This window comes from Ambystoma mexicanum, chromosome 7p, assembly GCF_040938575.1.
Source record: "Ambystoma mexicanum isolate Mex_15411 chromosome 7p, UKY_AmexF1_1, whole genome shotgun sequence".
Classification (NCBI taxonomy): domain Eukaryota; kingdom Metazoa; phylum Chordata; class Amphibia; order Caudata; family Ambystomatidae; genus Ambystoma; species Ambystoma mexicanum.
Window position 1 is genome coordinate 279,587,689 of NC_090939.1, and position 288,358 is coordinate 279,876,046.

Sequence of the window (288,358 nt, forward strand, 5' to 3'; positions counted from 1 at the left end):
TCATCTGCCATCTCCTTTCTCTTTCCTTTTGAGTTAAGGGTCCCTTAATCCCCCCGATCTGCATAGGTTCTGCTGCATCTGTTCCTTTGGGGGTGACGTTGGGTTTAACCAATACCCGATTCTCAAACTTAGCTCGGTCAGCCTTTCTATTCTGAAGCCGATGGTCTAACTGGACCAATAAGTCTATATATTCTGCGAAGTCCTGAGGTGGGTTCACAACTTGGGCCAAAACATCTTTAAGTTCTCCCCGAAGTCCACAATGAAATAGTCTCATTCGTTTTGCCTCTGGTCATCCGGTTTCTACCACCAACCTATTAAAGGTTGCGATATAGGTTAACAGATCCTGATTACCTTGTCGTAGGGATAAAAGTTTGTTATCCAGGGCCAGTCCCTGGGAATGTCTAGCGAATAGTCTTTCCAAGCTCATTTGAAAACCCTGAAAGTCCCGAAGAAGAGGGTCATCCTGATTGACTAATGGAATCGACCAATCAGCTGCACTGCCACTCAAGTATGATAATACAAGAGCTACTTTGGCTTGGTCATTCGGAAAAGCTCCAGGTCTGCATAGAAAGTGCAAGCGACATTGGTTCATAAACACGGCAAACCTTTTTGGGTCCCCAGCAAAGCATTCAGTTGGAGCTAAAGGAATAGCCCCTGGTAAAACCACTTGCACCGGATTGCTCGATGAAACAGGAGTTGGATTCCCCCCAAGTCCTGGTAAAGGTGTTTGCCCTGCTTGGTTTTGCAGCAGCTGCCTAGCCAGATCGTCAGTGCGCTCCTTCGAAAGAATCAGTTCTCTCCTGAGGGCATTAGTCTCTTGGTGAGCGGAATGCACTTCCGCCCTAGGTTCCCACAGTAATTGGGCCAGTTGGTCGCTTTCCGAGGTTTCCATAACGCCCGGGTGGGGATTTATAGAGAGGCTTCGCGTTCTGTTATGCTCATCTGGCTCCCACAGGGGCGTCGGTCGGACCCGCACGGCTGCGGTCTCCACCAATGTGATGCGTAGCGCAGAGATGACTGACTGGACTGGCCCCCCGAATCTTGTCTGCTTGACCCATAAAAGTATTCTCCTGCAAGTGGAGAGATGGATTTAGCCACCCGTGGAGTCAAGTGATGGCACCCCCCACAGTCCTCCCCACTTATCACACCGAAGTGCCCTTTCAGCAATCTCACCTTATACTCTTGAAAGATGAGCTCTCCATCCTGCATGGATTGCAGGGGCGCGTTGATGCCAGTTACTTCACTGGTTTGAAGGCGTGGAGAGTTCCGGAGAGTATTGACTCTGAGGTTCCTGCCTAGGACCAGTAAGTATCAAGTTCATAGAGTTCAATATGTCCGATGTTCACTCTTGTTCCCCCCTTCCTTCCTTGTCTTGCAGCTGAGTTTGTGAGAAGATGCTCTCGTGGTAGCTGCTGGCGATCAGGTAAGAGTCTGTATTACCCGACGCTGTCCGGTAAATGTTGCACGTGTTTAACGTGTTGTTTTCTCTCTCTTTGCAGGTGAGGCACATGAAGATGTGGAGAGTTATAGAATAATGCCTCCGGTGGTAAATCAGGTAAGTCTATGGTGATAAGAGTTATATTGGTTGGTTTTCTCGGCTCACCTTGTTGTTTTCTTTTGTCCCCCAGGTGCCGGAGTTCGGCAAAGAAATGATGGAGGCAGCGCCGAATCGGAAGATGCTGCGAGGACTGGTGAGTATGGCGCGGCGCTGCATCTGGAGATGCGACGCGTACTGAAATGATGTTCTTTCCAGGTCCGGAGGCGAGATGGATCCGGAATCAGGTGAGGAATTCGAAAATAGTTCGTTTTCTAACCTTGTCCTTTTCTTTCCTCTTGTTTTTAGGAGCTCCAGATTCGAGGAGGGCGTGACAGAAGACTGGATGCTGGCTGCAGGCACAGTGAGTGTTACGCTGCTGGATGCAGAATAACGCGAAGCGTGTGCTGCTGTTCGGGCATGGTTTAAATAGCCTCCAAAGTAGTTCCAGGTAAGAAGTTCCCCAGAACCACGCCAGAGTAAAAAATAGTCCCTGTAATAAAATAGTCCCATCCAGGCCTCACGTTGGCTTGGACTCACTTGCAGCATGATCTGCATCAGGTAAGTAAAGTCCATGAGCCTGGCGCCTAAGGTGCCAGGACTGATTCCTATGGTGAGCCTGGCGCCTAAGGCGCCAGGACTGAACCCAAAAAGCCCCCAGCCGGGGCTGTTGGGGTTTTAATAAGTGTCTGGATGCCTGCTCGCGGAGCTGATGGGCTTGGTCCTGATGCCCGGTGGTAGGCATCATGACAATTGCAAATGCAAAAGCTGCCAATGACTGTTCGCAAGGGAGGTGTCCTTTCATAACTGGGTCTAAAAGCCCACTGTAATACGCTAAAGGCTTGTACCACAATGTAGTTCTTTGTGTAAGCACTACTGTCATGACTGTCCCACTTGTGTGCGAAAACAATTAAAATTCCTCTGCATAATTGGTAATTCTTAAACAGGGGCTGTACAAATTGCTTTTTTCAGCTCCACAAACCCTTCCTCTATTTCTTCAATCCATTCTATTTTTACATTATCCACTTGTGCTTTATTTAAAACTTTCAGAAATGGTCTTGCATACGAACTGTAATCAAACAGCCAGGCTCTGACATAGTTGTACAACCCCAAGAACCTTTGCATCTGCTTCACTGTATTTGGCTTTGGCGTTTTCATAATCGCCTCAGCCCTTTCAGGTGTCACCTTCATTCCTTCCTGTGAAATCAATTACCCTATGTATAACACCTCTTCTTGGCTGTAATGTAACTTCTCATTGTCTACCTTATGTCTACCTTATGTCTACCTTATGTCCCTTGTTTGCTACAATAGTCATCAACTGAATAGAATCGTGTGTCTGCACTCATCTTCCGTGGTGCTGCAAATTAAAATATCAATGATGTATTGTAACACCGCACTCTTAAGATCAATATTGCCTAAATCCATCTGTAGGACTCTGTTAAAGATTGAATGGGGACTCACAGTATCCCTGGAGCAGGCTAGTATGTTTTCAGTCACGTTTGGCGGACATTATTCAAATCGATCAACTTGAAATATCGAGCTTCCACCGGGCTACTACATAGTATCGTCACCAGATTAGGAACTAAAGGAAACTCTTCATCTTCAATCTGGTTAATCGGTCTCATATCTTGTCTTAATCTCCACGACCCTCCTTTAAATTTTTTTAATGGATACACCATGGTATTACACAATGATTCTGATGGCACCAGAATCCCTTGTGTCATTAGTGCTGGGATAGTCTGAAATACACCTTCATCAGCCTCTAGCCTATAGAGACATGGGGTACTGTTTTCTTGAGGTAAAATCGCTCCTGGCTTCAGCTTTATTTAAACTTCCCCTATTCCCTTCAATAAACCTATGTCATAAGGGCCTGTGGTCCAAAGAACACTTGGCACCTTCTCCAAGTCTTCCTGAAAAAATGCTGGATGCAGCCGAACTATCTCATCATCTGTTTGGTCTTCTCTAAACATGTTGTCATCAGTTATGTCAGTCAATCTGTACCCTTCCTCGAGAGCTATTACTGTTCTCCATGGTCTACCCTCATCATCTACTCCTTCAGGCATTGCCATTTCCGTTCGTACTATGGTTGCTTCCAATTCTATAGGGATAGTCTGTCCCCCCTACTCGTCCTTAGGTATTCGTGGTCTAAACAAAAACTCAGGTGTCCTCACACTTTGTCCTACACTTGAATATCCTGCTCTCCTCCATATGTCATGAGCTCTCTCCCCAAGAATAGCTGCCAGGAGACCTTTCATGTCCCCTATGGATAGCGTGTTCCCTCCTGTCATTTCTTCTAATTCATATATCCATTTCCAAGCACCTGAAGTCAGAATCTGGAGCTTACACCTTAAATTATCCTTGTCCATCTGCTGCCATGGAATATACTGTGGTCTTGCTCCCCCAATAAGGTGTAAGCGGATCCAATTCAACACTACAGCTAAGTCAATGCCTAGTCTGGGATGCTGAGGGAAACCCTTATTGATATATTTTTATGTCCAGTTCGTTTACTCTGGATGACAACCCTTATATAACACCCCTCTCTTAGAATCCCCATGACTCCACTGAGCCAAGAAGTAGGTTTGTTTTGCAAATTAAAAGGTTTATTTGAAAATTAAACAATATATATCTATCACACTTTTATAGTAAATTAATATTTAATAGCACACTTGTGAGGATGATAGTGATCAACAATGGATAACGTTACAGTGGTACACTCTTTTTGGTGGCTTAGAAGTGAGATAGAGAGGATAAAGTAGCTGAGAATGCTTTTATGGCTTCAAGGACAATGCAATGATGAATGAAAATGCAGTACCGAAAATAAACTTGATATGACTTCAACAAAAGACAATGTAATCACTTTTCTTTGACAATTCACCCCCCCCTTTATGCAAGGTAAAGAGATGGAAGGAAAGCACACAGTTCTCAGAATTGCAATCAAATATAATTCGGTTCCCCCCTAGCAAGCTTAGAGGAAAACGGGTAGGAGTTTTAAACACAGGCAAGATACTTTGATGTGGTGGCAATTAAGTGAAAAATATGCTAAAAAGGCTTTTAATTCCCTATAGGAGGTTCAGGGTGAGTGAGAGATACTTAAATTAATTCAGGATCACTTTAGCAATGCTCTATGAATGATTGTCAGGTTGCACACGAATTTCAGCAAGGAAAGCAAGGCCAAATATTTTTACACGTGGCTGAAATTAAGCAAAATGTCAAATCTTGGCAAATTTAGTCAGGTGCGTCGATTACAGAGGCTCGTTGGAAAGCTTAGAATCTTAGCTTTAAGATGACAGTTAAAACTCACTCCTAGCCCAAACGGTTCCGGAGATACGACCGATTTAGTAAAGGTAGTTTTTCGGATTTGGAATTTTAAAGCTCAGAATGACAGATGGCAGTTTTCAGTTTTAAAGATGACAGAATGAAACGATTCTAGGAGGCAGTTCTAATAGGCTACAATAGTTTGGATTAGATTATTTTAAACTAAGAGATTGGTTTTGGCACAGTGATATCTGGATACTGCTACAGGTTCTTGCAAAAGTTCTTGGCAAAGAATTCAAACAGCTTGCCCGGCTGTTGAATAGTTTGGTTGGTTTGGAGGCCTGCTGAAGAGGATTCAGCTTGTGGATTCAGGCCTCTCTGCTACAAATTCTGGAGTTAATTTCTGGTCTCTGGAGATTGATGGATTTGAAGTCTGGATCTCTCGATGTGAAGTCTGAAGTCTCCCAGCAAAGCGTCGCGCAAGAAAGTGGAAAGTGAATGTCTCTACCTGGGTTTCAATGTTCCTTTTATGTGTTTTGAAAATGGGTGTGTGCCTGGGCCTAGCTAAGCCTGCCCCTCTCACGTATCATTGGCAAGCTTTGCTCTCTCCCTTGATTGGGGGAAAGAAATGGAGTGTCAGAGTGATGCTGTAGGTTTTATGGTCAGAGGAACCTCCCCTTGTCAAATTGCACACAAATTTATTTCTGACCCAAATACATATTTATCTATGTACCATTTTTCTAATATTATAGGTCCAGTTAACATATTTTCTGTAGCACCAAACCATCCGATCGCTGTCTTTATACGATGTTGTGTCCACTTATGACAGAATTCTCCCCTTTTCGACCAGATAACGACCTCTAAACCTTTCCAGATTTTACACAAATGTGCACCAGGGATATGGGTTTCAGATGATAAAGTGTCAGATTTTTAACATGCATACATTTGGAGTAACAACCCTTTTTTCCGCTACTATCCCCAAGAACATACCACAGGGTCCTAACACCTCTTAAAATGTGCACAGAAAAATCACAAAAATGATGATGTTATTTATATAATTTTGACAAGTCCGCACTGTGAATTATCCATCTTTTTAAAATCATGCTCTGGCCCCAAAGGGGTGTGGTTTTCCAAAGCACATGGTGGAATTTCTGGTTTATCCACTTCCCCCAAGCTCAGCTTGCTTCTCACAGGCACTGCCCCTCCCAGTTTCTCCCAAGAGGAAGCCACTTTACGGCCCCCCCAATATAACATTTGCCTGAGCCAGTGACAGTGCTTTGTTTAGTTTCCTGTAGTCCCCAGGTGCCACTCCCCTAATTCAATCAGAGAGGTGTCATCTCCTTTTGGCAGGGGCAGCAGAAGGCAGCCAGGCCTGGGAAGAGTGGCTGAGCAGGTTTCCCTCCTGTCGGGGGTAGTTGTCGGGCAGAATTCACTCTCTTCAGCCAGGCTTCAGCTAAATGTCCCTTTAGTTCCCAGTTTTCTACATTCAAATCCAACTTACAATTTTTGCACATGCAGCTAGAATGCTGATTCTAAGTTCAAAACTATGACATTTAAACAATTGCAACCTGTGTGACACTCACAAGTAGGTCACTCATTTATTCTAAATATTTCGATTTTAGTGGCTTTAAACCCAAATTCACTTAAGCTGCTGACATCCCCAGCTATTTTTTATATATACATTAAATAATTACTTTCTTCAAATCATTTCAGAATATAGTTTTACATTGTATCCACCTCTTAGCAAGTCTTTCCTTGGCCTGGTTTGGGTTCATTTGTTCAGTTTTACACAAAAGTCTGGTGGTTTTAAAACGCCGGCTTTCTGATAGTGGTGAGCACCAGTATTGCATCCATTTTTGACATTAAGAAATGAATTCCCCACAGTTCTGGGTTGTTTTTGGCAATCAGCATTGCCATTCCCAATGGTTTCAGGCTACTGTGTGTGTAGCCCAATGGTGGTTTTAGGCAGTGCCCTCCTGTGCTCACAACATAGGCAAAAATGGGTGGCAGCCTATTCTTCATGTTTTCCCTGGGCACTCTCTGGGGAGTTCTGGCCATCAGGATGTTTTCAATGCCAGTACTGCACAGTTTTATGGTAGGGCTTGGCTGCATGGGTAAAAACATCCCACAAGCCCCCCCCTCTTGCGATGGCCATTCTGATCTTTCACTGATGGAACTCGCAAGATCTGGGATGTTCGCCTCATCTTCTTCCAATTCCGTAGATGGCACAGTTCAGCATCTTTTCCTCCCTCCAGTTGATCAATCAGTTCTCCTTGCTGGTCCTGATGGGAGGATTGGGCGGTACCCCGGGCCCCTCGGATCTTCGCTCCCAGTCCCCAGGTCTCCTCCTTGGTCATTCTCCTTGGTTTCATCTCTCCTAGGATGAATAAGCAAAAGCGGCAATACCTATTCGTAGACATTTCTCCACCACTATTAATGGTGTGGCGAACACATACATTTTATACATCTGGTTACATTTTTCAGTCTTGTTTTAAAAACAAGATATAACAGGAAATATTGACATTAGGTTACTATATTTTTGGTATGTGGAATATTTTAGGGTTGGAGCTTTTATTGATCTGGGGCGGCCCCCTCTGGGATTCCAGAGGATTCCTCCAGTTGTTGCAGAGTGTGCCTAGGATGGCAACACTTTTGCTGATTTATATGGACCCACTTGCCTTCCCCTTCCGCCAGACTACTTTTGGGGATGTGGATCTTATACGCTACAGGGGAGATTTTGTCTATAATTTCAAACGGTCCCTTCCATGTAGGCAAACATTTTCGCTGTTTGGCCTGGTTCCTTTGGAAATTGTATAGATAGACGCGGTCTCCCACAGTATATTCCTTCCTGGTGGTCTTCAGGTCGTAATGGGTTTTCATGCTATCAGCTGGTCTTTCTAGATTCCGCTGAGCATAGGCAAAAGCATGCTGAAGGTGTTTCCTTAAATTCTCCACATACTCATAAATTGTGGAGGCACTTATCAGTGTCTGCTCTTGGGTCCTGTAGAGCAAATGCTGGGGAAGCACCATCCTGGTCCGGTCATCAACTCAAATGGTGACATTTTAGTTGCAGATGAAGGGGTAGATCTGATGGCCATTAGGACCAGAGGTAATCGGATATCCCAACTTGGCCCAGAATCTGCCACAAACTTTTTTAAGATGCTCACAATGGTTCGGTTGTAGCGTTCTACTGCCCCAGAAGAAGCTGGCCGGTAAGCAATATGTAACATCCTTTTGACCCCCATTATCTCCCACATCTTTGTCATTACCTCGCTGGTGAAATGGCTACCTCTGTCTGACTCAATCCTTTGAGGTAGACCAAAACGGGAAAAGATGTGGTTAATCATCAGGGGCGCTGATGTTTCTGCCTTGCAGTTTGGGGCCGGGAGACATTCCACCCACTTGGTAAACAAGCATGTGACGGTCAACATGTGCTTGTTTCCTCTAGACGAGCGAATTACAGGGCCTAAAAGGTCGATTTGCAAATCTGGCCATGGCAGTGTCATCCCCCTCTTTTGGAGAGGCGCACGGTGTGTGAGGGATGATGGCTGAAATTGTGCACACACAAGACACCCCTTCAAGTATTGGTCGAGGTCCTGACCCATGTGTGGCCAGTATGCAACCTCTCTTAAGATTTCCAGTGTTGTGTGAAACCCCCTATGACCGGCGGTGGCCGCATCATGGGCCTGACTTAACATCAGGCTTCGGAATGAGGCAGGGACCACCCACTGATCATGGCCGGCTTGTGATTTCCTTACCAACAAACCGTCTTGGATTCGGAACCTTTTTGGACATTTCAGCAACACTCTTAGGTCCCCTTTCCCAATGTAATCGGTATCCGTCAGGGGAAAGTTCTCAGGGTCCTCAATGTGTTGGTAACACTTACCAATTATTGGATCCCCCTTTTGAGCCGTAATTAAATCAGCATCAGGGGTCTCCTTACTCCATTGTGCAGTTGAAAGATCATTGTGAGCATTTGTCTGGGACCTAGTGATAGCAGTGATCTGGATTTCCCCCAACAGGGACTCAATCTCTATTAGATCCCCTTGGATGGCCCCGGTTTTGGCCAGCTGATCAGCTGAGTCATTTCCAGTTTTGTCTGGTCCCTCTACTTTGGAATGACCCTTGATCTTTTTCCAGTAGATCGTCATCCCATTCGATGTGACCAGATCATCAATATTTTGGATTGACTTCCCATGTTTCAGGGGTTTGTTATTAGCACATAACATGCCTCTGGTTTTCCAATTAACCAGGTGCTCCACGAACCCGTTCCGTACATAATCCGAATCTGGGATTGTGACCAGTTCGTGGAGTTGATGTTGGACAGCAGTGAGGATGGCTTGATGCACAGCCATCAATTCTGCCACCTGACTACTTCGGGGACCAATTTTGTACCCAGTGGAGGGTTCTGGAAACTCATTCACCCATGCATTCCCTACGCCGGCCACCAGTTCTTTCTCCCCATTGTTGTCAACATGGTAAGAGCATCCATCCACTGTCACAAGTGCTGGGATATAACGGAGATTCCTCCAAATCAGATAAGTCTATGTCCTCCTCCCCTTTCTCCTCACCTGTTTCTTCCAGAAGATTTCCTCGTCTGTAGGACTTGTCTTTTGGTCTTTTCTTCTTTGTGAAGAGATAAGGTCGTCCGCGGGAAGAAGCCACCCTGATTCCCTGATAAACAGGAAAACAGCCGGCCCCGTCCCGAAGATGCCAGGAAGAGAGGAAAAAAGCTGCCGCTTAAAAAAAACCTCTCGCCGGATGTTGTTGATAACAAATGCGTGCTGGAGGAGTTGACTGGAGAGTCCGGAGTGCAGGTGAAAGGCAGGAAAGTCTTCCGAAGCAGTCAAGCTGTAGTATTTGAAGTTGTAGCAAGAGAAGCCCGGGGAACACGGGATGGAGGAAAACACACCACTGCCAGAAACCGGAACGAGATCCGGAAAACAGGAAGGAATAGAGGAGCCCCGAAAGGCACGGGAATCAATAGAACGGAGTAAACAGGCAAAAAAGGAAGGGAAGAAGCAGTAGAAAGAATCACTGCTTTAGTTACTGAGTAAACCAGGTAATAGGGGAAGTACTGGAAACACAGTAGCACGGCAACAAAGCGAAAGAAACAAGTTGCAACGCACAGAGCCCAGAGAGGGGCGTGGTTAAATACGGAAACAAGAGAAAAGGCTAGACCGATAAACCAGGAAGCGGAAGGAAAAGTAACACAGAAGAAAAAGACTAGACCGCCAAACCAGGAAGTGAAAAGAAAAAACACACGGAACATCTAATGGCGCCGCCAACGCCAAGCCTTCCATAACCGCCAGCGGCCACCAAAGGACGGCGGCATGACAGTATGCCCCCTCCCAAGCGGCACCCCCCCGGTTTACCCGGGAACAGACGGTGAAACCGCTGAATCAATGCCGGAGCGTGAACATGAGACACCGGTTCCCAGGAGTCCTCTGAGTGCGGGTTTCCTTTCCAGTGGATGAGATACTCCAAGCGACCCTGATGATAGCGGGAGTCCCGGATGGAGGCCACCTTATACTCATCAGAAGGAACCACTTTGGGAACCGGATCATGCGGCAAAGTGCGAAGGTAGGGATCACTCTTGTATTCCCTAAGGAGGGAGGAATGAAACACCGGATGGAGACGGTGCATATGTTTCGGCAACTGGAGACGAAAGGCCACAGGATTGATCTGGCGTAGAATAGGGAAAGGACCCAGATAGCGGGGTGAAAGTTTAGAGGGGTGTAGCCAACGAGGTAGAAACCTAGTAGACAACCAGACCTTGGTGCCCTTACGCCATGCCGGAACCGGCTGGCGCTTAAGGTTGCAGTAAGATCGGTACCGGAGACTGCTAGCTCGCAAGCAACTCGTGGCAGACTTCTGAGCATCCGAGATACTGGTAAGTAGGGCATCAACAGATGGAGTTGTAGAAGGAGGAAAAGAGAGAGAAGGAATAAAGCTGGGATGGAAACCATAGGAACAAAAGAAAGGACTGAGACCAGTGGCACTGTGCTCTGCATTGTTATAGGCAAATTCTGCAGTAACCAACAGACTAACCCAATTGTCCTGTTGGGCATTAGCGAAACACCGAAGATATTGCTCCAGAGTGGCGTTCGTTCTTTCTGTCTGTCCATTGGTCTGTGGGTGGAAACCGGATGACAAAGCTCGTTCCATACCCAGTCTTTCACAAAGTTCCTTCCAGAACTTCGAGGTGTACTGAGATCCCCTGTCAGAAATAATCTTGTCCGGGGTACCATGTAAGCGGAATATTTCCCTGGCAAACACTGCCGCCATCTCGGCTGCAGTAGGAAGACCCGCCAAAGGAGTGAAATGTGCCATCTTGGTGAAGCAATCGACCGTTACCATGATGCATGAACAACCTTCTGAAGGTGGCAGGTCCACGATGAAATCTGTAGAAATAACGCACCAGGGTCTCTTCGGAAGGTCCTGTTGTTGGAGAAGCCCTATTGCCTTTTGAGTGCTGTACTTTGATCGACAACATACCGGGCATGACTCGACGTAGGTTGTAACTTCTTTGGCCATCCCAGGCCACCAGAACCTGCGAAGAAGCAACTCCAAGGTGTTCTTTACACCTCTGTGTCCCGCTGTTGGATCATCATGGCACCATTTTAAAACCGACTGACGGGAGATACTGTCTGGTAGAAATAGTCGTTGTTGTTGAAAACATAAACCACCTTGCATGGATAGATCCTTCGGAAGAGGGTTAGTGGACCGTGTGGCCTCACGGACTCTGTCCAGAAACGAATCCACAGAACAGATCACTTTAACGTCTGGTAGCATGAGGCTGGGAAATTCCTTCAGAACCCTGTCTGGTACTGGTCTTCTGGAAAGGGCATCAGCAAGTATGTTCTTGGAACCTGGTAAGTAAGTCAGTACGAAATCATATTGGGAGAAAAAATGTGCCCAGCGAGCTTGACGTGAGTTGACGCATTCCATCTTCTGCAGAATCTTAAGATTTTTATGATCTGTTCTGATCTCAAAAGGATGAGTAGCTCCCTGTAGGAGATGTCGCCATTCTTCGCATGCGGATTTCATGGCCAGAAGTTCCTTTTCAATCACCGAATAATGTGTTTGACTGTCGTTCAGTGTTTTGGACATGTAGGCAACGGGATGTTCTAGCTCCCCGTGTTCCTGTAGGAGAGCTGCTCCAATTGCTGCAGAAGAGGCGTCAGTCTCCACAATGAATCTTAGATTCTGATCTGGTTGATGAAGTACCGGGGCAGAGCAGAATTCCTTCTTGAGAAGTTGGAAAGCCCGGTTTGCCTCAGAAGACCAGGAGAAGGGCATGGATGACTTCTTTAGCAACCTTGTAATGGGAAGAACTCGATCCGAGAATCCTTGGATGAATTTGCGATAAAAATTGGCTAGACCTAAAAACCTTTGGACGTCTTTGATGGTATGGGGTGTTGGCCATTGCATGATGGCGTCGGTCTTAGCGGAATCCATGCGAATACCTTCTGAAGACAGGATAAAGCCAAGATAGTTGACCTCGGAGACTTGAAAGATGCACTTGTCAGCATTGGCCTTGAGTAGATTGTCTTGAAATCTTTGAAGGACTTGGTGGAGATGTTTAGCATGAAGTTGAGCGTCTTTAGAATACACCAAAATGTCGTCGAGGTAGACGACAGCAGAATGAAAAAGTAGATCGGAGAAAATGCGATCCATGAATCTCTGAAATACAGATGGAGCATTGACAAGACCAAACGGCATAACACAATATTCATAGTGACCGAAGGGAGTGCGAAAAGCCGTCTTCCATTCGTCACCGGATCGTATCCTCAAAAGGTGGTAGGCTCTTCTTAAATCAATCTTAGAGAAGATCTTCGCCCCTTGAACAGCTTCTAGGATGTCTCCGATAAGTGGCATGGGATACCTATCTCTGAGAGTAACTTGGTTAAGACCCCTATAGTCAATGCAAGGGCGAAGTTCATCGGAACCTTTCTTTGGAACAAAAAAAAGCGAAGCCCCAGCAGGAGAAAACGAAGGTCGGATCAGGCCATGATGTGTATTAGCATCCAGGTATTCTTTAAGTGCTTTCTTTTCCTTAAGAGAAAGAGAAAACATCCTTCCAAAAGGTACAACAGCATTGGGCTGGAGAACGATCTGACAGTCCTCTGGTCTATGAGGTGGTAACTTCTGAGGACCATCGTCCGTAAATACCTCCTGGTAGCGGAGATATTCTCTGGGAATACTGTTTACCTTAAGTACCTCTGAACTAGAGTCTAATTCCGGACAAACATGAACCGTAGTATGTTGGGTCTGTGAGGAACATGAACTACGACAAAAGGCTGATGTAAAGGACAGTTGATTCTTTGTCCAATCTATGGTCGGATTATGCTTCCGAAGCCACGAGACTCCCAGGATCAATGGAAAATGTGCAGCTCGGATGAGGTCAAATTGAATGGTCTCGTTGTGATGTAGGATCTTCATCTGCATAGGAGGTGTAGTATGAGTGATAAGGCCCGAGCTGAGTGGTCTACCATCTACACCCTCCACCTTTTGATCCTCGTCCTTTTGCAAACGGTGAATGCCAACCTTTTCCGCCCAAACCAAATCCATAAAGCAACCGGCAGCACCACAGTCCAGTAGTGCCAAAACCTCATAGGACTGCTGAGAGAGGCTTAACTCCACTCCAACTACCATCAGACGGTTGTCTTCTACTGTGGACGGCGTGGGTGTGACCGATAAAGAGACGAAGGGACCAGGTAATCCCCCTCGGTAACTTGTCCCAACTAGTTCCGAGGATTGGCGTTTCCCGAACGTCTGGGAGGCACGTTAGGACAGTCTCTAAGTATATGTTGATTGGATCCACAATACATACACAGGTTGTTATCTCTGCGTCTTCTTCTTTCTTCCGGGGTGAGTGGCCCTCGGGTAGTTCCAATCTGCATTGGTTCCTCTTTTGACATACAGGTGGGAGAGGGGGGGGGGTAATCCAGGATCAAGTGTAGCAGGAAATCCACGTTGTTTTCGACGTTCAGACCGTCGTTCTGAGATGCGGAAGTCCAGCTGAATAACAGTAGACCACAGATCGGTTAAAGTAGCTGGTCGGTTAACCCTTGCTAATTCATCTTTGAGTTCCTCCGTTAATCCTCTCCGAAAGATGGTGTACTGAGCGTTCTCTTGCCAGCCTGCGTCAGCAGCCACCCGTTTAAAACGGGAGATGTATGTCAGCAGGTCCGTACTTCCTTGTCGGATATCCAGTAGCTGTTCGCTGGCGACTGCCGCAGACTCTTGCCTTTCAAAAGCCGTTTTGAATTGGGCGGTGAAACCGGCATAATCTTGGAGTAAAGGGCTGGCACTGGTCACCAGAGGGGTAGCCCAAGAAAGGGCGTTACCCGTAAGGTTAGAAATTAGAAAACCTATACGGGCTGAGTCTGAGGCATATGCTTGTGGTCTGAAAGTGAAATAGATTATGCATGCCTCCATGAACTCTTTGAATCTAGCCGGAGAGCCATCGTATTTACCTCAGGCTAAGGGCATGGGAGGCAAATCACTCCGGGACTGTTCGAAGTGATCGACACGCTGCCTCAAAGCAGTGTTTTCGGCTTTCACAGCCTGTAATTCTAACGTCACATTCTGCATTGCAGCGAGCAAATCTTGGACCTGTTCCGGGATAGACATTGTGTTCTCTTCTAGGCGTTGCAAATACGTCACAAGTGCTGGGATATAACGGAGATTCCTCCAAATCAGATAAGTCTATGTCCTCCTCCCCTTTCTCCTCACCTGTTTCTTCCAGAAGATTTCCTCGTCTGTAGGACTTGTCTTTTGGTCTTTTCTTCTTTGTGAAGAGATAAGGTCGTCCGCGGGAAGAAGCCACCCTGATTCCCTGATAAACAGGAAAACAGCCGGCCCCGTCCCGAAGATGCCAGGAAGAGAGGAAAAAAGCAGCCGCTTAAAAAAAACCTCTCGCCGGATGTTGTTGATAACAAATGCGTGCTGGAGGAGTTGACTGGAGAGTCCGGAGTGCAGGTGAAAGGCAGGAAAGTCTTCCGAAGCAGTCAAGCTGTAGTATTTGAAGTTGTAGCAAGAGAAGCCCGGGGAACCCGGGATGGAGGAAAACACACCACTGCCAGATACCGGAACAAGATCCGGAAAACAGGAAGGAATAGAGGAGCCCCGAAAGGCACGGGAATCAATAGAACGGAGTAAACAGGCAAAAAAGGAAGGGAAGAAGCAGTAGAAAGAATCACTGCTTTAGTTACTGAGTAAACCAGGTAATAGGGGAAGTACTGGAAACACAGTAGCACGGCAACAAAGCGAAAGAAACAAGTTGCAACGCACAGAGCCCAGAGAGGGGCGTGGTTAAATACGGAAACAAGAGAAAAGGCTAGACCGATAAACCAGGAAGCGGAAGGAAAAGTAACACAGAAGAAAAAGACTAGACCGCCAAACCAGGAAGTGAAAAGAAAAAACACACGGAACATCTAATGGCGCCGCCAACGCCAAGCCTTCCATAACCGCCAGCGGCCACCAAAGGACGGCGGCATGACATCCACATAGACAGTGGGCATTTCCTCACATTTGTCTTCTTCAAAGACTTTGTGTGGGGAATTAAGGTATGCCTCCATGTTGTCCTTGATTTTTAGACTTTCCTCCTCGAGACAGTTTTCTCTAGCACAATCATGCAAGTCAGCCAGACCTTGCGCGAGGGGACTCTACTTGTTTTGGCCATATCTGACCTCCACAGGAAAGCCTTGCATTGACAGAATCCAGGAAGTAATTCGGAAATTACTCCCATTCCCGGCCCGGATTCTGTCACTTTGGAGATATTGCAGAGGCTGGTGTGGAGTCTCCACTATGATGTGTTCCCCCTGGATGAACGGGCGGTAATTCTTCAATGCCCACACCGTTGCCAGGAGTGCCTTCTCACAATCGTTGAATTTTTCCTCCACAGACGATAAAGTTTTGCTCGCATAGGAGATTACTCTATTGACCTTGTCATGCTTTTGGTATAATACTGCCTTCAAGCACGTATAAGAAAACCCTGTTTCCAGGAAGAACTCCTTGTTTCTGACAGGGTAAGCTAGGCAAGGTGCTTGTGAGAGGCTTCTTTTGAGTTGTCTTACTGCCTCGGATTGTTCTGGACCCCATTCCCACTTGACCCCCCCCTTCAAGAGATGAATCAGGGGCCTAGTGATCTCTGTGTAGCCTTCAATGAACTTTCTGCTGTAATTAGTCAGTCCAAGGAGGCTCCTTAGTTCCCGCAGAGTTGTGGGGTCTTTCAGTTTCTGAAGTGCTTCCACTTTCTTTTCTTGGGGACAGAGACCCTGAGGAGTAATCTCATGCCCCAAGAAATTAACACGGGTTCTACACCACTGTGCTTTCTGAAAGGAAAGTTTTGCTCCGGTGGCCCTCAAATGCGTCGGAATATAACGGATCTCCGCTATGTGTTCTTCTACAGATGAACTTTTGATGAGGACATCATCTACATAAGCCAGGTTACCCCTCGCACCCAGGTCGGGCCTGGCCTTATGTAGGAAAATTTTGAATTCATTGCCGGAGTTGAGGTATCCGAAGGGAGTCCGGGTCCATGTGTACTGCTGGCCCCCAAAGCTAAAAGCCAGTTTGTATTGGTCCTCCCTACTGACAGGCACGGTCCAGTATCCATTGGTCAGGTCTATTGCTGTGAATACCTGTGACCCCTGAATCTGGGCGAGCCTTTGGTCAATGTAGGGCAGAGGCCATCGGGAAGTATGGACCTGTTTGTTGAGCTCCCTAAGGTCGGCGCAGAGTCTCCACTGGCCGTTTGGCTTCAATATTCCCAGCAACGGATTATTGAAAGTGCTGTGGACTGGACGGATTATTCCCCGGGACTCAAGGTTCTTAATTATTTCAGTAAGGGACTCCATGGATGCGAGAGGCAAGCGATATTGCTTCACAAACACTGGAGTCATGCCAGGGTCCGTGGGAATTGTTGTGGTGTGGATGTCGGTGCGACCACAGTCATATGAGTCTACCGCAAAGAGATCTTGGAAATCCAAGAAAACTTGTTTCAACTTTTGCTTCTGTTCCAGAGTCACACAGGCATCAGCTAGGTTGACTCTCTCTTCCACCATCTACCTGAAGCCTGGAAAGACTTCTGGTTTGGCTATCTCAGCGGCCTCGTCCAGCTGGGTGGAGAAGTCCCTGGTCAGAGTGCTGATTTGGACTGGAGGCTTCAGGTGGGAAAGGCAGCCTTCATGGACCTGGAAAATTACCTCATCCCCTCTGAAGTCACAAGTCACATCTTCCTTACCATAAGGGCAAGAAGTGTACACCAGGAAGTTCCCCCCATGCCGGGTGAAAATCCTGTCTGGTGTTGTATTGTCCTCACTGTCACTGTCAAAACAGTCCTTGGGGATCAGTCCTAACAGTTCATTTCCTAAATCAATGGAGAAATGTCAGTCATCAACCGCCATTCCAATAATGGTGCCTGCGGCTAGAGTAATACTCTTTAAGTCGCTGTTATCCACCTCTATTGGAATGGTGTCATGTTCTATGTTGACTAATGGTGTTGGGTTTACCCCTAACCCTTGTTGTTGGAGAGAAGCATTTAGATGAATATACGCATCAGGGTTTTTCAATTTTTGTCCTCTTTTAACTTTCACTTCCAGGGAGAATTGTCGGGTCCTTTCTGGGATGGTGACTTCCTCTTTAATCTGAATTTCAACTGCATAAGGTAGCAATTGAGCTGACCTAAATGCTTTTTCTTGATCATCAAAGCCCATCGGATTATCCGCTAATCGGGACCAAGCTTTGAAGTTTATTAGATGAGAGGAATTCGGTAATTCTCCCCCTCCTGCATTTAGTTCATCAAAGGCCCATTTGGACAGAAGGGTAGCTTGGGATCCAGTGTCCACCAGTGCCCAAATTGTACCCTGCCCCTGTACTTGTACCGGGGCATAGTATCTCCCCTCCTTCTCCTCAAGGGGGCACAGATAATGCACATTTTTTGACAACTGGTGGGCTAATTTTCTGGTTTTGGACATTGCTAGCGAAGAGATTTGGGCAGAATTCTGTGGAGAGCCTGGGGAATCTGAAAGAAAAAGTTGGCAACTGGAAATGGTTTCGGGTTCTGGGCCGCCTCCCCGCTTTTTGGAGGCAGTCATCAGGATGGATTTGACCCATGGGATTTTGGTATTGTTGGTTCTGGGATAGAATGATGGGCGGCGACAGCTCAATCCCCACATCTACCAAGTCTGTTGATTCAGTTTTAGGTTCCCCTGGTTCCGGTTCTGGGTCACCCCTGCCTTTTGGGAGGCAGTCACCAGGATGGGTTTGACCCAGGGGTTTTTGGTTTTGTTGGTTCTGGGATAGAATGATGGGCAGCGACAGCTCAATCCCCACATCTACCCAGTCTGGATTGGAACCTCTTGGGACCCATTTTTCCTTGGGAGGAGTTCCCCCATCTCTGAAGGAGAAGATCCTTTTCCCAGGATCCTCTGAGGATCCCTCTCCCTCAAATTGGAAGACCTGTACCTCCTCCACAAAGTGGGTCTGTTTGGGTCCTTTGTTTCTCCTACCCCCCCTCTGCTCCTTGGGAGGCAGGCTTTCAGGGGCAGGAGTTTTTGTTTCCGGTTCCTGGTTTTCCAGGGGCTGTTTACAAGTTGGGAAGGAAGCTTCCTCCAAGGCTTTCACCCCTCTTCCGCTTGTGCCTCCTCCCTGGGAACCGGTGGGTTATCGGGGTGCTGCCCCCGTCATTGTTCTGGAGCACCAGGTCCAGAGTTTGGGGCATTCTGCGGTGGCATGCTCATCTGAGGGTTCTGTTGAGCCCTCAGTATGTGACCCAGATCCCGTGCCATATTTTGGACCTGGCGCTCAAGTTGGGAAACCCGCTCTGGTTGATACGGGGTTCTGTTTTCTCCCCTGGGCTGATCCCGGGAAGGGTAGCTATCCCTTCTCTGGTAATACCTTGGGTTGGGAAGATTTGGGTACCCCTCCACCCTTGGCCTCCCCTCTCCCGGATTAGGTGCTATGAGCTCAGGGAATTGGGGAAAGAAGGATGGATGAGTTTGGGGCTGGAAACCTTGTGGATACCTGGGGAAAAAGTTTGGCTCAGGGTTTGGTGAATTTCTGCCCTCCTGTGGGAAGTTTGGATGGAAGTTCTCTGGGTTAGGTGCTTGACTGGATGCCCCCACCTTGGGCTGGAGGAGTCCACACATAACCCAGGATGGGTTGGTTTCCCTTGTAGCGAGGACTTACATAATCAGGGGTGCGAGGGACCCCATTTGTGGGACTACCTCCTCAACTCCCTGTCTGTGACTGGCCCGAGGGCCTTCTGGGCTGTGAATTATTTGGTGCAGGCAGGTTTTTAGGCCCCCCATCCCCAAATCTAAACCGGGGGCAACCTTTACCTCCGCCACCTTGGCGGCAGCAGGGGTGCTGTTGGTTTTGGGGTTTTTCTGCACATTACTTTTATTTTCTATGGGCTTCTGCACCTCATAGATCCGGGTGGCTTGCTCAATGACCCAGTCTAAAGATCTTTTCTCGTGAAAATCTCTCACAAGCTGGGTCATTACGTACTTGGGAAGAGCATAGAAAAATGTGTTGATGAATTCTCTGCTGTCCGTGCGCACCCTTCTGGTGGTCTGCGCAAAGGCACACTTCAATTCTTGCACGAATTCTTGTGGGGCCTGATCCTCCCCACATTGCAAATTATAGGCTGCCTTGCGAGCCACTTGGGGATTTCTATGTACAGAAAAATGTTTCAAGATGGCCGCCCTATATGTGGACAATCTTGAATGGTTTTGGTCCTCCAGCCCCGCAAAGAAACTGGAGTATTCAGGTGAGAATGTCCATTTGACGTACTGGATGCAGCTACTGCTGTCCTTCAAATGGAAAGTTTCCATCATTTGCTCATAGAGCTCCAAGTGTTCCCAAACAGAATACTTGGCGTTCTTATGATAAGGCGTGATAACACTCCTAATTGCCTTGATCTGTTTTAACTGGTCCTTAAGCAAGGCCCTTTTCACCTTATTGGCCTTTTTGGTTTGGGTAACCCTGGTCCATTCATCCTCTGATTCAGAAGCACTGCTCTCAGAGGTGCCTGTCTGATCTTCCAGGTTTTCCTGGATTCTGCGAGCCTGGGAATAGCTGGCAGAATGTGTGGACCTGGTCTCCTGTGTCCTGTGACGCTCAGAGGAGTCTTCAGATCCCTCCTTGCTACCAGGATTTAATGGGTACCAGGATGCCCTTAGTGGGCCTACTCTCCTGGGGTTCCCCACTAAATTGCACTGTACTTAGGTGCCCATACCCGGATGCCCGTCCATCCATTCCTGGGTGGTACTGGCCTATGAGCCCCATCCTTTTGGCTGGATAGTAATCTGCCATCCCTATGGCCCTGTGCTCATGTGCGCCAGGGGACATGGGGGTGGCAGAGTCCAGGGACTGGGAGAGATGAAGGCCTCTGGTACTAGGGCTCCTGAGGTTATGCTCAGGCGTTTCCCTTTCCCAGCGAACCTCATCTCTATCAGCCCCTGCTCCCTGTTGCAATGCAAGAGCCTGCGCTTTCAGTTCCTCAGTTAAGGCCTTACTAGACTCTATCAGTCTCTCCTGCATGGCTACCTGTTGCTGGAGCCTATCATTGTGCTGGCAGAGAGCCTCATTCTCTCTCTGTGCCTCCTGATTGGTCTTGGAGCACTGGGCCAGTCTTTGTTGCAGGAGGGTTACCTCCTGAGTCCCATCCCTACTGGCCTGCTCCTTTCTTGCCAGAGCCTCTTCCACTCTCCTGGTGTGCTCTAACAGGTTCTGATGCTCTTTTTGGAGGTCACCCAGCCCCTAGAGGGCCAAGTGATTTTCTTCAGTTTTTCGTTTTAAATGGCAGACTTCCTGGCCTAAGGTGTCCCTTTCCTGACCAAGAGTCTGCATCTGTGCCGCCAGGTCGTCCCTTTGCCTTTGAAGGGCACCAGCTTTCTGGCGCTCCTGATCAAACTCTGCCTGGGTATCCAGGTCTTTCAGGATCAGTTTATTGCTCTCTGCCTTTTCCCTATCTAGGTGGCTTTGCAGGGTGACTAACTGCTCAGCACATGCCCTATTAAAATCTAATTGTTGCTCCAGCTTTTTCTGGCTCTGCAGTAGGGAGTCCAAACCTTCATGGTACTCCTTCTGCAAGGCCAGAAATCTGGTATCATGGTCAGACTTTTCCTGTTGCAGGATACACATGTCCTCTTTGATTTTAATGAGATACTGTCTGCTCTCATTTTCTGACTCCTGGCTTCTGTGCATCCTCTGCTCAGAAGAGACCAGGTCAGATTGGGCCTTCTCTAACGCGATCTGTTGCCTATTTGCCAGATCTTGTCCTTGAGCACATTTGTCCTGCATGGCTCCCATATATAGATACAAATATGCCGCTATCCTAACCATCTTGTCGTGTTCATCTTTAGCTTTAGGAGCTCTGTATAGTTCACTCAGAGCCACATGTAAGGGACCCTGATCTCTCCAGATATCTAACCCAGTTGCAGTGACCTGTCGTGTGATTGCCTGCAACCATGCATCCTGGCCCTGCTCAGTCCATCCACCTCTCACAAATAGCTTATGTAAGAAGTGCTCTCTGGCTATTTTGATGTCCACCAGTGTCGTCATTCTGGAATTTGAGCTCCTTCCTGACTTACAGAAGTTTGTATTTTATTTTGCAAAACAGACCGTTTCCTTAGAGCGTTCCTTTGAGGGGTGCTTTCACAGTGTAAAACAGCGTGGTGATCTAACCGGATATGTGTATCTGGTCAGTTGACACACTGTATTAAGCTGCACAAGTGGTAAGTCTAATCCAGAATATCCCGGCTACGAGCCCCCACTTTGTAAGCGGATTCAATTCAACACTACAGCTAAGTGAATGCCTAGTCTGGGATGCTGAGGGTAACCCTTATTGATATATTTTTATGTCCAGTTTGTTTACTCTGGATGACTACCCTTATATAGCACCCCTCTCTTAGAATCCCCCTGACCCCACTGAGCCAAGAAGTAGGTTTGTTTTGCAAATTAAAAGGTTTATTTGAAAATTAAACAATATATATCTATCACACTTTTATAGTAAATTAATATTTAATAGCACACTTGTGAGGAAGATAGTGATCAACAATGGATAACGTTACAGTGGTACACTCTTTTTGATGGCTTAGAAGTGAGATAGAGAGGATAAAGTAGCTGAGAATGCTTTTATGGCTTCAAGGACAATGCAATGATGAATCAAAATGCAGTACCGGAAATAAACTAGATATGACTTCAACAAAAGACAATGTAATCACTTTTCTTTGACAATTCACCCCTTCCCCCTTTATGCAAGGTAAAGAGATGGAAGGAAAGCACACAGTTCTCAGAAATGCAATCAAATATAATTCAGTTCCCCTCTAGCAAGCTTAGAGGAAAACAGATAGGAGTTTTAAACACAGGCAAGATACTTTGATGTGGTTGCAATTAAGTGAAAAATATGCTAAAAAAAGCTTTTAATTCCCTATAGGAGGTTCAGGGTGAGTGAGAGATACTTAAATTAATTCAGGATCACTTTAGCAATGCTCTATGAATGATTGTCAGGTTGCACACGAATTTCAGCAAGGAAAGCAAGGACAAATATTTTTACACGTGGCTGAAATTAAGCAAAATGTCAAATCGCGGCAAATTTGGTCGCGTGTGTCGAGCGCAATTACGGAGGCACTATAGGGAGTAGGAATTCGGTTCTAGGCTCGTTGGAAAGCTTAGAATCTTAGCTTTAAGATGACAGTTTTCAGTTATAAAGATGACAGAATGACATGATTCTAGGAGGCAGTTCTAATAGGCTAAAATAGTTTGGATTAGATTATTTTAAACTAAGAGATTGGTTTTGGCGCAGTGCTAGCTGGGTACTCACACTATATTTTGGACAGGAATGCGACTTCGTCACCGATCGGGTCAGGATTGGCTGGACTTCTGCTAGCGGTTCTTCACAGCGATCTGGTCTCTGGGTCTCCGGTTCTGTTATCGGTTCTGCTAGCGGCACTGCACAGCGGTCTGGTCTCTGGTTCTCTCTGGTTCCGGATACAGCACGGCTTTCTGGATACTGCTACAGGTTCTTGCAAAAGTTCTTGGCAAAGAATTCAAACAGCTTGCCCGGCTGTTGAATAGTTTGGTTGGTTTTGAGGCCTGCTGAAGAGGATTCAGCTTGTGGATTCAGGCCTCTCTGCTACAAATTCTGGAGTTAATTTCTGGTCTCTGGAGATTGATGGATTTGAAGTCTGGATCTCTGGATGTGAAGTCTGAAGTCTCCCAGCAAAGCGTCCCGCAAGAAAGTGGAAAGTGAATGTCTCTACCTGGGTTTCAATGTTCCTTTTATGTGTTTTGAAAATGGGTGTGTGCCTGGGCCTAGCTAAGCCTGCCCCTTTCACTTATCATTGGCCAAGCTTTCCTCTCTCCCTTGATTGGGGGAAAGAAATTGAGTGTCAGAGTGATGCTGTAGGTTTTATGGTCAGAGGAACCTCCCCTTGTCAAATTGCACACAAATCTATTTCTGACCCAAATACATATTTATCTATGTACCATTTTTCTAATATTATAGGTCCAGTTAACATATTTTCTGTAGCACCAAACCATCCGATCCCTGTATTTGTACGATGTTGTGTCCACTTATGACAGAATTCTCCCCTTTTCATCCAGATAACGACCTCTAAACCTTTCCAGATTTTACACAAATGTGCACCAGGGATATGGGTTTCAGATGATAAAGTGTCAGATTTTTAACATGCATACATTTGGAGTAACAACCCTTTTTTCCGCTACTATCCCCAAGAACATACCACAGGGTCCTAACACCTCTTAAAATGTGCACAGAAAATCACAAAAATGATGATGTTATTTATATAATTTTGACAAGTCCGCACTGTGAATTATCCATCTTTTTAAAATCATGCTCTGGCCCCAAAGGGGTGTGGTTTTCCAAAGCACATGGTGGAATTTCTGGTTTATCCACTTCCCCCAAGCTCAGCTTGCTTCTCACAGGCACTGCCCCTCCCAGTTTCTCCCAAGAGGAAGCCACTTTACGGCCCCCCCAATATAACATTTGCCTGAGCCAGTGACAGTGCTTTGTTTAGTTTCCTGTAGTCCCCAGGTGCTACTCCCCTAATTCAATCAGAGAGGTGTAATCTCCTTTTGGCAGGGGCAGCAGAAGGCAGCCAGGCCTGGGAAGAGTGGCTGATCAGGTTTCCCTCCTATCGGGGGTAGTTGTCGGGCAGAATTCACTCTCTTCAGCCAGGCTTCAGCTAAATCTCCCTTTAGTTCCCAGTTTTCTACATTCAAATCCAACTTACAATTTTTGCACATGCAGCTAGAATGCTGATTCTAAGTTCAAAACTATGACAAACAATTGCAACCTATGTGACACTCACAAGTAGGTCACTCATTTATTCTAAACGTTTCGATTTTAGTGGCTTTAACCCAAATTCACTTAAGCTGCTGCCATCCCCAGCTATTTTTTATATATACATTAAATAATTACTTCCTTCAAGTCATTTCAGAATATAGTTTTACATTGTATCCACCTCTTAGCAAGTCTTTCCTTGGCCTGGTTTGGGTTCATTTGTTCAGTTTTACACAAAAGTCTGGTGGTTTTAAAACGCTGGCTTTCTGATAGTGGTGAGCACCAGTATTGCTTCCATTGTTGACATTAAGAAATGAATTCCCCACAGTTCTGGGTTGCTTTTGGCAATCAGCATTACCATTCCCAATGGGTTCAGGCTACTGTGTGTGTAGCCCAATGGTGGTTTTAGGCAGTGCCCTCCTGTGCTCACAACATAGGCAAAAATGGGTGGCAGCCTATTCTTCATGTTTTCCCTGTGCACTCTCTGGGGAGTTCTGGCCATCATGATGTTTTCAATGCCAGTACTGCACAGTTTTATGGTAGGGCTTGGCTGCATGGGTAAAAACATCCCACAAAGGGAAACTGTATGAACGCCAATCCAGAGTCGGCTCCCAGAATTAGTCTATCCACTGCAGGGACGATCGTCCTTGTCTGTCTTCTTGTCTGTAATGACCTTAACCTGCTCACATATGGCACTGATTCTCCCTTCTCACTTTACGATCGTCCTATGGGATGCTCTGGATATGCTGTGGGATCTGGCGTCCTATCCTTAGGTTGGTCCAGATCCGACCATCTTACTTCTTTATCCATTTGCAGGCTTCCTTCAGGGGCGCACACGCTCCCTCCTCCTACCGTGAGGGTAGACTCTCTTTCCTCATCTGACATGTCTTGTCCCCAACTAGTTTGACTATTATCCCCTTCACCTCTGTCTAAGTTCAGTCTGCTTAAGGACAATGCTCTACATTCGTGACTGAGCGGAATTCCTTCTTCGCTTCATTGATCCCTCTTCCCTCGACTTCCACACTTGCTACCTTCCTTTCATTCTTGATAGACCTTAGCGATCTTTTCTCCGATGCTCACTGCATCAACAGTTTCTTCTTCCAATACTACTCTAGATGCCTTTGGCATTGCTTCCTTCATCTGAGGAATCTCTTCTATTCTGTACCATTATATTTCTGGGCTTGGCCCTACTGGTTCCTTACGAATGAGACTGGTATCAAGACCCAGCTGTCTCCTTCTTCATTCTATTTCTTCATCTTTTTCCCTTCGCTTTCTCGCATCCCTTATAATTCTTTCTTCCTCTTGCCTTTGTCCTTCTCCCCTTACTCCTTCCCTTCTTTCCTCTTCTTCCCTTTGCATCTGCAATCTTTTGTTGCTTAATCTTTGTGCTTCCTCCTCTTCTTTCTTCCTTTCTCTTCTATCCCTATCGTCTATCGCTTTCTGGCTATTGTCATACTTTCTTTGTTCTTCTGCCTGTTCTTTTTTCTCTTGCTCCTCCTGGCATAGCTGTTCTCGTCGCTCCCTGCTCTTCCATTTCTGCTTGTCTACTCTCCATCTCTTCTCTTGTTCCTTGTCCTTTCTTTCTTGTTCATCCTTATCTTCTCTTTGCCTAACTTCCTCAATACTTTTCCCATCTATTTTAAGTAATATACGTCCTCCCATCCGTTCATTCTGCAAGAGCGCTATCTTGTCAGCTCTATCCTTCTCTGCTTTCCATCTCTTAATTTCCCTGCCTATCTCTGTCAACAGATTTGACTGCTCACTCCTTTCTTCTTTGTCTTGTATGATCTTATAGATCTCTTCTTTTTTCTTCCCCTCCTCTGGACTATCATCACTATTGTAAACTGGGGGTTCATATATTGGATTACTATACCCCATCGCCGCTTTCAACTCCTTTAAAGGATACAACCCTATTTCTTCCATACTAGCGCCTATTACTTCAGATGAGGGAAGGGGAGCTGAAGGCCCAACACCTTCCTCCTTACGCTAAGCATCCACTCCTTAGGTGGCAGGTCTTGCCTTTCTTCCTGATACATTTTCCAGAGCTCTAGAATTGATAATCTTTTCTTTAATTTCTTCCCTGTGTACGCAGCGTGCAAGTATGTGGTCTTGTGTTTCAATAACGCTTTTGACAATGATCCCCCTTATGGCCATGGCATGAACATTTTATTTGCTGTGCCTTTCACTCATTGCGCGCTATACTGTTTGAGCTTGGGCAATGTTTTACATGAGTGCATCCGAGAAGTATCTCGCATAATGACAAGTCTCAATTGACTATCAATGCTTGTGGGATGTTTTTACCCATGCATCCAAGCCCTACCATAAAACTGGGCAGTACTGGCATGGAAAACATCATGATGGCCAGAACTCCCCAGAGAGTGCACAGGGAAAACATGAAGAATAGGCTGCCACCCATTTTTGCCTATGTTGTGAGCACAGGAGGGCACTGCCTAAAACCACCATTGGGCTACACACACAGTAGCCTGAAACCATTGAGAATGGCAATGCTGATTGCCAAAATGCAATTCAGAACTGTGGGGAATTAATTTTCTTAATCCCAACAAATGGTTGCATTACCAGTACTCACCACTATCAGAAAGCCGGCGTTTTAAAACCACCAGACTTTTGTGTAAAACTGAACAAATGAAACAAAACCAGACCAAGGTAAGACTTGCTAAGAGGTGGATACAATGTAAAACTATATTCAGAAATGACTTGAAGGAAGTAATTATTTAATGTATATGTAAAAATTGTCAGTTTGATTTGAATGTAGAAAACTGGGAACAAAAAGTGACATTTAGCTGAAACCTGGCTTACTGAAACTGAATTCTGCCTGACAACTACCCCCGACAGGAGTTGAAACTGGATGCTCAGCCCCTGGCCAAAAGGAGTTAACACCTCTCTGATTAGATTAGGGGTGGAGCAGCTGGGGACTACAGGGAGTTGAACAAAGGCCTGTCCTGGACTCAGGCAAATGTTATATTGGGGGCGTCGTAAAATAGCTTCCTTTTAGGGGAAACTGGGAGGGGCAGTGCCTCTGCAAGCCAGCTGAGCTTGGGGGAAGTGGATAAACCAGTTATTCCACCCTGTGATGGGGGAAGCCACACCCCTTTTTGTCCAGGGCATAATTTTAAAAAGATAGATAACTCAGTGTGGACTTGTCAGAATTATATAAGTAATATCATTATTTTTGTGATTTTTCTGTGAACATTTTGAGAGGCGTTAGGACCCTGTGGTGTATTCTGGGGGGTTGCTAGCGGAAAATAGGGTCTCACTCCAAATGTATGCATGTTAAAAATCTGACACTTTATCATCTGTAACCCATATCCCTGGTGCACATTTGTGTAAAATCTGGAAAGGTTTAGAGGTCGTTATCTGGATGAAAAGGGGAGAATTCTATCATCAGTGGACACAACATCGTACAAAGACAGGGATCGGATGGTTTGGTGGTGCAGAAAATATGTTAACTGGACCTATAATGTTAGAAAATGGTACATAGATAAATATGTATTTGGGTCAGAAATAGATTTGTGTGCAATCTGACAAGGGGAGGTTCCTCTGACCATAAAACCTACAGCATCACTCTGACTCACATTTCCTCCCCCCAATCAAGGGAGAGAGGAGGAATTGGCCAATGATAAGTGAGAGGGGCAGGTTTAGTTATGACCAACGCACACACCCACTTTTCCAAAACACATAAAAAGAGACTGCTGGGACAGGTAGAGAGATTCAATTCCATTTGCTGCGGAGCATGCTGACCGACGACTTCACATCCAGAGATCCAGTCTTCAAATCCATCAATTTCCAGAACCTGTAGCAGAAATTAACTCCAGAATTTGTAGCAGAGAGGCCTGAATCCACCAGCTGAATCCTCTTCAGCAGGCCTCAAAACTAACCAAACTATTCAACAGCCGGGCGAGCTGTTTGAAGTTTTGCCAAGATTTTTTGCAAGAACCTGTAGCAGTACCCAGAAAGCAGTGTTACATCCAGAATCCAGAGAGGCTAGACCAGCAGAGCAGAGCTGACCCAGATCGCTGTGAGCAGAACCGGTGCCTGATTGACCCGCCGAGCCGACAGAACCGCAGCCGGACGTGTTGACCAGATCCGTGACGAGGCCTAGTTCAAATTTATATTGTGAGTACCTAGCAGAACTGTGCAGAACCAATCTCTTAGTTAAAATAATCTAATCCAAACTATTTTAACCTAAGTATAACTGCCTCCTAGAAATCGTGTCATCTGTCATTTTTAAAGCTGCACAACTGTCACATGTCACTTTTGCAGCTGCAAGCTGTCACCTGTCATTTCGAGTTTACTTTAAATCCGAAAAACTACCTTTATTTAATCATCCGTATCTCTGAAACCGGTTGGGCTAGGAACGAGCTTTCCAACAAGCCTAGAACCGACTTCCTATTCCTTATACTTTTTCCGCAATCACGATTTATGCACTTGCGAAATTTACCGCGATTTGCGATTTTGGCTCAATTTCTCCACTTGTCAAAATAGCAGCTCCATTCTTTCTTTTGTTAAAATCCGTTGCAACTTGGTAATAACTCATAGAGCATTGCTAAAGTGAGCCTGAACTAATACCAACACGCATCTCCCACTCACCCTGAATCTCTAGAGGGAATTAAAATCAGTTGGCACATTTTCCCATCCATTGCCATCATATTTAAAAAGCATTTTGGGCCTGTGTTTCAAACTCCTACCTGTTTCCTCTAAGCTTGCTGGGGGGAACTGAATTTCGTATTGTATTTGATTGCATTTCTGAGAACTGTGTGCTCCTCTTTCCATCTCCTTCCATTTCTTACATTGCATAGGGGAGGGGGGTGAATTGCCAGAGAAAAAGTGATTATCTTATCTTTTTCTAAAATCATATCAAGTATTTCTGTACTGCATTTTATTCCTCATTGCTTTGCCCTTGAAACCATAAAAGTATTTTTGCTACTTTATCCATCCTATACTAACTCCTCATTGATTGTAAAGAAGTGTGCTAGTGCCAGATTACCCATTGTTGATCAACATCATATGTCTAAGTGTACTATCAGATATTAATTTATTATAAAAGTGTGAGATATATATATTGTTTAATTTTTCTAATAAACCTTTTAATTTTCAAAACAAACCTACTTCTTGGCTCAGTGGGGTCAGGGGGATTCTAAGAGGGGGGTGTTATACAAGGGTTGTCATCCAGAGTTCTGAACTGGATATAAAAATACATCAATAAGGGTTTTCCTCAGCATCCCAGACTAGGCATTGACTTAGCTTTAGTGTTGATTGAATATCGCTTACAATACTTACCAGCCTTATGAAATAACCTTTATATTTGCTTAAATCACCACTGTTTCAATGCCTTTAAAATAACAAATATGAGGGAGTACCATCAATCACCACTCTAGCCTCTAATGTCTTAATTAGCTACTGCTACCTTTTGATTGGTACCAATCCCTTTGCTAGGTTTAATCACTATTGCTCCTCAACTTTTTTCAATTACTTCACAACTCTTCGATATTTTTACTCAACAAACAACAGACTAGTGAATTTACACATTGATAAACATTGTGATCACCTTTGTCTCTCTCACCTTTACTTGGTACCCTGTACATGGTTTGAGACGTCACATTAGGTCCTGTTTACGCGTTATATGCTTCTGCTCTACCCCTGTTGGGATTTTAAATGTCTCCTTCTGAAACTCCCTTGAGCCAGGACTGTAGGTGCTACCTTTTCTTCACACAATATTTCCTATTACTTAAAAATTGTCACAACCCCTTCCCCTTCATTTGCCATTCCCCTTAGTCTACTCACCATTCGTTCCTTAATCGACTCAAGCCCGTCGGTATCGACGACTCCTCCAATCCGACAACTTTGCCTTCTGTCCGCAGAGCGCCCGTGGAAACCCGGCAGGGAGTTTGTCAAAGGGGGACCTGCCCACTGTCTCGGTCCTTCTTGCAAGTTTATTTCTATTGGCCGCTCCCCAGAAGAAACCCTGCGATCTTCCGGCTAATGGCGGAGGACACTCGATCATCTGAAAGACTGGGGGCAAACTGGTTTGGATCTTTTCCAACCATCCGCCACGCTAGCATGTGAACACATGGCCCTTTGGATATCGTGCATGAAATGGATGGGGATGCAGAATAATTCTGACACCAAATAATCAAACCAACTCAGGAAGATGCAAAGGTTGCTGTTTTATTAACAATTATCTAAAACAGGGAGTTGCAACGGACATCAACAGATGTTCGCTGGAGCTCTCAGTGAATTTCTCATAAAAACAACCTTATATACAAAAAATACATCAGACGTGATGTCATACTTTGTGACAAATAAGAAAAATCTACGAGGGATTCTGATATGTTCAATGGGAACATCTATGTATACTTCCTATAAGGGGTGGGATTGTGATTGGTTATCCAGTGTCAGGTGGACAATTTATGCCTACCTCATGTCATTTTCAACACTTTTAAGTGCACTTAAATGGTCTTCAAACTATAAGGCCCTTAGTTATACAGCCCTCTACAATTGGTTGGCATGCTCATGCCATGTTTGGAACTTTTGGTTCACTTAGCAGCACGTAAGATCAGACCTAGGTGCCAATTAGCCCAACATATCTCCTCACCCATTTCTTCTGCCATGAAGATTGTCTTTGATCTTGGCCTTGCAAAGTATTCTTGTCTCTGGGAATATATGGGAATGCGAGCATGCACTATCGTTGTTCTAGGCCTCCATGCTCAACTCTATTTCCATCCTTGAATCACGTGACAGGAGACCACGATTTGGTCAATTTTGCAGCATTTAACTGTCTTAAATGAATAAAACCTGACACGCTTGGTTTCTTTCTTCGCACCTTAACAAGGGATGATTCAGCTTCTCGCATTCGCCGCTTTCAAGAACAGATAACCGCTCTTGGCTGGTTCAGCTTTGACACAAGGCCAGGCAGCCTTGCCATGCTCATCTACGATCTCAGCAAATTTTTGCTGTATCACAGTTCTCAGCCTTTCCTCTCCATGGGTCCGGGCTTACTAAAATTCATGACACTGATGTCCAGTTTCTATACAATGGCGGCTTTGCCTGCAATCTATTCACTACATATAGTCAGCTTCTGTGATTGCTTAGTCTACTTGCGTTACAGCTTCTGCACAGTTATTGAACGGTTTTCATTTTCTGCAGTGCTTTGCACGCATGCAGTCTTCTTTTCGCATATTAAAGTTTACCTGATTCTTAACTTCGTCATCAGTTTCTGTAAGCTCCATGCATTCTCTTCAGCCAGTAGCCTCAGGGTGTCACGCTTGTCTTTTGTGACGTCAATAGCTCCTCTTTCACTCTTTTTCATATTCCTTCAGGGAGTTCCTCCCTCAGATTGTCGTCTCTTTGGGGATACATTTGATAGGGTTTTCTCAGTGGGTATCTTCTTTCGAATATTCGCCGTGGTATGCTCACAACAGCTGGTGTCAAGCATGGCAGATTCTCAGGCTTCCAACATATCGGAAGTAGGGGGGGGCGGGATTTCCTGCAGAGGCATGCAGCTGCTCCTCTACAGCAGTATGCTAATTGAGTATTTTATTTTGTTGATGGAGCGTGGGGGATAAATAGGGTGCCAGGTACGGCTTCAATGCTGTGCAGTGGGGAGGCAGGAAGACAGGTACCCCGGTATAGGTCGTCTTTTGCTGTGCCCGCATGTATTTGGCTCTCAGGGTGAAGCTAGACCCACTGACTCAGCTCTACCAATGACTTATCTAGCTTCTGCACCTCTTTACATTGGTCTAAAACTAATGATGGGATAGGATTGAATGATATGGGAAATCCACATCCGAGAAACAGTCCTCAGGGATTTGGTCAAAACCAAACTAAAAGCCTGCCTCCTCGCCTCTGAGTTACCCTGTTAACCTACCTCTCATCTGCCTGCTAGCTAATATTTTTTCCTCGCCACTAACCTGCATGTGTCGCTCGCTTCCTCTGCCTCCATTCTAGCACTTCACTCATCATGATCACTTCCCGAGCACAGCTGGCCCTACCACCTACCTGCACTTAAAAATGCCCAATGTTGGTTGTCCTTAATCTATATGTATGTCCACTTATGTATTGTCCCTGGTGACTGTTCCATTTACTTCCTCTCACAACCTGGTCAGAATGTCCCTCAAACTCACCCCATTGTAAGAAGCTCACTGCTTCCCGTCAAATCCGATTTCTTATCTATTGTATGTTCTTTTGTGATCAAAAGAGCATCCTTCCTCCTGTATACAAATAAATAAAATAAATGTGTAGCCTGCTGTCAAATTGCAAACTGGGACTGGCCTCAAATCCCAGCTTTCCCATTTCACCAAATTATATTATCCTAGTGAAATAATTGTATTTGCTCGCGTTCTCCTTGAACAACGGGACAGTAGTGTCATTTTGCCCCACACAGATTCTGCAACCAAAAACCAAGCAAATTATATCCGGGTTCTGTGACGTGCTTATCAATGTCACTCAGCATGCAGGGCTTCTGGCTCCTCCCCTGCTCAGGCTTAGTGAAATGTCAGCACGCATCTTGCCAAATTATCAAGTGCTGCTCACTTCAAAGTGGAATGGTCGTCTCATTCTCACCTCAGCCTTGATTGCGGGCAGGCCAAAGCTGTTTGCAGGCGGGCTTGGAGAAGCATGGAATCCTAAAGCAGAATGCTGCTTAGCAGACAGCTCAGCAGGTTAGGCAACTATTGCTGAGATGCTATTTGTTTACGCCTGCCTGTAAATGCTATGGCATTTTCCAATCCCTGCTGTTAAATGTGCTCTGAAATGTGTTGTTATGACCTGTGTATGGATAAGGCTCCCTTGCTTTGCTCGGCGTGGGAATTTCTGACCCCGAACTTTGGGTCTGCCCACTTAGTGCAAATCAAAAGTTGGCATCCATGTTTGCGAATGTGAGGGAGTGGTTGGTATTGAGTTTAGTTGTTATGGGAGTTGGTGCGGCTGCATTGTGGAATAATTGTACTTGTCCCCAGGCCAAATGTTGCCAGTTCACCCCTGGCCACCAGCTAGATTATGATTAGTCAAACCTCGTTAAAAGCACTCATTTTAAAAGCAAAGTTTACAGGTGCACGCCGGTCTGGACAATTTACCTAGAGTGTTTTCATGTTGCCTGTGGCTGCACTTTTGGGGGTAGGGTTTGGGCAGAACCACAGAGGCCATACTCCTGTGCTGAGACTAAAAAGGGGCACAGAGCCTGAGGGTACAGAGGGATGGGCCGGTCTACTACAGAGATGAACTCCAATTTCTGGAGAAGAGGACAGTGGTAGAAGTGTTCTGAAAATAGTGGCACTGTGGTCTTGGCAGGGCAGAGGGTAGGCAGAAGCCTAGTGCAACATGTGACAAAGTGTTGTGGCTGGTGCATTGAAATAGTCTAAGGGCCTGATTCATGGAATTTTTTTCACGGGTCAAAGTGACTTTGCACTGCTGAAAAGTGACTTAGCACTGCCTACACAAACCCTGATTCATTGAACTGTGCAAAGTGTATTTTTGCTGTGCAAAGTCAGTGCATGCTCATTTTTGCAGTACACAATGAAAATACACTTTGCACAGTTCCATGAATCAGGGTTTGTGTCTGCAGTGCAAAGTCACTTTGAACCATGCAAAACTTTCTAAGAATCGGGGCCTTAGTGACTAGTAACTAAGGCACCAATTACATTAAGGACATGAACAGACGAATCCTCTGTATAGAATGGTGAATATGGTCGTAGAAAGTAGAGGAATGGTAAAACAGAAAAAAATTAATGGAGTGGAACACGCTCCCGACCGTTCCCGCTCACTTCGATCACTGGAAGAGGAGAGGAAGACATTGCATTTATGTGAAGAAGTAATAAAGGCTTCGTTCGTTCACATGTGCTAAATGGCAGGGCCTGTTCGCCCAGGCCATCCAGGTGCGCATCTCGACACACAACCTGCCCGAGGCACCACTCCCTGGCGTTATCATTAACTTGAAAGGTTGACCACAATAACAGTGGTTTGAAGGATGGGAGAATTGTGCACCCCGGGCACGGGGAACCGCCTGAACATGGCTTAGGGGGGAGCGTTAACTAGAGGCAGGAGGAGGCGTCCGTGGAGAAAGCCTCCGTGTTTAGCAGTGAGGCTGGCTGGCTGACGCTTGGGGTGCCTGTCCAGCCTGCTTTATTCCCAGGCTCGCGGCCGCGCGGGGGGAGGAGACTGCAGCAGTGAGCTGGGATTTGGAGGGCTTCGGGAGGCTGAGCCTAGACCACATCTGTTCCCTCCGCCGCCGACGGTGAGCGGATTAGGTTACTGCGAATTCAAACCTCGGCCGAGGAGGAGAGGCGCCTGTGTTGGTGCAGCAGGAGGGCGGAACGCTGCCAGGGCCAGGAAACGTGTGGCGCACCGCTATAAGGGGCACCCTCTGGCACTACGCCCCTCACCCCCCTGCATCTCCCCAGGGCTGACACCCAGCCAGGCGCATAGTGCCAGCCAGATCTGCGCACACACACCTCGTGCACTCAGAGCAACAGAGCAAGCCTAAGGCACGCGGCGAGGATATGCGCGCATTCCACGAAGGAGTCTGTGCAAGGGGGTGCTGAAGGTAGAGTCCCTCTCACTCGCGGTACAAAGAGCTTTCCACGCTGGAACCCGCAACTAGAACTTTCCACACCCATAACCTGGACCGCAGACCGAGCATCCACACGGACTGCACTGGAGCCTGCAGACTGACCTAGCCACACTCGGAGCCTGGAGTCCGAGCGCTCGAACTTGGACCCGACAGCTCGTGCTATTGGCCGTGGAGTTCTGAGGATCTCGTTCTACTGACCCTGAAGTTCTGAGGATCTCGCTCTACTGACCCTGAAGTTCTGAGGATCTCGCTCTACTGACCCTGAAGTTCTGAGGATCTCGCACGCTGCCGTGGAGCGCCACTGAAACCGACTCTGCAGCCCCCAGGCAGCCTGTGTGGCGAGGGATGCCTGCGGGCGTCGCTCCCTGCGCGCATCTCCTGGTCTCTGCGAGTGGACGGGCGCGCGGTCGCATGCATTTCTGTGTCCCCTGTGGTGTCTGAACTGTTGCTCTCCACACTCCCCCGCGTGCAGTGATATCGCGCTTCCACGGACACCTTTTGAAGCCCTGTTTTCGAGTGAAAGCTGCATAGTCTGCATAGCAACGTTTGCTGCACGCGTTTTCCATGTCATCTCTGAGGCGTCGCTGTGCACACATCGTCCTGGTGCTTTCGAGTGAGATGTGAACGGGCGCTAATGTTGACATCTGCTGCTCTGCATGCACACGCGTTGTGTGGGCTCCTTTGGGAGAGAATAGTTCCACTGCACTGATTTTGTGGGTGATCTGTGCATAGACGGATTCACTTCTCGGCTTTGTGTGCTACCTGCGTGCATCCCTGCTGTGCAAACACTCCTCGCCTGCACTCCGCGCCGAGGCTCTGACCGCTGGCTCCACACACGCCCCTTCGCCCCGGGATCATGCCGGCCGCAGCCGGGGACGGGCTGGGCGACTCTCCCACTAGCAGCACCCCGGAGTGCTTCTTCGGGAGCGGGGATCGGCCGCCCGCCAGCCCAGAGGAGAGCTCCTTCCTGCCGGCCTTGGTCAGCACCGTGTCCCGGGAGAGCCTGCGCAGCTTCCAGCACACCAAGCGGGTGGGCAGCTACCTGATCGGCCGCAAGCTGGGCGAGGGCTCCTTCGCCAAGGTCCGGGAGGGTCTGCACGTGCTCACCGGGGAGAAGGTAAGAGAGCGCCGCCTGCTGCCCGCTGCGGCTACCGGGCCTGGCCCGCGGGAGATCTCACTGGGCGGGGTACGGTGTCTTACACATGCAGAGTACTGGAGCGTCCATCAAGGGTACAAGCATGTAGTGCATGCTACTGACCATCGCATTTATAGCCGACCACATACAGTGGTATCCACTGGTACTCCAGGTTTGAATCTGCTGTATATTACTGGCTACACTGGGCTGTGCATCCTCAAATGCATTCAACACCTCACATCCGTGTGCGGGGATGGGCAGCGCACTGTGGTGTCGCTGTTCGTTACTGTGATACAACGCTGCTCAATTTGTATACAATGCCCAGGCGTGCTCGGTTTTACGCGAGTACAGCGCATTGTCCCTTGGTGGGTGGTTGGGGGTCCTGTGGAAAGGGGGGGGCAATGACGGGTGGTCTCTACCGTCCCTTTGCAGTGCACATCGCTCAGTACAAGAGCGGCTCTTCACGCAGGCCTGTTTCCGGTGCAGCAAGACACAAACAACTCGGTTACCGCGGGACCTGCAGCTATGCTGGCGTGTGCGTGACTCGGTATTACAGCACTTCAGAATGGCATAGTCCCAGTGCATGCATTGCAGTGCCCCGAGGCAGTGGGCTTCTTTCGTTTATTTTGCTGCTGTTCTGCGGTGTCATTTGCTATTCTGCATGGACTAATGCCGCAGCCCTTCTGCTCAGATTCCTCCCGCTTCTAAGCGCTGTAATTCTAGCTGTCATAACTACCCAATTTGATGGTGTCCATGTACACGGCTGGTGGCATGTATTTATGCATACAGCTTCCGGCAGCTAGTAGCAGTTGTTGCGAGCCAGTTATTCCCCGTCCCCTTGACCTGAGTGTGTGTGTACTGTACAGCGCGGAGTGCATTGCCCAGCCCTAACAATTACACACATGCTAACTTCGTCAGATCGTCGAGCACCGCTTCACTCAGACATTGACAACAGTAGGGCCCCGCCTGGCTTCAACATGTCGGGGGAATGCGGCTCGTACAATTGAGGCTCTGTCCGCCGTGCGGAGGCCGAGCTGCCTCTGGCGTAATCTGACACTTTGCACTCGCCTCGCTGCGTGTAATCTCTGATCTGCAAAAGGGGTCCCTTCTTACTCCAAAGAAGACAGGGTGTTTGAGATTTCTCACCAAGTCCGTTGTTGTGCAGGGCAGAAGGTGTTCTTTTTGGCCACTTTACACATTGACAATCGTGTTGTTTAGCTTACACTCAAGCGCTGCGCATAGAACATATTTACACACATGACCCAGCTCACCCGCAGCTGGTACTCATTTATCGAGCACGGAAGGGTGAAGGGCCTGCGACCTGCAGATCACACACAGATCGCAGCCGTGAGCGCTCAACCCGCTTGTTTACCTTACCTCTGATTGCCCTTGGCTTTCAGCCAGCATCTGTTTACAGAGTGGCAACGCTGGGCAGCGAATGTCCCGGGTGCAGTGTAACAAAGTAAGCAATGCTTTGCATTTCAACTGTTATAGTGCATTATTATTGGCTGGGTGGGCAAGGTGATTTCCTACTCCAAACCCTGAACTTTGCAGCGTGCAGCGGCGGTCTGGCGCCCCCTACTGGAAGCGCCCTTGGTGGTCACCTACTCTAGCTTTGCTGTAGAACCGCCGGCCCTGTTGCACGGGCTTAAGGGGGCCGAGGCATGTCACCGGCCAACAAAAAAAGCAAGTATGGGAGGAACTAGATCCTGCAGCCGGGCTCGGACTGTAATACAATGTGGTTGGGCACCAATTAAACAAGCATTCTGAAAGCCAGCAGTGTTTTCTTTTCTGTAGGCATGGGGTGGGTATTTTCAAGGCACTGCCATATTGGCACTGCTAACTGGCCACAAGATAACAACAGCTGGGAAATGACGTGAGTACCTGGTTTTATGATGTCAGTTCCTGACAAATAGACAAGCCAAAACTGTTGTCTTTGCCAATGCTTGTTTGTTTTTAACCCACCTTCGGTGCAAGGAAGAAATAGGAAGAGGGACACATGTATTTCTTATACATCAAGAGGCTGAAGGCACACTTGGTTAATACATTCTTATTCCACCATGAGTTAGTTTACTGCGGCTGTAAAGCCATCAACTCTCAGAAGACCATTTAGAAATAACACGGCCTGTCCCTACACAGCACATAACTTGATGTTCCTGTGTGATAGAGCAAGGTCAAACAGCTTCCTTGTGGGTGTGTTTTGGGTGGGGACTGGCAGTACGTATGAGGGACTGGCAGGGCTTTAAGTGGGTCAGGGCTAGCTGGTGCAAAGCCCCAGCAGTCTCCAGAAAGGGCTCCGGGACCCACCCCCAACTAGCCCCAGACACCTCAGGCAGCCTGTGTAGCTGAAGCGCTGCATGGTAACACGGGCTGCCTGCAGGTGTCAGCACTTTAGGTTAGAAAAAAAAAAGCATCGTCTTTGACTCAAACTGCAGAAAGTGTATGGCAGTCAAAAGCGCATGTGGCATGTCGGCTGCCTGATGACTCTGTACTCAGAAACAGGAGGAGGGCTGGAGGGCCTGACTCTCCTATTGTTTTATTGTTTCTGAGTAAAGAGTCATCAGGCAGCATGAAAGCCCTTTAACTGCGCAGTTAAAGGGCTTTTATGCTGCCTGATGACTCTTTTCTCGGAAACAGTAGGAACGCCGGGCCCTCCTGTTTCTGGGTACAGAGTCATCACACATTGGATAGACCTTTCATTCGAGGAGCCTTTGGTTTTTAAGCATCATGCTCCTTGAATGAAAGGGCTGCCTGCTGCGTCTGGCAGCTGGGTGCACTGGTGTCACACCTCTGGTGAGCCCAGGCCTCCCTTTTGTTTAAAAGGAGGGGCTGGGCGCACCAAAGGTAATAATGCCAGTGTGTCCCCCCCTTTAGGGGCAGTGGCCTAAGTACACATGTACTTAGGACACCCCCTAACAAGTGCCCCTCCCCCCTCGATTTAGCATCCCACTTAAATTTAAATCTCTGGGGAATGGTGACAGGGATTAGAATAGTTATGAGCGACCGGTGGGTGAGTAAATAACCAAACAATGTCCACTTGGTGTGTGTACCCCCTCAGACCCTATCTACCTACTACGTGTACTCCGACGCAATATATTCGGTCTAATAGGCAAACTAATAAAAAAAGAGTCCACAATTGCAAATCGCTTTTTGTGACCCTTTCTGCAAACTGTTTGAGGAGTACCTTTGGGGGCATTCTCAATTACATATCCAGAAAATTAGTGCCTTTTAATACCTGCACTGTCAATAGCATTAGTAAAAAATACAGCTGGTTGTGTAGCTGGTGGGGAAGTCAGGGGACAGTCAATATTCGGCCCCAAAGAAATACTCGTAAGCCTGCACGTCTGATTGAGCAGATGTAGAGGTGATCTTGCTGGACAGATGGGGAATGAACCTATATGATAAGCAAGGGGGGGGGATGTTGTGGCTTGTAGAATGTGGAATGAAGAGAGAATAGAACTAGAATGGGTATGCCAGGAAAAGGATTGAAGAGCAGGCAGTTAAGAAATGGAATAAAAGGAGTTGAGACATGAAGGTTGTCTCCTGGCATTATTTAATAGAAACATGGTGACTGTAATGATATAATCAGATACATAACAGCTGGCACAGTGTATTAGACCAACAAAGTGGCCCACGTTGTCCTAGGCGATTGGCTCCTGCTTGCCAGAGGGTTGCCCCTTAGGCCACCCCAGCCTGCCTGGGCCTCTTCACGGCGGGTCTGCCGGGCGGGGGTTCAGTTTTCATGCCGATCAGTCATTGTGGCCGCCTGATCAGTCCATGCGTTATTTTGTCCTGAGTCTGGTGGAGAGAGCAGAGGAGTGTTCTGCTATGGTGGGCGTGTCTCCCATGGGCGCATAGGGCAGGTTCCCAGTCCATAACTTGTGAATGTGTACACATCCAGAGGGGCACGGCATCCCCGCATGTCCATCCAATGGCCCTGTCGTTGGTGCACTGATCCATACTGTAAGATTGCTTTAAATTAAAAAACGAAAGAAGAAACAGCAAATTAGGCCGGTTTTACAACCACTCTTAACACCACAACGGAGTCACAGTTTCTTTGCACATTATGCAATATGCAGAAGACGATTTTAAACAAATGTTCATATTCTCGGCTGGTTTTGCATTTTGACCCATCCCAATCCATGACACATGGCATGGGTGTGCAGGCAACCTTCTGCTCCCCGATGGTTAAGATTACAGTTCCCATCAACCCATTCATTATGTTCGATGGTGAGGGATCATGGGAGTCATAGTTCAAAACATTTGGAGAGCCACAGGTTGCAGACCCTTAAGATATGGGGTATTAAGGCCATGCTCAACCAAGCAAAAAAAGAATAAGGTGTGTTTGGCTTGAAATAGAGTGTGATTGTGTCCTTAATAAAGGTCAATGGTGCCCGCCTGAATCTGCCACAAGTTTCCTGTAGCTCCAAAGATACCCACCCCCGTGCCCACCTCACAGATACATGGATGCAAGATGCTGGGGCAGCAGGTTCCTTGCTTTTTAAAGGATGTACATCAGCTGATTTCAATTCAAGGCCGTGCACCTGTGACTGTGGGGCCAGTACTGCAGACATGAACACCTCATAACCCAGCCCTGCACCTACTCAGAAAAGTAAGGGGGTTCGTCCTTCCCACCCTGCACCCTGAGTTTCCCAGTTATGCTCATGAACACCGTGCTCAGGAGAAAGTACTGACACATCCCCCTACTCACTCCCTTTGCCACCAACCACCGACGTTGCCCACAGTCTAAATGGTATCAAGGACCCTGTCCAATAAGGGTGGGCTTGTGTCTGTGAGTCCTCTGTGTGCAACACTCGAAACCTGACTGCCAGGAAGCGCTTGAGTCCTGCTAGAAATCTGCCCCCTGCTCCCCCCCAACAGCCCCTAGCTGGGACTTTGAGGCTCTGTTCGTTGGTTGGCTCACATACCTGTGTAGTGTGTACTTGTGGTGGGGGTGGGGCTCATTTCAAAATGAAAACACTGTACATTGGCCTGGATATGGGTAATAATGTGCTTAAACTGCAGAAAGAGCATGGCAGCAAAAGGAGCCCGTGGCAGGGGTGCACACTCGGTACAAACCTTTATAGGCGCCAATCTCATGTTGGGGTCACAGGGTTGCAATTTCGGGGGGCACCCGGGCACTGGTGCATTTATGAATCCTTGTTGGAGGAAGGGTAGCACGCGTTGAATACCAGGCCATTCTCCAGTTTGCTGACATCCCTGATCCTATACGGGAATTTTCATACACAGAGGCACTGGGCGTGTGAATTTAAAGTGATGCAGACTTTTGATATGCTGAAGATTGGCCTGAGCTGACTCGTTTCACTACCCTCCTCAGCCAGCCAAATCTGGGCATGCGCTTAGAAAATGTACCTATACCAACCGTCCATATTTCTCATGCGGTACATTCAATGCTGCAAAAACTATTGCTTGCCTATTTTCGTAGCTGATCTTCCCCTCGCCTAGTCGCCTGACGCACAGTTCCTCCAAGGATTTGTCTGTGCCCCTCCCATTCTCTCATAATAGACCCAAGCTCCTCCCAGGGCCTATCTTTGCCCCTTAACCGGTATAGTTCATATCCCCACACAGACCTTGCCCTTGCCACACCAATGTAATAACGGTGGACCAGAGGTATGCCCAGTGCCTCCTTAGCAACTCACAAAACCTGGATTTGCCCCTCCCACACACTGACTATGGAGCACAGCCCCTCCCAGGGCCTAGCTTTGCCCCACAACCTCTTCCGTATCACCTCACAGAACCTGTGCATGTCCCGCTCATTCAGTAAATATGGACCACAGTTCCCCTCTGGGCCTGTCTTTGTCCTCACTCTTTATAGCCAATAGCACCGCAGAGAACCTGCCTTTGTCCCGCCCATTCTCCGAGTATGGACTAGAGCTCATCCCAGGGTATGGACCAGAGCTCCCCTCTGGGCCTGTCTTTGTCCTCACTCTTTATAGCCAATAGCACCGCAGAGAACCTGCCTTTGTCCCGCCCATTCTCTGAGTATGAACCAGATCTCATCCCAGTCCCAGGCTATGGACCAGAGCTCCTCTCAGGTCCTGACTGTGCTCCCCCAACCTTTATATAGCCCATAGTGCCTCATCGAAGCTACCTTTTCCCTTCCCGTTCACGGGCTATGGACCACAGCTTTCTAGCCCTGCCTCAGTCCTGCACATTCACAGATTATACAGTGCGGCTTCCCAGGGTCTGCCTCTGTGCCTCTACCCCCCCCCCCCACTGACCGCTGAGCCCATAGACAACAGTCATCCTCTTGCAGCAACGTGGGAAACATTAATTTCTACTCTCTCTGGACAATGAGTGGCACGTGGCCCCTTCACTTGCTCCCCTGTTCCGACCGGCTTGCTAACCCTACTGTGGCCGGGGTTACGCCCACTCCCCCACCCCCACACACACACTACACCCCCCCTCTGGTTCCTGATTTACTGTCGTTTGCATAATACCGACTACTGCTGGAGTGTCGCCATGGAAACACAGAATGCAAAAGCCAACAGGAACTGTCAGGCCCCGCCAGTCTTCTCATTTCCCTTCCTGCCCTCATTCATCCATGCCCTCCGCTTGGCCACCAGCATTCACCTTGACTTTCAACTCTGTGATAGCTGTGGGGTGCACACAAATAAACTTCTCCCACTTACCTGATTGTCTCTGGTTGGTAATGAAGGCACGCACTTGCACGTTCACACCAGAAAAATACAATCCGCTAGGGAAAAAGGCCCAAGACACCGCTTGTAAGGATACCACATATTTATTTCTACAAAATAGAGGTACATCAGCATAGAATACTGCTGCCGCCGAACGTTCTGAGCTCCGTAGGCATATGCAGCACATTATAAGCCCAAACGACGTCACTGATGATGTAATCAAATACAGTACAATTAAATACTAATTGGAGAAGTCCTATACGTGTAGGGCCTGCCCCATATGGGATGCCAGGCCATTGGTCGATCTTCATCTGTTCATATCTTCGTCCAACATGGGCACTGCTGGGCTCATCATCCGCAGTGAAGCTGGCCTAACAATTAATTAGCTACTTACAAAAACAATGCTATTTTATCGTTGTAACAATGCACTTGGCAGATACAGGGATGAGCCTCGGGGGAGAGCCGAGGTCACACTAACTCATATACTTCACCAACTCACAGACAGATCAGCAATTCCCACGGTCCTCCACCTTTGTTTTAGGCTATAATTTGACGCCATCAAGCACCTCGCTGCACAAATCAGGTGACCCATTTGTGAAATCGTGATAGCCTTGCCTTCTGATCTTTGTGATCGATCGAGGGGTGTAAAAGTTTTGTGGTCAGTGGTCTGGGTTTGGATGGTATTGTGGCATGTGGGGGTCCTGGTATGAAAGCGTTGCAAAGTTGTATTTCTCATGTGGAGATAGTTGGCGGCAGGAGGGCCTTGCTATCTGTCCCCTGGGATGGTACTGCCAAGAGGCCCTCTGCTCCCTTCTCGTGACCTTGTAAGGCGCATTCTTCCCAGGGCGCGAGGGCCTGTTACTTCTTGGACAGTGGAGGATTTTGTGGATCTCTGAAACCTGTCCAGTGAGGGGGTGTTGTCCGCGCTCATGCAAGAGATCTAATACTAATACACGTAATGCTGTTCGCCGCGCCTGGGCCTAAATTCTAAGATGGATGCCGTACACCAAGATGCCATTCACACCTACATCTACCATACAGCTTCTAATGCATGCACTAAGGTGACTGTGCACCCTCCTCTATGTGCACCCCCCTGCTCCCTGGATATGCTCTCTTGGTGTTTATTTCTCGTTCGGTGTCGCCCAGGGGGTTGGGGAAGACCCTCTCTCCATCCCAACAGTCACTTCAAAGTACTTCGGTGGAGCAAGTAATGGACAATCCCTCCCCCCAATCAGGAATGGAAGTGGGCAAAGGCTTCTTCGCCACTGTAACATGCATCGCATTTTCTCATGCAACAAGATTCATTTGGATTACCCTTTAAGTCTCCTATGTGAAGCGATTGGTTCAGCCTCTTGTGCTGAGCATGAAATCTGCACAGAAAGTCCCTGCAGAGACTCAAGGCCAATGGCTTTGAGTTAAAATTGGCGTCCTTTTGTCCACGGATCTGCTGTATGAGTCAGACGTAAAAATAGACGTGAAAGGATATTGTGCCTGCAGGCGCTAATGTCGAATGCGTAGGCAATGGCCCCATTCAGGGATAATTGAGCAAGACGTGACTACGTACCTCACCACTCTGAGTGCTCGTAGGTCTGCGATATCGGCAATAGGTTCTGGACCATGCAGTTCCATGGGCAGTGCCTCATGTTCTGCACCAAACCGTTCCTGTGTACGGTGCAGCACAGTGCGGCAGGTGCAAGGGAAGACACACTGTGCATTTACTGTCACACTCGCCTGTCCTTCTGACGTGTGCATCAATTGCACTGCAAAGCCTTTCATATCAATCTCTGTTTCAGGTCTTTCATTAGCAAGCGTTGAAGAGCAGGCACAACTTTCTCTGTGGCACAAACTGCAAGCTGCTCAGTACTGCAGGGAATGCATGCATGTGTGTGTTGCAGGTAATCCATACTGCATTGTGTTTGACATAGTATTCTGATAATTTGCTGCTACAGAGAATGCATTTTATTCTGTGTATTTCAGTGAATGCATAACCAAGTATTGCAAAGAGGTTTTGATTTGAAAGAGCTAAAGGCCGCTCCTGGGTACAACTGAGTAAGCAGCTAGTCTATAATAGGCCACAAGTCTTATCGTCCGCATCAGATGCAAACTGTGCCTTTTCATGCATTATATATGGCCGATACGCTTCAAATGTCTTCTAGATGCATCCTAATGCTCATTTATACACATTCACAAGCACGTAGAAACCACACAACGTGAAACCAAACCATACACAATCGCACCTCAACACCACATGATGGCTACCGACCGAAAATGCACCAATGCTCAGTGACCCGGTTTCTCCGAACTGAAGCTGCCAACAGCACATCAAAGCTCTCTTGCTCTTTCTCACGCTCAACCCAACTAACAAACCCTGCCTCCCTCCTTGCATTGCAAATCCGCCAGAGCGCCAAGACACCACAAAAGTGCCAACAGTGCGCGGTGCAAGAACCTTTAACATAGCATAGAATGAATGTCAAATAGCTATGTTTGTTTGGCACCAGTTGACTTTGGGAGTGAAAAATAGCCACTGGAGGCTGTTGATGCGAATCATGCCAAGCTCTTCTAGGCTGCAAGTAGGAGCTGGATAGCGCTCAGCTCCCAGCATTTTAGATCCTTAAATCCTTCCTTCTGTGCGGTAGAGAAAGTATAACAGCGATGAGCAAGAGACACCACAACCGTTTGTTAGTGAGAAGAGGCTAGGCCGCAGGTTCACTTTTGAAGGAATTATGAAGTGTTCACCGCCAGGATTTAAGAAAAGCATATTATTGCATCGAAAGGTTTCACTTTTTATCACATTTTTTAAAAATCTCTCCTAGCACAAAGGTTTCACTTCCGGGGCCAATGAAAGTTCTCTTAAGGGTTGCTCTACTCTTCATTCAACGTTTGTTTCCATGACCCGGTTACTAGGCTAGGGCCGCAGTTGCCCGGTGCCCTTCAACTTCCCCATCCTCTACTGTTGGAGCACTATCGCATTCTCCCAGAGGCAGTGGCCCAGAGTCAGCATCAGAACTTGAGGTTACAAAGAAATCACAAATAGGCTGGATTGTACCATCAAGCGCCTTAAAGAGAGTGAGTAATACTCACTAGGCCCTGTCATCACCAGATCTCCCGTCGGACATGGAAATTGATTGTTGGCTGTCGGTCACCAATGAGTTGAGATGCCGGCGGCAGCATCCTTTTAGGATGCCAGGGTCATCGACATAATCTACATGCCTTGCTTTGTGTAGTAGAGAACGAAAACCCTTCTGTGGTGCATTCAATGCGTGTCCTTCTGCTGCATAGAATGCTTCTCCTTCTGCATCGCATAGAACGTGGGCACTTCCGGTTTTCGAACCTACTGTAGGTCGTACAATGGAACACAGAAAAGTCATCTTGTTTAGCATGTTGGCATCCGAGCCCCCACGCGATGAAAACCTACACCGTTAATAAATCTAGTGGCTGAAGACACACTTGCCTAAGATATTTGTATTACAGCTGAAGCTCATTTACACTGTAAATAAGCCACTCCCTTTCACAGGGCTCACAATTTGCACATGGTGAGCGATCATTGACTCTTGGGGAGTAAGAAATGGTGCGCTGTGTGCATGTGGAGAATTGAGGGGGGGGGCGAGTGGCTTTTTAGGTCTGGCAGTGGCTTGCAACTTGAAATGTGTACCCCTCTGTTTCAGAAGAATGCTTAGAAGTAACAGTAGCATCCTTGTAAAGGCCCATAGTTTGATGTTACTGCAGGACAGAGCTAGCTCAAAGAGATCACAAGAGGGTATGTTTTTGCGTGGGGAGGGGTGGGTAAGCGTGTGAGAGTGGCTATGGGGATGGGCGTGGCAGTGGTTGGTCAGTGGAGGGGTAACGCCACCCAACACCCTCAAGCTGCGCGCCCCCTCTCACATTCCATCTCCTGCCTGTCTGTATTCTTGTGCCAATAGTTTGGCCTTTATAGATGGCTCTAAAGCACCACATAATAGCCAAAACCAATAAGAGAGAAATTAGGAGGAGAAAAGGAGATAGTAGGATAGTTTTCATTCCAAACATGTTGTGCTGTGTGCACGCCCCTCTACATACAGAGCAGAGTGTTGTAAAAAGGCCGCACATTACGCGGAATGCCATGGGATGCATGTAGTCTGAGGGAGGGGAAGGGGCGGTTTACTCTCACAGAATAAAGATGGAGTGTGCTGCAGCCCTGACTGCATTTGTTTCCACCTAGCACCCCAGCTTCACAACACCTTCCCAATGAGATGAATAATTCGGCCTTTGATGGATCCATGGCAAGGGATGAAGACCTGGGCCCATGATGTCAGTCCATCATTGGTGTGGTCACCCAGACTTTTTGATGGCAAAACCTGGCAGCGGTGTCAGTGCCAGGCAGTAGTTGCCCTATCAGAGCACTATCTCTCATAGCAGAGCTCAAGATGCCAGTACTTGGGCATATGACGTCAAGAGCTGGCAACTGGTCTGGCGAATTGTGGGCAAATGCCTATATGATGCCCATGTAAAAGCCGGAAGCGTTGGGCTTTTGGGGGCTTTCCTTGGGCCATAGAGCAACTTTCAGGAGGTGCCCCCGAAATAAAATAGTAAAGGGCAAGGTAAGTGTTGATCGTGCAGGTGTCCCAGGAATGAGCATCTAAAATTACCCCCTGCCGCTCTGCGCTGCGGTGGCGGCGAGGTGTGCCTAAGAATAGAGCTGGCCTTTTGATGGAGCTATGCTGCTTTTAGAAGCTGCCAGGAGCTGACATGTTCTCGTGCGGATATTTGTGTAAAAGCAAAGAAGCCCTTAATCGCAGAGGCGCAGCAGCAGAAATAGGCGCGCGCGAAGGTACAGAGCGTGATCGTTCCATTCTATTCCTTCCAAAGACGTTAATGAGCTGCCTCCTCAGCTGTCATGAGGGGGGGGGGAGACAGCGAGAGTCGGTTCTCTTCCAGTGAGAAATGGAACGCGTGTCTGCACCCCCTCGCTTTCTTCCCCCGCTCTCGCTTAGCGAGGATGGGCCACGAATGCTCGCTTTGTAGGGACAACAGTTTTGTGATCGCTGCTTAGGGGAGCAGTAGAAAGAGCGAGGTGCCACTCTGACGGAGGGGAGAGCCTTCCCCCTCTGGGTGCCGACACAGTAGCCCCCCTTCTCCCCTGACACCTCTGTGGAACGCGGCAGTGCGGTGCACTGTGGGTATATGTTGGCCAAGGCCAATGCATAGACCATCAAGGGGGTTTGGCAATACCAGGCTGGTGCTGTCTGCCATCACTATTGCCCCACCTCGCCCGTGAAGCATTGCCATGCATTTTCAGCTCAGAATTCACCATATGGCGTGGCTTGAACTGTTTCTTACGTGCATGCTGCCCTGAAGAGGGCTCTTGGCCTTGTACTCACGTACCTAATGCAGGCCTGTCGTTGCACTGGTTCATCCAATGCTGGCCTACCCCTGCACTAAGTCACTCCAAGCCAAGCCTGTTCTCTCCCCAATTCCCACAGGGCTGGCGTGCACTGCCCGGGCATTTATTCACTCAATGTGGCAATGCCCTTGATTTGGTTTATCCGGGCCCTTTCTTGATTGGCCTGCCTTGCACAAATTCACCCAACGTGGTGGGCCTGTCCTCGTCCCGATTCTTCCAGACCTACGCAACTCCTTGAACTAATTCTTCCCGGGTTAGTCCTGTCCTTGTACTGGTTTAAAGAGAGGTGGGGCACTGCTGCCAGGCCTGTTCTACGAATATGTGCTTCTCTGTAGCTTGCATCATCTGGCGGTTAAAAGAACAGAAGTTAAACTGTGTGGGATCAGGATTCCTGCAACCTGCAAACTCAAACACACGGACAAACCATTAGTACCTTTCTTGCTTAGAGACTTGCTCGCCGTCTCTATCTTTCTTTCCAGACACGCATTACATTCAGGCAATTCATCCTAACACTGCCCTTTTGGAAAAGGCGTATGCCTTTCTTTGTGCGCCACCATCAGTGCTGACTTTCTCAGGGGCTTAGTATCTGTGCTGGGCATGGTGTATGCTCACTTTGTGAGTCGCAGAATTCCTTCTGTTATTTATCCAAGCTTCTACCAGAGGTTTGTTGTTTTCATAGAAGGGGCTCAATGTCTTGTCAGGGGTTTGGTCTTGTGATAGAAATTGACTCAGTGGCTTGACAAGAGGTTTGGTGTTCTGATAGAAATGGGCTCAGTGTATTGTCAAGAGGTTTGGTGTTGTGACAGAAATGGGCTCAGTGTCTTGCCAGGGGTTTGGTGTTGTGATAGAAATGGGCTCAGTGTCTTGTCAAGCAGTTTGGTGTTTAGATAGAAATGGGCTCAATGTCTTGTTGGGAGGTTTCGTTTTTAGATAGAAACAGGCTCAATGGCTTGTCGAGAGGTTTGGTGTTTAGCTAGAAATGGGCTCAGTGTCTTGTCGAGAGGTTTGGTGTTTGGATATAAATGGGCAGAGTGTCCTTTCAACAGGTTTGGGGTTTAGCTAGAAATGGGCTGAGTGTCTTGTCAAGAGGTTTGGTGTTTAGCTAGAAATGGGCTCAGTGTCTTGTCGAGCAATTTGTTGTTTAGATAGAAATGGGTTTAATGTCTTGTCAAGAGGTTTGGTGTTTAGTTAGAAATGGGCTCAGTGTCTTATCGAGAGGTTTGGTGTTTAGTTAGAATTGGGCTCAATGCCTTGTCAAGAGGTTTGGTGTTTAGTTAGAAATGGGCTCAGTGTCTTGTCGAGAGGTTTGGTGTTTAGCTAGAAATGGGCTCAGTGTCTTGTCAAGAGGTTTGGTGTTTAGTTAGAAATGGGCTCAGTGTCTTGTCAAGAGGTTTGGTGTTTAGCTAGAAATGGGCTCAGTGTCTTGTCGAGAGGTTTGGTGTTTAGCTAGAAATGGGCTCAGTGTCTTGTCTAGAAGTTTGGTGTTTAGGTAGAAATGGCCTGAGTGTCTTGTCAAGATGTTTGGCTTGTTGATTGAACTCCTGTTGTCGAGTGAGTTGGTTTATTGATAGATACGCTCACAGGGCTTGACTGTGGCTCGGTCTGCGTCCGAAAATGAAGCAATAATCAAGTTTTGGTATCTCCTAAGTGTTTTGTTTATTGATAAATGTGGGCTCCATATTTGTTAGGTGTTTGGTCAGCACTAATGATTTAAGATGCCGGTTGAAGGGTTGAGCCTAGTAGCATCCTCTGTTTCACCGGGGTCTGTTTTCGGCTGGCTGCGGCCAGGGGGGCACAGCGTGCCGTGTTCAGCTTCTTGGGCTCGGGCTTCGTCTGTGACACAGGCTTGGGCAGCCCCTGATGTATGCGGTGCCTTTGTCGGGCTTTGTTTGCTATATTATGAAGCCGCTCCCGGCAGGGCGCGGGAGAATGGAGTGCTTGAGCGCGGTTGCCATGGCAACCCTCGCTGGAAGGCTGAAGAGGAGCAGTGCAGGGTGCTTCCGAAAGGGAGCTAGCTGCCTGCTGCTGTCATGGGCACGGGGCACTGGAGCCGCAGTACGGAGCCTGGCCTCGCGTGTGTGTGTGTGTGCGTGTGGGAAACTGGGAGGCGGGAGGGCGGGCTGTAAATAATGCAGAACAGATAACGGGGTAAAGGGCATCACATGAAAGTATACCGTAACGCATACAGGGGCTGTTTGTGCGAGCGACTAGAATTAGAAATAGATTGCATTCCAATAAGATGCGAAATGCAGTGTACAGATACGGATAGGGCCCGATTCATAAAGATGTGCGCTGGCGCAAATGACGCGAGGCCCGTGAGCACCTCAGTTTCGCATCGTGGACCTGCTTCACGAAGGCTAATAGGAGAATCACGCCTGGAGAGACTTGGGGCGTCGCTCGGGTGCCCTGCCAGGCGCAGCTTTGGGAATCCCATTTGCACGTGAGCATGTCTAAGGTGCACCAGACAACTCCAGATTGGCTCCAGCGTTAGGCGTTGGGTATAATGTGACAGGAGCAAAAGGGCCCTTGCTCACAGGCATCCCTTCTACGGTTACTTGCTGTCGTGTGACTGCTACAGGCAAAAGGATCATGCATTGGGTCGGTTCAGACTGGCAGCGTGAGCAGTGCTGCCCGTCCAGCCGGTGGCAGGATGAGAACCCCCATTGCCATTGGCGGGAAAGCACTTTCCTCAGAGGCCTCTTTCGATGGAAAAAACCCTGATTGATGCCTGCGCGTTTTCCTTAGAAACGGGGTTTCTTTTGCGGCAGGAACAGGCTTTCTATAAATAGTGGTCGCCAGGCCGCTGCGCCCTGTGTCGGCAGGCGGTGTAGGCTGAAGCCTTTATTTTGTGGGCAAAATGCGTTCTAAAATGAGAAAAAAGGTGCTCCTTCCTGGATTCTATATAATGTGCTTTTACTTCCGAATCTTTACTCGGTAATAGCGTAGGCAGGTGAAAAGGAAGGGAGTGCTGCTCATTTGTTTGGCCATTCACATTGTAGGCAGGAGCGAAGCACCCCAGGAGCAGCATTACACACACTACGCAGGGTTCTGAAAAAAAATATTTCTGTGGTATTTTCCTCCCGTGGTGTTAATTTCCAGGGGCAATAGAGTTGGCCTGTACAGTTTGGCATTTCCTCGTGTTTATATATTTGGCTATGCACTCCACAGTCCCAAGTTTTGCAGGAGTAAACGTCCTGACAAAGAAGGCTACGCGATCAAAACTCTGCCTTAAACCAGTGCTGGCCATTGGGCTGGATTTTCCCGGATCCGAGATCCGGCAAAATAAGTCTCACCAAGACCAGGACCAAAGTCGCGTGACTTAACCACTAGACTACAGGAACTTCCGTATGGAAGACTTGTGAATATTCCTGCCAGGATTGTGCTGTGCAGAAAATACTGACGAACATGTAAAAGATGGGTGCCTTTTCTAGTGTGCTTGCAATATTAGCAGAAACGCCTCTTTTCTTTAATAAGGCATTAATTAATCCCCTGAAAGGTAAATTCGAGGCTTTTCGAAAGTGCCAGTAAAAAACGAAAACTAAATAATAAGCTATATTCCTCAAATGAGAGGCACAGCTCCACCTCACTGATGAGGCCCAACAAGGCTGAAACACGTGTATGGGGTTGCTGTTGGTACTCTTGTTCAGAAAGGAATTGCCATAGCATTTCAGTGCTGGAGTACTCATGTGGGCGGGACAAAGACTGATATGCAAACAGATATTTCCCATCTGTGAAAGGTACAGTGAGTAAAAAAGCAGGTGGCTGCGAACTCTCAAAGTGGTTAATAACCACTGAACAGGTTATCATGCCGTGTTCTTTCGAGAGAGGGGCGCTTGCTACCTTATTTGTATATTCCTCAAATGCCCTGCAGATTTGCCGGCACACCTGTCTTTGCTGCTTGGGAAACATGATTAGAGTGACCCAGTGACTTCATTGCAACACAACACCACTTTCTCAGCTTTGGTCTTGCCATATCGAGTGATTAAATCCAGTTTGGATAGTTGAGGTTAACCAAGGCTGCAATTCCCAGAATGCATTTGTTATAAAGGAAAGCCCAAGCCATACTGGGAAAGATGAGTCAAGGATGACAGAGAGTCCTCGGCTCACCCTCACCCTCGGCTCACCCTACAGTTAAGTGCTTTGGATGGAGATGTTGCAACCAGTTCAACCCAAAAGACAATTTGTATCTAGTTTGTAAGTTTAGTGACACATAGTCTCGGGAGGATAGTTCAGGGGCAACGTGCTCGCCTTGGAAACAAGACGACACACCATGTGCAATAAGAATCTTTTCTAAAAATGCATTTAAATTAAAAAAAATTGAAATAGTAATTTGCACTGCGCTAGCCACCACTAACTATTGTGGTCTTTGAGGGCAGGATCTTGCCCAACGAGTTGGTGAAGGGTTATTAGGCGTTGAATCTTAGATAACCTAACAGTTGCTCTGCACCGCAAATCATCAAGATGGCCGGCAGTTGCTCGATGCTCTCAGCTGCTGGAGGAGGCATTCTTCCCAAACCCCCTGTTGACTCAGCCGGCTGCCGCCTGTTCCTCCAGTTGGCCAGCTTGCAGCAAGGCGGGAACATGGGACGCCTCAACCTGCTGCTCCTCCACACACAAGCTGCAGCGAGATCTAGGTTCACAGAAACTGCACTCCCGGAGGCAGACTGAACTAGTTGTGTAGGCAGATGCTAGCCCGGGAACTCTTCCCTGCAGAGCTGTCCATGTGCTCTGCAAGGATTGCACTACCCTTTTCACCGCAGAGCAACACATTGGGTGTAGAATACTAGCGCTCTGTGCCAGGCTCAGACAGGCCTGTAGGGCAAAAGGTCAATGCCCAAAACAAAAATGATAAATAATAGTGGGGCCCAGTTTTTGTTGTCAAAGTGGGCAATTTTTGTTGGCCACTGTGGTCCACTTTCAGGAGTTAGTTCACTATGCAGCAAGTAGTTTTGACCATTGTTGCTGGATAGATATTCTTTAAATTACACAAATTGCATCACATTTTATTTTTTAAAAACTCCCCCTCAGGTACTATTCAGTCAGTCTGTCACAAAAAGAATGAATTGCAATTTGTGACACTTTTTTATTGGTGCCTAAGACAATTGTATGCCCGAGTCCGACCCTGTTCTGTGCAATGGAGGCGTGCAAGCAAGCCGATTGGAGACCCCCATCACTGATATTTATTTCTTACGAGTAGGTGGCATGCACAATAGTAAGGCAACTGGGCTAGTGCTGTGAGAATGGGGCCTTGCGCAACGACTGGCCTAGAAATCCTGCAGCAGGCCCGCTCTCGACCAAATCACGACTGTATCAGATCGATCGCTATGGTGCGCGTCACTGAACACTGTGGCATATTATGAGGCTCAGAGTAACTCCACAACATGCACATGTGAGTGGTGGTTGGCTGGTTGTACCCTCCATTGGAAACATCAACATATCGTCCTTTCATCGGGCCAGCATTCCAGCGGAGCGGGAAGGCTCACAACAGACCTTTTATTTACTTTTATTTAAGTGGTTTTTCATAACGTGCCTAATACTGTACCTGAGTTCGGTTTCTAAGTGTGGATCTGGGAATCGAACCTCTTAGCTCTGAGTGGTCTTGCTTCCAAGACCAGCGTGTTGGCCCTGTGCTATCTTCCGTTCACTAAGTGGCATTGTACTACTCTGCGCCCTACTATTAGATTGAGAAAGCTTCTGGTTGTAAACAATTCTACCCTATTGTCCTTTTTAGTTTGGTCTACTAAGTGGCACTTTAGCACCTCCTATTAGCAGACACTATTGGATTAGAGTACAGCTAGGGAGAAATGGCATATATGGAGGGGCACAAAGCTTGTGGTTTGGTTATTTGCCCATCCATGGGCTGCCCCTGGCCATGCTAATCCCTATGGCCATTCCCACCCAGTTCCTGCCCCTCCCCACCCAATACACCTCTTCATGGGAACTTTCTGAGCTCACTTTAATCAAGCCTGACCATCAAATGTTGCACTTGAAGTGCTTCCAGCGTTTTTTCAAAGCAGTCTGCTGAGAGTTAATGGCGTAATTGGTGTTTTAAACGTGCTACTGGTGTAATAAAAATGCCTTAACCAGCTTTGGCTTCAGCCAGCAGTTCCTGCTTGTGTATAAGTATTAGGCATTTGCCAGGCACTGCTATTAGATGCCCCTGTACTCACACCATTTTGCACCTGCTCCATCCATAGCCTATTATTACCACTACTGCAGTGCCTGGCAATTGCCTTTCCCATGCCTACACAAAAGGCAAAAATGTTGGCATTGCCCATGCTTGGCCTTCCTTGATCCTACCATCAAGGTTAGGCGTCCTCTGCAAGAACGGCAGATTGACCTTGCATTGGGCACCTCCTTATCCATTGTTAATTGGCACTCATTCTTATCCATGATGTAGATATTGATGGGCAGTCTGTGGAGCCGGTGCAAGGATTTCTGATAGGGAAGGCAAAGTGGCATTTACAGAAATAATTCTTCTGGCTGTGATTGCGCCTCCTACTGGCTGGTGCCTGAAGTGGTTGTCGACATTGCCATAAAAGATCTATCGGAGCACCTGTTTATTTATCTGCCTATCCGCTGATGCCCAGGGTCTAGTAACTCGCGAGCAATGAAAAATGCCACTTGGGTTCAGACTTTGGCCTCGAGTTGAGCCCCTGTTAACTTTTTCCCCAGAGGAAGCCCTAAAACTCCAATCCTAATATTGTGACAGTCACTACATGCTTTTAGTAGTAAGCTTATGTCACCGCTTACTATTTTGAGGAGTAATTGAGCAGGCTCATGTCAAAACGAATTTCCTCAGTGGCGATTTCCGGCAGTATCAGAGACAAAATGGAGACCTGGGATAGGACCATTTTCCAGAGGCTTGCGCGAGAATGGACTTGCTCATTAGTGGCCACTAGTGGATGTGATCAGCATCATCCATAGGCTGCATCAGTCTTTAACGCTTGCGCAAGAGTGGACTTGCTCATTAGTGGCCACTAGTGGATGTGATGAGCATCATCCATAGGCTGCGCCAGTCTCTAACGCTTGCGCGAGAATGGACTTGCTCATTAGTGGCCACTAGTGGATATGATGAGCATCATCCATAGGCTGCGCCAGTCTCTAACGCTTGCGCAAGAATGGACTTGCTCATTAGTGGCCACTAGTGGATGTGATCAGCATCATCCATAGGCTGCATCAGTCTTTAACGCTTGCGCAAGAGTGGACTTGCTCATTAGTGGCCACTAGTGGATGTGATGAGCATCATCCATAGGCTGCGCCAGTCTCTAACGCTGCGCAAGAGTGGACTTGCTCATTATTGGCCACTAGTGGATGTGATGAGCATCATCCATAGGCTGCGCCAGTCCCTAACAGCGAATCAGGAGCCTTATGCGAACCCCCGCACCCCCCCTCTCCCCTACCTCCAGAGCTGGCACTGTACGGTGAGCATGTCTTGAAATATGTTTCTGGGCAGTGTGCATTCTGGCGCGTGTAGTGTGGCCTTTTCCACCTTGTTTGTCTTAAATGTGACCATATAAAGTTCAGAAGAGCGCTAAAAGCTCCACCTCTACGGCTCAGCGCACAGTGTCAAGTTATATCAAATGTGCCCTGACTTTCCCGGTTCCGCTCCCTCAGCACCCACTCATTCCTCTTTGTCACCCTCAGTGCTGTGAGGCAATCTTCTGGTGCCATGAAAGGTTTAGAAAAGACCCAAATAAAATGATAAATGAGTGGGATAAAATCCCGTAGCCAGCACTTATATGACTGCCGCCACAAGCTCAGTAGCCCTGACTGATGAGAAAGCCATGGTACCGCAGTTCGGTTCATCATGCATGGCTGCAGTAGCGGGCGCCACACATTACTTATGCATTCCAGGATTCAAAATGTCTGCCTTGATCAGCGTCACGAACGTTCTGGAACAACTTAGGTGGAAAAGTGTGATACTGTTTTATTGTGTTATGCTGGCTCCTTATACAATCTTACAGCACCAGAGTTTGTATAGGGAGAGGGAGAGAAGGTAGGAGGGAGAGGGGAACGCAACATACTGTTAAGGAAAGAAAGGGGGATGGGAACGAGGAAGAGAGAAAAATAAGGGTTATGGAGGTACAAGTGGCTGTATGGAAGGGTGCAATGTGAGGTTCTGTTGAAGGTGTGTGGTGGGCTTTTAAGATGCGTGAGGGCATGTTGTGGTTATGCGGGGGCCTTTTGAGAGAGCATGACGGTCTGTTGAGGGCAAGGGCCTTAGGGATTTGGATTAGTGTGTGTTTTGCCCCATCTTTGACCAAAAATAGTTGCTCGGAAGGGGAATCATCCCCGCCTACCCCTCCTTTAATAAAAGACTTGATTCCAGTATTGGGGGAGATTGGAATTTCATTGCTGACATTTGAAGGAAAATACGATTCGGAGACATGGTTTTGTGTCATTTTAGAGATCTGGTAACTTTTGCTGCTCCCTGAAAATGAGCAAAATTGCACAGTTATTTTTGACAGCATTTTCTGTTTTTCTTAATGGTGAGTTCCACCACCAAACCCCAATTTGCACCTCCCCTGCCCGCCCCATTGCTCCCTTTCCACTTTTCCCCCCTTTTTCCCTCATTACTTACCGGATAGTTATGGGAACTCGTCAGAATAGAGTGAAAATGGGTTTCTATATTTTTTGCTAACTGCACACGTGTTATGGCCAGTGTTCCAGTCCTGGGTTATTCTTCTGCAAGCTATGGTGGTACACAGGGCTACAGATGCTGGCTGCACTGGGAAGTATACATGCCTCATAGGGGAAACGTACATGAATGCAGGGGTTGGTATTAAAAGGGAAGAAGGCTGAGATGGATCTGAAGGTATTACTAAGATGAGCAGAGGGCCACCTCTGAAGCCGGCTTTGCTGAGCTGACCCAATCAGCAACCTTCCATGGATGATGCCCCACCTAAGTGGTTACCTGTACCAAGTGCTCCAGATACGAGTTTCAAGTGGGTGGTATTTTACTCCCTATTTTTTAAAGTTGGGAGAAAATGATTTTTTTTGGGGGGGTGAAAATGTAATTCCATTCCCCAATGTGAGTATTTTATAAGCAAGTAAAATATGTTTTAGCTGGAAAACGGAAATGTTTCTGTAATAATTATTTCTTTGCACCTGGTTATTCACGTACATTAAAAGATACATGTTTACTTCTCCCGAACAGGCAGCAATAATATTATTATTTCTTTTATTTGTAACATTTAGTTTATTCAAACTTTTATTACCAGGACAAAAACAACAGCGAAACCAACACCACACGGACCGACACACCGACCTGTGTCTTCACAACTTCCCTTCGTTGATTAATATCTTATCTAAAGAATCAATCACAGAACAACCATTTCTTCCTCTTGTACTGTGTACACAACTGGTCCAAACACATCCATGGGGCTGTTTGGGTAACAGCGGGGCACAAGGTCCCACATGTCTATACCCTGATTTTTGTTGGGAGTATTTGTACTACCTGTTTTTATTTTTTGGGAGTATTTGCCTATTTTTAGGGAGTTAAAATGGCCGATACACCCCTTATCTGTAGGCCTGCCTGTACCCCTAGAGAGAAACACAGACCAGTAAGGAGGACTCAGGGCCCCTAATGCACACCATTACCCCCTATCAGGGCTCCCTGTTGTCCTGAATATGGGCCCCGAATGGAGTTGGACAGAAATATAGGGCCTGCACGCCTCTCGCTGTCCCGTTGCAGGCGAGTTGAGCAGGACAGGTCGATGGCGGCATGGCTGCTCTGTCAGAGACACACCGTAGACCAGGAGAGGGGGTAGGGTGGCAAAGGCAGGTGTGGAGAGGGGAGGGCTAGGAACAACAGACAGAGAAGGTAGGCAGGGAAAGGTGAGTGGAAAGGAAGGGCTCAAGTTGAGGGTACACGCGGGTGGACGGAGTCACACCACTTTTTTTCAGGAGTCACCCCCACTTTTTTCAGAGGGCACCTTGATATGCTAATTTCTGGGGACGCCAAATCCAATCGGCATGCTAATGTGTTCCCCCAACTTTTTTCAGGAGTCCCCCCTCTTTATTCAGAGCGCACCTTGAGATGCTAATTTCTGCTGACGCCCCATCCAATCGATAGTTAATGAGACCCACCGCTTTTTTTTAAAAAGGGTTTACGGTCTTGGCCCCCTGGAAATAGTTGGAAGCACAGGCAATTACAGTGAAGTTTGGGTGCAGCCGGCCTTGGGGGAGTAAAATTCCGTGCGCTATCAGACATTAGTACCCAGAATTCCGCCTTCCTGGCGCGCCTGCACAAAGCGCTCTGAAAAGGTTGCCAATTCCCCAAGAGCCAGTTCCCCCGGCATGAACTTGTGAGGGTATCTGCACGTGTTCCTCTATGTCATTTGTCTTGCGCGAGGGGCCCTGTGTTGAAGTCTCCCTTTGCTGGAAGGATTATAGCCTGCGTTGGCCCTCCAAAGAAAAACGACCACACATTAACACAACATGTCAGTGGCCAGGCAGGTGCGAATCCCGGAAGCGCAGTACATTAGAGCCATTGCCGTGCAGGAAAAGAGAGCCATGATTGTTTCATGTCGGCCACCCTCACCTTTGACCTCCTTCCTGTAATGAGAGGCCGAATCCCCCTCTGTGACAGAGGACATTCTCAGCCTGTAAAGGGAGGGCAATGGCCCGGCCAGCTTGTGACTGGGCGTACACCACGCTTGCAGTCTGCTTCCCCTGCAACTGGTGCAACAGGCCGCCATCTGAGATGGGAGTAGAGGGACAGTTTGCCTGGGTCTTGAAAAATAAAGGGCTCATATGTGTGAATTCCATCGATTCGCGATTGTTCCGAGCAGTCTTTGGAAAAATGGTGTAAGGGCGGCTCTTTGCTCTTTACTTTGTTCTTTGCTCATTTGTAAACACGCACCTGTAACCCAGCTGTTTTTACTCCCTTTTGTCCTCCAGCTTCTCACTTCCTAAGCAAAGGCGTGGGGTGGGCGACCCAGGAGTGCAGGTGCTTATGGTCTGGAACGCCATTTTACAATAGTAGTAATAGTAGTAGGAGCCGCTCTGTCCCCAGCCGCAATGAGGCTGATGACCCTGAGGCACTAGGCCTAGAGGGCTGTGATTGAAAAGAGCTCTGTGAGGTCAGGCCATTCTCACCAGTAAGAGGATTCAGATCACTCGCACCGGCGTCACAACCTGCCCAAGATCACACAGTGCATGGCATGTTGGGGCAAGACAAAGAAGCTAAGCGTATGCATCATAATCGATGTTCCTACTTTGCTGCCCGTATTGTAGCAATAATGTATGTAAATCAACTTTCGATTTAAACACGCAATCTCTGTGTATAGTGATGTCATTGTATATTACAGCAGCCACAGCAGGGCTCAAGTCCTACCAAAAAGGGGTTGGGGGCATCTGGCGAATATTGGGAAGTGACGTCACAGGAAGTCAACGTGAAATATGCACATTTTATTCAGGCTTGTCTTTCATGATTGTTCCTTTGCTGCTTAACCATAAAATGCACACACCTAATAAATCTGAGAACCTGTAACAAAACATGTCCGTATAGAAAGAGGTCAATATGAGACATTCTGCAGCTTTACTTCTAGTGAATGCCGTGGTCTTGCGAGGCACAAGACCAGGGTTCAATTCCTGCCCAGGGTTCGAGACCTCACTGCAGCCTTTGGTTATTCAATATTTATTTAACTTCTAAAACACACGGGGAAGGCATCCGCACTCTCAAAAAAGTGGGCGGATGTTGTCCACCTGCATAGTCCCTCGACTTGAGCCCTGAGCCACAGTGAGGACACTCATGATACCAATTCTGATGTCATATATTTGTGCACACAGTACATGATGAGGGCGCGAGTTATGGTTGCCTAGCTTACCACAACCGGCACTTTAACCGGGCCAACTAGGACACTTGGCTACTGAAACCATTCTGTCTTTTCTGAGATTTTCCCCCAGGCTTATTGGAATGGCAGCTTCTGAATGACCATTCTTTTTTTTTCTGTGTCTTGCTCATCTGACTTCCTCATAAGTCAAAGTAGGGTTCTGCAACCTGTGACTCTCCAGATGTTTTGAACTATATACTCCCGTAATGCATTGGCTGTATTTGCTTGGGCTAATGAAAGTTGTAGTAGTAGTAGTAGTAGTAGTACGTTATTTGTATAGCGCCTTTCATCCTTAGTATGGTCCCAACATGCTGTTGGTTGAACGCCCTTGGGTGACCGGAGTTGAGGTATGGGAGAATTTCGAGGAGATGCTAGTATGCGTGTGTACGTATTGTCCAGTATTTAGGATATGAGGGTCGGCTAAATCCCTGCTGGTCACCCATGTCAAGTGGGCATGTGGGTGGGTAGAAACAAGTAGTCTACGGGGCAAGAGAGAGCGGGATAGAATTTATCTGTGCAGCTACGTATTGAATTTTTGTCATGAACGGTAGCTGCATTCTTATGGCAGAGGTGTGCAAAGTATGTTTGAGTGTTTTATGATGTTAGGTGCTTGCAGGTTTGCAGCCGTGCCTTCGGCTAGTTTCCCGATACAAGGGATTAAGTGGTTAATGCATGATCTACATTCTAAGCAGAAACCCAGGATGAGTAGGCTGGCTAAGCACTAAAACAGCTAGATTCAGTGAAGCTTTCGAAAGTTGCCATCCGGATTCTTCTGGATTCAATAACTGGCTGTATTTTACATTCTCATGAGTCCAAGCTTTGCTACCCTTCTTTATTTCGCCTAGGTTCCGAAGCCACTCACCACATTACAAATAGCATTGATTTCAAAGCCTGTTCTGCATACATCTAATTCAGAGGAAGGGCTACAGTCCTAGTTCACCTGGAGGAAGTAGAGAGGGTGCATTCTAAAAAGATCATGATTAGGTGAAGGCTGCTATGCAATGGAATCTAGAAATAAGTGCTTGGCTGTATATTTCATATGCCTAGGTTCGAGCCTAAGTTCAAGTGCTGGCTACTCTGCTCGGGTATCTAGAAGCACGTGACGTGTTCTTCACCCGGCTGCAATCTGTACTTGTACAGGGTCAGTTTACTGGTTACAATATGAAAACCAACCTTGTGGAGTGGAGTGTATTTACCTTAGTAGTCACCTTGCTGAATGTAACTACTGACAAAGAGACTAGAGAGCCAAAGGTTGCAGACCCATGACATAAGGGATATGATCCTGTGGTACCCGTGGTCATGAAGCCCCATGTCATTCCTGGGACTTAAACCTGTGCCATGATGGAGGCGCTTGTTGTTTTGTGGGACCTTAACCGTAGCCACACCTGATTGTCAACGTAATACCACATTTCACTTCTGGGTCTTGAATCTGGGCTATGATGGAAGGGCAGCTAGTGAATACCCCATCCTTTTTGTTGGACTTGAAGCCAGATCAGAATGATGGCTCATTACTGCCCCATTTCTTCATTTACGTGGGATTTCAAGTTCAACATGTGGCCCTTCAGATCAGTGTCTGAACGCGTGGTATTAGGCACCTCTCCAGGTCGCGGATTGTGAGTTGGTGAATGTTAGTGTTGTCGATCTCCTGCTAGCGGGTCCAGTGAATAGCTGAAGGTAGAATCGGGTGAGCTGGAATGGAAAGAGGTCTAAAGCTTTGGTCACCCCCCTTACCAGGGGGGATATCTGATGGGGTAGGGAGGGAACATGCTCTCACAAACCAATTCTATGAAGCACTTGCAATTCTTTCATGGGGCCCTCTAGCGAACAAAGGGGGTAGCTATTAAGAGCCTGTGAACCCAGCGCACCCTGGTAACTAATCATCTGTCACACTCCTTCAAAGCTCTTTAGGATAGAACCAAACCTGCAATAACCAAACTGTGCACTTAACATGGACTAGAGATGTTTGATTCTTGTCCCTCACCTCACTTTTCCTGCCACTGTGTGTGTGAGTATGTATGCCCAGCCATCCGAACACGATTAGACATACAAAATATTTACATACAGTATCATCTAACTGAAGCTGGTACTCATTTATCGACCGTGGAAGGATGAACTGCTAAGATGTCCTTACCAGGATTTAAACCTGCGACCTGCAGATCATACACAGATTGCAACAGTGAGCGCTCAAACCACTGAGCTATCATACCATCCAATAGGCTTGGACATTCTTATCACATGTGTCCCTGACAGTTCACAGCTTGCTGCTTGCATATCAATGAGCCTGGTGTATTTTATGTAGGAAAGGGCTTGCAGGTCCCATCCAGCCAACAAATTCAAAATAGAGATTTTAGTGCAATGTGCAGCGTGCACAGTTGCATTACAAAAAATAGCCCCCACAGTGACTACAAAGCTAGCATTGGTGACTAGCTCTTTTGGCCCTGGGCCGAATGACCGATGGGCCAATCCGAGTAAGTGTCAGACCACCTTTTTGTGCAGCCAGATGGGTGCAGCTGTGTATATAATTTGCCTATAAAAAGACCCAAACTGCCAGGCTTCATGGGTGTTCTGCATTAAGTGCAAAAAAAACAAAAGCTAAAATAAAGTGCAACATTGCGCACAAAAGGGCGATTCTAAGAATATTTTTGGTAAAATTAATGGGATGCAGTAGCGCATCCACTTCAGTTGTGTCAAAAAAGTTGTGCCCATTCACAATGGGTACCTGAACATGAGCATCTAGATGCACTTTATCTTCGCCATTTCACAATTGCTCAAAGCAGGGTTTTTCTGCACATTTCATAGCACACCCCGCAGCAACAAATGGGATGATGCAATGCATGAAAGGGATATTTGCTTCCTTTTAAAAACAATGGAAACACTGCTGTCCCATTTGCATTACTATCAACCAGTAATGGGCTTTTCCTTTATTAACCATTTCACAGTGACAGCTCTTTTATGGGCCAGTCACTGTGAAATGCTCTCCGAGCATCCGCATGGGTTCGAGGGGACTGGCACACGTGCTCCAGACACTAATGTACACATGGGGGCTGCTCAGGGCATCTTTCACGTTTGCCCACAGTCCCATGGCCAAGTAAACTTTGTGAACAAGGTGACTTGTGAATTTCAGAAAATTCGTGGCATGCATCTAAAAAAAAGTGTATTGTGTGCTCTATTTTTTATATGCCCGATTTTCTGTGAATCTGGCCCCTATGAGCTTGATCAGATATTCATTTGGATTCGTCAGAACTTTACTCCATTTTAGGGCACTAGAGATCCAAACCTCATATGCCAGCGAGCGGCTAGAGAAGAACCTGTTTGTAGCATTCCAACTGGAATTTCTGCAACAGCTTTGTACAGCACTGCATGCCACTACCTTAAGACTGGGGTGACTGGTTACAGTAACCAGCAACAGGAATAATGAAATATGTAGGCAATGAGGGAAGCGATGCTAGGATATGCCTGGTACAGTATGCCCTAGGCAGTAGTTCTCTGTAATCTTGGGCTCCCTGAAAACAGGTTCCTGGGACCTCTTTACATCCAGCTTTCCCTCCCTAAATACCTCCCAGCCAGAGTCCTTCGGTACTCTGGCTCCAACTCTCTGCAGGTCAAACGTTTCTCCAAGCAGAGTGTGGAGGGTAGAACCCTTTCCTCGGCTGGCCCCTCCCTCTGGAACAGCCTCCCCCCCTGAGACTTCAGTCGGATCTTCTTAAATTCAGGAAACTTCTCAAGACTTTCCTTTTCTCCTCTTCCTTCCCTCTCCCCCTCTCGTGCTAACTCTCCCTCTGCGACTGGGGCCTGGTCCTTTCAGAGTCATACAGGGGCCAGATCACCCCTGGCCAGTCCCCCCAGCATCCTCTGCCAGCACTTGCCATTGGGCTCCCTTTCCCGGACTAGCCCAACTTGGTCCTCCCTGCCCACCGCACTCATCCTCTATTTCCTCCCTTTTCCCCTCTCACTTGCCACCATAGCCAGCCCAGCGCTTGCCCGCCCCCCCCTTCCCTGGGGGCACCCCACTCCTGCACTTATCCCTCTACCTCCTCCCCCCTTGAACTTACCACCATGTCAAGCACTTGCACGGTAGGATTGTCACATGGCCAATATACCCGTTTTTGTTGTTCCACTTTTGTGATTTCTATGTACCCGTCCTCCCCCCCCCTTCTTGTCTTGTGGCGCCTGGAAACACTTGGGTATAGGCGCTACACAAATGTCCAATAAATACAAAATAAATAAATCCCATCTGATGACAATCAGTTGTTGGGGCACCTTAATGCGCTACTACGGTCCCCAGAGTGAGTCGGAGGAATCCCGAGGTTTCCATTCCCATGGCGGACTTCTGCTTCCATCGCTGCAGCAGCTGCCACTGTATCAGCGTCCGCTAGGATGTGCAAAATTCAGGGCCCATCTCTCCTGAACCACGGGCATTGCCAATAACATCCTCCTGAATCATGGGCATTGCCAACAACATCCTGCTGAGGTGCACAATTATTTTCTACTTGCACCCCTGCATTACCCGTCATTTTGGATTGGAACTTCAAGATGGCCCATTTATCACGCAGGATTTTTCATCTAGACTCTGCCTACTTTATGACAGTGTTTCCAGTACCACACATACAACGGATTGACTCCAATTGTACCCAAAAACCCAATTACTATCTCCTGATGAAGACGTAACCCTAACAACGTTTACACGTCGAAACCGGTAGAGGAAAAAAAACCTTGGATAAGGCCAACTTCAAAGATCATTCAATTTTGGCCTATCCCTACTGTTGACCACTTTTCCAAAATCTAATTGGATTGTTGAAGAATTGTAATATGTTTTTACCTTGTATTAATTGTTGGTTTGTATGAGTGGATGTGGTATGGAAGTGGATGAATGCATTTAATAGTATGAATTTTATGAAATTTTGATGTTTTTAAATTTATTCCTGCTATGTTAAATAAATTGCCTGAGTGCAGATTAAATCGTGATTAAACTCACACCAGATTATATGTATTAGGTATAATAAAATCCTTAATATAACATTTCTCAAATTGTATGCTCTGGATTTCCTTTCCGAGATGAACCGTTGGGGCACCTTAAAACATGTTCTTGTTTTTGGTTTGTAGGCTCTGCAAACTAAGAGATTGACAGCAGTGTGTGGTAAGGTGACCTGATGATGCCATGCTACCGGGGTACTACTTTTTGAATCCTGGGATTTCCTTTCACAAATCATTGCTATCTGGAGTTAAAGGGAAATTTGCTCAATTGACAACCCAAACCACAACTCCCACAATGCAATACTTAAATGAAAGGTCACAAATTCAAACCGTGTGGGACTCCTGAAACTGATAAGTAGGATCACCTTCTTTTATCACATAGGATGTTAAATGAATGAAGTGCCGCTCCCCTCCCTTGTGTGATGTTGGGCAACCTGCCTAAGTCAATCTCTGCAGAAGATTTGCATGGATATCAATGTGCCCCATGTCAGGTGTGAGTAGTTAATCCAGTCTTTCTTTCCTCTCTGATTTCCTATCCTTGTTGCTTTTTCCCCACTCATTATGACTCCAAGTACCAGAATGCGAAGGTGAAGCAAGCATTGGCAAAGCCAAACGTTTTGGCTATGATGAAGGCAACTCCTTTGACGGAGCAGGCTGCATTCAGGAGATTGTTAGAGGGACCAGGAAGGCAGCCCACATGGTGAAGGAGCATGGCGGCAGTAGAGCAGTGCAGTGCATCGTCACTGCACTCCCCCCAGCTTCCGCAGTCATGCTGCTTTTGACTTAACATCCACAAAGGCGGTGGAGAGGGCATGGTCATGGATGGACGGTAGAGGGCAGTTTCTCTTCACTGCCTGTGAGCAACCTGATTGTAAAGCTTGCTCCCAAATTGCTTTGGTTTTAGCTGGTCAGGACCTTCCTTTTTTTCGCCCTCACTTTCCCCCAGAAGTCCTCTCTAGGCTGGACTACTATAACAGCCTCTTTCTAAATCTTCCTGCCTCTACTCTTCACCCTCTACAACTTATCCAGAAAAGGACTGCAAGACTTGTCCTTGGCCTCAAGCCCAGGGATCGTATTTCTCCATTCCTGAAATCTCTCCACTGGCTCCCTGTGACTGAAAGGATAATGCTCAAGACCGTCTACATCGTCCACAAGGCATTCTGGGGAGAGGGAATACACTACGTCCAACTTCCTCTTCCTAAGCATCTTCCTTCTCGAGCCCTTCGCTCATCCACCTCCAACTCTCTGAGGGTCAAACGCTTCTCCAGGCAGAGAGTGAGGGGTAGTTCTCTTTCTTTGGCTGGGGCCTCCCTCTGGAAAAAACCTCCCTGCCTCTCTCAAACTTCAGCCAGACCACCTAAGGTTCAGGAAGCAATTCAAGACCTTCCATTTCGCTTCTGCTTTCTCTCTCCCTTGCTGATGACCCTGTCTGCTGCGCGTACTGGTTACATGGCCACCCACTGAACTAACGGGACCATGCCTCTGCATGACCGGTTGCCCTTGTACTGCCTCCGGCCCTCCCATCCACTTAAGGGACTGAATCTGTAACCCTACAGTCCCCTGAATCTCTGCACTTAGAAGCCACCTCCCGGCTGCACTTACTAGTTACTTTACACTCTCCCCCTGCTGCCCCCCCACCCCCAGGCAATTCCCCCTCTCCCAACCCTGCTGCACGCAATCTGAATGAAACCAGGCCTAGTAAGGTAGTTTGTCTTGTCCTCCCTCTGTCTTCCCTACCTTGTCTTGTCACGCCTCGAAACACTTGTGTACAGGCGCGTTATAAATAACTTATCATATCATATCAGAACTTGTGCCTGGGCAGGAGGGTCACTGTTTTTTTGTTCTAAATCTTTCTACAAATTTGCTAGGCTGTGGAGACGATGTATTAACCCTTTTAGTAGAGACCACAACATAAAGGGTTTAAAACCTATTTAAAAATGTTCCTTTGTTCGGTTTTAATTAGAGAAAATAGTACTCATAATAATTCCATTAGTGTCAGAGGCTGGGGAAGAAGATCATTTGCTAAGGTTTATATATAGCGCTCGCTCGCTCATTCTGAGCTTCTCTAATGTTATGCCATGCACACTGAAATCACATTAAATGTAATGACTGTATGCAATTGCTTTCATTCCATTGCCAAGGAAAAGGCCGAAATAGATGTTAAGTGAGGGCGGCAAGGTCTTTCTCGAGTTAGACGCGCGATTCCAACAAGAAGCGCCTTGGCTACCGGTCTTCAAGGTGCCATGAGCTAGATGCCAAGATAGCATGTAGATCCCAGTGCCGGTAACCCGAAGCGCAATGTTGGGGGAGAAACTAGTCCTGTAAGCATGTTCAAAGTTTGATTTTAGTGTGCAGTGTACAACTGCTCTTTGCTTCGACGTTCTTTGGTAGAAAGGGCCCGGAAAATACAGGGCGGGGAAAACTTCAATGCAAAAATGTAGCCTTAGCGATTGATGCCAGATGGGGACCATCAGGTCCATCCCCTAGGCCAATCTTGATTTATTTAGGTACTGTGTATAGTGCTACATGTTTCCTTGTAGCCACTTCACATCACTTGTCCGCCTTGTGGAAGGCATCATGGTGGACGCCTGGCCTCCTGCTGATTTGCAGCCATGCTATATTGACCTACAGTTGTTTCATCTGTAGTTTTAAGGAGATTGATCAGGCGACCGTTGTCTGATTGGCAGAACTGGGCTCTCAGCCAACAGCGGGGTGGCCCTGGTCTGGCTTGCTACGGAGTGAAAGATGTGCCTCGGTTGCCCTGCTTGCAAAAACTAGGTGGATGTAGGCAGAGGACGGATGCCCGTCCAAGCCGAAAGACGAAATGTGGGGCTTCTCCTAAACTCACTATACGCTGCAATGAGACTCTCACCAACTCAGACTTTGGAAAAGCCCCCCCCCCCCAGGACTCTGGTAATGTCCATGGGAGACTAGAGTAAATGCCATCCTACTCACTGCTTTAGCAACAAAGCCTACCCTATTCACTGTCTAGGCAGCCATGTCAGAACCATGCTAAATACCATCCTACTCACTGCCAGGCAACAAAACCATAACCATGCTAAATAAACTCCTACTCACTGCCTAGGCAACAATCACAACCATGCTAAATTCCATCCTACTCACTGCTTAGGCAAAAAAAAAAGTCACAACCATGCTAAATACCCTCCCACTTACCGCTTCAGCAACAGTCCAGACCATGCTAAATACCATCCTACTCGCTGCATAGGGAACAAACATTCACAACCATGCTGAATACCATCCTACTCACTGCCTATGGAACAAACAGTCGCAGCCATATTAAATACCATCTTACTCACTGCTTAGGAAACAAACAGTCACAGCCATGATAAATAACCTACTCAGTGCATAAGGAACAAACAGTCATAACCATGCTAAATACCATCCTACTCACTGCTTAGGCAACAAACAGTCACAACCATGATAAATAACCTCCTACTCACTGCATAGGGAACAAACAGTCAACACCATGCCAAATACCATCCTACTCACTGCATAGGGAACAAGCAGTCACAACCATGCTAAATACCATCCTAGTCACTGCATAAGGAACAAACAGTCACAGCCATGATAAATATCACCCTACTCACTGCATAGGCAACAGTCACAACTGTGCTGAATACCATCCTATTCACTGTCTCTGCAGCAAACAATCACACATGTGCCTGCATTTACCCTCAAGTTCTGTTTGAGAACTTGCATGTTGTTTTTCTACCCGTGTTGGATAATTTACTCGCAGGAGGTGCATGCCACTCTTTTAAGAAATTGCCAATATCAGGGTTCGAAATTGAGAGGAGCTGGGAGCCATTTAGCTCCTGCTTCTAGCATAGTAGAGCCTGGTTAGCTTGAAACCCAACAGCTACCAACTGGTTCCTCGGACCAACTGGTGCCTTCCAAACATGTAAATGTGACATTACCTCTGAGCATTTGAGAATGTTAATAAAGAAGAATTAGAACACATCTAATACACATTTAAATGCAATGGTTCATACCAAATGGACTAAACGCTAAAGGCGCATCTCTGGTAGCTCCTGTCTAATGGGTGATGCCCGACACCCCTGAGCTGGTTTTAGCTCCTGCTCATCGAATCTCCATTTCAAACCCTCCGATATGGTCCTCTTTTCAACTTTCTATCAGTACGGGCCCTTGTGGTGAGGCCCTCTGTGCAGCGCAAGTCAGTAGTGCATATCATTTAAAACACCAAATCGCACAAATACCAGGAATATGCTTCTGGAGGTGACAGCGGAGCACCCCACAAAAGATCATTAACATAGAGTTATGCTGAACCTGAGACCCCCATTGCCACAAACCTCCACGGTGGTGCGCTGCAAGAGGTGCATATGACGGAGAGGATATAGAACATGCCTCTCAACTCACACGGCTCTGGTGGGTGTCACCCGCTATTCAGTCAGTTCCCACACATGGCCATCCCTATACCTGCCCATAGATTTCAGTGGGCTCTTGCCCACAAAAACCAAAAGGGGACTGTGGCAAATGGCCATACATATGCAAATAATACCTACTTTTTTTTACAAAGCATGCCCACATGCTAAACTGACTCCTTAATGACAGCTGATGGTATAATAGTTCGCTTCTTTCAACCCCTTCAATTGAAATGTCCCCTTCACCCCCACATTGGGGGGCCTCTGTGACCCAGAAAAAGAAAACGTCATGCCTTCCCTTAAGCTGGCATTTAGGGATTTCGTTTCCCAGACATCCCCCGTTGGCTGCCTTTCTTTTTTCTGCTTTGCAGAGGCCAATAAACATGTCCCGTATTATTCTGTGGCTGCTCACCCGCTCCCTTCCTTGCTTCATCCAGGATTGCCACAGAATTAAGCCTGGGGTGTGGAGGGTGGCATGCACATATTCTCTAAGGAGGCACGAGTGTTCACAAACTAAAGGCTGGGTCACTTGGTTTTGAGGCAGGGAATATGGCTGGAGAATAATGAAGTCCAAGCTGGAGCTCATGTTGTGCAGCCTTAATGATACAACCTGGCAAATCTCCCATGGGAATGCACATTAGGAAGCATATGTCCCATTACAATGTATGCACCACACAGCTGCCTCTTTACCTGCGTTGCACTGAATTCCTTCTTCCCAGTCCGCATTTCATATATTGAGTGTCTGATATGTGCACCAACTGAAAGTGATTGTGCCCCGAAAAAGCAAATCTACCCCTTTTCCACTGCCCAATTGCGTTTTAAAATCTTGAGTTACACCAGATCAGTGCGTGTGTGCAGTTAGCAGGATGTAGGTATGCCCCCCCCCCAACATCATTTTGAAATGGGCCCCCGCATAACTTCTGCTGGCCTTGTGTATAAAAATCCCAGTGGCATCTAGTGTATCAGCTTTGAGGGATGAAAGGCAGAGTCAGCCTTGCTGCAATACAAACCTGCGAGCAGCCCCAGACCTCTCCATAGCTGGTGGCCCCACCACTGACTATATTCCACGACATACGCATTTCAGTTTACTTCTGCTCTTCGTGCAAATACTGCCCCAGAGAGGCCTGAAGACCGCGCCCCAAACCCAAAATGGGCGACCTCTTGGGATACAGTGGGCTGCCATCCTGCATCTGCCCCCCCTCCCGTCCACCCTTTCCCCTCCAAGGTGCTTCGGCAACTGCTCGCGGGCCTTTTCTGTAGGTGTTTCTGGCTGGAAATGGGGGCATGCGTGTTTCCCCGCGGGATAATTTGCTCTCCTTTGTCTCTTCCGTGCAATCAAAATATTGTATGACTTCCCGCCATTGTGAAGCAGTTGTAACGCGGTGGCGGCGGCCGCTGACTCTGGCGTGTGCATGAATGCATTGTACAAATGTCTCCCTGGGCTGATTATCATTTGGGAAAAAAAGATATATTGAACTTTTTTTTTTCTTCGAATAAGAGTGCAAGTCTGCAATGTACCGTTCAAGGTTTCGGGCTAGGTCTAATAGCGACTTTAGGGGGCTACTTTTAAACCCGGCTACTCGGCTAGGCTTCGACGCTGCCTGTGGTCCTGGGCCAAGGCAATGAGATTCTGGGATGAGGGAAGCATGTCGGCACTGGGGACTCACCTCGAGGTCATGACCTCATGCTGCAGATCAGCCGCCACTGGTGTGCCTCACCACATCCGGTGGCTTGTGCCACAGGCCTAGCTTTTGGCGGGCAGGTGGTGTTAGTTTAGGGTGACCAGATTTTCAAAACAAAAAAACGGGACGACCAACAACATAAAAGAGGGACTACCCCATCGCAGCCGACCAATTACCGCCCCTCCCCCAACCCGCCCCCACAACCACCCCCAACCATATTTCCAGCACTTCTCCTTTCTATAATCTCATTTGTGCAGTTTTTTCTGTGAATCGTGGCATGTTAATTCAAAAAGAGCGTTTGCTCTAATTGATATTACATGGCTTGCTGTGCAATAACTTCCACTCCAGTCTCTGTGGCACAGTCAGTAAGTGTTCTGACTTGTACCTGAGAGGTTAGTGGTTCGAGCCAAACCTCCAACTGAAAGTGCTGTGAAAAATAACTAAGGTTTTAATTACCGTAGCCATGCAAAACTCCCGGGACAGACGGGTGATTTCCCAGGAAAACCTGGACGTCTGTCACCCTATGTTAGTTCCTCCCAAAGCATTCATCGCAAGGGTCACGGACACTGCCCACTTTGCTGTCATCCATAACTGGAGGCCTGGTTAGGGAGAACGTTTAGGGTGACCAGATTTAAAAAGTAAAAAACCTGGACAGGGCAACTAACATAAAAGCAGGACTAACTCTTGAAAGTGGCTGTCGAGGCACTACACTTCAGTAGCGGTATAGGAGAAAGGGGTTTAAGTGTTACTCTTCAACGAAACACATATTATAATTAATTTATCACAAACTAACAATACCTTAAATTGTAAAACGCAAAACCAGCATTCTTCTGTGCGAGATTGTGCATTCCTGCTGCCTGCCAGCTATGAAGACCTACCACCAAAAAACCAGGACCACTCCAGTTTCCAGTGAATACATAATCTTGAGAAAGGGGGAGTGCCAAATTACGGGACAGTCCCTGCAGAACTGGGACTCTAGATGCTGAGCTTGCCCCAGGGACAGGAGAATTGCAGTTTACAGGAGTTGTGCCTGATGTGTTACCACAGGAGGTCAGCCCCTTGTCCCTTCTACCACACTGAAAAATGAATAATACTGACTTTGTTGCTACTGTATACATGCCATTGTCTTTTATTGCTGTGCCTTTTTGTACTGCCATCGGGTGGCCCTCATTTTTAAAGTATGGAAGGCTCAGTGGTCGAAGTGCATGAAAAGAAGTAGTGGAATTATGTTCCCTGCTGGCCTGCTCACAGAGGGGGGGCGAGCTGGGTGACCGCCCGGGGCGCCATGCCCCCCAGGGTGCCTTTTGCCCCTGCCACTCCAGCTCGGGGGAGTCTTGCAAGGGCTCCCCCGAGCTGGCGTTGTGGGAAAAGGCGCAGCAGGCGGCCTTTTACTGTAAAATGTACCCACGGCGGCGGGTGCATTTAAATGCGCCCCTCCGCCGTGGGCACTTTTCACAAGAAAAGGCGCCATTAGCCAGCTCCGGGGAGTCTTTCAAGGGTTAACCAGGGGGGCGCGTGGGCGAGGGGGGGCGCCAATTCGCCTGGGGCGCTGCTGCCCTTAAGGCCGGCCCTGCCTGCTCATCTCCCCACAAACCCCATCGCCATGGCTCCTCCCACGCACAATACAAACCCCCAAACAAATGGCCCTGCTGTTTAAGGGAACGTTCAGTGCAGTGCTCTGAAGTGCAGGTTTCAACTGCTCCCTACACTTGTATTTTAAAAGGAAACCATTCCGTAACGGTTTCTTTTATAAAATAAAAGCATAGGAACAGTAAAACTTAATTTAAAAAAGTAGAGGAGCACAGCTCCCAACCGCTCCCACCCACTTCGACCACTGGGAAGGCTGCGGTTTCAGAAAGTGCAAAGATGCGGGGGGTCAAGCAGGTAAGGCAGAGCAGTAGGTGGGGCACAAGTTGGAACGCAGACTGGGCTGACTCAACCTTTCATTTTTTCCAAGGTTAATAAAAGGAGTAGCATGGGGCATCACTCTAATAACAGCCACTGCCAGGCCAGTGCCAAGAGACCGCTTCGTTTGTATTCTCCACTATTTATATGATAAGCACTATTACAGGCCTGGAAATGGGAAAATTACTCCAGGATCCCATGAGGGGGCAGTGATGGGGCGTAGGGGTGGAGTCATGGCAGACAAGTGACAGGCTTGTAAAAACACAGGGCTAAAATAACAAAGGTCTTGAAATGTTTACAAATTATTTAATAAATCAACCTGGCAATACAGTTGAGGGAAAAAGAGAGTATTATTCCGCTTTATTTTCCGCATCCTTAATGAACGCCTACAATTACCAGCATCCGAATCTAGAAAGAAACAGTGCAAGAAAAAGCAGCTCTTCTAGTCATGGTGATGTTCCTTTACCTCACCAGCTCAGGGGCAATGCGTGTGTCTTGGAAGCAGTACAACGCAGCCATACATAGGTTTGAATCCCGATCCGCACGCTTACAAACCACTCGTATTAAGTGCGTTATAAAATAACAATTAGAATTATATGCATACATTCCAAACAAAACAAACATAAAAAGACAAAACCGAGCAGAGCTCTTTTGAGCTTGAAATACCTGACTGCTGAGAACAGCTGATCACCGCAATGTATTAAACTGTCTCATTAAGGGCATGGAGTGTTTGCTTTCCCTAATTCAGGATTTGTGGAGACATTTTTTGCCGGATTCCGAATCCGGGAAAATCCGTCCCAATTCCAGCTCTGCCATATTAGAAAACCTTTGCACACGCGTGTCTAACAGCAGCTCTACGAGTTATGTCTATGAGGCATCGTACCAGTGAATTAGGTTAAACTAATATCCAATGTATTGTCTCTTGCATGTACCTCATTCCTTGTCTCCATGGCACAGTAACAGCGAGGACTTTTGCTTTGTGCAGGTGGCGGTCAAAGTGATTGACAAGAAGAAGGCCAAGAAGGACAGCTACGTCACCAAGAACCTGCGTCGCGAGGGACAGATCCAGCAAATGATCCGGCACCCCAACATCACACAGTTGCTGGACATCCTGGAGACGGAGAACAGTTACTACCTGGTCATGGAGCTCTGCCCCGGGGGGAACCTCATGCACAAGATCTACGAGAAGAAGCGGCTGGAGGAGCACGAGGTGCGCAAGTACATCCGGCAGCTCATCCTGGCCGTGGAGCACTTGCACCGTGCCGGCGTGGTGCACAGGTGAGGAGCCGCAGTCAATGAAACATGCTCTAGGAGCACGGCCTTATGCCAGAACTTTGACCGCGCAAATGTACATATCCTTGCTCTTGCATAGGATTTGCTGCACACCTGCACTTTGACAAATGGGCTGCACACCTATCATTCAGGCAGAAACAGAGGGACTGCTCATATCCATGCACATACCGGCGGACTGCACACATGTATATTTATACTGCAATGCATGTACACAGAGATGGGCTGCATAATTGCTCATATATGCTCCCGAGCACACAAACACAGATGGCCTGCACACCTTCACATGTGCATGCCCTTGCGCGCACATACTGCGTGTCTGCACACCCATGTTGTATAATGTTTGTTTAGCATTACAATGGGGTAGGCATTCTGAATGAGCATGTTCCGACTGTCCAGCCGTGCACGTGTGAAGCACAGGGGGTGATATGGATACACATATGACGGTGACATGCTTGCCAACTAAACAGCCTCGTTGTCACGTCCTTCGAGGGGCGGTCACTGAAGGCAGCATTTTAATGTTCAGGGCTAGAAAGTTTAATTTCCATAAATACTCAGACCTGTGTAACCTTCAATGCGTATTGGTTGGTAATACCTGTTGCACGTCGATGCATTCATTTTACTGCCTGCTGAAAGCATTATGGTCTGTGTACATTTAAAAAAAACTTTTTTAAATTGACTTCTTAATATATGTATCAAATACGCCCCCTTTCTACGGCATCAGGGGCAGCAGGAAGCCGTCGTCTGAGCGAACCTGGATATTTAGCTGGCATCCTGTATGTCCCGTGGAGAACCTGCACTTGAATAAGCTTATGTCTATCGTTTCTGGAAACCTTCTGTATATATAACAACACATTGACCCATTTGGTGTATAGTATCACCCTGCCAAAATCTCTCTCCCAGTGAGCCTTCACCTTAAGGTCCCCTTCATGTGTGCCTGTCAATAGTCGGCTCTGGAGTCTACAGACACAGGGCCTGATTCACAGAAGCGTTTTATAATGGTGCAATCCCATTGGAAAACTCTCTGTGAGTCAGGCCCACAGTGTCCACCCTCAGTGAGGTTGTATAGTAAAGCAAGCGTCTCTTCTACCTCTGGTTCCGCAAGCAAGCATGGACTTAAAGCAATAAAATAGCACCCCAGTTCGGAGCATCCATTCTTGTCCCACTAATAGAATCCCACCCTAGAGTGAAGGCACAAGTAGCAGGAGAGGGTCGTCACCTTATATGCTTCACAAGTTCCCAGCAAAAGCGTGGAGTAATGCAGGCATCTAAGGCAGCAGAGTCACTTCAACGGAGCAACTTCCATGAACAGAATCATTCTCCCGCGTTCCTTTACCTCTGACCTTTTCACCAACTGGTGGAGCTCCTGGGATTAGATACTTCACAAAAGGGATATCTCAATCTGAGGTGCTCCTGTCATGGACTGCCAGTGGTGGCCAACGGGTGAAGGTGCGTGCTCTCTAGGGACACTGTCTGGGCACCGGGGTTCCGCTTCATGCCTTCATGGTTGTGCAGCTCGATCTGAGAAAAGCACTTTCTCCTCAGTAGGGTTTCCTCGCAGCCCTGGGTCCCTACGACATGCAGTCATGGAATGCTGATCCCTTGCTGTGAAAGGCGTATACTCTCCAATGAAGCGTCTGCAGATCCCAGTCCCCGGGCTTCATGCCAACATAGCCTGTAGGGCCCGGTTAGGGAGAGCACGTACTGCTTAGGAATATACTCCATCCCTTTCCAGAACCTCTCCAGCTCCTTGTGTTAGGACTGAAAATGATCTTAGGGAGATAACCTCGAGGGGCCAGCAGCAGTTTGCAGCCTACTTGTAGCATAAGTATCTTTTTCCAGGGGATCTCAAACAGTTGAAAGAAATGCCTTGGAAAGGGCAGTCTAGTAGAGCATTTGGGGATAGCATATTTCTGGGTAGTGCAACGATATATTTAGAGACCACCCATAACGTTTGGAGTTCACCCCCCAATTAAAGCACCCCACAGTATATCATTGATCTGATTCATTCTAGCTCTGTCTTTGACTCATATAGAGCCACTTGGATCCCTCCCCCTGTGCCACCAATAAGCCAAGAACCAGGCCAGGGTACAGAAAGAATATATATTTATTAAGTAATAGATTCAATGAGTATTTGCACCAAATGATAAAACACGCCACCTTCTCTGTGGCACAAAATAAAACTTCAATACAAAAAGACACTTTTTGGCATTTCACTTTTGGGTCTCATGTAGATCGAAACAGGCCAAAAAAACCAGTTCAACCCACCTGTCCGCAAAAACCCCATCATGTCAAATTCACACCATACCTTGGAACGTTACAAGATCATGAGCATTAGCACTCCTTGGTAAGGTTTAGATTTAAACCAGCTGCAACCTTTTTCTATTTTCAACAGCAATTTCACACACGCTGTGTTTTGCATATTTAATATCCCTGCACACTTGAAAATGCTAGCAGTTTTGAAAGCACAACGGATTTTTGGTAATATTTTGGATTGATGGAATGAAGCGATACACAATCTCTCTTCTATCAGGTCACTTTCTCACTCTCAGCCGAGAGTGTGCATTTTTCAATTTGGAATTACCCTTGGTTTCACTTAGCAAAGCACTTCTATATTCAGCACCAAAAACCCGGACATTCACTTAAGTTCAGCGCCCCTGTGCTTAAAGGCCAGGTCTGAGGAATGGTGACAGTTAGGAATTTCATTTTTAGACAAGGAAAATATATGTCCCTGATAACATTAACAAGCTATAGTTTTTATTCACACTGGGAATTAGTTTTGTTCATTTCAAATGTGAACAAAATGACCCTGTGTTAATTAGCTATTGGGGAATTCATTGAATTATTATTTATCAAAATATAGTAAGGATCTACTTTCATACCCCGCACCCATTACCTAAGGGGAAGGTATTACACCAAACCAATCCCCACAGTTGGTTCTGTTGGACAAACAACTTACATTGGATTTTGGTGTGCTGTATAGACATCAGCGTTTCAGGACCCTCTCTTGGGGAAGCACAGGGATCTGGTCAGGCACTTCAGTCATGGATAGCCACCAGCATTCATCCATCTATTTTGCTCTCCTTGCAAAATTCCCAGCCACTTTAGTCCTTCTCAATTACTATCTCCCAGGCAATGTTAAAACTCCAGCATTTTCCAGTAGTTGCACCCAGATGACTTCAGGCAGCTACCCTGGCAAGGTTACATTCTACAACCCTCTTTCAGTCTTCACCCAGATTTTATTTTAGGCAGCTCGCCCTCTTCACTGGCTTGTGCAACCACTTTTTAAACTCAAAGCCACAGCTGTGAAATATTAGAATTAGGAGGCACTAGCTTATTAGCCCTGAAATGTACTTGGATCTCTAGGATCCCTCAACCCCCAATGCCCAGCCCCTCTCTGTGGATAAGCCCCCAGAGTTATGAAGTTGAAATGATGGGGGGATGAATCCGCCCAATAGCATTTATATTTCTTTTACATGTCAGTTTTGCACTCAAAACATCCTAAGTGGCAAACACTATTATTTTACAAATGAACACCAATTAATATATATATCAAGACTTCTGTAATCAATGCCGTACTTGATGAAATAACTCCCGTCTCGGCAACAGGTTGCAGGTGTGAACAGCAATTTGTCAAAGTTTTCACACACATTTTACACCCAGTTACATGATTCCCGATGCTACTACCTCCCCAACTTCCGGTCTCGTGACGTTTTCTGGGGAGGAAGAAATACATTTTAGATTGTTACAGGCTTTCCTAAAGTCAAAGTTCGATAAGAATCAACATCACAGCCTCAATAAGCTTTAACATGACACCTGAATGGCCTCCCTAATCCTCATAGTTGCTAAGAAAATCCCATATGTATGATTTGAAATGGAACCCAATGGCAACTCATATATTACATATTCTTCCATTTATTTCAAAGCTGGTTTCCTTTCTCATGGACATTAGCTCTGTGCATCTGCTGTCATTGTTGAATTTAGCTTGCACTTAAAGTCATAAATCAGTCCTGCAAGTCTGGGTCTGCTGGAGAGATCCTCCTCTTTCAGGCCACATGGATCACCTTTGCCCTCTCAGCAACATGAGGCAGTTCTGTAACTTGTCATTTGTCATTCAAGTCTTGACCATGCCATGAAGCAAATGTTTTTAAGAGTTCAACCCATTTAATGGCAGTGTTTCTGTTAACCCACACCAATACATTCCTCTGTCATGCATGAAGACAGCTCTTTTCACTGGCCCTGAAACATCAAATAAATTGTCTTTCAGATAGATAGCAGAGCATGTAATGGGGAAGGTAGCTTTGCCTTGGCCTCTCATGAGGTAATTCTGGGCAGAGCTTTTCTACATGCATGAAACTCACACTTTAAATATTCCATTTATATCACACATGAGGCCTTTAAGTATCTCACATCATGACATCAATGTCCCTTTTACCATATAATGTATATGTAAGTGTGATTCAGGCCAAGGAGTTTCAATGGTAAACAATCCCTTTCCTTACAAACTGTAGAATGCCCACCTTGTTCCATGCTACAAAATGCAAACGTGCCATTTGAGGCCTCGGTCACTTATATTCAAACAGTAGTCCTATAGTTTTGGACTTTAGCAATCACAGGCAGGGCCCTTTTGAAAAAAGTGCACATCTCTTTATTTGAACACAGTATCGTAATTTGCAGCAGATGCAAGCAAAATTCTGCCTTCCATTTTTCTTCACAAGGTAATGAAGTCAGCCCTCTGGTTTTTAGTTCTTTGGTCACAGCATTTTGATGTGGCAGTATAAAATGAAATGCTGCCTTTTTTCTTGTCAGTTTACAGTATGTATTCTAGATCCTGCGCTTTTTAGGCCTTTGTCAGCCATATGTGCGTTTCCCAGGTAAAGCACGTTTTAGGCCCAACGTGGCAGAATGCATTTCCTTTTGCCTTGGACCAAAGGTATCCTACAGTAGCCCCCCCTTTATTGCTTCATCAGGCAAAGCAGTGGTTTTCAAAACAGTGCAGCAATCAATCAATCAATTTATTTGTATAGCGCTACATCACTCAAGGCATCATGGCGCTCAAACAACTGATAGGATAGATGTAAACGAAACCCGGGTGTCAAAGGGAGTAAGTATCTCTGATCTTTATCTAAAGAGAAACGTTTTGAGATGCATTTTGAAGGATACGAAATCCTCAATTTTTCTCAAATTTTCAGGCAGCTGCTTTCCTCTCATGCTGACCCGTGTGATGTATTTTAAAGAGTAATGAATGAGGAAGGGGTGGCTACAAATGAGCCTTCTGACCTCGATGGGGAGTAGAAGAAGTTACCAGATTCTTTCTGAGCTTCCAGAAGTCCACTCTTACTTCAGAATAAGAAAAGAACAGAAAGCTGTTTACATCCAGTGCTTTCGCATCCACGTGGCGGCGGCTCCTCCATTGCTCACCACCTGAGCAGGGATGTTGTTCCACTCTGATGCTTTTAGAGGGGGCAGCACAGAAAATAGCATGCCTTTTTTCCGGTCGCTTAAAATAATAGCATGTCAGTTGACATTCCATGAGTCACGGGCACTTGTGTGCGCACAATATCTCCATACAGCGTCAGTGCTGACAGGCGTTTGTGATTGGGAGCCAGCAAGAGCCATTCATTCCCTGGGTGATGGGAAGGGAGCTAAGAATAAGGCAGGTAGAAGAGGCTCGCAGGCGCGAACACCGGGTCACTTTTTGGTCCACTTCTGTGGCTGTTTCTGAAAAGATGGCAGGCAGGGAAGGTTCCGGAACAGTAGAGCTGGGATATAAGCTGCGCCTGCAGAGCTCTCTAAATTCTAGTGTCCCCCGTCCGCCTTTGCCATAAGAGCTACAGCTAGGGCCAGATTCATGGAATTTTGAGCGCGGAGCAAATTGGCTTTGCACTGGTGTAAAGTGACATTGCACTGCCAACAAACACCCTGATTCACAGAGTGGTGCAAAGTGTATTTTTGCAGTGCAAATTGACTTTGCACTGGTGTAAAGGTGATGCAAAGCAACTTTTCACTGCAAAAATACATTTTGCACTGCTCTGTTAATCAGGGTGTTTTTTGGCAGTGCAAGGTCACTTTGAACCGCACAAAAAATTCCATGAATCGGGCCCCAAGTTTTTTAAGCAACTAATGACACATACCACCCAGGTACCTTCGGACTGCACTGCTGATGTGTATTAGCAAAGAGTATTTGAACAGGTTGGCAGGATTTCACAAGACCATGTACAAACACACAACCAGTGTGATTCCAATAAGTACAATTTACCAGTATTAGCGCTCAGCAAATATATTTGACAGTCTTATATTTCCAGTCACACTTTGATATATGGCACTGATTAAACAGAGCCCACATGTGTCTAACACTGTAATGTGCATTTGCAGAGTGCCCTCAATTCTCCCAGCACTTGGCCTCTCCCAGTCACAAAGCAGGTGGGTGGACCCTGAATGAAAATCAGGCTCACCTTCCAGGAGGGGCTACTGTCAAAGGTTCTTGCGGAGTGGGACTGCAGAGCTCACAGAGACCCTGAAGGCTGCCACCATGCAAGACACTCCGTGAACCTATAACCAAATGCCCACTCACCATTATCACCATAAAAAACAATATAAAAACGGCTCAGATGTTGAAATGTATGCTAGTTCTGTTGGTCAGCTTTTTCCACAAATCATTGAAAAATAAATGAAGATGTCAAAGTTTTTGATCCAGCCGAGTATCCAGAATCCATTTTTTGTAAAGCCCCAGAGACGTTTAGACTTATTTTATCACGGAGGCCGAGCAGACAGTAGGTTGTTTTATTTATCAATTTTATTTTCTGATGTTTAACGAGCTTAATACCTACCGAGTGGTTTCTAGGCACTGAATCAGGATTCAAACCTGTGTTGCGCCGTGTTGGCTTGTTTCCAAGACAAACGTGTTGCCCCTGAGCTATCCTTGGTCGGTCGTTATTGATTTGGCTTAATACTGGCAGAAGTGCAGGGAGCACAAGGATCTCAGTGAAGGTTCATAGGGCGATGTGTCAAGATGAACGACCCCCCTTTATTTATTTGTGAGGGTGTGCAGCTGTGCACGCAGCTAGGGGGCTATCTACAGGGTAGCAATCTCGCCATAGCTTGCTTGTTCTTCTCTCTCACTTTATAGAACATTGCAAATGGAATCTTGGGCTTCTTGTTGAATCAAAACTACAGTGATGCTTTTCTGCTGCACTCATGGGGTGGTGGGGGTTACTTCCATTCTCCCTTCTCTTCTACTGGATCACAAAGTCCTAAAATATAGCTTTCTTGAAAGAATCAGCCAATAGTAGAACTAGTAGAATGATCAGCACCACCAGGCACCCAGAGGCCACATGCCAGGCACATTCCAACACTGGCTTCAGTTGCTTCAGGAAGGGTTATTGAGGTCCTCCCCCACAGAATAGTAAAATCCATTCTGGTTTTCAGAATGACCAAAAAATGGAATGCATTGTCTGTAAATGTTTTTGCACTCATCATTGTAGCTATCCTGGAGACTTGCCTGGGGTTTTCTATTCGGTAGGTTGACCAGCCTAGCCATAACGAAAAGACAATCAATGCAATAGGGTAGGGCAGAAGTCAGCCAGCCAAAGATTTGACTCCTTGTAGGCGTGTTGCTAAATTGTTTGCCAGAGAAGAACCCCCTGTTTCTATTTTCTAGAGAGTTGCTGCATGTTAAGTGTTTTGAGATTTAATTCAGAGCGGATCTACCAGGGCTCAAGTCCTAAAAACAAAAAAGGTGGGGGACTTGGGGGTATGCAGTGGGGAGCGACGTCACAGGCAGTGAACGTAAGTTTGAAGACCTTTACATATTTCATTTTAAGATATATTTCCCAACTCATGAAGTCCACAGGACAGATGAGCGTTTCTCAAGGGAACATGATTTCTTAAAAGATTGCTTGCTAATAAAAAAAAAAACGTGTGCACCTTTTATATGTAAAAATGTATAAGAAAACGTGTCCTGTACTGTGGAAAGTCAAAATGAGTGTCTGACGCAAATTTGCTCAGAGATTCTTGTGGTCTTGTGGTTAAGTTTCTTGCCTCACAGCCGTGCAACCCAAAAAATGAATTCATTGAAAACACAAGGGGGGACGGCATCCACCCGCGTGTTCCCTCGACTTGAGCCCTGGGTCCTACGTGGTTAAAATGACTTTCATAAGATTGTGGTAAGATTGAGCGGCCGGGATCGACTCCAGTTAGTTTTTGTTCGGGCCCTCCCCATGCTCTCCCACCTCACTCCCCCAACGTCCGCACAACACTACCCCCATAAAACTACGTATATGTGTGTGTGTGTGTGTCTGTCTCTCAGAATGAGGAAACCAACTTACTAGACATATGAACATCGTTTTATCCACTGCATACCATTTACATCAGACAGGAGGGAGAGGTTGAGACAGAAAGTGGGAGAAGGGAATTTGCTATGACTTGCATTGGAGCAAGGGATATTTTAGGAGGGCGATTTGAAAAAGAAATCAATGCAAAATAGATAACATTTTATCTAAAAAATCGGGTGTCTCCCCCTAAATAGGGATAATTGGTATGTATGCTTGGATCTATCAGATCTTGTCAGATCGGAAGAAATACCCCACCCTCCGCTAGGAACCAAGAAGAAAGGGACATGATATCATTGAGAGCTTTGATGAGATCAGTTTTCTGGCTTTCTCATCACATGAGCCACAGTGGCTGCAGGACTTCAAGCTGCATCAAGCTCCCAACAGCTACACCAAAAAGACTGTCGCCGAGGGCAGGCTATCTCCCGGCGAAGTTACTGTCAGGCTCTCCCCGAAATAAATCCAAGAATATACCACTAGTGCAGTGGCCTTCAAACTGGGGGTCTGGTCCCTTTAGGGGGGGCCCAAAGTATGTCCGGGGTGGGGGGGGGAGAGGAACAGACTCCTTGAAAAGAGATTAAGATGACTGTTTTTAACCTAAAAAAGGATTAAGGTGACTGTTCTTAATCAAAAATATAAGCAGTAGAAAACCTGCTTACATTTTTAAGAGCCTGGGTCCCCCATGGACATCCTTTGTGCCCCTATCGAGGGTGGCAAACCCCAGGTGGGGCGGGGGGGTGGTAGAAACAATATTTTTACAAAAGTGTGGCTCAGTATGAACACGTTTGAATACCACTGCACTAGAGGAAGAAGACTGCTGAAATCCCGCTATGTGTGTCCCCTGTCTTGTCAAGCGTATCCATACCAACACAGTGAGGCTGCAATTGCAGCCGACGCTTCTTCTTCTTGCTGATAGATTTTTATCCATCAACTGTGATTTTTGGATACCGAGGCTTGAGCCTCATTACTCCATCTTCTCGGGTTGATTATGTAGTCATGGGTCTGTATTCTTGGTCTGTGTGGTCTTGTCACAGTAGGGCTGGTTTCACAGGGTCTTCGCAGAGATGGGCGTGGGTGGCGGTCGAAGGGGTTTGAAGTGGTGGCAGTGAGTCTTCTGATCAGAGGTTTCAGGTTCTGATCCAGTCCTTGGCAGAAGTTCTTACTCAGCTTTGCTAGATGTTCGTCCAACATCTCAATGTCCAGGTCTCTGTGAAGGTCTGCTATCCTTGTGAAGATTGGAGCTCCAGACGATATCCGCAGGGCCTTGTTCTGGACTATCTGAAGACTCTTTTGGTGTCGCTCATGGCAGGTCATCCATGCTGGGGAGGCATACGTCAGGGTTGGTCTGATGATCGCCTTGTAGATGTTGATCTTTGTCCGGGGGACATGGACTTGGTCTCCAGGAGTGGGTACAGCACTGCCATCTTTCATGTTGCCTTCTGCTGAGTATTCTCGATGTGGCTTTCCCAGTTGAGTTTGCTGTCCAGGGTCACACCGAGGTAGCGGCTGCTGCTCTCCCATTTGATGGTCTCCCCGTTGAGGCTGATGTGTGGGTGCTCCTTGATCTTCTTTCTGGTGAACAGAGCTGCGGTTGTCTTGCTGGTGTTGAGTTCTATCCACCAGTCGCTGTACCACGTCGCAATGGTATCCAATGAAGCTTGCAGGTTCTTTGCCACTTCCTTTTTGCTGAATGACTGGGAGATGATTCCAACATTGTCTGCATACAGCGCCAAGTCGGTCTTGTGGAGATCTGTCGGGATGCCATTGGTGAAGAGGTTCAACAGAAAGGGTCAGAGGTTCAATCCCTGTGCCACGCCTGCTCGGATGGGATGTGATGAGGACATCTCAGACTGCATGGCGACATGGAAGGTGCAGCCTCCCAGGTAGCTCGCAATCGTCTTCACCAGGTAGTTCTGAAATCCCAGGTCAATCATTTTGTGCAGCAGTCCCTTGTGCCAGACTCGGTCGAATGCTTTGGTGACTTCTTGATGTTGAATCCGTGGCTGATGGTGTCTACCACTCTCAGTAGCTGATGAGTCGTTGCATGCTCCTTTCAAAATACAAAATGTTACTTTGCTAGTAGATTTCTTTCGCAGGCGAAGTCGCTGAGTCGAGCGAAGAGGACATTTTCCAGGAGCTTCGATAATCCAGAGAGCAGGCTAATGGGGCGGTAGTTCACTGGATCCCTCAGTGGTTTGCCGGCCTTTGGGAAAACGATGACCCTTGCTTCTTTCCAGGAACTTGGGAAGTGCTGGAGCCTCATGCATGCATTGAAGATCTCTGTGAGGTGTTCCGTTGATGCTGGTGGGAGGTTCTTGATTGCCAGGTTGGTTATTCCGTCGCTCCCTGGTGCCTTGCCGTTCGCCAGCTTTTCTTCAAGTCCTGCTACCTCTGAGCTTGTGAACTCCTTGATGTCTTATGCTCCCAACCCGGTTCGGTCTTCGGCGAGATACTTCTCAACTGCTTCCTCCACTACGTCTGAGATCCTACTTACCTTGTTCGGGGTGAACAAAGCCTCCAGTGTCTTGGCAAGGACCTCTGCCTTGTCCTTGTTGCTGCATGCAAGGTGGGTTTGTCCCTGGATTGGTGGGCTTGGCTCCTTCTTCCCAGTCAGGCGACGAGTCATTCTCCACACTGAGTTGTCCGCCTCCTTCCATTTGGCAATTGCAGCCTCCCACTTCTCTCCACGGTGCTGTCGGATCTGTTCCCGCAGGAGTCTTCTGAGCGTGTTGTACTTCTGCAGGAGATCAGGCGTGCAGAATTTCTGCCACTGACGTCGGGCCCGGTTCTTGTCGGCGATTGACTGTTGGCTGCCTCTCGGTAGGTTGTAGATGGAACATCGGGTTGTCTTCTGCTTCGGAACGCTGCTCTTGATTGCCTCCTGGACTGCTGTCGTGAAGTCTTCTACAGCCCTGTTGATGTCTTCCTTGGTGCTCAGCGGGGTTGCTGTGACCTTCCTGGTCAGCTCTTCCTTGAAGCGGCCCCAGTCAGCTCTCCTGAAGTTGTACTTCTCGGCCTGCTGGTAGGGTTCCATCTCATCTCCCACAGTGATTGCTACTGGGTTGTGGTTCGAAGTCAGTTCCACCAGTGTTTCCAGCACCACAGAGTGTTGCAGGTTCTTCAGTAGCACGATGTCCAGCACATATGTGACTTGCTACACCTGGGGCTCAGTCGGGCCTGCTACCACACAGTCGTTCTTCCCGGAATACGCCAGCATTGTCCGTCCCCTCTGGTTGGCAGTCCTGGAGTGCCAGCATCGGTGTTTGGCGTTGAGGTCTCCGCCGATGATTGTCGGAACCGTCAAATCCATCAAAGCATCTTACAGCCGGGCCTGTGAAGGGGTGATGAAGGGGCAGCACTGCAGCCGTCTCTGGAGCTTCAGAGGAAGGCTTGCTGGCAATAGCTCCCGCTGCTTCTGAGGACACCCTCCACTGTTCCGAGTGCCGCCAGCCATCTCTTTACAAGCTTGATGTGAATTGTTCTGTCTGCACCCTGTCATTATTCAAAGTGTGGAAACAGCTGTTTCTTCAAGAGCAAGGAAATCACTAATGCTGTTTCTTCCCATACTGGTGGAGTTAAGCAAGCATTGGCAAACACAAGCCCTTTTGTTTTTTCGGTAGGAGGGCATGGTCCACCTGTTCAGTTATTTTTAACATTACATTTATATAAAACATTTTTTTACAGAGAGTCTCAATACAATTAATAACCTGTTACCTACTAGTCTTTACATTTCCTAGCCAAATGAAAACAATAGGACAAGCTAGGTACTTGTGGCTGAAGGCACACTTTGTGTTTTTACACGAGAGGCCGCTTAGTAAGTGCAATGAACCCATTACCTTTATGGGCAAATGCTTTCAAAGGCAGAAATTACTGTTAAAAATAACTTACATGTGACCTGAATCTACTTAAGAACGAACTGAATGATTTAAATTAAACCATCACCTTTCAGACAATTGTTTTTTTTTCAAGTAGAAATTACTGCAATACCCTGTCCAGATAATGTAACCAAAAACTGGAAAAGTGCTTTAAAATGCCCAGTTAAAACACAATGTAATATGACAAGTGATTGACATTTCAGAAGAAAAGAACCATTGAAAAAAACAATGTATTCCTCCTTAAATGGCATCAAACAGGGCCAACCTCTGTACAGCATTGTATACCATTAGTGGGCAGTGCAGGCGGCAGGGCCAGTGAGTGAACCCAGACACAAATATTCTTTTGCAAGGCCTTGCTATGTTTATTACATCACCAAATGCAACAAGGAACCATACATGCAGGACATCATATAGCCTGTTATGTCACCATACAATATAATAAAAAATAAAAGGCCTGATGTATGTTTTTCTGATGCAGTCTTGTGCAGTAGCGACTGCCCGCTTTGCCTGTTGTCATCGCTAGAGGGAACTGTTGCCTTAGAAAAACTGTATGGCCTTTGCAGCTCCGCAAGGTCTCGGCCCATAGCAAAAGAGAGGGAGAGCACCTTAGGCTCACTCGCTTTATACTCCACCCAAGACTCCCTTTTCTCTTTACTTCTGATGCTGAGCGGCCGTGCCTGAGAATGACGGTCGTCCTCACACGCTCAGTGCCGAATAACCCCCCACCCCTTACTGGTTCCACTTACCTTTTTGGCCTGCCACCGCGCCTCCAAAGCCGCAGCCCCACGATGTGGCAGACTGCTATGGTTTTGGCTTATGTAGATGTTGTTAAACCATGACTCCATGAGCCAAATTTCTAAATGACCCTTTTGCTTTCAGGGAGGAGGTGTGCTGAATTCTCCATGCGTTTTAGTAATAATAAGTTGGCCTTGGCATTGCTGAAGCTCACTGAGCCAGGAGATTTCCCTGTTTTCATGCTGTTTGTCGAATCGTCAAAACTCACCAGGGTTTTCTTAGATTCGTCCTTCCATACCTATGTCGTGACTGTCTTTTGTTTCAAAAGAGGAAGCACTGCCTCTTGCAAGTCGCCTTTCAGTTGGTGTCATGTTTGTGCTTGGCCGCAACTTTGTTGAAATCGAGGACTTCCTGTATGGTTTATTCTAATCTCCGATACTGACGATCGCCTCTTCAGATCAGATTCGATGGGCACATTCTGCCTTCAAGATGGCGTCGCACATCTGCCAACATAGGATTGCTAAAGTGAATTTGAAACCTCATCTGGCCTTAATAAAAAAAGTACCAGCCTCAGCAAGGGACGCGCTTTTAATGTTACATACAAAAGCTGTGACATCAATTTGGATTATACCACTTGTAGTTTAGCTTTTCCCATTTCAAATATGGGACTGCAAGTGTCAGAATACAAAGTGACGGGGGCGCACAGCTTCATCCAACAAGGGAGACATGGCATGTCGGTAGTCTGCAAAGTCTGTAATGGAAGCACATTTGTTCATCAGACTTGGTCATCACTTAAAGGACATTGGATAGATAATAGGCAGGGTTCGATATAAGGATTTGATTAGCAGGAGCTAAAATCAGCTCCTGGGTATCGGGCATCAACCAGTAAGCAGGACCTACCACTGCGAACCAGGAGCTTTTATATAGCATGCCTCAAATGTAACTACCACATGAGATGCTGAGATATAAATGGCCCATTATGCTTGAAATGTCTTCTGGGTGTCCATTTATACACATTGCTAAATGCACAGGGTAGTGTTATATGAATATATTTGTATGCCACCAGATGGCCTGAGGAGCCAAACGTAACTCCTGGTAGCAGTCGGGATCAAGCCAACCAGGCTCTCCTCGGCTATAAGCCAGAGATAAATAGCTCCCAGCTCTCAACAATTTAGAACCCTGATAGGCCGAGTCGTCCCTTTCGGGATGCATGCCTGCCCCTTGCCTTTTGCACATAGATCTAGGCAGCAGGTAAATTAAGCCATGTAAATACCTTACCAGCTTACAGGGAGGACTTTCTGTAAAAAGAGCAGAACTCTGAAGTTCCCAGAAAACGTCTCTACCCTCTTGCACGGATCAGGGAATGCCTTTTAATAAAGAACTGGCATGGCAACAACGACACTTTAGATCTTGAGCCCTGGGGAATCCTGAAAACAATGAAACACGTAAGCCGATACACAATGCAGTTGGAGTTTCAATTGATTCTGGAACCCACAATTAAAGACTATTGTATTTGCCCAGAGAGAGCTGACTTGATGTGGGAGTTGTCGTTCTTCTGGTTGTAACCTGATTTCCCTGATCCCGCTCACACCAGACCATAATTAAAGCAGTGAATTGTGTGCTTGAGTACCCATGACATCAGCTAGGCGTGTCTCTGACCATTTAGTCTTTCTACAGTGATCACTTTCAGATAGCCAGGTGGGCACAAACTTGTCGGACAGGGACAGTTTAATGCACATTTTTATAGGATGACATTTAAAATTGCATTACCATATGCTATTCTGCAGATTTTGAACCTTCTACTAAAAAAATGTCTTATGTTTCCCACAGAGACTTGAAGATAGAAAACCTGTTGCTCGATGAAAACAACAACATCAAGCTCATTGGTAGGCACTGTTTTAATCTTGACTTTACCTGATGTGAGGACGGTATCTCGGGAGGGTGATATCATGGGAGGAGGGGTGTTATCTCGGGAGGATAGCTCAGGGGCAATGGGCTCACCTTGGAAGCAAGACAACACTGAGCAACACAGGTTCGATCACCGGGTCCACGCTTAGAAACCTTTGGGTATTACGCGTGTTATAAATAATTGATCATATCATACAGCCTTTAAATCAGGGCTCTGTCATCTGTGAAACTCCAGATGTTTTGGGCTATGACTCCCATGATCCTCACCACTGGCTGAGCTGATCAGGGCGTGTGGGAGTTGTAGTACTGGATAAGTGGAGAGCCTAAGGTTTCAGAACCCTGCTTTAAACCATGCAAGGGTAACAGGAGGGGTGGGGCCCGATCACTGACCATTCCATTCCCCATGATAGCTGTTTGAACGAGTGACAAAACACTTGGACCCCGCTGGAAGACCCCCAATACCCTTAATAGTGGAATATCCCAGCACAGTATTTCTATCCTCAAAGCAATTTGAGGAGTTTGAAGTTTGCGATTTTAGACTTCATTCTAAGAATATGTGTAATAGGTATTCCATGCACTTGCTGCGGCGGTCCTGGAACAATGGGGCTGCCATAAGGTGGCCCAGGAAACGTTTGTTTGCAAATTATTTGGAGTTCATTGACAACATTTGGCTGGCTCACCATTAAACGTGAACGCTGGGTTTTTGAATTGTGGAATGATGCAAAAACAGCAAAATCTTACATAAAAAGCTATGCCGTCCCGTAGTAATGACATCATCAATTGTTTTGCTCCACCGCCTGCTTTGGGTCTCACGTACTCATCGGCAGCAGCTGGACTATGGAATATTGTGGCAATAAGCCACGAGGTGGTGGGCCAATACCGCCCCAGGTAATGCCCCTGGGGCGAGTTATAGGCCCGAGCGTAGTGAGGGCCTTAACGGTGCCCCGGGGGCATTACCTCGGGGCGGTATTGGCCCGCCACCGAGTGGCTTATTGCCATTAGTACCCCGGCCCGTTAGACCGGGGTACTAATTGCTTTTTTTCTGTTCCGAAACATGTTTCGGAACAGAAAAAAATTAAATAAAATAAGGCAACAAAAATGGCCATCGCCATGGAAAGGGAAAACGTAGTCCGTTTTCCCTTTCCATGGCGGCCATCGGGAGCGGACGCGCTGGGAACAGAAGTGTTCCCAGCGCGTTCGCTTCCAAGACCAGAAGAAAAAAGAAGGTAAGTGGGGTCGGGAGGGTGGAAGGGAGGGGATGGGGAGGAAGGAAAGAAAAAAAACATACCGCGGTCTCCGGCGGGGACGATGGAAGCCTCCAGCCGTGTGGAGGCTTGGAGCGGGGATGGCCCTGCTCCGAGTCTCCACACGGCTGGAGGTTTCCATCGTCCACTGCCGGAGACCGCGTGATAGAAGGTAAGTGGGGTGGGGAGGGAGGAGGGAGGAAAGGCTGGGGAAAAAAAAAATCTTACCTGCGTCCCCGGCGGGGGACGAAGGAAGCCTTCAGCCATGGGGAGGCTCGGAGCGGGGATTGCCCCGTTTCAAGCCTCCTCATTGGCCGAGGGGCTGCCACGCCCCTCGCCGGGAACAGAGTAGCCAGCACGCACGGCATGGACAGGAATACCGTGTGGTATGGCTCGCAAATGAGCCAATCACCACACAGTATTCCTGTTCAGCCGCGCGTGCCGGGTACTAATTGCAATTCGTAACTGTAACGTTAGTAAGTGTTAATGTTAAGAACATTGCGTTGTTAATGCCCTTGTTATTGTGTAGGTGGCCGTTGATCTTTACGCCACTTAAAATGTGCACCATCGTCCTGCTGTATACTTATCAGCAGCGATGAGACTTCTGGTCAGAAACATTCGGAAGAAATATGGTTATTTAAGCAATAAGCCCCGAGCTGCGGGGGCATTGCCGCTTCAGGTAATGCCCCAGGGCCCATAGTCCTTAACGCAGGCCCCGGGGCATTACCTGAAGAGGTAATGCCCTCCACCTCCCAGCGAGTGGCTTATTGCTATTAGTACCCTGGCTGGTTGGACCGGGGTACTAATCAAATCTTTTCGGAAATTGTGAAACGCCATCAGCGTTTCACTACTGAAAAGTAAAAAGAAAAAAAGAAAAAAGATGCCCACCATGGAAAAGGGGGAAGGTACTATGTAGCCCCTTCTCCCTTTCAATGGCGGCATGCTGCAGTACGGGAGTGGACGGCCGGGATCACTACTGTTCCCGGCGCAGGACCAGAAAGCAGAAGGTAGTGGGGATGGGGGCTAAAATCTGTGGCTGGGGGGGGCACTTACCTTGTTCCCCCAGCAGGGGAGATGGTGGCTGCCAGCCCCGAGGAGGCTCAAAGTGGAGGGATTACCATATGATAATGCCCCCGCTTCGAGCCTCCCAATTGGCTGGTAGGACAAAGCCACACCCCTGCCTTGTACTAATTTAAAATAATGTCTCTGTCCTTAGGAAGATAAATACACTACTACCGTGTAGCCGGTATACACATACAAGTACGTGTACAGTTGCACAGCAGAGCCTAAACCATGTGGAGTGGCCCTTGCGGAAACTATGACACTAGGCTCCTAGCGCTGCGACAGAAACAGGCCTATTTCGACTGGCATGTGATGTGACTGACTCTGCCACAACCCCACTGGGCATTAAGAGGCTGCAGATTGTCAGGAAATCTTTTTCTTACACACTCGTTCGGGTGCAGTACAGTGTGTGTCGCCAGCGCGCCTGCTGCCGCGTGCCTTGTGTTCATTCTCCAGCATCTGCCCAATGCGCGCGCTTCTGCATAATTATTCGTCTGCGTGTGGGCGTTGTCTCTGTGCGCCGCACCGGGATACGCATTTGCATTGCTAATGTCGGTCGGGATACAGTACTCGCACTTTGCACCAGCTTGTTCGGCTCCTGTGGCAAACAGGAAGTACTCAGAGGCCTACTCTTGATTCCCTGCCAGCAAAAAAGTTATTCTGAGATGAATGGCTGAGAGACCTATTCATCACAGCGTTATGGGGAACTCTCCATGCAGAGGCCTGCACAGCCCCTGGGCGGGTGGAGACGCCGAGGTGCACTGCCTGCTGCCTCTGCGCACGCCGAAATCCACTGACAAGCTTGACTGTGTAGCAGATGTTTCACAGTGCTGCACATCCATAGCTGGCCCGCGGGTGGGTGGGTGCCTGTCATCTTTGGTCTCCTCAGCAGTCCCGGACTTAGACACCCTATGCATGTGCTGTGAGTTCCAAGACGACATGCCAGAAATCCAAAGCAGTGCCAGCTGGCAATTAGTCTTATTAATGCTATGGACAGTTCGGATATGTTACTGGCATTTTTTAATGGTCTCCCAGTAACTCTGCTGCATCGGAGAGGGCTGTGGGGTAGGTTGGCGTGCAGGGCGGAAAATGCGAGATGCTTTGTACCCCTGTGGGTAGAGTCATGTGCCCATGGTGCTAGAAGAACACATTGGCCGTGGCTGTCATATGAACGTGGATGGCTACGGTGGGATGCGTTTAGTAGTGGGCTTGAGCGCTGAGGTTGAGAATATCAGTGCAATTAAAAATTGTAAAAAAAGACCAAAAATAACAAACACAAAAAAGTGTTACATATTTTGCAGCAGTTTCTGCATGGCCATCTGCGCATTAAACGTTTATAACACATAACAGACCCTGAGCCCTGCGCCACTGGTTAGCCAGAGTATAAGGTTTATACCTCCTTACCCAATGCCACATCCCTGAAACCTATTTATTATAAGATTGTATACACCAATTAGAAGGATTCGTACCAGAAGCTGCTGCTGGTCTTGATGCGACCAGAACTTGGTGACGCGCAGCACGCGTCACTTGAGTACAGTCAGCGCTTCACCCGGGACTGTGTCAGAGTAGTGGACCGCAGGCACATATACACATTGGGCTAAGCAGGGGGGCATACCCAGGGGAAGGGTGAACACACAAAACACTCAATTTGGATGCCAAACTGGCCACATTTTTTAAAATTCCACAGCAAACCGTTTAACACCAAAAATGTGACATTCCTTAAACACAGACCTTAATAATCCAATCATCAATAGCAATCGTTATGCATTTTGTCAACCCTACTGGCAAGTGGTCCTGGCGGACCATGGCTCCCCGCCCCCAAGGGTTGACGCATGGTGATAGGCCTTGTCCCGCTCTCACCATGCCCTACTCTTTTTGCACCGGGCACTGCGGCTACCCACCACCCTCCCTCCCCAGCCGGGTGCCTCCGGTAGCCGTGCCCCATTCCAGTTTGTGAGTCCCCCAGAAAGGGATCTCATGTCCCCATGATTCTCCCCCACCTGTCATCGCTTTCCCCTACTCCATCATAAAAGGGTGAGTGGGATGGGAAAACAAAGTCCTTTCGGCAGCCACAGGCTCGTGCCGGTGCGGACCCGGCAGTGACAATCTCCCAGTGGGGCGAGGCAGACAACTGTGCGTTCCTCACCCAAGGGGCTGCTTATAAACCCATTGATTGGCACTGCCCACGTCCTCGGGCCTGTGAAACTGCCCTGGCCCCCCGCCGGGACACCAGTTCTTTCTGGCATCCGACAGCCACTTCCCCCCAAGGTCACCCCCACACCCAATCTGTGAATCCCGCAATGACAGGCTTTTGCCTTTGTGGGCTGAGCAGGGGGCATACACAGGTGACGAGTGAACACACAAAACTCAAAATGTGTATGCCAAACCAAACACATTTTTTAATTCCTCAGCAAACATAGTTCCACACCAAAAAATGTGACATTCCTTAAACACAAACCTTAAAAATACAATCATCAATGACAATCATTATGCATTTTGTCACCCTACCGACAAGTGGTCCAGGCGGACCATGGCTCCCCGCCCCAGTGACGGCTCATGGCGATGAGGCCCACCCTACACGGGAGGCGTTATCGGGAGGCAGCCCCCTTTTCCACCGGGCCTAGCTGCCCCCGGTCCTGCTCCCCCACCGGGAGCCTCCGGTAGCCGAGCCCCATTCCAGCTATGGAGTCCCCCGGAAAGTGATCTCAGTGTCCACATGGTCCTCCCCCACCTTCCACAGGGGAGCTTACCCAACGGTCCGTGACCCCTCCCCCACCTGCGCCAATGTTCTTATCACTGCCAAAAAGTTTGGTAACAATAGTTCAGTTCCATGCTGGGATAGATGCACCCCATGTTGGTGACAAGTGCCTGAGCCCCTTAGCATTCCGTTCTTCGCTATCCGTAGGCACCCGTGGTTGGCTAGCCGGGCCAGTTCGTTGTTCAGTTTCTGTGCCAACATGCTCAATGGGCGTGCTGGCCCAGGACACCGCCAGATCAGTCTTGGAATGATCTGTGACCAGGCGAGCAACGCCCTCAGGCAGGTTTGGCCGAACCAGGTAAACAAGGATAATAACAAGTGTATGACCAGGTCCTTTCCGCCCAATTTCACCAGATCGTTTCCTCCTATGTTCAAAATCACAAAAACAGGGCCTGGCAGCCCTCTCCTCATCTGACCATCCACCAATGAAGGTACTTGGAAAACTTGCAGCCCCCCACATCTAATCCAGTGGATGTCAAATGCCTCCATGTCAGCCCCCAACCCCGGGCGCTCATGCACTGCACTATCTGTTCCATACTTCTTATGAACCAGTGTCCTACGACCCACACCACTGGACTCACAATATTCCTGCTTCAAGCAACCAGAAAAAAAACAGTATGTTAGCCACATCACACTATGCTGTCAAAATTCATTATTCTTGCCCACGCATGTCCTCCCCCAGCCCTGGGCCCCCTCTTGCCTTAGGAATAGGAACCTATCCCTTAGCACAGGAGATGTGGCCTGATGTAGCCTTTCTAGGCGGGAGTTTTCCACCACCCAATTGCTTTAATCGGTTCCTCCTTGCACCCGTACCGGGCAGCCTTGGTGGCTGCCTCAATTCTGAAGGACTGTGGGGTAAACACCTTGCACCCGAAAACCCCGCTGTTTCCAGTGATTTTTCCATTCTTTTCTGGAATTGGTAACGAAGCCTGCAGTATATCCCCAATCCTGAATGCCATAAAAATTCTGCCCCAAAGACTGCCCTGAACAGTGCCACTTCGCATTCATCTGTGCAACCCCCCCCTACTGAACTAGTACCATTGCTGGCAGCTTTTCAGGATATGGGTGCCTCATACAATCCCTCCCTGGTACCGCCGCACGTTTGCAACTGCTTAGGGCCTTTTTTATGGTGAAGTTGGCAGATGGTAGAGACCTACCTTACAAACCTGCGAAAAACCCAATGTCCGCCATCTTGTTTCTGGCCACCCCCACTGTGACCCCCTCTTCCCGCAGCTGGGTCAGGAATCCGATCATTGCATATCTATGACATGTATACCCCAGCCCCTGCGCCCCACGAAAATCCCTGAATTCTTTAAATGCTCTTTTGTATGCACTTTTTGCCTTCTTTGACACCAAAACTTCTATCAATGATGCTAACTCTGGGCACCAAGCTCCCATAGTATCTTGGGAAGGGGGAAATTACCGGGTCCATCCCTAGTAGCCACCGCTGGAACTCTTGTATTTTAAAACGGGGGAAAGCATCAGCCGCATTGTTAAGAACACCTGGAACATGTTTTGCCTGGAAGCGCATAACGCCCTTTAAACACTGCAAAACCAATCTCTTCAATAAACTTAATATCATAGAACAGGCCACCCTCTGGCTGTTGATTGGGCACACCACAGACATGCTGTCTGACCAAAACACCACATCCCTACCCTTCATTTCTTCGCCTCAGATCGTTAGAGCTACAATTATGAGAAAAAGCTCCAAAAAGGTAATGTTCCCGCAAAGTCCTTCCTTCCAGTTGGCCGGCCACCGCTGGCCACACCATTTATTCCCTAGGATGGCCTCGTAACCCACACTCGCTGCTGCGTGCGTGAACAAACCCAGATGGCCACTGTTTTCCCCTTCCGTTGGCCAGACCTGAGTCCTGTTAAAATTCTTCCGAAAACTGACCCAGACCAGCAAGTCCTGTTTCTGATCTTTTGTCAGCCTGGTGTGGTGATGTGTTTCTGTCAACCGTGACATTGCTCCTACAATAGACCGAGAGAATGGTCTCCCCAAGGGAATTATTCTGAGCGCAAAATTCAGCTGCCCCACAAAACTCTGAAGTTGCCACAGTGTCACCTTCTTAGCCTTCAGGGCAGTCGGACAACAAGTTCCATACCTTGTCCTTCGGGAGCCTACACTCCCCTGCCTGGCAGTTTATTTCAATCCCCACGTAGCAAAGGGAGGTGGTAGGACCCTCTCGATTTTCTGCTGCCAGTGGCACCGCCATCTTTTTTGCCACACCCTGGAATGCTTTTAGTTCCCTAGCAAACTTATCCATGTCTTTTTTTCCCATAAAAAGGAAGTCATCCAAATAATGGACGACCTGAGCCCCCTTGCATAATCTCTTTGTTACCTTTTCCAGAAATGTGCTGAATGTCTCAAAGCAAGCACACGAGAGTGAGCATTCCATGGGTAAACACTCATCATAGTAATATTTCCCGAACTCAGCAGATGATAGTCCTCCGGGTGCACTGGCAGCAGCCAAAAGGATGCCTTGATGCCTGCCTTCGCCATTAGACCCCCGCTTTCCCAACGGCCATAGTAGTGCCACAGCGGTGTCAAATGACGTGTATCTTACTGAAGGCAGGTCGTCATTAATGGCGTCATTCACTGAAGCCCCCTTGGGAAAAGATAGATTATGGGCCTCATTACACGGTAGGCGGTAAGGGTTTACCGGTACCAGTATTTTACCGGTACCGGTAAACCCTTACCGCCTTACTACGAGGTCCCTTTGCGGGTTGGAGAATTTAACGCCTGCTTTTTGCAGGCGTTAAAAACCAACCGCAAAGGGACCAGGGAGCTACTTACGGTACCGCAATTTGCGGCACCGTAATTAGCGCCTTCCCCATTCCCGTAGAGCCCTATGGGGCAAAAATGGGAATGGGGAACGGCAATGGGGGAAAGGGGAATTACCGCCCCGCCAACCTTGGAATAGGGCGATAATTCCCCTTTCCACCAAGGCGGTGCCGGTATTTTACCGGCATGGACCAAGGTGCTAATAGCACCTTGGTCCACCGCCATCCGTGTAATGAGGCCCTACGAATCAGCCGATATGTTCCTGGCTCCTTTTTTGGGTCAATGCCCAGCGGGGAGCACACCAAACGTTTTAAGGAGGGGGAGTGAATTGATTGCCCCAAAACCTCCCCAACTTGATGTCCTTGGCCACTTTGTCAATCAGAATTGCTGGTTGTCCTTTTGGCAGCCACAGGCTTGGGCAGGGCGGTGCGGACACGGCAGTGACAATCTCCCAGTGGGGCGAGGTAGATAACTGCATATAAGCTCACAGATTGACACTGCCCTGCCCCCTGCCCCCCTCAAACAGGAGCCCGCAAAACTGCCCAGGCCCCCCTCTGAGACACCAGTTCCCCCATGGCCGCCGCCCAATCCGGCAATCCCAGAATGGCACCATTTTGCCTTTGTTTGCACAGCACAGTTGATGGCTTTCCATACAATGGTCTGTTCTGTTTCAGGTGATTGGGTGTCTCCTTGTCTGTGCCATGACTCCACTGGGTTATGCACCAGCAGAATCCCAGTGCTGGTATATTCCCAGTTTCCTGTGTCCAGAAAGCAGTGTTTGCGGTGTAATACCCCAATAGCCTATAAATATCAAAATGCCAAAATCATAAAAAGTGAATACTTTCTTCAAACAATACGAGAAGCTACTCTGCTTTTTTGCAACAAATACACAATCCGATGCGGGAGGTGGACAGTGAAAAAAAAAACTGGCAACAATAGGCAGGGTTATTATTGAGTATGTATGTTCTCACTGCGGGGATAGAGAGCCTGCGCCTGGAACCCACGAGCTGCTCTAATGAGGCCAGTGTGAGGCCGCAGAGCGCGGGCCCAGGGGGAAAGAGGAGCCGAATGAACCAGGCCTGCACTTTCCGGTCCCCTCAGAGAGCAGGCCTAGTGCTGACTGCGCGGCCCCGTGCTCCCCGTGCTTGTCCAAGGTCACCACAACAAGCAGGCAACCGGGAACCCTGGCTCTGTTTTCAACTTGCCATTGAAGCCCCCGGGGCTTGGAGAAAGAGTTCAGCCGGCTCGTGGCCACACACAGCCCTGTCTTTGGGTTTAATATAGGATCACATGAAAAATCCTCGTCAATAACCCGTTCAGCTCTATCGAGGTATTAATGTATGTATTTATTAAATATCAGAGGCAGGTCGATCACATAACAGCTAAGCGCAGGGGGCCCGATTCATTGAATATTTGCCCGGTATAAAGTGAATTTGCACTGCTGAAAGGTGACTTAGCCAACACAAACCCTGATTCATGGAACCGTGCAAAGTGTATTTTTGCAGTGCAAAGTCCGGGCAAATTCAGCACGGTTCCATGAATCAGGGCTTGTGTTGGCAGTGCAAAGTCACTTTTCAGCAGTGCAAATTCACTTTGAACCGGGCAAATATTCCATGAATTGGGCCCAGGGAGTTAACGTCTAGGGCTGGGAGGTGAAACCTAAAGGATGGCGGGTTCTTCTTAAATTAAGTGTTCCATTTTGTTCACTGGTGGGAATGTTAGTTGACAAGTTACAAATGGTTTTTGCTAGAGAGCTGTTTATTCCATACAGTCTTTGAATGTTGGACTACTTATGTCCAGTGGAAAATAATCCAAGAGGAACTCTGAAAGCTATATGCAAATACTAATTGGCGTCATTCACCACCAATGCAATCTATTAAGATGTAATTGAAATGAACTTGAATGATTCTGTTAGTGTTTCAATACATTTCCAAAAGCCCACATACCAGCCACATGTAGGTGCATTTCTTGAACCGTCAGAAGACATGTAGGCTCGCCATCAGGGTTCCCAGCTAATTTGATGGCAATGTCTTAATCTTGTGAGCAAATAACTAGAGGTACTGTTTTGCGCCTGAGATGTTTCCATGTTTGTATGATTGTGAATCATGACCGTCATTTACTTTTTTTGTTGTTGCAGACTTTGGTTTAAGCAACTGTGCCGGCATCTTGGGCTACTCGGACCCCTTCAGCACTCAGTGCGGCAGCCCGGCCTACGCAGCCCCGGAGCTGCTGGCCAGGAAGAAATATGGACCCAAAGTGGACGTTTGGTCGATGTGAGTTTGCTTTGTGCAATTTTTATCCGCTTTTCCTGCTCCATAAGCTTACCGTGTGCGGCTTCCATCTGCAAGCGCATGGCGCCAAGTCCCCCTTGCCCAGAGTTTCTGCCCACAGGCATAGTCTCTGAGCACAAGGGGGCAGCCGCTGCCTTACTTCTGTAGCAACGGGGGCAGGAACCACACTTTGCCCTCGATGCTTGGACTTTTCAGTTGCCGGCTGTACTTCCCAAATGAGACTGTGCCAGTGGTCAAAGTGCACGCAAAGAAGTAGTGAAACTATGCTCCCTGCTGGCCTGCCCATGCTCCCCGCAAACCCCATTGACAAGCCCCCTCCCACGCACAATACAAACCCCCAAATAAATGCGCCTGCTGTTTAAAGGAACGTTCAGTGCAGCACACTGAAGTGCACGTTTCAACTTCTCCCTACACTTTTATTTTAAAACGAAACCATTCCGGAACAGTTTTTGAAATAAAACTATACAAACAGTAAAACATTAAAAATAAAAGTAGAGGAGCAGCGCTCCCAACTGCTCCCGCCCACTTAGACCACTGGGCTGCTCTCAACTGCTCCCGCCCACTTCGACCACTGGGCTGCTCTCAACTGCTCCCGCCCACTTTGGCCACTGGGCTGCTCCCAACTGCTCCCACCCACTTCTACCACTGGGCTGCTCTCAACTGCTCACGACCACATCGACCACTGGGCTACTCTCAACTGCTCCCGCCCACTTTGGCCACTGGGCTGCTCCCAACTGCACCCACCCACTTCGACCACTGGGCTGCTCCCAACTGCTCTCACCCACTTCGAGCACTGGGCTGCTCCCACCCACTTCGACCACTGGCTTCTCCCAACTGCTCTCGTCCACTTCGAGCACTGGGCTGCTCCCACCCACTTTGACCACTGGGCTGCTCCCAACTGCTCTCGCCCACTTCGAGCACTGGGCTGCTCCCTCCCACTTCGACCACTGGGCTGCTCCCAACTGCTCTCGCCCACTTCGAGCACTGGGCTGCTCCCACCCACTTCGACCACTGGGCTCCTCCCAACTGCTCCCACCTACTTCGACCACTGGGCTGCTCCCAACTGCTCCCGCCCACTTCAAGCACTGGGCTGCACACATGGTCACTGCTGCAGGATATGAAACACAATTGGCTTTTAAGGCACGTGCATGAAGTGCACTGATGCTAAAGCAGTGGCTTTGGGCAGTATCAGGCCTCCACCTGAAATGTTGAATTCTTTCAAGTTGAGTGACAATCCCCAAAGCAGAAAGCTGCAAGGTAGCAAGGCAAGTTAGGTACCTGTTGCTTCGATATTATATGCCGCAATCCTTCTATAAAAGTCCTTTAGGTTTTTACAAACTCCTGTGAAAGGTGCTCTAAAAAACAACGTTTCCTCTGGGGACGGGGTCAAACTCTATGCTTACACATAATGACGGATACTGGGGTAAGGGGCTGGGGCAGCGGGGATTTTTGTGACCGCAGTGAAACTCAAAAATAGGCAATCATGACCACAAGACCATTGCCAACTGAGTGCTCTCTAGAGAAGGAACCCCGAACCAAAAAAAAACACATCTCTACAAAAAGCGGGCACGACTGGCTGACCATATAGTAGGTGAATTATCAGGCAGTTGCTCATTTTCTGGCGGGGGAATACTGAACACGGTTCTATGCCATAGTTTTAATTTAGGGTTTATGGTTAGAAACCTCTTCAGTCCGCTTTCTTTTAACTTTGTTCTATTTTCACTTTTAATTTTTTATATATATATATATATTTTTTTTCTTAAAAAAAGGCCACTTTAAAGCCATGACTTTTGTGCTGATATATAAGCTACTGATACCGTAACACCGATATAATGATGTCACCCTGTTGTACATGCTCGCTGAGTACCTGCAGAAGACAGGTTTGATGTGCAAACCTGCAATTCTTTCTCAATGCCACCTAGCTCCATTTGATAGAGGGCAGAACTTCTGTTCCAGGGACCGCCCCATGTTCTATCGTGTGGTCGCTACTAACTGTTGACTAGCCCCAGGACTAGCTCGGAAGCAGCCCAATGGCCTTTTTCAGTGCCAAAGACCCCCAATTTCAAAAAGACCTGGGCAACCTCTGCCTGGAACCTAGACTTCTGTTTGTTTCTCACCAACTAGGAAATGCCGCTCTGTCGTAATGGTTTTCTAAATTCTGCATTCCTATGCATAAAGATAAAGGGGGGGGTTCATGGGCAAATTTAGACCCTGGCTTATTTTTGTGCGGTTACCTCACAGCTTAGGTTTCAGGCCTGTGGTTCCTGGCGGTGGCACCCAGGGATTCTCTGAAAACCCAGTCTGGCTTCAACGGATAGCTGTAGGCACAAGAAATGCTAGGTTCGCATATCCGCCACAAAATAATAGCGGCGCGTTCGGAAAAATGCATACTACAGTGATACACGTCAGGGCACCAAGAATGAGCTATTTTAGAGACCGAATTGTCATAAGTCAGCAAGATCAGTGGCAGAGCCAGGGGAGGTGCAGGCGGGGCGGGCGCCTCCTTGGCTGACCCCTGATGCCTACTGCGCACCTAAGCCTCCCTCTGGCGCAGTATTATCTGCCCCCCTGGCACCAAAAGCTGCGTCCGCTACTGAGCAAGATCGTCTGGTTTTGCTTTTTTTTTAAGCTGAATCTTGTTATATTTTTGTAGCGGGCTAGCCCACGAAATCCCCACCGAAGATGTGCACATGGCAGCACAACTTGTGTGTGAGATGCCACAGGTCACTTTTAAAGACTATATGTTATGGTGATAGTGGCCCAGCGGATCTCATTCGCTCCCCAGGAGTGTGGCAAACCGGGCCCTGCTGCATGATATGAGCATGGAAACATGTCTGGGGATGCCTGTGGTCTCGTGCAGAAGAGATGTAACCAAGCAGTACTCTGGACTCTGCCTCTTTTGGGGGTCGGACCAAGCCTGATTTGCATGTGGTCTGTCCCCTTCTGTAATGACGTGGCGGGCACATAATGATGGTCTGGAGGGTGCCCAGAGCAATGCCAGAGGTTCAGATTAATTCTAAACATTCCAGACATCACCTCGTTTGTTTTGATATAGGCATGGATGCTACCAGTACTGTGGTATCCAAGGGCCATGGTCTGGCTAGTATGTGCATTACCTTTAAAGTTCTGTGTCACTCTCCCATCTCCTACCACGGTGGAGCATGGTCTGGCTAGTATGTGCAATGCCTTTAACGTTCTCTGTCGCTCTCCCATCTCCTACCACAGTGGAGCATGGTCTGGCTAGTATGTGCAACATCATTAACGTTCCCGGTCGCTCTCCCATTTCCTAACACGGTGCAGCATGGTCTGGCTAGTATGTGCAATGCCTTTAACGTTCTCTGTCGCTCTCCCATCTCCTACCACAGTGGAGCGCGGTCTGGCTAGTATGTGCAACATCATTAACGTTCCCGGTCGCTCTCCCATCTCCTACCACGGTGCAGCATGGTCGGGCTAGTATGTGTAATGCCTTTAAAGTTCCCTGTCGTTCTCCCATCTCCTAACACGGTGGAGCATGGTCTGGCTAGTATGTGCAATACTTTTAACGTTCCCTGTCGCTCTCCCATCTCCTACCACGGTGGAGCATGTTCTGGCTAGTATGTGCAATACTTTTAACGTTCCCTGTCGCTCTCCCATCTCCTACCACGGGGGAGCATGGTCTGGTTAGTATGTGCAATATCTTTAACGTTCCCTGTCGCTCTCCCATCTCCTACCACGGGGGAGCATGGTCTGGCTAGCATGTGCAATATCTTTAACGTTGCCTGTCGCTCTCCCATCTACTACCACGGGGGAGCATGGTCTGGCTAGCATGTGCAATAATTTTAACGTTGCCTGTCGCTCTCCCATCTCCTACCACGGGGGAGCATGGTCTGGCTAGCATGTGCAATAATTTTAACGTTTCCTGTCGCTCTCCCATCTCCTACCACGGGGGAGCATGGTCTGGCAAGCATGTGCAATAACTTTAACGTTGCCTGTCGCTCTTCCATCTCCTACCACGGGGGAGCATGGTCTGGCTAGCATGTGCAATATCTTTAACGTCGCCTGTCGCTCTCCCATCTCCTACCACGTGGGGAGCATGGTCTGGCTAGCATGTGCAATAATTTTAACGTTGCCTGTCACTCTCCCATCTACTACCACGGGGGAGCATGGTCTGGCTAGCATGTGCAATATCTTTAACGTTGCCTGTCACTCTCCCATATCCTACCACGGGGGAGCATGGTCTGGCTAGCATGTGCAATATCTTTAAAGTTCCCTGTCGCTCTCCCATCTCCTACCACGGGGGAGCATGGTCTGGCTAGCATGTGCAATATCTTTAACGTTGCCTGTCGCTCTCCCATCTCCTACCACGGGGGAGCATGGTCTGGCTAGCATGTGCAATATCTTTAACGTTGCCTGTCACTCTCCCATATCCTACCACGGGGGAGCATGGTCTGGCTAGCATGTGCAATATCTTTAACGTTGCCTGTCGCTCTCCCATCTCCTACCACGGGGGAGCATGGTCTGGCTAGCATGTGCAATATCTTTAACGTTGCCTGTCGCTCTCCCATCTCCTACCACGGGGGAACATGGTCTGGCTAGCATGTGCAATATCTTTAACGTTGCCTGTCGCTCTCCCATATCCTACCACGGGGGAGCATGGTCTGGCTAGCATGTGCAATATCTTTAACGTTCCCTGTCACTCTCCCATCTCCTTCGCCCATGGAAACTCAAGTTGACCAGCAGCAAAGTTTGATGTAAACTGAAAATACTGTTGACACCGCAATTCGTGTTCATTAATCATGAATGTTATATGTTGAAGTGAAGATGACGCATCTACTTTCCCATACTGGAATATGATGCAGTCATCTGCTGAGTATAATGAATATTTTCATATTGTGACCATTTCTCAATAAACAGGTGTTTTTGAATAAAAGAAGTAGTCCAACAAACCATGCTTCAATTATACACTTATACAGTGGGAGATTCGTTTCTTTACAATATGGCTACGGCAACGGCCCTGAGACTGTCCCAAAACTGCTCATGGCCGTTTGCTATTTTTGGCGTCAGGGCCAGGTTTGTTTACATTTAGTGGCAATGAATTCACACGCAGAAAGCCGGACGTGAGACACCCCGAGATTCTCTCTCTCTTACGCTGAGACCAAGCGCATGTGTGGTCTCGCCCCCCACCTACCCCATCCAAGTTGTCTGTACCACAGGAATATTCGAGAGCACTCAGGGCTGGGAAGAGAAGAACGGCTGCCACGACTCGCTCGTAGCTCACCAAGAGCCATCACACGACGCTTGACTGCATTTTGTCTGACACCTGCTCCAATATGATTCATTTTATCTGGATTTGAAGCTTGGCAACACCGCCTTCCAGGACAGAAGGGAGCGGGTCTGGAAGAGCAGAGTGAAGGGAAGGGAGGCAGGCTGTGGCGCATTTCATATCAGCACGTTGGGCCGCTCGTTTTGTTCTTTGGGAAAGCTTGATGGCCCAGGTGTAGGGAAAATGTTATGTTATTGCAATTTATACGGTGCACCGCTGCCATTTTCATGGTCTCCAGGCAGATTTGAAACTGGAGGTGGTTGGGATGGGCTAGTTAGTGGGATAGAGAGGCAAAAGCGTAAGAGAGTCTAGATGTGCTGTTTGTGGCTCCAATTCCGGAAAACCAGTCACTATGTGCTGGTATGTTTTTAGTTGATGGACATTTGTGTGGTGTTTGCTTGTGGGTGGTTGTATGCAGGTGTTTTATGTGCGTCTTGGGTGTTTTGGAGAGTCAGCAAAGTGCTTGTGCTTTGCCGTGTTTTTGTTATGTATCTTGTTTCTTCCATTTTGGGTGGTGAGTATGCAGGCAGAGTATTAGATAGGTTTTAGTAGGGTTAGACTAGGGTCGTCAGGGTCTTTTTCTATGCCTTCGGTTGATCCATTGGGTTAATCTTATTTTATTGAGTTTGGGGTTTGATTTTTTTATTTGGGAGTTCCGGTTTCGCAGTTTCTTATTGTGGAGTGTTGGCGTTTTTTCTTTCGCCGGTGTTCCCCCTTTTAGCTTCGTGAGTTAAAGAGCTATGTTTTTATCAGTTTCCTGAATTTAGGTTATCATCAGTTATTCAAATTTTCTACGGGAGCCAGTTCCAAAAGCTCACTACTACTATTCGTGCAAATTTGTGTTTTGTGTATTGTTTCGGTTGAAGGCGAATATCGTTGCTGGACCTTGGTGTTCGTGTTGGTTTGTGGACAGATTTTTTCCTTTATTATTCCAGTCTTTGGCCGTGGATTGCTCTGTGTGTTATGCCGAATGTTTTGAAGAAGATTTGTTTTTTTGACTGGTAACCAATGGAATATTCTCTGCGCTGAGTCTGAGGAGTAGTCTCGCTGCTGCGTTCTGTATTCTAAATGAAAGAATTCGTTACTGGACAAAGCAGCTGAATGAATTGCTCATATGGCTGCAACAGGGTGAGTCAGCTGCAGTTTTGCTGCAATCGTGAGAACTATGAAAATTGCCTGGAGCCCACTTTTGCAGAGACACGGTTTCCTGTTTCTGGTTTGGGTTACGCTGACAATTTTTTGTTCATCCATGGTTTCCCTCCTGACTCTCTTGTGTTGGGGACACCCCTGCAGCCACCGCCAATTGGCCCCGCCCTCCTACCCACAGCTCTTACCCTCTGTTGCATAGAGAACACGGCCGCAAACTACGCTAGGCCTCACTCCTTTCCCACCCCAACCTCCCCCCACAATCCGTCTCCCTCCTCCCTGTTCCCGTGCCCTCCCTCATATGAAAGCCTATCTTCTGCTGCCCATCCCACTCCAACTTCCTTCCTGTCTCTCTGCTAGGCATTCTCGAAAGGCACTTGCAGCCTTTTCCCCACATGCTGCGATGCAAACAAAGCGGCCTGTCGGGAACTTGCACACAGCGAAAGTGAGTAGTGCCCAATCGCTAGGTCAACTGATGTGAAGTGCCATTTTGGGCTGGCCTTGCCTTGCAGTGGGGGCAGATTTGATGTTCTGAGGTTCAACATGGCGCCTCCTTGTGTGCCTCTGCTGGTGCCACCTGATGCAGCTGCCTAAAATTGCCTTACTGTCTACAAGGAGAAAGAAAAGTTATGGTGGGGGGAGACTTAAAAGGGCTGTATTCCTACACCCCATGTGGCCAGAATGGAAAGCTGAAGATTTGGCCCCACTGCACTTCTGCAGAGACCGCACAGCGGCCCCCGCCTGCAAGGCAGGCCGGCTAGTCAGAACTTTTATGTAACCCACTCTGCTCGCCTCTCACTCCCTGTGTGAGCTCCAATCATCTGAATGTTGTGTTTCTTTCATTACTTTTTCAGCGGCGTGAACATGTTTGCAATGCTGACGGGAACATTACCATTTACCGTGGAGCCATTCAGCCTGAGAGCGCTGTACCAGAAAATGGTGGACAAAGAAATGAACCCCCTTCCTACCCACCTATCCCCAGGTAACTACCCACACTCCTTGGAATGCATGAATTGTCTTCCGGCAGCAACCGCCCCGTTTAACTCCCACCTTCAGGGAAAACACCAAAGCCGCCAGCGTGCCTGAAAGGTCACATTGAAATACATTCATTTTGTAAGCATTGTGTTTGGGTAATATGCCTAGCTTAAGTTTCCTAGTGTGTACAGTACCCAAGCATGATTACGTTACGCAGAAAGTACCAGATGTTTGCATTGATAAGCCCGGGTTAAACATTAAAAAAAAATGTTTAGATCTGGCTAAAAGGAGCTTTTGCTTACGAATGCCATATATGTTATGCCCTTATAATCATGTTAGAGGAAGTTCCTGATTATGTCAGATGTGAGCTTCACTTCGCAAGCAGGTATGGAAAGGGCCCAAAGCAGTTTTTTAACCTGGGTTTATTAATTAAAACATTTGGCACTTTAGGCTTACATAATCATATTAGAAGGGTTCCTGATTATGTCAGGTGTGAGGTGAGCTCCACTTCGCAAGCAGGCATTGAAAGTGCCCAAAGCAGCAGCAGAGGGGCTGTGGGAGTCTAGAGACAGAATAGTTTCTCATTTTTGCACACGTGAATCAGTGTTTGTTGCAGATTTTACAAGAAAGCAGTGTTCAGTGTCGGGAGATTGTTGTCAAATAGACATAGGGCCTCATTACGACCCAGGCGGTAAGGGTTTAACGGCGGCGTAAACAGCGCCGACCCTTACCGCCTGAGTACGAGATCCCTTAGCGCCATGGCGGACTTAACACCTGCTTTTAGCAGGTGTTAAAATCCATGGCGCTAAGGGACCATGGAGTTAATTACGCCACCGTAATTTACGGTGGCGTAATTAACGCCTTCCCCACTCCCATTATGCCCTATGGGGCAAAAATGGGAATGGGGAAGGGTAAATGGGGATTGGGGACTTACCGCCCCGCCAAGGTCGGAATGGGGCGGTAAGTCCGCCAACCACCATGGCGTAAACGTAGTTTACGCCATGGTGGTAAAGTCACGGCCCAGGCGGTAACTTACCGCCTGGGTCGTAATGAGGCCCATAGATAGCAGATAAGGACCATCGTGTCCGGCTAGCCAATTGGAGCCTGGTAAACAAAATGATTGGTAGGGCGGCACTTTATAAAAAAATAAGCCTGAGTAGAAAATGGGGTGTAATGGACCATTGTTTGCAATGTGGTTAATGTTATGACAACTTGCCATGCACGTTTCAAAATACTAATTTGTTATGGAAAGTTCTGCATTCATATCGAACACAATGAATCCCAATATAAATATTTGCCCAAGATCACAAGGCTGTGCTGCAATGCTTTCCAGATTGCATCTGCTTTTCCCCCATCTCCAAAGGGTTATGGAAAAGGCTCAGGGATCACAAAATCTTTTAACCCACTTGCATTGGAGAGGAGAGTTTATGAAGGGCAAGTACCATTTGCATGGCACTCAACCGTGCTGGCAAGTATAGGGATGTTTGAACTTTTATTTGGCATTTGTTTGCAACAAATGGCAATTAGAAGTTTCACTGTGCATCGCTGGCCTTTGGGTGGCGGCATCACCCCCCTGACCCTCCACCGATATGACATGTACCATTTCACAGAAAGCACTGGTAAATATTTTGTGACCCGTCATATTGGGGCAAATGCACTTGTCGTAGGTCGAGTATGTAAACTAAGGAATTTGCCTTGCAGGTCCAGTGGGATTTTAAAGAATTTGTGAGGCTAAGAATTTGTGAGGCTGGAGGCTGCTTTATTAACATTGTGTGTGTGTGAGTCTGAGCAGCAACAAAGAAAATGGGCCCTCAGTAAGCTCTGCTTCTGTGCTTTTCATCGCTCTGACATCACATTTTTATCTCATTTCAGACTGTCAAGGCCTAGTTATGAAATAGTTGGTGAAGTTTAGGGCCTACGGACCCATAGGAAGTGGTGTCAGTTATTTAGTGCACCAGTTTCTTTGATATCATTGAGGACCTCTGGGCCATTTTATACGTAGACTCTATTTAGTCTTCAGACCTGTCTTTGCTCTTACTGCCGTGATTCTGTTTATCTCCCTTCCCCTGCACTTTGTGTTCTCGCGCTTGCACGATCGGAATGACACAAGGCCTAGTAAGATCCTTTGTCGTGTCCTCCCTCTGTCTTCCCTCCCTTGTCTTGTCGCGCCTTGAAACACTTGTGTAAAGGTGTGTTATAAATGACATATCCCCTATAACAAAAGCATTGTCAACCTTAAAGTTATGAATCTCTTGATATAGCTAGTAACACATTCTTCCATTACTTTTGTGCAACAAATATAAATCATCCTTAACTGTACATATTTGCACGTATCTTACGCTATCAGGTTTCAAAAACAAAACGGGTCTTACTCAGGACACAAGCGATTTTTACTCTAAATGCAAAACCAGATTAATTGATTTTGTCAACGTTTTTACCTTTTGTAAAGCCCTGCCTTATACGGTGGCATGCTGTTTTACTTGGCAGGCACACGGTTAAGTTAGTGGTGAATTGGAAAAGAATCGCTTATCTGCACCCACACATGCCTACATGTATCACCATGGCAACGGAATGCTGCTTCCACAATGGGCATTGTTCTCTCTGTCCAATTGCCTTGTATCACGATTTCTCCGTGTCCAATCTCTCCGGCCCGTAATTGTCCCAGATTCTCTCGACCCTTTTGTTTAGCGAGTGGGTTGTAACGCACCCAGGCATGTGGCTCGTCTGGCTGGTTATGCAACAGGGACGCGGTCTTTGCTGCCTTTGTGGGAAGACTCTGTTCGGCCGTGCCACGCTCGCTGCACTGCTCGCAAAGCCTCGTGGGTATCCTGCTGGCAGGCCATCGCTCCTTTCTCATAAGTGCGCGGAGTGGGAACTCTGCATGGGCTCAATGACGCGACTACGCCCTGCTCCTGGCTTCTACTCTGTATGATCATGTTATGGCCGCAGATTCAGGTCTGCCGACGAATACCACCGGAACACTACAGCGCAAATCCCAGACTAGCCTTTCTAAGAACTTGCTCACACCCAGTCGTTCAACTGAAATTAACCAAGAGGACCACAACTCCCAGAGTGCATTCGTTTGCTTAGAAAACTAGGCCGGAAGTGAGCGTAATACGGAAACGCTTTAATGGGGGGAGGCACGAGGCCAGCCTTAAATTGGCGTTGCTTTGATTCCCCCATTACTTTACCCGGGTCATGATGCGGCTCTGCCGCGGAAGTGCAGACCATACTAAAAACAGGGTGCAAATACACTTTATTTGCCCGCAAATATACAGCATTTCAGAATATGTGTGTGAATTTACGATTTCTGGGAGTTCCTTTCGTGTACATCTTCCAACTTCATTCCAGGAAGCCCAACTTCATTCGCCTAATCTCACTAACTACCAGGGAGTAGCAGAAGGGACTTCAGCCCTGTCCCCTCGGTGAACTGTCTGGCAGTGACATCACATGATCATGTCCCCTCCTGATAGATAATAATATTGATAGGCTGCTGTATGGTAATAAACAGGTATCGATAGGCACAGACACACAGTCTACAAACATTCCAGTAGCTCAGTAATCCAAGTAGTTTAGTGACGGGTTACAAAGCAGTCCCGGGGGCTTCAAGCAGAAACACTGGGGAAGAAGCAAGAGCTGCCTTGTGTTACCGTCCAACGATCAGTGCCAATAGGGGGAGTCCGGTTGTGAATCCGTGCATAAAATCACGTCAGTTAAGCCCTTTTTTTAAAGCTTTTTTAGGTTCAGAAAGTGCATGAAAATGTCCAACAAATAGTAGCCAGGAATTTCAAGACTTCTATAGATTGCACAGTGTTTAAAATATGTCTTCCAGTTGCCGAGGTTCAGAAGAATTCCTGAGCATGCCCTGGAGCACCTCTCCACTGTCTTTGGCTAGATTGGGACTTTGCCATCCATTTTGTTGCCAGACTTAAAACACAGAAGACAAGTTCACCTCTCCCTTTTACCTCACAATTGACCTCCTTTTTTGCCCTTTAAGTCTTTCACTGCCTAAATGTTAAGCGTGTAAGTAGTTTGATTTAGAAAACATGGAATTACTTACACAATTTTAGGCCTGGACTTTTTATGACACCATTCCCCAAAAAAGTAACCGAAGCACTGTCAGACTTGCACAACCTTTTCTCACTGATTGTGTCCAGGGACATGAGAGGCCACTGCAGGGCAGCCTGGAGAAGGAGGAGAGCGGCTGCTCTCCATCCACAGAGGGGAGAACCTCAGTAATAATCCTAGACCCCCGAGTCCTACAGTGGCTAACTCACAATACGAAGCGCATGATGCGGCAAACTCAGTAGCCACCGGAATGCAATAATCAATTTTGTTCTGTAGCTCTTTGTTGGTTGAATCCTGACTATAAATGTATAAAACGAGTATGAGACAACTTACAGTAAAACAAGCACTGACATAACCAATAGGTTTGACTTTTTGTATAGGCATTACATTGGCATTTGCCTGCTATTGCATTATGGACGACTCACCATTGGACAGGTTTTGTGACGCTTTGGTGGGAAGTGAAAGCATGCCTTCACAGCTGCAGTGCACTTCGCCTCTGTAAGCCAGTGTATTCAAACGTTGTTTGTGTCGAACTTCCTCTTGAGTAACAATGTTGTTGAAAAGCCCCCTCAGATGACATATCTGCTTATGTTTTCTATTAAAAGCTGTCACTGTGCTTGCTTTTGGAAGAGTCTCATGTCCCCCCCCTCCCCCGGGCATCCTTCAGTTTGAAGACCCCTGGTTTAAGCTATAATAGTACCTCGTGCTTCGAGCGCATGCAGTCCTCTGCATTCCCTCCTCTGTGTATGCTTTTACAGTGTGCTACTTTGCATGTGGAAAGATACACACTACCTGGAATATTTGATGTGCAGGGCTTAGGATCAATCTCCGGGGTCCTTTACCATGTACATGACAATAGTAATTGATGGCCATGCCACCAATCAGCCAAAACAAAAAAAGTTATACCATGTTGGGTAACTTGTGTGGATATGTTGAATGGTCATTTTTTACTTTTAAAAACTGCCTTCTTCAATATTAGCTTAAAATGTGGGTCAGAGGAGCATAACTAATACATACCGAAAAGCTGATCTAAAGAGTTCTACGAGTTCTAATGTATGATCCAAAATCGATAGCATGTGCGCTGCAAATGCATGTGAATTGAACCATGTGAGGGCTAAACAGTCTGTCCACTTCCTGCCTGAAATGACCCATGCTCTCTATGGCCTCTTATATTTCCCCTTGTCTCCAGGACTTCCCCTCGGCGCTCCATCCATTCATTACTCGTAATGTTGCATAAAAGGCCCCACTAATATTCCTAAGCCTCTACCTGTCGAGCCTTATACTGCCCCTTTTTAAGTGTGCACCCCTGGCTTGATTTACAAAAATGTTTTCACTCGGACTTGCCCATTTAAAAACATTTTTGTAAATCAGGCCTTAAGTCTTAAAAACATCCAGCTCGTGCACTGCGCTTAACTTGTTTTTTCTCTTTGAGTGAAAGCGCTGGCAACCAATGAAGGCGGTGGAGAACTGATTACCAGCTGATCATAACAGCACCAGCCATGCCACAGCATCCCTGATGTCAAATCAATGAGTGGTGTCTTGTAACATGTAGATAATTATATCAATATTGAAAAGTTTAGCGTGAGCTGTGAAAAAAAATGGAGCGGCAACAAACCGGATGATAAGCTGCTTTTTGGTTCAGCCCCTTCGCTGCGGGCGGAGCAAAACAGCCCCTGGGAACACCTATTACACTGCAGGGGATAATGATAGGCTAGCTGTTAGCAGTGTGCACAGATGCTAATACCCGGGCCTCCACTGAGCCCCAGAGGCTGCACCAGGCCTCGAGTGATGAGCTTCATCAGTGGGGTGGATGCAGGTGTTTGCGGGGGCAGGATGTCAGAGAACCTGAAAGGTATTCAGGGCACTGTGTAGCGCTCCGAAACGCCTCCTCCTAATGACACATATTCAACAATAACACAACTAAATAATGCTATGAAGCGTGCACGAAATGGCAAATAGTTCTGGGCAATGCTGCAGTGCCTCACAAAGCGAGGCAGGGTAACTGCTATTACCATTCAACAGGCCCGGAGAGGGGCAGCCAAACCTTTTCCCTTCACTGCTCCTCTCCTCCCCCCCAAGTCGAAGAGACACGCAGTCTGACCTACACAATGCTGAGGAAGGGTGAAGTGTGAACAATCACTTCACCCTTCCTTCATGCAACAAGGTGCTAAGCACCTAAGGAAACCAACAGGCAGGCAGGGACCAGGTTCAAAGACCCCCCACCCCCCCGGGGGCCACATAGTCAGCTATCCGGCCAGGGGCTGAAACATAACAGCCCCCACTAGTACACATAACAAAGACCCAGGGTTGCCCTGGGTTTTATAAATACAGAGCAGCATGCTCTGAGAAAACACAAACAGTTTGTGGACCCTGAACGGGGACCCAAACACACAGGAGGTGCACTGTTTACTCAGTGCCTCCCAAAACCTTTGCTTCTTTACCACAAAACCCTCCCACCCTACAAATAAGGGAGAAGAACCAAGGAAAAGAAGTGCAGGGCACTGTAAGGTGCCCACAACAAGTTGTGGGACAAGATAAGGCGGGCATGGGATAGAGAGGGTAACCCCAAGTCCCGGTGCCCAAAAAGTATGTTACTTATCATGATAGGTGATCATTGTTATCTGCATAACCATATCTGTACAATAAAACCTAAGGCCTTTTATTGCCAACACTGACAAACAACGTGTGAGACAAATCACTCTGGGTGAGGGTATGGGATCGGCAATGTACAAGTATGCATGCATATGGGTTCATATGGGTTCAGCAGTTACCGGAGTGAAGCAATTACAGACTTGGCTCCTTAGCAAAGTGGATGTGAAAATACACGTAATCCTGCCTGTATTGGCTTTGGAAAAAAAGATGCCGAAATTATCAGCGAGAAAAATGTAGATGCGATAAGCAGGAGTTAAAAGCAGCTCGTGGGTGTCGTAAATAGTGGTGTGCAAATCTAAATTTTACATAAGATGCAAACCTATCATCATGTCCATTATTTAGGACCCCTTATACTTTAAATGTTGTATGCTTGTGTCCTAATGTTCATGTATTGATTGTCCCAAACACACAGAGTTAAATTCACATAGGTGCGTTTGTCCAGCATTGGGGGACTGGGGAGCCAAAAATAGCTCCTGCTAGCTGTTGGTTTCAACCAGGCTCTTCTAGGCTACAAGCAGCAACTAAATAGTGCCCAGCTCCCCTCAAATTCGAATCCAGCAGTATTTGTAGATGAAGAAAAAACGTTTTGGTAGAGTTGCTTGTCAGTTTTTGCTTGGCACTCTCAATACCTTCTTTTGTCCTGAGTAAACTGCTATCAATAGATTATGCCACCAAATTCAAGCCAGTAGCCTCCTAAAGCCAAAGCGATGGCAGCTAGAAATAGACATGCTTCTGGAATGGCCTCTCTTGTCAGATTCATGCTAAGGGAGCAGTTGAGCCCCCCTGTCGTCAAGGATCTCAGCGTCTAAGGGATAGGGCAATAGCACATGGAGCTCACAGGGACCATTAGAACACTTTGACGTATTGCCAGTGTATGATATGATATGATAGGTTATTTATAACACACTTAATACCCAGAGGTTTCTAAGCGTGGACCCGGGGATCGAACCTGTGTTGCTCTGTGCCGTCTTGCTTCCAAGGTGAGCATGATGCCGCCGAGCTATCCTCCCGAGACGTGTCGACAACTCTACTGTAGCCCCTGGTCATTAGTGGTATATTTTGGAACTTGCCAGCATATAAAGTGCAGGGATCGTAGTAGTGATTTCATGAGATGTAGATAAACCTGCTCCTTGGTATCAGGAGGTGGTAGTGCTGGGTAACGAGAAGCAAGTGCACAATGGGCCACAAGTATGACTTTTGCATAAGAGGCCAACTACAACTTTGCATTCTTTGTATATGACCCCTTATGTTTCCCTCTCTTCTAGATGTGTCCAGTGCTCTTTTATATCCATTCCAAAGCAAATAGCACAGAGTTCATGTCACGCAGTTGTGATCGTACGGTGCCAGCTTACCCGGGGAATCAAAGGTAGCTCCTGGTAGCTGGTGCCAAGTGAACCAGGTTCTTCTAGGCACAAGCAGGAGCTAAATACTTCCTCACCATTTTCGATCCCTAATGTGGATATTGTAGGTCCAAATCAGAGGTTTGTCACCCAAATGAAATCTACGATGGCCGCCTTTAAATATGGTCTTTTAATTGGATAATGCAAGAGTTGCCCAAGGGCTTGGTGCGCTCTATAAATAAAATAAATAAACTAAACTAAGACATCAATATGCATAAGTTCTGACGAGGATCTGCCCACACTCACACAGGCCAAATTACCCACATGCTTGCAAGGTGCCGGTCTTTGTCATTTAAGGCCAAATAAACGAAAATAAACGTTTCATCAGATCATGCAATTACATGCCATACCGTGATTTGCCCTTCAAGGAATGGTGCACAATTAAGAAAGAGTTCCATACGTTCCCCGGACCTGGAAAGGGTTCTTCATCTGTACTAGTTATCGTAATGTCTGCCTTTATTCTAGCTGCTATCCAACAGTCCCACAGTGTAGTCTGGGTTGTTAACCACATTATTTAGCAACTGGTAAAGCAAGAATGGGCACGGTGCCATCAAGTCTTGCAATACACTGCTGATGAACTGCCACACTAAAGACATGCTTCATTTTGTGGGCCTACAATGAAAATTGCATTACTACCTGCACAGATCTAAAGTCCTCAGTCTTAGTTGCAAGGCCAGCCTGAAAGTGGCGAGCGCATATTTTTAGATCAACCACCGAGAGTGAATCCTAACATTTTGATCAATAAACATATCTGTGTTGGTGTGCACATGCATGCTCACGTGAGCGTACGTCTATTGATCATATTACTTGCTTGCATTGCCATTCCCCTTGAAAGGGGAGTTGTCGCCTGTCAGTTTTGAGGAAAAAAAAGAAAGAAAAAAAAACCTCTAAGTGGGCGCCCAGCTTTGCTTTCATTTCAGGTTGAGGAACTCAATAAATGGACTGCTGGCCACCGCTTCTCGCCCACTTATGAAACATTGTGTGAGATGCTCATTGGAAGCAAGACCAGATAGACTGAGAGAGTGGGAGTTTTGTGATACTTGAACTTTCTCTATAATGATAGTCTGCTGTGTGAGGTGTGTTACTGTTTTTAATGGAGTGCATTCTTGGTGCACACCCCGGCCCCTTGTCCGCCCCACCCTCCGAAAGGCAGCTTTAAAGCTTGAGTAAGGCATCCATGGTGCCAGCATGTCCCAGGATGGAAAGACAGGTCAATGCACCATTAGAGGGGTGGCTGATGCCAGGGGCGTTGCTAAGGGGGCTATAGCCCCTGATCTTTTGGTTGTAGCCCCGGATCGAATCTCAGGAGCTACAGCCAAAAGACTAGCTAGCCAGTCCCAACAGTTCTGACATCAGCTTAGCCCCGGGTCTTTTCCAGACCTAGCAACTAGTGATGCCCCAGTGGAGGGCAAGGCGGAGAAAGGCACATGCACCTTGGAGAGCTGCCAAGTCTCAGGGGCCCTCCTGTCCCAGTTGTGGCATAATCTCCCTGCACGTATGGGCCAGTGAAACTGAAATTCGTGTGGCCAGGGGTGTTTTTTTTTCTGCTGTGTTGGTATTTCAAGTGTGCCCAATGAAGGGGACCTGCGCCACTTCTCAATGTAAAGAGCAGGTTTTTGTTCCTGAAGGCCCTATGGTTCGTTCCCATGAAAGACCTTACCACTTTCTAGCACATGTTCCTGTCGACGGCGCTGGGACAATCCCCTACAGCTGTGACCCAGGAGCATCAGGGAACTAGGGATAAAGCAGCCAGGAGGCTTGTTTCCCCCGGGAACACTCCACTGCTTGCTCTCTTCATACCTGCCGGCCAACTAGGGCAAGCAATGGAGCAACGTGAGGTCTACGCATCCACCATGCCACCACCCGCAAAGGCAGGCCGGCAGTTTTTTTCAGTGTTGCCAAATGGTGCCAAATAACATTCTACAGAACCCATAAATATACATTTAAATGGCGCTCAGTCTACAAAATGGACCTTAATGTCCAAAAGAAAACCGTCAAATGTTGACTGAATAGGGCATCCTTCACGCCAGCAGATTAGTGAGAGATACAACACACAGGCACAAACATTTGTGAATCACTTGTGCATTTTGAGTGTTTGTTTGGACTGGGGAATATCATTTCCTAGTTCTGCTTGTGTCCTCCCTCCCCCAGGGTGTCCCAAACAGTGTAGCTCTATTAATACCCAATAAGTCTATTAAGTATCAAACTGCAGCATATGGAGGGAGTTTGAAAGGAGTGATAGATGCAGACGATTGCCAGAAAGCCTAGCACTGGATTAGGTGGGCTTTGACTGTCCATCGCCAGTGGAACCCGGAAAGGAAATTGTCAACGAGAGGAGGCCTCCCTTGGGAGGTGATCCATAGCCGTGCATCCAGTTGGAAAAGTAGACAGTGAGGCCCACGCTCACTTGTATATGTCAGGAACAGGCAGTTATCCAACCCACAAAACGATCATTTGGGGGTGTTATGGGCTTCAACCCTCTCAGGAGCCTGTGGTCAGGAGCCTTTGTACAACCCCACTGGCAGGATCGGACTGGGGCATAAAATAGGCAGAGGGCCCCAAATAGAAAAAGGGGCCCACAATCGCAAATGGTAAATCGGTACCTTTTATGACAAACTGTTTAATTAGTAACTAAAGGGGTGTGATTGCTGGTAAAATATGTTGTAAATAGTGCATTTGATTCATACAGGTGCAGTCCTGGTAAGGAGAGGTCAGGAAGATCGATGTAAAACCTTAATATTTGGGATGTAAAGATCTAAAACATCAGACCCTCGAACATCTATTGCGGAACATCTATGTCAAGGAACCTAGATTGCCAGGAAAAAACACCTGGGGAGATGTATTTCAAGAACTGACTACGATGAAGGCATGTCCTCATAGATGTTTTGGAATAGACTAATTACCGGACATGAAATTGCTCTAACAATCAATGTTGTTAGAGTTCTCCAACAAAATACTGCTAAAAATTCTATTTATTAATGAGTAATGGATCTGTATTTTATTTTACAGTACTGTTCTTTCTTTTCGTTTTCATTTGTAAAAGAATATGAGAAGCGTAATTGTGAAAAATCAAATTTGGTTAAAACACAAATAATAAGAAAAAATTGTGAATTTTAATGCACATTTTTCATTGACATTGATCAAAGCTACCAGTATGTATAAAGCTGGCCTACTTTGGCTGAAACATCTGGTCCACACTAGCATGTTGGGCCAGTTCTTCAGCTAATGCCCTACAAGCGTGTCTTAGACTGCCCTCTGGTGTGCCACTGCTCACACTGCATACTACAGCTGCCCTGACCTTTTCTATTCGTGTCCCAAAAGCATTCTGAGGCAGCCAGTAGGTAGTGTGTGAGCGCTATGTAAAGCCCCTCGAAGCCAACTTTGGTGGAAACTCCCTCTGGCCGCAATATTGTTTTGAACCGGCAGCGTATCTTACATTCTTGTTCTACTGTGAGATTTCCATCCCGAAGGTGAGCGGTGTGGTGCAGTGGGCAGGGTGCCAATCAGTGGCCCCGATCTTGACCTCTGCCCTACTTAGTATGTTTTTTTAGCTGGCGGCCAGTCATTAATGCCAGCGATGTTGGCGGGTGCTTGATCCCCGCCAGTATTTTGTATGTTGGACGCTAGAAGGACAGAGAATGTCCCAATAACTGCCTTACCAAGACTTGAACCAGACATAAACTCAGCCAGTGCTTGGGGGTAGAGGAAACGCATTGCAGGATGGCCTTGTGATGTTGGGCCAATACGTTCTGAGCTCGTTTGTTCTATATGAATGCGTTACAGATATATAAAACACATCATAAGTAAACATTCAGTGATGTAACAAACTCCATTACCTTCCCTTAAAATAACCCAAATGCAAACTGATATCATCCTTGTCCCATGCATGCTTCCTTAAACCCCCATTTCTGTTTTTGTGTTATTTTCAAAACCAGCCGTTGGATGTTTCTCTTTGGGCCTCAGCAATACTGTTTTGAGCCTGGCTGCCGTGAGACCACAATGCATTGTTTGGGTTTGGAAGGCGTGTAGTGGAGCCTGATGTTTCCTTTGGCCCCTTTCTCTTTAGTGTCTGTGAACTTTCTGCGCTCCCTTCTCGAGCCCGACCCCCTGAAGAGGCCGAACATTCAGCAGGCGCTTTCCAACCGATGGCTGAACGACAACTACCCTGGGAAGGTGCTGAACGCAGTCATCTACCCTAACAGGTAAAGATGGCGGCAGTCACAAACCTCAAGTACGCTTGCGTGAGAGCTTGGCAGATCACGTGAACTAAGGGAGAGTGCTGGTCCAATGGGCGGGGTGGTGGTAGCTGCCCCACATACAGACTGAGCTGGTACTGCATGATGTGGCTTGTCATTAAAGAACGTTAGAAAAAACAGGGCCTGTTAGAAAAACAACACATAATTAAGGCAAGGGGCATCTGCTTTCATGGCTGTCATGTCAGCGATTGTCTCTGCCCAACGAGATTTCCATTTGGCAGTGAGCGGGGAAGTGTTGAGGGGGGAGGAGAAGTAGGGTTTTGTTGTCTAAATGCTGGTAGAGATGAAGGGAGGGCAATTAAAATTAGAAAACAAACACAGCAAGGGCACAGCATGCCTCATTGGACGAGTGGAGCCTTTCGAAGCTAAGGGCTGGGAGGGAAAGCAGCGCGTGGAGTAATGGAAAGGGTTGATGTCTCGGTGCAGATGGGTGCACATAGGGTGTGTGTCTGTGTGTGCACGCGCCTGGGTTTTTCCATGGATATGGTGCTCGTGGCCTTATCATAATGGGTGCGTTAATTATACGGCGTCCTTATTTAAGTAGAACAACAGTATGGCACAAGGATCAAAGAAGGTGACTGCACGTGTTTCCAATCAGTAATCACGTGAGAGACACTCTGCTATCTCTTAAGGTGTCTCTTAAAGGGTGGTGGGGTTGGGATAGAGTGGCTTGAATGCCAAAAGTCTCTACCACGTGGCAAGTCTCCGGCCATTTCACTGGTTGTGGGAGGCACTGACCTGTCTTTATAGCCCTGCAGTGGTGGGATACGCAGGCGGGTGGGCCAAGGAGTGAGACAGGACACCAGGTCTTTTGGAAGTCATTCGGCAGTATTTATTTACAAAATGCAACAGCCAATACTACACGTTAAGCCATAGTGTTACGCCATATTGGGTAGTGGCCATGGCGCCGTTGGGTGTGACGGCTGTGAACCGAACAGACCCCTAGTCCCGCTCCCCGTGGTCCTGTGCGCCTACCGGTCAGCACCACTCGATGAGTGAGCACCGGCGCCACACTTCACCATTCTGCGCCGAGCTTTGGCCCACCACTAGAGGGGGTATTTCTAGAACAGTGATCCCAATTGTTGAACCCATTATTCAGTTCAATGCATCGTGTGCCAACATACTGCTCCCACTGAATCAACAAACCACGCCCTTAGCATTCGTGTATAGGGTGGGAGGGCGAGAAAATGATGCAGGCCGCGGCGCTGCCTACACCTTCGCATGAGCTGTCGGGTAGACGGAACACCAAATAGTGTGAGCTATGTCTAATGTTAATCTTCTGCTCCCCTACCCCGCTTCCACAACATCCCCATACCACACAATGCCGAACCCAGAAAGAGGACATAGCGTGCGTGGGATGGTGGATTGAGGGGCCATGACAATAAGCCGTAGACATGGTGAATGTTGTGCTTTACAAGTACCATAGTCTTCTGAAATATAAGACAGTCCTCCTGGTGCGTGTGTCCCTACTCTCAGCCGTGGTGATAGGTCTTTTCCTCCAGTAGTAAAGGTTGCAGATCAAAAACGGATGTAATATTACAGGTCGTGGGTTATTCCACCAGCATGTCACCCCCCCCCCCACCCCTCACACACACACACCACTCTGACTCTGCAATGCCCTCTGGCACCAATCTGCAGAAACCTTCTCTTGTATCCAGTCCTGCATGTAGTTATACCACACACCAACGGTGGCCCCTTTCTGCCTAAAGGCCACAGCCACCACCCTAACTTTGGTGGGCCTGCAAACTGATAGCTGGCAAGCTGGACACGCGACATGTGCCAGCACGTGTGGTAACCAGCTACGAGCTGGGCATGCCAGCCTTCAGCCCCCAAGTGGCAATAGCGTCCAGAGTCTGGAATAATAGATGTAGGCGTTTAAAAGTGCATCTGTGGAAACCCAGAGGTACCAGCCACTGCCTGGTTGCAATTCTCCTTCCTCGTAAAACGTGACTCAAACATGAAATATGGCTGTATTGAGGGTGAGAAGGAAGGGTTCCAATAACCCCACGCCCCCACCTTCCAAATCCCGACTCGGAACTTAATGGGGGGATTTAAGAAGAATCTCTTTGAAAGGCGAGCGCCGTCCACCGTGTAATCAGCAGCGGCCCAGAAGCTCTAATCAAGGCCCGACTGCTCGGCAATGGCTAAACAGAGAGCCGGGATGCGGTCTCCGTGTTTACACGCTCTTCCTGCCTTGGGGCTAAGGGCGGGCCTGCTTGTCAAGCAGGCTTTTGATGCTGCGGGTGGCTCTGCGTGGAGAAAATTAAATGCTGCTTCCATTAGCAGCATCAATCACGGTAATGCGCTCGGAGGGGGGAGGGGGGACAAGATAAATGCTCCGGAGTGTGCTTGTAATTGGCTCCGTGAAACAAACGGGGGGGGGGGGTCCGTTGTGAGGGTAGCTCTGTGACAATGCCTTCGGAGCCCAACTATGGCATTAACCACTCCTGCCATGCAGCCCCCTCACGCCCCCCCACCACCCCGTGGAGAGAGCCAATGGAGAGCAGAGCCCCGATCTTCACCTCTCAAAAGACAAGTTAAAGCGTGCACCGTTTACTCTAAAGGCTGTGAAGGGACCAGCGCGTGGGTTGCTTCCATAAACTTTTAAAAATCCAATGAACTCCAACTCACTGACATAGTTTGGCTTCTGTAAGGTTGCGTGCACCACATGACAGGAGTATTCTAAAGGGGGCTGTGCTGAAGGTGGAATGGGTACTAGTGTAAACTAGTCTGTGAACCCCAGGAGCAGCTGAGGCCTCTGCTGTACTTCACATGTACTTTAGGCAGCAACACGTTTTTACATAGCCCTCGGGTAAGGGACATCAGAGCGTGGAACACTGCAAACTGAATGGCTTCTAGCACTATGAGAAGAACAAGACTGGATTGTTGCTAAACCATGTCATGATTATGTATGATTCTTTTACTTAATAAATAAATAGCACATTAAATGTTCTCATTATTTGTTCTACTAATTTCTCTCCCTTTCTGTCTCTTGTTCTCTCACCTTTCCTTTCCCAATCTCGGTTTCCTCTCACGCTCTGATTTCCCCTCTGCCCTCTTCCTCCTCTTTATCGCTTTGCTTCTGTTTGTCCCTGCCTCTTTCTCATCACCTGCTTGTTCCCTCTACTGTCTCCCTACTTTTCCTTTGACCCCTCTAGGATTCACCTGGAAGACCTTAGCCAGAGTGTGGTGCTCCACATGTCTGAAAAACTAGGCTACAAGCACAGCGACGTCATCAACACTGTGCTGTCAAACAGAGCGTGCCATACTCTTGCGGTCTACTTCCTGCTCAACAGGAAGTTGGAGAATTACTTAGTAGCCATTCGGGTACGTATTACCATCCTAAGGGTACACTGCTCACCCACCAATTTATGAGTAGATCCTTGAGGTTGAAGGAATTGAAGAGAATTGCACCACCCAAACCCACCACATTATTCCCACCTCATAGCTGGGAACTGTTGCTATTTCCAAAGGAGGGATTCTCCTTTTTGGTAAATTGTGAGTGCAATGGTATGGAATGTTGCGTAGAGCAATGCTAGTGTCTATGATTAATTCAAAACCTTCCCTTCATCACTTTTTCGTTGTGGTCCTGACCTTTGTAACATACCTCCAATTCTAAAGTCTGAAAGTGCCTCTGCCATCAATGTTGCCCTGGACCCGTTTTTTGCACTGGCATGTCCATACCCGCTTCATGGCACTATGCTACATCCAGTGTTGTCTCTATTGCAAAGCCTGAAGATACCTTTGACACCATTGCCCTCGTCAGCACCTTCATTATTTAGGCTGAAAAGGAATTCTTGACCTGAAATGCAAGTGTTCTTCTGGAGGAGCATCCTTGCAGGCCTGTGTTGGTCTCAGTCCCCGAGAATGAGAGAACGGCTCCATACCCAACTGACTTAAAGGGGGAATGCCACACATAGCCTCACTCTTTTATAATGTTCTATTGGCCAAGCCCTCCACTGTCTTTTGTGCGGTGAGCAGTATTGCGTCCATTTGTGAGTTGCAAGACCAATGATGACTGTACTCGTGTCAAGGGATTAATCTCTATTCTGGCACGTGCACGTTTCCTGATATGAATGGATTTTTGTCATTTTCAGAAACCCGACATTAATGACAACGTGTGCCACAGGAATCAGCTGCACCACATTGAGAAATACAAGATGAACAAGAACGTCTATGAGGTAAGTCCCTGTGAACGCCAATGGCTGTGCTGACCTTGGTGTGGACACGCTGCGTCTTATAGGACTGTGTGGGGGCGATGGTGTTGCTGCAGAGTAGATGGGGCAGATGTGTCCAGTGCTAATAAGATAGCAGTGTCATTGAGCTGTTGTTCGTTGGACAGGAGAAAGGTGTCTACCCCAGTGGATAGGATTGGTCAAAATTGCCTAAATTTACTCTGCAGAGAAATTGGAAATTATTCCTGCTTTGCCAATTTCGCCTGCACAACGAATTTGGGCATTTCAGGCTTTGTTCCCTCCCTAAATTTCTTTTATTGGGCGGCTTTGCCAGACATTTCAAACAATTGGGGGCTGCGAAATGTTTGGGCCACCCAATTGGCTGACATTTTGGTTGAAAACCAGCCAAAATACAAAAGTTCAGGTGGGAAGACTTAAGTTGACAAAACTAGGCAAATCAGTAAAAAATCTGCTTCACCAGTGAAGTGAAATTGGAGGTGAATTTCACACATTTTTATTTGCTGGCAGTAATTTGCCCCACCCTTACCCGGCGCAGCCTACTCAGCCATTCTGAGGTTGATAAATTGAGTACCATTAAATTGAACAAAACCTATTGTTAAATGTGTTCGAAAATGCAAGCAATCCACTAGGAAGAGACATATAAGAAACCTTATATTTATTTTATATATATAGTCATGGAAAAAGGGCTTTCATTGGCAGAATCCTACATTGATGTGGAAATTTACCAACGTTATACTGTTTATTCTCCCGCCCATCAAAGAGTAACCATATCTTTTTCATTAACAAATACTGATTATTGTTGTGTGCGAGTGGTGGAGAGGATTTGAAATGCAATTGGTATCACAGGAACGTGAAAGCAGTGAATCCTTGTTTGAGGAACGATCTGAGGTGTTATAAACCCTCAGTTGATATCTCATATCTAGCGTGAGGGTGGTAAGTTGTAACCTCATACAGAACCTCTTTGTTCTCCAGCATGGATTCACATGAATATTCCCCGTCGTCTGGCTGGGAATCCTCGGTAACAGAAAAAAATGGTACACTTTAGCTTGAAAACTGTATTTCTCCTCTAAACCAATCACTGTCCTCTGGGTCATACTGCCCCCATCCAATGACCCCATCCTAAGCTCCCCTCCTGGTGGCCATCTTCAGTTTTGTACTGCACGCTTCAGTGTTGGGAGTCCTCTTAGTGCTCTCCATGCAATTTTTTATATTTCAAGTTTTCGGCAAATGTTAATAAACTTTTTGACCAATTTCGGTCTCATCGTTTGTCCAGAGGTCGACTACCAGCAGTGGGGACCTGGTGTTGGCAAAGATCAAACTACATTGCGGATCTTTCATCAAGTTTCTAGAAGGCCCGGGCTTGGGCCTACTTTGCGCCTTTCCACCTTGACAGAGGAGAAGAGATGTCTCTTCAAACTCTGATGCAAAATGTGGATTGAGGAATGTGAGTTTAGGGCCCTTTAGGAACGTGCATGAAATGGATGGGTTCACAGAATAACTCTGAGTCCAAATAACCAAACCAACTCAGGAAGATGGCAAAGTACTGTTTTATTAACAATTATCTAAAACAGGGAGTTACAACGAACATCAACGGATGTACGCTCAATTTCTCTCAACAACTTCTTCACACAACATAGACTTTATACTAAAAATACGTCATAGGTGATGCCATACTATGTGGCAAATAATGAAAAACCTACTGGGGATCAGGATAGGCTTAAGGGGAACATCTAAGTATACCATCTGTAGGAACTGGGATTGCGATTGGCTGCCCATTGTCAGGTGGACTACATATGCCTACCTCTAAAATATGTCATCTTCAAAACCATTGGATATGCAGTTTCTAATTGGTCTTCAAACTATAAGGTCCTTCGGTATATGGACCTCTACAATTGGTTGGCATGCTTGTCCCATGTCTGGAACATGTGGTTTATTTAGCAGCACGTAAACTCAGACCCAGGTGCAAGGAGGTGGGCCTGACTCTACCTCACCACCCAATTAGCCCATCATCTCTCATCGCCCATGCCTTCTGCCATGAAGATTGTCTTTGAACTTGGCCTTGCAAAGTATCCTTGTCTCTGAGAATACATGGGAGTGCAGGCAGACACTATTGTTGTTCTAGGACTCCAAGTTTGACTCTATTTTCATCTTTTGCTCAAGTGACAGGAGAACACGGTTTGGTCCATTTTGCAGGTTTTAAATGTCTTAAATGAATAAAACTTGGCGCTCTACATGTTCTTTCTTTGCACCTTAACAAGAGATGATTCATCCTTCACACGATCACTCCTTTCCAGAATAGATAGCTGACCTTGGCTGCTTCAGTCTTGACTCTAGGCAAGACAACCTCAGCTTATACTTGCTGTGACACAATTTCCCCTTCCTTCTTCATGGATCCTGGCATACTAAAATGTATGATACCGATGTCCAGCTCCTATACAATGGTTGCTCCTACTGCATTCTATTGACTACATATAGCCAGCTTCTATGATGATTTATTCTACCTTGCGTTTCAGCGTCTGTACAATTATTGAATAGTTGATTCTCTTAAGTACTTTGTGCATGTGCAATCTTTTTCATATTAAAAAGTTCACTGGACTCTTTACTTCGTCATTAGTTTCTGTAGGATTGATACATCCTCTTCAGCTAATATCCTGAGACGTCATTCATACTCCCTTATAACGCCACAGACTTCTTTCTTTGCTCTTTTTCATATTCCTCCAGAGAGTTCCTCCCTCAGATTATCGTCCTTTTGGGGATACATTCGATAGGGTTGTCTCAATAGGTACCTTCTTTTGAATATACGCTACGGTATTGGCACACCTAATGGTGTCAAACACGGCACGATTTCAGGCTTCCAACATATAGGAAGTAGGGGGTGGGGTTTCGTGCAGAGGCATGCAGCTGCTCCTCTACATTTGTGTACATCGAAAGTCATCATCATAAATGTCTATATTGCTTGCATCCAGACCATGAGGAGGAGGGATGCGAGATCTCGCTGTGGATTTTTAAAAAAGACAAAAGAGGATTGCTACAGCAGACTGGCAGCGTGGCTCAAACCGGGCAAGGTCTCTGACTCTGCTTCCGGACATGGTCATGTTTCCCCCAGGATCTGCCGTTTTCATGAAAAAACTCACTCAGAAAGGGGATGCCCTGCTCTCGGGGGTCCAAAAGAAGGCAAGGCTGCATGTCGTTGATCGTATTGGTTTCGCTGTGGCTGCGGGTCCCAGCTCGGGAAGCACAGGGTCATTGTCAACATCCACTTATACAACGAGCCTCCTGGTGAGTGACGCTCCTGCTAAGAGATATTCATTGACTCCTTCAAACCATCTTGCCATCAGCGGACAAGGCAAGGAAGGAGCGATCAAAAGGTGGCCCTTCACTGCCCACCTCGGTGACGCCTCAGCATCAGTAGCTCAACCGGCCAAAACAACTGTGTCATCAATAGTCACAACCATGTGCTAACCACCTCGTCGATGACAGTGGCCAACCCACCTTTCTTTGTCAAAAGGTGGGTTGGCCACGAAGGTGATGTCCACAGTCAGGGTGATGACCGCCCCTCGAGCATCCCTACCACCACGGTGTGAGGCAGCTGCCGCGGCTCCGGCAAACACCCTAGGAATGGAAACAGCTCCACTGGACGCTCCTCCCCAGAAGTCTCCAAAGGGAAAAACTCCTAGGGACCCTAAGAAGGGTATGGCATCACAAGCTGCCTGGGTGAGACCAGTACAGATTTACACAAGCTCTGAAGAGGGTCACAACAATCTGCCCAGAGCCTATTATTCGTACCATGAAGGGGGCCAGGGACCCATGTCTGTAGGTGGGTCACCACAAGGCAAGCCCGGTCATCCACCTCACCAGAAGAGGTGCATCAGTCTGGAGCCTCCACCTCCCATTCCTCCCACGCCTCAGCCCAGGGACATGTCTTTGGACATTCTAACAATGCTACACATGCCTGTATCAGAAATTCCTCAGAAGCTGTGGCCCACACCGGGCACTGCTCTGTCTGGGAGTCCCCCAAGACCGCCTGCTGGTAGTTCTCCCAGAGCTAGTCAAAGGACCCTACTGGTCCAAAGCGTCAACCGACACCTCTGCCACTGCCTCCACCTCGGGCTTTGACTCTGACAGGGGAACCTGCCACGCACAGAGATACAGCGACTACGGCAATGGACACTGATAAAGCTGATGACTTTGTACCAACTGAGGGGGAACAAGTGGACGTGGATGAACCAACCACTCAGGGCCTCTCCGCCAGATGAGGTCGGCTCCTTCCACGCGATGATGTCCAGAGTCTCAGAATTTTTCCAACTGGTGCCTGAGGAGACTAAAAGGGAAGGATTCCTCTACCAATGACGTGAGTCCAGATGGAAGACCATCATGTCTGTCTCCTTGCTAGACGGTATCTGGGATGAGGGCCTGGGCCTAATGAAGAATCCGAGCACTGCTCCACCCAAGCAGGACATGCTCAAGAAGAAATACAGAGTTTCGGACTCAGCCCCCAAGTGCCTGAGGTCCCAGCCTTCACCTGACTCTGTGGTCTCAGCCACAGCCAGGAAACACTCTGTGAACCAGTCGTCCTTGTCCATGCTGCCTCCAGACCAGGAGGGGAAGAAGCTGAACGCTATAGGAAAACGGATCATCAATACTGTTGCCAGCACCATTAAGGCTGCTAACGCCGTTGCCATTCTGCTCTGCTATGATCTGGAATTATGGTGCGGGGGGGGGACAAAAAAGGTGTCCTCCGAGAAAGCCCCACAGAATGTGGGTCTTACTGCAGTTGAGTGGTGACCATTCCTAGGTTTTTTGTCCCCCCCGCCAATATGTAATAATATGCAATATGTCTACCTTGCATGTGTATGTATATGTCTATGTTGGCATTGAATTATGTGATGCACTTGCCTCCACCTGAACTGTGTTCAAATCTAATGTGTAGCTTGAAACTGTCTAAAATGTTTGGTTCATTAAAAGTATGAGACTCATGCTCAAGATTTACTTGTTGATTTGCGGCAAACTGGTATGTACCACCTTTATTGTTTTACAACCAGAACTATGATCAACATGAAATAAATTCCATGTTACAGCCATTGAAACAAGGCTAACAGCAATTTTGTAATTGTTATGGACTGCTAACTTTGCCTTTGCACTTTCAGCTCAGACTAGATATGGGTCATTGGTGACTTTCGGAACACCACCACAATCTTTGATGAATAGGTAATCATACACAACTAATAGTATGATCTAATTCAGACTGGCAGATACCCCTCCAGTGTTATACCTTATGCTTTAGCCCAAGTGTTCCGGCATTCAGGGCTATCCCTCTGTTACAACAAGGAGGAAAGACAGCTCAGCAGATTAGGTGGCTCTTGATGAAATGTTATTTGTGCCAACCTCCTTGTAAACCCTGTAGCTTTTGCAATTCTTGCTGCAAACTGTGCTCTACATTTGGTTGCTTTGACCGTGGATGGGTACGGCTCGCGCGCTTCTCTAAGTGTAGCACGTTCTGCCCCCATAGCAAGAATCAAAAGTTGGCACCTGTGCCCACATTTTTAAGAAACCCTTGGAAAAAATAGCATGACTTGTAGATATTAGCCATGGGATGTTGTGACTTCTCCCAAGACATGTAGAGTTGGCTGCTGGATTGGCTCGGATCTGATTCGGCCGCGCTGCAACTTCACCAGGCTGCCCTGTACCCTGGCAGGGCTGTGGGCTTCTATCCAGGAGGTAGACCGGGAAGCATTGCCAAGTACAGTAGCTCGCAGCCACGCACTCAAGTCTCTGGCAAGGAAATGCTTTTCCGGGGGAATCGGTATACAAGCCTGTGCGCGCTTTGTGAAATGTCCTCAAGGCACTCAGTAAAAATAGCACTTTGAAAGACAACCGTTTTATTGTATGTTTCTCTTTTCAACTAAGATGAATCAATTTATGACTGTCTGAGGCCTCCTCCAGAGTTTATTACCGTTAGTAAAGCTGACAGTCAAGCGTGCTTGCCAAGTCGAGTGCAGGCATGCGGCACCCATGCTGTGGCCTAGCACTGAGGCCTGCTTCTGGGTCTACAGGCCCAAGCCCACCCTAGCTTCAACCACGCCCCTTCAAATAAAAAATATATAACACCGTCGTGCAACCAGCATTGCTGCTTAAATGTGAAACGTGTGGTGTCAAAGAGGTGGCTGCGCCTTGTAATGAAATGGTGCGAAATACTGACTCAATATCTGAATTTGGATAAACATCCCAACGCCTTCTTCCTTAGCTCCGCCCAAAAGCTCGATATACACGCAGCAACACAATCTTCCACTCGTAGCAGCTTTGTTCATTTTACTGAAGCGGGAAAAACCCAACCGTTATGATGTTCACAGATTTAAAAGTGTGTTGGCCACTGACTCACCCGCTCCGCCTTACACTTTGCGGCAGAACCAAGCCTGTGGTGTGGGGCAAATGGCTGGTCGTTGTTGGTATAAAGGGCTTTTTTATTTGGACGCGTGTAATTGGACAGGGCTGTCAATACACAGGCGGCCAATAAAAGCCCACCCCCGCCTCCTGGAAGTATGCGGCGGTTGGCGAGCGCGCACACAGGCCTAATTGTAAAAATAACACGCCGCGGTCTTTTTAACGAATGAACACCTTGGAGGGATTGTTCCAGTTTGCTAGTGTAGTCACATTACTGCTCCCCGCCACCCGAAATCTCGCCCCAACACCTCCCCCCTGCCCTTGCCAGCTTCTTTTCCCTTCAGAATTTCAGTTGAAAGGGCATCCTAACCCACACACCAATTGCCATTTGCAAAGTAAACAGCAGGAACTTCCGGTGCCCAAACGGTTCAGCGGCCCGGTCACAGCGAGGTCTGCACGTTTTGTTTATATACGGCCCCTACTTTCGGCCTGCTGCTGCTGAAGTAAAATTTGCAACCGTGCCGCCTGTGGAGGGAACACATGGGCGCCTCGTGGAGCCATACCTCTCAACCATTTGTGTTGTAAAGGCGGGTGAAAACACCCGATTTTATTTTTGGCGGGTGAGAGGCCCATTGAAATGAATGGGCGTGCAGGAAGCTTGGCGGGTGAGTCAGCTGTTTACAAGGCGGGTGACACCCGCCAAAAGCGTGTGAGTTGAGAGCTATGAGCGACTGAGCGCGCGAGGATGGAAAGTGAAACCACACAGTATGTAAAAAGATTCCTAGCTCAGGGTCAGAGATAGGGCGCGTGCGAGGCATTTTTTTCTGTCTGTTTTGTAACGTGCTACAGCCAGGCATAACAGTCACTTCCGGTCGTCCACGGTCACTTCCGGGCGTCCAAATCGGAAGGTGTGGGAAGAAGTGAGAGAAGAGTCAATAAACATAACAGTAGTAAAATGCATTCAGGCTTTGAGAATGATCCAATAATATGATATGATATGATAAGGCATTTGTAACGCGCCTGTACACAAGTGTTTCAAGGCGCGACGAGGCAGGGAGGGGGGAACAAGGGGAAGACAGACAACTATCCTACTAGGCCAGGTGTCATTCAGATCGCGCAAGTGCAGGGGTAGGGGGAAGGGAGAGGTGCATGGGGAAGGGGAGGGGGGAAGTGCAGTACAAGGTAAGTAGAATAAATAAATAAAAGGGCCAGCTGGTGGCAAGTGCAAGGTAAGTGCAGAACAAGTGCTGGGAAGGGGGGGCTGTAGGGATACAGAGACAGTCCCGCAGTGCAGGGGTTGCCAGGGAGGCAGTGCAAGTGGAGAGTGGCTGGGCCCAGGACCGAGGTCGGTGAGAGTGGCCCAGTTGCAGATTCAGTGCAGTTTCAGCGAAGAATTAGCAGGGGAGAGGGAGAGAGAAAGCAGAAGCAAAGAGGAAGGTTTTGAGGTGCTTCCGGAACTGGAGATGGTTCTCCTCAAGTTTCAGGGGGGCAGGAAGGCTGTTCCAGAGGGAGGCCCCTGCCGCGGAGAGAGATCTACCCCCAGCTCGTTGCTTCGAGAAGCGGCTGAACCTGAGGGAGTTGGAGACGGATGAGTGAAGGGCTCGGGAAGGAAGATATTTAGGAAGAGAGAGTTGAAGGTATTTGGGCCCCAGGCCCCAGAAGGCCTTGTGGACAGTGCAGAGGGTTTTGAACTTTATCCTCGCAGCCACTGGGAGCCAGTGTAGAGATTTCAGTCCTGGAGAGATACGGTCCCTGGGCTTGAGGCCAAGGACAAGTCTTGCAGTTCTGTTCTGGATGAGTTGCAGAGGGCAGAGTGTGGAGGCAGGCAGATTAAGATAGAGGCTGTTACAGTAGTCCAGCTTTGAGAGAACCAGGGCTCGGGAGACAGCGAGCTTCTGGGGGAAGGAGAGGAAGGGAAGAATACCTCTGAGGAGGTGCAGCTGGTAGTGTGACTTCTTAGAGACGTCAGATATATGAGGAGAGAAAGAGAGTGTGGAGTCGAATATAACCCCGAGGTTTTTTGCCTTGCAGGTAGGAGCAGGAAGAGGGCCAAGAGAGGCCGGCCAGAGAGCTGCAGGGAAGGAGGGAGTGGGTGTGCCGATGAGCAGAATATGATGTCACACTCACCAGTCTTCATGGCCACACCCAGCCTTAGTCAGGCAGGACCCCTTCCAGACACTGGAGCATCCCAGCCTTCACAATCCCCAGGTCCTTTCATTGAATGGCCGGGGACTGCGCTAGGGGGAAGACTTTTTGGCACTGGCGATGAAGATGCTTGGGCACACAGTTGGGTGTGACGATTTGCTACTGTCCACATTCGTTCGCACATTCCCTGATGCCACCCCCAATCAACCACGCAGGTTTTTAATGAGCATCAACAGTTGCAAGTTATCCCTCTTTGCTGCACACTCCAAAATATGTATATAATATATTGTAAAGGAATTCCGGGGTTTTCAAATACCACCTGGCAGCAGAGGCGTAGCCAGGATTGTCTAACAAGTGGAGCCTGAAGCTAATGTAGTTGGGACCACCCCAGGGACATTAACATCTGTAAATGCCCACACCTCTCTACACAGTTTGCATTTAAAGATTTTTCACCACTCTTGGTCTTTCTGCAGGGATTATTTCGATTGAGTTAATGGGCAGGGTGTTTGTCATTTAGTTGCAATTGAGGTACCCAATCTGTAACTTCCAGGATTAGCGACGCCCCATTCTTCCCAAACCTGAGATAGCACCAACAATAGTGGCAATTCCCTGGGGAGCTGAGCCCCATATTTTAGAGGACCCTGTTCTGTAGTCTTAATCCGACTGTATAACCCACAAGTAAATCGCTTGTCTTTGACAGGAGGGCCACCCGCACAACGATAACCGCCTCACGGCTGACTTGGCCTTTTATCCTTCCAAGGCCAATAAATAGAGTACCTTTCAAAGGGGGTGCTAAGAACACCTGTTGTTACAGCGCCTAGAAGCCAGAGGTTTCTGGCATAACGCGCTACGTAAGAGCACAATTTATTACTATTATTGTGAAAAAAAGGTCCATCTTTGCCCTCAAAAAGTTGCCCAATGATATAGCACTGGGACTTCAAATATGGGAAAACCCCTGGCCTTTCAGTGGGTGTGCAGCTCTGATAGTTGCACACCACCTTGACATATTCTTTCAGGGGGACAAGTCCACCAGAGGATGGACTGCGAGTCGACTGATCACTGCTGCGCTTTCAGGGCGCATATCATGTTTATGCACTGGAGGGTGGATAGGTTCAGGCATCGCTGTTTTACTTTTCAAAATGTGAGGTGTTGAGCACGTGTTTCCAGCTGTCAGGAAAAGAAAGAGAAACCCTCGGGAGAATAAAAACCAAGGAATACGTGACAACCAATTATGAAAGTAATTAAGTTTCATGGCAGCGCTCCAAGAGTGGGAAGCGATTCATGTAGAGCGCCGGTGTGAATGGCACCCTTTTTTATAGTATCTCCTGTACATCACTTACTCTGTGGGCAGAGACTGAAAGGAGCCTCTCCCGGAGTTGTCCCTGCAAGAATCCCCCTGAATAACAGATTTTTTTTGTGTGCAATTTCCCCTGAACTTGGGTTGCCTGCTGCCATTGCAGGTGCTCAGCGCTCGCAGGCAGAGGATTAACAGGTTTGCTATCCTCACGCAGGCTCAGTTTGTTAGGCTTCAGACACCACACACTCAGAGAGGGGACATGTAATCGACCTCTTCTTGTATTATATCGAAAAACATCTCAAGTAATTCAGTTGGCTCATAACCATGTGCTCCAAAGCACAAATAACTCCATGGCCGACAATGCTTTGTCCTTTGGTGCCAGGCATGGCGTAGTTAGGCTTTCTGCTGCCCCAGGTCCAAATAAGTGCATGCGCCCCGCCCACCTTTACTCCACCTCTGCACCTTCAGAAGATTGTGGCCCTTCCACAAACTCTGTCCGTGTTGTCCAAAATACACCCTTTAACCCCCATTTCATTTTATCCCCCTTTTTGGCTCCATAACATTATAAGGATGTTTTTAAAGTTGCAGGGATTCGAAACGTATTGCATCCTCTCTATTAATTCAAGCCTGTCATCTTCTATCTTATGTCAGCTGAAAGAGTGTTTTCTGATCTCTGCTGCCCAGGATTTGCAGAAGGCAGTGTGCTCTACAGTTGAGTGCACTACAGGTAATTGTTAAGGCTAATTGTCTACTTTTGGTTAGGTCCGAAAACAATCTTTTATAGGAAGCGATAAGAACATAAGCTGTCTGCCAACTAGACACAAGTGAGACAGGGACGTCATTTCACCAAAATGCCAGAGGTAGCTCAAGTGACATCACACGAACCTTGAACCTCCTGATGACATCACAGGAAGTGATTTCATTTGACCCCACCCCAAAGTGATATCGCGGGAAGCGATGGAACACAACCTTTCACCCTTTGACAAAACAGGAAGTGGCATCAGATAGCATTGTACACTGTGAAAAATATGGTTACATTATCACTATAATGTGATGTGCATTTCATACAAGAATGGATCACCATATGTATCGTTTTGATCAGTCTGCATAGGCCCATATTCCCAAATTACTGTGATTGCAAGCAGACGTCCATGACCAAATGATAATGATGTGTTATTATGTAGCACTTAAGCTTAAGCGCTTTACATAGAAGAAATATACACCCAATATCACCCAACCTGTGTTGGTACCCATTTATCAACCTCAGAAGGATGAACGGCTAAGTTGAGGCGTTTAAGAAAAGACTAAATCAGTGACTCACCCCCTGAAGTGTGCCTGAAATAAACCTTTAATGAGTCTAACAATTATTGTATAGAATTCCACAAAGACACATTTTTTGGCATTCCTATTCTTTCTTATTTAGGGTCAGTGATGAAAGTGTTAGACTTTTGGCACTCCTGTTCTTATTTTTCTTCTATTTTAAGGGGCCCGAACAAGAAAGCTAGCCACTCCAGAATTAAAGAGCCACATGGTGCTGGCCACAGCCCAGGAGCTTGCATTGAAAAAAAAAAATATATATATATATATATATATTTTGTTTTTGTTTTTAGAGGTCGCAAGGGAGACCTCAGAGGTCCCACTTGTGACCTCTGGTGACCCCTAAATGACGTCCCTGAAGTGAGAGAAGGTTGGAATGAGGAAATGTGGTTTAAATGCTAATATCTAGCTTCTCTCACACAATGCCTGTTGTCACGCTTAGAAGCACATAGACTGGTCTGTAATTTTAATGCAACATAACTACATTTCTACATCCGGTCTTGTCAAATGGTAAAGTTTACATATAAAATATATGCAAGTGGTACAGGCGCATCTTATACAAATGTTAAAATAACAAGAACTCAACCCCCCTCTCATGGTTACGGTTCTGGTGTTAGCAGGGGCAAAATGGAAATAAGGCAAGTTACCTGCTGCAGCCAATGTACCTCCAATCCCTTAGGCTGGAGCACTATTAAAATATGGCAAAATCACAAGTGAAGGTTGTAAACTCTGCCTGGGCACAAATACCTGCGTAAAGACAGTTGTAGAAGTTTCTTTGAATCTTTGGCTGTGCATTCTTACGATGGAGTAATGGACAAGGGCGACCCTGAACATTCATGTGTGGGAAGCAACAGCATTCCTCGTAGCTGCACAATGCAAGGCCCCTTTAATAACAAATGAAGTAGTTCATACAGTTTAAATCAATGTTGTTTGTGCAATTGTTCAAAATACCCAACACTCCAAGAGTAAAAATTAGCAACGGATTGGGGCGATCCAGCACAATATTAACTTTGTTGGTGTGATTTAGGCTCTGGGTCTTGCCAGCTTGCGTTTAAGGTAATTTAAAATGTTTGTTAATTCCGTAGAGTTGGACTGTACAATACATAGGAACATTTTGAGATTTGTGAGTATAGATATAGATGTTCTGCTGTCGTTTGAGGTACTGTTTCATAGTAAAAGTCCTACCTTGTATTTAAAATATAATTAATGTAAAGATTACTTATAAACATCAACGTTTTGCATTGTTTGACATACTTAGCAGTTGGCTCTCCCATAAGCACAGCAGGGTTTGTCTGCTTAGCACTGAGCAGTTTCTGTAAAGATGGATGAATGGATATCTTTATGGGACATCTTTACAACCATGAAACAGTTTGTACCTTTGGCACACTGTTTTTTTTCCCTCACTCTTCTATGGCTTTGGGTATCCTTTCATAGGTTTCTTGATACACTTGTGCATTTAGATTTACTCTTTGCCATTTTAGGGCAGCCATAGACCTCTGAAATGTGGATTGGGGGGAATTAGTGCTTGCTTCTGAACATCCTTTAAGTGCCGTCTGTGGGAACTCTGTGCTTGACTTAAGCATAAGTATCCATTTAATATTGTAAAATGATGCATCATTTTTAACCTTTACTTTTCTGAAGGGAAAACCCTCATTTTTGCTCGTTTAAAAAATGTGTGTTGTGTATTTGAATATAAAAGTGATTGCTTAACACAGTGTATGTGTGTATTGATTAGAAAGAACTCCAAAGATAATGTGAAGTGGCACCAATAAAAGCAATTCGTTTTTGGCTGTTTTGTATATTAAAGAGCATTTTGGGAAGCCAGAATGACCAAAGAGCTTTATAGCTGTCATATATATCTGTGAGAGTTGTATGACTGAATCACTAAATACCTGCAGCTTGGTATGTGTTTCCTTTTTTATTTTGTTCATTTTTAAAACAAAGGTAACCCTAGCTATAAAGCTGTTTTAAAAATCAAGCATATATACAAGTTTGACCTTTGAAACCGTCAGCTGTCAGAGTGTAATGACTGATAACAGCTCATAATCACTGGCAGTGTTGTAGATTAGCTGGACTCCTCTGGCAATCTGCTGTCCTAGTCCTGGGCCTAGTTTGCCTTTTTGTAAATACATCTAAGGTCCCAGACCCTGCCGTACCATGCTCTGGAACACCATGACCTGCTGCACCCTATGCTTCAGATCCATTTCTCGCTATGCCCATGTGCCACAGGTTATTATGCCATCTCCATGTTATTGGGTGCCATGTCCTTGGGTCCTTATCATGCAATTTCTTGTCCCTCGGCTCTATTTTTCGATTTGCAATGTTTCACAACTCTATACCCCGCAACCATGTCATAAGGGTGCATGTCAAGATGCACCCCTGCCACCAGCTCCCTATCTCCCCACCACATCACCCGCATCTCCATGACCCACAGCGCTGAGTTCCACAGATATGTCGTACAACTCCATACTCATCATACAGCATCCTCAACCCCCCATTCTGAGAGGTCACTACGAATTTGAAAGGAACCTGATCAGCCGCCTGCATTTCAGTTCTGATTCTTCCGTGCCCAAAGGATTTGCATTGATGGGTGCATCGATGGGTGCAATCCCTAAAAAGTCTAATCGTTTACCCCTTTGCACCCTGCCCCACAATTGGAGACACCCAAATCAAGTGCTCAAGTCATGAGTGGTGTGCTTCAAATATGTATCTCTGGCAGACGCTTCCACAGCTAGAAATTCCCATCCAGTTATATCAAGCCACACAGTGTCTAAAAAAAACAAAACACATTCAGGCCGATTCATGGAATAAATGTGCGCCGAAAATCCCGGCGCAGAGGGGCCAATACGTGCGCTGCGCCGAAAATCAGCGCAAAGCGCAGGGAAACCAGCGCACGTCGATTCATGGAAGTCCCTGCGCAAGAAAAGCAGAGGACGTGCGCGGAAAAAACGCGCGGCGCAGGCCGGCGCACAGGTCAACCAACGTCGTGCGCCACGGCCACTGCGCCATCACTCCGAGCGCAGCGCACAGCTCTAAAGTAGGCGGGACACAGGGCGGGACACTCGGAATGGGGAATAAAATGGGGCACAACACTCGGAATGGGGAAGAATGTGGGCGGCACGGGGAAAGTTAAGGAGGCAAGTGCGCGGAACGCCCACACGCTCGCATACAACACGTATTCATGGAATAGAATAGGGCAAAAAAGCGCACGCTCAAAGCAGCGCACAGGCACAAACAGGCACAAACACGACCGCCACAAGAAAGCAGGCGGTAGCGTCTCTGCGCCTGCAAGAAATGTGCGCTAAAAGGTGCGCCAACAAATAGCACCTATATACAGACATGATCAATGTCCAATACTGTGGCCCTCCAGGACAAATGACGTACAAAGGGGTACCCACAAACACAGACACGCGCAGAGAGAAAAAATAAACGTGTGCGTGCATACCGGGGTGCGCAGTAAGTTGCACACGCGATATGGCCGGGTACGTGGATTTCAGGGGTGCGCGGGAAGTTCCACACGCGATATGGCAGGGTACGTGGATTACAGGGGTGCGCGGGAAGTTCCACACGCGACATGGCAGGGAACGTGGATTTCAGGGGTGCGCGGGAAGTTCCACACGCGATATGGCCGGCTACGTGGATTGCAGGGGTGCGCGGGAAGTTCCACACGCGATATGGCAGGGTACGTGGATTGCAGGGGTGCGCGGGAAGTTCCACACGCGAAATGGCAGGGAACGTGGATTTCAGGGGTGCGCGGGAAGTTCCACACGCGATATGGCCGGCTACGTGGATTGCAGGGGTGCGCGGGAAGTTACACACGCGATATGGCAGGGTACGTGGATTTCAGGGGTGCGCGGGAAGTTGCACACGCGAAATGGCCGGCTACGTGGATTTCAGGGGTGCGCGGGAAGTTCCACACGCGATATGGCCGGCTACGTGGATTCCAGGGGTGCGCGGGAAGTTCCACACGCGATATGGCAGGGTACGTGGATTCCAGGGGTGCGCGGGAAGTTCCACACGCGAAATGGCCGGCTACGTGGATTTCAGGGGTGCGCGGGAAGTTCAACACGCGATATGGCAGGGAACGTGGATTCCAGGGGTGCGCGGGAAGTTCCACACGCGAAATGGCCGGCTACGTGGATTTCAGGGGTGCGCGGGAAGTTCAACACGCGATATGGCAGGGAACGTGGATTTCAGGGGTGCGCGGGAAGTTCCACACGCGATATGGCCGGCTACGTGGATTCCAGGGGTGCGCGGGAAGTTCCACACGCGATATGGCAGGGTACGTGGATTGCAGGGGTGCGCGGGAAGTTCCACACGCGAATTGGCTGTGTGCTCCCAGGCATTACCTGTACACCCTCCACGGCCCCTGCAGGCAGCACACACAACAGGGAACTACCCTGCACACCTGCTCATGTCTCCCACCACCCCCACCCCCCATCCACCAGGGACACCCTCCACCAGGCCCCCACCCATGTCTCCCACCACCCCCACCCCCAGCACTGTGGGGAACCTGCCAGCAGGCCCCCACCCATGTCCAACCCATGTCTCCCACCACCCCCACCCCCCATCCACCAGGGACACCCTCCACCAGGCCCCCACCCATGTCTCCCACCACCCCCAACCCCCCATCCACCAGGGACACCCTCCACCAGGCCCCCACCCATGTCTCCCACCACCCCCACCCCCAGCACTGTGGGGAACCTGCCAGCAGGCCCCCACCCATGTCCAACCCATGTCTCCCACCACCCCCAACCCCCATCCACCAGGGACACCCTCCACCAGGCCCCCACCCATGTCTCCCACCACCCCCAACCCCCCATCCACCAGGGACACCCTCCACCAGGCCCCCACCCATGTCTCCCACCACCCCCACCCCCAGCACTGTGGGGAACCTGCCAGCAGGCCCCCACCCATGTCCAACCCATGTCTCCCACCACCCCCAACCCCCCATCCACCAGGGGCACCCTCCACCAGGCCCCCACCCATGTCTCCCACCACCCCCACCCCCAGCACTGTGGGGAACCTGCCAGCAGGCCCCCACCCATGTCCAACCCATGTCTCCCACCACCCCCACCCCCCACCAGGGACACCCTCCACCAGGCCCCCACCCATGTCTCCCACCACCCCCACCCCCAGCACTGTGGGGAACCTGCCAGCAGGCCCCCACCCATGTCCAACCCATGTCTCCCACCACCCCCACCCCCCACCCACCAGGGACACCCTCCACCAGGCCCCCACCCATGTCTCCCACCACCCCCAACCCCCCATCCACCAGGGACACCCTCCACCAGGCCCCCACCCATGTCTCCCACCACCCCCACCCCCAGCACTGTGGGGAACCTGCCAGCAGGCCCCCACCCATGTCCAACCCATGTCTCCCACCACCTCCACCCCCCATCCACCAGGGACACCCTCCACCAGGCCCCCACCCATGTCTCCCACCACCCCCAACCCCCCATCCACCAGGGACACCCTCCACCAGGCCCCCACCCATGTCTCCCACCACCCCCACCACTGTGGGGAACCTGTCAGCAGGCCCCCACCCATGTCCAACCCATGTCTCCCACCACCCCCAACCCCCATCCACCAGGGACACCCTCCACCAGGCCCCCACCCATGTCTCCCACCACCCCCACCCCCAGCACTGTGGGGAACCTGCCAGCAGGCCCCCACCCATGTCCAACCCATGTCTCCCACCACCCCCAACCCCCATCCACCAGGGACACCCTCCACCAGGCCCCCACCCATGTCTCCCACCACCCCCAACCCCCCATCCACCAGGGGCACCCTCCACCAGGCCCCCACCCATGTCTCCCACCACCCCCACCCCCAGCACTGTGGGGAACCTGCCAGCAGGCCCCCACCCATGTCCAACCCATGTCTCCCACCACCCCCAACCCCCATCCACCAGGGACACCCTCCACCAGGCCCCCACCCATGTCTCCCACCACCCCCAACCCCCCATCCACCAGGGACACCCTCCACCAGGCCCCCACCCATGTCTCCCACCACCCCCACCCCCAGCACTGTGGGGAACCTGCCAGCAGGCCCCCACCCATGTCCAACCCATGTCTCCCACCACCCCCAACCCCCCATCCACCAGGGGCACCCTCCACCAGGCCCCCACCCATGTCTCCCACCACCCCCACCCCCAGCACTGTGGGGAACCTGCCAGCAGGCCCCCACCCATGTCCAACCCATGTCTCCCACCACCCCCACCCCCCACCCACCAGGGACACCCTCCACCAGGCCCCCACCCATGTCTCCCACCACCCCCACCCCCAGCACTGTGGGGAACCTGCCAGCAGGCCCCCACCCATATACAAACCCATGTCTCCCACCACCCCCAACCCCCCATCCACCAGGGGCACCCTCCACCAGGCCCCCACCCATGTCTCCCACCACCCCCACCCCCAGCACTGTGGGGAACCTGCCAGCAGGCCCCCACCCATGTCCAACCCATGTCTCCCACCACCCCCACCCCCCACCCACCAGGGACACCCTCCACCAGGCCCCCACCCATGTCTCCCACCACCCCCACCCCCAGCACTGTGGGGAACCTGCCAGCAGGCCCCCACCCATGTCCAACCCATGTCTCCCACCACCCCCACCCCCCACCCACCAGGGACACCCTCCACCAGGCCCCCACCCATGTCCCCCTGGCCCCTGGTCCTGACGATACACAATAATGGCAGTAATGGCCAGCATACCCAGCACAAACACCCAGGCAAGGATTGCATGCACCCACATAGTGAATGCAATCACATGACACAACCCCAAAGGCAAGTATGCAAAAGAACACATGTCCGCCACACACACATACACAATGGGTGCAAGTGAATGTCAAAACCCATATCATGACATGTAAGAAACCAAAGAAAAAATGACACAAGTGTAAGATAATATAAAAATGTATTAAATAAAAAAATAAGTAAACTAATACAACTATCTGGCAAAGCAAATAAAAGGTCCATGTCCGGGAACAAAAATGAGAAACCAAAAAACAAAGGATAGAAAAATCAATAGATTATGTCCAAAGCAAACACATGTAGCATGAAATCAAAGAAAAACCATTACGACATGGTGTAAACAATATGAAATTAAAAAAATGTATTTCCCAAAAAATAACAATATATACAGGAATGTTCAAGGGTCCATGAGCCCAACACCACTAATGAAACCTAATACTAACTAAGTTAAAAAATATGTACAAAAAAGTGGCCATTGTCCAAGCGGTCCAAAATAATAAAAAGAAATAAAGGAAACCTAGCACTAACTAACTAAAAAACTATATACAAAGGCAGCGGGCTAGTCCTGCGGCTCACTTGGTGATGCTGGCCAGGGCATCCTCGAACTCCATGTCAATGTCCTGGAGGCGGGACTCAGTCCTGGCCCCGAGGTCTCGCAGGGACAACCCCATGTGCTCACCAAATTCCCTGCGAGCCTCCTCGAGGCACTCAGCCCGCCTCAATGCCTGATGCATGGAGATCTCCGCCCTGGCCATGGCGAGCCGCTCCTCTTCCGCCCGCTGCCGCTCCGCACCTATCCGCTGGCCAAACTCCTCCCACACGGAACACACCGCCATGCCAGGGTTGCCCTGCCCTCCGGCCGATGCCTCTGATCTTGATGGCCCTGAGCCATGATGCCTCCCACGTCGAGCCCGCTGCTGCCTCCGACGCCACTGCCTCTGCCAGCACGACGGCATCCAGGCTGATGGTAACCACCGACGCCGTCGTGCACGTGCCCTGCCCGATGATGCCGGCACATCTTCCATCTGCTGGGGTCCACTTGCTGTGTCGTCCACCCCTGCTGGACCTCCGACTCCCAACTGCGGCAGGGATGGGATCCCCACCGAGCTGGCTGCATTGGTCGGGGCAGGTCCACAGGGGGCCATGGTGGCATCTGGGCCGGAAGACGGCAAGGAGAACGACCGGTGGATAGCCTGCACAGAGGAGGAGAGGGCCGTCAGATTGGCCAACACATGCAGGAACCCCCCGAACATGGCCGATCCCAATTGGGCCACGTCGGCACGGTGCACTTCGTGATGACGTGCGTGCTCCTCCCGGGAAGCACGCACGGCATCACGAATCACAGCCGTGCGCATCGCGACCCCAATCAGGACCTGCTCCACGCGGTCAGGGGTTCCCACGGCCGCAGGTGGAGGGGAGTCAGTTGACATGGACATCCCCTCTACCTGCGGACGGGCCTGGGACGGGGCATCCCTGCTGGTGCATGGTGGTGCACTCACAGGGTCAGGGACAGCGACATGCACAGGCACCTCCACGGTGACCTGTGCTGCCTCCTGCCCCTGGCCCTGGACTGCACCACTTGCACCAGCAGGGATGCTCCCACCAGGCCCCATGTGTGCACCAGTGTCGGCCTCCTCCTCCTCTGTGCAAACCACCAACCTGGATGGCTCCTCACCGTCTCCCGCCGTAGCAGGCCCCTGTGGGGGCTCACCCACCCCTTCCACTGCAGCCGTGGGGGCATCCCCGCCGCCTTGCTCCACAGCGCCGTCTCCGCCCTCTTCTTCACTAGCCGCTGCGTAGAGGGAGACAAAGGACACAAGCATCAGGCTACTGTACAATGGTCCCCTAGACAGGAAGCAATAGCAGATGAGCACCCCTGTCAAAGTACACTTCCATCATGTCCCTCCACAACACATGGGTCAGTCCAGGCAAAACACACACAGTAACAGGCATGGTGCATGCCATGCACATTTCCATGCATGTCCAATTGACTCTTGAAACATTCAATGATATGTAACTCACATGCATCATGGCTCATGCATATCACATGCACACACTTCACCTCAGTCACATCCATCTGGCCCCAATCACACCGAACACAGGCAAAACAAGGGGAAGTTGGGTGCGTCACTGAATCTGTGCATTGTCACACACATGTGTCATGCATCCATGGCATGCACAAGTCACAGACATGCAGGTCAGGCACACAGACATGACTACCATATATGTACCTGGCATCAGCACCCATCCTTCACCCCCATCCATGTCCAGGTACAGAGACTGGCATGCTCTCATGTCCCAAATCTGCATAGTGCTCCCCATGCCGCATTTCAACACATGCAACAACCATGTGGGTCACACATCACTGGTCGCACATGCATTACCATGATGTCCCAGCACACATACATGCATACATGGCCCATGGCACACATACAGGCAAGTATCATAGAACCAGCACACCGCAACATGCACTGTCTCACACAGTGATGCTTGGACACTTACCGCTCAACTCCAGACGGGTCTCCCTCTCAAGGATCTGGGCGTGGAGCGCTGGGCGTACGCGTTCCAGGACCCTCTTCTGGATGGAACTCATGTGGCCCCGGCCCCCCTCCACGAGGCGCCGGGCCTTCACAAGGGTCCTGGACCTCAAGTCCTCCCAGCGCTTCTTGATCTTCAAGACGTTGCGGGTTGCCACCCCCTCCGCGTTGATGGCAACCACACAGTCGGCCCAGATCCTCTCCCGTCCTTCCTTGCTGGCGCGGGACGATCCAAAGAGGGCATCATACTGCCCCAGGACATGCTCCACCAGGACACCAACTTCGGTGGCAGTGAAGCTGGTGCCCCTCTGCCCCTCTGGCCTGGGGTTGCCACTGGTGCCAGATGTAGAAGTGCCCGACATGGCAACCCCAGAGGCAGGTGTGGGTGGGCAACTGGGTCCTGGGGCTGGGCTGTGGAGCGATGTAATCCCAGTTGGGAGTCTTCAGTTCCAGCAGGGGTGGACACAGCAACTGGACCCCTGCAGATGGCTGATGTGCAGGCACCAAATGGCAGGGCACGGTGGCAGCAGGCAGGCAGGCAGGCAGGCAGGCAGCAGCAGATAGCACGTGGGAGGCTGCTCAGGGCACTGGGGGGGCAGTAACTCGGCCTTCGGGGCAGGAGCGTGGTGTTCCGTGTGTTTTCGGGTGGCCAGCTTGATACGGAGTGATTTGGCACGTGAAATTCCTGCACGTCAGCGTGAAATCCGAGGAAAGGCCCTTAGCGCGTAAGTGCGTCAGCACGCATACGCGATTCTATTGGACCAGATTCCCTCATCGCGTAAGCGCGTCTGACGTGATCCGCACGGGCGTTCCCCAATCAGCACGTGAAGACGGAGCACACGCGGAAATACTGCACGTCAGAGTGTCATCGCGTGTAATTGGCCAAAAGTGCGCGTACACGCCATTGGCCTATGTACGTGTATTTCATCGCGTGTAATTGGGCAAAAGTGCGCGTACACGCCATTGGCCTATGTACGTGTATTTCATCGCGTGTAATTGGCCAAAAGTGCGCGTACACGCCATTGGCCTATGTACGTGTATTTCATCGCGTGTAATTGGCCAAAAGTGCGCGTACACGCCATTGGCCTATGTTCGTGTATTTCATCGCGTGTAATTGGCCAAAAGTGCGCGTACACGCCATTGGCTTATGTACGTGTATTTCAGGGGTGCGCGGCCACTTACACAAGCAAGTACGTCAGCGCACCTGTATGCCTGCTGCGTGGGAATTTCCACACGCGATTGGAGTGGGAACTCGATTCCAGGGGTGCGAGGCTCACACGCTCGCCTACAACACGCGCAAGGCATTAATTTGCGCACTTTTCAATAAACAAGCCAGATGCCAGGATGAACATACCGTTCCTAGCAGCAGTGGCAGTGGGCTACCAAAGGAGGAGGAGGAGGAGAGTCAGGGCCAGAATATTCACACCCAGAACCAGCCTATTCGGGATGCCTGATGACCAGGTGTATGGGAGGTACAGGTTTCCAGCACACATCATACTGGACCTGGTCAGTGAGTGGGAGGATGACCTCACATCACCCACCCTGTGCTCCCAAGCACTCAGCCCCCTGCAGAAGGTCCTGAATGTACTGCACTTCTTGGCCACTGGATCCTTTCAGCGGACAAGTGCCATAGTGGGTGGGGTGTCACAGGCCACGCAGTCACGCTGCCTACACCAGGTCTTGAACATCATCACTGCACGGCCATCAGTCCGCAGGCACATATATCTCCCCAGGACTCATGCAGAAAGGCGGACGTGCATCCAGGAATTCTATGGTGTGGCTCAATTCCCCAAAGTGCTTGGTGCAATTGACTGCACACATGTGGCTCTACGTCCACCCAGGGCAACAGAGCACATCTATAGAAACCGCAAGCACTGGCATTCCATCAACGTGCAAGTTGTATGCAATGCCAAGGGAATAATCACATCAGTATATGCCAACTATCCAGGGTCCACCCACGACAGCTTCATCTACAGAATGTCTACCCTATGCCGGGACCTAGAGGCTGGACAGCATGGAGATACATGGCTGCTTGGTGAGCATGAATGCCACTGCACATGCATGCATGTCAGATACTGGGTCATGACACAACACCACTAATGATACCCATCACCACCTCCACAGGGGACAGTGCCTACCCTATCAGCCCCCACATGATGACCCCAATCCGGAACCCCACCACGCCACCCCAGGTAAGGTACAACACAGCCCACATTGCAACATGGGGCATAGTGGAGCGCACATTCGGAGTGCTCAAGTCACGCTTTCGCTCCCTTGACCGTTCTGGCGGGCAGCTGTTATATGCTCCCCGAATAGTGTGCAGGATCATAGTGGCAGCATGTGTCCTGCACAACGTTGCAACACGCCGGGGCCTGCCCGTGGACATGGTGGTGCCCCCACATCCACAACCACATGCACGCCCGCTGCGCATGGGAGGGGAAAGGGCACGGGGGGAGGCAGCCCGTACGCAACTGGTGGCCAACTTCTTCACCTAGGAATCACAGTGCTGGCTAGTGCACACTGCTCTGGCACATACCATCTGACAATCAATGATGACACTACCTGACAATGTCTGAAATTTACTTGACAATAAACTGTCAGATACACATCAGCCTGAGATTGTTAACATGGAAGTGTCAATATGTGTGCACCCCTAGCTACACATACACCAGCAATGCATCACAACGCAAAGACACAACTCCATCAATCTAATATGCATTGCCACAGGCGATTCACTACATGACAACATTGCCATGTCACCCATTCCCTTCACAGTCCCGCCACTGAGGACACCATGTCATGGTATGTGACAGCAAACAAACTGGCCATCACAACATGACACCAGTGTCACAAATAGCAGTGCCCCAAATGGAACATAGCCGCACTTGAGCAGCTAACGGACCTGGAGCCACTACTACACACCTGTGTAAGAGTAATTTCAATCAAATTACACACCAACCCACCCTGAAGCCCACCCAAACAAGACACAATGCATGTAATCAATGGTAGTCTCATTACCTGATTCTGCTGGTATGTCCTCACCGTCCAGATGTACAGTGATGGCGCCATGCAAAAGTGTCAGTGCACATCTACCGACATGTAGTCTGACTCCAGAGAGTATGCCCTTGTGAAGATCTGTGTGAAATACCTGCAAAACATGAGCAACATATGTAAGTAGAGGCACATATCAAACCATCATGCATAGTTAGGTGCAACAACAATGAACACTATGAATGTCTACACAGTATTGACTATGGACTGGCCAACAGGAGTCCAATGTCACCGTGTAATTTGATGTCACTTGGGCACACCCTTTGCAAGCCCATGGAAACGGAAGCAGGAGGGGTGTGGATGTCTGCTACCCAAGCATCGAAACCAAACTCAGGACAAGCCTGCATGTGCCCAGCCACAATACAGTGTATGCCCAGGTACCCACACAAGGCAACACTCTTGCAAAATAAAAATAAAATAGAGAAAAAATGGCCATGAAAGGGCCGGCGGGGGGGGGGCCACCTATGAGGTCCGAGGACAGGATGCACGCCACAATCCACCTGTGTGGATCATGGGAAACGAAAACACCCCATAGGCTCGTGGCCCACACGGCTACTCTGTTGTGGGAGATGAGTCGCTATGGCTCTGGCCAGACCCTGCAGCTGACTCTGGAGGTGGGGGAGCTGCCTCAGAAGATGGTGTGACAATGGGAGGCAGCCCACGCAAAGCACGAGTTTGCTCCTCCATGGCTGCAAGCAGGCGGGTCTGGTAGTTCTGGTTCTGGGTTATAATCATGCGGAGGTCCCCATGCAGTAACTCCCGGGATGACCTGACCTCCGCACGAGTTGCCTGCATCTCGGCCGAGAGCGTCCGTGTCAGACGCTCCAGCTGCTCCTCTGTCCTTCTATGGGATGAAGCCTCAAGCTCTAACAGGGTCGACCTGAGGTGACGGAGTTCTTCCCTCAGGCCTTCCCTGTGGCGCTGGGACTCCATGGAAAGTGATTCCCGCAGAGTCGCCAGTGCCGCCCGCCTGTCCATGTTGGACGCCAACATATCCTCCCTGTGTGCCTGGCAGATGGACTCTGTAGCCTGCTCCAGTCGCTCCATCAGCCTTTCTGGGGGGACAATGGAAGTGGCCACCCTATCCATGGCCTGTGCAATCATCTCGGATGATGCTGCCTGTTGGGTGGCCATACCGTAGATGGATTGCTCCCAAACGGTATTGCCAGGTGGCATACGGCCACCACGTTGACGGGCACCACACCTGCCTGGGGCAAGGCGGACTGCGCCTTGCTGTGCCGGCAAGGCCTCAGGCTGCAGGACTGCATTCCCTCTCTGATCTGCAGCCCCAGGAACAGGATCAGAGATTGGGTGGTGTGGCCCTGCATCCGTAACCACCGGAGGCTGATCTGCCGACACTGACATCCCCATTGAGGGCAATGGCCCGGCTGCAGGTGGGTCGGACAGAGGAGATTCTCTCCCAAGAACACTCACCTGCGACTGCACATAGGTGTCATCCTCCGAGTCTACACCTGAATACTGCTCGGGGGAGGAACCCCCAGAGACACCCCTCGACAGCACGGCCTGCAGCACTTGTGGGTTTTCACCCACAAACACACCACGTCCCTCACTTGTGGTAGGTCGGCCCGGGTTGCCCTCCTGGGACGGCTCAACCACCACATCCCCAGCATCAACAAGTGCTTCGTCCCCTGCAAAGACATGAAAGAGAAAAATGGAAACAGGCATTAGCACCATGGCATGCAACAAGGGCTGATGAACAACAGAGGCAGTAGTTCTACGACACATGTCCCACATGACTGGGAGACCTCCTATGCATTCACCATCACTGGGTCTGTAGGGGAGGCTCAGGGCATACAATGTACAGATTGGAGAGTAACGCCTGCTCACCATGCTGCCTAGCACTGCCATCACACATTGGCCGGTGATTGCCATGTCAAAGGCACATGCCATCACACACATGGCATGTGACATAGCCACCAAGTGAAGAGGGAGAGGAGGGCGAGTTTTTTGGATTTCAACCACTCTGGTCCTGACATTGCATCGTCACTTCAATAAGTATACATGTTGTACATGGATCTGCTAGTCCAAATAGGCCACGATGCACAGTGCCTTGTCTACATCAACAAAATGCAGTAAACAATGTGATTCCACCTCCCCATCACCTGTAAAGGATTCATATTGCATTCGTGAAGCACCGGTCCAGAAATGTTTGAAGGTACAGCGGAGCACTGAGGGGTGGTGGGGCAGAAGGGGATGCCAGTCAACAATCCTACTGGTGCTGGTGTCATTCATGTCACGCAAGTGCAGGGGTGGGTGGCACAATGAAGTGCAAGGGGAAGTGGCGGCTGGAAGTGCTGTACAAGGTAAGTAGGGCTTGACGTCAAGGGCAGATGGTGTTAGGCGCAGACAAGTGCTGGGGGGGTGGCCTATAGGGGTACAGAGTCAATCATGCAGTGCTGTGGGCTCGGAGGGGACAGGGGAGGTACACACTGCATCTGGCTCGGCAAGGTCCTTGCAGATTTCTATGTGTCCTGCAGAGTTGTCACATGCCGCAGATATGTGCCCTTGGATTGGGGATCTCATCTTGGTGAAAAGGGTGAGGCGCTATTGCCTTTGGAGCATGTGGCAGGCCAGTTTGCCAGAGGATGGCCATGATGCAGGACATTCCCTCTCTGCCACCCGGCACCTGTGGTTTGGGTTCACAAGATCCGAGTCATGCCAGGACTCTGCATTGGCATGGGGCTTCAGACAGGTGGTCATGACCGTGGCAAAGACATCCAGTGTACCTGACATGGAGTGGAGCATGGAGTGTGCCCTGTCAGGATGGGAGTGAGCCTAAAGGGGAGCTCGATGGGGGGGAGATTTTGGCAGCATGAGCCTCGACTGACACACACTTCATGGGTCGGAATACCAAGAAGGTGTGTGACAGTGGTGAGGGTGGCTTTGCCTGTGGGGTGGTGAGGGTGAGCTGGGAGGAGAGGAGAATGTGATCACTCCAGGAGAGAGGAGTGCAGAGATGGACGGAGAGGGGAAAGTCAGATGAGATCAGAGCATCAAGAGTGTGCCCTGCAGAATGAGTAGGGACAGACGGGAGTCTAGAGGGTGAGAGGGAGTTGCTGAGGTCACAGAAAGGTCACGTGGGGGCGTCAACAAGCATGCATGTGGATGCGTACAGCACCAAGGATGAGGATTTCTGTGTCTGGGGACATGAGTGAGGAGGAGAGGTGAGGACACTCAGAAAGGAAGTAGTACATTTGACCAGTTTTCCCAGACACAGTACGCACTGTTTGAGAATGTCAAGGTGTGGTGGAGAGAGATGTCACACAAGCCATTCCAGAGTGGAGTAGGTCTAAGTAGGAGTGACAGTGGCAGGAATACCCTCAGGGAAGCCAAGGGCACACCCCCCCTGCACAGTAGTGGCGGGCCAAGGAGAGGGTCTCCTGAACATCAGGTAGGAGTGTGTGAAGGATGCAGACAGAGCTGGCCGTCAGACATGTTTCCATGAGACCAAGGATGTCAAGGTGCATAACCTCATGTAAGTGACAGATATCGGAGGAATGCCTGATGCAGCCGCAGTGAAAGGAGTGTAATTGTGGAGGAGGTTGACAGCCTTGTAGGACTTACGGGGAGTGCTAGAGATCAGGGGTGCAGCATGTGTAGGAGTTGGAGTGGGAGGCGGAGAAGGTTCATGGGAGGGTGCAGGGAGGCAGTGCAGGATTGATGAGGAGAGAGGAGGGGGGACAGAAGGAGAGGTAAGGAAGTTGATGAGATGTGGGTAGCATTTCTCAAGGAGATTGAGGTTGGCCTAAGGGCCTTGGACTGGGACGCTCCCATTACCATGCACATCAATAGTGGCCTCTGAGGATTGGAAGGAGGCCAGGAGTACACCCCAACGGGTCCCACCATTGATGGTGGAAGAGGAGCAAGGAGAGAGGACAGGGACCATGTGAAGGGTCTATGGGACAGGCAAAGGCATGTATGAGCAGATGTCAGTGAGAGTTAGCTTTGAGTAGGCTCAGATGCACTGGTCAGCAATAGGGTGGGTCGCATTGGAGGGCAGGGTGCCCTCATTTGACTTTTGGCAAGCAGGTGTCGTGAGTAGGGCACGATGGTCTGAACTGTAGAAGTCATGGAAGATAGACCATGAAGAGCAGCATGGAGTGTGAGGGAATGGGGCTCGAAACCAGACGGTACCAAAGCCCACAGGTAGGAGGTGGATGTCAAGGCAACATCCACAGTATGACAGCATGTTGGTTGGCATTTATATACAGAGGACGCATTAGCATGTGGTATCATTGCATGTCAGGCATGTGAAGATGAAACTTGAATGGCTGGGGGAAAGTATAGGAATGGTATGTAAGACATCAGATGAATAGACAGGGGAGTATGAGCAACAATGTAGTGACAAAATGACAATTCAAGGGCAACTTCCATGGTGTCGGGCCATATGTGCACTGTTGCCAGTAGGGATAGTGCTGTGGGCAGATGGTGTTGCACTGAACATACTGGATGGGGCACATGGGTGCCACTATCAACTCTGCCACACACCCCCTTGACAGGCACCCAACATGAATGCTTCACACACACACCATGCACATGGATAATACACACATGCATGTGCACTCACCGGATGATGCCTCGTAATCAGGGAGGTCTCCCACACCTTGGAGTTGTCCCTCGGTGACGTAGGATCCAGCTACGGACTCGTGTGGTGTGAGTTCTATTTCCTGTGCTGGGGACCCACCTCCAGTCACCAAGGTTGCGGCATGACTTGAGGCCAGCTTATCCTTTGCCCTGCGCTTAAGGTCATTCCAGCGCTTCTGGCAATCACTAGCTGTGCGCCTCACTACTCCAAGGGCACTTATTCTGTCAGCAATGGTCTGCCAGTGTGCCTGGCGTCTGGCATGTGTGGTCTTGGACCCTGCAACGATGACCATTTCCCTATCATGATCTGACACATACTGAACAAGTGCATTCAGTTCGGCGTCTGTGAAGCTTGGCTTCCTTGATGGGCCGGACTGTGCAGCCGTGCCTGGTGCATCAGCCTGTGCCGGACGTGCACTCTTCCTCTTGCGCTTGGAAGGGGGTGGGGATCCAGAGTGTCCTACGCCGCTGTGGACACTAGGGGCAGGAGCCGTGGTGGACTCAGTACTGGGTGTGTGGGATTGCCCACTCAGCATGGGAGTAGGTGCAGGCATTGGGGGTAGTGGGATGGGGTCAGGCCTGATCTGAGGTGCATGAACTAGGACCGACACAGTCTTGGCAGGGTGTATGAGAGGTGGGGTGGATGGAGCCACACCCTGGCTACGGGGGCCAGCAGATGACCTATCTGGCATAGATGCGCGTGCCCTGATGACACCAATGTGCACCGGTGCACGTGCAGTGGACCTGCTGACCTGGGTGTCAGCGATGGGATCACCCTCGGACAGGTCTGGTGCCACAATGGCCTGGTCCGACAAGGGCTGATCAGGGTTGGTATCAGCCACATGACTCTCAACTGGGGGGGGGGGGCATGGGTGTCCCTGACTGGTCCTCCAGACTGGGGGGGACAGGGGCACCCTGCAAGTCACAACCACGTCCCCTAGTGGATCCTCCACGGCCACCACGTGTGGCTCGGCCACCTTTGCCACCCTTACGGCTTGCACGCCTCCCAACCATGGCACTGATGGTATTGTGCGTATGGGAGTCGGTGTGCACAATTGTCCTGGGCAATTGGGTGTCAAAGGGGTTGGGTACCAGATGGTATTCGTACCCTAGTGCAGTGGCAAGGCTATATGACACCCCTGGGGAAAGATGACGGGTCACGCAACGCACAGGCACCCCAAAAAAGTTAAGGAACGTGCACAATACCCCTCCTAGACCACGTGTGCTGATGGAAAACCCTGCACTACGCTGTGGCATCCAGTAACACAATGAACGTATGCGTGTCACACGCAGCCTAGAATGACCTCTGAAGGGGTAGGCTACACACGGGGCAAGCACAGAAGTTAGATACGTGCGTGACTCACCGTCTGCCAGGTAAAAGAGCGTGAAAAATGAGCGCGTTTGGTTGGCAACACCCCCGCCAAAAGAAGATGTGTACGCTGTCTGAGGAGACAGGACAACAGTAGAAGGGGACACTGTTTGAGGGAACAGGGCCAGGTAAACCAGTACTAGAGGAAAAAGAGAAAAAGCTGTCAGAGGTAACAGGGAGTACGAACTGGAAACGCTGTGAAGTCAATCGCGTGTGAAACGACAAGAAGTACAGAATTCACCCACTCGCTCTCCACGAAAAGCACGTACAAGGAAATGGTGTTCAACACTACCTTTTATACAGGCCCACACGTACAGCGTCACTTACGGCGTGTACGTGCTTGGCCCATGTTCACCAATCACACGCTTTGTCACTTCTGCGTGTGGATCCTTTTTCACCAATCACACGCTTTGACACTCCTGCGTGTAGCTCACTTTTCACCAATCACACGCTTTGTCACTCCTGCGTGTGGATCCGTTTTCACCAATCACACGCTTTGACACTCCTGCGTGTAGCTCACTTTTCACCAATCACACGCTTTGTCACTCCTGCGTGTAGATCCTTTTTCACCAATCACACGCTTTGACACTGCACGTGCAGGTAACTATTGACGCACATATGCTGGGGACGGCTTTTAACGCGATTCGCTGAGTGTGGGGTTTTCACGTGCAAAATCACTCCCTATCAGGCTGTCCACGCGTTCAAACACGAAAGTCCACGCTCCTGGCCAGGAGGCCAAATTAAAGTCCCCCAGAGCCCTGAGCACGCTCCCACCTGCCATCTGCTGCTGCCTGACTGCCTGCTGGCCACGTGCCCCACAGTGCTGGTGGGTGGGGGTGGTGGGAGACATGGGTGGGGGCCTGGTGGAGGGTGCCCCTGGTGGATGGGGGGTGGGGGTGGTGGGAGACATGGGTGGGGGCCTGATGGCAGGTGCCCCTGCACTGCTGGGGGGTGGGGGTGGTGGGAGACATGGGTGGGGGCCTGGTGGAGGGTGCCCCTGGTGGATGGGGGTGCAGGGGGACATGATCAGGTGTGCAGGGTAGTCCACTGTTTTGTGGGCTGCCTGCAGGGGCCGTGGAGGGTGTACAGGGTACACCTGTGAGGGCCCACCCAGCCTATTCGCGTGTGATGATTCCCGCGTACCCCTGTGATACACGTTCCCTGGCCTATTGCGTGTTCTACTTCACGCGTCCCCCTGTAATACACGTTCCCTGGCCAATCGCGTGTTGAACTTCCCGCTACCCCTGTAATACACGCACCCTGGCTGTTCGCGTGTGATAATTCCCGCGTACCCCTGTCATACACGTTCCCTGGCCTATCGCGTGTTCTACTTCACGCGTACCCCTGTCATACACGTACCCTGGCCAATCGCGTGTTGGACTTCCCGCTACCCCTGTGATACACGCACCCTGGCTGTTCGCGTGTGATAATTCCCGCGTACCCCTGTAATACACGTTCCCTGGCCTATCCCGTGTTCTACTTCACGCGTACCCCTGTAATACACGTACCCTGGCCAATCGCGTGTTGGACTTCCCGCTACCCCTGTAATACACGCACCCTGGCTGTTCGCGTGTGATGATTCCCGCGTACCCCTGTAATACACGTTCCCTGGCCTATCGCGTGTTCTACTTCACGCGTACCCCTGTAATACACGTACCCTGGCTGTTCGCGTGTGGTGATTCCCGCGTACCCCTGTAATACACGTTCCCTGGCCTATCGCGTGTTCTACTTCACGCGTACCCCTGTAATACACGCACCCTGGCTGTTCGCGTGTGGTGATTCCCGCGTACCCCTGTAATACACGTTCCCTGGCCTATCGCGTGTTCTACTTCACGCGTACCCCTGTAATACACGCACCCTGGCTGTTCGCGTGTGGTGATTCCCGCGTACCCCTGTAATTCACGTTCCCTGCCTAGTCGCGTGTAGTACTTCCCGCGTACTCATGATTTGAAGATTGCCCGCTTTGCTTTCCTTGTTTGCCTGCCCTGTGAAGTGGTCCAGGGTTAGCGCAGCCCTTAGCGATGATTTAGCGATTTTGATGGCTTTTCCTTGCGCGAGGGCGTTCTTGGGGGCGTTACTGGCGCTGCTGCAGGCTCGCTGCGATTCTCTGCGCCACGGCTGGTTTGGGAGCTTGAAATCCATGAATACGCTGTGCGCGGAAATCTGTTTTAGCGCACGTGCCTGGCGCAGACTATCGCAGGCGCACGCTGTGCGCCAGCCGCGTGCGCTACTTGTGCGCTGGATTCTATGAATTAGCCTGTATATGTCTGTGTCCAGCTTTCATGGTTAACTCCACCCATTCCGCTGGCCCAGCAAGGTGTAGTTAAGATAAGGGGTGTAACGGGACTTAGTAATCCACCCCCACCTCTGTATACAGTAACACTGCCTTGAGTCTCCTTGCTTTACACCTACTCTAAAGAGTAGGTGGGAGCTCTCAGAGCAGAGGCTCACACAGGGAAGATGCATGCCCAGCCCTGCATGTGTTCTTAGGATAGAGAGTGCCCTCTGGGGAAACTGACCCATAAAAACACTTCTGCTGGAAGAGAAGGGACATCTTGTAAGAACAAAATTGACTGTACTTTGAATAATATACATTTTTAAACGAAGTTGATCAAAAAATCACGCGTAGGCGCAAAACTTGTTCAGGCTTCATTTGCTTGTGCAGGGCTGGAAATCAAGGTTGGATAAACAGGAGCTAAAAGCAGCTCCTGGGTGTCCAGCATTAACCAGTGACCAGGATCTTCGACTGAGGAACGAGGAGCTAGTAAATCATGTTCGGCAAATCTAACTTCCACATAAGATGGAAACGTATCATGTTGTCCATTATTTATGGCCCCTTATGCTTTAAATGTCAAATAGATGTGTGATAATGTGTATTTATAGATTGTCCCAAACGCACAGTTAAATTCAGATAGGTGTGTTTGTTCGGCATTGGTTGGCCTGGGGAGCCAAATGTAGCTTCTGGTTCGTGTCAGGCTAACCAGTCTCTTCAAGGCTACAAGCAGCAGCTAAATAGTTCCCAGCTCCACTCAATTTTCAAACCCTGCTGTGACACATTTTTTTTTTGTTATAACGAGTTTTATTTTTAATTAATAAGAATTGCGTGCGACTTAACAGTTCTGTTAGGGCCATTTCCACACCCACCTGTTCAGCATAACTAACACCAGTTTGCATATCTCCTACACATCGGCAACAAGACAGTACATCCATCAATTGGTAAACAACATATTCCAACTGAACCCCCAAGCCCTCCGCCCCCTGCCCCACGGTAATATGTTCACCCTGTATCCCCCTACCCTCCTATCGTGACACATTTTAACCCACTTTGTTCTATGATGGAAATGCTGACATTTCTCAGTATTCTGGTGAAGTGAAAGTGAGGGCCAATTTCAGTAGTCAATTTCAGTAGTCAACTGTGGATGTTCAAGCTGCATCTATAATGCCGGTCCAATAGCACAGCGAGTAGAGCTCACTTTATCTGTGCAGAGCCTGCTGACACAGGTTCGAATTCCGGCAGGGCTAAACATATCCTTCTGAGGTCGATAAATGAGCACCACACACCTTGGGTAATAATAACCAGCGCTCAGATACCTGCGGGTTCGTAGCGCTAAATTATTAATGGCCTTCGGTGCTAATGCACATAATGTTTCACTCTCAGGAATGCCATTTGCACAAGTGTATCACTGCCCATAAATGTATTCGTATACTTTGGCACAGTTGTGTGCAGGAAGGGGGCACGGATGTTGGCATACTGTGACCCGGTTGTGATACATCTCTTGTTGGTGGATGTGCCAGAGTTGCACTTCTGTGAACTCAAGTTTGCACATAAGTGTATGAGAATGCCAGACAGTGGGTCAATCCTGACTCCTGAGTGGTGCAACATCGGCTGTGAAGCTGCACTCATGGTCAGTTTGAGTTCAGTGCCACTTAATTTATTGCATGCCCCTCAAGGGGGTGAAACTGTATTTTACGTGTTTGTGAAATCGTTGGGGGGGGCTCTTCGTATTTTGCTCTTCTGATTTCAGCCCCCGCCAGTGATGAGTGGAGGCCCCAACACGACACCCCGTTTTTCTCAGCTGTGGAGAAAGTGCATTAATCATGCAAATGCAGAGGGCAGGACACAACTCTGCGGTTTTAGCCCTCTGCTGGCGCACAAGTCACATTACAGAGTGCAGAGAGGTGCGCATTGGGCAGAGAGGTGCGCATTGTGCCAGTTGCACATGATGCGCAATTGCGCGTAATGCCAACGCATACACTCATTTCAGAATTCCCATAGTTTGCGAGTTTGCTGGATAGAATAATCTAGTGAGGTACAAGTTGTCTTCTTTTTCCTGGGCATTGCAACAGCCCAGCACAGACCCCTTCTCCCACCTGAGCTGATGCAAGACATGTGCCAATCCATAGTGCAGTTCAGACCCTGCATTACCCCTCCCTTCTTCGACTACCAGCATTCAAATGTCTAAACGCTGCTATTTTTGTACAAGCTTTTGCCCCAGTGCAGTTTGGACCAGTGCCACCCTTCGCACCCCCAACTCCAGTGGCGCAGGCAGCATGTGGTGCCAGGAACGCGGATAATAGGGCGCCCGCGGGAGGATGGGGAGCACGCTGGGCACCAGGGCGAAGACACGGGGGCGAGGGCTAACACCACTCCCTGGCTCCGCCACTGCCCTCCCGCCCTATACGACTGGGCCCCACCAGACGCACAGCACTCTCTTGGTCACTCTCCTCCAACCCCAGAAATAATGGCCCATTAGCTGGACAGGCAATTATGGTAACTTATAAACCCGAGCCCCGTGTTACCACGCTCAAGGCCGGTAAACGCTTTGAATTGGCCACAAAGAGACCTGTCGGGTTGTACAGCACATCCGAGTACATTGCGTTCCCACACTGCCTCTTGTACCCCCCCTATGCCCTATAACACACCTGGTTCATTGTCTTTTCAGCTAGTTAACAAACTGTTTAGTCCCTGGAAACATTTCAAAAGTACTTTCCTGTGAGGTATTGCTGATGATGCTGTGGGCTGTGGCAGACAGTGGGGGAATCGGCGGGGCGGGTTAATTGACCTACTTGCATGATGTCCCCTGTGGTGGGAGACTGAGAACCGCCATTTTAAACAAAAGTATGTCCCTTATTTCGCACATTTGTTTTTTTTTAATAACCGATTAATATCAGAGACCAGTTTCTAAGCGCGAAACTGAGATTCGAACCTCCGTTGTCACGTTGTTTTGCTGTCAAGACAAACGTATTTCCCCAGAGCTATCCCTACGGCATTGTTTTTCTCTCTTGTGGCAATGGCATATCAACCCCATGTATCATTGCCGCCCTGGTATAGTCGTCTGGCCTGCACCAGTGTTTATAATGTGCATTTATTTTCCCCATAGGAAAAGAAGTCCAAAGACTCGGAGAAGAGAGGGGATGTCCAGCGGCAACAGAAGAAAGCCGAGAAAAGTTCCCCGTCACACAAACAGCAATCCGTTCAGCTGGGACAAAGCCAGAACGCCAAAGCTCAAGGCAAGGAGCGCAAAGTGCCCAAGGCCGGAAGTGCCGAGAAAGGTATTTAAATGTACTCGCTCTGCGCGCTGTGACCCCCCTGGTAATTCAGTGAAAGGGGAATGAGTACTGGCTTCTGCTGAGAGCACCGAAGGGCACGTTACATGGTTTCTGCCGACCCATTCACTTTCTTAGCACCAAAACCCAAAATAAAAAATGCAGACCCAGTCAACACAGCCTGATGTGTTCCCCCTTTTGACATATACTTGGCGCCCCTTTTCTGGTGTCGGTAAATGAAGCGGCCATTAGTCAGTCTTGCGCTTACAGTTAACAGGCTTGACATAGCTCTGTAATTTTATAAGCATATATATTGAAGGACTGTATGCAGTGTTTTTCCTTCCAAACATAAGACTTCACATCTTCCTCTAGCCTGTTTCCTTTGCTTGCAGTGACATTCTGGAAACTTCGGTTACTTTCAATGCATTATAAAAAAAGACAAATGATGTAGGTTTTGGGCCCTACTTGTGCCAGGAAGGGGTTTCCTGGTTAATAAAGAGGTTATTGAATATTTTATGTCCTCAGGCCCACGCACAGTCTCCCTATTTTGCATTTTGCCCTGGGGAAGGACATCCTTCGGAATATTTGCAAGTAGGCATTGCATAATTCCACAGAACCACTGTTTAGTACAGGGAAACACTTACAGCCTTGCTTTGATTACACTTGACTATGGCACGGATCAGAAAAAAACATGGAGCGAGTTTGTCTTTAGCTGTTATTTCCAACCTGTGCTACATTGTGCACAGAGTGGGAAGTAAGCAGTGCTTCTTTCCCGCTCAGTGAGGGGCACCGACAGCGAATATGCCCACACTCAAAGAGGCTGGACTCCCCATGGAGTCTCACCTGCATGCACAATCCATGGGAGTGCCTAGTAATAACAGCCGGCATACACACACATGGCAGTGGCTTCTTCCTCGTGTATCCCGTTTGTGGTGGAAAGAAGGCACCAGAAAGCTCTAGATTCCCACACTTACCATCCCGACCACCGGCCACGGCATGGAGTGCCGACATGATCTCAGACGCAGAGGGGATGGTCCGTGCAGAGCGAATATACAGCTCCCTTTAAATGAGCAACTTCATGCCCAGAAAATCCTTCACCCTATCGAGTGTGACTGTGCCACACATCGGATTTACCAGTTAGTCTGCACATCAAGGGGGACATGAGTGTTAGGGATTTCTGTACTGTTTCTGTGCACTGGGGTGCGTACCTACCTCCCCGGCCTTGGGTTTGCCTTTCCTCAACTGGAGAATGTTTTTTGTGGTTCAACTTGCAAAAAAGGTCCAAGGATTTCTACCTATTAAATGAGATGTTAGAAGACCCCAGTGCGAGTTTGGGCATCCATACTGGGAGGGAGAAAGCTGCAGTCAAGAGAAATGCTAGGTTTTTAAAATGTATGCATTTTGTTGAATGTTCTATGCTGCCCTGTGACCACTTGAGAGCGTTTTCCCGCCAGACCGAGGTTGTAAACATGGGTGTTGCTTGGTTGAGCCACCAAGGAGAGCCAGCAGCAGAGCGTCCTTTGCTTGGTGAGTTCCAGCCCTTGTTACCTGGCCTGCTGGGGGACCAGTTTCCAGTTCTGCTAAATCTGGAAGCACATAGAAAGAGGCTAGTGCAAGTGGCAAGCACTTCATAAACTGAACTGTCACCAGGCGCTTCACTGAAAAGGAGGCCGTCATTGCAAAGATGAAGTGAGATGTTTTTTTGTGGGGGATATCATTGATTGAGGTGGGTTCTTTTTAGGAGGCTGATGAGGATTCGTGGTTTGGTGATTTGATTGAAGACTTTGGGGAGATTTGAGACATGGGAGGATAACAGTGACATGATGTAAGAAGATTAAGAAAGCAGAGTTTAATATAGAAACAAAGTCATGGAGATAATGCAACAAGACATCAATGGCAAATGTAACTATGATAATATAGTGCTTACAATTGGCATCATCTTGTTTCTAAGCACTCCCAACGTTTTGCACATGAGGTAAAGGGAGAGCAAGGAGCTGATGCGACATGCCTCGTGCTTAGTCCACTGGGCAAGCAGGGCATGGAACACGGGGGACCAATGAAGTAGCCACTCGAACACATATCATCTCACCAGTATTGTTGGGAGACAAGCAGATACAAATATACCTGAGAAGAGTGACAACGGGGCATGCTGCCTGTAGCAGAGAGTCTGAACTATACCTCAAAGGATTGAATCCCGGTAGATCGCACTCCGTGATCTATCCTTCTCAGGTCAATGGAATGGGTCCAACAGAGATGGCTGTGGGTTACAGCTCTTATTTACAGCACCTTGAAACAGCTAAACCTTGCTGCAGGAAACACTATACTAAAACACCTCCTCAACACCTAGGTCATCCCGTCACCCTCACATGACCTGGCTCACTCGATGCCGCCCGCTCCTCTCCTGCCCGCCACCCGGAACAGCTGTACCCCTCCTCTGTGCCCCTCTGTCTCCTAACCCCGCAGTACATCTATTCTCTTGTTACCTCTGTAAAGCGCTCCGTTATGCATCTGCACTGGTGTATGTATACCTCTGTAAAGCCGTTATGCATCTGCACTGTTGTATACTTCTGTAAAGCGCTCCGTTATGCATCTGCACTGGTGTATACCTCTGTAAAGCGCTCCGTTATGCATCTGCACTGGTGTATACCTCTGTAAAGCGCTCTGTTATGCATCTGCACTGGTGTATACCTCTGTAAAGTACTCCGTTATGCATCTGCACTGGTGTATACCTCCGTAAAGGGCTCCGTTATGCATCTGCACTGGTGTATACCTCTGTTAAGCGCTCCGTTATGCATCTGCACTGGTGTATACCTCTGTAAAGCGCTCCATTATGCATCTGCACTGGTGTATACCTCTGTAAAGCGCTCCGTTATGCATCTGCACTGGTGTATACCTCTGTAAAGCACTCCGTTATGCATCTGTGTTGTTGTATACCTATGTTAAGCACTCTGTTGCTTCTCGAAGTTAGGTCCATGCTCAATGAATACCATAATAGTAATAATAATGTGGCGTAAAGCTTCATACAGCAACATGCAATCCATTCGCTTTCATGTAGGTTAAACTGCCACTGCTTTTAGCACGGTACAAGACTGTGCAAATAGAACCTAACCACGTCCAATGAATGTTAGAAAGCCTACTTCTCAAGCTGATTAGCAAGTGAGAAACAGGGGGTTCTGCTGCAGGCCCTCCGCAATCAGCCATCACAGGGAACTGAAAACTGGCAGCTACAAGTAGGGTTACATTAGAGTGGAAACTTATAAATAGCGGATAGCCAAAAACAAAACCAAAAGCAGGACTCTGCAACCATGCCCTGCTTGCCAATCAGCAGGGCGGCACTTACTGAGCCATGCCCTGCTGAGGTCTTGCCATGTATTTCAAATATCAGAACACCCAGCACCCAGTGATACCCCTGCAGCGCGATTGGTTGCAGTTCAGAAAATGTCTTTAATGCAGCCCTTCTTACATCTGCACTTGCTGTCCATTCAATTTCATAACTTATATGCAATTGTTTGCCGTCTACGTTCACGTTTGTGGGCTCGGTCGTTGCCATTGATGTTGTTTCAGGTAAAACCACTGCAAAGTACTATTTGTTATTTCAGCTCTACATTATTACAGTATTGAATTACCCTAATTTCTGTATTTTCTTTTTTGCAGAATCAACGAATAGCTACTTAAGTCCATTCAACGATAACATGACTACCAAGACCGGCTGCGTCACCTCCTGTTCCCTGGAGTACCTCGAAATCCAGCACCCTATTCCAAGGACACCCAAGATAACCCGGAGCCAAGATTCTGATCTTCAGGAGAATGTGAACACAGGTTGCCGACTGAAGGACAATCACTTAATCGTCAACGTTGTTCGTTCCTTCACATCGGTTGACAGGGAGGACCAACTCGATCAAGTCTCCCCAACCCACCACTACAGGATTTTAAGCTCCCCGGTGAGCTTCTCTCCCAAGCACTCGAGTGAACGCGCTCTATCCCCAGTCTTTCCCACTGGGAGTACAACTCCTGTCAAGGTCTCCGTGCACCTCAGCCAGGCTTCCTTCGCATACGATGAAAGGAGCAACCCTTCCAGTCCGGAGCCCATGTCCCTCACTCCCACTTCCCCCCTTTCTCCCTTCTCGCCTATGTCCCCTTCCTCTCCCTTTTCTCCGCTATCACCATCATCACCCTTTTCCCCTGGTTCCCCCAATTCCCCTGTCTCTCCCATTTCCCCATCGTCGCCCTCTGGAAACAACAATTATGGCAGCCACTTGGGCAGCCCCAACTGTGTGCGGAGCAGAGGCAGGTTCCCCATGATGGGAATTGGACAAATGTTGCGTAAGAAGAGCCAGGTGACGTCCCCCAAGTCTGAAAAGCCCCTGGAAGCAAGAATGCCACAGTTGCAGCACATGAATCCAGCCTACTTTGCATTTGACACGGCAGAGGCTGTGACAGGCGTTTGCTAACCACCACCGCATTGGTGTGCCAATTATAACAAAGGTTCAGGCCGTTGCTTGATAGAAACAGTCGGAGGGTCACTCCACGGTTATCAAGAAACAGATATTTGGAGAGAATCCAAGACGAATAGAAAATCTTTTGATCCGCATGCCGGACCCTAAGGCCTGGTTTCGCTTTTTGGCTTCTCTGGGGGTTCACCAGCACTTGGCACCCTGGATTTACAGGCCCTCGGTCTGACGTAGGAGCGGAACAGACCTTTTCATGGTAAGGGAATCCACCTGTTTTTTTACCAGTCTGCCCCAGGACCTAGACTGAGCATGAAGACGTGGCCAGTTTCTACAAAGCTGTGAAGCAGAGTGCAGTGGCCTGTAGAGTGAAGGAACACAATGTTAGCTCATTTGTGCGATGATGTACTTTTTAAGAGAGATGCACAATTATTCTTTCAGGAAGTATATTATGTTATGGAATCAACAAGCAAAACAATCTGCTATAATTTTTACTTTCTTCTGCCATGGTCTGGACTTTGACCTTTGGGACATCTACATAAACTCCTGCTTGGACTTCCACTGTCGAAGCATGACAGCAGAAGCGAACTCCAGGGTGAGGCGAGGGTTGCTTTGGTCACCACAAGACGACAGCTGGAGGCTAGGAAAAGTATGGAAAGAAAATTGACTGTCTAGAGGGAAAAGTGAAATGTCCGAGGTAACTTGGGATAACTCACACTCAAAAAGCAAGCATGAATCATTAATATCCACCGCAAGCTATGCTATTCTTCTGAAAGGACTGCTTTTCACTGAAAGTTGTGCTGTAATATTGTCCAGACTGTCTCCCTTTTCCACCATCCTTCAGAATCGAAAATGTCCCGGCAACTGTTTTACAAAAAAAGACATCCTGTTGCTTTCAGCTGGTTCGTAATGGTGGAAAAGACCTGTTGAGTATGGCCTTCTAGGTTGTGTTACGAAACAAGAGTTCAACCCTTAAGCTATTTAATATGTTTAGTGTTTAAAGAATTTTGTTTGTTCTTTCGTTGCGATTCATTTGAGAAACAAGTGATGTTTTTAGGCGAGTCCTAAATTGTACCGGACTATTTTCCTATCTGTTCACCAGAGAGAGTACCACGAACATCAACATTTGGTGGGTGAGACGTTCCAGTGTTGTTTATATTGAAGGGCAATGTAGGAAATTCATCTCTCTGTCCTAAATTAAACCGTACGTTGAATTCATTATGAAAGCAAAGCCAACATTCTGTTCATACCCCTCACCATAAATGTTTGCTTCATTAGAAGAAGGCCAAAAAATATGTATTTCTGGGAGCAGGCCTTGCACGGGCTCCCATGGGCGCAGACACTGACATGAATGACCATGGTAAAATAGATTTTTAAAAAAATCTTTCAGCTTGGTAAGAAACCCGAAAATAACCTAAAACTCAGAATATTTCAGATTTTGCATGTTTACCGCTGGTCACAAGAATGAGCCAAGCTGTAAAAACCCTAGTTACCCCTGTGTCTGTTAGGAGTGACTAAACTCAGTGAGGCACCTGTCCCCTAAGTAGCATCTCCAATACGTCTGGACATTTACAGATGAAACTAGTGGCATTTTTGTAGCATACAACTATTGTGTTGCTTAAGTCAGAGCTGGGCCGGATGCTAATTTTGATCATACAGCCATAAATGATGTCTTCATTTATTTCAAACTGTAAACGCAGTCCTGATACCATGGATGACCCATTTGTGGCTTTAATAGAGTAGAATGGGATTTCAGAGTATAAAGCGTGAATTGCCGACCATACCGAACACACAAAGGGTGCCGCTAAAGACCGTGGAGGTCCCTGTCCCCATCGAAAGACGCCTTTCACAACTGGATGTGCTGCTTTTCTCAGTGGAACTCCTGGCCTGATGTCACAGTTGCCCTGATGCCCCTTTTCCGCGATGTAATAGCAAATATCTTGGTACCTTCTTAACATTCCCAGAAATTGTTTCATAGGAAATGAATACCTAATTTTGGACCTGGGTTTCATTGACATTTTTGGTTCATTGTGGGAGAACATTTGAGCCCAAAACTGGCTTCAGAGAGTGGGCTGTAGAGATGGATATAGTTCTACTCAGAAATGCCCCACTAATTTCCAGGATCTCTTAATGTACAAAATGTGTGAAAGCCCAACGCCCTCTGGGGGATTGTCTGCTTTTCCTGAATAAAATTATGCTGCAGTTTGAAGGAAAATTGTATCCAACTTTTTATTTGTGGGAAACAAAATTTCACCGGCTTTAACTGTAGTGAGTCAAAACCAAAGATTGTTTTCTAAGTTGTCTGAATTTCTGTATGCAGCAATGTTTATCGTTCCGTGTTCACAGCACTAGCCCAGGTGGGTGTCTGTTTATTGCCAATTCTGTGTTCGCTTGTGATGTTCTCAAGTAGGCAGAGTTGTAGCGTTTACTTCAAATAGTTCTCAGTCATTTGATCAGAAATAGCCAGGAATGTCCAAAGCGTCGCAATGCTGTCCTGACGCACTGTTCAGTGTGAAGATTGTGGAGCTGGAGTTGTCAGATGCAGCTGTCACTTTTTATGTTTGTAACTTGTGTGCCAGTATGCCACGTGGGCTCAAAGTCAAAAGTTTTTCAGATCTTTGGAAGCTACTGTAAAAGTTCACAAATTGTACAGTGTATTTCGTGTTTGTTTGTAAACCATGTCGCCGGACCGCCTGCTTACAAACTGTGCATGCCTCGGGCATCAAAGCGGATTCTTGTGTATATTTCATTGTGTTGCCAATTGTAACTTGAACTATGAACTCAGGTTTTATTTGAAACTTTTGGAAAGCTCGGGGCTAGGGAGCATTTGGAGCTGCAGTTTTGTGCAAAAAACAATAAATGTATGTAAGTATAATGAATACATGCTTTGTGCCTTTTCTGTGCAATTGTAGACTGCACTGTTTACTACCATTGCAGGCATCTGAAGAGTTTATTGTCAACGATTTGTATTTATTGAAGATAAGGACAGGGTCTTCTATTTGAAACATGGTATGTAGACAAAGTAACACCTGGCGATGCAATCCCATTGCTGGGTTCGATGGCTTACCGATAAGTGAGCAGGCTGTCATCCTGCTGATTGGGTGGGGCATGCCAAAGGGACATGGACTGGGGATATCATTAACTGAAAATACCTTATATACATTTTTTTTATTTGTATTTGGTTTAAAAGAAAGGTTAATCAAAACCCATTCAATCCTTTAGAATCTTAAATCTAACAACCTCATAAACTTTACATTAACACTAAACATTTAAAAAAAAATGTTTAAATAAACATATCAAATAAAGCATTTAAACACATTTTCTAACATTAAAAAAAGAGTCAAAAGGAGAAAAAAGAAACTGCATATTTTTAAAAGAAAAAAGCTATACTTCTCAAATATGTTGCCAAGAAGTCAACAAGAAATGTCATAACATAAACCAAATGCAGCATTAGTATCTATAATCTTTGTTCTTGACCACAATCTACTTGTGAAACCCTGCATCAACACAGTTTACAGTACTTTAGATATCTCACCACTGACAATATCATAGGGATCGGGCTTCTGTTCAACATAGGCATCCATAGCTTTTCAATGCCAACTCTTTCTAGATTTGGAACGAATTTGCCAGGAAGTGATTCTGAGTTCCAGGAGCTTGAGGCATTCGACTTAAAGGTGTTTTAAATGTTCTACTTTCCCACAGTTCTTACAAAACTGGCACATTGGTGTCTCTGAGGCCCTTTTGTTCCTAATACTCAGTATTTCTCCTGTATTTAATACATTAACCCAGAACCTCATGAAGTCATTTCCATACCCATCGTCAGGGAAACTATACACATATTGCTCTGCCAATCCGGACAAATTATATACACTCATGTGTCGTGAAGGGCGGGACAGGTTATTGGGGGGGCATGGGACATCGAGTGTCAGAGAGCAGGAAGCATGAAGGAGCAGAAAAAGTGGACAGCGCAGGTGGGATAGGGAACCAATAGAACTAACAGGGCTTGAGATTGCAGGGTGCATGGGGGGAGTAATGAGAGATAGAGTTAGCCAGGTAGAGGGGAGCGAGGCAGCCCATGGATGCACTTGAACACACTGACGAGACATTTAACGAGGGATCAGTGTTGCATGAAAGGCCGTTGCACTTTAAGGCATTGATGGGAAAGGAACGCAGGCGGTTGTAGAGAATGCGAGTGGTGAAGTGTATTTTGTTGGGCGGGTCAAAAGTGAAGAGAAACGCAGTGGTAAAGAGAGCTGAGAAGAGTGGAAATCAGTTTCAGTAGCAGCGTAGGTGAGGTGGGGATGGGAGGGCGAGGGAAAGGATAATGGATAGGGGATGGGCTATTGTGAATAGGGCAGTACATGACTGATACAGCAGAGAGGATAGATCATTGGTGAAGGATGGGAAGAATAAAAAGGTTTGGGGGTTAGTGGGAAGCAGGTTGCAGGAGACGACAAAGGGAGAAATTAGTTTGCTGACAGAGGAGATGTCTATTGTGATTAGAAGTGGCGAGGAACACACATTTGGGGAACCTCCACCACATGAGCAGGATGGAAGTGGAGATGCCAGTGCTCCATGAGATGAAGGTCTGGTCCAATAGGTAGGAGGAGATCCACTTAAGGGCAACATCACGAATGGCAATGTTGGAGAGGCTAAGAAGGAGAGAGGGTGGATTGACAGTTTTGCTTTGTTTTGTTTATTCATTTATAATGCGCATAGGGTATTAGGATGCAGCAGTTACAGGTAATGCACAGCTTATTTAACAAGTTACAGAATAAAGCAGGAAGGTACAAGTCTGGTGCAAAAATAATGCAGGAGTATTTACATGGGTATGAAATGTAGCAAATGCAGGGGCGAAGTAAGTACAAATCTGGTACAGGAATGCAGGAATAAATACAGGTATGGTACAGGAATGCAAGAAGAGATACATAGGTACAGAGTGTGAGTCGCACATACAGAGACATTAGTTATCATTAGACTTGAGCCACTTGATGTAACTGAGTCTGAATTTCGGATAAGGTTGATCTTCTCTGATGGGATGTCGAAGGGAGTTCCAGAGTAGGGCCGCTTTGACGGGGAAGCTGCTGCCACCAACCTTGGAAAGCTTGAATCTGGGGATAGTGAGGCAGTTGGTATTAATTAGTCTCATTGGTCTAGTGGAGGTTCTCCTTTGGAATCTGTTCATGAGATAGCTGGGGGCAGCATTATTCAGTGCCTTATGAGTGAGGGAGGCCGTTTTTAACTGAATTAGGTTGAGGGTGGAAAGCCAGTTGTTTTGGCGCCTTGTCGCGGATATATGTGACCTTTTGGTCACGCCGAGTGCCGCTCTTAAGGCATTGTTTTGGAGGATTTGTATCTTTTGGAAAATATATTTATTGACACCAATGTATAAGGCATTGCAATAGTCAAGCCTAGAGAGGATGAGGGCTCTAGCCAGGATAATGCAATTGTTATCAGATAGGAAAGGTGTGCCAGTTCTGATGAGCTTACATGTTTAAGCCGTGGTGGAGGCCATGGTGTTTACTTGTTTATCAAAGGAGAGGGTGGAGTTAAGATAAACGCCGAGGGCCTTAACCACCTTGGTCACCTTAATGAGGTTGCCGTCTATAATGAAGGATGAGTAATCATGGCCTAGTTTCTTGATGTTGGTCTGGGTACCCAGGATGATGAGCTCTGTTTTGTCGTCATTCAGGCATAGAGTGTGGGTAGCCATCCATTCCTGGATGAGGAGATACACCCTATTCACCAAGGCTAAATCATTAGCGTAATCCCCGGAAAGTGGGAGGAGAATCTGTGTATCATCTGCATAGTTAGTCTAGGTGATACCAAGATGGTCCAGATCATCGAAAAGGGATTTAGTGAATATGTTGTATAATGTTGGGGAGACACAAGAGCCCTGGGGCACTACACATGAAATGGGAATAGGATATGCTGCTGCTGAGGGGGAGAAAACCATCATAGTCCTGTCGCTTAGGAAGGACGCAATCCATATTATGGCCTCTTTAGAGAAATTGGTAGCTGAAACAAGGTGTCTGCATAAGACTTTGTGATCCACAAGGTCGAAAGCAGCCGATAGGTCGAGGAGTAGGAGGAGGGCTGTTTTCCCTTTGTCTCTTACCTCATCGACTTGTGACTTCAAGTCGATAAGGGCGGTCTCAGTACCGTGTTGAGGCCAGAAACCTGATTGTCTAGCTCCTAGGAGTTTGTGGAATTCCAGATACTTTTGAATTTGGAGATAGGCAATCTTATCGAGTATTTTTAATAAGAAAGATACTGTGGTAATAGGGCAGTAGTTTGTGGGCATGAGTGGATCTAGGTTTTGTTTTTTTAGTAGTGGGAGCACCCATGATTGTTTGAGGTTGGAAGGGACGATGCCAGATGTAAATGAGGCATTAATGAGTTTGGATATAAAAGGGGAGAGTTCTCTTGCAGCGTCTTTGATGAGGTGGGGTGGGCAGAGGTCGCCCTGGCAATTGGAGGGCTTGAGTGAGAGGATGACTTTCTCTATCTCACGGATGGATGTTTTGGTGAAGTTAAATCGGGTAGTCGTTTTGGATGATGTTTCCTTTGAGAGGGTAACCGGGGTAGTGCGATTGGGGTGGGAGAGATGGTTTAGAGATTTTTTTTTGGTTTTGGGGCTATTTTATTTTGGAGGGTTGTGACTTTGTTGGAGAGGGCCTGTTGTGTCTGAGCGCCATGTTTTATCCTTGGTACAGATGTCAGGAGTAGGGATAGGAGACTCTAGTTCCTTTAGGATGGTAAACAATTCCTTCATGCTGGAGTTAGTGCTAGATATACACTTGTTGTAGGAGTTGCAGAGTTGTAGGAGTTGAGTGTTGAAGGAAGCCAAGAGATCAATGAAGATTGAGGAGAGAATGGTGAGGAACGTGGATAAATAATTGCCATTTGTGTGAGGTGCTCGCTGCGGGAGCGTGGAGGGGGTTACACAACCTGTTGGCCTTCAAATAAGTAGGTATTCAGATAAATCCTATAGGTGGCAGAATTATCTTACAGTGGTGTGGGTGGAGGGAGGCATGGTAAAAGTTGCATGGGTTATTGAGGTCAGCAGAGCTTCCTTAGGAAGGGAAGTACAGAAGATATTTATTTGCAAGCAGCAATGGTCCCATAAGCAAGAGAGAGGTCAAAGAAAGGGGAGTGGTAAGAGCACATCACAGTGCCATCTCCTTCATTGTCTGTGCAGTGAAAAGATCTGCAGAAGCCCAAGATGGGTTGAAAGCCCTCAGGGTGAGTGCCAGTTCAGTGGCACAGCAGTGAGACTTATAGCAGAGGAGAAATAATGTATTTTATTGTGCATTTATAATGTGCTTATACATCAAGAAATTGTGTTTCAAAGAGCCCACAGGGCAAAGGGGACGGAACAAGGGAACAAAAGGCACATAAAATAACAATGATGAAAGACAGAAGCGGTCCTACTAGGCCTTGTGAACATTCGGAACGCGCAAGTGCAGAGAGAGGGAAGGGATAGAGGAGGGGGGAGTAAGTGCTAGAGGTTCCACCGAGGGGGAAGTGCCAGAGTGTCAGTTGCAAGGCAACAGGTAAGTGCCTGGCAGAGACCACATGGTAAAGAATGGTCACCTGCCAATACAGTAAGTGCAGGCCTGTGGGACAGCACAGGCGAGTGGGTGTCCAAAGGCAAGTGCAGGGGGTGGGTGGAGGCTGAAGATGATTGGACGAAAGGCTGGGACCCAGAAGGACACATAAGGGCCCAGGCCATCAATCTCAGTGACTGTGGGGTTTAGCACAGGAGGGAGAGGGGGTAGGAGGAGAAGAGGAAAGTCTTGAGGCACTTGTGGAATTTGAGGAGATCCGGCTCCAGATGGAGAGAAAAGGGAAGGCTGTTCCAGAGGAGGGAGCCAGCCGAGGAAAGAGATCGGCAATCCACTCGCATTAGGTGAGAGCAAGTTGTAGATAGCACGGTCTCCGTCCCCAGACAGCCTTATGGATGATGCAGAGAGATTTGAGTTTGAACCTTGCAGCAACTGGGAGCCAGTGGAGAGATTTTGGGACTGTAGAGATACAGTCTCTGTGCTTGAGGCCAAGGATAAGTCTTGCGGCCCTATTCTGGATTAGCTGGAGGGGCTGAGATAGGAAGAGGGTAGATTAAGGAAGAAGCTGTTGCAGCAGTCCAGCCTAGAAAGTACCAGAGCTCTGGAGACATTGAGCTTCTGGGGAAAAGGGAGGATACCTCTGAGGCGGTGCATTTAGAAATGGGCCTTCTTGGCAAGGTCCAGGATGTGAGGAAGGATAGAGCGAGAGGAGTGGAAGATGACTCCAAGGTTTCTGGCTTCAGAGGAAGGAGAGGGGGGAAGAGCCCATAGAGGGTGACCAGAGTGAAGGGAGGAGAAGACGCAGGAGTCCCAATAGGAAGGATCTCAGTCTTGCTGGCATTGAGACAGAGATCATTAGAGGCACACCAGTACTGGATAACAGATAGGCAGTCAGGAATGGTAGAGGAAGTAGGAAGCGGTTGAGAGGGAAGTTGGAAGAAGAGTTGGGTGTCGTCTGCTGGTGAGAAGAGGTGCAACAGAGTAGGAGGACAGTCAGAATCCTTATGGAGATTTTAGAGAAGATGTAAGAAGCAGAATCATGGGCTGAGAGTGGCAGAAATGGGACAGGGACAAGCAGGGGCTGAAAATATCATGGAGAGCTGATGGTTGTCAGGAAATCGGAGTGGTTGGAGTAGATGAGGTTGATGTTCTAATTGTACTTTTGCTGAGGTCTGGATAGTGGAGGGAGCAGAAGACATTCCTTGTGGGAGGCAAGGGGAGCAGGGCCTATGCCAGCATCACCACGGCCTGCATTCATAAGTGACATTAGAGAATCTCTGGCAGCTATGGTATGTCTTTTTGCAGAAGAATCAAGGATTTTTCATAGTGTTCATTCCCCAGAGCAAGTGGTGTACGCGGTGCTAGAAGACACAGTGTAAGACATGGCTGTGTAAGACGAGCCAGCTTATATTCAATGCTGCAAAATGCAAAGTCACCACAACTGATGAACCAACGCTGCACCTATCACAGTGGTCCGTTCCAAGAATCTGTCAGATCAACGCCTCTTGTTCGCTTACACCGATCACTGCCAAATCGATTCTCTATCCATTACTGGCTGGTCTCCTAGCACTGTGTAGAATTAGTTGCATCTCAGCATATGGTAACATTATTGTACCTACTGAATTTTATAATAGAAAGCACAGTTGCTTAATACATCTAGGCCTATTGATGACACTGTAGTCACTGCATTTTGTATGAAGCAAGTAAACAGAGCTTAATTCACATTGATGCTCTTCTCATTGAACCATAAGTGAATCTGGCCCAGGCACCGCCACTTTTGAACCCACTACATCACACTGTCACACCAAAATGTGTGTAATATCAGTTCCAACGCAGTGAAAGTTCACCACCCATCGAAGCTGATACGCCCTACACCCAGTCACAGGATATTCCCAGAGAGACAGCTGATCTGAGGCCTACACTGTAGGCCTAACTACCTAGAGACAAATCGCTAAACTCTACCTTTAGGGCTGGGCGTGTTGACACAACAAATAGTACATATGCAGTTTAATTCATTATATGTAAATAAGTTTAAATATATCTCCCATAGGGGTGTACCGAATAGCATATTTAGTATTCTGACAAATACTGAATAGTTTGTCAAGCATTCTGCCAAAGCCAAATCTGAGACTGAATAGTTTTATTTATGAAATCATGCTTCAAACATGAAAAACACACTTTTTTTGCTAAATGAAAGCACTATTTTGAATGCTTTCCCAAGTGTAATTTATTTTAATCAACATATCAACATATCCGTGGGTAAAGCAAATGGCCAGAAAATAACACATTAGCAAAAAAGTAGGCACCGATATATAGAATGATGTTGCATATGCAAACCCTATGCTACTCAAAGGGGCAGGCTTCACAAATGCCAAGCGCTTGGTAGCAAAGAACGAAATGAATGTGGCAGTTTGTAATTGACATTGCAAATCTTAGACATTGCAATCTCTTCTGTGTGAGTGAGGAGTCATGCAGGACACAAGTCGAGTGAAGGCAAGGTGGGGGACTTCAACTCCCTACTGTTTTTAACAAGGCCTGGTGCCGCAAAACCACTACAGTGGTGATGGGTGCAATATAAATACAGAATAACATAACATATCTCGAACGTGGGATAGGACTCGCCCAGAGGCACATAGGGTTGAGGTATGGGTAATGCTACGTAGCAAAGCCTGACACATGACTGAATCCACCTAAATTCAAAAAGCTTTAAGAAGGCACTTACCTATTAGGGTATGGATGTGTGGGCGACTGAGGAAGTGGAGAATGTAGCAAGGGACTATTTGCACCATTAAAAGTAATTATGATCAATTAAGGTAATAATATAAAACAGGTGCACACTTCAAACAAAAAGAGTAGATCATAGCAAATACTGTTCTGTTAAGCCTGAGGCATCTGGGACTCTTTCTGTTAAATTGACATTAGAGAGAAAAGATGTAAATAAAATCAACCTGACGCCTGCAGCCTCTCATACTCTACCTCTTTCTCAAACTCTGTCTCTCTCCCACCCTCCAGTCACTAAAACATGTGCTTCAAAATGCAGAAAAACAAGTTTTGGACTGCAACATTTCCTTTTATGCAGCAAAATGTTCAATTTCATGCCACAATATCCTGGGGGTAGGGAGGTCTGCAAAGTGGCCTACAATACGATTTGAGAACTTGTCTAATAAGCAAGTTCTTCCAAGAGGCCAATACGGGCTGTGAAATGGCAGTCACATTTTGCACTCCCTCCCAATTAACTTTCTTGCCCCCAGCCCTAATGACCCAGAAGAGGCAGTCCACATGTTGGCATGTCTCCCAATTTCCAAACATTCTACCATTACACCAACAGAGCATAGATCTTTAACTCTGTCCTAAAGAAAAAGAATACTCACACCTATCCCTCTATTCGTCCTCTGACAGACTGGCCCAGAGGGGAACATGAGGGATTTTCCAACATGAAGTTTCTCTGAATGGCATCTTTGATGGGGTTCACTCACTGCCTGACCTAAAACGACCTCAGCCTTTCGGTTTTTACCAGCTCTTGTAAATTTGTCGAGGTTCGCCATAGTCATTTCCCAGAGGAACAAACCATGCTCACCTCTAAGTTTTCAATAGAATCTGAATAGCAAGAAAGTATTCGGCCGCAGCTGAATAGCCTTTTTTCAGCCTGAATTGGCCAAATAGTTACTTGAAGCCAAAGTTCTGTACACCCCTATTCTATAACATTGTAATTGTGAATATCGAGTAAACACAACAGGAGTTTATTAATCTGAGGGTCGACACCCCAGGTCTACCTACTGGTCACCTTTGCACTATCCCAACCCACTGCATTCACCATCATTCTGATATAACTCCCACTACGGCAGTGGGAGTTATATCAGACCTAAACTTTCCCACATGTCTGCTCCTTCTGCCCTGGGTTCAACTCCCCCAACAAGCTTACTGTGATCCTGTTTTCTAATTAGTGCTCAATATCGTCAACCACAATCCTCAACTGGGCCAGACCGCCTTCAAATTCCCATCCAATGCAACATCCCTTCTTTTAAAGCATTTCCCACCACAACCCCACCATGCAAACTGACCAGAAACAACAAAGTCTGCACACGTGTTCTCTTAGTAGTCGGAATCCGCCCTTGCCTTTGTTCCTTCTCAGCACCACAGTGGCCAGCTTCTATGCATTTACTAGCAGGCAGTTCCTCATCCTAAACATCTTTGTAAAAGCGGCCAGGGGACTATTAGCAGCCTCCAGATGTACAGGCAAGAGTAACTGGGCCATCCATAGAGCAAAGTTCAACTGTCTTTATTACGCATTCAAATGACAGGGATTGCCGCATGAACAGTGTAACATTCTCCACACGCTCTCAGTGTCTAGCCTTTTGTCAATTGATTTTGTTCACTAATGACATCACAAAATGCAGTTACATCCCAAAAAACCTAATGTGGACCGGGATAAATTAGTAAGGTGAGTTCCATAAACTTTTCTATAGGTGTTAGTGCACCCATTGGGCAATCATATCTGGTGGCTCCTCCTGAGACCACCTCCAAAAAGTGCCAAATGCAAAGTTACAGGTTATTGAAAGGTGGTTGGTCAGTGCAACATTGTATAAACTCATCGGAGCAGGTGAATAGGGATAGGACAGACAGGGTCTTCTCAGCCTTGGAGCCTTGGACAGGTACCAGGCAAAGTGCAACACTCAAGGTAGTGGAAACGACTCTTAAGATACTGCATGTTCCCAATAAATTACCTTCCCCAATTTCCTGTGCCGTGAGACAGAACATTTGTCTTTGAACCTGTGTTACATTTGTATCTCCCTGTTTTCAGTCTGGTGGGAACAGCAATCTCCACCTAGCTTGAATGAATAGACATTGTCCACAGTGTTTAGGTCACGTGTGTGAGGACCATGAAATGGCTCTCTTCTGTCTGTAATTATGAGGATTTTCTACTTTGGCTTCTTGCGGGTGCCCTATTGTTTTTGCTTATCTGCTTATCCTACACCCTATGTCCTTGGCTATCAGTGCACGGTAACTGCGCTGGAAGCTTGCTCTGTCAGCTTCAGCTGGATCAGTCTATCATCTTTCTCTGTGTCTCAAATTCTCAAAGCCTCTCCCATTCAATCCAATGTACATATGTCGTCCATCTTTATTTGCATGGCTGTTCCTGTTGGTTGCAGTGAGCTTCAGCAAGCTATCCATATGCATTCCTATGCGTCTTGCATTTTTCTGTTTAGCGAAAAATATGCGTATCAGTTCTCTAACTAAAGCATTTGCTTTTTGTCTATCAGCAATAAACTAAAATGTCTGTGTAGCTTCATGCAGAAATGCATATGTGCTTCATGTCTAATGCATATATGTCATAATATCAGTCGTGACGTCATCGGCTATATGTGACTGCAGTCAGTCGACTTGCTCTATATAAAGCAGGCTTGTCTCTTTTGTGATGTCATCAGGATATGGTCTGAATGGCTGTCTGAGTACATAGCATCTCTCACACCTGCAATACATCATTGATGAAGGGGAGGAGGGGGACATGAGTGTCATGGGCGCTACTCCCGAGGGGCCAGGACTGGCCCAGCGCCCTCGGAAGCAGACCCGTCTTCCACTACTCCGGACCCAGCAGACCCCTACAGAGGCCCTTTGGACCGGGTCCTGGCGCCTTTGGCGCCAGGCTCATGAAGGATTTCAGTCCCGGCGCCATAGGCGCCGGGCTCATATTGATAAACAGTGTAATAATGCTTGGGTGGACTTACCTGAGGCAGACCATGCTGCATATTTACCCAGAACAATCCAGTCTGGTTGAAGTCCCCAGCCATCAGGGCTGGGAGGAACTATTCCCTCCATTCAGGAACTTTTTTCTTACCTGGGTGGAACCGGTGGAAGAACAGACACTGGAAGCACTTCTCTGCTATTTAAACCACACCCGATGGAAAACACGTGCTTCGCGTTATTCTGCAGCAGCAGCAGGACGCTCACCGAGTCGGCTCCTGCATTCCAGGTCCAGAGTCATCTTCAGCTTCCGCGCAGCAACCTGTGGATGAAGAAAGACACAGAACAATACTTACCAGATCCCGGAATCCAGTCACCGGCAAAACCTGCAAAGAATAAACATAAGGTTAGAAAAGTGCAACTCGCTCGCAGCCGCGCCCGCTTACCTGATCCATCCGTGATTGCAACGGAGCTAACCGCGGCCTTCTCTTCGGCAGCTTCTCTGCACCTGAAAGGCAAAGGACATAATTAAAAAGGGGTTCGGGTGAAGGCAGTCGCATTCATCTTAACTTACCAGTTTTTGCACGCGCAGAAGCGGCCGCATCAACCGCAGCATCCCGGCACCTGAAAACTAGAAAAAGGACATTATTAGAGGTGCCATTAAAAGCGGCCAATGATCATTATACTTACGTGCATCGGCACGTGCAGTGGCAACGGATATAAAGCCCGCAGCATCCCGGCACCTGAAAACTAAAAAAAGGACATTATTAGAGGTGCCATTAAAAGCGGCCAACGAACATTATACTTACGTGCATCGGCACGTGCAGCGGCAACGGAAAACTACGCCCACAGCATCCCGAGGCCTGAAACAAAGGAAAAGGGACATTATTGAGGTGCCCATCTTTTAAAGCCTAAAGACTACAGTATACTTACAGGCATCCGCTCGTGCAGTAACGGCGGCATCGCTCTTCGGCATCCCAGCACCAGTGCCACAACTAAGGCCGCAAAAGACTTGAGCCTCAACATTGAACTCATCCAGTGACGTTACTGGAATCCACGCACCCCTGCACCAGACGCAGGATGGAGAGCTCATCATTTATACGCCTAAGGTGAGAGCTCGCTGAGACAAGTAGAAAGCTAGGCTGTGGGAGAAACTGGCGATTGGTGGGAGAAGGAATCCCATCAAACAGTGATTAACCCTTTTTCTTCCACCTGCAGAAAACTTACCCTGCAAGTCAGACATTCGATAAGAGGAAGCCCAGTCCTGAGAGTCGTCCGAGCTCTACGCTTCTCAATTGAAGAAACGATAGCAGCCCAGCCGGGATCAGCGCCTCCGTGGGAATCAGGTGAGCGTTACAATGAGTAATGGGCATCTCTCGTTTCTCTGTTGATGGGCTGAGAGTGGGATAAGTGCAACAAGGGTGATTTTTAGGCCCCCCTCTTCAATCCCCCGTCTGGTCAACAAGTCGACCACACTGCCAAAACTATTCTCTCTGGTCAGGTACGGCTTCGAGATCCAAACCTTTGCCAGTCCTCCTAAGTGTCCAGCATGTCTTACTTGTTTGTCCATACTCCAGGTCATGTAGCAGCAATCTCCATCAGGTTTGCACCACACCCATTTTCGCCCAAGTGTTGTGTGTGTCTGGGGAAAGGGGAACATTGTACCTGGTAGGAACAGGGACACTGCTTCTTGTGTGATTGCAACACGTCAAGAGTCTGTGTTTTTCCGTCTGCTTTTGTCTCCACGTCCAGTAAGATTTGAATCCCTATTTTATTTTCAGTGGTCTTTTTGCATTGAGCTATTGCTACCCTGATAACGCAGAAGGCGAATAATACTATCACTAAGGCTGCTACCAGCACTTTCAGTCCGCTAGCAATCCATGATGGTATCCAGGAAAAGATGAATGACAGCCAGTCTCCATCCTCTTCTATCAGGTTTGTTACTGCTTTCATCTTAGCATGCAAGTCAGATAGTTGCATGATCGCCTCACTGAATGATCAATTTTCTCCTTCGTGGGAAGGCACGTACGTGCAACATGATGGCCGTATCTTGGTGCAAACGCCTCCCTCCATAGCAGTGAGCAGATCTAGGACGTATCTGTTCTGTTGGGTCATCAACCTAACAGCTTTCAACTCCTCATTGATAGCATTGAACCCCTTGATGGTCAAGTTAATCGTCTGCATCTGGTGATCTGGAGCCACTTGGCGTTCGTACTGGCCTGACTTGTTGGATCACCAATGCAAAGAACATCTCGGTTCTACTAAACAATCTGTGCTCTGCTGTTATCAAGTCTAATGCGTCTTCCATCTTTGGCGAGATGTAGTTATTTCTCTTCACTGTTGTTAGTTTTGTCGACCAGTTCTTTCTCTGGTGTGCTTCCATTTTCGGGAACCCATCCATTTGTATGTCATTCCGTGGCACTCATAATGCTGGCGTATTCAGTTGCACTAGTGAGCACATTCCTCCCCAGTTTGGCAGTAGTTGCATGTATGATTTGGATCCACAGGTCCAATAGTGGTCCATTAGCACTGCTGTGCCAACCTTCATGCCTGGTATCTTCAATAGTCATGTGCATCCTTTGCTCTCTCCAACCTTCACCTGACCTTCACTCTGGAAGCATAATGAAGCATTCCCAAGTGGTATAATTGGCATGGGACCTGCTTCATTCTCTACCCAGGCGGGTAGTCTTGCACTTGCTGCCCAATCGTTGAGACAAATGTGGTTTTCCTTCAAATTGAACTGTCAGGAGTGCATGTGCCTTGCTTCCTACTGTTCCCTCTTTCCATCCTTCTTCTGTGAATATTAGCCCATATACTAGCAACCGAAGTATATCCCAGCATACTGCCATCCCTCCTATGTCCCTTTGTCCTGTCTTTGGGCGTTGTAAATCCTTTGGTGTCACTATTCTAGCTTCCCCTTTCTTGGTCCGTCAGGGATGTACTCTATCATCTTATCAGTGCTACAATAGTCGGCTATCATTTCTTGAGTCTTGATGTAGCTGTCTTCATATGGGAAAATCTTCTGAGATATCCATCTTAATGTAGCCCATTTCCCTTGAAGCTAACCTCTTGTGGTGCAGAGCAATAGGTGCATAAAGCATTGTGTTCTGGCCATTGGCATTTCTGTTGCTATGACGGTTCTGGAAGCGGTCATGACATAGGGGATGAGGGAGAAAACATAGCAGCTCTCCTTGGTTGTATCTCTCCTCCCCTTCTTGGTCATGTGCTTGCACCACACATTGTTAGATACATGGGCCGAATAAGCAAGGTATGCATTTAAGTATTCGAAATCTATATCTGTGCTTTGCTTGAGTCTTTTTACTTCTCTGACAGTGCTACTCATTTGACCAGATATGGTTCCCGTGATGGCTGGGGTAGGGGTGGTATTAGCAGGTACCAAAGCATATGCATCAGACAACACAATCTTTTGTAATGCAGTGATGGTAAAGAGGTAGAGACAGCAGAAGGCAACAATATAATCACAATAAATCTTGCGGCAGCCTCCGTGTTCCGTATTACTGGATTTCTTTTATATTGTCCATAGAGTCCATGAACCCATTTGAAGAAGTCTTTGGCATACATTATTATTGCTGCGTTATGCTAGTCAAGCTCTGCGGCGGTAGTATTGTGCACGTGCTGCAAGAAACAATTCTCAAATTAATCTAATCTTCGTATTATTGAGTAGAGCAATGACTGATGAGTTACCTCGCGTTAACGCTGCGTAAGTGTATGTAACGTAAAGAAAGAAAGCATAAAAGAACACTTTAGACGAGATCATTGGGCCAGAGGTTGTGATGAACTTAGGAAAGTGTGTCTCCAGATGTGTGTAGGTATACAAATTACTTGCAACAAATCAGTTCAACTTTCACAATGAATACCTAGTGTAAGGAAATAACAGTGTGCCTATTCTAGCTGTTCATTTTGCTCTTCCCTAGCTCTAATCTGCAATCCCATCTGCATGCATTGTGGTTTATTTTCTCCTTCTGTGTCTTCTCCTTGCATCCGATCATCTACGAACTAGGCTGAGGAGGTCTCTCCTCTGAAGGGATTGACGTCTGCAATATAGTTCCATGCCTTTTTGCCAGCAAGCTTCACAGCCTTGTCCATCGCTTGCTCCACTATGAAGGGGCCCTTGAAACAGGGCTTATGCCAGGTGCGTGTAAAATTCAGTAGGAGAAACTGGTCCCCTAGATATAGCAGAGGTTGTTTGAGCAGTTCAGAGTCTGATACTTGGGCATTATCATCTTCCTCCTACTTCGACCTCCCATGCTGGGACGACTGGAGCTGTCAAGAGATAAAAGAAGCACTAGCCATTATTGAAGCAACATAGTCACACATTTCATCACCTAGGAGAGTAGAGGTGTTCTGGGCATCTGTCAGCACTCTTGTGGGATGAGCAAATGAGAGTTACATGCAGCATCCTGTCACCACTTCATGAGGTGTTAAATGGTGGTCAGTTCCAGGCTGATTGCACAATGCGAACAAGACTAAGGGCAGGCAATGGAGCCATCCCTTCTTCAGTGCTGCTTTTATCTTGGTGATCTTTTCCTTTAGCAAGCCATTGAGGCATTCACAAATCCCATTTGCCTACGGGTGGTGAGTAGGAAAATATATGCGTAATCCCCAATAGGGTTGAGATGTGCTCGAAGGTCTCATTTACAAAGTGGGGTCCATTGTCTGTAGACAGGACCTCATGCACCCACCATTGTGGGAACATCTCTCTGATAAGAAATTTCGCTGCACTCTGGGCATCGGGTGTGAGCATGTACCAGCTTCGATCCATCGGGAAAATGGGCATACGACTACCATCATGCAACGGTATCCTTGGCATGCTTGGATTATGTCCACATAATGTACATGTAGATGTTGGAAAGGTCCATTAGGGTGTGGTATTGCTCCTCACGCTACGCACAACATGTGGCCCGCATTGTAGTTCTGAAAAATCACATACAAACTCATAAAAGTTACGGCAAGTTCCGCCAAGTTAGCACAGAACCAGTCTTCCTCAATGTGTGCAGCAAGTACATCTTTACTAAGGTGGGTGGGATAGTGCAGCTGCGTGAGTGCAATCTGCAACAATGCAATATGGATCACTGATTTTCCTATGCTCTTCTGTCTCCACAGTGCATCCATAGGGGATATAAAGCACCCTCTCCTTATCAACAATTCTCTCTCCTCTATTGGTGCTTGCCCTTGAAACTCTATTATTTGGGTAACAGGCAATGGAAAATATCCTTCCTTCAATATCAAATTACGTACACGCACTTGCATGCTAGATGGGGTGTCAAATTCCGTTATTTCTGTGAAATATGCTGCGCTTCTGTGTCGGTGGCCCATTGCCATCATCGATAGCATCCTCCCCCCTCATGTATGCCTGGCACTTCACAACTGCTATGGCTGATGAGAGTTGTAGTGCGTCTATGAGTCTGGCCAATAGGGGCATGTGCAACACTAGTGTGCCATCAGCAAGTCGATAGCCCCTCCTCTTCCAATGTGACAGTCCTGAATGTACTGTTGATGTCACATAGGTAAAGTCAGAGTAAACAGTCATGTCCTCCTTGTGCGTTTCTAATGCCATGATGAGAGCCACTAATTCTGCTGCTTGCGCTGAAAAGTGTGAAGGCAATCTCGCACTTGCTACTACTTCAACTGTCCCACTGTCAGATTTTATTTTTACCACTGCTGTCCCAGTGTGTTTTTCTCCTGTCGTCCGGTCTATGCTCGAAGACCTGTCTATAAAGAGTACTTCTCCCCCCTTGAGTGTGTTCTCCCCTACCTAGGTATGTCGTAATAAGATGCCGTATACGTAGCACGGTTATGTACATAGACTCCCTCCTCTACTGGTTCTGCTATAAATGTTGCTGGATTTACAATTCTGCACCTTACTACCTTTATCGCTGGATTAGAACTGATCACCTCGTATCTTGACGCTCTCTGCGGGGTCAGTGTGCTCTTGGGTTTTTCTAAAATGGCAAAAAGGGCGTGCGCCACATATAATGTGGCACTGCAACCCATTGTCATGCATGCTGACTTCTCTACTGCAAATGTAGCAGCAGCTAATGCTTCTTCGCAAGGATAGTGTCCTCTCATCCCTGCTGTAAAAGCTACTGGCTTGTGCCCTAAAGTCGTTTTTTTATGTGAGCACTGTCATCACCGCTCCATTGGAGTGTGAGAATAAATAGAACTGCTTGTGAAAGTTGGGAATCCCTAAAGCTGGGGCAGCACATATTGCCCTTTTCAGTTCCTCGAATGCTTCAGTCATTTTTTATGTCCATGTCAGCTTACCATCCCTCCTCTCAGCATCCCGGAGCCCGCTTAAAAGGGGTCTTGTGTATGTGCTGTAGTGAAACACCCAAGCCTTGCAGTAATGACAGAGGCCGAAGAATTGTTGCATCTCTCTGACAATTTGCAGCGGTTGCGTTCTGAAGATCGCCTCTGCTCTTTCTGGGTTTACCCTTCTACCTTCCTGGGATATAACCTGTCCGATATTCAAGACTTGGCTCTGACAATATTGCAGTTTTGCCACGTCTACCTTGTAACCCTTTTCAGCTAACACAGTCAACAATCTTATGGAGTCCTCCCTGCACTTCTCTTCACTCTTGCTACAAATCAAAATGTCATCTATGTACTGGAGAATTGTGCTGTCCATCTGTGTGTTCCCTAAGTTCATCTGAAGCACCCTATTGAATATGGAGGGTGATTCACATTACCCCTGAGGAAGTCTTGTGTGTTTCCATTTGGTGTTTCTATACAGAAACAATGTCAAGTCTTGTGACTCTGCTGACTCTTAATGAAGTGGGATGGAAAAGAAAGCATTCTTCAAATCTATCCCAGTGAAGGGAATAGCTTCTGGAGGTCAAACTACCAACTGCACCTCCTCAGGGGTATTCTTCCCTTCCATCAGAAGCTCACTGTCACTAGAGCTCTGGTTCTATCTAGTCTAGACTACTGCAACAGCCTCTTTCTAAATTTGCCTCCTTCTACTCTCCGCTCTTTGCAACTCATCCAGAACAGGACTGCTAGACTTGACCTTAGCCTCAAGCCCAGGGATCGTATCTCTCCAGCCTTGAAATCTCTTCATTGGCTCCCAGTGGCTACAAGGATTAAGTAAAGACCCTCTGCATTTTCCACAAGGCCTTCTGGGACCTGGGTCAATACCTTCAACTCTCGCTTTGGAAATACCTTCCTACTCGAGCTCTTCGCTCCTCCACCTCCAACTCCCTCATGGTCAGAAGCTTCTCCAAGCAATGAGTTGGTGGTAGATCTCTTTCTTCGGCTGGGGCCTGCCTCTGGAACACCCTCTCTGCCTCTCTGAAACTTGAGGGGAACCATCTTCGGTTCTGGTAGCACTTCAAGACCTTCCTCTTTGCTTCTGCCTTCTCTCTTCCTCTCCCTTGCTGATCTGCCTGTTTTTGCACTGGGAACCTGGTTACCCTCTGAATTCGGGCCCAGTTCCCTGCCCACCCAGCTGCATACCCGCACTGCCTTCTGGCAACCCTTGCACCTGGTCTGTATCTGCAACCCTAGAGCCCCCTTAACTGCACTTATCAGACACCCGTTGTCTGCGCTTAATTCTTGCACTTGCCACCTGCTGGCCGCATTATCTGTCATTTCTTGATCAGTTGTTCAGCACTTTCCACTACTCCCTACCCCTTGCACTTTCCCCTACCCTCTCCCCTGCACTTGCGCACGCATTCTCAGTGTCACTGGGCAAAGTAAGATTGTTGTTTTGTCCTCCCTTGTACCCCTCCCTTGCCTTGTCGTGCTCTGAAACACTTGTGTATGGGTGCGATATAAATAAAATATCATATATCAATGTGAATGGGGAAAAACAACTGCTCGTCCTTTTTGTGAATGTCCGTCAGACTTTGAGCAGACTCTTTGTTGTCTGGTTTGACGGGACTCAAGGTTTCTTCTGATTTTGGACTGTTGTCAAATTTTAGGATGCTCCCTTCCAGTGTGGATTGCCACTTAAAACTGGGAGGAAGGTTGATTTTCAAGAATGGAGAAGGGTCCCCATCACCAGTTTGTTCTCCTACAGAGAGGTCTATGATGTCTGGGACTTGGTTATTTTTTAAATTGAAATATACATTCTCACAGTGTCGATCAATTATGTGACAGGTACCATTCAGACTTACATAATTGGTACTAATTTTTTATTTGATAGGGCGGTTAGTCTGAGTCCAGAGGACCTTGTTTACATAGTCGATCAGAAGGGATTACCTCCTCAGGAGATCATTCCCCAGTAAACAAGTTGTGCCCTCTGGAGTCACAATGATCACCAGAAGACACACATTTTTAGTTAACTGATCAGGTTGCTTTAGGATGCACCCACTCTCAGCTAGGGTATATTAGCATTGCCCTTCTTTGCCTTGTTTTTATGTTTGTTTTCCCTGTGTTTGTGTAAGCGCCCCGATGCCTGTGGGCTGTAGGTGTTATAGAAATAAATAAATAAAATGTGTCAGCCTGTGCCGCCCAATTATTATGTCCATATCTGCATGCCCTCTCAAAAGGGCCAGGGCAAAACCTTCCCCCTGGCATGGTCAGCCTAATTAAAAACCAATGGCTCCATGGATCCACCCGATCATCTGCTGGCCCTGCAGGATGGTGGCAGCAATTAAACATAATTATGAATACTAATAGAGTATACTTCAAACAGAGCCACATGGGGCCTTGCTGCAGAGGCTAACAAAAGACAGGAAAACCCCCAACATGCTTTGATATGCACTGTGTCAACCTGAAGCCAGTTCCTGCCCCTCAGTATCAAGGGCAGGGAAGTGTCCTCTCTGGTACATGTGTTTACAGTCAGCAACACCCGAGGGGGACCCCATTCAGAGGGTAGGAGTATGTGATTTGATGGAGACAGAAAGTCTGTTCTCGCCGCAACATCAAGGTAGACCTGCCTTTAATCAGGAACCACAGAGAGCTCAATTAACCAGAGAGGCCCTTTGATCCCCAACAGACAGGAAGACGGGTGGGACTTAGTAGTACATGTTTTCACCCCTTTACCGTTTCTGTTGCAAATCACTCTGCTTATGACCTCATGCATACAGGTGATTGTTGCTGCGGACCCAGGATTGGTTAATTAAGGTAAGTGTACCCTACACCAATCACTGTGGCCCTTTTGGAATTAAAAGTGGGATGAGACCCTTTGTTGGTAGATCATCTGAAGACTCTGAAAGGAGTAATAAAAAGGACTCATTTGGACCCTGGCTGAAGCTACAGTCTGCCTTACAGCTTCCACCAGTGAAGGAAGGTCAGGATTTCCAAAGAGGGAAGCAAGATCCCTCCCCTAAACATCTCCCAGGTGACAGACAGATATCCTGAATCCAGAGGATCCTCCAGCAGCTCCACAAACAGTACCCAGCCAGCACACAGTGTGCCCTGCTGGGCTCTGCAAGCAAGCTTCCTAGGTGGAAAGTGCCAGAGAGTCTCGGAACCAAACCAAGTACAAGGCCATTGGCTGCAACACTCTCCTCAGCTTTGGGCCATCTGCCTTAAAGGACAACACAAGCCCAGTGAATAAGCTAGGAGGAGTGCATCGACAAGCATCAACCAGTGTCTGCCTTAAAAGGACATTTTCGAGCTAGTCGAGCCCCTCGAGCTGCAGCCAACTGCACCACTCACTGTTGTCACGCTGTAGTAGCTAACGTCGACAGAGACTCCTTGACCAGTGCTTGAGACCCACCAACCAGCACTGATCCTTGAAGTATTGCGATTAATCACTTTACCGACTACCCTCCTGTCAGTATCAAGAGTGCATCCACCTTCCTTCTTGAAATTGTCTGTCTTCTGCATTCCTTTACAGCAAGGTTGTCCAACATACGGCCCGCGGGCCACAATGCGGCCCTCCAAGCTATTTCATGTGGCCCGCGAGGCTGCACAGAAAACATTGAACAAATAAATAAAACAGGGCCTTGGCGCAGGACTGTTACTGCCTCCGCCACGGCCGGTTTATTTATTTATTTGTTCAATGTTTGTCGGATCCGTGGACCCGATTAATTTATTTATTTCTGCAATGTTGGGTCCGACCAACATTGCAGAAATAAATAAATAAATCGGGTCCACGGACCCGACAAAGATTGAACAAATAAATAAATTAACTGGGCCGTGGCCTGTAACTGCCTCTGGTGCCCTCAGCATCAGAGGCAGTTACAGGCCACGGCCCAGTTTCAGGGCCGCCAAGTAGGCGGGTGCTCCGGCCCCCCCTTTGCCACCGCACCCCCCCAGGCCAGAGAGAAGAGACGCAATATGGATGCCCTTTGTTCCATCCATACTGTGTCTCTCTCTGGCAGCCCGGGTAAAAGCGGGGTAAAAAACGATGTTTAGAATTGAGGGACGGATGCAAAGCAAGAGGCTCTTGTTTTGCATCTGTTACTCCATTTCTAAAAATCGTTTTGGTTTGGGTGTACCTCTACATCTGTGTGCACGGATGTAGAAGTGCAGCCAACCCAAAACGATTTTTAGAAATGGAGGCACAGATGCAAGACAAATCTGTCCCCCAATTTCTAAAAATCGTTTTGGGTTGGGTGTATTTGTACATCTGGGCACCCCTCTTAGCAAGAGGGGTGCCCAGATGTAAAGGTACACCAAACCCAAACGATTTTTAGAAATGGAGGCACAGATGCAAAGCAAGTCTGTCCCCCAATGTCTAAAAAATCTTTTTGGGTTGGATGTATTTGTACATCTGTGCACCCCTTTTGGCAAGAGAGGGATCAAACCTGTGTTGCGCCATGCTGTCTTTCTTCCAAGGCGTGCATGTGGACCCTGAGCTATCCTCCCGAGATTCTGAAGATCTGAGGTACATTTAATGATACAGAACCACAACTATTGACCAAGTCTAACATCATCTTCATCATCATCAGAATAAATCAACACTGTTGTGGTTATACAAGAGCTAATATATTTAAAGGGATGGAATTACTCAGAATGTAGCAGCACTATTCAATAATCCAAAGTGCTTAAGAATAGTTAATGTGAAAACATGACACTTCTCACCATTGGGACAGCACTGCCTTGGCCAGAGTTTCACACTGAAGAAGTGAGCATGTGATCCGGGGTCTGCAGCCCACACACACGCATGGGATTCCCATGCACCCACTTGCGAGATTTGCACCAAATTAGTGAGATTGTGCTCCAAGGAAGGAGGCACACGCACAGTCTTTGCTCTGAGGTTTGACACACTCACAGGATGGGATGGCATTTCGTTCTCCCATCCTAGTTGTGTTGCTCTGCCTTTTGAGGGCTACTACAACCTGGATGATTCTAGAGGGGTGGAGTAGGGGCAGTATTGGCCTACTGGAATGCAACTGGAAGGCTTAAACCTCCTTCTTATTTGACTTTAGTATATGCAGTACATGCTAGCCAATGTTTCCACTGTTCTCCACCCCCCGCACCCTTCGCACCAAGTTGGCGACTACGTGCAAATACGGTCATATAACTGCTGGTGATGTCACTTCATATATTTGGGCGCCCCCCGGGAAATTCATAAGTTGTCTCCCCTACCCGATTTATTTATTTGTTCAATGTTTGTCGGGTCCATGGACACGATTCATTTATTTATTTCTGCAATGTTGGGTCCGACCAATAAACCGACTTTTACTGCCTCAGGTGCCCCCTGGAATTGGATTATGCTTCTTTCATTACCACAGAAGTAATGAATGTGTATTACAGAGATAAGCTGGCATATGTATTGGGTACACTGCACAGGCATCAATCATTAACACAGAAGTAATGAATGTGTATTACAGAGATAAGCTGGCATATGTATTGGCACAACACTGCACAGGCAGCATCAATCATTAACACAGAAGTAATTAATGTCTATTACAGAGATATGCTGCCATTTGTATTGGGCACACTGCACAGGCAGCATCAATCATTAACACAGAAGTAATTAATGTCTATTACAGAGATATGCTGCCATTTGTATTGGGCACACTGCACAGGCAGCATCAATCATTAACACAGAAGTAATTAATGTCTATTACAGAGATATGCTGCCATTTGTATTGGGCACACTGCACAGGCAGCATCAATCATTACCACAGATGTAATGAATGTGTATTACAGAGATAGGATGGCATATGTATTGGCACAACACTGCACAGGCATCAATCATTAACACAGAAGTAATTAATGTGTATTACAGAGATAAGCTAGCATATGTATTGGGTACACTGCACATGCTCAGGCAGCATCAATCATGCTTTGTACAGGACAATGCTGGCCTAAATTGGGAACAGCCAGCATAGACATGTTGCTACAGAGGCATATTTTGGGCACAACCAGCATGCCAATGTGTTACATCAGTGACAGTGCTGTCTTACACTGTGGACACATTGATCATTAAAATGTGTTGTGTTCTACAATGTTCTTGTCTGCTGTTGGTGACATGGAATGTACATGTTCCCCTTTAGAACTGATTGTAAACTTATGGCTTTTTGGTCACTTTTCCTGCTGTAAAATGCATAATTTCAGCCCCATATTTGGAAAGAAATTCTTTGGGACTGCAAGGCTACGCCTATGATGCTATTGTATCAAAGGTCACACGCCATCGCTTTTGAATATACTGCTTTGGGTGAGGTTCTTCACTTTTGGCTCGCCGGCCCACCGTTTGACAAAAAGTTAAAAAAAGTTAATGCTTCAGCACCACATTCAAAAAGGTTGGACAAGCCTGCTTTACAGGGTGGGTTGTATTTTGTAGTGTTCCAGAACGGTCTGTTGTGATAATAAGGTTATATTTTGTAGTATGATAGAACTGTCTGTTGAGATAATAATAAAGTAGATCTTTTCATACATCCTTGACTGGACAGTCCCTTTATCATTGGATAAGAATTGTACTTTTCTGTGTTGCAACTATCCAATGATCCACAACCTTGCAGAGATAAGCCTGCCATTCCATCCATGTTACCAAAATTGGACAAGGAGGTTTATAATTTGCTTGTGTTTCCAATCTGTTTGGATCCTTTCTGGTGTGCTAGATGTGTGGGGCTGATTGATTGTTTAGAAACCGATATTCATCCTTGGACCACTGATTAATTACAGTGAGCCCCTACAGTGAACTGCATCACAGCAGGTATTCCAAGCCAGAGACCACATCCATACACTGTGGGGTGCTGCTAATGCAGGCAGAGGCAGCAAGCGGCGTGTGTGGGGGACAGGCCGCAAGATCCTACAGTGCACGCTGAAACCGATGGGTTGATCGAGTAGAAACGCTTGCCCGTGTCGCCAGCGGCCCTCCTGTGATGGCGAGCTGATGATCTGAAGCGCTGTTGTGCAGAGTAGAGGAGATGTGGCTGCATCAAGATTGGACTGTGGTGGCGTGTATGGCTCAGATCCCCACGTGACATTGGCCCCATGGATACGGTGGGCCTTGTCGCCCGGGTACTTGCTGCCTGCTACAGTATGGGAGAGGGCCTGGAGGATCAGAGAAGTGCAGCGGAATCCCGCATGCTCAATACAAAATATGAGGCCCCCCAGCTGCAATCATTACATCCTGCTTCTTGAAATACTGATTCGGTAAATCCTAGCAGCCCTACAACTGGCACGCTATTCCTGTGTGCATCCGGAGGATAGCAGAGGTATGAGGACTACGTAGATTTGGAAGTCTGCCTGAGCCAGATTGCTGAGCTGATCTGCCGGAACGGAATGCCGCAGGCACTGCAAAACCCGCAGTGAGCGAACTTGCAAGTGAGCGCCTGGAAAGGAGGAGAGGCATGATGAAGGCCCCCAGGCGTGATACTCATTGCAAAACCCCTTATAATTAATTGCTCTTGCAGAGAGACATTCACTTTCCTGCTACAGTTGCCCTAGGGGAAGGGCACCACCAAGATGCAGTATTGAGGAAGGCACTGTGGCAGTGTTAAGTTATACTGGGAGTGCCAATCCGAGCTATCCTGCTGTGTGGACACAGTGGGAGGCGGGCCCTGCTGTGAATGAACTCTTGGACAATAATACTTTTGGGATCTCAGTCGGAAGGCATGGAGGATACAGCCGGGGCCCTGCACTAAAGCACACTCTACAAACTTAGCCCGCAACTAATACCTATAAAAAGCAGGAGTAACACTGTTAGTCAGGAGTGAGGACAGACGGATTACTGTCAGTGCCTGCAGTGAATAGAGACCTTCCTTCAAAAGAACATTCTCATCTCGGGGTGTGGGGCCTACCAGTGGACAGGCAATATGACAAAAGAAGCGGGGAGAAAAGTGAGCCCCTAGGCTGGAAGATCCTGTAATACTGGCAAAGTCAGCATGCCAGATGATGTCGCAAGATAAGATCTTTCGATGGTGGCTATGCAAAATGGCTTTGCGTCTGTGAATGTAAAACTGGACAATATAGTAGCCAATATCAGATCACTGCAATCCAAACTAGACAAAGAAAGCGGCCGCATCATGGAGGCCGAAACCAGACTTGCAGAAGTGGAAGACAGGATCGAGCAACATGATTGTGCAATATCAGGATTAAAGGCGGATTTGGCGGCAGTATGGGTCAAGTGTGATGCCCTTGAGTCACAATCCCATCGCAATAATGTGCGAATTGTAGGAGTGCCAAAAAAAGCTGTGAAGGGACAAATGGAACAATTTGTGGAGGACCTATTAAAGAAACTGTTTGGGGTGACATTTCTCTGCGCAGTTCTTGGTGGAGCATGCCCATTGTGCTCTTGCTCTGCTCCTAAAGGCGGGCCCCCCGCGTGCTAACATCGCCAGGCTACTAAACTATAGAAACAGGGATCACATCCTGAAAATGTCTAGGGAGCAGGGAATGCTAAGTTTTGGGGGTGGTATAATACACATATACCTCGACTTTGCGGCTGGTGTCCAGGTGCTGCAAAGATCCTAAGATCCTGTGAAGCACCTGTTCCGTGCTCGACAAATGCCATACGCCCTCATGTTCGCTGTCAAGATACAAATACAACATGGGGGAAGGGCACACTTTTTTTAGACTCCAACTGATGCTATTACCTATTACCTACATAGAGGCATCAATCCCGCTGCCTCAGCGGGAGTGGCAGAAAGATCCAGGTCCTAATCAAATTGCAGAGACCAGAGTGAGATGGATATTGAATATAAGTAATTCTGGGCCATGGAGACTCTACTTAAAGGCACAAGGAGACACTGATGCGACTAAGCTGGGGCGTTGTCGCCCTTCATGCAATGCTGCTGTTCCATTGATGTTATGGGGATACATCCTCGAGTTGGGGTTGATGGTGTGAGTGGGGGTGGACGGTGAGTGCAGAGGAAGATGTTCTTCATGTTGGGGCTGAGGAAGGGTGCCTAGGGGTTTTCTGTAACTATGCGATTGGTGGGAGGGGGAGGGTTAGGGGTGGAATGTGTCAGGTTCATAATGTTGATACATTGGGTGGACTGGGGGAGGCAAGGGCGGGGTTGGATATTGGGAGATAAGTTAAAAAGTTTGACAGACATGCCTTTTACTGGAAATAGTTTCTGGCCTGGGTCCTGCTGGAGGAAAATGAGTTTGGGAAGTACATTGGCCTTACCCACCTGGATGGGTGACGCACTAATTACATTGAATGTTAGGGGCCTCAATAACCCAGCTAAAGCTAGGAAGATACTGGCGTGTCTTGAGCAGCACCATCCCAAGATAGTTATGTTGTCGGAGACACATGCACTGGAGTTATTACATTAGCGGTTTGCACCGAAATGGAGCCAGCAACGGTTTTATGCCAATTACTCGGCCCAGGCGAGAGGGGTGCTCTCTCTGGTGCACCGGTCCCTGGTTGGCCTGGCGTCTTATGGTCAGCTTTCTGAAATCCAAGAGTGGTGCGCCGGCAATGACCTCTACCTGAATGCCAGAAAAATGGAGCTCCTCCTCATTGGCTCACCAGCACCCTGCTTTCCCCTCACTCTCTAGCCGGCCTCCCTTGGCCCTCCCCGTGCTCCCACCTGTGAGGCTAAGAACTTTGGGGCGATCTTCGACACCACACTTTCCTTCTCCCCTCACATCTCTGACGTCTCTAAGAAGTCAAACTGCCAACTGCACCTCATCAGTGGTATTCGCCCTCTCCTCTCCTTCCCCCAGAAGTTCACTGTCTCTAGAGCTCTGGTTCTCTCTAGGTGTCACAGAGTTCCCCCCTTCTCACCTGAGACTGATCCTTGCTGGACTCTGTGGGCGGTGTCTTCTTGCGGACAGACCTGGACTTGAAATAGGCTGAGTGAGTCTCTTCCGACTCCAGCGTGCGTTTAAGATTCCGGGATGCAGCAATCCGGGGATTTGGGAAATGAAGAAGATGTGCTAATGGCGCACGAGTCCAGGAAGCAAGAGGAAAAGGGAAAGGGGCAAGGAATGGAAGTAGAAAAGCTAGGAACCAGGAAAGCAATACTGCAAACTACGGAGCACACGACTGATCGCTACTTGGCAATAGCATTGAGACGCGCGGAGCCGCGGGGGTGCGGTCTATTAGTAGAATATGTTACGTCCAACGTATAGACCGCGGAAGGCGTGTCACGCTGGACGGCATGTTGGGAGTGTCAGTGAATGCAAAGCCCGTTGCGATAAGGACCAGGAAGACCAAAAGGGGCGCGTCCTGTGGGTCATGACAGCATGCCTCCTCCGAAAAACCTGTTCCTCCAGGTTTGCCTGGGTGTATGAGGTGGTATCTTCTGAGCAGTCGAGGGGTATTCAGATTAGAAAGTGGTTCCCAAGTTCTTTCACTGGGGGGATATACTTTCCATTCAACCAGATATTGAAGCTGACCCCGTTTATACCTGAAGTCGCATATCCGGGACACTTCATATTCCAGTTGATTGTCCACCACCACAGGAGTGGGTCTGCAGGATTTCCGGGAGGATTGAATGTAAGGTTTTAATAAGGAGGTGTGAAAAACTGGGTGAATCTTTTTCCAGGATTCTGGTAACTTGAGCCGGTATGAGACTGGGTTTATAATTTCCTTGATGGAAAACGGACCATAATACCGGGGGGCCAATTTGTTTGGCCGTAGATGTCGGGGTAGTAATTTCGAGGACAACCAGACTTGATCTCCAACTGAATAAGAAGGCCCGGGTCTTCTTTTGGAATCCGCATATCTCTTGGTCTGTGTTCTGTCCTTCTCTAAGTGCTCTTTGGTCTCCTTATGTATGTTGATGAGTGTTTTAATCCAGGAGACGACAGTAGGTACCGGTGTGGGTTGTGGAAGAACAGAGGGCAGAACTGATGTATTGAATCCTTGGCTGCAATAAAAGGGACTGGTCTTAACTGCTGAATGATCGGAATTATTATAGGTGAATTCAGCCACGGGTATCAGGAGCGACCAGTCATCCTGAACCTTAGTAGCAAAACATCGAAGATATTGTTCCAGAGTCTGATTAGCACGTTCTGTGGCCCCGTTGGTTTGAGGGTGATAATCTGATGAAAGAGCGCGTTGGATTCCTAATATTTGACAGAGGTGTTTCCAGAATTGTGAGACGTATTGAGGTCCTCGATCATAAATTATCTTGGAAGGAAGTCCATGAAGGCGGAATATGTGCTCCAGGAAGATTCCAGCCAGTTCAGATGAGGATGGTAGCTTATTGATGGGTGTGAAATGAGCCATATGAGTGAACAAGTTAATGGTGACCATGATGGTGGTATACCCTCTGAAAGGTGGTAATTTCACAATGAAGTCTGTAGCGATAAATTCCCATGGCCTTGTTGGCAGTGTGGGTTGTAGCAGAAGACCCACCGGCCTCTTGTTGTCATGCTTATTCTGATTACAGATTGCACAGGCTCGGACGTATAGTTGTACGTCAGTCTTCATTTTAGGCCACCAAAATTGTCTTTGTATGAGGTGGAGGGTGTTGGTGAAGCCACGATGTCCGGAGTGAAGGGTATCATGACAGAGGTTTATTATTCTTCGTTGTAATTTTTGTGTAGGAATGAGCAGAGCGTTGTCCTTGAACAAATATCCTTCCTTGACTCTCAGGTTCCATTGATTCTTTCTTGAAATATTCTTCCAGAGTTCAGAGGATTGGGTTTGTACTCGGATTTCTTCCAGGACGTTGACTGCTTGGGCTACAAAAATCGTGTGGGGAAACATCTTAGGATAGGCCTTATCGTCGGTAGTTTCGTAGTCAGGCGTCGAGATAAGGCGTCAGCAATCAAGTTTTGTGATCCAGGAACATGAGTGATGTGGAACTGGTACTGGGCAAAGAAGAAGGCCCAACGAGCCTGACGACTGTTCCGACACTCTAATGACTGTAGAATTTGAAGATTTCGGTGGTCCGTGCGGACCTGGACTGGATATCTTGCTCCCAGGAGTAGATGTCGCCACTCAGTGAAGGCTTGGCGGATGGCTAAAAGTTCTTTTTCCAGGACGGAGTAGTGTGTCTCACTGGGAGTCAGGGTTCGTGAAAGGTAAGCAATGGGGTGTTCTAGTTTATCCTCAAATTCTTGCTTCAACACCGCTCCAATGGCGTAGTTAGAGGCATCCGTTTCCACAAGGAATGGTCGATCAATGTTGGGTTGGGCCAGAATGGGAGCTTGAGTAAATCTTGTCTTCAAGAGTTGGAATGCCTTATCTTGCGGAATAGACCAGGCAAAAGGGGTGTCTTTCTTCAGGAGAGCAACAATCGGTTGAACAATCTCAGAGAAGGTGGGTATAAACCTCCGGTAGAAATTGGCAAGCCCCAGGAAGGATTGAACTTGTTTCACAGGCGTGGGAGCAGGCCAGGATAATATAGCCTTTACCTTTGAAGGGTCCATGCCAAATCCCTCTGGAATAAGGATAAATCCTAGGTAATGAACAGAAGCAACGTGAAACAGACATTTCTCGGGTTTGGCCAAGAGTTTATGTTCACAGAGTCGTTGTAGTACTGCCTTTATGCGCTCTTCATGCTTTAGACGGTCCTTGGAGTAGATCAAAATGTCGTCCAGGTAGACGATGACGAAGAGGAATAGCACGTCTGAGAACACCCTGTCCATAAAACGTTGAAAGACTGCTGGGGCATTAGCTAATCCAAAGGCCATGACCAGATATTCGAAGTGACCAAAGGGTGTTCTGAATGCTGTTTTCCATTTGTCTCCTTCCCGGATACGAATCAAATGATAGGCACCCCGGAGGTCCAGTTTCGTGAAAATCACAGTGCCTCTGACCGCTTCCAGGATATCCGAGATTACTCATCGGTCCATGATATGATTTCCAGAATAGATCTTTGGTTGCTCTCCACTGAGTAGTTGTCGAGAGTAAGTAAATGCAAGATCCACCCTCATACATTGTCCGATCACTCAGAGGCAGAGTTGTCCATTGCGCTGGATAGTTCCCCAGGCATAGGCCCCTGTGTAGAACGGCTCCCTCTATGCTGTTGGATGCAGGATTGGTGTCTTCTGTTCAGGACAAAATTGATTGTTTTTTAATGGAAAATGAGGAGTCGCTGTCTATATTCTCGAAGGTTTGGGAGGCATTTAAGGTGTGGATGCGTGTTGAATTATTATCAGTGTCCACCGGGTCACTTAAGGGGATACAGCAGGAACTACGTGAGGTGGAAATTCAATGAATACAACTGGAGAATGATTATGGGGTGTCTAACAATAGAGCGCTATTGGCTGTGATTAAGGGCAACATGCTAAAGTTCTGGGGGCTTGCGGACAAAGAGGTCCAGTATATGGCGAAACCTGCCCTCACACAAAGGTATGGAGAAGTTCACAGGCTCAGAAAGTTCCTAGCAGGAGTGGTGGGAGGCGAGAGTGGAGTGCAACCCATTACCGGGATGGGGGGCCCAGCAAGGGAGGTGCAGGCCTCTGATGAAGAAATTAATGAGGAATTCCTGCACTATTATGCAGCCGTAAATGATAACGCTGATAGGTGTACTGACTCGGAGCTGGACTGATATCTGGGAGGTATAGCTTTCACGAGTTTGCTGGAGGAAGTTGGACCTGGATCAGCCTGTGATGGTGCAGGAAGTAGTTGCTGCAATTATGTTACTGGCATCTGGGAAGGCCCCGGGATTGTGCTCTATAGAAAGGTTCAGCTGACCCTGGCACCGCAGGTGCTAAAACTGTGGGAGGAGGCATTAGAGCTTGGTCGGCTCCCGCTGTCCCTCACTGAAGCAATAATTACATTGCTACTGAAGCCGGTCAAGCCTCCACATGAGCTGGCCTCATATAGGCCTCTGTCCTTGATTAAAGCAGATGCTAAGGTGCACGCGAAAACACTGGCAATCCGGCTTCTTACGTATATGCCGCTGCGAGTGCATCCAGATCAATCGGGATTTATCCCCCCACAGATCCACGGCATTACATTTAAGGAGGCTATTTTGTGTAATATCGCAAATAAACCCACACGCCAGGGCAGTCGCTGCATCCCAGAAATATTGGAAATCCAAAACAGCTACTGCACTTTCGGAATGGCTTAAGGAGCTCACCAACACCAACGAAAGGGAAGAGGGGTATGTGGCAATGGTAGTGGCGACATGTAGGTCAAAGTACAGTTGGGGTCCGTTTCGTAGCCATCTAGCCCGCATGCAGCAAGATAAGGACTCGCATTGAAGTGTACCCTGAATGGGCAGTTTACTTATGCTACAGTTTATTTTTCAGATTGTCAAGGTGGAGGTTATTGTAGAGGTGTGCAATATCAGAATTGGTCTGTAAGTCCCTCCTGGGCACTTCCAGAGTTTGTACAATGTGATTAACAGCATGTTGGTCTGTTTTCTATATAAAGTTTTTCTTTTAAATGTGCAGAACAGATTTCTCAAATTCACACAGACTATCAGCAAAGGCGAGTGCCACTTTTTAGATTTTAGGATCTCAGCTCAAGGAGGGAAACTCCAAACTACGGTCTTTAACAAAACCCAACTGTTCATATAAAAGAGCTGAGTGCCTGTAATTATATTCTGGACAAATAAGAAATATGTCCAAGATCAGTAGCAATACATATATTCTAGCTCCTTGGACAGGAAGCATGGGTCAGCACTGTAACAATACAACAGGAGCACACAAAAAATCGGGAAGGTCAAAAAAATCTCTGTGAACTACTCTTCGAGAGCTGAATAAGATCCCTAGCATTCGTGCACTTTTAACTATTGTTGATATAGTTAACATTATATGTATTGTTTTTTATATATTGTATATGTTGTCAAGTAGTAAAATGATTTCTAGGAATGTTATGGAAATAATTGTATTTATCAATATGCACTTCTTTTGCAAATTATTTGAATGCAAAATAAATCAAATCACTTTAGTTTCTGTTGAAAGCATAAAGCAAGAAAATACTGGCTGAGCCACTAGAAATTTCTAGTAGGCGCTTTTAAGTAACACACCTATAACCTCATATAGAGGTAGGAACATATTTAGAGTTATTCTTAATTAATTCGGTATACAAGGTTACCCATACACTTCATTAATGTGGTTCTTCATTACATTATATATGAAACATGCCTTTGTCAAACATTGAAACACAAATAGGTGACCTTTTCACACATTCAGCCTCATCACAAGTTTAACGGTAACCCTTAAATGTGGCGGTACCGCTATTACTGCCGCATTTAAGGGTCTGCCAAATCATGGGTTTGGCTGCATTTACCCCCAGCTCCGAACTCGTTAGTTCTAGAATAAAAAAATGAAAATGACTAGGTAAGTTTAAAAAAAGGCACCTGTGGAAATGGTATTGCACGCGATTTCCCATTGCTGCTTCTCTTTCAGGCATGCCATGTCGATCAGCTTTTACACATCTGCCTACTGCACTCAACTGGGGAAACACCTTGCACGTGGGCAGCACAGTTTCTGTCTAGTGCCACTTTCTGGACAGAGTGGAGATTCAGTTTCTTATATTTAAGAAAATCAGTAATAGGAAAAATGAAATAAATCAAACAGTGCTCGATCTACAAGGCACCGGGTCTCGCATTGGCACAAAGGCAGCATTGCCCATCAGTCAGCTGATAATGCAACTCTCTATAACAGCTACTGTACACTATTGGGGTTTCTGCTTCTGGGACAGTTTACATAGTAAATTAGCTATTCTTTTGAACGTTTTGTTACGGTGTCATCTGACTGGATTTCTTACATTTAGCAAGCATTTAGTAAGCTTGTCAAGGCTACAGCGATTCTGTGAAATAAAGTCAGAGTTCAAGATCACAGTTAAATATTGAAATATTGAATGCAATACTGTGATATTGATTATCTTACCAAGAGCTTATTTGTTAAAGAGGAAAAACGAAGCAAACTGTCTACGTTTTTAATCCAAAAATGGTTCCATTGTGCCCCAATTTATACATACATAGCATTATTCGAAAGAAAGGTCCAGTCCATGATATTTGTAACGTGCCATTTATTCATAGTTGCCAACACATGTTTCAACAATCTAGTCTTTATCAAGGCATTGCAATTGATGACCAAAATAATAAGCATAAGTTGTGGAACCATAATTCAAAAGGCAATTAAATAAGTTCAAAAGTAAACCCTCTCTTGCAACTACTCCTGAAAAAGATAAGCGCTGGTGTCAGGCCATTCATGATGTTTTCGCCAAAAAGGTCACTATGCATCAAGCTAACACCTTACAGGTAAGGACTTGTGCTCATCACAAGAGATTGCAGCCGTAGTTCATAAAGCAGTGGTCCCCCCACAGCCTCCACCATGTACCTTTGATTTTACCCCCTGCTCCGAACTAGTTGTGTCAGATATCATCACTGCCATGAAGCCCACCTCATGTCATGGTGATGTCTGTCCCAGCGAGCCTGTTCATCGAATGTCGTGAAACCTTAAACCGGTGGGTCACCAAATTCATTAACTGCTCTTTCATTGAAGGCAGTGTACCCCTCTTTTTAAAAGAGGCTTGGGTAACTCCTTTATCAAAAAAGGAATCTTTGGACCCCTTTATCCTTGATAATTATCGGCCAATCACAAATGTGCCATTTTTATTGAAGGTCCTGGATAAAGTGGCTCGCTTGCAACTCCAGAATCATGTCGAGACCCACAATATCCTTTTCCCTTGTCAATCTGGGTTCAGGAGGGCTTTGCCACTGAGACGGCTATGCTGGATCTAAAGGACAACTTACTTGACAATATGGACCAGGGGCTCTTATCAGCTGTGATGCTGCTCAACTTGTCTTCAGCTTTTGCTCTTGTAGATCACAATCTCCTTGCCGAAAGACTTGAATCAGTCACAGGTTCTTATCGGTGCCCCAAGTCACAAATTGGGATCCTTACCAGAAGAGTATGTCAAGTTTGTTATCATGGACACTCCTATTGTGGTACAAAAAAAAGTAAAAACCCTTGGAGTGATTCTAGATGCTGAACTCTCTATGCGTCAACATGTGGCAGCTGTAAGATCTTCTTGTGGCTTCATAAATAAAGTGTTACACAACATACAACCCTTTCTCACTCAAGAGAACCTGGCGATCTTAGCTGCAGTCGTAGTGAACACTCGACTAGATTATTGCAACAGCTGCTTGCTGGGTGTGCCGCTTCTGTTATAGCCATGCTTCAGATCACTCAGAATGGTGCCGTGCGGGCCGTCACTGGTCTTGTCAGATGTTCTCATGTTACTCTGGCTAGAAGGGCATTACACTGGCTTCCAGTGAAACATTGTATCATTCACAAAATTCTAACACTGACCCACAAATCTGTGGTCAATGCTGCCCCGGAATAACTCAAGTTGCGTATTTAGTTATACGCCCCAAGTCGTCTACTCAGATCACAACAAACTCTGAGATTAATCAAACCTAGGTTCAAGTTGCTTTCGGCCGGTGGACGCAGCTTTAACGCTCAAGGTCCCCATGCCTGGAATGCTCTTCCACCTAGCATTAGACTGACTGATACACCACTGAAGTTTAAAAAGGATTTGAAACCTACCTCTTTAACCATTCACCTGATTAGCATCACCCTATGTCTCCTGGTCTGCTCCCATGACCCCTGAACTTGGCTGGCTTTTCCTTTGAATATTGCCTGTAGCCTATTGGCTAGGACTGTCTGTCTTTTTTGTTGTTTGCGCGCCCTGAGGCCTGCGGGCTTGTGGCACGATGGACCAAAAATTTTAAATAAAAAATACATAAATAATTATATATGGAGACATGCATGTGTACGAAATAAGAAATGAACACCAATTGCGAACCTTTAACATGGTACATTGAATAAGAATCGTAAAAGGAAAATGTACTGAAATAAATAATATTAAGAACATATATATGGAGAAAAGAGAGACAAAAGAAACACAATTGATTAATGCTGTATTCAATGAAGTATAAAGCAGTCGTGTAAATGGTAATAAAAAAAGCTTACCATGATCATAACCCTCAAAAATCTTTTCAATTCTTCTAATATCACTGGCATGCTTGTGTCATTAGAATTCTCATTTTCTTCAAAGTTAGTTCCATGTAATCTTTGATACGATATGATTAAAATATAGCATAAGACCTATATTAGCATTAATATTTGTGCCAAAACTATGTGCTTGGTTGTAAATCCAGTAAATATTCTTTCAATTCTCTATTCATGCCTCCTCTATAGCAGATCTTTTTGCATACACAATGCATATACAAATGATAGCATATAATAGAAATGTAGTCCTACAGTTAGTTTCTGTATTGTGTAGGCACGTTTATCTTTTACAAATTATTCTGTGTTGTTTGATGCATATCTGCACATTGTACATGTTCCACATTTATTAAAAAACGTTTACATTCAACCAATTGCCATAACCTTTAAACTCTCACATATAGCTTGGGCTCAACCTTGTGCGTAAAGTTGGTGCTTTAGTGTAAGTGATTATTGGTTTAATATCCATATAATCTTTAAGATCCTCATCCTTATGTATTAAATGCCAATGTTTCTGTACAATTGTGTAAAGTTCCTTACACTCACTGCAGTAAGTTGTAGCAAATCTAATGGTTTCCTAATTCTGTTTCAATAATTCCGCTCTTTTTGTTTTACATATTCTGTTACATGCATTTTCAATAGCATTTGGTGCATAGTCCCTTGCTACAAATCTATTTAAAAAAAACAAATTCCTCCAAAGATATGCTGTCAGTACTACAATTTCTGCATGCCTTGTTGTATTTTCCTATGGGTATATTATTCACATTGCTGTATCTGTGAAAGCAACTGGCATGTAGGGTTCAGTTAACCTCTGTAGGTTTTCTGTACATTCTTGTATACAGTTTGTTATTTTCAACATTGATGTGGAGAGCTAAGAAATCCACCACTTTGGTGCAGATTCTGTGGCTGAACTCAATATCAAAAATCATTACAACTGATATGTGTAAGAAAGATTTCAAGTTCTGTAACAATTCCATTCCTGATTACTAAGATGTCAGCTATGCATCTGTTTGTTAAACAATTCTGTTTTTTTGATAAAATCTGGCAACTTAAAGTGCCCCATAAAAAGATTGGCCCATTTAGTATACTGATAATAGTTGCCATTAAAAAAAAGATTTTGTTTGTTAATGTGAATTCTTATAGCTCCATGAGAATCTGATATTGCAAAAAATAAGATGCTGAATCTTCTCCAAAACAAAATACAAGAAAGAACAAGTGTAGCTAAGGCATGATATTTTGCAAACTGAGCAGTCATTCAAAATGTGCAAAATGTGATTCCCCATGAAAGGGGTGTTCAGGAAATGTCCCAATGATGAACAGGGGTTTATGTTGCGTGCAACATATTTGTGACTTTTGGTGCGGCAAGTGAGTGCGAGGTTGCAATTTTGTATATGTATCTAGAGTAGTTAAATGTGAATGGGATATGTTACTTTAGTGTTACTTTTTGTTTAAGTTGAGACATATTAGATTTGCACGCACGTAGAAAGACAAATGCCAAAACCACCAAAAGAAAAATAAAACAAAATCCAGATATAATTTGCGATGAAGTGCCTACAGGCTGGGCAGCAAGGGGTTTTATAATGCGCATTTGAGGAAGGAGACTGGTCATAGAGAACCCACTGTGAAGAAAACATGACACTTGTTAAAAATGCATTCACACTGATATACATACATAGGGAATTATACATCTACATGTAGTAGGCTTTTTAATAAATGGATTAAACTAGGCAGTCAGGGTTTTGTGTGATGAATTTTAAGTGACTTGGAGAAACTGGTTTTGCAGAGTTTCAGAGGCCAGAGGAAAGGTAAATGAGTAACTACGACCTTTGCAGATGGTCAGCTCAGCTAATAAACCAGCCAGGGTCTTTATGGCCTGCTAGTATCACAAAGGCAGATGTAATATTTTTTAAAGTGTATGGGGCTTGCAGAGGGAACTGAACATTTGCTTTTGACTAACAATAAACATGGAGTGAAGAACGCCTAAGGCCAGGGTTGACCGATACTCCCTGTGGATTGTTTTCAGGATATGCCATGCATGCTGAATTGGTAGTCCTTAGATTAGCATTTTCCAATGCTGCAAGTAAGCAGGGGTGGATAAGATGGCTGCCAACAGTTCAAAGGGAACCTGTTTATTCTGCTCTCTCTCTCTCATGTTATTTGAAGTAAGTATCTGTGCAAACCATGTGCACATTACATTTAGAATTAAGAGGTCTCAGACCAGATGGGACTTGTAATAATTTATGTGTGTACACAAATGTTTTACTGTTTGATGATGTCATGGCCTACCACGGACGAACCCTAAACAGAGGTGTGTTCTATGCATGAGCTGAAGATGGTAGTTAAGATAATGGCTACCAATGATAATGGAGGAATTGGAAAAAGATGGGATTTCTTTGTGTTGGTTTCAACCAATCATGTGTGGGGGTGGTTAGTAATAAAATGTTTGGGAGGTTTTTTTTACCATTGCAAAAATTAATATCATGGGCCTCATTACAAGTTTGGCGGTAGCCTTGCCAGTAAAACCGGCAGGCTGCCGCCAAACTTGCACATTTTTCCAGCCCCTGGCAATGGGGAAATGCAGGGCCATTACAACCATGGTGGACCCTGTATTGGCTCAATGGGAATGGGGAGGTCGGATGCACCGGCACCATTCAGAATGGTGCCGGTGCATCCAACATGCTCTGCTCGCAGGTGCCGTTCCGCCTGCCAGGTCTGACCTGGCGGGTGTAAAGGCACCTGCAAGCAGAACTCGTAGTTTGCTGGTCCAGTAACTACCGGCAAGTTTACCAGTACTGTAGTTACCAGACGGGCAAATCTGTAATGAGGCCCCATGTATCAACTTGTGTGGTTCAGGGAGGCTTGGGTAAGTTTGACTCCACAGGGTCATCTAGCACCTCCTGGTCATTTGTACGGTAAACTTGCTTTACGTAAAAAGCGTGCATTCGCTTCTTAGGTAGTGGGCCTGATTTGGGTTAAGATGATTAGGTGCCCGCCCCTACATTTTTGGTGACCATGAATGGACCCCAGGCTTTGTGACATTGGGGGTCTCCTGTCCGCACAACTCGGCTGCGACACCTCTCTGCGGGGACCAGTCTTCCATGCACATTGAAAAAGAGAGGTTTATGGGTGCCATATTGGTTAAAGGCCTGTCTATTCCCCAGAGGAGTGGTACCGTGACTGAGCACCACATAGGAGTGCTTCGTGTTCACAGGAGTGCACTTTTGGGGGGTAAAGCAAGAGGGGAAATAGGGAAAAAAAGAGTAATTTTTTTATTTAAGGGGTTTGATAAGGGTAGAATCAGAGTGTGTGTGTGTGTGTGGAGGTAGCCGAGGTTACGGGAATTGAAAGGGTGAATGCTTTGAAGGAGCAAGTGAACTGTTTTTGTTGTAAGTCCTTTGTATATAGTTTTACCTCATTTTTTATTTTAGAGGTGTGAGGTGGTATCCTACCCAGCATGTCCATTGTAAGGTTTGTCTTGATACCCTTCAGTTTGCTTGTTTGGTTGGCTGGAGCCCTCAACTAGAAGTGAGGTAGCATTTTATGGTAAGTCCACCATTGGTTACCTTATTGAAGTATGCCATTGGTACCCTTCATTATGTATTGACTGTGAGGACAGGACCCTCGCCTTGCTTTTCTTGGTTAGTCAAAGTAGTGAAGGGAATCTTCCTGTAGTTAGGAAAAGACAGTATTATAGTAGAGAAGACCGTACTAGTGAGGAAGAGAGCGAGAGCAGCGGTGTTGTAGTGGAAAACATTGCACTCCTTCTATGTTCGAGTGAAGAAGGTATCTTGGAGATATTGGCCACCCTGCGTTTTTTGGATAAGAGGCTCTGTTTTGTGTAAGAGTAAGAAGTATAATTAAAGTGGATAGCTAAATTAGGCGATTGTTGGGAAAGCGAGTAAGGCGAGTGATTATGGGGAAGACTAAGAAACCAGGAAGAGGTAAAAAGGGGGGTACTTTCGGTGGAAATTTTGTGCCAAAGGTCCAGCTTCAGTGTTATTTTCTGTGGAATTATTTTGGGTAAATTGGGTATGGAGACTCCACTGAATCATTTGTGTCAAGTAATTCATGGCTATAAGGTGAAGATTCTAAAATACCGTCGGGAATGGCTGCAGGAAACCAAGGGTAAAATGCTCAGTTCATGGCCTACTGGAGGGGTCTTATGATAAGGGGATATTGGAGAACCTACACACCACTTTGACTACAAAATACAAGGGCTCAATGTTAGAGAAGCAGTTAAACATCTTAAAGCTATGTAAGATGTATGAAAAAGGTGGGAAGGCCCATAAAGTCTCAGAGGAGGGCCAAAGAAGGAAGGTGCAGGAATTTCTACTGCACCACCCCCATATGGATGCTATCCTTTATCGCCCGCAGAAGGGTATACAGCCTGAGTTTGAACCTCCATTTTCCTCAGTGGCCACTCGAGTGGTTTTGAGACAGACACAGGTAACGCCTCCATCAGCTACAATTTCTAGAAAATGGGACATTGAGGAAAGTGGAAGGGTAACTCCTTCATTGGTTAGGGCTGAAGAAAGGTTAAGAATAGAGAGTGGAAGGGAATAACCCCCCCCCCCAACCCTTCGCCTTCTAGGTTAGCAGAGAGATTAAGGGTGGAGGAATGAGAGAAAGGGAGGCTGGCAGCTAGAGGAGCAGATGAAGGGTTGAGAATGCGGCAGAAAGAGGAGGTTATGCCATTTACCACTAGGATAGAGGATAGTTTGCAAATGGCAGTAGAGACACAGGAAAAAAGGTTATTTCAAGAGGTTATTAATCCTGTTATTTCTGGCAGGAAGAAGTGAATAGACAGGCAAATGATGTAGAGGAAGGAAGGTGGAGGTATGGACAGGTTCTTGTTAGGTTGGATAAACCAATTATCAAAGAGATCAATGTGGACCTGCAGAAAATAAATATTGCCATGGGTACAGGGTTATAGCAGGGAGGACGGGAGTCGGCGCCCTATGGTAGTGCTGAGTATGCTTCCATGCCTGTAGAAGTATCAGGGGAAATGATAACAAGAGTAGGAGACAAAGGGGAATAGGAATCAGATGTCGAGCAGGGAGAGCATGGTGTAGCCATCCTACCTACCACTCCAGGAGTAGCGACAGAGAATGCACCATGATGTCTTAGGACACACTAGGGTACTCGCATGGCTGTAGCAAGTAGCATGTGTGAGAAACCTATAGTTGTCTTACCAGCTAGCCCCTGGAGATCTCTCATCCAGGTGGCCAGGACACGGCCATCGCTATTGGACCCAGTTCCTGGGGGTGGACCAGTCAGGGAGGATCACCTGGATGAGTGGTCTTCGTGGAGTGGAAGTGGGAGACCGACGGGTGAGACACAGTACACAGTACCCCCTTCCCTATAACACCTTTACACCATCCTACTCCATGGGATGCTTAGAAGCCCCCCCCTTTTCCAACACAAACACTTTCTTACACTGTGACAAACAATGGACTAACACCAGAGCCGTTTACCTGACATGTCCCAATACAAGGGTCAGACAGAGTCAGGCTATTGACAATAACCACACACACTGGATGGTCCTTCACCTTCCCCACAGGGATAAAAGGCAGAGCACGAGAGCAGACGAGCAAGGTTGAATGCATGAGGAGGCAGCTATTCCGGACCGGCAGGTCAAGCGGAGGAGAAAGGCGGCGAGACCTGAAAGTCGACAAGGAGGGAATTGCCCTTGCCCTTTTCAACTCAGACCTGCAAAGCCTCCAAAAAGGGAATCACAAGATGGGGGAGTACAGCGGGCACGTGGTGTGGCAGGTGTCAATGGTGCCTGGGGCCTCCCACATTGAAAACTCAGGTGGGGAGGAATGCCAGCTACAGTGGTACCGTCCTTGACTCCAGAAGCAAATTCTCTTTCCTGCAAAGTCTCTTGCTTCAATGGGCCTGATGTGCCAAACACAACCAAACAAAAGTTCCTTTGGTTAATCTTCTTGGTGGGCAATTACTGGGCTCTGATCCTTTTCTTAACAATAGCCTCCCTCAATCAGGCTCAGACCAACCACTCACAGGGATTTGGCTTGAGCCTTGTATGACCACTTTGCCACCTTCCGCCCGCCTCCCCTAGGCCTCTTGGGATTTGTGGTGTCACAAAATCAAAAAGTTTAGTTCAACCTATCAGAGGAGTACCAGTAAGAGACATTTCAAATGGACGCCCACGTGGTGCCAGACCACTCAATCTCTGGTACCCAGTTTGTTCAACAAAAGGAGACCTTTGTCCATTATCTTCTTTCTTACAATGTTGCCATTGAAACCTTGAGCCTAACACAGTCCGGTTCAGTATCAGCTTCCTCTGACTCACCGGCTGTGTTGAACTCATTGGCTCTTTTCTACTTCGGGAGTCAAGGACGGTACGGCAGTGGCAAGCGCTTCTCCCTACAGTGGCTATCAGTGTGGGAGGGTCCTTTGTACTGTTGACATCTGTCACACCACTCGACAGCTGCAATTCCCGGTCTTACGTTTCTTTCTTTGGAGGCTTTTCGGGTCTGGGTTGAAAACGGCAAGGGCAATTCCCTCTTGGTCGTCCTCTCAGATCCCACCGCCTTTCTCCTCCATTTAAACAGCTGCCACAGAATGGCTACTTCTTCATGCATTTGGCCTTGCTCAAAGTGTATTCTCATGCTCCGCCTTTTATCCCAGTGGGGAAGGGAAAGGGCTGTCAGGTGCATGTAGTGTAGTTATCAGCAATTGCCTGACTCTGCCTGACCTTTGTGTTGGGACATGTCAGGTAAACGGCTCTGGTGTTAGTCTATTGTCTTTCACAGTGTGAGAAAGTGTTCATGTAGGAAAAGGTGGGGGCAGAGTTTCTAAATATCCTACGGGGTAGGAAGGGGAAAAGGTGTCATAAGGAAGGGGATACTGCATCAAAACACTTCGGTGTCCCACTTCCACACCCCGAAGACCCCCCCATCCACGTGATCCTCCCCCACTGGTCCACCCCCAGGAACTGGATCCAATAGGGTTGGCTGTGTCCTGGCCACCTGGAATTTACCATTGATCCATAGAGCTACATTATTTTTTAACATGTTCACCCATTTCTAAGGGGGGTTTCTCCTGGGTTTAATTTAATGGTTCTCAACTTCTGCCGATAAAAATTGCAGGTTTGCCCCACTCTTTTTAACGGCCCCTCTTTGATGGATAGAAAGGTGGCCCCTTGTGTAAGATTAAGTAGTTGATAGGAGGTTTGGAGTTCGTCTTTCAACAATGGGACCGAACAGCATCTTTTAAGGTTCTCTTCCAATCCTAGTGGTTCAGCTAGGCATTCAAAGTTTAAGAAAACATTTCCTAAATCCTCACCTTCAAGATATCATTGAAGTACCCCCTCTGGTAGTAAGGGTCTCGCTTGCAATTCAATTAATTTATTTAAATTTTCTTGCAGTCTAGCTTCGGCCTGCATCTGATGGACCGCTAACTGGGTGATGATATTGTTTAGGTCGGCCATTTATTCCGGGGGTGTAAGGATTCCTTCTGTGGATGGTTGTGAATCAGAGATGAAATAACTCTAGACTCCTTCTTTGGATAAGGTCTCAAACTCCTTGGATACTTCTAATCCTGAGTCTGCCGAAGGAGTGGACTTCGATAAATTAATCTCTAACCCTGATGACCCCATGACAGGTGGTAATTGGGTACCAAAAAAAAAGGTTTGAAATGAGGGTCAGGGTTTCAGAGCAATAGGGCTAATGAAATTAAAGACAGGTCAAACTTTCAATATTATTCGATCCCACTGTTGTATATTATAATGTGAGAGAGGAAGGGTGTCTAATAACACTTGGGTTTTAAAGAACAGATCCTGCTGACCAGTCGGGATACGCAGTTGTGAAAACAACACGTTTTTCAGTGTGGATGTGCTGTCAGAGTCGAGCAGTTGAACAATTTTATTTTCTCCTTCTGGTGGTATACCAATTATCAGCAGGGGTTTCAATTTTTATCAGTTGAATCACATCCCACTCCTGGCACCATATGTAAGGAAGGCATGGTATCAAAGTAAGACAGACACAAGTGATCACAGTTCAAGGGTGTTTTTTAAACTGTAAATATGGGTGAGCTAAATGCCTAATCTAAATCTAATCCCACTTCCACTCCTCGAAGACCCCCATCCAGGTGATCCTACCCCACTTGTCCACCCCAGGAACTGGATCCAATAGCAATGGGTGTGTCCTGGCCTCCTGGATGACAGATCCCCGGGGACTAGCGAGTGAGACACCTGCAGGTTTCTCACACAAAGAAGGTACACAAAATGTATCTGCTCCTTTGTTGTATTATACAAATACCCCAGTGAACATCTTTGGCAGAGACCTCTTAAGCCAGCTCCGAATGTTGATTGCTTTCACGGAGGAAGGTAAAGTATACTTTACTCTAGGTTTGTATCTGGTAAATGAAGCAGGGTGCTCGCATGCATATTGCAGTGACAGCGTGATCATGGGGGCGCTGTACATTCAACTTTGTTTCTTTATGGGGTAATGGTTTTGTTGAGTTGGGTCCCGGGATCAGAAATCCGACATGGTGGGTACCTATTGAGGTTTTTTTTTTTGGCCTGTTGTGCCGCAGGAGGCAACACCAGGCACCATTGTTGCAATTCTCCTAGAGGCAGTAGTGATCAAGAGGAACAGGGTTGTTCTAAGGCGCTGATGAGGAAGGCGGAGAGTGGCGCACAGTTCTGTGCATCGATCTGACCTCATTGCTAAGGGACATGTCTGGCAAGCAATTGTTCGAAGACACAGGAGAAATGGTTTTTGAGATTGTGGTACCTTGCCAGATAGCAATAGCACAAAGGGATGAACTACAGACTATGTTCATCCTTAGAAATACATTGTCACATTGGAAGGAGGATTTGGGTAAGGTGCCGGACCATGATGTGGGATTGCTAAAGAGTGTTGGAGCAGTGTGAATAAAATTGAAACCTGGTGCGATATTACCACGGGTTAAGCAGTACCCCATCTTTAGAGAGGCAGACGAAGGAATATATAAGACCATTATGGCATTGTTAAAGCAAGGCATAATACAACCTTCTGTGTCCCCATGTAACACAGCCATGTACCCTGTAAAGAAGTCAAAGATGTCCAGTTGGAGGATGGTCCAGGATTCATGCTCCCTCAATAATATTGTTGAGGTGAAATTTGCCACTTTTCTCTGTAATATCCCTACTGGGTCGAACCACTTCACAGTGAGTGATTTAAAAAATGAATTTGTCCTCGGTTCCCTTATACCCTGATTTTCAGTACCTCACTGCATTTACGTATCATGGTCAGAGATTGGACCACACGAGGTTGCCCCAGGGGTACTGTGAATCTCTGAGTGTTTTCAACAGGGTGGGTCAAATGGATGTGAGAAATTTACATGTGTCCAGTACAATAATTTCAGTATGAGGATGATTTGCTAGTCTGTAGCTCATCAGATGAACAGTGTCGATGAGATTCAATAATGCTCCTCACCTTGCTTGTGGAGAAGGAGTAGAAAGTAGGCAAAAAATAATATAATTATTGCCAGCAGAAGTAGTATATTTGGGGCAAGTGACATCAGCCGCAGGATGGTAGTTAATGCCAGAGAGAGCCACCACAGTTCAGAATACACCTCGATCAGTCACGTTGAAACAAATGCAGCAGTTTTTGCGGCGCTGTAACTATTGTAGATAATGGATCTTTGACTACTCTAGTTATGTGAGGCCCTTATTGCAGGGACTTAAGGGAGTACAGAAGGAGAAGGGTCCAGTAGAATGGTCTGAAGAGATGGTGACTTGCTTTTGGGAACTCAAAAATGCAATCAGTAATGCTTCGGTCTGGGCGACCCCAAAATACAAGAAACCGTTTTATTTGTTTTCTCACTCGAAGGGACAGGTAATGATAGCGGTCTTGACCAGGCAAACATCGCTAGGCCACAAACCTTTAGCATACTATAGCAGACTCCTAGACCCAGTGATGCAAGCTTTAGTGGCAGCAGATTTTGCAATTCAAAAGTCTTCAACCATTACCATAGGTTGCCCAATGACATTGTGCATGGAGCATGCAGTCTTTGCAATCTTGGGAAAGTCCAAGTCGACTTTGACGACTCAAAGGGTTTTGGGGTAAAAGGATATTTTATCAAATGCATTGATACATCCCGTATGGTGTCATCTAGTCAATCCTGAAACATTTGTAGCTGAACCAGTGAAACCTGATGATATTGTCCACGATTGTGCAACATATGAAGGAGAAGAGGAAGAGAGGACAAGTGTTAAAGGATGCTTTAGAGGGAGGTGAGGTACTGTTTGTTGATGGATCCTTGATGATTAATCAGGACATTTGTGAAAAGCATACGGGTGCAGCTGTTGTGGGCCTTGTGAATGGGGAATACCAGGTCAGACTGAAGAAATTGTTGCTTTTGCATTACTCCGCGCAAGCGGCGGAACTAAAGGCACTTATAGAGGTCCTAGAAATGAGTAAGGTGAAAGCAGTCACTCTTTATTCTGATTCTGCGTATGTAACATCCACAGTACATTCAGGGTATCAAGATGGCAGAGAAGAGGGTTTAGGAGATCTGATGGGGCCCCTGTGCAGCATGCCACACTGCTATCCAGATTAATCAAAGCATTAACTCTGTCCACAGAGTTAGGCATTGTAAAATGTACTGCACATACTAATCATACTAACTCCATAGCACTTTGAAATAATGCAGCAGACAGGGCAGCAAAGGAAGCCGTGCACTTGCCAGTTAAAAAATGGAATCTGTGTCCCAGCAGGTACAGTTGCCAGCCCCATATACTGCAGTCCTGGTGCTTCCAATAATATAAATGCAAAGAAAAGCACCTAAAGAGGAACAGGATCTTTGGGCAAAGAGAAGATGTGCTCTATTGCCCACATATTTGCTGTGGACATAGGAGCTGACAGGGAAGGGAATAATGCCTGTAGAGCTGCTACTTGTGGCTCTAAAGCAACTACATTACCCAGCGCACACTTCTCAATGACAAATTGCAGCAGAGCTCCAGGAGGATTGGTTTCTAGCAAACCACCAGGAACAGGTAGAACAGGTAAGTAGATTTGTAGGAAACTGTATAGTCTGCAAGGAACTAATTCCTGGAAACACCATGAGGTCAGTAAGGAGAGTTTTGCCCAGGCCCTCTGGGCCATCTCAGGAGCTCAACATAGATTCTGTTGACATGCTAATGAGATGTAATAATTACTGGTACCTTATAGTAATTGTTTGTTCATTCTCCTGGTGGCTTGAGGTTGGTCCCTACGAACACCCTGATGCTGAGTCTGCAGCAACATGTCTGGCGAGAGAGGTATTTCCACAGTGGGAAATTTGTGAGGTCCTGAAATCCAACACTGGAACCCACTTTTTGAATGCCTTGTTCACAGAAATTACTTTGCTATTGGGAATCAAGCACAGGTTGTGTTCAGTATACCAACCACTGGCCAATGGAGTCATGGAAAGGTTAAACAGTGTCCTTAAGACCTGGCTGGCCAAGATGAGCAACAGTCTAAGAAAATCATGCTTACACTGCCTGCCCTTAGCACTGTTTTATTTGAGAAATCAGCCAGGAAAAGAGTCCAACCTCAGCTTTCATGAGATTGTGACGGGAGTAGATTACACACATCACGCTCACCTCCACACACTGCATCAGATGTACATAAGACCACAGAGGTCCTTGGTGAGGAGTTTAGGGAGTACCTTAGGGCTTTAACCAAAAGTGTCAAGATTATATATTCACAGGTCGTGTCTTCTCAGCAACAGTCTACAGGAGGAAGCGGCAAGGAAACTGATGATCAGCACAAACAACCACTACTCCCGGGGGACAGGATTTACTTCCAGACCTTTGTGCACCACTGGAATGAGTGGTATTTCCATGGGCTGCACTATGAGATTTACGCGATTCCGACTGCTGTGAAGGTGGAGGGCAACAAGAGCTGGATCCACTTCAGCAATCCATGAAGGGATACCAGTACCCCTCCACCGGCACAGAAGCAGGCTCAAGGTTAAGTATGCCCTAAGGATTTGCAGTTCATTTCATTGGAAAAGGGGTTGCAGACAGAAATCCAGAAATTGTATTTCTTTGTTTTAAAAAAGACGAATATTTTCACATTTATAATGTATACTACGATGAGTGTTCATATGTTCTTTGTGTTTCTTTTGTCATCATCTTGTGAATGTAATGTGCACCCTGCTGCACAGAGACGACTTGGTCATCTGTTCTATGGCCTGATAGGCTCTTTGTGAGGGCTTTCCTTTGATTCCAGTTCGAATTTGGCTAGAATATGTGTGCCTTTTGGAGGGATTTGTGAGTATATGGCAATCGTCTTTTTGGGATAGTTGCTGATGTTTAGAGGGATTTATTTGTGGTTTCCCTTTGACTCCCAACCCAATTTCTGTGCTGGTCAGCCTGTGCAGTGGCCTGGCTTGGCACTGTAGTCGTTTATTTGTTTCTGGATTTTTAACTTTCCCCACTCAGCCCTTTAACAATTGGCTGAGGCAGTCAGATGTCCCTTTGTGGACTAGCCCCATCTCAGGTGGTACCCTGACCAGCTTGCTGTTCCCGAAGTCGCCCGTCCCGAGTCCTGATTGGTTCGAGTAACACATTTGAGAACGATGCCCAGGGCAGCCCCTGCCCATACACCCCCTTTGGCTAATGGCCCCAAGGCAAAGGGCAGCTCCTGAAGCAGCAGCGCCAGTCCGTGTTTGCCCATGTTCGCCTGGGAAGCCTGCCGCCATCAACCAGCAGCAACCGACAGGGTAAGAGTGGTCTGGGTGGGGAATACAGCAATTACTGTACTCCAGAAACACCTACCACCTATTTCAGCTTCATAACATAACTTACCAAGGTTGCTAGCTAGTAAGTAATAGTCCTATCACTGCTGTCCTATCACTGCTGTACTCCAACTGTTAAGTACCATTTCATTAACTCTTGGGTCAGGACCTAAAACCCCCTTCTCAAATCTAGGTGTTTCTGCATTTACTGTTGTGCTCCCATTTCAGGCCTTTCTCCCTCTGTCCAGGTATCCCAAATGTAGGTGTTTCTGCATTTACTGTGATTCTACATTTACTGTTGTGCCCCTAATTGGACATGTCTTTCCTTCCAGGTCTGTCAAAGGTAGGCGTTTCTACATTTACAGTTGTGCCCCCATTTAAGGCATTTCTCCCTCTATCCAGGTATCCAAAATCTAGGTATTTTTACATCCACTGTCATGCCCCCATTTCAGGTGTTTCTCCCTCTATCCAGGTATCCCAAATCTGTGTGTTTCTACATTTACTGTTGTGCCCCCATTTTAGACGTTTCACCCTCTAATGAGCTATCTCAAATCTAGGTGATCCTACCTCCATGGATGCCGGCAGCGTTTGTACTGGCATGCCGTGATAAATTTGCCCTTCCACCCCCAGAGGACTGTACATCACTCACCTGTCCCTCCAGGTCCCTCCGGGTCCCTCTCCCACTGCTCAGACTCTCAATCTAGGGAGACCACAACTGTTGAGACCGGCCAATCATGCAGGACCTAGGAACAGACATTGAAGACTAACTCTATCAGAGTTTAATGTATGTGTAACTTGCACCACATTCTGTGGACACAGGCCAAAGGCAAGGCAACCCATCCATGCGCTATAGAATGCAGCTATGGCTAAGCAATTCTGGTTTAGCAACTCGCATAGCCGTCCACACTGAAACTCCCGAGGCACCTCAACACCTCAACACCTCTGCCATTAGTATACAGCAACAACCTATGACAATATTTCCATCTAGCTGGGCACACATTTATTCTCCGGCACTAGCACTCTATCCTAAACCACCAATGGCAGTCACACATGTGCCTGACCTCTGGGCTGCATACTGGCCCACCTAAGTCCTAAACTGGCAAAATGCACACGCATCTTAAAAATTAACTCTTAGAATCGCCCACATATGGACTTCAGTACCTGAGGACATTTCAACCAAAGGGAGTGAGGCCATACGAATTGGGAAAGGGCGCTATATAAAGGATGAAAATACATTATAATTCCATGTTTGAAGATGCCAATGAGTATGGATATAGATGGTTTAAATGTATCTAGTTTCACAAAATATAAGAATATATTGCCAAGGTCAGGAAGCAATGTTGATGCTGATTTCTTGAACAATGAGGATGATGAAATAGACCCAATAGTAGATGCATATGGTTTTGCAAGAGATAATGGGTCTCATTGCGAGTAGGGCAGCAGCCATGCTCTTAATAAGGGCATGGCTGCTTCCATACCGGGTTCCAGTACTGAGTTCTGTGAATGAGGAGTTACCGGGTCATTCCAACCTTGGTACGTCTAAAAGGGGCTATTATCACCAATAACCGATGGGATCATGGGGTGAAGAGTTGCAGAGCTGGAGGGATGAGGGGATTCTCAGAAGGGGTGGCACGTATAAATCAAGAATGTGGAAATGTGTGGCAAAGCTATCTGCAGCATCTGACATGGCTCAAGGATCCAGAAAAAACCTGTTAAAATACAAACACTTACCCATTTTTCTCTGTGCTTTATGGGCAATGGCATGGTGCCTGTTGGCACAAATGGAAATTGCAGCAAAACACTTCGCATCGCCGACCTGGCTGGAGGTACAGCTGCACTTCTGGACATTTTCTGGACTTGCGGATCATACGCCTATAGGCAGTTGTCTCCAGCCTGGTGAGGTGTGTGCACTGTCACCACTCTACATGTGCAAGTTCTTGTCATTTCCAAAGAAAATTTCACCTTTGCCCCCCAAAGACCAAAGTCACTTTGTCCCCTGTGCCCCCTGTGTTCCTTTCATCATTACATATGAACATATCAATGACTCTATCCAACCACAGGAAGAATGGACTATTGGAATGGACCAAACAGTCAATTACATTTCACCAGCACCATCAAAAGCTTTAATGAACATTCTTCAACAGTACCGGCTATTTAGTCATATGGAGACCTTCTTCACGCCCCTCCCAGGGGCCTGGGGTCCAAGCCACGGCAAATGCCATGAGGCACCAGGTGACCCAATGTATAATCTTGTGGTTTGTTAATTCATCCAAATCAGCGTTCAATGCTATCAAAGAAGAACTGCGGGCCCTGAGGCATATAACCTTGCAGAATAGGTATATGCTTGACCCCCCTAACATCTATGGAGGGAGGGTTCTGTCAGAAGATAGGGAGTACGTGCTGCACATTTGTGCTTCCCAATGATTTGGAGAATGGGTCCCTGACTCAGACTGTTTCTGCCTTATACAAGCTTAGAGTAATCATGGGGAATGAGGCAGGGATCACAAATGACTCATGGTTGGATTCTCTTTTTTCCTGGGTGCCATCTTGGATGAGCCTAGCCGTGGGAATTGTGGTGCCTATTTTTGTCTTTTTTCTTATTATCTTTTGTTCTTGTCAAATGCTCTTTCAATGTTGTTCTGACCAGGTAACGAAAGCAGCTGCCATGATCACTGTCACCCTATGCAAAGCTAGAACCATCTCACATGGGTACTCAGACTGAAGGTGCCTTGTGTCCTCCACCAAGTTGGGATGATTGTGTGGAGCAGCGGGTAGATTGTGGATATGGTGGGGGGGGGGCGAATTGGGTTAGTACAGCAGACGAGTATGCCCATGTTGGGACCAATTAAGAGATGAGTGTAGGGGTTATCCCAGAGAAGCTGGTTCTTAAGAACAGGAAAATGATTTGTTAGTTAAAGTATTAACTAAAGGGGGAATGTTGTGGTGGTCAGGAAAGGTCCCAGTCATGTTGTTCATGCCATATTTATGACTGGCTGTGCGGCAATGTTAGCGCAAAGTTGCAATTTTGTATATGTATCCAGTGTAGTTAAATGTGTATGGGATGTGTTTCTTTAGTGTTACTTTTTGTTTAAATTAATACATATTAGAATTGCATGCACATAGAAAAACAAATGCCAAAACCACCAAATGAAATATAAAACACTATCCAGATATAATGTGCGATGAAGTTCCTAGGGGCTTGTCAGCAAGTCATTTTATAATGTACATGCGAGGAAGGAGACTGGTTGTAGAGAACCCACTGTGAACAAAACATTACAGTTGTTAAACATGCATGCACACTGATATACAAACACAGAGAATTATACATCTACATATAGTGGGCTTTTAAATAAATGGATTAAACTTAGGGTTTTGCAAGATGAATTTGAATTGGCTTGGAAAAACTGGTTTTGCAGAGTTTCAGAGGCCCGAGGAAGGGTAAATGAGCAACTGCGACCTTCGCAGATGGTCAGCTCAACTGACAAACCAGCCAGAGACCTTATTGACTGGTAGTATCGCAAAGGCAGGTGTAATCTTTTTTAAGTGCATGGGAACTTGCAGAGGGCTCTGAACATTTGCTTTTGACTAACAATAAACATGGAGTGAAGGACGGCTGAGGACACGGCTGACTGATACTCTTTGTGTTTCAATTGTTTTCAGGATGTGCCATGCGTGCTGAATTGGAAGTCCTTAGATTAGATTTTTCCAATGACACAAGTAAGCAGGGGTGGATAAGATGGCTATCGACAGTTCAAAGGAAACCAGTTTATTGTGCTCTGTCTCATGTAATTGGAAGTATATGTGCAAACCATGTTCAAATTACATTTAGAATTAAGAGGTCTCAGACCAGCTGAGACTTGTACTGAATTTTGTTTGTACATGAATGTTTAACTGTGTGATGACATCATGACCTAACACAGACAAATCATAAACAGAGGTGTGTTCTACGCATGAGCTGAAGATGGTAGTTAAGATAATGGATACCAATGAGAATGGAAGAATTGAAGAAAGATGGAATTTCTTTGTATAGGTTTTAACCTATCATGTGAGGGTGTGGTTTGTAATAAAATATATGTGAGTGTTTTAACTGTTACAAAACTTTATATAATGGATAAACTTGTGTGGTATAGAGAGACTTGGGTTAGTTTGACGGTATAGTGTCATCTAGCCCCTCCCGGCCGTTTGTACAAACAACTTGCTTTTCATACAAAATGTGCACTCACCTCTTAGGTGGTGGGTCTGATTTGGGTTCAAGTGATTAGGGGACCGCCCCTACACAATAGGGCTATAGCAGGCTGGGTCATATGGCCATTTTAAGCACAAGTCTGATGTATGCACATTTCAGCAGAGCAGGGACTCTTCCGGTTGGAGTCCTTTACAGGGATAGGAATATGGACGTATGGAGATTTCATGATGGATTTGTAAAGATTGTGGGGGCATGGTCCCCAGGAGATACTGATGGGTTGCATGAGTTAATCGTAGCTGCCAGTCCTACAGGAAGGTGGAAAGACTATACCGAGGAGGCAGTGGGAGGTTTCGGTGGAGTCTCGGTGGTGTGTGGGTGGAGTATTCTTTATTGTCGAGGTGTTACTGGATATCGAGGGTCTTTTGGTGGAAGTATGCAGACATCTGGTGACAGCGATCTTGTGTAGGGGTAGGGCTTGTGCTGCAGGTTGCAGGTTTTTGATTTCTCTGATGATATTGCACAATTCCCTCTAGCTGTGATATTATGCAATAGATATTTCTACTGGCCCAATTATCTGAACTGAATGAAAGTGGATTTCGTAAAGCAGTGAACCTGTTACTTGGCCACTTATACTGATGGTGGCATGAAGTCAAGGAAATACGTGTACTGGTATTGTAATAGAGGATTTGCCTACCTGGCCACATATTTTGGGTGCTTTGTCTCAGATGTCATAAATGAACAGCCGCTGTCCCAATAACTTCATATGACCTAAGAAGATAGGTCTTAACACAAAAATAATGAGTTCTATTTTAAATTACTCTTCACACAAATCAAACAGGCATAACAACATAGTAATAATTCCAATTTATACTGAGAAAGAATAAATACTCATATTAAGACAAATTATATTTCCGTAAAAATGAATACAAAGCCAACAATATTGATCTAGAACAAAAATCAGAATTACCAATTTCCCAAAAGGACTCCCAAGGTTGTAGTCTCAAATAGCTAACATGTTCCCCAAGAAAATAATTTCTAAGTGAGCTTAAAGCTGGACATTCACAAATCGGATTTATTAGGGACTCAACCGGCCAAAAACAATACCCACATACTGCATCATTAATGCCTACCCGTTTCCATCTAAACCCACTATCTTTAGTTGACAATACATTCAGGCGGAAATGCAGCAAGCACCTGGCAAAGCACCATGATGGGTATGAAAGTAAATGGGGAGCACAGCTTACTCACTTTTCCTGTGCATTTACCCAATGTCTTTATTTAATTTAAACGAACTAGCTCTATCTCCGGTCTTAACCCAGTCAAATTATCTGCATTTCTTTTTGGCCAGTGTGTTGTTCGCTGCTAGTTCATTTGCGGCCTCAAGAAAATCACGACTTGACAGAACACGGACACTTTCTTTAGTGCCCTTGGTAAGTCCATTTGCTCGGGAATTGAATATTTTGAAGGGTGGACAAATGTTTGCATACAACAGCGCTCTATACCAACAGATTTTATAATGTAGTGAATTTAAGCCTAATTCATGTTGTACAATGGATATAGTAACTGAGCTCAGTAAGCCAAGAATGTTATGTTTTTCCACAAGAGCCACTCGATGTAATTGAAGTGATACGTTGTTAGCTGGTACACCATTGGCACTACTTTTGCTTCGAAAAATGTAAGAAAATGTTTAAGGGAAAATCTTCCAAGCTGGCGCTGGAAAGATTTCATTTGGCACACCATTTGCTTTGTTCTTCTAATTACTTGTTCAATTAGCTGTATTTTGCGCCCCCCAATAAATATCGAATCCTAGATATTTTATGAAATGCACTTCTTCCAAATTCATTGAATTATGGTGCCCACTGGAGGACAGCTTTCTATGTCCTCAATGAATTACCAGCATTTTTGATTTTTGGGTGTTAATAGTCAGGGCATTTCTTGTGGCATAATAACCAAAGGCTACTAATAGGCGCTGCATTCCTACCCGAGTTTGATCTAGTAACAAAATGTCATCTACATAGGTAACCCAAAAGGTTCTGCATTCCATCCCGTTTGGTGGAAAAGAACACTGCACCAAGGTCCGACAAAAAAAGATTTGAATAACATCGACGCCAAGACACATCCCTGACGCAGTCCATTCTGTACTTACAATGATGCTGTCATCTGACCACACCGGCCCATTCTGACTCGTAAAGCTAGACCAGAGTGCTTATGCACTAGTACTGCCAGCAGATGTTAAGGGATTCCCCAGTTTGTTTGTTTTTTCCACAGCAAGTCACGATCCACTCTGTCAAATGCCATTGACATGTTGATCAAAACTGCATATACATGTGGGGTTTGTTTTCCCCATACTCTCTGCTAGAGATGGCGATGACAAAGCCTGCAGTAGTAGTGCCCAGCCTCTTACAAAAACCGATTTGATTCAGCTTCAAAATGCCAGAGATATTTACTCATATCGTAAGCTCCTTTAGGATCAATGAAGCAAATATCTTTGACTCAGGTAATTCAAGGGTTATTTTTTATCTCCTTTCTGAAAGATCAGCACCACATTCGCCATGTGCTACCTGTCTAGAAACTGTTTTGCACTAATGCGGATTTAAACACTTTAAATAGAAAACCTGACCAGAAGTGTGGATCGCTCTTGAGGACCCAGTTACATAGTCCTCCCGGGCCTGGGGCTCTTGAGGGACTTCGTTTTTTAATTATATTTCCTACTTCTTCTGATTCAAAGAAAAAATCCCAGGGTGGCAAGCCCTCTTCCTTCTATGTTGGCAATAGGCTTCGGCCATACCGATTTGAAAAGTGTAGTAACCAGATTGTTCTTCAATCTGATTTGGATCTCGATTGTTAATAATCTGCCACATTTTTTTCCACTTTTATTTAAAATGGCAGGCAATGTTTTTTCACCTTCCCTTGTATGATTCACCACCCACATCCCCTTAACCTTCTGATTAACATTTTGATTTTCCTGTTTTATGTTTGCCATTCATTTAATCAGAGGCAAATTTGAGTTTTTGATGTAACAAATATTTTTCCTCATTTGTCGTTTTAAAGTCTGAATCTCTGTGATAGAAAACCTTTGACTACTAGTTAAACAAAACCTTGGGACTTTTACCCAGGCAAAACTTTCTTCCAAAATCTCAGTAAACACTTTTTCATGAAATAGCCCTGGATCGAAAGTTTCAAGAGATCTTTGCCAAGCCTTAGAGAAAAAGGTCATAAATTTAACCATACTTATATCATTCCATGTTAAATGATTTTTAGCCCCATTAATTGCAACGTTAACTTTTTTGTTGTAGTTTGGCCCAAACTTTGTACACTCCAAACTACCTCTCAGTAGTGAGTGATTGCTAGGGTTTGCATCAATCACAATAAAATGTTCGATAGTTTGGAACAAACTTTGGGATACATACAGAAAATAAATTCTGGAGGCAGACCTGTCTCAATGTCAAGTACGACTACCCTCCAGGTTGCTCTTGACTTTTCCATTTAGTACAAACAAGTTCCATTCCTTCAAGAACAATTTCCACTTTCTCTCCCTCCCTAGCAATGTTTACTTTGAGGTTGACCCCGTACACAGACAGTCTGTGTTAAAATCCCGGGCCAATATCAAATGGTTGAGCTTGTTCACATTCTGATTGTAAATAAACATTTTCTCCAGCCACTCCATGATGTCATTTTGGCTCACTTCCTTATAATTTGCATATAGGTTGACAATTGATGATTAGTTGGGTTTCTCCACATCTAGTAATAGCATTTTCATTAGAAAGTAAGTGACTAAACCCTTGTGATTTCCAACTAATAATACTAAAAACTTGCTCTTGCAGGCACCACTGTGTCTCTTATTTCTTCTGACTCGGATACCCAGACCCAACTTCCTCTGATGTTATTTTGTCACATCCATTCAGTGGCTCTTTGTGTTGATTTTGTATACGACTGGTTTAGTTGAACTTTTGATACAGATGATGTTACTGTTCCAATGCCGAAGCCCATTAGTCTTAATTCTTCCAAATAGGAGAAGAGGTATCCTTGGACAGGTGTCGATGGAAAATCGGTAATTACAATTTTTTTAATTTTTTTTTTAAACTTTGTTTATTGAGGGGTACAATTCACAGCAAGACAGTTCTCATAAACAGTACAGTATAGCATATGTATAATATCGACAGTGGCATATATCAGTGGCAGTAAGACAGGTATCGTCACCTAATGCGATGGGGTAGGTGTTACATCGGAATCGGACATCAAATCATATAGATACAAACGTAGTAAAGACCATATATCTTTAGGACGACAGGGTGTCGGGACTGATAAAACAAAGAGTTCCTCGTCATCGTTCACCATACACAAGTCATTCAGGACATTGGATCTGATAGGCCCTGCAGTGGATTTCCAGCATTTGAGGATGCAGCGTTTGGCAATAATACATGAGATGTTAAATAGTCTCCTCATGGTCTCCTTCACCTTCCCAATGTGACCAAGCAGGTATTTTAGGGGGGATAGGGTGGCTGGGATCGCCGTTATGATATGCCCCAGCATCAGGAGCGCTGCATTTCAAACATGTCGCTGTGCAACCCTCCACAAACTTAGCCAGTCTAGCCGGGGAGTAATGTAGATGGTTCAGTATTTTAAATTGGATCAGTCGGAGTCCAGAATTCATGGAGACCGATTTGGTGAGTTGACAATATCGGGCCCATCTCACGCCATCGATCTGAGTACCCACATCCCTCTGCCAGGTTTCTCTGATAGTGTTTCGTGAGGGGGAGTGTGATTGCACCAGGGTGTATAGTGACGAGATTCCTTTGCCATGACTGTCCGTCGTCACCATGGCTCTGATACACTCATGTGCCTAGGGTTCCACCGGGAAGGAGGGCCATTTGGCGGCAAAAGCGGTTCTCATACGATAGTATTGGAGACGTTTAAGCTGACCCCCTCCAACCGCCCCTATGAAATCTGCAAGTTCACAGAACATGCCATCAGGGAACATATCTCGTAACCTGAAGAGTCTATTCGGGTCCAGTCCAGGTCCGCTGAAGGGCCCTGTCGAAGGTCGGGGAAACACTGGAGAAGTTCCACAGGGTTATATCTGGGTCATAGGGGACTTCCAGGCCAATCCTTTTATAGACCTTGGACCACGCCCATGTAGTGACGTATACCGGGTCAAAAGGGCAGTTGTTGCTATAGGTGGGGTTCAAAAGGACCGAACGTATATCATTAGGGCGGACTAAACCCTTGTGAGTTCCAACTAATAATACTAAAAACTTGCTCTTGCAGGCACCACTGTGTCTCTTATTTCTTCTGACTCGGATACCCAGACCCAACTTCCTCTGATGTTATTTTGTCACATCCATTCAGTGGCTCTTTGTGTTGATTTTGTATACGACTGGTTTAGTTGAACTTTTGATACAGATGATGTTACTGTTCCAATGCCGAAGCCCATTAGTCTTAATTCTTCCAAATAGGAGAAGAGGTATCCTTGGACAGGTGTCGATGGAAAATCGGTAATTACAATTTTTTTAATTTTTTTTTTAAACTTTGTTTATTGAGGGGTACAATTCACAGCAAGACAGTTCTCATAAACAGTACAGTATAGCATATGTATAATATCGACAGTGGCATATATCAGTGGCAGTAAGACAGGTATCGTCACCTAATGCGATGGGGTAGGTGTTACATCGGAATCGGACATCAAATCATATAGATACAAACGTAGTAAAGACCATATATCTTTAGGACGACAGGGTGTCGGGACTGATAAAACAAAGAGTTCCTCGTCATCGTTCACCATACACAAGTCATTCAGGACATTGGATCTGATAGGCCCTGCAGTGGATTTCCAGCATTTGAGGATGCAGCGTTTGGCAATAATACATGAGATGTTAAATAGTCTCCTCATGGTCTCCTTCACCTTCCCAATGTGACCAAGCAGGTATTTTAGGGGGGATAGGGTGGCTGGGATCGCCGTTATCTCCTCAAGGAGCTCAGCCACTTCTCGCCAAGAGTTCGCGATAACAGGGCACAACCAGTACATATGATATGCCCCAGCATCAGGAGCGCTGCATTTCAAACATGTCGCTGTGCAACCCTCCACAAACTTAGCCAGTCTAGCCGGGGAGTAATGTAGATGGTTCAGTATTTTAAATTGGATCAGTCGGAGTCCAGAATTCATGGAGACCGATTTGGTGAGTTGACAATATCGGGCCCATCTCACGCCATCGATCTGAGTACCCACATCCCTCTGCCAGGTTTCTCTGATAGTGTTTCGTGAGGGGGAGTGTGATTGCACCAGGGTGTATAGTGACGAGATTCCTTTGCCATGACTGTCCGTCGTCACCATGGCTCTGATACACTCATGTGCCTAGGGTTCCACCGGGAAGGAGGGCCATTTGGCGGCAAAAGCGGTTCTCATACGATAGTATTGGAGACGTTTAAGCTGACCCCCTCCAACCGCCCCTATGAAATCTGCAAGTTCACAGAACATGCCATCAGGGAACATATCTCGTAACCTGAAGAGTCTATTCGGGTCCAGTCCAGGTCCGCTGAAGGGCCCTGTCGAAGGTCGGGGAAACACTGGAGAAGTTCCACAGGGTTATATCTGGGTCATAGGGGACTTCCAGGCCAATCCTTTTATAGACCCTGGACCACGCCCATGTAGTGACGTATACCGGGTCAAAAGGGCAGTTGTTGCTATAGGTGGGGTTCAAAAGGACCGAACGTATATCATTAGGGCGGACTGTGTGCTTTTCGAGAAGAATGTGTGGGGCAGTGTCCTCGGGGTCAAACCAATGTTTTACAAATTGTGCCTGTGCTGCTATGCAATACAATTCAAAATCAGGGGCCGCAATACCACCTTGTGAGTATGGCTCCACCATTTTATCCCACCCCAACCTAGCAGTTTTACCGTTCCAAATAAAGGAAGATGCCAGTGACCTAAGTTTGACAAAAAAGGGTTTACCGGGCCATATCGGGATGTTATTGAAGAGGTACAGGAGTTTGGGTAATACAACCATTTTAAGTAGGGCCACTCGGCCGTATAGGGATAGAGGGAGGTTAGCCCATAGGTGGAGCTTGGTCGAAAGGGTGAGAAGCAGTTCGCCATGATTGTGTGAGTGCAGCAGCTGTCTATCTCTAGCCACCATTATACCCAGGTATCTCACCAGCGTGGGGGCAGGCTTAAACCCTGTGATGCTAGATAGGTCACCCGTATTAGGGGTCAAAGGAAAGATTTCTAATTTGGGGACATTGATTTTGTATCCCAAGTATTCCGAGAACTTGTGTATGTCAGCCATAATGTGTTGCACATTCTCATGAGGGTCCCAGACATACAACAGGGTATCGTCCGCATACAGAGATATGATCTGGGGAGGACCAGTCATCCTGAGTCCTCTATGCGAGTGGTGTTGATGAATGTATTCCACCATTGGTTCAATAGTGAGGGCAAACAGAATAGGGGAAAATGGGCAGCCGTGCCTGGTCCCCCTGTGTAGATGGAAAGAAGGGGACAGGGTGTTGTTGGTTAGGACCTTGGCGGATGGTTGAGTATATAGCAGCCGAACGCATTTAATAAAATACGCCCCAAGTCCAAACCTCTCAAGTACAAGGAAGAGGTATGTCCAGGAGACGGAATCAAAGGCCTTTTCGGCATCGAGGGCCACTACGGCCACACTAGCCTCCGGGACTATCTGCGCCAGCACATTGAACAGTCGTCAAAGGTTTAAAGCCGTGGATCTAGTTGGTATGAAGCCGGCCTGATCAGGGTGGACCAGGATCGGCCTGTATGGAAGGAGCCTGGTGGCCAGTACTTTAGCAAAGATTTTTGCATCTGTATTGATTAGGGAGAGGGGCCTGTAAGAGGCCATCTCCTGTGCTGGTCTACGTGGCTTCAAAAGGACCGTAATAATTGCCTCACGCATCGAGTCTGGAAGGACACCACAATTCATGGCCTCCTCCCATACTTTCAGTAACAGTGGGGCCAATTCGCCTTGGAATTCCTTGTACAGTTCGGCCCTCAGACCATCCGAGCCAGGGGCGCGGCCACCAGATAAAGATTTTATGGCCTTGTTTAGTTCTTCAATACTCATGGGTTGATCTAAAATGTTTCCCGTGGTTCCAGTGAGTGTTGGGAGATCGAGGGAGTCTAGATATCTGAACGTGTCTTCCCTAGTTTTAACATTGTGATCAGAGTATAAAATGGAGTAAAAATCAGCAAAAGTAGCGTTGATATCGCATTCTTTATTGACCGTGACCTCAGCTGGATTCTGAATACTAGCGATTGGATTAGGGTGCCTATCTGTTTCAAGCATGTTGGCAAGAAATCTCCCCACCCTATTGCTCTCCCCGTATCTGCGGGCCTTAGCCAGGGCAGCCATGTACAGAACTTCCCTATTGGCTAGTTCGTGAAAGTCCTTGAGGGAAGCATGTATCTTAGACAGGGTTTCTTTGTTCAATGTGGCACTATATTCCGTCTGTAGTGCATCTATTGCGGCTTCAGTCGCACCCAGTTCCCTCCTCACCGCTCTCAGCATACCTGTAGATTTACCCAATATAGTACCCCGGACCCAAACCTTGAATGCCTCCCACAGGGTAGTATAGGTGCTCACAGAACCCTCGTTCAACTCCAAAAACTCCTCGATTTCAGTATGTAAAGCCTCACAGATATTGGGGTCCCTAAGGATTGCAGAGGGCATCCTCCACCTTCTAGCCGGAGGTGGGGTGTCACCCAGGCTGATGTTCAGTGTTATTGGCGAGTGGTCCGAGAGCGTGCGGGGGTGTATTGCACAGTCATCGATCTCAGCGGTGAGGGACGAGCTAATAAACCAATAATCTATACAGGAGTGGGAGTCGTGAACAGATGAGTAGAAAGTTAATTTCTTCTCAAGTGGATGTAGCGTGCGCCATGCGTCAATTATGTTGGTCTTTTCCATCATCTGTTTAACGGTGAGAGCCGCTTTGGACGGAGCCCTGGGGGACGTGGATGAGCGGTCCAAGGAGTGATCAAGGATCATATTGAAATCTCCGCCCCATATTATTTGCGCCTCAGTCGATGTGGATATCCTGTTGAGGATTGCGCGATAAAATAGCGGGTCATCGATATTAGGACCATATGTATTTATCAACAGGATTTGCCGTCCCGCCACCTCCCCCCATACCAACACGTATCTACCCAAAGGGTCTATCTTACTAGCAAGATACCTGAAGCACATCTTGGAGTGTATAAGCGTCAGGACTCCCCTGGATTGTGTTGAATATTCTGTGAAGTACCTATGAGGGCCTCACCGTGGAAGGAATTTATTGTTGATGCTCCCCATCGCATGTGTCTCCTGTATCAGAAGGATATGGGGATTCTGGCGTGTAATGTATGCAGCAATTGTCCTTGCCTTGACTGGGTTGTTGAGACCCTGAATGTTCCAAGACAGTAGTCGAATGTTCAACCCACCTTTAGCCTGCGCCATAGCTGCCTATCAAAGAGGGCATTTGCCAAGCATGGCACCACTGTCTCAAGTTTTGGAAGAGTCTCGCTGAAGAACAGTCCCCTGGTTTTAACTTTATAACATCCCCAACCATGCCCGGCAGAACACCAGGGCAAACTCTTACCCGTTTCCCCTTCCAACCCCCACCCGCATCATCAACGTCAACCCGATGATGTATCCCATCAACCATAACTTGGGAAGTCTCCTGGGGGTGTGAGCTGTACTCACGTGACCGAACACCATGTGGGGGGCTCACGGCCCTACAACAATATATGGTGGACAGGGCCACCTCACCGTCGACGGGTTATCGAACTTGTGGTAAGGCAGTGTAGAGCAAGTCCCTTCAACCAGCGTGGCCTCCTGTTCCGGCACCCGCTGGGCCGGCAGGTTACGGTTAGCTTCCGGTTCCCCGGGGGAAGGGGGATTGAGGCCTAGACATACATCATGACCTCCGTAGGATTGTCGAAAAAGTGTGCACGGCCTCCGTGTTGGATGCGCATTTTAGCCGGGAAGACAAGCGCATATGGGATCTGGCGTAGTCTCAGCTGTCTCTTGACCGGTTCGTAGGATCTTCTCAGTGACTGCACATTGGTCGAAAAGTCTGGATATATGTGTATCCTGTTTTCTTCGTAATACAGGGATCCTTTTTCTCTGGAAAGCCTTAGGATAGCGTCTCTATCTCTATAATTCAGAAGTCGGGCAATGATTGTGCGGGGCGGCGCTCCAGGTTTAGGAGGGTAGGCCAGGGTACGATGGGCCCGCTCCACGAGGAAATGATCGGAGAAAGCATCGGGGCCCAGGAGGGATTTCAGGAGGTCTTCCACATGGCGCTCCATGGAGCCCTTACCAAAGGATTCGGCTACTCCTACCAGGCGGATATTGTTTCGCCTGGAGCGAGATTCCAAGTCCTCACACTTGTTCAGGGTTTTCAGCAGGTCTCCCTTCAACTGGGCAATATCACGGCCATGTTGTGCTATCGTGTCCTCATTAACTCCAATCCCATTCTCCGCCTCCGTAGTGCGAGCACTTTCCTTATCAACCCTAGCCTTCAAAGAGCTGATTGTGGCCCCTATGTCGTCCAGTTTGCTGTTCACCGCCAGGAATCCACTCTGGATCATTGTTAGTAGTTTGTCCACTCTCACCTCCATTGGGGACTCCATCTGGCTGCCCGAGGGCTCAGCGGGTGTCTCGGCAGGCCCGTGCGGCTGGGAACTGGCAAAGGAGTCCATCGGACCAGTTTTCTTGGAGCCCTTACTTTATTTCTCGCTGCGGCCCATGTGTCAGCTCTGTTGGGCTGCGTTGGGTGTGCCCACGCTCCGGCGCCCCGTTATAGGTAGTGGTTGGTGATCGTTGGCAGTCAGGAGTGTGGTGTACACCGCTGACGAGTATATAAGAGAAAGGCACTAGGGCACCCACCTTATGATGCTACCGGCAGGCCCCAGCGGGTGAACGCAACCGGCCCACCACCGTCGACAAGGCCCGACCCGGCGGTCGGTCAAGGGTCAATCCGCAGGGCAGTATCGGTACAGGGAACGGGATGACAATCCCGATGAAAAGGGTAATGTTCCGTCCAGACCAGGCGTGCGGTGTATATCCAGAAGAAGGATCGAGGGGCAACAGGATATATCCAACGGCAACTCAGAAAGGCGCGGAGCGCGGCCCGGCCCCTCTCCCTTCCGGCCTGCGCATGAGCCAGCACCCCCGGTCGTCGCGTGATTTCTTCTGGAGCCGTGGGCCGGATATGCCTCCACTGCAGTCCGATTTCTCAGGATTGATCCGGCGTTTCTTCATGAAAATCAGTGGAGTGATGCCACAGGCTCTCCACCGCCAAATGCAGGTGTTTATTGGTGTGCATGCGGCCCCGAACAGGATTAATTTATAATAGGATATGTTACGGGCCGGAGCTCTCCCCTCAGGCGGCCATCTTCGTCGTGCGCAACAGCACCCCCCCTAATTACAATTTTTAAATTATAGTCATCAAAAAGGTCCACCCTTGTGATATCTCTTAGGTGATACTGCGTAGTGCTGGAATCATATGTAGGAAAGAATGGTTTTTCCGAGTCAAAATAAGATCTGTTTCATCATGGAACTAGTATTCAATTACGAAATGATATTTACAATCAAATCGGATCGTAGTTTTGTTTGCATAGCTCATACCATTCAAGGATCAACCGCCTACTTCCGACACATCGTCATTCATTCTCGTTGTGAGTCGGTCAGCAGTTTCTTCAGGAACAGTGAAATTTGCTTGGGTACATGCATTTATCTTTTGGATAGCCTGTTGTTTATTTGCTAGAGGTTGATTAGACAAACTCAAAGAAATTCAGTCTTGATTTCCCCCAGACCGACTCATGGTATCTGTGCTTGTAGTATTCTCAGTTTGAGGTTTGTAACCACCTATTTGGTTGGTCTCCACTGACACTCTTTCTGTTTGACATGCTATTTCAATCTGTCTCGGAGCAACTCTTTTCTGATGGTCTAATGCCACAGCTTCCTCCGTTGATGCACTTTGCAAGTTCTTTCTTTTTTTCCCCAAATATAGGTGCATTTTTTGTGGCTATGCTCTCAAGCTTTGTAGAGGTTTCAGCTCTTATTGAAGTTGAATCATCTTAGTCAACCACATCATCCTTTTTTTGGTTAGCACACATAGACATTTCATTTTTGGCCCATTCTTTATTTTCTGTTTCTTCTGGTTTTTAGTTTTTTGTACCCATTGGACCCAGGCCATTTGTTCAGAATTACACGCCTCACAGCACTTCTGTTTCCTCTGTTTCCTATGGTTCCCAACTGATACGGAAGTAGTAAGATATTCCTTTTGAACAACTGCTTCCACAAGTACCATGCTGGCATCACTCGATACTGCCTCTGCTGGTATCTATCTGGGCCAATCTTATGAATTCCTCCATGGTGGATAATAACAGCGAACTGCCGTCAAGAGCGTTTGGAATGTTGTCTGCCACCAGAGGTTGCCACTGATATATTCAAATTGTGCACATTTGTAAGGATTGGCAAATTCACCTCGATGATCAGCAAGTGATTATTCATAGCTGCAGGGTTTTCTTTCAATTCACCCATTGACACACCGCTTGTAGTCTTATTTCTGATTTTATTTCACCTGGGCTATCAGTAACTAGTGTACTAATTACTGATTTAAGGCCCACCAGTGTCGAATCACAACATTCTACCTCTTTGCTTAATTCCATTAGGATGCCAGAATGTGTCTGTACCTCTCCCCTCAATAATTCAAAAACACTGACGAGTGAGTTTAGAACAAAATTTAGTGCAGTCAAGGTTACCTCCCTTGGGCCCTGTGGCTGAGCTGTTTGTTGAGCTGAAGTCAGTGATGGAGGTCTGCAACTTTCAGCTGTAGCCAGGAATACATTCAACGTCTCCAATATAGCCTGGGTGTCCACTTGTGCTGTGGTAGTTGTAATGGGACTTAGATTTAATACCCTTTCCTGTGCATCCTCAATTTGATTACCAAAAGAGGAAAAGTCTGTTGCTTGTTGGTTTATTGCCAATACATTTGTTTTTGTGTCCACATTTTTTTCCATCACATATCTGGAATTTTCTAGTTCGTAATTAGTTACATCCCCCAAAGTTCGGCTGCGCCCTCTTGAAAACAAATCTGAGATTTTTCTTTTCATTGATGAAGCCGACAATGTTTATTCTTTTCAATTTTCAAGGGTATGCCTTAGCTTTTTGTTAATAGGCATAGGCATGTGTAAGGGCCCAGTCAGAGCCACAGTTTTTGACCAGGGAGTCAACAGAACCGGTAGGGGTGTGTTGTGTATGCAAACGGACTGGGTCTCCCGCTATGGTAATAACAGGCAGGTTACATGGAAAAGTGGGAACACAATGAAGGCACCAAAGTCTTTTTAGAAACCAGGAACAGATGTATTACAGAAAGAGGAGTAAAGCCATTGCTGGCAGGACAAATTAGACATACTGGACTAGTTAGGCACACCCATTGACATGGACCCCGGGGCCTGGGGAGTACCCTTGGATGCAAATGTGGGGGAAAGGACACCAAGGGAGAAAGAGAAGGGCTGGAGAGGTGGGGCTGGAGATGGTGAGGGGGAAAATTAGAGAGTTACTGTGCAGAGAGACACACTTGGGGACAGACACACTTGGGGACAGACACACTTAGGGATTGATACTCTGACACAAGGGGGACAGAGAAGCACTGAGGGACAGGGAGGCGCAGAGAGGCAGGCGGGGGGGGCAGAGGCTGAGAGGCCAGGAGAGAGAGGCAGGTGAAGAAGTGGACCAGGGTTGGAGAGGAAGGGAACCAGGGGAGAAAGATAAGGCCAGACAGGCGGATGGGTACCTGCCAGAAGGGCTTCTGCAGCCTCTGCCCCCAACCCACATCAGCACACCACACCACCAGCAGCCAAGGAAAAAAATAGAGACCTCGGTCCTTTCTCCACAGGCTTATATAAGGCTGTTGTTCCCACCTACCTCAGGGCTGGTCCCTCTCAGGCAAGTGATTGTTTGGGCAAGGGTTGCCAGGGTCACTTCCAGGGCAAGCCCCCCTCACCCAGGAGTCTTTGTTTGGCTGTTGCCAGGACACGTAGTGTTGCTCCAACCCGCTCCAGGATTAGCCACCTCCCCACCCAGCAGTGCTTTTTTGGCTTTTGCTAGGACATGTTGTGTAATTCCCAGGTCAGGGGAGTTGAGCCCAGATGTGTGGAAGTTAATTGTATGATGCAGTGGAGGGCAGTCAGGGAGGTTATTTGTTGGAATGGGGAATGGAGGAGGTTCCCAGAGCAGGGACTAGCTTGGTGACTCAGGATAATTACAGGGTGGGCCTGCCAGAGCCCCCCCACCAACTGTCACTGTGTCTCAGAAGAGCAAAGATTCAGCCTTAGGTGGCAGAACAGGTTTTTCGACAATGGGAGTTGGCAGGCTTACCCCTCTCTTAGGTCTGTGCAATTGTACACCAACATTTGCCTGCAGTGTGTATTTCTCATTTTTTCACACTATACTTTCACCAAGCACTTTTTTATATTTCAAAATATTTTTTATTCCAAGTCGAATTTTTTTTCAAACAATTTATATATAAATGAAAATCAAATGTGACATCAACACAAACAAGCAAAAACGGATACTATTCACTTTTTCCAAAAAAACATACAACAGATGTTTTTGTGATGGGGTTAGTAGGTGATTCCTGTTATTTGCGAAATCCTGTACAGTATTATTAATAAACATAGACAAGAAAGCAGAAGCAAAGACGTCTTCCTTTCTTCAACATGCTTCTTAATAGTAATTAACACAACACGAAGACAGTCGAAAAAGATGACAACAATGTGAGGTTTTTCTTGATGGTACAGCCTCAAAGCAAAAAAAGGCACTCGAGTATGGCCTTGCAGATAGTCGACATATGTTTTGTCCCTTAGAGATTTTTGGGCGTTACCCTTATCCCTAACACCTATCAACTGTGATTTTCTGGGCCTTCTTCGGGACAGGAAATTTCTTATCATGGTGATACTTCACACCAACCCCGTGAGTGTGTTACGTTTCTTGACACTACAACATAAACAGATATGTATACCTATGTTAAAATCTTGACAATAAAAAGACCCTGCTGTGTTTGGTTTTGGAATCATTTTCCTAGTATGTTGGTCAGTAACGTCGAATTCTAGAGCATGTAGACCTGAGCACGAGCCCCTCAACTGGTTTTCTCTGTCTGGACTAAGTCTTATCCCTGAATCCTGTGGGAGAGACGGAAGTGCCTGTTACCATCATATCTATTTCTGGTGTGCACATGTTCTCTCCTTTGTTTTGCGTGACTGTGGTCGTACTTACTTATAAATGACCTTCTTTTCACGATCCTTGGCAGATTTGCGGTGTCTTGCATGCAGTGGTGAACTCTCAGACAGGCACATTTTCTGTAGGAGGAGTGAATCCCGTTTAATAATCAGGACTTAGGGTCACATTATTACACTCATGTAATCACAGATTTTATCAATACGTTTTATTTATAGTGTGGTCACAGAGCTTTTACAGCAGATGACACAGGTCTGAGAGGGATCATTACGTTACTCATAAGTAACTATGTGCCAATAGTTTTTTTTGTGTGCACACTTTTACTCAAAAACATTGCATTATTTGCCAAACTAGTTTAACTCTTTGCTTAAGAACATGCAAGTGACAATCTTCTGAAACTAAGTCTTTGCCTGTCAGCGGCAAGCTACTAAACTTTTTGGGGCGTGTCAGCAGCAACAACGTCGATTCATTTTGAAATCGCTAACATCTCGTCTTCAGTTTGCAGTTCCTCTATTTCCGACGTATCAGAACGGGAGAGGCGCCGTTGGCGGGAGCGAGGTGTCAGAAGGAGAAATAGTGAGGAATCCCAGATACTGGGGGTAGGGGGGGAGGGGTCTTACCTATACCAGATGAATGCAGACTGCCAGCAGGTCTCATCTCGCAAAGGTAACGAAAAACAGGCGTGTCCATGTCACGCTGGGCTTATCAGCTGGGACGAAAATGTCCCTGCTGAAGAGAAGGGCATACTTTCCTTCCCACGTAACTTAGGCTAGAGCCCTTCCGTCACGCACCCCCATCTAAAATACGCCATTACCGTCACGTCAGTGCCGAACCTTGTGGAGATCAGGCGCCATTACACTGTCACGCAGCCAACACACCCGCAGAGGTGAAATCGTGCTTGGGTGATAACCAGTGGCAGATTTAAGGCAAAGAGCCCCGTGGCAGCACCTGGTACAGGGCCCTAGGTGGGCGGGTCATGGAGGCGGAGCTTTGGGTGGACGGAGTTAATTGTGGTCAGAAGTGCTCAAGGGAAAACTTTTGGGGCAAAAGCTATTTTTTATTAAGTTGTTTTTATTACAGTTACCTAGGGGTGTGACTAACTGGAAACAGTTGGGCCTCCTCAGCAGGCTTTGCTATCAATGCTAAATATTCTAAACCTAGAGAACATACGTCCTTGTAGCAGAAAAGTGATGTCATTCTGTTTGGGCGGGCGTTGCTGCAGCCATGCATTGCAAAACGGCAGAATGATGGTGTTAAGCTGTTGCTGCATGGGTGGAGAGTGAAAACCTCGGATCTGTATAGCGGTTGGTGTGCTGTAGAGTATGGAATACAGAGCCCTTTACAATATTCTCATCAGTCCATTTACAACCTCTCTGCTCCTCCGCGTGTTCATTCACCCACTCACGGGCTGGCCCATACATCTGCTCGCCCATCTCTCCCTCACTGGCAGCCGTGTGGAGATGCTGGCTCTCTGCAGGCAAAACATGATGCCCCCTAGTGGGAACACTCTACCTGGCTCACCGCTCATTGCACCTAACAGCAGCAAATCAGAGCACCCATAGGTGCTAGCAGCCCACCCCTACTACCCCCTTCCTTTCACCTCCCCATCCCCCTCCTAAGGACCAGGAAACTCGCCTCGTCCAACACTGAGGGTGAGGAAAGGGGGTGGAAGGATGAATGGGTGGCATTCCAAAACCACCTGTAATAAACCCATTAAAGTGCTCATACATACATACATAAATAAATAGGCCGAAATATGCTGCTCAAAGAGCGCAGTTAATGTTCATGTCCTTTTCCAACATTCATCCCATCCACTTACCTTTTTCTCCCTCCCTCCCACACCTCTTCTGCCCTCTGAAGCACCTTGTATCCATGCTGGTCCTTACAGAAACCAAATACAAATATTGCAACGTGACATTCCAATAGCAGGGCTGGCAGAAATGCCACACATTGCAAGCCGCAGAATGAATGTTCTTTTCCATTTTGCGCGGTGGGTGCAATCAGCAATGTCATGCATTTTCCTCAAGGGAAATTTATCGTTTCATGTGTTTTTGTGTCAGGCAAAACCGTGTCAAAGGTCAATTTGACCCAAAGCGGCTAACACCGAGAACAATTTGCCTGTCTGCCAAAGTGTAACATTAGGCGAATGTTGGCGATTCGGCTTCTTTTGTGAATACTTTGCCCACCCCTGGCCTGGACCACGGTCTTCTCCTCAAGCTGGTAAAGCATGCTGGCACACAGCTGGTCCACACATGCATATGGGCGCCTGCAGAGGGCTGACGGCTCGCGGGCCCCCCAGGATCGGACTCGGGCCTGCTGGGGGTGGGGGGACAGAGCAGAGGGGGAAGTGGATTGCTGAATGCCGCAGCATCCGAAAGGGTGAGGGCATGGGAGGGGGGCTGAGAAGGAGAAAATGGGGCAGGGTGAAGGGGCCCACGCCAGAGGCGTTGCTAGGGGGGGGCTGAAGGGGCTATAGCCCCTGGTCTTTTGGTTGCAGCCCCAGATAGAATTTCAGGAGCTACAACCAAAAGGCTAGCTAGCCCCGAGTCCCGACAGTCCCGACATTAGCGTAGCCCCGGGTCTTTTCCAGACCTATCAACACCCCTGGCCCACGCCCTTTCCCAAGGCGAAGTTGCTCTCCCAGCTTGTTAGGAGCTGGACTGACGCCACAGCAGAAAGGGCCCTGTGCTGTGTGGAAGGGGCGGGGCCTAGCACAGGGGCCCGCTCGCCATTTGTTTGCCTGGCGACCGTTAAGTCCGCCTCTGGTGAAAACGCTGAATTGCAGCTGCGACAAGTTAGCATATTTTGTAAATTCCGGCAGAACTCTAGTGTTGGAATAACTATTACAAGTCTCCGAGCCCTTACCAGCAAATGGCCAGAACAAATCAGGCTACTTTATGATAGAAAGAGGCCTGAACAGATCAAGGTTTTATGTATCATTAGGTCTTGTCTTTCAGATTAACCGCTGGCCCCAGAAATCTGTGTTCATCAGTACACAGGTTTCCATGCAAAAAGACAGACTCAGACTTTTATTATTCTGACTTCTACACATTTATTAGCATTAAATTGGGTTATAACACCTAATATTACACAATTTAGAAGCTTGAGGACTGCAGCATTTAGCTATATAAAGAACAGCATGATTAAAGAGACCTCTAGCCCTCATCATGAGGTTGCCTTACCATTTCCGTCGCCCGATATCCCGGTAATACATGAATATTACATGCGGCAGAGGAACAGTAACTTCCCATTCCCAGGAATGAAAACACTGAAGCACAGGCACTGTTAGTAACAGTGCTGGTGCTTCAGTGATTTTCTGCTGGTCGGGACTTGAACTACCGGCAGGTCACCTGCACCACCAGCCCCTACCGGCAGACTCCAAGTGACCCGGTCCCGAAAAGGTGCTGGTTAACTGTTGTTAGCAGCACTTTTTTCCAGACCGTGTCACTCATAATGAGGCCCACATTGTTTTTTGGTGGGCAGTTAAGTCTTATTATTTCAAATGACAAGAATTTCAACGTTAAAACACAAATACCTTTTATCATGCTCGCTGTGCAACCTAATACATGCTGCCACCCCTCCTTATACTTTCCCCTTTACTACTCTACAAACGCCAAGCCACCCCTGATGTTGGATCCTCTCCCTTAAATTCCACTCAAAGTGACAACACAATCTCTTCCCGTAATTTATAAATAATTCACCACTAATCCATTTCTTAAATCCTGGCCGTCACATGTATTGCTTTAATCTCCATAAGATTGTTTCGGGATCAAATTCAGTAATTTATACCTCCATGATTGCAATATCATTAAACTCCAGCTCACTGCTGGGAGTCACAGAATCTCTTGTACATCACGGAGCCCACAAAGGCATACAGTCTTCTGAAATACAACACATTTCTCTTGGTGCATGTAACCCTATTCTCAGCTGTGGCGATAGGTCGTTTCCTTCTAGTGGTAAAGGTTGCAGATCAAAAACACAGGTAACATAGCAGGCCATGGAATATTCCACCAGTATATCAACCCCAACACCACTCTGACTCTGCAGTGGCCTCTGGCCCCAATCTGCATACACCTTCCGTTGTGTCCTGTCCTGCATGTAGTTACGACTGTCTGTCATGTGTTGTCAAGTAATTTAGAATGTTTGGAGTGAAGCTGGGTTGAGTGTTCGATGTATTACAGTTGGCACTACCTGTGTCTGAAAGCTGATGGACCAATCTGTTGGCATGAGCTTGTGTATCTTGTCATATGTAAAATGCAATTAAAAGAGAATAATCTACATAAACCTTAACAAGAGACTCAAGCATGCTTGCTGCTTCTTGAAACCAGTAGCGGGGGTACTACAACTTGGTGATGAGGCATGAAAGAAGCAATCTGCCGTGTGAGAGGGTGGCAAGGAACACTCGCTGCACTCGAAACAAGTGCCATATCCGCCTCTGAACTTTGTCTCAAAGAAACAGCATCATGAGCTGTACTTGTGAAGTTTCAGGGGGACTGTGGACATTCAGTCATTGAGGGATCCAGAAAGAGCTCCATTGCAAGGTTGCCGGTGTCAGAGGGTCTGTCGGTCCGTCCTCCATATTGGACTGCCAGAGGCGTGACAGTTGGTTGTGTACTATCCCTAATCCAGCACCTTGCTCCAGTGTGGGCTGCCTACCTGTGAACCCTCGTTCTTCCACCCCCCGCTGAGGGTGTGAGGCTACAGTCTCCAGAATCAAGGAAAATAACAAGTAATGCTAAGGGTATGCTGGCCTTCCCTACTACTAGGTTCGGGGACTAACCTCATTAGGTAAAAAAGTCAGGAGTCACACTCACAGTATGCCTGACTTAAATGAAACACAGAGTTAATCCGCATTTTACGGCAGTCGTTAGTGCTTGTTTTCCAGTCTGTCTGCAGTGTCAGTTGCTAGGGAGAGGATCTGCTAAAACCCCCGGAAACACGCAAAGCAGTACGCAGAGTTGGTCCGCAGAGTTAAGCCGCAGTCTACGGCAGTCCACAGGATCCAGGGGAGCCATGGACCCGGTGGTGGATCTGGGACCCATTGCACACGCTAGGAAAACAAGCCCATCCAAGAAACACAGTTTTCAGACATACCTAAGAGTCCCCCGGGGCGGGTTCTAAGAAGCCAGCATGCCCGAGTTGATGGACAAAACAGGGGCCATGAAGGTCCGGTCCCTAGTACAGAAGACGTGTCGGACTTTCCGGTGGCCACACCAACGAACTACTATCTTGATCTCTCACCGTCCCGCTTGATAACGGAAAGGAGGGGCCCCACACCGATATCTGACTGTGAGATAGAGGCGCGTAAGGGTGCGACTGGGGCAGTCCCACATGCCCTCCATATCTGCCGCTAGAGCGGGCGGACCAAAAATGCCTCTCGGGGCGGCAGTCACAGGCCCGGCCGCCTCTGGGGAGCACCATCGGAAAGTATACAGCGGAGGAAGATCAAAGAGAGGTGATTTCACCCAGCCGATGGGCTGCTGCTGTGGCAAGTGGTGTCATGACTGACGGTGTCGGAGGATGCCAACAGTCTGACTCCAGTCCGCCGGCCGAGCCCAAAACCACCTACCAAAGTCCCGGTGAGACCAGCAGTCAAGGGGTTGGAAAAAAAACAAAAGTTAAAGACCTTCCCTTGAACTCCACAACCTTCGATTTGACCGCGATCAGGAAACGGGATGCCCCTGTGATGGAGACGCAGGCTGTTGTACACGATAGGCCGAAGTCGTTTGTTTTCGTTTTTGCTGATGAAGTGCTGGCTGAGAACATTACGTCCTATCCGAGGTCTCAATCAGAGAATAATTCCACTGTGTTCTCAGCCTGTGCAAATCGCCTTGAAAAAGAGGGAGACCGAACTGGCGAGGATATGGAGATCATAGCGTCACCTCTCCAAATAAAACTTCCAACTGAGCATATATACACAAAAAAGCAATCGCAATCTACAAAAAAAAATATCTTTACAAAATAAAAGGGGAAAGATACAATGTAAATACCTGTTACCAGGGTTCAGCAAAGAAAACACTTTGGCTTAGTCAAAAAACCAGACCCAGGAAATACTCCTTTTCCAAATCCTTTAATGACCAATGCCTTAAAAGACTTTTTCACTAAATAATTTAAAAGAAAGCTAGAAGCTGAGGCCGAATTATCAGACGCCGAAATTTTGGATGCTGTCTTGGAAATTCCACCAGCGCCAAAGCAAAGGAAAATGACGGAAAAAAGCACTGCAAATCTACAACCAGACGGTTCAGTACGGTTGGAAGCCATCCCACCGGATGACCTGAGCACCGCCCACCACCCAGAGAAAATTCCATTCATTGATAGCACGCTACAACCATCATTCGGACTAAGTAACCCTATGGAGGGTAATTCCAAAGATAATCATATGTGTGTGGCACCTGAAAACTTCTCTACGGTCGAGAAGGGAGACTCAATAATCGAGCCATGCCCTTCGAAACTGCGGGCGGCAATACAAGATCCTCCTGAAAATTTAGACCAATTGCAACTTCCAGAAAAACACACCTTGGGGAAAGGTAATATATATACACCAAAACAAAACATTACCATATGGAGAGGAAACACGGGACAAACTGCTATCACTGTCTGGACTCTTTTTGCCCCAAATAGCCGCTGATAAAACAAGGGATATAGAACCCCTTTGTGTGCACTTGTCACCGCATGGTGAACAGCAAAAAGAAGATACCATACCGGCTAAAAATAGAAGATCGAGTGAGATCAATGCAAACACACATAAAGACTCACCAGCAAAAAAAACGACCTAATGACATATATGTCAGCGATTACCATTGGACTTGCGCCTTTTACAAAGTTGTATGAATCCATAAATGACACCATGAAAGATTCACTTCCAATAACTGCTATGATGAACTCAAAATTCATTTTTATGGAAGGTTTCATAATGGCCCTGGAACAAAAAACCGTTGTCCAGGATCGATATTGGAACTCAAGATTGGCGACCAAATTGAAGACCAAATTAAACTGCAAAGCACAGTAAATACTTTACCAGCTCAAAAACAAAAATTAGTCAAAGAAACTCAAACAACGTTTGACGGAAATGTGTTCCAACATCCAGAGCCCATGAGAAACAGTACCCAAATGCCTCTAAGGACCACCGAGATGGTTCAAATCTCACCTACAATGGTAGTAGGAATGGTGATCCACGGTGATACTGAGAGTACCAATGAAGGTCCTCAAAAGAAGCAATTTACTAAAATTCCATCAATTTTTAAACCATCGGTCAAAATTCTAACCAAACACCTAGCCACCAATCTACTAAATCAGACGAGCACTTCAAAAGACATCCAACAGATGGATTTAGAGGTAATTGATTTGCATAAATCACTGGCAACGCTGAAGGATTTCATGGCCAACTCCTCCTTGATGAACTTAACTCTCCACTTGGACCAGGACGAAGAACTGGAAGCTTCCCCCAATTCAACACACAATCTGGGCTCAACACCAAATACAGAGGAGCCATCTGTTGGCTCAAAGCAAAAAAAGATCCTCCTTTTGAGCTCTACTCCACCAAGGCAACCCCACACGAAGCAAATAAGTACAGACCTAAGAACGGTGGCACAAGCAGAAAGATCTAATCTAGTCCCATCAAATAAGAAAAGTGGGAAGAACGATGCCGATAAGACTCGTGAGCCAGTCCATCAGACGGTGGTGAAATCTTCAAGAAGCCACTTAGAAAAACAACAAGCGCATCCCATTGCTCCATTACAGCAGATGCATAGAAACCACACTCGCATCTTTAAGATGGAACAACTAGTACCAGGAAGGAATTACCTGGTCTTGAACAGAAAATCAGTTCTCGGAATCTTAACCAAAGTCCAGAAACTGCATACATTGAAGATGGAAGATTTCATCCTGATCGAGCCGTATCACAGGGAAAAAAAAGCCATAGCTTATCTCCATATAAAAGCGTCAGCCCTATATGAAATCAAAGAAGATGTTTTCACAGAGCTTGAACAACTGGGCTTTCGCTTATCAGAACTACCAAAACATGCTTCAACTTCCCGTACATATCCGTCGCCAACCTTCAACAAAACATCAAGAACCCGCTTTAGGTCCCGAACAGAAGATCTGTATAAAAAGAAAAGACTGGACAGCTTTCAGGAAGTGGGGGAACTTACACGGTCGAAACAGCAAGGCCCAGACAGATCCTGGTATGAGAGACCAAGCGATATAAGAAATGAAAACTGGGAAAGCACCAAAAGAAATAGATTAAGATCAGATAGGAATAATGGCCCTGCAAAGTTTTCAAGTGCAAGGCAAAAAAGGCTAATTCAACATGATCAACCAGAGAAAAACCAAAGTAAAGATTGTGGGCCAGTTGGACCATGGAAATGGCTGAAAGATGTTCTAAAGCCAAATTCAAGAAATTAGCAACGAAAGAAACAGGGGGACCAATTTAACAACTACGTCCACCACCATCCCGATGGGAACTCCGCAAAATTAATAAGTATGGACTTGTGGAACATGCAGGGTCACGATCATTTAACAAACCCGGAGGCACAAGACCTAGGAATGTCCGATATAATTTGTCTCCAAGAGACGTGGTTGCTGGAAAAGCCTGCACTAGACAGGTATGAAATACAAATATCACCAGTAGTGAAAGGCCTCCTAGGTCGCCCATCATCAGGTCTGTTAACTGCAGTATGTTCTGGATCCGGAATTACCATTACAAAAAAGGTGGTTGAGGCCTATGGAATTTTGGCACTCTTGACAACTTGGTGGCATGAAATAACAGGAACCAAGACCTGGACCAAAACGAATTTAGCGATAATAAATCTTTATTGTAACCCCCAAAGCGTAAAGAACTATTTCTGTGCTGCAGTGACCATCACACTAGACACGTTTTTAACTGAACTAGAAACAACGTTTATCATCATCTTCAGTGACTTAAACGCAAAGTGTGAACCAGCTGTCGGAAATACTACAATCACATATTCCGCCACACCGGCTGTGGAAAGAGGCGTGATCTGGGTGAACCTTATGAAGGCAAGAAACTTCCACAACGCTGGACATCAGCCATCCCTTCGAACTTGGGAACGGGCATTTTCAGCAGCTACTTTAGACTAATTTTTTGTGACCCATGCTCTGTTACCATATCTCGACTCTTTTGAAGTCCACAGAACAAAAGAAAGTGACCACAATCTCTTATATATGTCATGGAAAAGTGTCTGCGTCCTAAAACAACTATATAAAGCAAACAGAGTCAACCACACATCAGTCTCGTCTTAGATTAACAGCGGGTGACATAAGAGAAATAACAAATAAATATAATGCAAACCCATTGATTAATACCAATACTATCGCTAGACCACGCTATGTACCATTGCTCCAAATCTACAGAACAAAAAACGATAATACAAACAATCTGAAGAAACAAGAAATACACGAGTAGGATAAAATACTAGTCCAAAAAAGAAGAGAGCTAGGAAAACTCATAAGAACGAGCAGATTCGATGACCCAGAGAAAATTAAAAAAGCTTGGAACGAAGCAACGAGGAGGTATAAGTCATGGGTAAGGTCGCACAGAGAAACAATCCACCAAAACAACGCCGAACAAATATTGAAGGTCCTAGCGACAAAAAAAAACAAAGACCTTTGGGCCCTGATAAAGAAAAAAGACTTAAAAACGGACAATCAACTGATAAACGCTGTTCCCGAAACTGAGTGGATAAATTATTTTACTAACCATTTTGCTCTTCTGACACCTAAAACCGAGAGGGTAACATTCTCACAAGAACTAGAGTGGGTCGACCTAATAGATACAGAGGACATCTTAACAACGATCACCAAACTTAAATCATCGAGAGCCCCCAGCCCGTATGGCTTAACAAACATAGATCTGAAGCAGTATCCGATGGAATGGTCCATTTCCATAAGTACAATCTTTGAGCAATGACGAATCACAAAGCAGATCCCGAGATCTTAGACTGAAGCTGTGGTGGTCCCAATTTTTAAAAAAGGCAAAAGAGAGGACCCGGCAAACTATCGCCCAATTGTTCTACTCGACATCATGGGCAAAATCTATGCCACTCTACTTCTGACAAGATTTCAAAAATGGGCCAGAGCATCACCTTGCTCAGATCCTTTTCAAACAGGTTTTTTGAAAAATGCCAGCACCAGCGTAAAGATCATTATACTGAATATAATAAAAGATAACATCAAGATTGGTGCGCCAAGAGTCTTCCTGCTTTTGTAGATTTGTCACAGGTGTTTGACAAAATCAGCCATCGAAAACTATGGAACAAGCTAATCGTAAGTGCCCGCCTGAAATTCTCGACCCAGTTATCGCTCTCCACACGGATACCAAACTCCGGGTTCCACTTAGTCAGCAGAGCCGGCTATTAGACGAGATTAAATCAGAACGAGGTGTGAAACAAGGCTGTCCTTTGGCCCCAGCAATTTTCATCACCTTTTTTGGGGGACTTCAAAGACACCGAAGCTGCTGTAAGATCTTTCCCCCCGAAAATAGGCAATCAATATCAAGAATTCTTTATGGTGACGACTTGATCCTATTAGATCAAACGCAAATTGGACTTCAACGTCAACTTTCAAATTTGACAGCATATACAAAAGAAAACAACCTCAAGATTAACATATCCAAGACAAAAATTGTGATCATGGGAAAAAAGCCAAAAAAGTTATGGAAAAATGGTGTTGGTCTCTCAATAATACAAAAATTGAAGTTGTGCCCTGCATTAAATACTTGGGAATTATTGCCACTGGAAATTAACTCTAACTACTCAAACAAGACTAGTACATAAGAAATATGGAAAATTCTCTCTGATGCCAGCGATACAATTTTAAAAAACAAAGGTTGTGCCTTCCCTGATTTATGGAATGGATGCAGCCCTGAACATCCAAGTAACTCTTTGGCCGAAGCTTGGGGGGTACCTGTGGAAATCAGTCCTGGGACTCCCTAAATCGACTTCCATGACTGCTATCAGGCATGAACTCGGGCTTCTATCGCTGGCCGCATCAGTTAAGCAAAGCCAAATGCAGCTCCTCAGGAAAATCTTATGCCAGAGACCCTTCCGATTTACAAGACTATCTACCTTGAACTCCAGCAAGGTCGATGCAATGCACTCAATCTTTGGGGATAAAATCTGAACAATAAGCTAAAAGAACTGGTCTGCACTCGCGTAGATCTAATCTGCAATCCCGAAAGAATCAAAGCAAATATAGGACTTCAAGACTGGATCAAAGCTTGTGAAAAGGCAACAGCAAACAGATTACTCGCCCACCTACCTCCCACTATGAACAAATTAAAACAACCATTGTTATACTGCTTAAAATTCCCAGACAAGCGTTTGCAGAAAATCTTCATTAGAACTCGACTAAACATGTAACCGACACAAGAAATCCGTGCGATCCGAGCTCTTGCAACTTCGAACATGTGCAGACTGTGTGCCGATGAGTCAGCACTGGAGTCAGTAAGACATCTGCTGCTGAACTGTCAAAAACTGCCCATCTTTGGGAAGCTTTCCTATCGCAGCTCTTTGGAGAAACAACTCTTAGGGAAGAGGAGACATGGTGGTGCCGCAGGAGAAAAAAACAGATGGTCATGTGCAACTGCTAAGATCCTTGAAGCCGCAATGAAAATGACAACAGCTATACCAGTGACTGACCTAAGGGCTGAGGTCCAATCTTTTGAATATAGCCCCTCCTCCTAAATGCGAACTTTATTTCAATAAATAACTCAGTGCTTCTAAAACTGAAATTGAAATTGAAACTGAACTTTGAAAAAGACTCTTACACCAATATTGCAAGATATTTGGTTTCGCAATAACGGAAAACCTTGTAAAAATCTTTTCTTTTTTTTAAGATTATACAAGTAAATAAAAAAAATAAAAAAATGAAACTAGAAAAATACTTCCCAAAAAAATGATAATTAAAATACTGTGTACATATCACTAAAGGAATATAGATGTTTTAACTAATAAGAAGTTTAAAAGAAGGGGACAGTTAAAATTAAAAAAGAAAAGAAAAAAATAATTCTACTAAAACTCTGCAACATTGATATTAAACAATAAGAAATCAAAACCATAGATTATGAATATATATCAACTTCCACCCACGTACAGAAGAGGCTTTTATAGCAAAACAAATACAAATTATGCTGAAAATAAAATGTATACTTACCTTAAAAAAAGAAAATCATTTTAAAGAAATGATAATAAGTATACAAGAAAAAGTTGCTAATATATAACATTCAATAAAACAATTGAATAATCATTGTTTCTATGTTTATTTTGTTTATTAAAATAGTCACCTCTTCTTGGTTTGGGATTAGTAGTTTCTATGTATCGGTAGAATAGCTCAGGGGGAACATGCTTGCCTTAGAATCAAGACGACACAGAGCAACACAGGCTCAATCCACAGGTCCACGCTTAGGAACCTCTGGGTATGAAGCACGTTATAAATAACCTATCATATGTCCAATTTGCGTTCAATAATTCTTCCATTGAACTTTTTGCTAGTTTGTCCAAAGTAAATATTGCCACAAGGGCAATGGAGGCACAACACAACATATGAGCTCAAACAGGCGATGTAATGATTGATGGGAATCTCTTACGTGAATATGGATGTGGTATGAAGTTACTGGTAATGGAATTTCCACAACATGTTCCTTTCTGTGGTGACTGGTCACCATTGTCGGAGAAACCAAGCTCACGTTATAATTTTTGGTTAGTAGCAAACACAGATGTGGCTTTATTGTCTTGCAAGACAAGTAGCTGGAGCTACAGATTCACGCTAACAGAACACACTTGTAACAGCACGTCATATCCATCAGACCTATCCATATAGTGTTCACGAAGCTATGACCAAAACAAAACCTACAAAGAACCTTAGATGATTGAAACATAATGTCCAGTCCCTAAGAGGTGTCCTCCCTCCCCTATACAGGCGTATGAGTACGCCATTGGCACGGGTACCTTGATCACATGACTCAATCCTTCTGGTAAGCTCTCGCAGAAGTTATGAATAGAATCGTGCCAACATCCATGACACATGTGGCTGTAGTTTTCCATTCTCACCTTCCCATGTCCTTGCTCTGTGATGCCAGCACCATGTGACACCTCTGGTGCCCCACACAGAATTGTGTCTCAGCAGATTTTTCTGTCTGCAGATGATGCATTTACTTGGTGATTATGATGATAATGATGATGTAAATAATGCCGATAAAGGGATTTAAAACAGAAAACACTTATCAATGTAACAAAAATCAGCCATTGCAATAGAATCAATGGCCCTCATTACGAGCATGGTGGTCTGGAAAAGACGGTACCAGTAAGCATGCCGGTACCGTACTTCCTGGACCGCCATACTATGGGCTCTGCTCACGGGAACCGTTTCACCCGCCAGGTTTTTCCTGGCAGGTGTAAAGGCACCCGTGAGCAGAGCACGTCGGACGCACCGGCACAACTCTGAATGTGCCGGTGCATCCGACGTCCCCATCCCCATTCAGCCCTATCGGGCAGAATGGGGATGAGGAGGACCTTGATTCGGGCACCCGAAAATGGGCAATTACTGGGTCCGCCTAACTCGGCATGAACCGGTTCTTGCACATTCACGGGTGTCGAAAAAATGCAACTCCGGCGGCAGTCGTGCCGTTTTCAACAGCACGGCTACTACCAGAGTTGTAATGAGGGCCAATGTGTACTAGCTGCAAAGGAAAATATGTTACATAGCTTATCCTAAATGCATGTCTGGAGAAGGTGCACACAATACACAACTAGATCATGGGATATATAAGAATTACATTTGCATTGAGATTCCCTCCTTTTCCACTGTATGTGCAACACATACCTCATCTATTCCTCCCTCTGTTAAAAGGTCAAGAGTTACATAGAAACTAGGGCCACACAGACATGCCTTTATTAATCTCTGCGATATAATCTAAAGTTAAATAATTATGATTGTGTTATTTTTTCCCCTGTAAAACTATCCTATTGATACACACCTTTATCTTCATGATGCTCTCGGAAACATAATTCACCTTCTACTATTATTGGAAGAAAGCCTGGCTGTATATATACTTATGCCCACCATAATTACACATCAACTACAAAAGCAAATAATCAGCACTGCTAAAAGAACGGAAAGAACCGTTAGTGACATCACTGCTGCGGTGACATGTTTATCATGTATACCTTCCCTTACTAGACACATGACATCAGAAGGAGTTCACAGGGTGGCAAACCAGTGTGCAACCTAAAGTGCTTGTTTTTTCTAACCAATTACTGCCTCAAAAATATGCAATAATTTATTTCAGTAGGCAGTAACTTGAGCCAATTCCTTGGTATCCCATGCTCTAAAATAACACCTCTCCATCGGAAAGAACACTGTATGTATTTTAGTGCTAGTCCTACTCCAAAAATGTATGTCCATGGAAGGTGTTCCGCTTACTCAGACACAGCTATTATCAGCCTGAAACATTTCCACTCCTAGAAAGAGGAACCAATTTCTCACCCCTTCCATCAGATTCTATTTCCTATTAACATTACCCCACCTGGCTGTAGCTTTCTGATCCATTACAACTGTGGTAGTTTGAGGGGCAATAACAACCAATACGCTGCTAATCCCACCCAGAGTTATTCCTGTGCCATTGAGTAGAAATAGGCAGGTTGTCCAGGAACTTTTACTTGCACACATAACCGTGTATCGCCCATTCCCACGTGCATCCTGCCCAAGGACCTGACAGACTCTGACTTATCAAGACCCAAACACCACCAATAGTCCCCCAAGCTTTAAATATGCACAGCACCCTTTGACAGCTCCCGATGCTGTATTTCCATAACTTCCCCCATGGCCACAGCTCTGCAAGAACTACAGATACTTTGGTGAGCTCTCATGGTGAGGGCCTAATGGTACACATCCTCATGGATTCTGAGCAGCTTTCCAATCAGAAAGTCTTGAACTTCTGCTGAAGCATAGTCCCACTCTAGTGCTTCTCCAAAGGACATGGCATTTCAGATTAGGTTCACCAGTAATTCTTTTGTCACTGTGCTAAACGCATCAAATATATTCAGTTCAGCAATATTTGTATCCATGTTTGTAAATTGTGTCCCGGTGATAAATTTATTCGCTTTTTCTAGGTGGGTAAAACGATCACTCAGAGACTAGCCCCTGTAAACATTCCAAGCTGCAAGCCCAACATGTGGATGACTGTGCCATCACCAATCACGCTAAGGGATTAGCAAAACAAATGGCTTACTCTACTTCAGTCTGGTCTGCCTTTTAGAGGCAATAATAAAAATGTGACCAACAGCCTGAATCATTTTCTAAATACAATTGTCCACCAAGTGACTGGCTGCCTTTCCTATTAGAAGTTTAAACAAAAGGGGGCCATAGTGGGCAACAGGCTTAGGGGAGAAGGACACACAATTGACTATGTTTAAAATGCACCAACCTTCAGTAGGTTTGCACATGCCATGACTGACACTACCCCATCCTTTCATGCCTCCTTGAGAGCCAGCCAGCAGTGGTTCTTTCTCTTGCATGTCATTTTCAGGGCCCCGTGTAAGTCTTTGCGACTGGAATGCATTGGGGAACTTCTGAAGTCTAAAGCTCTTTGTGTAGAAAACACACATCAAAAACAGACACAAAAGGATACAGCCTTCCAGAGGTGAATCCTTAAACTGTCCTGCTATTCTAAGAGCTTCATTCTTCACATGCCTGATGAAGTAATGTGAAGATCATGAAAACATGCACATACATGACGTTGCTAGCCTAACTAAGATATCAACTTGTTTTATTTTTTGGAGCAACACTTTTTTTATATATGATATGTTCAATTGAATAACTATTTTTGTATGCATAAGTTACATTAAAATACAGTTTGACCAAGTAAAGTGTAAATGATGTAATACAATGTTATTCCCTAACACAAACACTGATATGAGGTAGAACTTACACTTCACACAACATCCACTGTAAATTGTGCCTAATTCACTAAAAAAACACAAAACACAAAATAACAAGTCTTACTTCTGCCAGGGGAAATTATGCCATCACATGTGAACATAGAAGTAAAAGAAAATCCTAAAATAGTTATAAAAAAACGTCATAGATCAACAGTTTTCTCATACACTTTTGCACTTCATTCATCCATCCCACTCATGGCACACTCATGCGACCACATCACCCCAGTCTCCATTGATCTTCACTGGCTCCGACTGCCTGCACAAATCACCTCCAAGTCTTGCTGCATCATCTATAAGGCAGTCACCCTCAAGTTACCCAGAGAAACTCAGCATCTCTGGTAGACAGCGCACCACCAGAAGCCAGGATACGTGCAGACTTGAAATATGCTGCCGCAAAAAGGAAAGGACCAGAAAACAAGTCTTCTCTGCCAACACCCCAAGACTATGGAACCTCCTCGCCATCGACATCAAACGTGCTCCTACAATTCAGAACAGAACTCAAGACCCACCTCTTCAAGGAGTCTCTTCTCCTCAACACCTGACCATCACGTCGCTTCTCGTGCCACCTGACTCGCTAGATGCTGTCCGCTCCTCTGCTCCCCACCACCCAGTACAGCTGTACCCCTCCTTTGTGCCCCTGTGTATCCTACCCCCTGCTGCATACCTGTTCTGTTGTTTCCATTGAAAAGGACTCTGTTATGCATCTGTAATGTTGTACACCTCTGTAAAGCACTCCGTTATGTATCTGTTTTGGGGTATACATCTATAAAGCACTCTGTTGCTTCTCGAAGCTAGGTTGGCGCTCAATAAATACCATAACAATAATAATATTAAAAGTAATAATATTCATAATGTCCACAGCCAACCCAACACTTTCACACTTCATGTACCACACTTACACCACCACCAGTGAATTGTAAGTTAAGACATTGACTTCTCCTGAGCTTTTTAGTGCATTTCCCCAAACGCATTGACAAACACACACACACACCCTGAAACACCCACAGTTTTTGACCAACCCACCCAAAAAATCTGAGCCCACCCCCGACACATCGCCTGAAACACCCACCTAAATTCCTGGCATAACCACAACTTGCATGACACATCAAAAGAAACACCCATTCAATGTAACCAAAATAATCACATAGGCCGTGGAAGTTACGCCACCAATATTGGGAAGATCCTCATTGAGTTTCCAACACCATTCATATTACGCAAAAGATGCATCCCATGAAATGTCAATACTACGCACAGGACTAATATCTCACAAGTATCACACCTCAATCAACGAGACCAGCAACGAAAGCCAATACATCATTAGGAACACACCACTTCAAGTTAAGCTGCATAAGATGTCACTACCAAAAGCACACAAAGAGAAACATGGAAACAAGGGCCCAAACTCCCTGTTGCTCATACAATAGTGTCTCTAATGCAGAAACTTTGACATGTAACATCTTTAGCATTCCCATAAAGCCAGAGAGCTCCACCTATCACTATCAGCACCAAACACTTTCAACCACTATCATTCCACACAATATAAGTGACTATACAAGTGTGCCTATTTACCTCTGAGTCCATCATGGCCAGCAGGATGGATTCACCCAACGTCAGTCAGAGAAAGCAAACCTTGTCTGAGCAGGAGCTGGATGTCCTAGCAGAAATACTTTACAGATATAAGGAGGTCTTTATCAGGACCCCAGGCGGCCACTCTGCCCCAAGTCAGACAGAGGGTCTCTGGAACAGGGCTGTGCAAGACATCATTCCCCATGGGAGTGGAGCCACGCACTGTGGAGGAGGCGGAGAAGTGGGGGATGAGAAGCACAGGGTGAAGTTAAAACACCGACATATCTCCCTTGCCTATGCCCTGGAAGGAAGGCCACACAACGTGACTCAACCCTAGGGAAGAGCAGATCCGGCCATCAGCCCACAGGCGGCAGGAGCGGGAATATGAGGCACTGCAGTAACCAAGGCATTCAGAGGTAAGGACAGCACCTATGCCTCACGAATTACACCGCTAAGGCTCCCCTCACGGTATCCCCTTACACTATGCATGGACCTGTCTCAGAACGCCTACTACATAAACGAAGAATGAAGGAGACCCACACACCAATGTGTAGGAAGCTAAATGTAGTGGAAAAGAAGGGTAGAGTGGCATTGCAAATGACAGCATAGCATATAGTACACACATCACTGTTCCCCCCGCCCATCTACTGTGATATGATATGATATGGCATTTATAACGCGACTATACACAAGTGTATTGAACAGAGGGAAGACAGACAACGATCCTATTAGGCCAAGTGTCATTCAGATCGTCCAAGTGCATGCGAAGGGGGAAGGGGAAAGTGCGGGGGGGGCAGTGGGAGGGGTCAGTGCAGTACATGGGATAATAGAATAAATAACAATAAGTAAAAGTAAGGCCAGCAGGTGGCAAGGGTAGTAGTAGTAGTAGTAGTTTATTATTTACATTGCGCAGTTATACCCAGGGGTATCAGGGCGCAGCATGTACAAGAATATGCAAAACTTGGTTACAAGGTGTAAAAGTACGAATTGGAGTGGGGAGAATGTACAGAACAGCAGAGAAATCAAGCAATATATACAATATATACACAATAGAAATGGCATGCATACCAGTACGGATCACATGAGGAATAACCTTGGCATTTAATTGTCTGGGAGGTCCTTCAGTTTCAGCCATGAGATGACCTTAGAGCGGAAGTTCAGGTAGGGCATGTCTGCTCTAAGGTTAGGGGGCAAGGAGTTCCAAAGTTTGGCTGCTTTTACCGGGAAGCTGTTACCTCCTATGGTGGCGAGTTTATAATTTGGGACAGAGAGGCGGTCTTTGTAAGCCGTTCTGAGGGGTCTCGCGGAAGCTTGTCTATGGAACCTGTTAATCAGGTAGATCGGGGCGGCATTGTTAAGGGATTTGTAGGTGAGTGAAGCCAATTGTTCTGTTGACTGAGTCCTGATATATGCTCTCTTCCGGGGATCCCTAGGGCTGCTCTCAGGGCGTTATTATGGAGAGTTTGTGCAGGCAGGGAACAAACACAGTGTTGATATGGAACAAACACAGAAATTACATTCAATCACACATGAGATACATAGCTGACATCCCTGAACCCTCACAAACTCTCTACCAAAAGACATTCTGCCTGCAGTCAAGGGCAGACTTCAACAACATCGCAGGGGTCACACACAATGACCGTCCACCAGAAAGCCAGGCACCACAGAGACAGAGGACAGCAGCTGAAGCACAACATCCAATATGGTATAAAGAAAAGACCTGGGAGTATAGCTCAGCGGCAACATGCGCGCCTTGGAAGGAAGACGACACGAAGCAACACAGGTTCGATCCCCGGGTCCGCACTTAGAAACATCTGGGTGTTTAAGCGTGTTATAAATATGCAACTAAGAAAACAAAAAAAAAAACAATTATGCATCCAGAAACAAACAATTCCTGTAACAGCGCCTCGATGTGAGCGCTTTAAAAATGTAAAATAAATAAACAATCCCACAACATAGTGCTTTTGTTCACCATGCGCCCTCTGTACCATTTCCCCAAGAATCAAGTGCCTCTTCCTCAAACCTTCCATCATCATGTTCATATAGCAGCCTCACAACTTCCATTACATACACTACTGCAAGTAGGCTTCACCTTGCAATGGCCAGAGACTGTTCACTTGACAATAAGTTCCAGAGAGCCCTGCAAACAGTTTTAATGCATAGTATCTATTTCTCACACAGGTAGTCTTCCAGTAATAACAGGCCACAAGGTGACAGACCCATGTATGAAAGAGAGATGATGCAGATATAAGGGTACAGCATATTTCCCCCAAACATTACAGTTACCTAAAGGCAAAGCAATGGCAAACCCCACATGACCCATGTACACACAACACACATACAAAGTCAATCACCTGCTGAAATGCATGAGTCTAGCAAAACGAAAGAGGTGATGGCTGAAAGGTTGAGAATTAATGTTAATCTCTCACACTGCTCTGTGCAACCCTCACACTGCAGAAGCTTGGGTATCTCAGCCCAGCAGGCACGGGACCCACGTCTGGGATTAGCCATCCCACTTGGAGAAAACAAAAGAGGTTATGGCTGGAAAGTTTAGAATTCATCTTAATCTTTGGCATTTCTGTGGGCAACCTTGCAAGCCATTACACAACTGGAAAGATCACATGCAAATCAGGCTTGGTCTCACCACAAAAGGGCCTGAACTGCTTAATCACATCCTTACTGCACAAGACCACAAGCATCTCCAGACATGTTTCAGCCTCATTAGGGCATCATCAGTGATGAGTAGCTTGGGTCTCCAGGGCTAGAAGACACGGGACCCATGTCTGGCCATACCAGTCCCACTTGGGTGACTGGAGCAAAACAACAGAGGTGATGGATAGAAGGTTGGCAGGCTGTAATGGGTTGGCAAGCTTAACATCGATGGGCTGAAGGGTTGCCCAAAGCTGTGCCAGTGGTTATGATTGATTCAAAACCTTCCAGCCATCACCTTTTTGTTTTTGATGAAATCCATGCGTCTACATCTTTGTGCTCAGTCACCAGTTGCACTCTCTGCACACTGGCACACTGAAACACATTGACAGGGATGACACTTCAGAAGTAACATGTATCATGCCTTAGCACACATTCATATGAATCCATACATGCACTCAGCATATGTCCATAACACGCCCCCACTACACACAGCCCCAGCACCCTCGACCCCCATGATGTTTACCAGCCATGCAAATGGGAATATCCTTAATGTGTCTGCAAGGTGAAAAGGTAACTACTGTTTCCCATCCGACAAAGTGGCAACTACACCTCAAATCCATGGGTTACAAGAAGGACGCAATTCCATTTCAGGGGCTACACTGTCCCAGACAACACAAGCCTCTCTGAAAGCAGCAGCATGTGCACCTACTTAAACATGCTCTCTAAACACTCCTACCTCGAACCACTTTATCCCTCTGTGGAACAAATGCCCATATGTCTACATCCTCTGGCACTGTAAGTGATTTCAATCCAGCACTTCACCTAAGTCAACGCCCAGCGTGTAATGCACAACTGAAATCCTTATTTATTTGTGTCTAAAAGTTCTTTTATTATGAACGATGTATCACTCATATCACGCCCCCCTCCTGGAACCCCGCCCGGTCACACTGAACCAGGAATCAGGCTGGTTTGCAAAGTTAAAATATTTATTTATGTAGTTACAAATTAATCACACTATGTTTAATGTGTTTACAATAATCACCAATGGGGTGACGTAACACTAAGCAATCTCTTTAATGCACAAGGAGCAATAGTGAGCAATACAATTCAGCACAGAATAATACTTTTGTGTGTGTGTTCAGAACAGACAGCAGTGTGGTTATTATTTCCCCCTGCACACCCCTCAAGCCCCCCAATAGGCGATGTAAATAGATAGGAGGAGAGAACAGGTTTCAAGAATGGCAGAATTCAAACAAAATACAATCCCACTTTCCCCACAGCAACACAAGAGAAAAACAGAATTGATTGGCACGCGGTCAAAAAGGTTTTAAAGCTATCTTGAGAACGGATTGGGTAAAAACACTAAATATGGTTTAAATTGCTGAAATTGTTTAAATTCTCATGGGACCCGCTTTAGATACGCACCAACACTAGCAATGATTTAATACTAAGCAGCAATGTGAAATCTTAAAACGGAGGTTTGAAGCAATCAAAAGCTGTTTTACACGTGTAAAAAATTCCCTAAAAGAAAATTTGCGGCAAACTTTTCCGTGCGCAATAACTGCGATTACGGGAGAACTAGATGGATTTGGGATGCGAATTAAAGCTGTGGATGTTAGCTCCAAACAGAAATTTGGTTTCTAGGACAAAAACTGAATGAGTTATGGACGTTTTAGTGGAGGTCGTTTTTCTGACATAGGCGCAAGATTGGGAAACCGGAATGCAGTTTTAAATTGACAAAAAGGATTTCTTACACTAGGTTAAAGACTACCAAACATTATAATGCCTCAAAGGAAGGTCATTCACGGCCGCTCCTAACAGTTCAGGTGTGATACTCTACTTTCTGTTTGGTTTGGGAATTAATTTCTTAATCAATCAATAGAAAGTTAGGGTTTAGGAACACATATGGGAGAAGAGTCCACGCGAAGATAGTTCTAACAATACTGGCTTTGAAAGAAAGAGAGGATGGGTTTAAGATAGGGATTAACTAAGCAAGGTACATAGGCTAGTGACACAGTTCTATCCATAGATACTATATGTGTTTCAAACGGAACGTCAGGATTCTGGTCAGGGATTGGCAGCGTCAAGGCGCTCTGGACACCGCACAGCAGAACTGGACTGGATCTGATCTGCAATGGCTCTGGTCACAGCACGGCAGAACTGGATTGGATCTTTGGTTCTGGTAATAATTATTTTAGCAGGCAAGCAGTACAGCACAGCCCAGCTGTCTATTTCCCCTTAGGTTTCTGGGGTTCTGGTCTGGAATTTTAAGGCCTAGCTGAAAATGGTTCAGCTATGCAATGGGCCCTTCTGCTTTTCAAGTTTCTGGAGTCTGGAGCAAGGAAGATGGATAGTTCTGCATCAGGGTGCTCCGCCAGCAATCGGTTAGTGTGTAAATCTGTGTGTCTTTTGAGTGCTGAGCTGTCTCTATTTATGCTTATGATAAAGGGGTATGGGTGCTGGTTTATCCTAAGCGTGCCCCCTTTCCAGGGATTGGTCAGGAGGAGTTCCTTGATAGGAGGAGAAAAACACAGTGTCACCATGATGATGTGGGTTTTACGAGGCCTAGATTCCACCCATAGCCTCTTGAACACAAAATCTACTTTTGATAAAATACATATTTCCATGTGTGCAATCTCTATAACAATCATATACACAGTTTACATATTTTGTGTAACAGATACTCCTCCAAACCCTGTCGCTGTAATATCTTGTGTCTGCTTTTTACAGTATTTTGCCCTTTTTGTCCGGAACACAATGTCCAATTTCTGAGCAAAGTTCTACAAATGTGCGCATTAAACATGAGCATCAGTGTATGAAGTTTCATGCTTCTATCAAAAATACATTTTGTGTAATATCACATTTTCCGCTGTTTCTCCCTAGAACATGTCACAGAGTTCTGGCACCTTTTAAACTGTGCAGTCAATATTTACATTAACAATGCTGTTATTTTTCTGTTTTTAACAATTTTACACAGTAAGTTATCTGTCTTTTTTTAAATGTGTCTTTGGTCCTGGTTAAGCAACAACTGGTTGTTTGTCTCCGCCTCCTTCTTCTCCCTGCAGCTCAGAAGCAGTTTCCTCCCAGTTTCTCCTGGGCCCAGGCCATTTTACGACCCTTCACACTTGACAGTTCCTGTAGCCAGAGGATGTCCATTGTCTCCTTCCCACAGCACCCCAAATTCTCATCCCACCCACTTAGGTGTGATTTCCTGGTGCTGGGAAGCAGAAGGGAGAGGCCTGGCCTCTCTGGGGGAAGTTTTATACTTGTTCGGTTGCTTTTAGTCAAGCTTAAATTCAAGTGTTATTCTGTTGCATTGTTTTCTTGGTTTAAAATAAACTTGTGATTTCAAACTTGCAGCTAGAACACTTATTCCAGATTCTACACCATGGGCTTAAACAGTTACAACATAGGTTGCTCTCAGTGTCCAGTCAAAGGATCGAATGAAAAGGATTGAATGACAAAAAGTTTGCGTCAAAAGAACCGAAAAAAAAGGTTGAATGCCTTTTTTAAAATGTATATTTTTTTTGGCTTCCGTATAGGTAAAAAAGTGGTTTTTGCACCAAAAACGGGGGTTTGGGGATGGACCCTCCCCCCAAAATAAATAAATAAATAAATAAATAAATAAATAAATAAAAAATTCGACCCTTTTTTTCAGTGCTTTTGACTCAAACCTTATGTCATTCGATCCTTTTCATTCGATCCTTTCACCTACAACAGTTACTCTCAATAACAGGTCACTTAGATTTCAGACATTAGATTTCAGTTGTACAAGTTTAAATTCTATCATGCAGGCTTCTGACAGCTGTCATTAAGGTGGCCGAGGGTACTGCGCCCACATTTTGACAGATTCCACAGGCAGCCAACTTTTGCTGTGTATTTTTTTATGACAAATTCAGCTTTTCAGGATATTATAATATCACAATGATTTATTGTACTAAGTGAATTGTAGCACCCAGAAAGAATATTGGATGTTTGAGGGTGTCTTGTACCGGCATTCTGCAGTTTCAGGTACCAAGAAAAAGAATTTAATAGCAAGATTTTGGATTTCTTTCAGCAAAGCACTGCTTTTCCCTCTGTGCTCCATTTTCACTTTTTGGGCAGCCCAGTGACATGTTTCAGGAGTGAGATCTCTGTTGCACCATTGACAACATGCATGGCAGATTTGGCAGCCCTCTTTTTGTGTTGTAAATGCGTGATTTTCAAAGGTTTTGGCGCGCACAAGGGTTTTGCAGCCATTTTGATATTTCTGGCACCATCAGAACACAGGGATGGCACCTGGCAGAGCAAAAGTGGGTCAAGACATCCCACAGCACAGACCCCTACATCAAGCATATTCACGGTATTATAGGCAAGTTCATGATCCTCTGACATACTCCTCCCCCCTAGCAGCCCCTCAAAGGCAGCCTCAGCCTTGGATTGAATGACCACAATCGGGCCTATGTCATTGGCGAGAGCCATACATGACTGTGCAAATAAACACCCACATGGGCAGCTCATATTATTGGCCATTCCACAAGTGTAATTTGGCCACATCCACCAGGCTACAATGAAGGAACACTAGAATGTCTGACAGCCCCCTCAGGATTGTTGGCCAACATGCAACATAGAAGCAACATTTTCGTGGCCTTGCCACCTCTTCAACCATGCGCCATATGCATCTCCTCAATTACCTGCCACATGACTCATAGACTAGGCATGCCAGCATGTAAAACTACCAATGGTGTGCGTCCATGTCCCTTTACAGGATCTAGGTGATTTGTTTCAGAAAAACACAGCGGCTGAAAAGAATCCATTTTTTTTGTTTTTGCACATTTCAACGCACTTATATGCAGGGCAAAACCACCAATGCACCCCCATATTCCCCGTACAATATTTATTACAATATTTATTACAATGCGTTGAAATGCGCAGTTCAAAATTCATCATTTTCGTCCACAGTATTTTCAGCTGTGACACCTTCCCCATGTACCTGGATGATGATAGTGACCTTGGGATACCATTCCAGTTACATGTCTTTATACCAAAATATTTTATACTGAATGAACATATATCAAATATTTTATATCAAAAAAATTGTACAGTGAATGTACTTTTTTTGTGTGGGGGACCCCCCGAAAACCCCTGTTTCACACCCCTAAAAACCCACCCCAACCGTTTCCCGAACATATGGTTATGGTTATGGTTCCACGTAAGACCGAAAAACCCTTGAAATTCGCCAGTTATGGTACGCTTAGCAACCATAACTCGCGCCACCACCGTGCACTGCTAAGACTAACACCCAGGACATCAAAGATGACATAGCGCAACTTAACCATAACATCCCTTTAACAACGTCGTTTTTTTCACTGAATTTCATAGGTTTTTAGTAGCGCAACTTAACCATAACGTCCCTTTAACAAAGTTTTTTACACTGAATATAGATATAGATAATGTAAATGTTATAAATGTTTACTAAGACTCCCTTAGCTTTCATACATATAACATAGAAAATACTGAACTCCCTACCACGCTAGTAATTTTGATGCCCGCGGACCACGCGCATGTCTGCGGACGGGCCGGTCCCCATTAACACTATCCAAAAACTCAGGGGGTATCTTACATTATTGTATCATACAATAAAAGCACCAAACATGTTCAAAAAGCACCACATAAATACATTACATTTAACAATAAATAAGAAGTGGAAACTGTATATTTAAGACACCAACCATCCACTGAAATAGCATCTCCAATATAATGGAATATATCAAAACAAAATAAATATGCCTCCAACAGAATTACCTCACAGAAACTGTGCAGCAAAAAGCAAGAGCATACCTACACAGCAGTAACACCAAAGGTTTGTAAGAAACTAGTAAGTGCACAATATTTATTTCATATATTTATTCATTTTCAGTATTACGTACACTAAAACGAATATTATTTTTTTTTTTACACAGAAATGTCCAGTACTTTGGAATGGCTGGAAGAAAATTTCCCACGAGATGAAATGAGTGAAGACAGTGATACTAATGGTAGACACAACATTTCTCTATATAATCCAATTAATAACCATTACTTTATGTGTAGTTAACATATTTTCTTTTAACAGACCATACAGACAATAAGTGTAATATACCAAGAAAGACATTAGAAGATCCTCTGAAACGAATGGAACTAAAAATGGATATGTTAATGAAAAATGTCAATCTTCTTAAACAGTTTATTGAGGACCACATTAAAGAAAAGATTAAATATCACTGTCCCACATGTACCTGTTCCCCCTCTCCATGTCAAAGCCAACTATCCCCAAACCCTCCCCAGCAAGAAAAACGTTACAATGAGACTTCCATCCCTTCCTCCCCTCCCATACATCATGTCCAAACCCCTAATTCCCCTGTATTTGTTTCAGTTTCTGCTTTCCCCTCTCTTTCGTAATTTTTCTACTGTTAAACAATAATACAATTTTAAGTGTGTTCTTAGTGCATGCCTGTGTCTTATTTTTTTCAAAAGCCAGTGTCCGCGGATGGCGCGGGTGTCCGGGATGACCGCAATTAACCAACATGGGGGTGTCCTAAGGACACTGTAGCTGTTCGTACTGTTCGTAATTAAAATGGAGGTGTCCTTAGAACACACAAGATGTCTGCCTGACCGCATTCACCCAAAATGGGGGTGCTCTAAGAACACCCCCCCCTGTTCATAATGTCCGCAACCAGAATTAATATATCCGTAGAACACATATCACGTCCGCCTGTCTGCATAGTTTTGACACACATTTAGTTTATTCGGGGACTTCAACACTGTTCGTAGAACACCCGCGCACATGCGCTCCACACCCTTGGGTCTTACGAACATTGCGCCTGTCCGGAACTGTCCGCTGCACGTGTGTCAAACATTTAATTAGTTTGGGGACCCGAACACTGTCCGTAGAACACCAGCGCCTATGCGCACAACCGTCCCTGCGCATTTGGTGTCCTGCGGACAGCCGTCCCATTCGAGAAAGTGTCTGCGATGTCATCACGTGACCGCACCCACGCTGAGCGTGTGTCCTGATTTGCGGGCCCCCGAACATTTAAAAAGTGTTTTTTTGAGCAATCCAAGGTATTTTATAGTAAAAGTTCACCATTGCACATGTCCCAGACAATGTCACTGCCAATCTACATACTTTTTGGAACTTTTGAGCACTTTCTTGGTGTTTAATGTGTCTGCAACCAGCGCGGGTGTCCGCGAAGTGCGCTCCTGCACCCCTATAAAAGGCCACACCCCAGAACCTCATTCTGCTTTTGGATTTCCAAGATTTACAACAGGACAATTGTGCAGGTTGCTGTTCTTGGTTCCTGGTCATTAACCTTCCAGATGGCATCCCAAATTGGTTCTGCTGCTACTGCCTCGCCTTCAGCACTCCCACTCCCTCCACCACCACCACGTCTCCAAGGGCCTGCAGAGGGGAACAGGTGTGAGGATGCAGAGGAGAGGGATGAAGAGGATGAGGTAATTGAAGTTCCTACTACTAGCACTCATCGTGAGTCTTGGGTGTGGCGGTTATTTACCACCGTTGATGGAAAGGCAAAAGCTGATGCGAGCAAGGTGATCTGCACCCAGTGCCGCATGGTGCTCAGTCGTGGCAAGCCTGGTTTGTATAGCTATGGTACTACATCAATGAAGCGACACCTAAAGTCGTTCCATGATGGGGCTATTCGTAAGGTTGTACCTTGCGATAAATGTAGTAGGTTGAGTTCCTCTGCAGCATCCTCCGTTTCTGCTCCTGTCACCACAAAAGACACTCATGTGGGACAGCACATCCCCCCAGCTGCCTCACAGGCCATGCATGAAGCTGTTGACCCATACCTTTCAAAGGTCACTTTATTGTGCATGTACTCTGCAGGGGGGAGAACCTTCAGAGTACTTTAGAGACTGAGGTCCAGAAACATCAGAAGGTCTGTGACCTACCTCAATAAGGCCCACCCTACATCTTCCTCTCTCCACCTGCCCTTTCATATCCCGTGGTTGTCCCTTCCTTACCCCTCCTTTCCTTGTGTGTTGTGTTTAAAAAACAAAAAAAATATAAAACAACAATGACAAAAAAACAAAGGCTCTTTTCAGAGCCGCCTTTCACAGTTTAAAAATAGAAGTGACAAATAAATAGTGCAGGGTCCTGTGCATTTTTTAGAAGTCTGCAGACAGTCTGCGGACTTGAATTTTTTGGGGGTGCTGCCCTATCAGAATCATTGCACTTCTCTATAGGGGGGAGTGGTGGCTCTGAAAAGAGCCTTTTTGTGGTGTTTTCTTGTGTTTCAAAAACTTCAAATGGTCAACACCTACTGCAAAATGGATTGCTGTAATTCCAGAAAAGCTCATAATGCATTTTGTATATTTCACAGAAAAATCTGATTGCCGGCATAAGTAAGATGTACTCCATCTCTGCGAAAAATGTGTCTGCTAAAAAACATAATGTTTTGATTCTGAAAAGAGTACATACCAACATCTCTCAAAAAGGCACAAACAGCCTTGTTAACATTGCGCCTTGCTTTCTCCATTTGCGGACCAAATGAAAAAAAAATTAACCACATTTGTCTCTGCGCAATACAGGAAAAAATTACTCTGGTGTTTGGATACATGTCCATGACTTTCCCAAGTCCTTCTTTCATTGCAAATTGCAAAGAGATTCCAGACACATGTCCTAAACCGTTCCCGCCACAATGAATAATAATAATGTCTGGATGATGCTGTGTCACCAAAGAAGCACAGAAAGGTACCAAATCCACCCACTTCATTCCAAGCACTCCATGCCAGTGCACTTCCATATGAGAGAATCCAAGATGTGCAGCCACTCCACAGCGATCTGCACGCACCTCCAACCAATTTATCCAAGAATCTCCCAAAATCCAGACAATCTGCTTTCTGAAACACACAGCCATAGCTAACTGCTCTTCTCTCAGGAAAAAAACCTACTGACAAACTCTCACCTTACAGAACACATCCAGTAAACCTTCTTAACCAATCCCTTGCTCTGCTCAGTCTCATTTGCATGCCTCTCAACCCCAAAATCCCTGTATGTAATATGTGTTGTCCGCAGACAACCGCAGTGTCCGCGGACAGATCGAAAAATCTGAACGTGTGGAATGAAAATTTAAATAGTGTGCCCCATTGCTCTGAAAAGAGACATTTTTTGTTTTTTTTGCAGATGCTTCAGAAACATCGTTTATTTTGTATTTATTTGGTTTTTCTTTCTTATTTTCCTCCAAAAATCTTCACATTAGCTTCTCCAAAGCAACCCTTATGTTCCAAAACAGCATGGAATTTCCCATAAAAGATAAAGAAATGCCATCTTCTTTAAAATAAACAACATTACCAGAATCAATGTTCTCATTATTACAAAAGAACATACCAGCTCTAAGCATGAAAGCAAACATGCCTCGGTTGATTGCACACCTAGCAATATTTTGCTGAAGACAAAAAACAAAACTATTGTCCCATACTGCCCTAGGTAAAAAAGCAGAAAAAATTACCTTGGCATTTGGAAGGACTTTCATGATTGCTTGATCCAAGATTTGCAGATCTTGCAACACAGTAGGGGCACTGACATAGCCCAAATGCACAGCAACACAGTGCAGGACAACTACATCTGGACTATTGAACCTACCCATATCCTGACAAACTTCCAAAATTGCCTGCAAATGAAAACCAGGCACAGTACTCCACACCACCTCCACTCCTTTTACATCAAAGTTCTTTGCCACATTCCTACATTTAGCATACTGCTCCAAACTATCAACAAACATATCTTCGAGCACCAACACCTTGACTTTCTCCACCTCTGCCATCTTCACTACACACAGCCTCTTTCAACACAAACCACAACCTCAACATCCGATCGGCTGATCCCTACAGTCCCTTTTCCATGCTGGATTTGCTGAGAATCCCCAGAAGTGGCACGCCCTGTCCACTGACAACCGTGGTGACCGCGTAGCGCGTAACACTGGGGCAGCCCTTCTACCCTTTCCACTTCACTCTCTGCACAATTCCCTCATTGGCAACTGTTAAGCAGTCATACAACCATCCACCAATCACATCCAAGAACTCTACATCTAACACTATCATCACAGATCAGCACTTTAGATGTACGATTGATCACTCTCAGTACAATGCAGTCACAGCCGAAAAGTACCTACTGCAACAACTACTATAAAACTCCCCAAGACTTCTACTTGCAGATTCATGCATATCCACATGCATGAACACAGACTACAGGTATGAATATTTTCTACACAGTACATGTACAGCTCTTCTAGGAATACAAAACATCCTGGGAGCATAGCTCAGCAGCAATGTGCGTGCCTTAGAAGCAAGACGACATGAAGAAACACAGGTTCAATCCCCAGGACTGCGCATAGAAACCTTTGGGTGTTTAAGCGTGGTATAAATATGCAACTAAGATAAAATTATTACGCAACTAAAAAACAAACAATTCTTGTAACAGTGCCTCGATGCCTGCAGGCTGTGTGAGCACTTTAAAAATGTAAAATAAAATAAATAAAAATATAAACAAAGTAACTGCCACTTACCCTGTAAAATGAACTTACTGTCATTTCTCCCACCTGCTATGATGAAGTGTCAATTGCAAACCTTTCTGCTCTCCAAATTTGTGTTTACACACCTATCTAAAAAATGTTTTTTTCATATTATAAGATGGGAAAATTAACAGTATAATTATGAAAACAAAAAATAACAATGTCTACATTAACAAAAGTGCTATAAACACACATATTCACTAACTTCTGTCTTTTACAATTGCAGTGAAGACCACTCTCCTGAAAAGCAGCAGCGTCTGAAGTACGAACAAGGACTTAGAAGAAAACTACTCTTTCCATACAAAAAAGTAAGCACAATACTAACATAATGTTCTAACTGTTACTCAAACACACTAGCATTTTAGTATTGAAGAACAAACAAGTGTATTAACCCTTTACCATTGGATGTAGTATTAGTGGTTCCCCTTACCAGGTCCATACTTTATATTGTCATCTGAAGCCCAGTGTAGTAACACACAAATACAAGAATAGCCTTCCCAACTTGATGTAGCTGCCCATTGCACAATCACCCACCTCCACAATCATCCTTACCATCATACTCAGACACTCATGCACAAAGCACGCATACACTGCACAACAGCCGAACCCACACTTTCTTTTTTTCTCCAACAGACCCAAAGAATGCCTACCAAAAAGCAAATCTGTAGAAAGGAATGCAGAAGTAGAGCAAATTAAAATAAAAGTGTCCAAAATAAGCATCCATCTCTAGCAGATTTTGTACAAAAAGTTCAAACAAAACAGCTAATACAGTCACTAAGCCAAACAAAACAAGCTTCCAGTACAGAAACGTTCCCTCCTCTATCAAAATGTAAAACGAAACAGAAAATGATTAACAAGACTTCAGCTACCACTACTGCCAACGCTGCACCTATAAATCTTGATGTACTGGCTATTAAGCATACCAAATAAAATATTTTACAAAAAATGTTCCACCACAGAGTCCTTCAGAACCTTATAAAAAAAGGAGAGAAATCATGTACAACCCTTAAAACCTACCATAGAAAATTAATCCTAAAAGCTCTCATAGACTGCAATCCTTCTCAAAAGGAAGTTATTTATTTTAGTTTTAAACAGAATGAAACCAGAAACAAAACTAACTACTAAACTACAAAAAAGACTTCTCAATAAACGGAACATCAACAAAAATAGCTTCTTTAACATCTGTGGAGGTGAATGGAGTCACACCACGACGACAGAACCATACTTTAATGAAGCATATAAACAAAAGCAAACAAACCCAATTACCATGCATAGCAGTGGACGAGGGTATGAAAAACCTAATAACACCATTATGGAACAAGAAACTCTGTTCACAAAAATATCCCCAGAAAACCCAGTATCACCTCTCCATTCTACTGAACCAAAACGTCCAGTCTACAAATGGCCGTGCACAACAATGTGTGACATTGCCAAAAAATTTTTCAAATCTTTACGCCAGTTCCTCAATCAGTATGTAAAAAGGAAAGACAAATTCAAAATGAAACTACTACAAAATATGGATGCCTGTCCAGTGTGCAAATACACAGGACTACAAGGACATTCATTAGCCTGCATTTCAGGACCTATTTGCAAAAGCACCTTCCATTATATCAAAATGATATCAACACATCATTCAACTATAAGAAATCTGGTCCAAACACTCTACTATGCTAAAAGTCCTGCTTTAGCACCAGCCAATTTAAATAACAATCTTCTAAGTGGTACAGACAAACAACTACTCGAAGAAATAGAGCATATCCAGAGAAAATATTTTGGAATTAAAAGCCACTTACAAAATTCAATAGATGTACAACAAACTAACAACTTCTGTACAAAATAGCAACCTTCTTTTAAACACATACAAAAAAGAAATACTAAAGTTTAAAAGTACCTCCACTGAAGTACCAAACCATGTGTGTGTGTGTTGCCGCAGGACTTTCTATAAAAGTAGCACAAAAACTGTAGACATAACGTACAAAATAGAAGACAATGAAGATTCCAAAGGGTTTCAATTAGCTCTCTACCTTTTAGCAGAAAACAAATACGACATTACTGACCCCTTAATACTTTGCAATTACTGCACTGCAAAATTTGACAACAACCAAACACCTTCACGTGCTATCACAAATAACTTGGAATTATTCCCATTACCAAAACCCCTGGAACAACTAAATTTATATGAAAGCATCATAATTCAAACAGTGCACCCATTTCAAGCAATAATACGCCTCCAACCAAAACACCAAAATTCCCTCCCTCTGAATTAGTAAAAGCATTCGTGGAAAAGTAGTTTATTTACCATTAGATCTCAAAGAAAATGTACACACTCTAGGAATGCAATGGCCAATAGATCAATCTTTAATTGTCTTAGTAAATGCGTACCTACAAAAGACAAAACAATTTGGCAACAACTCATGGACTTACATAAAGTTAGACAACCCCTGCAATATCTAAAAAACAACAATGAATACTACGAAGAAATTAATATTGAAGAAAACCTGAGAGAAACCATTGAAATAATTGAAGAGTCACCAGAAACTGGTCAATTTGAACTCCTAAATCCTGCTACAGAATCCAATATTTTAGACCATTATACAAATCATCCTTTACACTCTAAAGACACTATAGATGATGCACTGAAAACGTACCAAATGCGACAAGCCAAAGGATCTCCAATCAGCATATGGGAAGAAAGTATAGAAGCACGGGCCTTTCCTCTATTCTTTCCTACTGGAAAAGGAGGAAGGTACAATGATAGACCCACACAGATAACAGCATCAGAATATCACTCTTTACGAATGTATTCTGACGACCCCAGATTCAGACAAACGTGGAATACATATTCCACCTTCTCTTTGAAAGTGAACTAGCAACTCTAACCTATGGAGTTGAACACATATTAAAATCAGGTACCCATTTTCAAAATATGTCAGCTACGCAATTATTACAAAAAGTGCAAGAAAAAGATGAGGTTTTACAGTCAAGTATTACAAATCTTTTAGCAAACATGCGTGGTGCAAAAGAATACTGGTTCCGATGTCACGGAGATGTACGCTGTATGATAAGAAACCTTGGCCCACCCACTTGGTTTGTTACATTAAGTTGTGCAGAATATGCATGGGAAGATTTACACAATTTCCTACGCATAGCAAACAAAAATAAAACAAACATAGATATAAAAACACCAGGAGAACTCTGCTCTCTAGATCCTGTAAATGTGTCAAGATATTTCCATCATCGCTTCATTGCTATGCTACACTTTATTTGTAATAAGACTGTTCCTCCCCTCTGAGAAGTTCAACACTTCTTTTGGAGAAAAGAATACCAAGCCAGAGGAGCACCACACATCCACATGCTTTTATGGATTAAAGATTCTCCTGAATTTGGTCAGGACAGTGATGCCACTGTTTTGCAGTTCATCCAAAAATATGTCACTTGTGAAATCCCTTCACAAACAACACAAAGTGACCTTCATGCACACATTTTACAATTTCAAAGACACAAATGTGGGAAACATTGTTGTCGCAAATATAAAAAAAAGGGAAATACTACACCAAATGCCGCTTTGGTTTCCCTAGACCAGTTTCAGCATAGGTCAAGTGAACAACTTCATGTCTTCAGTCAGACATAGTGTCAAAGGTAAATCACCTAAGAACACATAATTCATAAAAAGAACAGAAGAATCAAAATACATCAATGATTACAATGCAATCATTGCCCTCCTATGGAATGCAAACATAGATGTGCAGTACATTGCAGACAGTTCCACTGCAGTTGCACAATATGTCACAGCCTACTTAACCAAAGCAGAGAAAACAGAGCTTCAAGACCTCTCGGGTGACATATCATCTGACAAAACACTATCACAGAAATTGTACAGCTTAGGCATAAAAATGCGCTCTCATAGAGAATGTGGCTGCTATGAAGCTGCAGACCATTGAACCGGTACTGCCTTGTATGGAAAATCTGACAATATAGTATGGCTAAGTCTTGGTCCTGCTAAATGTAGAAAAAGAGTTCTCAAATCATATGAGGACATGGAAACAATAATCAAAAATTATCCCAACAGCCAAGACATTTTGAAAAACAATTTACTAGACGCATACTACCCAAACCGGAGTACCACTTTGGAAACCATGGGCCTCATTACGAGTTTGGAGGTAGCTATTAGCACCATGGCTGCCTCCAAACCGGGCTCCATTACCGGGTTCCTTCAATGAGGAATAACCGGGTCATTCCAACATTGGAGGACCCGGCAATTCCTCCTTGAAGGAACCAACCATTCCTTCGCCATAGGGCTCAATGTGAATGGGGAGAGAGGTAATAACGGGCACATTACAAATGGCCCGTTATTACCTCCCTCTTCCCCTCGCGGGACCCGGAAAGGACGTCTGGTTTTACCTCATAATCAGCGCTCCCGTAATGAAGGGGGCCGGTCCCGTATCGGGCCCCTTCATTATTGGAGCGCAAGGGTTATAATGAGGCCCCATGTATCTCTACCACGTAGCCCAGAACTTCACATACAAAAATAATATTAAACCAGATGAAAAGAAAGGTAGATACAGAGTTATAAATTGTGAAGGCAGCTTAGTGAAACTTATCAAACGCATCTTAATTAATCATGTCAAATTGTTATTAAAAACTCCTCAACATAAAGAACTGTATTACATGTCCCTGCTACAACTTTTTAAACCATGGAGAAAAGAAGAAGAGTTACTGAATACATACGACTCCTATGAAGACGCTTTCAAAGCAAATGAAATCACTATAACAGACGTAAACTTTACACAGTACCAAACAGTGTTTCACAATGAACAGCAACACGAAGAAGAACTCCAGGCCCAACTACAGGTGGACACTCCCGACAGTAGTCAACCTTCTGTAACAGGAAGCTAAGAACCACTTGCACAGCCACTAATAGACTAATAGCAAATGAGGCAGAATTAGCCATGATAGAAGTAGAAAACACTGCCTCATTATGGGTTTGGAGGCAGCCATGATGCCATTAGCACCATGGCTGCCTCCAAACCGTGCTCCATTACCAGGTTCCTGCAATGAGGACTTACCGGGTCATTCTGACATAGGAGGACCCAGTAATTCCTCTTTACAGGAACCATTCCCCATTCCCATTGAGCCCCCATAGGCGGCTCAATGGGAATGGGGAGGGAGGTAGTAACGGGCACATTTCAACTGGCCGGTTATTACCTCCCTCTTTCCGTCGCGGGACCCGGAAAGGACGCCTGGTTTTACCAGGAGTCCTTATAGGGTCCCGCAAAGGGAACCTCGTAATCGGCGCTCCGTAATGAAGGGCTCAATGGGAATGGGGAGGGAAGTAATAACGGGCACATTATAAATGGCCCGTTATTACCTCCCTCTTTCCCTCGCAGGACCCAGAAAGGACGTCTGAAAAACCAGTCGTCTGTTCCGAGTCCCGCGAAGGGAACCTCGTAATCAGCGCTCCCGTAATGAGCAATGAGCAGCGTAGAATTTTCCAAGAAATAAAAAAAACAAATTGAACATGGTGTGCAACATGAAAATAAAAACTGTACCTGCCAAGACTACAAACCTATACTGCTATATGTGAGTAGTGAAGCTGGTTCAGGCAAAACATTCTTAATCAAAATCATCAGCAAGTTCCTTCAACAATTGACAAACAACAAACTGTCAGCTGTTGTAACTGCCCCCACAGGTTTAGCTGCCTACAACATAGGCAGTGTCACTTTACACCAAATACTACTCCTTCCAGTAGAACAACAAAACAAATTAGACTATTACAAACTTTCCACAGAAGCTGCAATGGAAATATGCAGGGTTTTCAAACAAATGAAAATGCTGCTAATAGGTGAGGTGAGCATGGTCTCCAACCTAATGTTGGCTTTGATTCACCTCAGATTACAAGAGGTCCTCAAAACAGACTACGAAGAGCTCTATGGAAGAAAACACATTATTGTTTTTGGAGATCTTATTCAATTGACACCAGTGAAAGCTGAACTTATTTTTAAAACCTTAGGGCACAAACTGTGCCATAAAACTCTTGGCAGTATAGGAAATGCCAACCTTTGGCAACATTTCCAATACAGAGAATTAACTCAAAACATGCGCCAGTCTGCAGACCTCACATCCGCCAACATTTTAAAAAGTATTGGAGTTGGTGTACTATCTCAAGAAACACAATCAATATTAAAAACCAGGCACATCCATGCACTCTATGGCCATAACTCATGTGCTACTGATGTCATGGAACAATTAGCACACAAAAATGTCAATTGTATGTCCTTGATGCCAACTCTTGCAAGCTGTTCAAAATTCAATGAAGCAATGTTGAAAAAAGAAATGCAACTTGAAATTTGCTCCACAGATAAACTGGACGTACATGGTATGGCACTACCCATGTATCAACAAGCCACAACAAGACTAAATACCTTAGAAAATTCTATCTCCAACACAGATGATTTGGAGAAAACATTAAAATGATCTTTAAACTGTAGAGTAATGCTTAAACGTAATCTTGACGAGGAGCAAAGACTAGTTAATGGAGCACTTGGTACAGTTGTTGACTTTCAAACATACCCACGTGACAACAACATTCAATTTGTCAATATTCTCTTTGACAACCTATCAGAAGTTAAAAGGATAGGACGCTCAACAGCCCGCTTCCTTCTTTTCAAAGACATTTATGTATGCAGAGAACAATTGTAAATAACTCCAGCATACACAGTTACCATTGACAAATCACAAGGTCTTACCCTAGATAAAGCATTAATAGATATTGGTAGCACAGTCTTTAAAGAAGGCATGATCTATGTAGCACTATCACGCTTACGTAAACTTGACAGGCTATTTCTAATCAACGTTGATGCAAGTAAAGTAAATGCAGATATTCCGTGCATTCTAGAATACAATAGGCTGCGTTCACTCTACACCCCCATCTAAAAACCTATCCTGTTCCACAAAAAGCAAAACGTTGTAAAAGAAAACTACTTCAAACTGAAACGATACAGAATATCACTGCAATTCCTCCAAAGAAAAAAAAAAGAAACTAATACTTCATCAAGTACCACAACCAAAGAAGAATCTACTGGTCAAAGTAACTCAACTACTTCTTCAAAGAAACAACACACACTCCGGACAAATTACTTCGACACAGAACTGTCAGGTCCATTCAAATGTTCTAATATAACCGCTGTAAATTGCTATGCAAATGTAGCAATAAATATTCTATTCCAATTGACACCAATTATTGAGAATATTTACTTACACAGTACAGACCAATTGTGTTTGCAAATGTTAGTCCTTCGTAGAAATGCAACCAACAATCCTGACAACACTTACAGTGTTCATGGAATAAGACAAAAATTGGACTACTGTGCTGTAATGGTCAAATTCACTATAAACTCACAAGAAGATCCACAAGAATTTCTAATGTACTTACTACAAGTACTGGAAAACAAAAACATACCTATAAATGAAATCTTCGAGATTTCATACATGTACTCTCTGCAGCCATGTGGCACAGGAACAAGTCCCTAATGAACGCTTTGTATATGTATCCATACCTAACTGTGAATCCATTCAATTTCAGCACCTTGTACAAAATGCAAACCATGGCAGATTATGTACTACCTGCAATTCAGATAATCGCTCCACCTTACAAATACAGACACATAGTAAGTACGTAATAGTAATGCTTTTACGTTACAATGCAGATGGTACCAAAAACAACTGTAAGCTTACTGGATTCACACATGGTCAAATATCACTTAGTAAGAAAACCTTCACAACAATAGGTATAATCTACCACGCAGGAACCACAACCAATGCAGGTCACTATACTGCATATATATAAAAGAATTGTGGATGGTTCGAATGTAATGATAGTACCATTACTCTAAAGCAGAGATTACCAACAAATCTATGGCCTACGGCTTACGGCCTTCGGCCATGCACCTAAGACTCTAGGCCCTGGCTACAACCGCTGCAGCATAACACACATATGCTACCAAACATTCTGACTGTGGTATGTGGGCTGCTTATAGGGGATATTAATTACAATCAATGCTCTACTAAGAACCCAAAACCAACATCATACTAAAGTAAAATAGACAGTAGTGCATTTATTATGTCAGCGAAGACCGCGGACATGGTGAACACATCAGGGGCACCTGCCACCTAAACAAATTCAGTATTTGACCCATCTCTTACTCCCCAACCCTCCCTAAGCACTCCTGCACACAAACACACTCCCCAAAATTGCATTTTGTCTCTGTTCGCCGCCGCAATGTTGGCGGAGGCAAGATGGCGGGCGCATCAAAACAATGTGACACACCTCACGCCTCACTCCAGCCAATTGGCGGACAGGTTGCATGTCCGCGGACATGACGCAAGCCAATTTAGCCTATCGGTGTCCTGTCCGCAGAGCGAACAGGGAAGTGTGTCCGCGGAGCGGACATAGATATCACTAATTTTTTTTGCCTTACGTTTTGGTCATTTACAAAAAACTACTGGATGGATTTACACTAAATTAACAAAAGCACGCTTTTGGGACTAAGCCACCGCTCCTGCCGCATATTTGGTGGAAATCCGTCCAGCGGTTTCAGCTGTAGGCATGCACAAATTTTTTGCCCATTATGTCTATGGGAAAAAAGACATTTTGGGACCCCCCCCTATACCTTTGCTACCCCTGCACCACACCTCACCAAAATTAGCAAAAAACTGAGTGGGCCATATACTTTTTTTGCAAAGTTTTGTGAGGATTCGTCAAGTGGGGGCAAAGTCAAAAGCCTCCCAAAAAGTGCTCTTCCTATGGGATTAGCAACTTAACCAGAATCCTCACAAAACTTTGCAAAAACGGTATTTGGCCCTGTCAGATTGATCAGAAAGTTTTGTGAGGTTTCGTGGAGGGAGGGCAAAGTTATAGGGGGTTCCACCATTTGTGGTTTTCCCATAGACGCAATGGAAAATAAATGTTGCTCACGCCTACAGCCCAAACCACTGGATGGATATTCACCAAATTTGTAGCAGGAGCAGCGTGTTGGTCCCTTAAGCGTGCTTTTGGAAATCGGGTGTAAATCCGTCCAGTCGTTTTTTTTTTTTAACTTCTAAAAAGTAGGTACAAAAAAAAGTGATATCTGGTTTTGGTCCACGGACTCACTTCCCTGTTCAGTCTGCGGATAGGCCCCCGATTGGTCCAGAGGGCGGCGGGAGGTCTGCAGACATTGGACACTGCCGCTGAATCGATGGTGAAAAGCGTGAGGTGCGTCAGATTTTTGTAAACACCGCTCAGTTGGATTTGGGGACAGCGCCCATTGTCCGCCAACATCACAGTAAAACATTTAAAAAACGCAGCATTGCACTTGTCAAACTAATGAAACAATCTCTGGGGAGGTGAGGGGTGATGAGGATGGGATGGCATATGGCCTTAAAAAGCCCCAAAAACAGGTGTTTTTTCAACTCCAATGTCCGCGAACAGTGCGGGTGTCCGGGCAGTCCTGTGATGTTCGCGAACATCTGAGATGTTCGGGGACATCAATACCTATTTCTGCATTTCAGGGTTGGTGAAATGCAGTTTTTGGATGGCTTATAACTTTGGCACCACTCAATGAAGCTGCATGAAATATTGGAATTTCATTCTAGACCTGACTCAAAATGGTTCTGAATATTGTGGTGCTATTTTGCCAAGAGGGAACAAAATTAGAGGGTTGTCCTAAATATTTTAAAGGCTTATAAATGTGGTGCCATTTGAAGAATCTTGCAAAAAGATTTTAGTCCTAGATATGAATGTTTCTGCAAAGTTTGGTGGGATTATGTCAAGAGGGGGCAAAATTAGAGGGGATCTCAACATTTTTAGATGGCTTATAACTTTGTTGCCGTTTGACGAATGGGGACCCAACATTTAATGTTTGTGCAAAGTCTGAATCGATTTTGTCAAGTGGGGGCTAAATTATATATGGCATGGCATTTATAACACAAATGTACAGAAATGTTTCATTCAGATCACACAAACGGGTCATCAGCAGGGGGAGGAAGAGAGAAAGCGGAAGCGAAGAGGAAGGTCTTCAGTTTTTTCCTGAACCAGAGATGGTTCTGCTCAACTGGGAGCCAATAAAGAGATTTCAGAGCTTGAGAGATACGATCCCTGGGCTTGATGCCAAGGACAAGTCTTGCAGTCCTGCTCTGGATAAGATGTAGAGGATGGAGAGTAGAGGCAGGGAGATTTAGAAAGAGGCTGTTGCAGCAGTCCAGCCTTGAGAGGACCAGAGCTCTGGAGACAGTGAGCTGCTGGGGGAAAGTGAGCAAAGGAAGAATACTGCTTGAAGAGGTGCAGTTGATAGTTTGACTTCTTAGAGACATCAGAGATGTGAGTAGAGAAGGAGAGGGTGGAGTCGAAGATGACCCCAAGATTCTTAGCCTCACAGGTAGGAGCAGGAAGAGGTGCCAGAGTGGGCCGCCAGAGAGAGGTGAAAGGAGGGAGCTGGTGTTCCGATTAGGAGGATCTCTATATTACTGGCATTAAAGCAGAGATCATTGGTAGCACACCACTCCTGAATTGCAGACAGACAGTCAAGAATGAGAGAAGGAGTAGAGGCGGCCGAGGGGATACTGAAATGGAGCTGGGTGTCATCCGCATAACACTGAAAGTTGGAGCAGAGTGCAGCGATGCAGTAGGCAGAAGGTGCCATGTATTGGTTGAACAGCCAGGGAGAGAGGATAGACACCTACACCACAGGTGGAGAGAGTGTGAGAGAGAGAGAGAGAGAGAGAGATAGAAGAGAGGAAGGATGCCAGTTGGACCTGAGAGGGAGTTGGTCAGTGAGAAAGGAGGTCAGCCAGGCCAGGGCCTAATCAGTGATACCCAGGTTATCACAGAGGCAATTGAGCAGGATGGCATGGTTGACCGTGTCGAAGCAGAAGAAAGATCGAGGAGAATGAGGACAGAAGGAAGGTTAGAATCAAGGTTGGAGAGCAGGTCTTCACAGATGTTCAGGAGAGCAGTTTCCGTGCTTCTGGCCACTCTGAAGCCAGACTGATGTTCATGGAGACAACCAACAGATTCAGTATGAAGATTAAGCTGGGAGATGGCCAGCTTTTCCAAGAGTTTGCCCAGAAAAGGAGTGATAGCGCTCGGGCGATAGTTAGCCAGAGCGCAAGGATCGGCAGAGGGCTTCTTGAGGAGGGGGTGCACAAGCCAAGGCTTCAGGGGGAGGGGAAGGTTCCTGTGGTGAAAGAGTGATTGCAGAAATCGGCCAGGGCTGGAACAAGGGTGTCAATTGTTCCCTCACTGCACAATGCATATGTGCGTTTACAGGAGCATTGTGTAGAGTTTGTTTTGTATAAGTAAGGGAAATGCAGATTCAAAAGATTTGTAGAAGATTGCTAAGTGGCAGTCGGTGTGTGGAGGCTTAATATGGTCATGGGGTTATATGTACAGGTTTTTGGAAGTGATTGGTGGATGGATGTGTGACTGTTTGAAAGCAGGCATTGACCGAGTGTTACAAATATCAAATTAAAAAGGGTAGAAGGGCTGCCCTGTCTGATGGTATGCACATGCTATTTGGGTCTTTTAATGATCCATGGCCTGGAAAGGGGACTGTGGAGACTGCAGATAGTTATAAAGGTCCATCAATTATGGTCCTTATTGTATGCTACAGAAAAAGTATTCGGGACATATAATTGTTTCTGTCCTTTTATATTGTTCTCTAGTATACAATTGTCCATTATTCCCATTCGCATAACATAAAATGCGAATGTAAATGTTGGAGAATCTTATTGAGTCTAAATGGAGTAGAGTAGATGGAGTCTATAAGATTATTTTTTTAGTTTTCTTTTTTAACGGTGAAAGGTGGTTCCTAAAGGAACCCTTTTTGGTGTTTTTTGATTATTTTTATTTTTTTGCAGGAGAGGTCAGACATTAAGGTTGGGAGGGAAATGAGGGAAGAGGCACCATTCACAAATATTGGGGGCATATGGACCAGGGAAGATGTTGCGCGTGTGTTACATCTAAGGTAAGGGGCAGTGTTTCACATGCTCCTTGATTACAGCTTCAAAAGCACTTTGAAATTGCCCCTCCCCTGCAGAGTGGTGTGTTGCAGTTTATACAGAGTACTGTTATCTTCGAAAGATATGGATCAACAGTCTCTTTTATCACTTGCAAGGTAGCTGGTGAGATTTTGTGTCCCACAGAAATAGGATGTGTGGTTACCATATTGGTTGAGGAAGATGAGATGAAGAAAGACAGCCTACTACTTGCTAAGAATGAAACAACCTTTCTGAGAGCATTGCAGTGGTTGGATTTGGTGTAGCGGTGCATGGAGGTGGTCCCCTAGGAGTACTGTCCAGGCAGTCCACGATTGAGTAGAACATTGCACTCAGTGCATTTCACTTTGGTAGCTTTAGCCTTTTCGTAAATTCCCAACAGTGATAAAGAACTGCCACATCCATGATTCCCTCTTCGCGCTAGAGGTAGGGACTTCCTCTACCTGATCTTCTTGGTCCTCTTCATTGTCTTTTGAAGTAATGAGCTTTTTTTGTTGTGTAGGTCCACCAGCTGGTGGTGGCTCTTGTGGAGGAGGGATGGCAATAGCTCATGCCATTTTTAAGATTAATAGCAGTTTTGCTAATATTCTTCCATGTATGTGCTGTGTGCTAGACTGCTAATGCATAATGAGTAAGAATAGGTGTAGGAGCTGTACAAGGGTAAATTCTGAGCTTCAAAGTTCCTAAATCAGCTGAAAATGCAGTTCCAAACTGTTTGCGAAGCACAAACCCGTTCGCAAAGCACGGACGCGTTCACGGACACATCATCATGCTGCATGGGCACAGTAACGTGACACGGGGGGTCATTCCGAGTTTGGAGCTATTAGCGCCATGGCTGCCTCCAAACTCGGGTCCGGGTTGTTAGGATGGGGACTTACCGGGTCATTCCAACCTTGTAGGACCCGGTAAGTCCCCATTCTGAAAACCATTCCCCATTCCCATTTGGGTGGGGAAGGAGCTAAGAACGGGCCTGCAAATTGCAGGCCCATTATAAGCTCCCTGGTCCCTTAATGGGTCCCGCTAAGGGCGGCTGGTAAAACCAGCCGGCCCTGGTGGGACCCGCTAAGGGACCTCGGAATGCGGCGGTAGGTGTTTAACAGCACCGGCATCCTTAACGGTGCCATTAAGCCCCTACCGCCGTACTCAGAATGACCCCACTGTCTGGAAAGTCTGCAATGACATCAGTGATGTCATCAGTGACATTTGTGATGTCATCTTTCATGTCCTGGGTGTTAGTCTTAGCAGTGCATGGTGGTGGCACGAGTTATGGCTGCATAGCTTACCATAACTGGTGAATTTCTGGGGTCTTTCAGTTTTACTTGTAACCATAACGTACCTTTAACAACATTTTGTTCAGTGAATTTCACAGAGTTTTATTAGTGCAAATTAACCATAATATCCCTTTAACAACATTTTTTCAGTGAATATATTTATATATCAATTAAATACTTTAAAAGCTTCTAAGTCGTCTTAAACTACAAAATGGAGCTCATTGTGCTCCAGGCAGAACGTGAATTAAAAGCGTAAAAGTCATGAGTAAGAATTATACACTGGATTCATGTTCCACCTCATTTTCAATCATTTGTATGGTTTAGAGGAGGGGCAGATAGTAAATTGCAATTATGCAACCTTCTTCCTCTCGGACATACAAACACTCCACGCATTTGCATCAGCATGTATTCTGATGCTGGCTCAAATGCTGTGGATTCCTATCGATTCCACCTGCTTTTCACACGAGCAAAAAGCAGGCAGACTCAATTTTGAGGAATTGCCATCTGGCAAGGGTGTAAAGCCCTGACTTTATTTATTTTTATTAGCAAATAGAATGATGAGGGTAATTCGGTCTCAAAATAGGGTAATCTGCCAACTAGCCTCCTCTTTGATCTCCTTGTAACACCCTTCCCCCGAGACAGCCACAACGCAGGCAGCTGTACTGGGCTCAGGAATCAAGGGAGCACACCCATTCAAAAGGAGTAGCCTCACACCAAAGAGCTGCATCTCTAAAGGCCTTTGTTCTCAGTGAGAAGGGAAGGGGGTAGGATTAGGAAAGGGAGGAGGGCTCTGGTCAAGGGAAGGAGGCTTGCACCATCTTGGTTTTCTTTGTCTCTCTCTTTTTCCTATCCCCTCCACTGCCTCTGGAGCAAAGCACTTTGGGTGTGACATCAGAAGGGCAAAGTCCACTCCATTTAAGAGCAGGGATTGGACCGCTAAGGTGGGCTCTCTTTAGCCGAATCATCTGAGGACTTTTGCCATTGAAAGACGGTGTCTCCCATCCCTTCAGGAGATCCACTTAGTTCCTCCCAGAGCCTTTCAGGCCGCAGATTTGCTCTGAATATCTCACTGTACTTTCTTTGGGAGAGTTGCACACTCCAAAGCCCTCAGCCTGGGTTGAAGAAGGAATCACCCAAGACAGAAAAAAAGATCTGTACCCTACCGGTCCCAGGGCACCTCCATTGGGAGTAACCTCTGCTGTGGATCAGGACCTATCACTCTCCACCAGAATCCCCTGAGCTAGGAGAGAAGACCCTGAATGCAATAATCCTATCCTAGAGTCCCCCTGAAAGGGCCTCACAGGAACCAGAGGACCAGACTAGCCAAAGCTCCCTATTCACTGCACCGAACCAGTCGCTCTGTGCTCACTGCACCTAGAACAATAGGGAAGTTGCCAGTGCTGGTTGCTGCGCTCCTCCACCGCATCGAACATTTCTTACACCTTTGACCAGCTCGACACTGAATCGTGTCCCAGCCAAAGCTCGCCACCTGATAGGCCTGAAGCGACTGTTCAATGGTGGGTTCCAAACCAAATCACTGGAAAGTCACACACCAACTCCAAATAAGGGTTACAACCATGGCTCGACCAGCTAGCCCTTGAACTGCCACCTCAAAGATCGTACATCGACGCACCCTAGAGCACCATTTTGACGACTGACACCTGCCAACTAGAACCGCTGGAGCATCACTCATCGAACCCTCCATGCGGCTACAACCCGACTCGGCCTGGCGAACTGCGAAGTGTTCCTCGGACTGCCCCAACCTGCATCCTTCAAGAGCTGCCATTATACCTCACAGAGCACCTGCATTCACCCCTACTTGATGCCCGCTTGCTGTTGGGGCCTCCACAATCCTACGTACCCGAACTGAGCTCACATCTACATTCGACCCCAGGTCTGACTGCGTCAGCCCACCAAGAACTGAATCCAGGGACTGTTGACTCTGAACTGCCCCCTCAGTCTTGGACCCTAGAGACTGGTTAGGTCATGATCGCTCCTGTTTTCTACCAGGATATCATTTTTGCGGTTAGTATTTTCCTTACCACCCCTGGCACAACGGTCAGAGTGCTACTTTCTCCAGTCTGTCGCATCTTATCTGTTCTTCCTTTGGTGTGGGTTTGTGTACAGTATTCTCTATTCTTTCTACGTGCAGATGGTGTGTTTATTAAAGTGTTTATATTTTTACAGAACCTTGATTGGACATTACCTTTATTTTGGACTGTGATACTGTGTTGTTTGGGTAACTACTGGTTAACCTTCACACGCCTCTTAAGAGCATAGCCTTCCCTCATACCAGGTTCTCACAAAAGGTGAGGGAGGTATATGATATGATAAGGAATTTATAACGCGCCTGTACACAAGTGTCTCTTAACTGTCCCTGTTTTACCTTTATGACTGCATTGTGTTTTGGTTTGTAGAAGTGTGAGGGCCGAGTGGGCCATTTTACCACAACTCTTGCTTGTACTTCTGTGAACCAGAATCCAATTTGTCACAGCGATGGGTACCTGGCAGGCAGCATCTACTCGATTAACATGGCAGAGTTCAAAAGGGGGGCTAGAAGCATGTACGCTGCTACAAGCACGTATGCTGCCTTTTTACACTCCCCATTTGCACTACGATGTGCAGATGAGGAAAATTAGGTGGTGGGGCCCTTTTACACACAAGTTTAAACGTAATATATCCCTGCAATGTAACTACAAAATGTGCTCCTTTGGGTTTATGTCGAGGCAGACCTCAGATCTCTGTATCCAAAATAAGCCCACCTCTCAAGAAGTGAGTGCACGTTTTTCAGTAAAGCAAGTTTATTGTATACAAACGACCGGCAGAGGCTAGACGACTCCTTAGAGACAGAACTAACCCGATTCCTCTCGAAACACACACAAAGTACACTTTATATACATCGTTGCAATATTTAACACACTCCCACATATGTTGTTACAAATATGATTGGCTAACTCTATACAAGGAAATGTAATCCCCCTAAATTCCCATGCTCTTGTAAGACACATTGACCTAAATACCATCCCCTTCAACATACATTTACATTAGATCATTATTTACAAGTGCAACCAATTGTGGGCTCTTTCGATAGTTGATCATGACATCAACACATGATTACTTATTCACCTACAACAATCCTGATTTATTACAAGTTCCATCTGGTCATGGACCTCTAACCCCATGTCTGATGCTTTTACAAGAACACTTCATCAATATGAAGAGGGAGAGAAATAAAGTTTCCTTTGAACCAGCAATAGACATCTTACCTTCCCAGACTTGCTGGCATCCCTGGTATTTCTTATTTCACGTTCATTTATTTTTATGACTGCCATTTCAGCCCACATGGCGTATAGCCCAAATCCTAATAAACTTCCTGAGAACCTAATTGAAACCCATGAACCATTTGCCACCTCTACTCTTAAGCACCTCTCTCTTGCACCTGGTTTATTAACTGGCCCCAAGTTGACCCTGCATGTGGCCGGACTTCCCTGGTCACTGAATAACAAGCTTCCATGTTCTTAAGAAGATTATATCCCTATCCACAACAGCACCAAGTCATAAACCTATGACCCACAAGCACTTCTTTTTGTCCTGGCCTCGAATGACCATTTGATACTACTACAGCTGGTCAAATGCAGTTAGTTGCCTTCTTCCATCCTTTGACCTCAGTCAACCAACTCTCCAGGTAACACAAAGTTCATCTTGCCAACCCAGGCTTCTGCGGCCTACACAAACCCCAGCTATGAAAGACCTATGGTATACGACCTTCCAATGTATTCACCATGCACTAATCCATGTACCCCCTGTTCTCCAAATGTCCCAAACACATCTCCCTTGAAACCCCCCATGTATATATATATTCGTGTATGTGTGTTCAGGGCTTCTGCATCCCCTCAAAGTGGCTTCCCCATCCACAGATTTCTCCTCTTGCGTGTGCATATAAAGCTCCTTGCTTCCATCCTTAGGCGCTACATTGCACATCACACAACTACATTGTACTCACATTGTACCTGCATAGTTGTCATTTTGTTTCTATGTGTTTGCAAATCTAAAATGTATCAAACTACAGACAAAATAACACTAATAGTAGCACCCATCCCATTCCAACTAACTATACTAGATACATACCAGATTGCAACATTGCGCCAACATCGCGTCCACCCCAGTCAACAATATGGCACATGAAATGTAAACATTTTCTCTACATTGAGACCACTATCGATCATCCCAACACGTATTGTGTCTATGCATCATAATATTTGCTTCAATTTTATAGAGATTTTACTTGAATTCTATTTTCTTTTTACAAATGTATAATTTTTTTCTTAATAGTATAGAAGGTTCTTTACATTCTTGAACAATATATTATGATGTGTTTTATATTCCTGTACATTTTACTATCTTTTACAATTTTAAAGAGATTTTGTAGAATTTGATGTCACTATTTTTTAAAAATGATACACACATTTTTTTTTAATTCTCAATTTTCTAAAAACAAATACACGATATTAATATATTTAAAATGTTTACACATTGAAGTACATCTTGTGACATTTTCGGAAGATCGCTCACACTCAGTCGCCTGCTGCATTCTTCTTGCGAGAGCCATCAAAGGACATGTCTGCTGTGTCGCTTGGATGCAGTCAAACGCTTTCACGTCAATTTAGATAAGCTATCTAATCCCTTCAAGTAGTCTTGTTCCTAGTCTGGAGGCATCGAATTTCAGTGGGGTATGAAACAAATCACAGCAAGCATGGGCAATGCCAACCGTTTTGGCTTTTGCATAGGCAAAGGGAAGACATTTGGCAGGCACTGCCGTCGTATTAACTGGCCATCGATTGTAGCGGTTGCAAAATGGTGCAAGTACTTAGGCATGTAATAGCAGTGCCTGGCAAATGCCTGATACTTATACACAAGTCAAAACTGTTGGCTTTGTCAATACTTGTTTTAACAGGACTTCAGTGAAGAAACGCATAGTGCTTATAAATTGAGTGGATGAAGGCAGACCCGGTTAAGGCATTTTTATCACACCAGTGGCACGTTTACAGCTCCAAAGAAGTCATTGGCCCTCATTACGACTCAGGCGTTAACCCTTAACGCCTGATTACAAGTGTCCCTTTGCGGGTTGGTGTTTAACGCCTGCTTTTCGCAGGCGTTAAAAATCCAACCCGCAAAGGGACTTTGGAGCTAATTAAGGCACCGTAATTTACGGTGCCGCAATTAGCGCCTTCCCCATTCCCATTATGCCCTATGGGGGCAAAAATGGGAATGGGGAAAGGCAAATGGTGAATGGGGAATTACCGCCCCACTCACCTTGGAATGGGGCGGTAATTCCGCCATCCACCATGGCGGAATCGTAACCTTAGCGGCATGGACCATGGTGCTAATAGCACCATGGTCCTCCGCCAAGGTTGTAATGAGGGCCATTAACTCTTAGAAGACTGCTTTGAAAAGACACTGGTGACACTTCGAGCACAAGGTTTGATGGTAACGCTTGATAACGCTAACTCAAAGAGATGCCAGAACGATAAGTTTTCGGAGGAGGAGGACAGGAAGTGGGTGGGAATGGCCATGGGCCGTCAAATGGTGGATAAATAACCATATAACACCTACAAGCTTTGTGCCCCTCCTCATATGCCATTTCTCCCCATCTGTGCTCTAATGCAATAGTTTGGGCTATTAGGTGGCGCATAATAGCCGAAAATAAAAATGGCGGATGGAAGTGCAAGGGCAATGTGAAATCTGGTTGTGAGGCCCTGAGTCTGCATTTGCCAAGTACTGCTTGTTCTGGATCAGAGTATCTGGTTCACTGTTCAGAGCTGTGAAGTCACAAAGGCATTACAGCGAAATTTAGAGTGACTTCAGTGGGCATCCCTGTGATACTTTCATCCACTGAGCAACGGTGTGTAATTCCAGCCAGTAAAGAACGAGCGAAATCCATTGGGTGGGGTAAATCTAATAGGTATTCCACATAGGGCAGAGGGTCAGCGATGGGGGATGGGTAGGAGTGGAGCCATGCAGATAGGCTTGTAAAAAGGGTTAAGAAAAAAACACAGGACTAAAAAACACTACGTTTTAGCGAGTCTAAAAATATCTAATCTGGAAAGAAACTGTGAAAGAAAATGTAGGCCACTGAGCCGCCCAGCATGCAGCTCTGTGCATCCCTGAGCCGCCATGCATGCAGCTCTGTGCATCCCTGAGGCGCCCTGAATGCAGCTCTGTGCATCCCTGAGCCTCCCTGAATGCAGCTCTGTGCATCCCTGAGCCGCCCTGAATGCAGCTCCGTGCATCCGTGCCGACCCTGCATGCAGCTCTGTGCATCCCTGAGCCGACCCTGCATGCAGACCTGTGCATCCCTGAGCCGCCCTGCATGCAGACCTGTGCATCCCTGAGCTGCCCTGAATGCAGCTCTGTGCATCCCTGAGCCGCCCTGCATGCAGCTCTGGGCATCCCTGAGCTGCCCTGAATGCAGCTCTGGGCATCCCTGAGAATCCCTGCATGCAGAACTGTGCATCTCTGAGCCGCTCTGCATGCAGCTCTGTGCAACCCTGAGCTGCCCTGAATGCAGCTCTGTGCATCCCTGAGCCGACCCTGAATGCAGACCTGTGCATCCCTGAGCCGCCCTCAATGCAGCTCTGTGCATCCCTGAGCCGACCCTGCATGCAGACCTGTGCATCCCTGAGCCACCCTGCATGCAGCTCTGCGCATCCCTGGGCCGCCCTCAATGCAGCTCTGTGCCTCCCTGAGCGGCCCTGCATGCAGCTCTCTGCATCCCTGAGCCGATCCTGCATGCAGACCTGTGCATCCCTGAGCCGCCCTGCATGCAGACCTATGCATTCCTGATCCACCCTGCATGCAGACCTGTGCATCCATGAGCCGCCCTGCATGCAGACCTGTGCATCCCTGTGCCGCCCTGCATGCAGACCTGTGCATCCCTGAGCCGACCCTGCATGCAGACCTGTGTATCCTTGAGCCGCCCTGCATGCAGACCTGTGCATCCCTGACCCGCCCTGCATGCAGACCTGTGCATCACTGAGCAGCCCTGCATGCAGACCTGTGCATCCCTGAGCCGACCCTGCATGCAGACCTGTGCATCCCTGAGCTGACCCTGCATGCAGACCTGTGCATCCCTTCCCATTCTAATATCCCGTTTCGAATAATCCACGCATTGCCTTTCAGCAGCCATCTATCTGCCATTACACCTTGCATGTGCTTAAAGGCAAAATGAAACAAAAAAGAAAGACAAGTTGGCCCAGACTTCTTCTGAAGTCTGAACACCTACGACCCCTGGAAAGTGGCAGTGTGGGCATGAGATTTTGGTTTTCCGGATTCAGAATCTGTGGAGAGAATTGTTGCCAGATTCCGAATCTATTGAATTCCGGCTAAGTAGCAGCACTGATTCCAGGTCAATGGCAGCATGCCATGCCAGTGACATTCTAGTATGTCCGGGGGTATATACACACGTGTCACAGTTTGGCAAATCATTTCAGGGGTGTTTTGTTACACTTACCATTAAAGCATTCTGTAGTTCCCTAGTTAGCCCACAGTGGCTATATGTACTCAAGAGGCCACGTGCAGTAATCACGTTGAGAGAGGACTGCAGCTTTTTAAGGCTTGTTATTTGCAAAACTGGCGTGCTACTTTACTGCTCGTTATTTGAAAATGTTCTGGAGCTATACATGTGAATGGAATTTAAACGTGGAATGCATAAGGGTTATGGAGCTGGGTATGTGCTTTGTCAGGAATGGGTCAGCATATGGCTCAAGTGCACCTATAAGTGCAGATTTTGGAGTACACTATAATGCAAATCCAATTCAAGGGCCTCATTAAGTGGTTAGCAATGGGATAAAAACAGTGTCGGTACCGGGGATTACTGACACTTTTACTGCAGAGTTTCAATAGTGACAGTCGGTAAAATATGCTTGGTTTCCTCCACACAAAGGCCACTGGCACCTGACATGTAAAAATGAAGGTAGAAACTGGTCATGCTGTGTGAGAAAAAGCACATTGTGACCAGTGTCAGCCATCATGTTTACATTAGGGGCGGCCTGTCACCGCTCGCTAGGGGTAGCACGCTTGCGCAGAAGGGATACTTATGGTATTTGCAGGGACATTTACCGAGGCTCACAGGTTTTTAAGAAGATGGAAGGTTCCTCTCATTACAGTGCTTCCATGTTAAATTCTGGGCGCTAGAGGAAATAGGCTTTTGCCCAATAGGCCTATTGGTTTGTTTGTGTTCCTCCACACAACGTCATCACTGCATGCAGTAATACCACATGTCCCCAATGGAGTCCTATTCCATTCCAAAATGGGGAATGAATGAAGGGTCTGCCAGACTCAGGAGGACCCCTCAAGTTACTGCATGCTTACCCCACGTGGAAATGGCGTCGGCGTTTGGCAGTGTCGCTGGAGGTACTGTGATGCTTGAATCCGAGATAAAACTGCCAAATCCCCATAGGATCTTGCTGATATTGTGGGGGTGTCCACCCAAATTCAAAGCAGCTTTCAATAATACTGCCTTATGCAAATTGTTGAGGAACTTTGAGTTAATATTTAGAGCGTGAAAGTCTTGGGGTCCATCAAACGCTCTTTTTGAAGAATCGTTTCAGATGTGTTTAGTTTGAATTCTTAAGTCAGTGCAATAAGTGCAGCAGTGTGAATGTAACATGATTGTGTAATACACGCTCTTCAGCACACAATTTTCCTTAGATATTCATGATTGTTTTGCTCACATGGCGTTCATGTAGCCAGATTTCCGCAATTGCACTTACTTGTGTGGTCTTTTATTTGTTTACGGGGAGAAGGAAAGTAGCGTGTCCTGTTCAGCTGCTGGTTGCGCAGGAAGGTTATTTCCGCTCTGCTTGAGCTACCTCGCTTCTCTTAGACTCGTGAGTGGCCTTGAGTCGCAGAGCATAGTCGTGGCGCATGCCTCGATGCACACAATACATGCGCTGCAGATGACTCAAAGTGCAAAGCGAATCACTGCTTAGGGCTACATCCCTCAGTTACCTCAGCGCAAACTATGGGTAAACAATGTATACAACAAAAGCACGTTAGGAATATTCCGAACACCACTACTAATATTGAGATCAACTTCTATCCCCAAGATCGTAGTATTTCCCAAAACCAGGATCCTATTCCCCAGCTCCCTTCTCCAGTAGGGAGTTCAGAGCTTAGAACGTGCATTTTCTTTATTGCTTCAAAGATCGTGGGGGAATAGTCATCGACATAAACGCCACATGCTGATCCCACTATTTTGCAAATTCCCCCACGATCAACCAGGATCACATCGAGAGCCATTCTATTTTGCAGCGTCATTAACCTGATTCCTCTTTCTTCCAACGTCATGTTAAATAATATATCTGTTGTTGTGTTTATTGCATTCTTTAGGATTCTGGACAGTTGCCTTATATTATAGGAGTTCACTATCTGTCCTAAGAATGGAATGAATGATTTTGCTACATCATTTGCTATTAAAACACCTTCGTCAGTCCTTTTGACTCTAGTTATGGATAATCTGGCCATGGCTGCTGTTTCTAAGAGGAATACTCCTGGGAACAGTAGCCCTAGGTAACATGTACCTCCCCAGTTTCTGGGCAACCAAGGGTATGCTTTCTCCCCATATATAAAATAAACTGGATCACCTACGTATACTGGTTCTATTTCCCATTTTAGTACCACTGTATTCATGTTCCGACTGAAAAAGAGCCTTTCTCTTTCTTTTTTAGACAAAAAGGGACAGTTCTTGGGCATTAATTCACAGTGTAAGATGGGGGAATCGCATCTTTGTCCCCTTCTGTTCTTACTCGAAACGTCATTACAGATGTTTTTTCTGGTGGGGACAATTTATCTCGTCTATTTTGTCGTGTTATCTTTCGTGTACTTTTCCTCGTGGGCTCTGGGGATATTACTTGTGCTTTATGGAAAATGGAACAACCCACAGGCTTCATTATTATCTCCTCAAACTCATTCATGTTGGTTCTGTCTAATTGACCCGTATTACTCTCATTCCATTTCCCATAGAACATTGCACCTAAAGATGCACTACATGCAGAACTTAATGGTAAGGGCTGTACATACCACCCTATTCCTTTCCCGGCATGCTTTGGTAAATGGGCACATACCCAGCAGTTTGTTATCTTCAGGATTGCATGTGTCATGTTCATTATCAGCAGTAAGGTGTTATTTCCAAAACCTTCCCTGTGTTTTTCTTCCATTGGGGGTAGGGTATAAGTGATCACCTGAACCGGGCTTTCAGTAGTGGATATATTACTTACTGGTAAAAACATTTCTAATGGGTGTATTGTTTCTACCCACCATAATATTAGGGCTGTAGATATTGGTGCTACCACGCTCATAAAGCACATTATTATCGTTAGTACCAGCATACAATTTGTTTTACCATGCGTTTTTCATAAGCTTATAGTCTTTATAACTGACTCATTCTGAGTGGTGGTGGTGCAGGAGGAGGCTGGAACCGGTCCCGGCATGTTTCTCGTCGTCCTTCTTCTTTTTTATCACAGTTCATTGTGAATATCTCTCTTCGTCGCGCTTGCTCTGATGTTAATAAATTCAATGGAATTGTCACAGTTCAGTTCTGCCTGTCCTTTTTAGCCTGGATTAGATTATTCATTTTTAGGCGAGATCACTTGTCCTCTCTTTGACTGCTCAGAGGACCGTTGATCAGTTATCTTATCGCCTTAGTATTATGTGCGCCCAGCTTGTCCGCTCTGGTTCAGGACACATGTACTATTAATCGGTTATCTCACTTGCCATAGTACCATGTGCGCCCAGTTTGTCCGTTCTGGTTCAGGACACATGTACTTTTTATGATCACACCGAGGAGCCGCGAGTCTTGAATTGTCCGACATGCACAATTCTCACGCTTCTCTCCTCTACACCTCTGGTTCCTTCTCCGTCCATGAGCTGAACCAGAGGTTGACATAAACACCAAAAAGAACTCCGGATCACTTTGTCTCCCGAGGCCGCAGGTTGTATCGCCTTGCTCCTGGTATCGTATGATCCGTGAACAGTGCCGGTGCATTTTCAGATTCAGGCTTGAAGTCAGCCTGTGGCGCTACTGCAGATGCTGGTGTGCACCGCGCCAATGATGCAGATCTGTTCTTTGGCGTGCTGGCAAGTGCTGGTGGGCGCCAAAGGGGTACACAATTTGGTTTTGCTGGTATCTGCAAGGCAGATTTCGCGTCGGTGAGCAGTGATGTCGATTTTGCTGGGCAACGTTGGGGCACTCTTTGCCCTTCCCCCTCTTTGGCAATCGTCTCAGGCTTTGTTTCGAGTTTCACTTCTCGTTTTGGCAGATTAGGTGGCTGCTTACTGGCAACAGTTTCTTTCATTTCTGGGACCGCTCTCTCTTTCCGGTCATCAGTGTCAGGCAAGTCTTTCAGTGCAGTTGGAATCTTCTTGGCATGGGTGGCATGGATCCACAACTTCCTTCCATCCACCCGTATTGCCGTCTGCGTCGCCAAAAGTACTTGATGGGGCCCGCTCCACCTGGGTGCTAATGATGACTTTCTTTCAAAGTTCTTTAGCAGCACCCAGTCTTCTGACTCCAGCGCATGCCCCGGACCGGTGTATCTCACTGGTAATGCCTCCTGCACCTGATGATGAATCAAACGCAATTTCTGCATTAAAAGGCCACAATAAGTACTCAGCACAGGATGTTCTATCTCACTAAGTCGTTTTGGCTGAGGTGCGCTCCAAACATTTTCCGGCCTCCCCATTACGATTTCGTACGGGGAGAGCCCAGTTTTAGCCTGTACAGACGTACACATGCATAACAGTGCTATTGGTAATGCATCCACCCAACTCAACTTGCTTCCCGCACAAATCTTGCTAATCTTTGATTTAAGAATCCTGTTGTGCCTCTCCACAAGACCGGCAGAATTCGGATGCCTTGAACTATGGAATCTCTTATCAATCTGGAGACCAGCACATATCTGTAATATCACTGCACCCACAAAATGCGGTCCATTATCAGACCATAGGACTCGGGGCAAGCCAAATCTGGAAAAGTACTCCTTCAACATTACTTTTGCCGTACTCATTGCTGTGCAATCTTTCAAAGGATATGCCTCCACCCACTTACTGAATGCACAGATCACCACCAAGACGTATTTCAAGTTTTGGCACCTCTCCATCTCTATGAAATCAAAATGAATTACCTCAAATGGCATGGAGGGCGGGCCAAAACTGCCTGTTGGAGTCACTGTTCCCTTTCCTACATTGTGTTGCAAACACATAATGCAGTTCTGCAGCAACCTTTCT

The 288,358-nt window shown here is 46.7% G+C and overlaps 1 protein-coding gene across 1 annotated transcript; it reads left to right on the forward strand.

Moving 5' to 3' along the window:
• Nucleotides 1–34,192: 34,192 nt before the first annotated feature.
• On the forward strand, nucleotides 34,193–165,274 carry HUNK (hormonally up-regulated Neu-associated kinase). The gene is made up of 10 exons (XM_069636347.1): nucleotides 34,193–35,812; nucleotides 73,656–73,948; nucleotides 88,731–88,786; nucleotides 98,798–98,933; nucleotides 106,254–106,381; nucleotides 118,561–118,696; nucleotides 121,909–122,077; nucleotides 122,848–122,931; nucleotides 157,782–157,953; nucleotides 161,602–165,274. The coding sequence occupies exons 1-10, from the start codon at nucleotides 35,552–35,554 to the stop codon at nucleotides 162,396–162,398; spliced, it is 2,232 nt and encodes a 743-aa protein (XP_069492448.1). The 5' UTR covers nucleotides 34,193–35,551; the 3' UTR covers nucleotides 162,399–165,274.
• The last annotated feature ends 123,084 nt before the right edge of the window (nucleotides 165,275–288,358 follow it).

Excerpts from the sequence above, each read along its gene's own strand:
- HUNK (XM_069636347.1), top strand. The coding sequence starts at position 35,552 with ATGCCGGCCGCAGCCGGGGACGGGCTGGGCGACTCTCCCACTAGCAGC. Across the intron at positions 73,949-88,730 it reads CGTGCCGGCGTGGTGCACAG|AGACTTGAAGATAGAAAACC; the intron begins GTGAGGAGCCGC and ends TGTTTCCCACAG. Across the intron at positions 106,382-118,560 it reads TCCTACCCACCTATCCCCAG|TGTCTGTGAACTTTCTGCGC; the intron begins GTAACTACCCAC and ends CTTTCTCTTTAG.